Raw genomic sequence first — 288,358 nt, 5'->3', positions numbered from 1 at the left:
AGCTATATTTAGAGCAATGGGCCAGTAACTGGAAGGTTGCTGGATCGAATCCCCGAGCTGACAAGGTGAAAACCTATAGTTTTGCCCCCGAGCAAGGCAGTTAACCCACTGTTAACCGGGCGCCAAAGACGTGGATGTTGATTAAGGCAGCCCCCCACACCTCTCTGATTCAGAGGGTTGGGTTAAATGTAGAAGACTCCTTTCAGTTGAATACATTCAGTTGGACAACTGACTCGGTATCCCCTCCTTTCCCGTTCCCTATTTCTATGCGCATCGAGGTGTGCATTCTCCTATTACGCACAACCAGAATGACAGAGACATAGGACACAGACACACAGAACTCCGACATAACCCGAAACCATACACTGAATTAAATGAACAGAACTTCTACCTCATGAGTCTTGTGAACGTTCATGTGCACAATAAACACAGCGCCCAGGCTAAATGAAAATGTAGTATATGGAACATGAAATAGAAATGTTTATGTGTTGCAATAAATGGTATGGTGATGGAATGAAGAAACGCTAGTAATTATTGGAGGATTAGATGGAAAATAGACTTACCACATATGCATTTAAATGTGTGAAAACAACAGCAGATATTTAAAGAATTGAACAAAGCGCTCTCCACTGGAAGTAGTTTGGAGAGCCCCTGTGGTGCATCATCGCCACAGTAATAATTCATTTTAACAACAAATTCCAAATGCAAGCATAAGTAAATTATAATTTTTAAAATACCAAAAGACCAGTAAGCCTATGCTAGTAGGCCTAATTGTTGCTTGATGCCCCATTGCTGCTGCGCTTGCAAAGTGAACAGTTAATGTTCTTGATTACCAAACTATTTTTGGAGCTGCATGTTTATTTATTATGGCTGTCCTCTCTCCCTACAATTTGACGTTTGCGCTGCACCCGATCCTATAGATGTACAGTAAATCAGCAATCTGTTGGCTAGCTCACCCGACCGGTGTTGATTGACAGTTTTCTGGTCCAATCAGAGGGCCAAGTGTGCGTTTCACTAGCCAATCTGTTGCACGTTTTTTGTTGTTGCAAGGGCGATGCTGCGGCTACTGTCTATGGCATCTCTGTGCCACAAAATGAGTGACAAAACATGACAAAACCTAGCCAGATCATTTCAAGTCATCAGTCTCAAGTAAGAGGGCAGTCCCGAGTCATGAGGCTCCAAGTCCAAGTCAAGTCTCAAGTTATTTTCTTTTCTATCAAGTCGAGTCTCAAGTCATCAAATGTGTGACTGAAGTCAGACTTGACTCCAAGTCATGTGACTGGAGTGAACAACTCTACTGTTCTTGTCTCTTTTACTGTTACTCTTATCAATAACTGCTATACATCTCTGATGTCTGGCTAACAGTTTGTATTGTCTGTCTCTTTAGGACATGTTGCTGAAGCGTGCAGCGGACATTGCTGAGGCCCTGTACAGTGTTCCCCGTCCCCACAGCCAGCTGCAGGCCCTGCCTAGTTCCCCAGCCCATGGCAGCGTCATGGGCCTAGGCTCATACCCCTCCCAGCTGGGGGTCGGCATCGGAGAGCCAGGACAAACCAGCCAGGGTGAGCAGCACTAGACTTACTATGTGATTTATAGTGATATTCATAAGAGTCTGTCCCTTTGCGATTTTCTTCTAGGTGGTGCTATGATATCTCCAGTGGGAAAATCACTTGTCGTTCTGTGTTTTCCTTACCTCTGTCCTTTTTTGTTCTAACACTCTATCGGTCTCTCTCTTTGTTTCTCTCTCTCACTCTCCAGGTTATATTCGTAACTCCAGCAGTTTGTCTCCACGGGGATACCCCTCTGCCTCCACCCCTCAGCAGTCGGGCTATGGGGGAGGTGGAGGTATGAGTGGCGGGTATGGGGCAGTGCCCATGACTAGTCTTGGGGTGCCAGGATCCCCTGGTTTTAGCAGTGCCTCCCCCACTGGTTCTCCCTATGGCAGTGAGTGTGTCTCCTCTTACTCAATCACTCTGTCCTGTGTTTCCTTCCTGTCCCTGCTACAATAAAACATCATTGCCCACCATTGACAAAGGTTGACCGGTGCATAGAATCCTTCTGTTATAAAGTAACAACAACTATTCTCTCTCTCTCTCTCTCTCTCTCTCTCTCTCTCTCTCTCTCTCTCTCTCTCTCTCCCACAGTAATGCCATCTAGTCCCACCATCCCGGGTTCCAGCTCCTCCTCCTCCCTCCTGCCATTCTCCTCCTTCCCGTCCTCAGCCAAACAGAAGAGTGCCTTTGCTCCCGTCCTCCGGCCCCAGGGATCCTCCTCTCCTGCCTGCCCAGCCTCAGGAGGCAACAGCTTCAGAGGTAGAACCAAACTACAATCTTAGAAACACCCCTTTCTGTGTAAAAAAAACCCCCAACATTTTTCTGTATAAAAGCAAATCCATACCCACATACACATAGGCTAGGCATGCATGACAATACAATATGTCTGGCTGTTATTTGGGTTATGATTATGATTGCCATTTTCAAAAATAAGATTGTATCTAAAACATATTAGATTATTACTATTCTCTTTCTCTATAGCGATGACCGGCCTGGTAGTTCCCCCGATGTAGCAGCACTCCACCACCTCCCATCCACCATCTACAAACCAGACGAGACCAGACCACTGCTCCAACACTGCCACCCCCTGCAGGCACTGACAGGGCAGGGATGCTGATGGAACACACACTCAACCACCCACAACTATCCTCACTGATGCCCTGCCACTAGTTCAGCCCATGTATCATTCATCTGGATGAAAGGGATGGGATAGAAAGAGTCCAAAGACCAGCCAGTCACTCCAGATGCAGACAGAAGACCTCTTCGTCTGTAGTAGCTGCAAAGACATGAGACTTTCTTGGGCCACACCACGACACAGTGGAGCCCTATGGGGTGTACTATGGGTGTCTCTGTATTTTCAAAGGAAAGCAGAAGTCAGCGTCAAGATGCCTTCACGAGCTTCAAAAGCACTCATACCACCCAACGCTACAGCCTTATGCAGCATTTGGTTCTTCCAACAACACCTACCCCAAACTGATCAACCTCTTGGCTAGTGGAGGTGTGCTAGAAGAATATGTCTGTTGATGATTTGTTGTTAGAGCACTGAACTGAATGGACAAAGGACAACTCTGATACTCTGTGCCGAAACTCAATGAACCAGGGTGATATTTGTCTCTAAGGACACTGTCACAGGCATGTGAAGACTCCAAGGTTTTTGTAGTAGACTTTTTGAAGGTGATTTACATTCCAGAATGATAGACCATTTTTGTTCTCATCTCCACGATTTTACAAGGGCAAATTCTTTGTCCTCCAGTGTTGGTAATAAAAAGTAAAAAAGTAATTCATATATTGATTTATTTAAGAAGAAAAAAACAAGCAATTTAACTTATTATTACATTTAGTTTAGGGAATAATATAAACGTGTTTTAATTCCTTTTTTGCAATTGTTATAAATATGATTATCTCTATCTTGTCATTATACTTGTTTTTATTGAAATCTTTGAGGGTTTTATTAGACATGACTGTTGGTTCATAAGTAAGAGAGAAGGAAGTAGTACTCCAATGTTTATTTGAAATAAAGTCCTTGGGCAATACTCTTTTCCTGGTTTGTCACATAACAAAATGGAACCGTTATGTCCAATGTCAAAGAAAGCAAATTACCTTGCTGTTCTCTATAAAGGAAAACTAGTTAGCATATATTATTATTAATTTCATTTTTATGCATGTTATTTCAACACTGATTCCCTTGTATTATTTCATTCATGTGGCCAATTTGAAATTGTATATCGAACATTATAATTTTCATTGTTGATTCATTTGATGTGTTTCATCCCACAGTCTCTGGTCACTATGCAGTAAAGTAGCAAGCACAAACTGAAATCAAAGGGATATATTGGGGATTTGTCATAAACCCATGCAACAGTGTTCTTACTCACTGTTGCAGCACAATACAAACATCATGCTCAGGATTAGAGAACACAGAATAAAAAAAAAGATTTAGCTGACATCTATTCAAAGTTGTTTCCAGTGTTTGACTGGTTTTATTTATTTGATAGCAGTTAGTAAAATGTAAGGTCACATTTTTTTTCTTCAAAAGCCATCTTTCTTTTTTAATGGTACAGGATAACATGATTGTCTGAAATTGTGATTTGTATATCATAAGGTGTAATTATATTTTGTCCTCCCAAATAAAACAAAAATCACAGTAAGAGCTCACTGTTGGTATTCATAACTGAAACATGAGGAAAGTTGAAAAACAAGGTCCATTTTTGTGTGTGTGCACCTGACTTTGTGTTTGCATCTATGCCAATTAGACATCAATAAAAATGTACAGATATCCATAATATGACCAATACAAAACTCTTTAGGTTAGTGAGGTTTTGATACATACAGCGTTATGGGACTATAATTCAGGAATACACCAGGACAATTTTTTGACTCACCTGTATGCTTGTGTATTTTGACATTGCTTTGTATACATAGCTGATGAGGCGCAGCATCTTAATTGTGGAGTGTGCGTTGCAGACTGTGTAGCTACTGCCTCTAAAGATAAACAACATCCCCCCATCACTCTCCTCTCCAGCGGCAACCTTGCTTATTCCTCTGAGGACCAGGCCTCTGGGGGCCCCACTGAGAACCACATGAGCCTTTCCTCCTCCTCTCTCTCTGGCGTGTGCCCTCTTTCTCTCCCATCTCCCCCTCTCTCTCTCGCTACCCTGCCATTCTTTCTTTCAGTCTTTGTTTCAAGCCACTTTCATCCCTTCATTCTTTCTCTCCTGCTCCCTCTCTCTCTCTGTAATGGCTTCTCTCTGTTAATGTAATTAGCACTGGTAAAGGAGGGCAGTTAATTACCAGCTCTTTTTTTGATGGGGTAATTAATGTTATGCCAGGAAACAGCAACTGTTTCATTAACACAACGCTCAAAGCAGTGAAGGGGTGGTTGCAGCGCTGAGTGTATTCATATCCATGTGTGTGTCAATGTGTGTGGTTGTGTTCTACAGTCTGAGTGTACACTACAGTAGGGTATTTAGATAGATATGCTCAAGGATGGAGTAATAGCGGTTTTGAACACAAAAGGCAGAGCTGCTCTGTGAGAGGACCCTCTGGCCCCCTTATAGTCTTTGCTTTTGTTTGATTTCTTTGTCACCATCAAGTGGCACTTGTCAAAGAAGTCAAAGCTGCTACCCGTCTCTCACTCTCTGCCCCTATTTCTCTCTCTCTCCATCTCTCTCTCTCTCTCTCTCTCTCACTGTAAACATGCTGCTAATTTGACAAGTTTAAGTCAGCTTTGTTGTCAGAACCTCAGCATTCATCCCAATGAGTGCTCCTTCTGCCCAGTGGTGCAGGAGCCATATGCTCGTCTTCTTCAGGACTGTTTAGTTGTTATTGTTTTGGCTGCTGCATCACAGGTGCCATTTCACTGTCTTCTGATCACACATTCAATTAAGGAAGGATGTAACACCACCTGCCATCAAGCACTTCTCACACATTTACACAATCTCTTATTATAAGGAGCGTCACCATTTTCATGTCAAAAGCCTTACATGTAAAAGTAAATGTAAGTAAATGGATGATATTTTAATATGAATTTGCTCTTCATGTAGCAAGGTAGAATAGAAAAAATATGAGACAAAGAAAAGTAGGGAGTATAAGACAAAAGTCCATCCATCCCCCCTTTCAAGGGATGTGTTCGTGTTTATATACCCAATTAGCCCTTGGGCCACAGCATGGCCCGGCATTAAGCTGACATTATCCCAGAGTGTGTGCAGTTTGTGCAGTGTGTGTGTGTGTGTGTGTGTGTGTGTGTGTGTGTGTGTGTGTGTGTGTGTGTGTGTGTTCATCCCCTTCTCATTTGAATCTTAGATGATGACCAGCTAAAGGCAGTCTATAATGGGACTTGAGAGGGGGATTGTTTGGTCAAATAGATGTGTAGATTGGCTCGACCCCACCCCACCCCACCCATTCACTCTCTGCAGCCTTTGGCCAATCAATCACCAAATCCTATATTGTTGTCCATTAGACAAGGGTTTCCCAAACCCAGTCCTGGGGCCCCCCCTCGGTGCATGTATCATTTTTTTGCCCTAGCACTACACAGCTGATTGAAATAACCAACTCAACATCAAGCTTTGATTATTTGAATCAGCTGTGTAGTGCTAGGGCAAAAAACTGAAACATGCACCGAGGGGGTGGGGGGACAGGACCGAGTTTGGGAAACCCTGCATTAGACTACTGAAACCCCTTTCCTTTTTCCAAAATGATCCCCCCCACCCCCCATCCCCATTCCCTTGGGTGTCAGTAGAGTGGGGTGACAGATGGGATAGACAGATAGCTGGCCCATAAGACAACCCCCCAAACAACCCTCCTCCACAGACACAGACCTCATCTGTCTGTCCTATGCTTTTGTTCACTTTGGAAAAGTGCGCTCTGTGAACACAGAGGGACGACTCTGCCCCTCTGTCTCAATCTGTGTGTATGTGCGTGTGTTTGTGTTGAATGACACTTGCAGAGTATTAGTGTGGGATGAACGATGCTCGGATGAAGCCAGATGTACTCAATCATTATATTCAGAACTGCATGTTCTTAATTCATGTACACACGGTGCCATATGGTACCTCATTCTGATGTTCATGATGTGTGGCTACTGTGTGGAGGACCCAGATGTGCAGGTTCTATGTCGGGTCACCTCAGAAATGATGTCTGACCTAAAAACACATGGGAATATACAATTATAGGTGGCCACAGTTGGTTTAAAGTGTGGACACTAAATGTTATTTTTAGGGCAAACATTCAAACATGTAATTGCTGCCTGAGTAGAAAACGACAGTTGTGAATACTGGCAACAAATACAAATATACACTCTTAGAAAAAAGGGTTCCGAAAGGGTTCTTCAGCTGTCCCCATAGGAGAACCCTTTGAAGAACCCCTTTTAGCTCCAGGTAGAACCCTTTTTGGTTCTAGGTAGAACTCTCCCAAAAGGGTTCTACTTGGAACCAAAAAGGTTCTACCTGGAACTTAAAAGGGCTCTTCAAAGGGTTCTCCTATGGCGACAGCCGAAGAACCCTTTCGGTTCTAGATAGCACCTTTTTTTCTAAGAGTGGCGCAGAGGTCTAAGGCACTGCATCTCAGTGCAAGAGGCATCACTACAGTCCCTGGTTCGAAACCAGGCTGTATCACATTGGGTCGTGATTGGGAATCCCATAGGGTGGCGCACAATTGGCCCAGCATCGTCCGGGTTTCGCCGGGGTAGGCCGTCATTGTAAATAAGAATTTGTTCTTAACTGACGTGCCTACTTAAATAAAGGTTAAATAAAAATAAATAAATACAAATTATAGTGTTGAGGATTTTATGAAATTTTGAGCCACATCAGGTGGTGCCTCAAGGTGGTCTAGCCTACAGGACAAACTTTGCATTTATGAAAAATATAATATTTTAACTCTATCTAATTCTAATATTGGCAAAAGCGGAGTAGAATCAGTGAGGATCTAATCTGGCCTAACTGCGCATATTGGCTGTTTTTGCAGAGCCGAGGTTTGAGGAGGTGAGAAGGCCCTGTACCGGTGATTAATTACGCCCACGTCAGGTGACAGTGGTGGGATCTCTCAACGTGGTGCCTGCAACCGACACGGAGGGAATCCCACCCTGGCTAATTGACCCGGCTTCTGTTAGGCCATCCATCACCCGTGGCCCAAGTGCCCCCGTAAGAAACACATTATTCAGGGATAAGTTAGTTAACCAACTATCGCTCCACCTTTCATTAATGGTATTAGCTTTTCTCGTGTGCGTGCTTTTCCTCTATGCACGTGGCTAGTTAGACAAAATTGTGTTGGGTTGTTTGCCTAAAGAAATGTTGTGTACCGGTAAGTGCCAAAATGCGAATGCACTGATATTCTAAGTAGGCTAATAGACATAACCCCATGCCATTGAGGACTTTCACCATTTTGAAGTAGTCAACTGGGTGGGACTTCCTATGGGTTAAGGAAGGATCACATAATTTCATCCTGGTCATCGGGAGGGATCAGCTAATGAATTATGCTCATGAGCAAACATTCCATACATACAGGTGGCAGTTGGCTTTATACCTGTTCAAACAACACACTCCAGGTGGCAGTATGCACCCTTTCAGTTTGCTTACCAACTCATAGGAGTAGTAGAAGAAGAAAATGTACTACTTAAAAATGGAAATGGCATCAATGGCACTGCCCGTGCGCTCAAAAATGCCATAATGGACAGATACAGTCCTCTATCATTCTCTATGGTCCAGTAACAGTGTGTTTGGATCCACATGAGTTTCTAGGTCGAAAACATCTTCAATTTATGTGAGTTTACGGAAGTTTTTCCTGGCTCAATTGTTAGTCCCGTTACACACCTTCAATATCTACCTATCACTGTTCATCAGCCAAGCATTAACTAATGAGATGATTCATAGTCAATAATTTAAAAATACTTCTTTCTGCCTATCAAGCTGTTTGCTGTTTTTACCTCTGTTCTCTGTAAAAATGGGATAAAACCTTTCAAATAATTACATTTACATTTACATTTAAGTCATTTAGCAGACGCTCTTATCCAGAGCGACTTACAAAATGGTGCATTCACCTTATGATATCCAGTGGAACAACCACTTTACAATAGTGCATCTAAATATTTTAAGGGGGGGGTTAGAAAGATTACTTTATCCTATCCTAGGTATTCCTTAAAGAGGTGGGGTTTCAGGTGTCTCCGGAAGGTGGTGATTGACTCCGCTGTCCTGGCGTCGTGAGGGAGCTTGTTCCACCATTGGGGTGCCAGAGCAGCGAACAGTTTTGACTGGGCTGAGCGGGAACTGTGCTTCCTCAGAGGTAGGGGGGCCAGCAGGCCAGTGGTGGATGAACGCAGTGCCCTTGTTTGGGTGTAGGGCCTGATCAGAGCCTGAAGGTATGGAGGTGCCGTTCCCTTCACAGCTCCGTAGGCAATCACCATGGTCTTGTAGCGGATGCGAGCTTCAACTGGAAGCCAGTGGAGAGAGCGGAGGAGCGGGGTGACGTGAGAGAACTTGGGAAGGTTGAACACCAGACGGGCTGCGGCGTTCTGGATGAGTTGTAGGGGTTTAATGGCACAGGCAGGGAGCCCAGCCAACAGCGAGTTGCAGTAATCCAGACGGGAGATGACAAGTGCCTGGATTAGGACCTGCGCCGCTTCCTGTGTGAGGCAGGGTCGTACTCTACGAATGTTGTAGAGCATGAACCTACAAGATCGGGTCACCGCCTTGATGTTAGTGGAGAACGACAGGGTGTTGTCCAGGATCACGCCAAGGTTCTTAGCACTCTGGGAGGAGGACACAAGGGAGTTGTCAACCGTGATGGCGAGATCATGGAACGGGCAGTCCTTCCCCGGGAGGAAGAGCAGCTCCGTCTTGCCGAGGTTCAGCTTGAGCTGGTGATCCGTCATCCACACTGATATGTCTGACAGACATGCAGAGATGCGATTCGCCGCCTGGTTATCAGAAGGGGGAAAGGAGAAGATTAATTGTGTGTCGTCTGCATAGCAATGATAGGAGAGACCATGTGATGATATGACAGAGCCAAGTGACTTGGTGTATAGCGAGAATAGGAGAGGGCCTAGAACAGAGCCCTGGGGGACACCAGTGGTGAGAGCGCATGGTGCGGAGACAGATTCTCGCCACGCCACCTGGTAGGAGCGACCTGTCAGGTAGGACGCAATCCAAGCGTGGGCCGCGCCGGAGATGCCCAACTCGGAGAGGGTGGAGAGGAGGATCTGATGGTTCACAGTATCAAAGGCAGCAGATAGGTCTAGAAGGATGAGAGCAGAGGAGAGAGAGTTAGCTTAAGCAGTGCGGAGAGCCTCCGTGACACAGAGAAGAGCAGTCTCAGTTGAATGCCCAGTCTTGAAACCTGACTGATTAGGATCAAGAAGGTCATTCTGAGAGAGATAGCAGGAGAGCTGGCCAAGGACGGCACGTTCAAGAGTTTTGGAGAGAAAAGAAAGAAGGGATACTGGTCTGTAGTTGTTGACATCGGAGGGATCGAGTGTAGGTTTTTTCAGAAGGGGTGCAACTCTCGCTCTCTTGAAGACGGAAGGGACGTAGCCAGCGGTCAAGGATGAGTTGATGAGCGAGGTGAGGAAGGGGAGAAGGTCTCCGGAAATGGTCTGGAGAAGAGAGGAGGGGATAGGGTCAAGTGGGCAGGTTGTTGGGCGGCCGGCCGTCACAAGACGCGAGATTTCATCTGGAGAGAGAGGGGAGAAAGAGGTCAAAGCACAGGGTAGGGCAGTGTGAGCAGGACCAGCGGTGTCGTTTGACTTAGCAAACGAGGATCGGATATCGTCAACCTTCTTTTCAAAATGGTTGACGAAGTCATCCGCAGAGAGGGAGGAGGGGGGGAGGGGGAGGAGGATTCAGGAGGGAGGAGAAGGTAGCAAAGAGCTTCCTAGGGTTAGAGGCAGATGCTTGGAATTTAGAGTGGTAGAAAGTGGCTTTAGCAGCAGAGACAGAAGAGGAGAATGTAGAGAGGAGTGAGTGAAAGGATGCCAGGTCCGCAGGGAGGCGAGTTTTCCTCCATTTCCACTCGGCTGCCCGGAGCCCTGTTCTGTGAGCTCGTAGTGAGTCGTCGAGCCACGGAGCAGGAGGGGAGGACCGAGCCGGCCTGGAGGATAGGGGACAGAGAAAATCAAAGGATGCAGAAAGGGAGGAGAGGAGGGTTGAGGAGGCAGAATCAGGAGATAGGTTGGAGAAGGTTTGAGCAGAGGGAAGAGATGATAGGATGGAAGAGGAGAGAGTAGCGGGAGAGAGAGAGCGAAGGTTGGGACGGCGCAATACCATCCGAGTAGGGGCAGAGTGAGAAGTGTTGGATGAGAGCAAGAGGGAAAAGGATACAAGGTAGTGGTCGGAGATTTGGAGGGGAGTTGCAATGAGATTAGTGGAAGAACAGCATCTAGTAAAGATGAGGTCAAGCGTATTGCCTGCCTTGTGAGTAGGGGGGGAAGGTGAGAGGGTGAGGTCAAAAGAGGAGAGGAGTGGAAAGAAGGAGGCAGAGAGGAATGAGTCAAAGGTAGACGTGGGGAGGTTAAAGTCACCCAGAACTGTGAGAGGTGAGCCATCCTCAGGAAAGGAACTTATCAAGGCGTCAAGCTCATTGATGAACTCTCCAAGGGAACCTGGAGGGCAATAAATGATAAGGATGTTAAGCTTGAAAGGGCTGGTAACTGTGACAGCATGGAATTCAAATGAGGAGATAGACAGATGGGTCAGGGGAGAAAGAGAGAATGTCCACTTGGGAGAGATGAGGATTCCAGTGCCACCACCCCGCTGGCTCGATGCTCTAGGGGTATGCGAGAACACGTGGGCAGACGAAGAGAGAGCAGTAGGAGTAGCAGTGTTATCTGTGGTAATCCATGTTTCCGTCAGCGCCAGGAAGTCTAGGGACTGGAGGGTAGCATAGACTGAGATGAACTCAGCCTTGTTGGCTGCAGACCGGCAGTTCCAGAGGCTGCCGGAGACCTGGAACTCCACGTGGGTCGTGCGCGCTGGGACCACCAGGTTGGAGTGGCAGCGGCCACGCGGTGTGAAGCGTTTGTATGGCCTGTGCAGAGAGGAGAGAACAGGGATAGACAGACACATAGTTGACAAGCTACAGAAGTGTTGTTTCTTGTATTATTGTCTCCTGTGTCTTTAGAGAACTGTTTCACTTTGATATCCTTTTTCTTCTGTCCTGATTTTCTCTTTCTTTTCTTCTGTTAACTAGATATTCTTTGTTGTTCTTCGTTAGCTAGCTAGCTTCTTCCAAAAGAGTCCCTAGCAACTGCTTAGCAACTGGTAAACAATTCAGCTAGCTAAGATAACTACAATTTTATGAAAAATAGTTATTTTTCAAAAGCCTATCTTCTTTGTTTGTTGCTTGTTTTTTCTCCTATTCAGTCTTGCAGTTTTCTTTTGCTTTTTTCCAATGTACTTCACTCTAAAAACAATGTAAATTTCAATATTTGTAGGAGCTCATTGTTCAGCTGCTGCTGCTCAAATTGGAGTTCCGGAACCAAATTGTATCGACTGTGAAGCCTTTGTCTGGCAGTACCTCCTGAGGAAACGACTGACGACATGTTAAGAAGGAGACCTCTCATCTGTATCCATGCTGTTGGTTTCTAAACATTTAATCCAGATAATCCAAATGATCTCGTGTTGTCTAAATCATGTTCCCCCATTCAATTTAGTTCCCCCTTCAGATAGTGAAAGACAACGTTTTGCCCCAAATCTTGAGATCATATAACATGTTGTTTTGTTATAGCATATGATGTGCCAGGTTCGGGATTTGGTTAAGTTTTCTCTTGAAATTGTGTCTGAAAACAAGGAGGGATCACATCTGAAGGGGGAGCAGAGTTGAACACGACACAGGATGATTTTGATCTGGAGTAAATGTTTTGTAAAACGGGCCCCTGGGTTAAATGTTTTGTAAAACGGGGCCCTGGGTTAAATGGAATGGTGGTTTATGTGAATCCCAGTGGTGCACACCTGTAACCCCAGTAGGTTACATGTATTTATAACCTTCCATTAGAAAGCCTCATAAAACGTTATTTATTTTCCAATCAACATAAAATACTAAAGAGGTTTTACTGTTTTTACAGTCAGTTGGGCTCCTTAGGTCATGTCATACTGTTGATGTGAATACAATGATACTGCAACAGGCGTTGGCTTTGTACTTTTCAGTCTTTTGTCGATTTGAGCCATTCCCTCCCTGTCCTTAATACACAGTAGGCAACAGTAGGGTCGGAGATCCCAGCAGTGCAGTGTGGTATGTGTCTGCCTGGGTGAGGAGAGCAGACAGACAGGGAGAGATGGAAGGGCCTGCGTCCTCTCTCCTTCACACCTGGTCTTGTCAGGACCCACATGTGGCTTCGCTTTGCTCCTCAGGAAACGGAGGGACAGTCAGTGAGAAGAAGGGAGAGGAGGGGAGAGATATATTGGAGATGGTGAGCCGTGGGTTGAGCAGGACAAGTTATTTCTCATCCCCGAAGGGTATGTCAGTCATACCAGAAACTCTCCAAAAATAACCACTTTCTCTCCCACCGAGAACGCTGGCTCAGTGTTTACAGAGGCACACAGCGAGAGCAGTTGGAGTAGATACAGATAGGTCTACTTGTTCAATTAGATTATATGTCTCGGTCTGTCTGTCTTTGAATATTCTATATGTTTAATTACTGTATGGAATCTGTGTTGTGGACATACAGCATATCTCTTCTGTAGCCATGTTTGGACAGCCAGCACTAGTGCGATGAGGGTTTAATGGGCCGGGGTAATAGATGATAAGTTTCTCGCAATCTACATTTGTTCTATGATATCTAGCAGGCAGTCTGAACTGTGGGAGCTGGGGTTATGCTGCTGTGCCGTTCAGAGCCTGTAGGAAGGGACTGCACTGCACAGTTTAAAATGTATACGCTGATGTAGTTTTGGACTGTTCAAAGAAGCTGTAGAGTGCCACCTTCTGGTAAAAGAAAACAATCTCGCTAAATGTTCAACGTTTTTCTTGTTCTCTCGTCAAAGATACTCTGAGTGTACAACATATTAGGAACACCTGCTCCTTCCAAGACATAGAGTGACCAGGTGAATCAAGGTGAAAGGTATGATCCCTTATTGATGTCACATCAGTGTAGATGAAGGGGAGGAGACAGGTTAAAGAAGGAATTTTAAGCCTTGAGATAATAGAGCCCCACAGCGGAGGTGTCATAATACCCATAAAACCTAGCAGTCAAACAGGGAAATGGTTCCAATCGTTTTTTCACCATTCATTTTCCCATAGTGAATTTTAGAAACTAAAATAAGGGCTATGTTTTGTGTAGGCTTGCCCTGGCGTGACATTTAGATAACCATGTAAATCTCAGACAAGGTGGCTTTTATCAATAAATTAGGCTCTATTTACTTTCAGATTTGAAAATGTTAATGAGCATCAAGGTAGACATCATGCAAGACTACAAATCCCTGCAAGCTCCTGCACGCCATCTCTATATGACGCCTTTGCTAACAGGTATTGTGTCAATTTAAAAGGCAGAAGACAGTTCACAGAATTGTTAATTTAAAGAAATGTAGCCAATATATTAATTACTAAATGTAGCTAACATTAGATAGTTAATCCAGAGATTTTTTTACCTTTGCCTCGATTTGGCAGTCTCATCCAGTTCATCATGGCATTTGTAGTTATTTGTGATAGGCACATTAGTAGCTAATTAGCATTTCATTGTTGTGGGGTAAATACAGGCGAATATATTGATAAAAGTCACCTTGTCCGATAGAGATTTACATAGTTATCGAAACGTCATGCCAGGGTAAACCTACACGAAACACAGCCCTTATTTTAAGTGTTTCTAAAATACTCTATGGGAAAAATGAAAAACGATTGGAAGCATTTCCTTGTTAGACTACTAGGTTTTATGGGTATTATGACTACAGTTTTTCTCAATTGCTAAAACACTAAAACCCATTGGCTGAACAAAGTTCTCAGTTGCCTGGACTCATTTAGCTAATTATGCAGTCTGTTATCAATACCTTAAACCATTTCACATGGTAAAACACCGTTTGCAGATCTCACTTAGACTTTTCAGCAAAACTCTAAACACATTCTCATAACACATTATGCACTCTAATGCACATGTCATCCATACTGGTAAACACAAGTGGCAGCAATCAAATACAAACAGAGAACACATGTCATTGGTTGAACACAACCACTCAAAATTGATTTAACCTGTTTCAAATGATGCGACACAACCAATATATAAGCCAGTTCAGAGAGCAAACAGGTTGTTGAAGGTGGGAAGGAGAAAGTCTGAGAATGGATAGAAGAAACAATGTGAGAGGATGAGGACGAGTGCGTATGCGAGGTGGGCGATGAAGAGGAGGAGGAGGGCAAGAAAGAGGAAGAGGAGGACGAAGAGGAAGAGGAAGACAAAGAGTGGAAATATCTGATGAAATTCGAGCAACAGTTATAGACCATGTTCTTGTCCATGGACTGACAATGAGGGAAGCAGGACTTAGAGTGCAACCCAATTTGAGCCGATTTTCTGTGTCCACCATAGTAAGGACATTCAGAGAAGAGAACAGGTACAGTATACTACTGTATTTTTGTAATTGCACATTTACTGTACTACACTATATGCAGCTGTTTCAATAGACATTTGTAAAGTTAATCACTGTATGTATTGTACTGCATGAATATGTTTTGTAACTACTTTTTGTAGAATTGCAAGGCTGCCACATGCAGGTGGAAGGACAGCTATATTCACTCGGGAGCAAGAGGCCGTTATAGTTGGCATGGTCCTTCAAGATAATGCAATACGACTCAGAGAAATCCAGGAACGAGTGATACAAGACAACACACACTTCCAGGGAATCGAGAGTGTGAGCATTTCCACAATTGACTGTGTCCTCCATCGTAACAGGATGCGAATGAAACAAGTCTACAGAGTACCTTTTGAGCGCAACTCACCAAGGGTGAAAGAACTGCAAGCTCAGTATGTGCAAGTAAGTGTACATTCAGAAACATTTACTGTAATCCAGATTGTCTACAGTACTAACACATACTATGTGAAGGACATTACTCTTCAGTACATAGAATGTACGTGAATCAGAAGTGCATACAGTAGGCCTAATTGTACTCTACAGTATAGCACTGTCTCTGTATGACTTACAAAATCCTACATACAGTATATTGTATTTTTACACAGACAATATTTGACTTGGAATCCTTGGACAGACCCCATGAGTTCATCTTTGTCGATGAAGCAGGCTTCAATCTAACAAAGAGGAGAAGGAGAGGCCGAAACATGATTGGACAGCGGGCCATTGTTGAAGTCCCTGGTCAACGAGGTGGCAATGTCACAATCTGTGCTGCTATCAGCAACCATGGTGTTCTACATCACCATGTTACACTCGGGCCATATAACACCCAGCACCTTCTAAGATTTATTGCCAATCTAAGAGATATTTTATTTGAGCAGCAGGTTCAAGAGCAGCAGGGTCAAGAGCTAAATGAGAATCCCATTCCCACCTATGTGATAGTGTGGGACAATGTCAGTTTCCACCGAGCTGCTCAGGTAAGGGAATGGTTTAACATCAATGGGCAGTTTATGAACTTGTACCTCCCTCCATACTCGCCTTTCCTGAATCCGATTGAGGAGTTTTTCTCCTCTTGGAGATGGAAAGTGTATAATAGACAACCCTACACCAGAGTAAATCTGCTGCAAGCCATGGATTTAGCCTGTGGTGATATAGGTGAGGAATCATGTCAGGGCTGGAGACTGCACACAAGAGGCTTCTTCCCCTGTTGCCTCAGGAGGGACAATATTGCTTGTGATGTCGACGAAGTGCTCTGGCCTGACCCAGCCCAAAGACAAGAAGAAGCACATTGATCACATGTATCATAAGGTGAATGCACCAATTTGTAAGTCGCTCTGGATAAGAGCGTCTGCTAAATGACTTAAATGTAATGTAAATGTAATGTTTACTCCTTTGATTTTTGTCCCTTTTAGTATTGTATACTGTAGTACAGTGCATTGTAGGCTGTATACTGTACAATGGACAAATTGTATGGCCCTGAACATTGTGCTTTCCATTTATTAACAGTACTGACTGCTCAATAGATTTTGACTGGTTGCAGGTTCATATCAACAAAGAACAAGAATTACAGTATCACAGAGACAAAGGACAAGTTTGTGAGATGCAGGGTACAGTACTGTAACAATAGGGGTACAAGGAGGAGGAAGAACAAAAAACAAAATTGCAAAGAGCAAAGCAGAGTAGTAATTTCTGATCAATTTTGATAGAACATGTTTTTGTTCATCAAAAGACAATGACGGAAAAATATGAATATTTGTTTAGATTAAAAATGTACTTCTCCCTGAGAATTGTATGTTTTGAACAATGTGTTTTCTATTTTTCGGTGTATTGTTTACTGACTGCTTGAGAGTGTATATCATTTTGATCACTTTGTTTATGATTTGAGAGCAGTGTTTGATTTTGAACACGGGTAAAACTGTTTTGAGGTGAATGTTTCATTTTGCGAGAGGAGTCAGAGGTTATGTAAATAGTGCTTGAAGATGAGGTTTTGTGTTTAATGTTTTCAGGAAATGGAGCAAGGTTTCAGAAATTGTGTTTTAGCAATTGAGAAAAACTGTAATACTGTGGTAGTCTATTGAGAAAAAGGATTGTGTATGTGTGCCATTCGAAGGTGAATGGGCAAAACAAAAGATTTAAGTGATTTTGAACAGGGTATGGTATTTGGTGCCAGGCACACCGGTTTGACTGTGTCAAGAACTGCAACGCTTCTGGGTTTTTCACACTCAACAGTTTCCTGTGTGTATCAAGAATGGTCTACCAGTCCATGCCCCGATGAATTGAGGCTGTTCTGAGGCCAAAAGGTGTTCCTAATGTTTGGTACATTAATGATTTGGTCCGTCCATCTGTGTGTGGCACAAACAACAAGTGCATCTCCGCTCCACCCACTGAATACCAACACGTATAAATATGCAGCAGGATATCTAATCAAATAAATCCATTCATTAACAGAGCTGCTGGTATTTCTTCTTTTGCATTAATTACATAGTCATTACCATATCAATTAGAGAAATCAGAGATCATGTAATTAAGGTTTAACCAGGAGCACCTGCTACCTCAATGTTGTTTGTGTGTGTGTGTGTGTGTGTGTGTGTGTGTGTGTGTGTGTGTGTGTGTGTGTGTGTGTGTGTGTGTGTGTGTGTGTGTGTGTGTGTGTGTGTGTGTGTGTGTGTGTGTGTGTGTGTTCCAGTCCTAATCTCATTTTAGGTCTTTGACAGGACTCTACCTCATCAATCTGAGCTGTCAGAATGACATCATTTTATTTGTGCTGTTGTTTTTCAGTGGATGGGGGTGGAGCAGGAGATGTTGTTACAGCGATTCCATTGATTGGCAGTGACGCCTGATTAGAAAAGAAGAAAAAGGGACAGGTGAGGAGAGGAGGGCTGGCAAATGTTAAGGAAAAGATTGGGATAGAGTGAGAACACGAGGCATCAGGTGGTATTGTGTGTGTTGTTGCCGGTGTTATAATGGCTTGGATCACACAATGCAACTAAATAAATCCTCTCTCTCACTGGTCACAGAAAATGTCCTGTTGAGGGCTTTCCTGAAGCTTTACTGAATGTTATTATGTTAGCTGTCAATTGAAATGACAGTTCTCATTACATATTCCCAATGTATTCCACATGTATCATGAAGTAAACTTTATATCCGCTGACTTTTTTTTACCACACTGCAGAGTTTTGTACTCACCAGAGGCAGTGGTTGTCATTTCCATGTATCCAAATATCTGATCTATGAAAAAGTGAATTGACCAAAGACGTCAGTTTGGGCAGTGGAGCATGGTAGTTCTGACCAGGTTGTAGAGAGGAAGGTGTTAGGGGTTAGAGGGTAGGGATGGCCACCTGGAGGAAAAGAATAGAGGGGGTGGGTACAGGAGAAGGATGGAATATTTTTTGATGGGGGAAGAAGGAAGCTCAGAAAGAAAAACACCCAGAGGAAAAGAGGCAGTGGAGGAGAGGAGGTGAGGAAAGGGAGCGGGGCAAGGGGGAAGGAGGGAGGGCATTTTGGAAATGGGGCTCTGGGGGACATGTCTCAGCTGCACGGGGCCTCAGAGTGGCACCTACCTCCGGCCTCTTCCCCTGTTCTTTCCTGTTACACTTCCTCTGTTTTCACTCCTTTGCTACCCCTTTTCTCCCACTTCATCGTTCTCATTCTCTGGACACTAACCATATCCCTCTGTTTTGTCCTCAACATACACTCCTACTAATTTAAACGCATTCCCTGACTTATACAACAATATAGAAACATAAACACCCTCACATATACACACCTGTAGCAGTAGTAGGAGTTCTGATCCCTTGCCCTGACCGGACAACCTCCTGGGGCTTTGGCATCCTCTGGCCTTCTCCCTGTGCGCCTAACTGTGCTTTTTAGGTTGTAAATCCATCTCTTCCTCCTCACCCAGCCCCCCCCTTCGGTCCGTAAATCACCCTCACACCCTCTGCTTTGGTCTGCAGCCAAGGAGCTACAGTTGGACCTCAGAGTGAACCACAGCAGCACTAACAGGGCGATTCCAGCATTATGGACATTACATTTGCATGCAAAATCACAACTTTAATGTCTCACAGAATGGACAAACAAAATATAAATGAAAATGTAAATGTGTGTGTCTTGGGGGAGTGTATATCCAAGAAAGCAGACTTTTAAATATTGTCATGTTGCAGAAATAAAGCAAATAAGAAGCGTTATGGATGTTACATGAAATGGACAAGATTTTTGGGGACACGTTGTCACAATGGGTGGCTTGTGGATTCCCGAAGAGTCAGGCGCAGGAGACAGAAAAATTCCGTTAATGAATTTAATAAAAATATCCACACGGAAAATATGCAAGGTATGGAATGCAAGGTGTGCAAAAGTAACGCACCACCCTTAAAAGAACGTAACCAGGGACGCAGCCCAAAAGGAATAGCGTAACTCCACAATATACAGAACCACATGAAACACACCCTGACAAACGAACAATCCCGCACAAACAACAAACCTAACTAACTAGACTAAATACCCCTTCCCACTAACAACTAACACAAAACAGGTGCGCAACTAACCTAGGCCTAACTAACAGAACGTGAAACATAAATCGATGGCAGCTAGTAGGCCGGCGACGACGACCGCCGAGCACCGCCCGGGCGAGGAGGGGCGCCACCTTCCGTAGGTGTCGTGACACACGTAACATAATAGCAAAAGGTCTGTGAGTTTGTAAATATTAGGTCAAAATATGAACAGCCATTTTGTTTGTCATTTCAATTATTACTTTAGAGAGGAAAAAAAACACCCGTTATGGATGTTAGGATTGCATAATTACAGGCCAGTCACCATACCCTAACATTACATTTTTTTCTTTATTTATGTAAAAATGTACCTTTACCAGGGGAACGCAGACACAAATATAATATTTTGTTGTGTTACAACTTTTCTGAAATATTGTAACAAAATAGATGGTAATTTTACATGAAGTAAAATTGTGGGATTTTACCTGTTTTAAAGTATTTTGTGGTAGTTGAGGAGTTTGAAAAGTTAAACAAAGCACTTAAATATAGTCTAAGTTAAATGTAGTAAAATAATTGGTCTGATTACTTTGATATACTACTATATCAACCTTACTACTTTGGATTGTGGGGCAGTCAGATCACACATTTCATCAGAAATAACTATACTCGGACTACTACACTTCTAAAAACTCTCCTACTCGAATACTGTAGTATATGCAAATGAATAATAAGACACAGGAGACAATGAGGCATTGTTGGAATTTTAAATAAATAAAAAACTATATTTATTCCAAAACATATTTGGATGACAGCGGGATGTTCATGAAGTCCTCTCTGAGCTGGAGGGGGATCAGTGGGAAGAGGAACACGGGAAAGTGGGAACCCCTTCAGTCGGCGCACCTCTGCCCCCAGGGGGACACATAAGTTAACTGAGTATAGCATACATCTGAGATTCATTATTTGAAATGCAATTATTTTTTATTTTTTTTACCTGAGCATGTTAAACATTTATTCTTCTCTCTTGACGTATTTGCACTTCTGTTTTTTTTTACACTAACATGAAGACAGAACTAATGCAAGCAGTGAAATGTGATACCAACGTTTTGGTCAAGATTCATACCTGAGAGATGTCTGAAGTAAAAATGTTCAGTACACTGGGTTGTGATTGCTGTAGTACGTCTGTAGCGCACCTGAATGGAGGCAACTTTGTGGTTGAGAAATGAACACGGGATCCAGCAGTGTATTATTTTCTGTGGTAGCAGCTTGTATCAACTGCATGTACCCTCTCTCGTGAACAACAACAAGATGGGCTTGTCAACAGCAGATCCTCGTTGATGTAGCCACAGACGATGAGCGGTTCAGTGCCTTTAAACTATGACAATGGAAGAAGTGTATGTGTGTGTACTGGTTTCAATGTGTTTGTGACTTCTTACCTGTAGAAAATGATAATTGTGGCACTTCAAAACATATTGAGATAGAGGGCTATTAATACACAGTGAGACCAAATGTTTCTTTTGGAATCAGGGAAGTGTCACCAACGAAATGACATGACGGTGGGAAGTTACTTTAATGAAAGCAGTTGATGCTGTTACTAAAACAGCTCTACCTCTTGATTGGCAGAATTTGTTCTTGTTCAGATTTTTTGTTTAAAAGATATACATTTTACCAAAAAGTTGTATAATAGCACACTTTCCCAGACAAGGTCTGCACGTTTTAAACATTGAATGCCGTTTCTAGCTTAAACAATGTAAGAGGAATAGCGTTCTAAATAATAATAACTAGAAGTTAGAAATCCTTCTTATAAGAATTAAAGTTCGCTGTCACAAGTTCCATTTAAGATGCAAATGAGACAATATACATGTGCCTATACTGCCAATCCACTTTTCTGGACACTGGATGAAGTCACTATATTTCGGGGGGCTTTCATTTGAAAAAGACACCCCAGGACTATTCAAAGATTGTTTATTAACACTCTTCTCATATTTCTACCTATCTAAAAGTAGAAATATGAGAAATGCATTTCAGCATATATTTCCTAAGATAATCTTAGCATATCATTTTCAAGATAACAACAATTGCTTCAGTAAAAGTCTGAGAAATAGATATCAGAACAAGCACACAACATGTTGCGAATGCACAAGCTTCTGAAGCTAAAATATGATACATAAATATCGATCACACATTATGGATGTTACGGGTATCATATCCTAGACTATATGAAACCTTGATGAAAGAAAGCTATACAGAGAAAGTTTCAAGATGATCCAATATAAGGTGCATGTTTAAAACAAACCCGTTATGGATGTTACATCGCCTGTCCCAGTCACCCTTCTATCTTTACAAACTATAGAACATGCAAACAAAACTCAAGACACTTCAATTTGGTCTGTATTGCTTCATTAATATCTCATCTTCAAAACTGACACTGGGGGACAGCTGAGTGGAGAAACAAGCTATGTGAGCTCTTTCACAAAGCCATGAAATATAATTGACAGAAAAAGTTTTTTTTGAGACTTGGCCTCCTACTCCGAAATTGCCAAAATGCATGCAATTGTAACGCCCTGGCCATAGAGAGGGTTTTTGTTCTTTATTTTGGTTAGGCCAGGGTGTTACATTGGGTGGGCGTTCTATGTTCATTTTTCTATGTTTTTGTATTTCTTTGTTTTGGGCCGTGTGTGGCTCCCAATCAGGCACAGCTGTAGTTCGTTGTTGCTGATTGGGTGTCACACATAAGTAGCCTGGTTTTCCTTTGGGTTTTTGTGGGTGATTGTTTTCTGTTGTGTTCATTTGGGACCAGACAGGACTGTTTGCTGTCGTTTCTTTTTGTGTTTTGTAAAGTGTTTATGTTCATTAAAATCTTTAATAATGAATACACATCCTCTGCTGCACCTTGGTCTAATTCTAACGACAGGCATTACAGCAATTTTCTACTTAAACTTTTCAAATAAAGCCTGAACTCCAACATATTGACCTTAAGGATCATTATGAACGTAGTTTCATTTGGAAATTACTAACTTTATTTGGGCATGCTCAGGTTGACTTTTCCTTTGGAATCGTCCAACACGGTCTCTTCAACACTGCCAAGACAGCCATGCCCTCTACAAAAGGAAATTACTATGTAAAAACCACTAATTATATTTTCCACTGTAAGGCCCTCCTGTGTGAATATAGAGGTTAGGTTCCTGTGTGTGATGCAGTTGATCCTGCGTGAAGCCTCTGCTAGATGAAGGGACTACATAGTCTTAGTAAGTCTCTGAGACAAGCAGCACCACTCTGCTACCCCCTATGACATCTCACAGTACATTATTTAAACCCATGCAACGCAATACCACTAGGTGGCAGGAGCAAGCTGATGTATCTTTATCCATACCAGCTCAGCTCTGCATTTTCCCCTGCTGTCACGCTCCTTTACCACTTCTAGAATCAGAGCTCAAATCTACCACTAGATCTTCCTCTCATCCAATCAACCTGATTCTCCTTTTCCCTGGTCGTTTATAATTGGTCAGCTGGTAAGGGAGTGTATTCTGATGGTGGAACAAACAGAGGCCGAAATGTGGAGCAAACGTCTAGTAGACAGGGCTTTTGCATAGCAACGTTTGTCCCTTAGTGTCAATAGCTGGCACTCCGGAGAGTCTCAGATCACTTTGTAACTTTGTCTGTTTTTGAGTGATGAGAGAAACAGCATCTCCCCAGAGATATGTATTACACTGAAGCTTCTTGATTAGAGAATGTTTAGACAAACTGCTTCAGCTCTCCAATTAGAGCTCTTCCCTAAAGCCACGCTGGGTCTTTTCTATTCATTACCAATCATTGAGCATTTCTGTTTAATTGAACATTTCTCAACTTGTTTGTACTCATTCCCAAAGCTTAAAACAAAAAATATATTTTAGTAAAAGTCTAAATTTACAAAGTCTAACCATGTTATAAAGCTGTTGTTTTGACCAGAAAATGGACATGCGTTTATAGTGAGATAAGGCATTTTTCTCTGGCATTGTGAGTTAAGCAGCACTTACTGCGTCTCAAGGGCAGAGCAGTTGAATAGCCCTGGCCGTAACAACCCAAGCCTGTAGAGCCCCACCCTCTATTGATATACATTTCTCTCCACCACTTAGCAGCACCACATACTGTACTGGTACTCAGGCCACAGTCATAAGAGGCATGAAACAGAACAGTGGTTGTTGCCAAGCTGCCCCAGGCTGTTGTCATTCCCAGCTGGTGTGACGCGACGATGCCCACCACTGACCCTGTGGTTATCATAACACCCCTAAGCCTGCCCACGCTGGCCACTGGTCAGCATACTCGTACACTCACACACACACACACTGTAGTGTTAGTGACTGATCAGCCTTTTAGATTACATGGCAGAGTGCCTGGGCCATGTGAGAGCATGGATGCGAAGCCTGCCCTTGGTTTGTTATCCACCATATGGCATTCCCAATCAGTCCCCTCTATTGATGCTATGCCAGGCCCAGGCTGCCCAGCACTGCCAGCCTCACCAGAGGAGACACTCCAAGGTTCTGAGGCTATGAGCTCCAGGACTTTATGCGCCATCATGAAACAGACAAATGTCAGAGATGCTTTTAAAAAAGGAAATACATGTCAGAGGGGCTGTATGGGTATTAAATGGTCTAGTTTTCCAATATGAAAGATATGGCGCAAATTAATAAAAATAAGTAGCTGACTGTTGTCATATTTTGATATGTAAATATATGACACAGGTTTCTCGTTGCTGACGTAAACGGAGGGGTGCCAGTCTCAGACACTGCTGCAAATAACATTAGTCAGGACACCAGCTCGGCACTGGATTGGAATATGAGCAAACAAGTTATTGCAATGAAGAATAGAAAGCCATGAAAGGGTTTTCATTAAGCCCAAAAGTGTACACTTTTTGCCATATGAAAACAGCCACACACAATACAATACAAACACTTTAGGTCAGTGGTCACCAACCGGTTTGCAATCGGAAGTAGGGGTGCTAAGGGTAATGCAGCACCCTCTGAAAATGTTGAATAAAAAAAAAATATATATTTAGAAAATATACATTTTTTTTCAAATATATTTTTTCACAAAAGTAGTGCACTGGGCCTTTACTCGTATTAGCGGACAGATATAGACCTCTGTAGCGTGGGCAAAAACATTTGTTCAGCATTTCTGCTTTGGCCAAAAATGTGGTGGTATAATTAAGAGCAGTATCTTGCAGTATTCAATACTTCAAATTGTAAGAGTTGTTGTCCTTCCCCTTGCTCTGCAATTGTCCTTTAATGGATTCCATTACAGTATGAACATAACCCTGTCCTTAAACATTTACATTAAAAGATGAAAACTTATGGGCAAAGACACAAAACATCCACATCAAAATAAATATTTAATGTAAATTACTGGTCATCTAGGTTTGTACCTGTAGACTTTCCTTCCTCATGAACAAAAACAATACACAATAGGGTAATTGAGTACATTGAGACATCAAGTGGTTTGTGATGATGTGATGATGTGGCTCAGTTGGTAGAGCATGGCACTTGCAATACTAGAGTTGTGGTTTTGATTCCCAATGGGTAACAGTATGAACATGTATGCTACTGTAAGTTGCTCTGGATAAGAGCATCTATGGAAAAAGAATGAATAGACTATTTCAGTTTTCACAGAAAGAAGTTGGATTTGCAAATGATTTAAAGAAACTGGAAAACAAAGTATTTTTATATTTATATTTTTATAAGTATTATCAGATTAACTGTTTTGTACAGATAATGATCCGACTAGAGTTACAAATGCTGGTAAACACTCAAATGCATTTAGTTACATTTTTGTTCACAAAAGTAGCGCACTGGGCTTTTACTAGTCCTGTATTAGCGGACTGATATAGAAGTCTTCAGCGCCCCCAAACTATGTCTACAAGGCATTCCTAGTCGATCACCAAACATTTCGGTAAAAAACAATAAAGCCTTGCGTTCCTATGTTTTAGTTTTTTCCGTTTTGCGCTGTTGAATGTAGGTGCACTTGATTCAGCAGATCTGGCGCCGGAAAGGCAAGTGTTCCCATATTGAACAATTGAATGTGTCTGAAGGTAGAACTCCGCCTACCCGTCAGGTTTAGGGTGCAAATCAAGTGCATCTATTGGCCTACCGCTAGCCAATCCGGTAGCTCAGAACACCCGCGTCTGTAGTTTCCGAGCCATAGACTGTAAAAAAGAAACCTTGAAAGCAAAGCAAATGGTAAGATTTCAAACCATGACTAGAGAGAGACTCAACGAATAGAGCAAAGAGATGCTATTTTCATGAGTAAGTTCATGTTTAAGTTGTTATTCAGCACTGTCAACACTTTGTTAAACACTTTTATAAGCCATACAATGGCGTTCTCTTCTACGCACTCAACAACCAGCTACAATGAATGAGTATAGCAAAGTGTTCCGATAAGCTTACGTTATTATTATCGGGTTGTGTAATTTTTAATGTCGATGAATATTTCCCCTTCTCTGTTCATGCAAGGCATAAATAATGCAGTGCTACTTGAGTTGCGCCATCAGCTGGAAGACTGCGTTACCTTTTCTCAGCAGAATGATGGTGAGAGGCAGCCTAACCGCTGCTATCCATCATCCCTTCAGACTGACCATTAGATGCAGGCCATCAGTCCAGTAAAAAAGCGAATTGTTATGCCCACTTAGCTGTGCCTTACAAGTAATACAACAAATGATCTATTACCAGTGTGATCATATTTTTTGTATTTTTATTTAACCTTTATTTAACTAGGCAAGTCAGTTAAGAACAAATTATTATTTACATTGAAGGCCTACCAGAAGGCAAAAGGCCTCCAGCAGGGACGGGGGCTGGGATAAAACAATTAAATAAAAATAGACACCATAACACTACATAAAGAGAGACCTAAGACAACAACATAGCATGGCGGCAACACACGAAAACACAGCATGGTAGGAACACATGGCAGCAGCACAAATCATGGTACAAACATTATTGGGCACAGACAACAGCACAAAAGGCAAGAAGGTAGAGACAACAATACATCACCTGAAGCAGCCACAACTGTCAGTAAGAGTGTCCATGATTGAGTCTTTGAATGAAGAGATGGATAAAACGGTCCAGTTTGAGTGTTTTTTTTGCAGGTAGTTCCAGTCGTAAGCTGTATACCTACATGTTTAAAATTTTTTTTTAATGGTCTGAGAAGAACAACATTGACAGCACAATTCAAGCATAGCCAATATGCAGTGATATAATAATGTATTGAGCCTATAGCCTACTGCACAAACCTCATTGCTACAAAATTGTTTTTAATTGGTTAATGTTGTATTGGCTTACGCTTTGTAAGTCATGTTTAAAAAAATCTGAGCAGTAGATCTCGGCATACATTTTGACTCAAAGTGATCTTGAAATCCAATCTAATTTTATTGTTCACGTACACAGCAGATGTTATTTTGGGTGTAGCAACATGTTTGTGTTCCTAGCTCCAACAGTGCAGTAGTATCTAACAATTCACAACAATACACACAATTCTAAAAGTAAAATAATGCAATTAAGAAACATATAAATATTAGGATGAGCAACGTCGGAGTGGCATTGACTAAATTACAGTAGAGTACATTATCTACATATGTAATGAGTAAAACAGTATGTAAACATTATTAAAGTGACCAGTGATTCCATGTCTATGTACATATGGCAGCAGCCTCTAAGGTGCAGGGTTGAGTAACCGGGTGGTAGCCGGCTAGTGATGGCTATTTAACAGTCTGATGGCCTTGAGATAGAAGCTGTCTTTCAGTCTCTCCATCCCAGCTTTGATGCACCTGTACTGACCTCGCCTTCTGGATAATAGCGGGGTGAACAGGCAGTGGCTCAGGTGGTAGATGTCCTTGATGATCTTTTTGACCTTCCTGTGACATCGCCGATGCTGTAGGTGTCCTGAAGGGCAGGCAGTGTGCCTCTGGTTGGTTTGTGACCACTGCTTTAGGCCTATATCTTGAACTGTACGGCGGGTAGGAAATGAATAGCTCACTTTGAATAAGCAAACACTACTGTATAGGCATTCAGGAATAACAACATGAAATCATTATACATCATACCACGGCGTGTAGCTGACTTAGAATCAAACACATATAGGCCTGGCCTACCAAGACAGGCATGAAAACATTAGGCTAAATCATAAATAAAATGTATTCAGGCTTATCTTTCTTGTGTGTTTCACGTTTTACAATACAAGCTGTAGACGCACTCCTAGGCTTGGTGATGAAGATGTAGATTATTTCATCATAGTCAAAAGAGCCACTGAGTTTGCTTTCAAAGGACAACAGGTTAGATTGTTGAGACGTGCAGTCAGCATTAAAGGTCTGGATGATATGATATGGACTGTAGTGGAGAAGTGTCTGTCAACACTACATGAAGTCATAGGAAGGGTGATGGCCCTTAGTAGTCTATTGATGTTAGGGAAAGTGTCGGGGCTGCAGTTGTCCAACATTTCAATAAGGGATGGGAATTCCTGACCTCCCACCATTTTCCAACGCACGGTTAATTCAGCATCCTCAACAGAGATATCCCACTGGGCACACATTGGTTGAATCAACGTTGTTACAACATAATTTCAACCAAATTATGTTAAACCAATGTCGAATAGACGTTGAATTGACATCTGTGCCCAAAGGGATAATATTGATTGCATGGGTCCAGCAGTGATTATTTCAGTTCAAAAGTCCTAGACCCTGGAAGACGGGCTGCTGCTGGTCTCGTTATTCCATATTAACCCTCCTGGAACCAGGTGTGCAGCTCAGTCAGGATATGATATTTGGATACGAATGAAAAAAAATCCTAAAAGTTGCACTTATTAAGGGCCTCTTCACTATCCCTGTGTCCACATAGTGTTATGTCCTGTTCAGCGCATAGCATAACAATGTCCAGAACCACTTTGACGATTCCTCTCTACAAATGAATATTCCATGGCCTCGCGGTTAAGTTCATTTAAAATATTACCCCTGGCTTTGATTACGGTGGCTTGCACTGTATCCTTCAAATGTACAGTATCCAGTGAAAAATAGTGGGGTTTGCTATCCTGGTGTTTGAAGCGTGCCTCGTGAATGTGCTTCCAATCCTTATATCTGTCTCTAACAAATGAACATTCCATAGTGGCCTTGGGGAAATGTCTACACATTTTTACAGAAAACAGCATCCCTTGTCGAACTGTATTCCAGCCAATAAAACCACTTCCATTGATCACTGTAGTGGGGAACATTCACATTTTTGGTTGTGTGGGTGGTTTGTCAACTGCAGTCAAATCCACAGGTGGACTCGTGATGGCATGCTCACTGTGACGATCTGGGCTGTGGAAGTCGAAGCAGTAGCCATGCTAATCTCCTATGGGCTTCCGTTGACATGCTAGCCACCTCATGGGCTGATGACGACTCTGGTGGCTTGAGCTCGGCCGACAGAGGAAGTGGAGCAGGTGCTGTGTCTTCATCCATCCGTGGCTTTGTGAAAAGTGAAATTCGTTTTTTAATAACTTGTGACTTGCTAGCTAGTGCTAGTTTGCATTAGCAAAGAGTTGCAGAGGGTCAAAACAATTTGTGTGTGTGTGTGTGTGGGGGGGGGGGATTAGTGGTACCATATGATTATGATTACGGTATGACCAATTAGATCCCAGAAACCTATGGCATTTCAATCTTTCTGATTTAGTCAAGAGACAATATAAACAACAAATCAAATTATTATTATTTTTTTAAATTATTAAAAAATATATATATTTTAAGCCAGCCTGGTTTGGTGGGCCAGTGTTCAGTCTGGCAGGGCCTCTGCCCAGTCTAGCCCTGCCGTGGCCTCACCTCTGTTTTAATAATGTCATAATATTGTACTGTCTTTATAGTGTTAGATTAGTAGAACTTTGTGTGTTTGTTTTTATGAAGGACACGGTGTGTATGTATTTTTCTGGCTGGGTTAAGCGGTGCTCTTTATTGAAACTGTGCTCTGGGTTTTGCTGTGTGGTGCAGTGCAGTGCTGAGCCTCCTGCTGTATAAAATACACAATGGATAACGCTTCCTGTATTGTCCACAGGGGGCGGAAGGGTTAGGGAGTAGTAGCCATACAGCAGGTTAAAACACTCCTGCCACTGCAACACACATTCTCTCTGCTCTTTCAATTACGTTTTCAGTCAAAGTCAGATTGAGATCACAGATTCATTGAAAAGTCATATTTGCTTGTTCAGAATTAGGCCTACAGGTTTTCTGTGAAAACACAAATGGACATAAATGCATCATTAAACAGTCTGTCTTTTATTCTGTTGGGGCTGGTCAGCTGGTGTACTGTGTACTCTGTCAGTACTGACTCCTCTCTGTCCTGTACCCCCTGTCTCATGAATGCTTACACTCACCACTAGATGGGCCAGTTACTCTACACAACTCACGCTGTTAGTCCCTGAGTGTAATATAATGGGAGAGAGGGGAAATGCAGTGAACAACTATATCTATCTTATTCTAAGGAATGGCAGGATTATGATCATTTGATTCACTGGACATAACCGAAATCATTTGATGAAAGGCTGTTTTCACTGCAATTCATAACCGATTCAGACAGTCAGTATTTGTGAAATACACGAGGGCTATTGTATGCCACGTTATGGTTGCCTAATGGTGACTAATACTACCTAAAAATAACTGTGGTATCCAGCAGTGCTGCAGTTGAACGTGCAGAGAGAGGATGACATGCACCATGTACTGTAGGCTGATGGACCTCTGCCAGAACAACCACTACACTCTAGAGACACTGTATAGAAATGTGAGGCGGAACTCTACATGAGCAGCATGAAAAAAACCACATCACACCGATCTGTCTGTGTACAGTGTGTGTAGGAGGTCAAAGACTGTTACATGTATGAAGCTACTGATAGGAAGAGGTGTTATTGTTTCGTCTGTTATCGGGCTGGTTCATTCTGACCTTAACAAAGTGTCTATTCCAAAAATACTCTACAGACCCCTATGGCCATGTGATCATCTTTGATGAAGAACATGATTAAATTAGATCGGTTAATGAGATATTCCCCCAAGTCCCATTCTCTCTCTGTCTCTTTCTCTTTTCACCTGTGGAGTGAATATGAATTAGTGTAAAAATGGCACGAAGTTTCTATCCCCATCAATAAAGTGTGGACTCACAGGTCCTCTCTATCCAAGCCAACTCTCTGTCATTCTCATAGCTGGAAAGGCACGAAGGTCATTGTGAGGTAGGCTGTCGCGGTGAATGTTGCAGTGATGAGGCAGATAAGAACGGTACATTTTCCTACCAAATGTGAGGGCTTTTATTTGCAAACGTGGAGAGTAAAACATACGCTGCTAAAGTACTTACAATATTTTCAAAATAATAAATAGGACGAGGAGCAACAAACTGGACTGAGATCAAATTCACAGCACTGACCTAACCCAGGCATCAATAACACCCTTGTAATTAAAATAAGTAGCACAAGTATAGACCAACATTCCCATGTCTGGCCACAACAAGAAATTATGCATTTTACCATGGAACATTCCGTTATATAGAGTACATTTCAATGTTCACCACTTATCCCGTCTCCCCCCAACAGGTTGTGTAAAACCACAGTTTACCTTGTGCTAACACACTACCGTTGGCCTGTCAAACTCTGATCATGATAAACCACTCCACAATTAACAGGTAAGCAATTGATCTACATTTCACTTAACCATACAGATTCAATTCTTAAATATGATCACTTCGTAGTTGTAACTTCTAATTAACCAATGCACATAGTTGCATGAATGTAAAGAGTAACTATCTACTAGTGGAGTCGCAAAGAAAATGGTTGGCACCAAATCGACTTGCACAACCACAAACTCCCATTGGCCCACATTTGTTTTTCCTTGCTAATGTGATCAACAATGAAAATAGCGCAGGACACTGCTGCAATTGCAAAACGTCTCTTCAATAAAAATTATGAATCTACACCTCCTGCAGTCGAATGACCAAAGTGGCCTCATGGGTGGAATGTTATTAATATTTTTCATTTCATATATATTTATTTTTTTGAAGGGGGGGGGGTAGATCAGCTTTAATATTGAAGATAGATTGTGGCTTCCATCAATCTAATTGTCTGTAGCATTTCCAATCCCCCACATATACACTACCATTCAAAAGTTGGGGTCACTTAGAAATGTCCTTGTTTGTAAAAGAAAAGCTAATTGTTTTGAATGTTAAAATAACATCAAATTGATCAGAAATACAGTGTAGACATTGTTAATGTCGTAAATGACTATTGTAGCTGGAAACGGCTGATTTTTATCTACATATGCGTACAGAGGCCCATTATCAGCAACCATCACTCCTGTGTTCAAATGGCACGTTGTGTTAGCTAATCCAAGTTTATAATTTTAAAAGGCTAATTGATCATTAGAAAACCCTTTTGCAATTATGTTAGCACAGCTGAAAATTGTTGTGCTGATTTAAAGAAGCAATAAAGACTAGTTGAGTATCTGGGGCATCAGCGTTTGTGGGTTCGATTACAGGCGCAAGCTGGCCAGAAACAAAGAACTTTCTTCTGAAACTCGTCAGTCTATTCTTGTTCTGAGAAATGAAGGCTATTCCATGCGAGAAATTGCCAAGAAACTGAAGATCTTGTAAAACGCTGTGTACTACTCCCTTCACAGAACAGTGCAAACTGGCTCTAACTGAGAATAGAAATAGGAATGGGAGGCCCCGGTGCACAACTGAGCAAGAGAACAAGTACATTAGAGTGTCTAGTTTGAGAAACAGACACCTCACAAGTCCTCAACTGGCAACTTCATTAAATAGTACCCGCAAAACACCAGTCTCAACGTTAACAATGAAGAGGTGACTTCGGGATGCTGGCCCTCTGGACAGAGGAACTCTGCCTAGTGTCTGTGTTCTTTTTCCCAACTTAATCTTTTCTTTTTATTGGCCAATCTGAGATATGTTTTTTTCTTTGCAACTCTGCCTAGAAGGCCAGCATCCCGGAGTCGCCTCTTCACTGTTGACGTTGATATATTTTTCAACTGCTGTGCTGTGATGTTTCACAAAACTTTCATCGTTTCTACAGATTTCAAATTTAAGTTAAACATTTTTGCTAAGAGTATTATTCATTTACTATTATTTAAAAAATCACCCAGTAGTGCTATTTGCGGAGTTAGCTTGAGGTAAATGTTGCAATTCTTCAGCCATTCCTGAACCTGCGACCAAAAACAAGCTACATATTGACAGTACCAAAACAAATGATCTAATGATTCTTGCAGTGAAATCTGCGGAGCTGGTAGGGTCGTATCCCCAATATATAATATTCTATTGGTTGCAATCATTTTTTGGGAATGTTTTGAATGCAGCGTTGTTTTGTGTATCAGTTCATTGTGTACCAGTTCATGAAATATTTGTTCTGTCTTTTCTGGTGGAACCAACTTTCTATGGCTTGTTTTTAAAATAGCAATATTTTGAAGATGATTTCATTTTCAAATAACCGAAGGTGAGAGGTTGTAATCTGAATATTGGGAAAAAGGCCATTCTTGAATTTGGGGTGAGAGATTTTTACTAATCTGCTGGAGAACCAGTTCAGATTTGAGTATAACTTTTGTGTGACTGAAGCCTTTAGTGAGAGGTCTAATGCTTTAATATTTAATAATTTCTGCCCTCTAATTCATATTCATTATATAAATAGGCCCGTTTACATTTCTCTGGCTTGCCATTCCAAATAAAATGTAATATCTTTTGCTCATGTAATTTAAAAAACAGGTCACTAGGTGTAGGAAAGGCCATAAGCAAATATGTAAACTGGGATATGACTAAAGAATTAATCAGGGTGATTTTTTCCCACAAATAGACAGGTGTTTTCCTTTCACTGGTAGCATGTATGTCCACTTCACCGTCCGACCATTTTATTGGTAAACTACACGGATATTGTAAAAGTTGTATTTTTTTGTGATCTAATACGTAATATAGTACACTTATCATAATTTGGTTGTAATCCAGAGAGGTTAGAAACATTATCTAGATCCTCTATGAGGCTATGGAGGGATCCAAATTGTGGTTTTAAAAGAACACATGAATGACACCTTTGTTTTTAAGCCATGGATTTCTAGCCCCTTGATATTATTGTTGGATCTGATTTTAATAGCTAACATATTCAATGTGAATTCTGGGGGAAAGTCAACGATGTCATCTCTGTACTTATAGATAAAATAATGCCATTAGATCCAATAGTGATGTTGCTCTGTGATGACTCTGATTTGCACTTGTCAAAACGCCAACAGAGAGTGTGGTTGGCAGGAACCACAGCTGCTAAGAAGATTATTGTACAAAGGTGGATTCCACCTTATCAGTTACCATTGCAACAATGGCTGCTCACATTGAAGGAAATTGTACTTATGAAGCTCTCCACGGCCAGGGCCACAGGGCCAAGGTGTCCATTCTGGACACATGGAAAAAAGCAGCGGTGGACATTTCTGAACTCTTAACCAATGGGCCTTTACACCCATTAATGTGTATCAATAATTTGTCACTATTTCTGAGGCTAATTTATTTCTCATTTATTGTTTTACATTATTATTAGTTCAATTCATACAATACATTTATAGATATTTTTTAATCCCCCCCACCGGTAATCTGATACCATGTAAAATAAATCATAAAATTGATTTCACTTTGATGGCCATAATAAATAGATATGCCGATAGTGGACAACCTTGTTTTACTCCTCTTGACAGTAATACTTTCTGAGCTGTACCCATTATTTACTATTTTACACCTAGCGTTACTGTACATAACTTTAACTGATTGTAAAAGAGATTCTCCAAAATATTCCAGGCATTTACAGTGCCTTGCGAAAGTATTCGGCCCCCTTGAACTTTCCGACCTTTTGCCACATTTCAGGCTTCAAACATAAAGATATAAAACTGTAATATTTTGTGAAGAATCAACAACAAGTGGGACACAATTATGAAGTGGAACGAAATTTATTGGATATTTCAAACTTTTTTAACAAATAAAAAACTGAAAATTGGGCGTGCAAAATTATTCAGCCCCCTTAAGTTAATACTTTGTAGCGCCACCTTTTGCTGCGATTACAGCTGTAAGTCGCTTGGGGTATGTCTCTATCAGTTTTGCACATCGAGAGACTGAAATTTTTGCCCATTCTTCCTTGCAAAACAGCTCGAGCTCAGTGAGGTTGGATGGAGAGCGTTTGTGAACAGCAGTTTTCAGTTCTTTCCACAGATTCTCGATTGGATTCAGGTCTGGACTTTGACTTGGCCATTCTAACACCTGGATATGTTTATTTGTGAACCATTCCATTGTAGATTTTGCTTTATGTTTTGGATCTTTTGCAGACTCCATCAGGTTTTCTTCCAGAATGGTCCTGTATTTGGCTCCATCCATCTTCCCATCAATTTTAACCATCTTCCCTGCCCCTGCTGAAGAAAAGCAGGCCCAAACCATGATGCTGCCACCACCATGTTTGACAGTGGGGATGGTGTGTTCAGGGTGATGAGCTGTGTTGCTTTTACGCCAAACATAATGTTTTGCATTGTTGCCAAAAAGTTCGATTTTGGTTTCATCTGACCAGAGCACCTTCTTTCACATGTTTGGTGTGTCTCCCAGGTGGCTAGTGGCAAACTTTAAATGACACTTTTTATGGATATCTTTAAGAAATGGCTTTCTTCTTGCCACTCTTCCATAAAGGCTAGAATTGTGCAGTATACGACTGATTGTTGTCCTATGGACAGAGTCTCCCACCTCAGCTGTAGATCTCTGCAGTTCATCCAGAGTGATCATGGACCTCTTGGCTGCATCTCTGATCAGTCTTCTCCTTGTATGAGCTGAAAGTTTAGAGGGACGGCTGGGTCTTCGTAGATTTGCAGTGGTCTGATACTCCTTCCATTTCAATATTATCGCTTGCACAGTGCTCCTTGGGCTGTTTAAAGTTTGGGAAATCTTTTTGTATCCAAATCCGGCTTTAAACTTCTCCACAACAGTATCTCGGACCTGCCTGGTGTGTTCCTTGTTCTTCATGATGCTCTCTGCGCTTTAAACGGACCTCTGAGACTATCACAGAGCAGGTGCATTTATACGGAGACTTGATTACACACAGGTGGATTCTATTTATCATCATTAGTCATTTAGGTCAACATTGGATCATTCAGAGATCCTCACTGAACTTCTGGAGAGAGTTTGCTGCACTGAAAGTAAAGGGGCTGAATAATTTTGCACGGCCAATTTTTCATTTTTTTATTTGTTAAAAAAGTTTGAAATATCCAATAAATTTCGTTCCACTTCATAATTGTGTCCCACTTGTTGATTCTTCACAAAAAATTACAGTTTTATACCTTTATGTTTGAAGCCTGAAATGTGGCAAAAAGTTCAAGGTGGCCGAATACTTTCGCAAGGCACTGTATATATAAACTCCAGTCGTACTGTATCAAAAGCCTTTTCAAAATCAGAAATGAATACCAGGCCTGGTTTTCCTGATTTTCTTCATAGTGTTCTATTCTCTCCCATGTATTGTCCATGTAAAAATATCTGTCTGATTAGGATGAATAATATCTGCATTTTTGCATCACAACACTGAAGTTCAGGGGCCTCCAATTTTTTAAATGGACTGGATCTTTATATTTATCACTTGGGTTGTCAAGTGTCAGTGTGCAGCGGTTAGGACGGAGTCAGGCGCAGGACACAGAACTGAGTAAAAGACGTACTTTACTCGAAAAGAAACAACAATTTCCACGTAGGGAAAAACACACCAGCTCACAGAAGTCTTGAACACTAAACAAAGAACAAACACACACAAAACCATGTGGGAACCAGAGGGTTAAATAGGGAATAAATTATAACTTAATGGGAACCAGGTGTGTACAATCAAGACAAAACAAATGGAAAAAAGAAACGTAGATCGGTGGCAGCTAGAAAGCCGATGATGTCGACCACCGAACGCCCGAACAAGGAGAGGCACCAACTTCGGCGGAAGTCGTGACATGGTCCTGTTTCAGTAATAATGAAATCAGACCTTCTTGTTGAGTATCTGATAATCTACCGTTTTTATAGTAGTGGCTAAAACACGCAAATAACAGTCCTCTGAGTACATCAAAAAAGGTTTGGTATACCGCAACAACATTTCATAATTAATAAAACAAAACAAAAACATTTCTGTGTTTCTATGTCAAACGGTTTTGTTATATTTCAGTTTTCTGTGATGTTTTTAAAGTGTAATATTGGGATGCAAAATGTAATACATTTCAACTCCTATATCTGACATGGTACATAGGTGTCTTCTTTTTTTAAGCTCATAACCATGTGTGTGAGGTGTATACTTTTGTTTCAAAGTAGATTTGTTTACGACTAGCAAGAAATACTCTGTGTGACACTGATTTTATTTATTATTTTGTAATTTTTTATTTAACCTTTATTTAACTAGGCAAGTCAGTTAAGAACAAATTCTTATTTACAATGACGGCCTACCCCGGCGACGCTGGACCAATTGTGAGCTGCCCTATGGGACTCCCAATCACGGCCGGATGTGATACAGCTTGGATTCAAACCAGGGACCGTAGTGACGCTTCTTGCACTGAGATGCAGTGCCTTAGACCGCTGTGCCACTCGGGAGCCACTGCAGTAAAAGGTTAATAAATGACAGTATATGTTTACAGGTCAGTTTTTCTAACCACTATCCCCATTCTCTCTGGATAATTTTTTTAAATGTTGTACTTTGTCATTTAGCAGACACTTAACACGAGCGTTCATTCATCTTAAGATAGCTAAATGAGACAACATATCACAATCGTAGCAAGTACATTTTCCCTCAACATAGTAGTTATCAGAAAAGTCAGTGCCAGTAAGAGAGGGGATTGGTTCTCTATGGCTGCACCAACGCTGTATTATTTCAGTCTTGTTAACTTGTGACTGATTGACAGTATCCTATGCGTCATGCTAAACTATGGACCATCACCCTGCTGGGCTTGACTGGGTGTGATATTGATGTTGTGTTCTTTCTTTCTCTCTGTGGTGCAGGACTGGTTGTGCATGTGTGAGCGCCTGTCACGTTGTGGCCTGTGTTTTAACAGGGCCAGTGGAGCGGTTAATGTGCTGGCGGTGCTAGCCATCACGTTGAAGGAGGGCAACAGCGTGCTTCTCTCTCCCAACAGGGCAACACAACCTGTCCCTCTCTGGCCTAGCCCAAGCCTCAGTTATGTCCCCCTCAGCCACAGCCTCAGTCCTTTTCCTCTCAGCCACAGCCTCAGTCCTGCTCCCCTCAGCCACAGCCTCAGTCCTGCTCCCCTCAGCCACAGCCTCAGTCCTGTCCCCCTCAGCCACAGCCTCAGTCCTTTTCCCCTCAGCCACAGCCTCAGTCCTGTCCCCCTCAGCCCCAGCCTCAGTCCTGTCCCCCTCTGCCCTAGACTCAGTTCTGTCTTCCTCTGCCCCATACTCAGTTCTGTCCTCCTCTGCCCCATACTCAGTCCTGTCCCCCTCTGCCCCATACTCAGTCCTGTCCCCCTCTGCCCTAGACTCAGTTCTGTCTTCCTCTGCCCCAGACTCAGTTCTGACCTCCTCTGCCCCAGACTCAGTGCTGTCCTCCTCTGCCCCAGACTCAGTTCTGTCCTCCTCAGCCCCAGACTCAGTTCTGTCTTCCTCTGCCCTAGACTCAGTTCTGTCTTCCTCTGCCCCAGACTCAGTTCTGTCCTCCTCTGCCCCATACTCAGTCCTGTCCCCCTCTGCCCTAGACTCAGTTCTGTCTTCCTCTGCCCCAGACTCAGTTCTGTCCTCCTCTGCCCCAGACTCAGTTCTGTCCTCCTCAGCCCCAGACTCAGTTCTGTCCTCCTCTGCCCCAGACTCAGTTCTGTCCTCCTCTGCCCCAGACTCAGTTCTGTCTTCCTCTGCCCCAGACTCAGTTCTGTCCTCCTCTGCCCCAGACTCAGTTCTGACCTCCTCTGCCCCAGACTCAGTTCTGTCCTCCTCTGCCCCAGACTCAGTTCTGTCTTCCTCTGCCCCAGACTCAGTTCTGTCTTCCTCTGCCCCAGACTCAGTTCTGTCCTCCTCTGCCCCAGACTCAGTTCTGTCCTCCTCTGCCCCAGACTCAGTTCTGTCCTCCTCTGCCCCAGACTCAGTTCTGTCCTCCTCTGCCCCAGACTCAGTTCTGACCTCCTCTGCCCCAGACTCAGTTCTGTCTTCCTCTGCCCCAGACTCAGTTCTGTCCTCCTCTGCCCCAGACTCAGTTCTGTCCTCCTCTGCCCCAGACTCAGTTCTGACCTCCTCTGCCCCAGACTCAGTTCTGTCTTCCTCTGCCCCAGACTCAGTTCTGTCCTCCTCTGCCCCAGACTCAGTTCTGTCCTCCTCAGCCCCAGACTCAGTTCTGTCCTCCTCTGCCCCAGACTCAGTTCTGTCCTCCTCTGCCCCAGACTCAGTTCTGTCCTCCTCTGCCCCAGACTCAGTTCTGTCTTCCTCTGCCCCAGACTCAGTTCTGTCTTCCTCTGCCCCAGACTCAGTTCTGTCTTCCTCTGCCCCAGACTCAGTTCTGTCCTCCTCTGCCCCAGACTCAGTTCTGTCTTCCTCTGCCCCAGACTCAGTTCTGTCTTCCTCTGCCCCAGACTCAGTTCTGTCCTCCTCTGCCCCAGACTCAGTTCTGTCCTCCTCTGCCCCAGACTCAGTTCTGTCCTCCTCTGCCCCAGACTCAGTTCTGTCCTCCTCTGCCCCAGACTCAGTTCTGACCTCCTCTGCCCCAGACTCAGTTCTGTCTTCCTCTGCCCCAGACTCAGTTCTGTCCTCCTCTGCCCCAGACTCAGTTCTGTCCTCCTCTGCCCCAGACTCAGTTCTGACCTCCTCTGCCCCAGACTCAGTTCTGTCTTCCTCTGCCCCAGACTCAGTTCTGTCTTCCTCTGCCCCAGACTCAGTTCTGACCTCCTCTGCCCCAGACTCAGTTCTGTCCTCCTCTGCCCCAGACTCAGTTCTGACCTCCTCTGCCCCAGACTCAGTTCTGTCCTCCTCTGCCCCAGACTCAGTTCTGACCTCCTCTGCCCCAGACTCAGTGCTGTCCCCCTCTGCCCCAGACTCAGTGCTGTCCCCCTCTGCCCCAGACTCAGTGCTGTCCCGCTCAGTCCCAGACTCATTCCTAGGTAGGACCATCTTACTGCAGGTACAAACCACAGAGACGATGCTCGGTGTAATCGTAGCTTCTCAACTTAGTTATACTGAATGATAGTATGATATATTGTGAGTCAGGATGTAATGTGTTGGTGTGGCTTCTCCTCCTCAGGGTCAGGGTAGTGGTTCAGTCTGAGATGGTCAGGGTACATTAAGTGGTTACTCTATAAACATGAAGAGCTATTAGCTCAGAGAAAACACAGCACACAACATACCTGCTCCGGCCTGCTCTGCTGGGCCTAGGAAAATACCTCTTGTCAGAGTAATATAACACTATGTTTGGGGCTGTAGTAATTTGCCTTCATGTTTTCCATACCTGTAATCTATTGTGTGACTGCCTGGTGCTGTGTGAATGAAAGTGATGTGAACAGTAGCACTGCAGACAGAAGACAGTAACACCAGTCTTGTTCATTTGTATGCTGCTGCAGAATAGTGAGCTGCTATCAGATGAGGGGATGCCTTTGCAGGAGAAAGGGAGGTAGAGAGAGAGAGAGAGAGCGAGAGAGATACTGGTATGAATTGAGGAGGGATGTAGTAGCACAATGCGAGGGTTCAACGTTTGAAAGATCTTAAAGCATATCCTTGACACTACATAAAAATGTAATTCACATGTGAGGAACTTCATTTTCCTTCTCTCTAAGGAATAACTGCACATTTGGTACAGCTTCGTTTATCATTCTGCAGTAATGGAAAGAAATGTTGGTAGATGGTAAGAAATTCAGAGAACAAGAGAGGAATGGGTAAAGAGAGGGAGAGAGCGAGGGAGCGAGGGAGCAAGAGAGAGAATGTCAATGATGCTGGTGAGATGGCATCCTGTGTTTGTGCCAATGATGTCGCACAACCCTCCAGAGGTCCGTACAACAGGACAGTCTGAGAGAATGATTAAGGGAACCAAAAAACTCTTCTAATGAATTGAATTCCTACATTCCCTTTCTCCCCCTTCTGCTCTCTCCTCTCTATTCCCTGCGGTAATAGTTAATTTGCTCTGAAAATACAGAAAGACCATAGTTCTCTCCATCTCTGTGTCCATGCATGTGTGTTGTTTACGTATGTGTGTACTGTATTTGTGTGCTGCATGTGATGAAGTGAGCCAGGGAGGGAGAGATGTTAAAGGATCTTTTTTTGCCTGCATCAGCAGCATTGCAGGGAGAGGAAAGAGGGAGGAAAGGGAGGGGTGGTGGGTAAAGTGAGAGCAGAGGGAGCGCTAGAGAAATGACCGTAGCAATACCAGTGAACAGGTGCAGCCTTCGTCAGTCCCGCTCTCTGTGTGCTAAACACACACAATCACATGAGTACCACAGGAGATTGGTGGCACCATAATTGGGGAGGACAGGCTCGTGGTAATGGCTGGAGCGGGATGGTATCAATTAAATCAACCACATGGTTTGATGCCATTCCATTCGCTCCGTTCTAGCCATTATTATGAGCCGTCCTCCCCTCAGCAGCCTCCACTGTGCACGTTTAGACATACACACACTTTGACCATGATACAGAAAACAATAGGAGGAGCTTCTCACTCTGCTGTCCTTACAGTACCCTTCTAGTGTACGAGAGAGAGAGATGGAGAGAGTGACCAAGGGAATGAGAGAGGGAGAGAAGTCTAAGCTGGTAGCAGGCATGCTGGTGTTATTACTGCAGCTCAGAGTGTGATATAGAATGGTCTGGTATTGCTCACATAAGCACACACACACACACTGCACCAGCAAGCCTGCATGGGTACCAATCCTGTTCGCCGCAGCGCCCAAAGAGCAGGGAGAGAGGGAGGGGGGAGCAGCGAGAGAGAGAGAGAGTAAGGGGGGAGCAGTGAGAGAGAGAGAGAGAGAGAGAGAGAGAGAGAGAGAGAGAGAGGGAGGGAGTAGTACAGTGAGCGAGTAAGAGAGAGAGGCAGTTGTTTTATGTTTTGGATGGGTTTTTGTCTTCCCTGGTCTCTTGGTGAGTGAGTGTGATGAAACTCAGAATGCTTGTGATGCTCAGTGATTGTCTGTAGCTCCCACAGCCCTGTCCACCGCTCTGTCAGAAACCTCCCTCCACAGACGGACAAGCAGCAGGACTATTAGAGAGGAGAGAAAAAAACTACCTGCAACAAGAAACCAAATCAATGCAGCAAGAGGGAGATTTGACTTTCACTTAAAGCGTCTATCTTCTCTTAATCTTTTCATTTTGTTTGAGGGGGTCGCAGTAGTTTCACAGGACTGCAGAACAGCAGGGGAGGAGGAGAGACTTAGAGCCTCGAGAGAGGGAGAGGAAGAGGGAGAGAAAAGTGCAGCATCACCCGAATTCCCCCTGTTCTGTTCCCTTGAGGCAGAGTGTGAGCACGCTCTCTCAGACACAGCAGGGCCATACAAGGGAACACACAACGGCACCATCAGCGTCAGTGTCCGCCCACGGCAGGCAGGACCTCCAGCGCTGCAACCCCCAAGCTCTCAGCCCCAACCCCAGGACCTCGCCAGGCCACATCCACCTTCACCTGCACCAGACAGTCGGCTCAACCAGGCTGAACCATGGCACAAGCTGCCAAACATCTCGTGAAGAACAAGGAATTAAAAATCCAGCTTGAGGCGGAGCGCCTGCTGAAGGAGGAGGAGAAGGCCAAGAAGAGGAACCGCTCGCGGGATAAAAAGCGCAAGGTAAAGGGTCCGATCACAGGGGGTCGACACAGCTGCACTGAACAGCACAACTTTTCTCTCCAAACAGTGCAGAGGTGGAAGATGGGTGTAGTAGATGGCTTATGGTGAGGTAACTGCTGTTTGACTTGGCATGAAACTAAACTAGAGTTTCTATTTTTTTTTATCCCGGTGCTGAGCTAGTGCCTAGCAGCTAATTGCTGTATGACATGTGTTTGTCCTAGAATGTTATGTCCCCTATCAACTGAGGTGACTGAAGCTACAGCAGCCAAGGTGATAATGGCTGGAGTCAATTTTGCTTCTTTTAGCAATTCTCCAAATTGCATTTTTGAGTTTTTAAATTGTGTAGAAATCACATTGTGGTGTATTGTGTCAATGAGCAACATTTCACTTCCACTCTGCTCAGTGATAACTTAAAGAGGACAGGACGGAGAGAGGACATGTTTTTGTGCCCCTCTCTCTCCTCATCCTCTTCCTTCTACCTCTCGTTTAAGAACAATGACTGCTGACTAAGCAGTAATAATTACCTGCAGGCTTTTCTCATACTGGGACCTGTGCACTGCACTGGTGGCTGTTGTCGTACCAGTGGTACTTGCTGCAAACACAATCTCTGCTTCGTCAATCACTGGCTGTTGTGGGTTACAGATGGACCTGTATCAGCGCAATCTGTGATTATTACTGGGATAGCTGGGAAATCCCGACTTGGCTCTTTTCACATTTCATTTAGTGTCATGAATTAAAATTAGCACTTGTCAAAGCCATCGATGAGCATTGTTTATCATATGATAAGACATTCCTCTGTGTCCTGTCTGTCTGTCTGTCTGTCTGTCTGTCTGTCTGTCTGTCTGTCTGTCTGTCTGTAGGACTATTCTGCTGTAAACTAATCTGCTGATGCAGTAGAGACAGAGATATTGACAGACAGACAGACAGACAGACAGACAGACAGACAGACAGACAGACAGACAGACAGACAGGCAGTCGGCTACTAGTGTTCCTCACCCCACAGGGTGCACCCAGAGGGGGAGACGGACATAGAGGGGACAGGGGGAAGAACGGGTGTTGGGGTAGGGGTGGGTTTGTCATGCGTAGTTTGCGTATAGCTGCAGATGTATTGGGGGTGGAAAGAAAGGGTAGAAAGAAAGGTTGGTATGGATTGATGGAGTCTGAGAGGAAGAGATAATGGGGAGTGGGAGGGGGGCATGAAGGAGGGGGGTGCATGAGAGGGGCAGAGAGGATATGACTCAGACCTACCTGAGGCAGGTGTCACAGTGGAGGCTGAAAGTGACTCATGGACCTGAGAACCAATGGGCTCAATATTTGTTTTTTGTTGTCCTCTAAAAGTAGCCGGTGGAAATGCTATTTGAATTATATTGGTATTGGTACATGTTACAAATCATTAGGTTGTAATAGACGTATGTTGCATTAAACAATTCAAACATTCACGGTTAATCAGAACTAAGTCCATGTGCCCAATATTTCACTGTCTTTATGATTTGTTTATGTGTGCGTGTGTGCGTGTGTGAGTGTGTGTGTGTGTGTGTGTGTGTGTGTGTGTGTGTGTGTGTGTGTGTGTGTGTGTGTGTGTGTGTGTGTGTGTGTGTGTGTGTGTGTGTGTGTGTGTGTGTGTGTGTGGCGCGGGCAGTGGGAGAGTGAGAAAAGGAGGGCCATGTAGTGGAGAGTGAGAGAGACCAGAGAAGGGGGAGAGACAGACATCCTGGCCATGCAGCCCAACTTTGATTGAAAGTGTATTGTTACAGAGTATCCCATGTCACTTATATAAACAGCAGCCACCCAGCTTAATAAAGTCTGTTAAATAAGTGTTGTGACTACCCCAGCCTTCCCCTCCCTAACCTCCTTTTTTAACACCAGCTTAGAGGCTATCTTGGTTCCTGGAGCAGATGTTATCACAGGGGGAACTTTCTCTCTCTCTTCCTGCATTTTCCATTTTTTTTCTAGATATCCCAGTGAAGTACAGTCATAATGTTATGTCTGGGGTGTCCCGTTGCTGTAGCAGTGGGCCTGAGGTTCTGAGGTTGTGTTTGTGGTGCAGACTGATTTTTTCGGGGAACATTTAAACGTGATGAAAAACCCACACCCAGGAAACACTAGTCTCAGAGCAGGGTGACACACAGGCCAGTGCTGGGTTATACAGAGGCTATGGTTGAATTGTCTTCCCCATTTATGCTTCTTTTCACTGAATATTTTCCCTGAAGGCGTCATATCTCAGGCACGATGGCTCGCTCACTGATAGTTATTTATCTCACCAATGCTTCCGTGGAGATATAATGATATTCACTATTTGACTTGGCTTTTTCCTCATTTTTGCCACTTGACACCTGTTTTTATGCGGCTGTTTCATCAGCTGTCTGTGGTATCTATCTGCTATCTGGAGTGTCCCTATTCCCTATCCTCACAGTGTCACAGTACTGTAGCAAGGTCATCCCTTCCTGGTGACAGACACTTCTCTCACTTTACTGATGCACATGCACAGACAAATGCAGACACACCTACACACACACACACGCAGAAGCAAAAACACACACATGCGCAGAAACGCACGCACACACACACACACATGCACAGACCCATGCAGAAACACACACATAGAGTATGTGTAGAATGCATGCAACCAAGGTAGCTCTTGAGAACCGAAGGGGGCTTACAGCTTCCCCCTTTTGGGTTCTCCGCTGAATGTACTACAATCCTGACACTCTATTTTAATGTTTAGAAACATTAATCTGCACTTGCGATATAGTTTTGGAAACATAAAGCCCTCTTTCCTATCACATGAAAATGATTTCACATATGCAAAATATACACTACTGTATATGGGTTTAACACAATCGCAGCCGACAGTATTTTTTTAGTTACAACACTATTCTGACGTCCTTCTTCCGTTATACACAGGTGGTCACATCTGTCTTCCATTAGCAAGCGCTGTAACATGGAGATATGGCCGTGTGGGAACCGTACCCCTATAAAGGTGTGTAGTTATTTAACCATTTTTCTTCATGATTTTTTTAGTCGATATGAAAGTTACATTCCAAAGGCTTCCAAAACCGTATTTCAAGCGAGGCATATCGACGTTTAGACAGAGCATTTGCGAAGCGTCGGTCCGTCGGGGCATTGCCCTCAGGCGGTAGGCAGCTTCGTGAATAGATGGTATACTGTAAGTTTAACATTACGTCTATTGAATGGGCTAGATAGTGGGTAGTGGTTCATTTTCAGATGGTCAGGGTACATTAAGTGGTCCCTCTGGCATGGTTAACATCCAGGGCACTGTTCCTGTTGCCTGGAAGACTGCCAATGTGTGTCCCATGCCTATAGTGTAAAACCCATGTACTACGAGTGACTGGAGGCCGATCTCTCTAACTTCATGTCTTGGACAAAAACTGGTTAGTTTCATCATGACAAAATTCATGCCAACAGTTCTCTCTAAGTGCACAGACCAGTATGCCTACCTTCCAAAGTCTTGTGAAAGCCACACACTCCTGGCTGACAGCTCCAGACTCCAGAAAAACAACAATGGTAAGGGTGTTACTTGCTGACATGTCAAAAGCCTTTGTGATCGAGTAGATCACTCAGAGCTCCGGCAATTCCTCTCTGACACTGATCTGTGTCCAAGGTCATTAGCCTGGCTTCACAGCTACACCACAGGGAGAAGGCAGAGGTTATGGAACAGAGCAGTATTCACTGTAGTGCTTTTGGGGACTTTACTCCGCAAAACACTACAATGAATACTACAGTATTTATGCCATAGTATACTTAAGCTATAAGGTACGAGGAGGTGTGGTATATGGCCAATATACCACGGCTAAAGGCTGTTCTTATGCATGATGCAACACGGAGTGCTTGGATACAGCCCTTAGCCGTGGTATATTGGCCGTATACCACAAACCCCTGAGGTGCCTTATTGCTATTATAAACTGGTTACCGTAATTAGAGCAGTAAAAATACATATTTTGTCATACCCGTGGTATACCACGGCTGTCAGCCAATCAGCATTCAGGGTTCGAACCACCCAGTTTATAATATATGATTTGTTTCATGTGGGTGGTGACACACGTGGAGCAATCAGTGAGGTAGGCCTCAAAAAGCCTGTTTTTACCAGAAACGGCCTACCCACTGAAGATCTGGTCACAGATGGCCACTATGGGTCTCTTCACAGCACCCAAACCAAAAACTGATTTTAAAGAGTCACTCAGTTATGTATAGAGCCATGTCATTGTGTAATTCTCTTCCAACAGAGGTTACTCAGGCAAATAGCAAGTTTAGCTTAAAAAAACAGATAAACACCTTGTATCACAGCGCCTCTCCTCTTTCTATAAATATCTTGCATCACAGCGCCTTTCCTCTTTCTATAAACATCTTGTATCACAGCGCCTCTCCTCTTTCTATAAACATCTTGCATCACAGCACCTTTCCTCTTTCTATAAACATCTTGTATCACAGCGCCTTTCCTCTTTCTATAAACATCTTGCATCACAGCGTCTTTCCTCTTTCTATAAACATCTTGCATCACAGCGCCTTTCCTCTTTCTATAAACATCTTGTATCACAGCACCTCTCCTCTTTCTATAAACATCTTGCATCACAGCACCTTTCCTCTTTCTATAAACATCTTGCATCACAGCGCCTCTCCTCTTTCTATAAACATCTTGCATCACAGCGTCTTTCCTCTTTCTATAAACATCTTGCATCACAGCGCCTTTCCTCTTTCTATAAACATCTTGTATCACAGCACCTCTCCTCTTTCTATAAACATCTTGCATCACAGCACCTTTCCTCTTTCTATAAACATCTTGCATCACAGCACCTTTCCTCTTTCTATAAACATCTTGCATCACAGCACCTTTCCTCTTTCTATAAACATATTGCATCACAGCGCCTTTCCTCTTAATATAGATCTAATTGAACTGTACTGTATATAAAAATATCAATATGTATATGAAGTGTGTAAATAATATTTTTTGTTATTTCTTGGTGTCTTTCCTATATATGATTTTTTATTTAAAGCAATATCTTATGTTGTTCTCTTTTACTGTCCTCTTTTACTGTCCTCTTTTACTGTCCTGTGCATTTGTACATTTTATGTGGACCCCAGGATGAGTAGCTACTGCTAGTGCAGTAGCTAATGGGGATCCTATTAAACTAAACTAAACAGTTGTCGTGTCTTTGGCTATGCCGGATTAAGTGATATGACATGCTATTCTATAAAATCCTTTCTCTGTAATTAATATTACCTGATTGAGCTAATCATGTAAATGTAATTAACTACAAAGTTGGGACACCACGAAAGAGTGTTAATAGAGCTGTTATCTTCCGAATAAACTCTGAAAGACCTAGTAATATTTTACATCAATAGCAGTCAATATTAATCATCACCTTATTTCAGTCTCATCTGAAAGTTGTAAATTCTTGGTTATCTTCACGAACCCTGGCTAACAAGTTGAATCAGCAATACAAAATTGGGTTTAATTATTTATTTACTAAATACCTAACTAATCACACAGAATTACATATACACAGAATGCAAATTATGTCATACAGAAAACGTCCCTGGGGGACAGAACCTGTATGACGGCTGGTTACACAAAGAGAGGGGGTTGGGCTTGAATGAAAGAGCGGGAAGACTGAGGAACAAAGGGAGAAGCTAAGCTTTCGTAAATACATTATCTTATGCATTCTAAATTACCGCCCATTTGGAAAAGGAAAATGCAATAAATATTTACTCTGAGCTGCGCTTCAGTAGGTTGGTCGTAGATGCTGGCCGTGTTGGCCAACAGAGATCTTCCTGTCCTCGGAAGAATGTCTCTGGTGGTAAATTAGATACGTTGTAGTATCTTCGTTGTGTGTTAGACTGGATGCGTCGTCCGTCCTTTCCTAGCCCATGTTTACAGCTGCTGTTGCTAACTCAACGGTTAGGAGGTCTCACTTCTTTAGTTAATAAGAGTTCAAAGTTCATACCATTCACAACCAAAGCTCACGCTGAGGTTGGCTTAGTTCTGTAGTTGACATGATAGTCCTTTTTAACGTATGGACCGTCGTCCTATCGTCCTCAGAACCGGAGGTTACATTTTCATCAAGGGCTTATATAGTGGAGGGAGAGAAGGGTGTGTTTCATAGTTTATAACCCATGTCTCTTCACAGGGGCGGGCCACTGATTGAGCAGGGCTCTAACCTTATGAAAATCCAATTCTCTCATTTGGAAGCTAAAATTACATTTCATCTTTTCACAAATAGTTTCATTTAAATTGCATTTAAATTGAACAACAATTCCATGTGAATCTGATAACTATAATGTGTAGACTTTCCCAGATACAGTTTATGTCGTCCTATCATCAGTCATAATGTCTCAGATGACAACCGAACAGACATCATATTCATTAAGTACCAACGCATATTTTCAACTGGTTCTATTACCGAAATATGGTTCCTTGTTTGATGTTCCCAGACTCTCTATGTTTAACAAAGGCAATTCAAGAGTTCTTCAGTAGAGTCAGAGAGAGAGGGAAGGGAGAAAGGTATTTATGGGGGGTCATAAACCTTACCCACAGGCCAACTTCATGACACAGTATACACTACACTGGTCAGGCCTTGTCTGGAATATGGTGGAGTGCTGTTAGTTGGATGCACTGCAGCGCAGGTGAGAGCAGGCTGCAGTGCACCTGGTGAAGGACATGCACACTATTGAACAGTGTTGGGGAAGCTACTCTGAAAATATAGTTTACCAAGCTACCAATTACTTCACGGCGGAAAGAAATTAACCTACACTACAGCTACCCCTACCAAAAATATAGTATTTTTTTAACTAAAGTTACTTTGAAAAAGTAGTTCACTACATCTAAACTACTTTGTGAAAAAAATATTATATGTAAATCTGAAAATGTCAGATGATAAATTGCAAGAACAGATCACTTTGGGGTCATATGTTAAACAGAATGTGTAATTTAGCCTATTAAACACAAAAACGTTTCAAGTATGATTTAGGCAGGTCTGATAATGAAAAAGAAAGGATATTATTGCCTACTTCACCCATATTTTATTTTTGCAAAACAGTAGTGTGTACACGGCAAAAAAGTAATTAACTACTGAAAACACTACCTAGATTTGAATTTACACTGAACAAATATATAAACGCAATATGGAACAATTTCAATGATTTTACTGTTACAGTTCATATAAGGAATCAAGTCAATTGAAATAAATTAATTAGACCCTAATCTATGGATTTCACATGACTGGGAATACAGATATGTATCTGTTGGTCACAGATACCTTTTTAAAAAATGGTAGTGGCGTGGATCAGAAAACCAATCAGTATCTGGTGTGACCACCATTTGCCTCATAGAGGCAACTCTATGTGACCACCATATAGTTGATCAGGCTGTTGATTGTGGCCTGTGGAATGTTGTCCCACTCCTTTTCAATGGCTGTGTGAAGTTGCTGAATATTGGTGGGAACTGGAACACGCTGTCGAACACGTTGATCCAGATCATCCCAAACATGCTCAATGAGTAACATGTCTGGTGAGTATACAGGCCATGGAAGAACTGGGACATGTTCAGCTTCCAGGAATTTTGTACAGATCCTAGTGAAATGGGGCCATGCATTATCTTGCAGAAACATGAGGTGACAGGGATCTCATCACGGAATCCCTGTGCATTCAAATTGCCATCGATAAAATGCAATTGTGTTCGTTGTCCATAGCTTATGCCTTCCCATTCCATAACCCCAAAGCCACCATGGGACACTCTGTTCCCAACATTGACATCAGCAAACTGGTCGCCCACATGACGCCATACACGCTGTCTGCCGTCTGCCCGGTACAGTTGAAACTGGGATTCATCTGTGAAGAGCACACTTCTCCAGCGTGCTAGTGACCATCAAAGGTCAGCATTTTCCCACTGAAGTCGGTTACGACGCCGAACTGCAGTCAGATCACGTCCAGACCCGGGTGACGAACACGCAGATGAGCTTTCCTTAGTCGGTTTCTGACAGTTTGTGCAGAAATTCTTTGGTTGTGCAAACCCACAGTTTCATAAGCTGTCCGGGTAGCTGGTATCAGACAATCCTGCAGGGGAAGAAGTCGGATGTGGAGGTCCTGGGCTGGCGTGGTTACATGTGGTCTGCGGTTGTGAGGCCGGTTGGACGTACTGCCAAATTCTCTAATACGACGTTAGAGGCAGCTTATGGTAGAGAAAATAACATTTAATTCTCTGGCAAAATTCCTGCAGCATTCGGCAACATTCCTAATTCTCTGGTGGACATTCCTGCAGTCAGCATGCCAGTTGCACGCTCTCACAAAACTTGAGACATTTGTCGCATTGTGTTGTGTGACAACACTGCACATTTTAGAGTGGCCTTTTATTGTCCCCAGCACAAGGTGCACCTGTGTAATTGTCATGCTGTTTAATCAGATTCTTGATATGCCACACCTGTCAGGTGGGTGGATGATCTTGGCAAAGGAGGAATACTCACTAACAGGGATTTAAACAAATTTGTGTAGAGAAATAAGCTTTTTGTGCATATGGAACATTTCTGAGATCTTTTATTTCAGCTCATGAAACATGGGACCAACACTGTTGCATTTATATTTTTGTTCAGTGTCGTTCAACTACCACCAAGCTAATTCAAAATGTTGTTAAATTATTACATGTAGTTCACTACTCCCCAACACTGCTCTTGACCACCCATTGGATGACCTGCTCCATCCAAAGAGAGGTAACTGCACCACCAAGCTCCTGAGAAACAGCCACAAACTACCCTGTATCACTGCCCATATGAACCGCTTGAGAACCCACATGAAAAAATCCTATAGTGTACCATGGTGAAATCCCTGAGTGTTCCTCTCCGGCAACTGAGTTAGGAAGGACGCCTGTATCTTCGTAGTGACTGGGTGTATTGATACACCATCCAAAGTCTAATTAATAACTTCACCATGCTCAAAGGGATATTCAATGTCTGCTTTTTTAGATATTTACCCATCTACCAATAGGTGCCCGTCTTTGTGAGGCACTGGAAAACCTCCCTGGTCTTTGTGGTTGAATCTGTGTTTGAAGTTCACTGCTCGATTGAGGGAACTTACAGATAATTGTATGTGTGGGGTACAGAGAAAATCATGTTAAAATCTATTATTACTACTGAACTTATTTAGGCATGCCAAAACAAAGTGGTTGAATACTTATTGACATTTCAGCTTTTCATTTTTCATTAATTTGTAAAAATTTGGAAAAACATAATTCCACTTTGACATTATGCTGTATTGTTGTTTGTCACTGGCCAACATATCTCACTTTAATCAATTTTAAATTCAGGCTAAAACAACAAAATGTGTAAAAAGTCAAGGGGTGTGAATACTTTTTGAAGGCACTGTAAATTGTAACGCTCTTGAGACGACAGATGCTGGGAGACGGGAAGCAAGTACAGGGTGAGGATTTAATAATAAATAGACATGAAACAAAGCAAAAACAGCATCTGGACAAGAGAAACAACAACACCAATGCAGACACGGGAATGAAACTGAGGAAGTGACAGATATAGGGGAGGCAATCAATGATGTGATTGAGTCCAGGTGAGTCCGATGAAGCGCTGGTAACGATGGTGACAGGTGTGCGTAATGATGAGCAGCCTGGCGACCTCGAGCGCCAGAGAGGGGGAGCGGGAGCAGACGTGACAGTAAATACTGTAGTAGTTAAAAAACTGCAATGTTTTTGCGGATTGCAGTGTTTTTGTCATTACTGCAGTATATACTAGAGTTTTTTTGTGGATAATACTGTAGTATTTACTACAATATTCTTCAGTAGACTACACATTTCTACAGTAAGTACTACACATGATCGAGGGATACTACCGTGTGTAGTATAGTATTCTACAGTTTACTACTGTAGTATTTTTTCATGTGAGTAAGGAGGAATGTAGTAAGTACAGTGGGGGAAAAAAGTATTTGATCCCCTGCTGATTTTGTACGTTTGCCCACTGATAAAGAAAGGATCAGTCTATAATTTTAATGGTAGGTTTATTTGAACAGTGAGAGACAGAATAACAACAAAAATATCCAGAAAAACGTATGTCAAAAATGTTATAAATTCATTTGCATTTTAATGAGGGAAATAAGTATTTGACCCCCTCTCAATCAGAAAGATTTCTGGCTCCCAGGTGTCTTTTATACAGGTAACGAGCTGAGATTAGATTAGGAGCACACTCTTAAAGGGAGTGCTCCTAACCGCAGCTTGTTACCTGTAAAAAAGACACCTGTCCACAGAAGCAATCAATCAATCAGATTCCAAACTCTCCACCATGGCCAAGAGCAAAGAGCTCTCCAAGGATGTCAGGGACAAAATTGTAGACCTACACAAGGCTGGAATGGGCTACAAGACCATCGCCAAGCAGCTTGGTGTGAAGGTGGCAACATTTGGTGCGATTATTCGCAAATGGAAGAAACACAAAAGAACTGTCAATATCCCTCGGCCTGTGGCTCCATGCAAGATCTCACCTTGTGGGGTTGCAATGATCATGAGAACGGTGAGGAGTCAGCCCAGAACTACACGGGAGGATCTTGTCAATGATCTCAAGGCAGCTGGGACCATAGTCACCAAGAAAACAATTGGTAACACACAACGCCGTGAAGGACTAAAATCCTGCAGCGCCTGCAAGGTCCACCTGCTCAAGAATACATATACATGCCCGTCTGTAGTTTGCCAATGAACATCTGAATGACTCAGAGGACAACTGGTGAAAGTGTTGTGGTCAGATGAGACCAAAATGGAGCTCTTTGGCCTCAACTCGCCGTGTTTGGAGGAGGAGGAATGCTGCCTATGACCCCAAGAACACCATCTCCACCGTCAAACATGGAGGTGGAAACATTATGCTTTGGGGGTGTTTTTCTGCTAAGGGGACAGGACAATTTCACCGCATGAAAGGGACGATGGACGGGGCCATGTACCGTCATATCTTGGGTGAGAACATCCTTCCCTCAGCCAGGGCATTGAAAATGGGTCGTGGATGGGTATTCCAGCATGACAATGGCCCAAAACACACGGCCAAGGCAACAAAGGAGTGGCTCAAGAAGAAGCACATTTAAGGTCCTGGAGTGGCCTAGCCAGTCTCCAGACCTTAATCCCGTAGAAAATCTGTGGAGGGAGCTGAAGGTTCGAGTTGCCAAACGTCAGCCTCGAAACCTTAATGACTTGGAGAAGATCTGCAAAGAGGAGTGGGACAAAGTCCATCCTGAGATTTGTGCAAACCTGATGGCCAACTACAAGAAACGTCTGACCTCTGTGATTGCCAACAAGAGTTTTGCCACCAAGTACTAAGTCATGTTTTGCAGAGGGGTTAAATACTTATTTCCCTCATTAAAATACAAATCATTTTATAACATTTTTGACATGTGTTTTTCTGGATATTTTTGTTGTTTTTCTGTCTCTCACTGTTCAAATAAACCTACCATTAAAATTATAGACTGATCATTTCTTTGTAAGTGGGCAAATGTACAAAATCAGCAGGGGATCAAATGCTTTTTCCCCACACTGTAGAACAATGAGAGGCGTCAGTGTCTTAAGACATTTGAAGTATAAAAAAATATATAAACTAATTATTTGATTTAAAAAAATGTTGGGGCCTTACTGCTATTAGCCCATACAAATGCATTGAATAACAGATAGTCCCCCCAAAATATCAAAAAGGGAGTTTGTTCTGAACTGTCTCTCCTATATCTGAGTGATATAAGAAAGATCAGGAAATTATATATATTATATATATATATATATATATCTTTTTTTTTACATGTATTTAACCCCATATTTCTGGCATTAAACAGCCTCCATATATACAGTACCAGTCAAAGTTTGGACACACCTACTCATTCAAGGGTGTTTCTTTATTTTTACTATTTTATACATTGTAGAATAATAGTGAAGACATCAAAACAATGAAATAACACATGGAATCATGTAGTAACCAAAAAAGTATTTAACAAATATATTTTATATTTGAAATTCTTCAATGTAATCACTGTTTGCCTTGATGACGGCTTTGCACACTCTTGACATACCGACTTCAGACAAATCTCCTGACACTTGTGGAGGTCGTAGAGTGTTCTAAGGATGTTATTTAAATAACATATGCCTTCCGTTCTCTATCTTGTTAAATGTGTCCAGGTGTGTTGGGTGCGCCAACTAATTGGCCACACCTGATCTTAATGAGTGTTTGTTTCCTTTTGAAATGGGGTCTGTTTGAAGACTAAAATGAGCAGCTTTGCATGAGTTTGCAAAAAAGATGGCTTTCTATCTCTATCCTGGTGGCACAGTGGACTAATTCCATGGATAGAGAACAGAAGAGCATACTGTAGGTTTGAATCTCACTGATGCCCCAAAAAATACAACACATTTTTGTATGAGTAAATAAATTTCCATGTGTCCTATCTGTGCTTGGAGTTCAAAACAGTTAACCTAAGCTAGCAGTATTATTAAAAGTCTTATTGAAACATGTTGTCGTGTCTTTGGGGCACCATTAAACTGAAGACATGTTTATCAAATAACTCCCTGTAATTATTATTACGCGATTAAACTGATTAATCGTTTAACTGTAATTATCTAGGAGATCGGGGCATCAAGGAAAATATTCAGATTACAAAGTTATAATTTTCCTAATATAACTTTCCTATATTATAACATTATATATTATATTATAGTATCTGACCGATTATCTTCTGGTTTAAATGGTGTATTCTTTATCTCTTCCAGTCTCATTCCAAATGTCGTAAATTGTTGTTATCTGCACGAACCCAGTCTTCACTAAGTCATCCATACATCAATTGTCTTAAAATCATTTATTTACTAAACTAAGTAATTCACAGAAAGCATACAAAACAGTTGGTATCGTTACAAAGAAATGGTGGAGGAATGTGCCCTAGTGGGCTAAACCGGCATGGCGGCTTGTTAAACAAAAGAGTAGTGGGGGGTCAGCGGAGAAGGCACAACAGAGATGATAAATATTAACAATTGATATGCTAATCCTTTGCACATGAACACTCACTCATTCGGGAACAATTGCAATCAATATATATTTACGCTCAGTGTGTCGTCGGGATCCTTGTTGGAGAGGTTGTTCTGTTGGAGAGTTCCTCTCTCTCTCTCTCTCTCTCTCTCTCTCTCTCTCTCTTTCTTTCTCTCCGTCTCTCTCTCTCTTGGTTAGATGGATCTTTCAAAGCGACATTCATTAATGTCGTTATAGAATGGATGTTTCGTCAGTCTTCTCGTTCAATGATACCGAATTTCTAGCTGCAGACTAGCAATTAATATCAAAGACTTGTTATTATTCTGTCGGTATCGATAGTCTAAAAGTTTAACCACGTGGTATGGTTAAACTTCAGTAGAGGGATGCATGGTCAAACCTTGGCTCTCTCTTCTGAGGTAAGCTGGTCTAAAGAAAGTAATTCTGGGTGGGGGTTTTATACTGAACATAGAAAAGCTGTCACATGACGCCTTGTCCTGTCTGTGTCCCTGGGGGCGTGCCGAGGACTGAGTTAAACTTTGTACAGAAATACAATTCTCTCCCATTAACATCAGTACATAGCATCTCAACATATTCCAAATAGCTTTAATCTTATTAAATAATTTTATACAACCATTAGATTTAAGTCTCATTGCTGAGGCTAGTATATAAACCTTAGTATGGCAATATGGAAATACTGTCTCTATGAGTTTCATAAAATTGTACCAAGCGGACCAGTTCGTAGCTGGATTCTTCACCGATCTTTTATACCTTCTCCAGAACATAAATGTTGTTCGGTTCTCCAATTCTGTGAGGTGGAAGAATCCTTTGTTCTCTCCATGAAAACACTCTGTCTCAAAACTGTGGCCTGTTAGGCAGGACATTCCCTTTGGAATTTACGACCGCCTTCACACAGCCTTGTGTCAGAAGTATAGAGGTCGGGGGATGGTGCATAGAAAACCCAGAGGGCAACGTCATGACAATGTTCTCAGAATGTTATTTAATTACCTTTCAAATAACCTATAATTTCCGTTCTCAGAACGTTAATAGAACCTTCAAGAAAATATTCAGGGTAAAAAATTCACGTTCAAAGGAACAGGTCGAAATTTTCACTTCTGTTTTCAGAACATTTACAAAACATTCAGTTTTACGGGTCAGGAAACTTATGGCTTTGTTCCCAGAACCAATGGGAAACCAAAAACGTATGTTCCCACAACTTCCATGGAACCATATGTGCTAACTGGGTGAAGAGCAGGGAGAGAGGGAGGTGGGAGCAGCGAGAGAGGGGAAGAGAGCAAGGGAAGGGGAGCAGCGATAGGGGGAGAGGGAGGGAGCAACACGGTGAGTGAGTAAGAGAGGCAGTTTATTTTTTTATGTGCATGTTTTGGATGGGTTTTTGTCTTCCCTGGTCTCTTGGTGAGTGAGTGTGATGATACTCAGGATGCCTGTGATGCTTAGTGATTCTCTGTAGCAGAGCCATGGCGAGTAGCGCCCACAGCTCTGTCCACCACACTGTCTGCACTTCCTTCCACAGACGAACAAGCAGCAGGACTATTAGTGAGGAGAAAAAAAAACTGCAACAAGAAACCAAATCAATGCAAGAGGAGGGAGATTTGACTTTCACTTAAAGCTGTTCTGGCTGTTCTATTCCTCCGTCCATCCCTCTCTTCTTAATCTTTTCATTTCCGTAGAGGGGGGTCGGAGTAGTTTCACAGAACTGCGGAACAGCAGGGGAGGAAGAGAGACTTAGAGCCTCGAGAGAGAGGGAGAGGAAGAGAGACAGACAGCTTCACCTGAATTTCCCCCTGTTCTGCTCCCTTGTTGTGGTTCAGAGATAGGAAGAATGGAGGATCCGAGAGCGAGGGAGTGGCAGCTACAATAATTACACAGGGAAAGTGTATGTGAGTGAGAGAAAGAGGCAGAGGAAGAGAGAAGGAGAGCGGGAGCAGAGCTGCAGTAGCATCCTACAGCAGACGGCTGAGGACTGCCTCCCTGTGTGTGTGTGTGTGTGTGTGTGTGTGTGTGTGTGTGTGTGTGTGTGTGTGTGTGTGTGTGTGTGTGTGTGCGGCATGTCTGTGTGACTGCACTGCACTGCACTGCTGAAGAAGAGGAGGAGGAGGCAGTGTGAGCATGCTCTCTCAGACACAGCAGGGCCATACAAGGGAACACACACCGGCACCATCAGCATCAGTGTCTGTTCGTGGCAGGCAGGACCTCCAGTGCTGCATCCACCCAGCATCTCAGCCCCAACCCCAGGACCTCGCAAGGCCTCTACCACCTTCATCTCCACAATACAGTTGGCTCAACCAGGCTGAAACATGGCACAAGCTGCCAAACATCTCCGCAAGAACAAGGATTTAGAAGCCCATCTTGAGGCAGAGCGCAAGGAGAAGGAGGAGGAAAAGGCCAAGAAGAGGAACCGCTCGCGAGATAAAAAGCGCAAGGTAAAGGGTCTGCTTACAGGGGTTCGTAGGGGGTGGGGAGAGGGAGCAGTGGAGATGGGGGCAGGAGGGAGAAAAACGCCCCCCCCCCTTCTTTCTCTGTAATGCTAAGCTCTGGTTAGTGGTGCTGGGGCACACACACTGATGCGTGTTTCTACAGTGTGTGCAAAGTGGCACTGACACACATGTACTGTGCATACAGAAATGGGGAAACTGTAAGCACACTGCACACTCTCTTTCTCCTCTTCCTGATTTACTGACTCCTCTGGCAGAGCTGTCCTATGGGTCTGTGTGGTACTCTACCTCTTTCTCTCTCCCTTTATCTTCCTGTCTCTTTCTCTCCCTGTCTCTCCTCTCTTTGTCTTCACACTGCGGCGTATTGTGTCAATGAGCAACATTTCCCTGAGAGAGGACATGTTTTTGTGCCACTCTCTCTCATCATCCTCTTTCTTCTACCTCTCATTTAAGAACTATTGTAATGACTGCTGACTTAGGAGTAATAATTACCTGCAGGCTTTTCTCATACTGGGACCTGTGCACTGCACTGCCAGCGCTGGTGGCTGTTGTCACACTAGTTGCACTTGCCACAAACATTACATGCTGCTTCATCAATCACTGGCTGTTGTGTTGTGGGTTACAGATGGACCTGTATCAGTGCAATCTGTGATTATGACCGGGATAGCTGGGAAATCCCTACTTGGCTCTTTTACTTCACATTTCACTTAGTTTCATGAATTAAAATGCTTATCAAAGCCATCGATGAGCATTGTTTAGCATATGATAAGACATTCCTTTGTGTCTGTCTGTCTGTATACCGCTGGGCTGGTGTCCAGCTGCATGTATCTGCCTGTAGGACTGTTCGGCTGTAAACTGATCTGATGCCGGTGCAGTAGAGACAGAGTTATGGACAGACAGACTGACTGTCGGCTACTAGTGATCCTCACCCTTACAGGATGCACCCACAGAGGGATATGGACGGAGGGGGGAGAACGGATGCTGGGGTAGGGGTGGGGTTGTCTTGCATAGTTTGTGTATGGCTGCAGATGTATTGGAGGTAGAAAAACAGTTGGGTAGAAACGAAAGTCACGAGAGCTGTTTCACTGCTACAAACAGAGAGTTTCTAGCCACCCAGCTAGCACTTAACGTTCTGAGAACCATATATTTCTTAGAGATTGGTGAGAGCGTAGTTGTCCTATGGTTATTTTGTATACAACCTTTCCACAACTTTCTGGGAATTGTGCAGGAGAGTTGCTTGGTTTTGGAACATTCCCAGCACATTTTAAGGAACATGCCAAAAAACTGCATGGTTCCTAAAAGTTCAATCATGACTACATTTAATTTCAATTTTGGTAATGTTCTAGGAACGTTCTCCAACTGGTTTGACATTGCGAATGTCCTCAAACAATACAGAGAACGTTAAGAAACAATTTTCTTCTGTGGGAATGTTATTTAAAAACACATACATTCAGATCTCAGCATCAACAAAACTCCCTCTATCCTCTATCTTGCTAAGTGTGTTGGCTGTGTCCACTAATTGGCCAACCTGATCTTAATGCTTGTTTCCTTTGAAATGGGGTCTGTTTGAATAGACTGCAAAGTTAACAGCTTTGTATGAGTAAAAAAACCTGGCATGCTAGCTCCATCCTGGTGACACAGTGGATTAATTCTGTGGATAGAGAAGAAGATTATAGGTTTGAATCTCACTGATGCCGTGTCACAATAAAAAATACATGTCTTTGCATTTTTAATGCCCAAGGAAATGAATTTCCATGTGTCCTACATGTGCTTGCAGTTCAAAAAAGTTAATCCAAAACAAGCTAGCACTGTTATTAAAAGTCTTATTGAAACGTTCTGTGAAAGTTTTAAGGAAGTTATTCAAAAACCTCCAAATAATCTCTGATTTCCGTTCTCAAAGCTTTAATTAATGCCTCCCAGGAAAACTTTCAAGGAACCAGAGTAAAACATTCTCAGAACCTCCCTGCAACCCCCAATAAAACATTTTGCACAATAGAGGGGTTGTAGTTGATGTACGACGACGCCTGGCGGCCATGTTGGAAGACCACTGCATTCATTCTTCTGACAACAACAGCCGAGCGGCTACCCAAAACTGCATGACAGTGCCTAACTACAGTAGTTGATTCATCACCACGTCATTTTCTGTAGAGTATTTGGCTGCTCTATTAAGGCAGGAAAGACAACGGTAAAAAAATATGTTTACAGATTCCCCAAAATCATGAAACTCCATTGGTGACGCCAAGGTAAAACTCAAGAACAGTCAGAAAAGCAAAGAAACCTTTTTGCCCATCAAGCTGTCAGTATATTTTTTTATGAACCTTTTATTCAACTAGGTTAAGAACAAATTCTTATTTACTATGACAGCATACCCTGGCAGATGCTGGGCCAATTGTGCACCACCCTATGGGACTCCCAATCACAGCCAGATGTGATAGAGCCTGGATTTGAACCAGGGACTGTAGTAAGGCCTCTTGCACTGAGATGCAGTGCCTTAGACCGCTCCGCCACTTGGGTGCCCCTTTGCACAGGAAAAATGTGGCCTTTGATAAACATTTCATGCAATTATACTGCACTTTATGTGACTGGAGAAATTAGCAGAATCTTTTTTAATATGATGGTACCCTAGGCCTACTCTACTCTACTGACACTGACAACATATCAATAAAAACCACCTTGTCTTGAATGAAACCATGTAATCTAGGGCTATGAAAAAGGGGTCCTGGCTAAAAGAGATCCAGCCTTTAGTCAAATTGTCAAAAGTAATTTTTGTGCAATTTAGCTAACCCTAACCCTTTTCCTAACTTTAACCTAATTATCCTAACCTGCTACCTAAATTCTCCTAATCTGCTACGAAATGTCAAATCTGACGTCAATTTGACAAAAGCCGGATCCCTTCTAGCCATGACCATGAAAAGGGGAGAGGACAATATGACGTCCATATAGCCTGGAGGACATTATTGTCCAAAAAAACTCCAGTGGTTATCATATATACATATGATATATTCATATGATAACCCAATGACAATTTGTTGAGAACTTTATTAATAGGAGGAGGAAAAATGTATGGACATTACAAAATAGGACAAAGGCCTCAGTGGGCTATAGGACAACCTGCTGTGTTGATTATTGGTTGTTCAAGACCAACAATAGATTGAATCTTTATATGACACTAAAACCACCTGAATGAATTAAACACAACCAAACAATTAAGAGCCCTGATGGTATAGGTGACCTGAAGAAGGGATACTCTAGCATCAGGTGTACTACTGTAGGTTCAACCAGCTGACCTCTATCTAGACATCCATGTTGACTGGATTCCCACTGTGAAGATGAGCAATGCTGCAGCAGCATCAGTTTCTAATTCTACAATTTCTTTCCTTTTCCAGATATGAAAGGAGACATCTCTCAATTATACGAGATGTTTTATGCTGTGCTTTGGGCTATCTGAACGATTCTGTTGTGCCATTTGAGTAAAGCACCTTCACCTTGTCGTCATAACAAAAGTGCCCCCTTAAACTGTATGAATATATAAAATGTAATTTGGAATGTGTAAAAGACTATTGTTTATAATATTGTCAACATATTGTACTTTAATAGTAGGCTATATTGTTGTATGGGGGAAATGAAAAGTATTGTGTCATCTTTGCTTTGCCTAGCCCCATTTGAATAAAAAGTATTTCTTATCGCCAAACTAGTTTATTTCTTTACAATTTAAACACATTTAGCATAGACAATGCAATTGTTGTGGTAGTCTAAGGCAAACCATCTTCAGTATCACAGTGGCACCTCCAAGTGCCACTCAGACCGTCTGGGAGAAAAGTATCTGTCATTTAACTTGGTAGAAGTAGTTGCGTATGTTTTTAGACAAGGATCCCATCTCCTGGTTCATACATTTCCCCACCTCAAATCAAATCACATTTTATTGGTCACATACACATGGTTAGCAGATGTTAATGCGAGTGTAGCGAAATGCTTGTGCTTCTAGTTCCGACCGTGCAGTTATATCTAACAAGTAATCTAACAATTTCACAACAGCTACCTTATATACACAAGTGTAAAGGAATGAATAAGAATATGTACATATAAATATATGAATGAGCGATGGCCGTGCGGCATAGGCAAGATGCAGTAGATGGTATAGAGTACAGTATATACATATGAGATGAGTAATGTAGGGTATGTAAACATTAAAGTGACTAGTGATACATTTATTACATCCAATTTTTCAGCTGTTCCTAGGCTGTCATTGAAAATGAAAATTTGTTCTCAACTGACTTGCCTAGTTAAATAAAGATTAAAAAAAATTGTTAGTGATGGCTGTTTAACAGTCTGATGGCCTTGAGATAGAAGCTGTTTTTAAGTCTCTCGTTCCCAGCTTTGATGCACTTGTATTGACCTCGCCTTCTGGATGATAGTGGGGTGAACAGGCAGTGGCTCGGGTGGTTGTTGTCCTTGATGATCTTTTTGGCCTTCCTGTGACATCGGGTGGTGTAGGTGTCCTGGAGGGCAGGTAGTTTGCCCCCGGTGATGCGTTGTGCAGACCTCACTACCCCCTGGAGAGCCTTACGGTTATGGGCGGAGCAGCTGCCGTACCAGACGGTGATACAACATGACAGGATGCTCTCGATTGTGCATCTGTAAAAGTTTGTGAGTGTTTTAGGTGACAAGCCAAATTTCTTCAGCCTCCTGAGGTTGAAGAGGTGCTGTTGAACCTTCTTCACCACGTTGTCTGTGTGGGTGGACCATTTCAGTTTGTCCGTGATGTGTACGCCGAGGAACTTAAACTTTCCACCTTCTCCACTACTATCCTGTCGATGTGGATTGGGGGTTGCTCCCTCTGCTGTTTCCTGAAGTCCACGATCATCTTTTTTGTTTTGTTGACATTGAGTGTGAGGTTATTTTCCTGAAACCACACTCCGAGGGCCCTCACCTCCTCCCTGTAGGCCGTCTCATCGTTGTTGGTAATCAAGCCTACCACTGTAGGTCGTCTGCAAACTTGATGATTGAGTTGGAGGCGTGCATGGCCACGCAGTCATGGGTGAACAGGGAGTACAGGAGAGAGCTGAGAACGCACCCTTGTGGGGCCCCAGAGTTGAGGATCAGCGGCGTGGAGACATTGTTTCCTACCTTCACCACCTGGGGGTGGCCCGTCAGAAAGTCCAGGATCCAGTTGCACAGGGCAGGGTCTCGAGCTTAATGACGAGTTTGGAGGGTTTTATGGTGTTAAATGCTAAGCTGTAATCGATGGACAGCATTCTTACATCGGTATGGTACCTAAATTGCCATGTCAGCACAAGGCATGTACAAAATCTAGTTTAATGATTAGCCTCATATATATTGTCTACTGGTATAATTTTTAAATTGAGAACACATAGCTGAAGAATATGTAAACAGTGTGAGTTAAGCTATTCTCTGCTTCAGATATACAATATCAAGGGGTGCATTGCAAATGCCCATAAGGCTACTGCCATCATACTGTAGGCCAATGGTTCCCAACTCCGATCCTCGAGTGCCCCAACGGTACAGTTTTATTGTAGCCGCGGACAAACACACCTGATTCAACTTGTCAACTAATCATCAGGCCCTCAATGAGTTTAATCAAGTATGTTTGTCTGGGGCTACAACAAAAGTATGCTGTTGGGGGTACATTTACATTTTAGTCATTTAGCAGACGCTCTTATCCAGAGCGACTTACAGTAGTGAATGCATACATTTCATACATTTTTTTATAAAAATAAAAAAAATTGTACTGGCCCCCCGTGGGAATCGAACCGCCAACCCTGGCGTTGCACACACCATGCTGGCGCTGCAAACACCATGCTCTATCAACTGAGCCACAGGGAACACAGAGTACTGAAGGACTGGAGTTGGGAACCACTGCTGTAGGCCTATGGCTGCATTGGTGTTGCATGCTATTATCAGATGCAAAATGGGTTCACATGGCTGAAATCCTGAAAAATATAGTGGCAATCAAATAAAACTAATTGGAGAGCTTATGACTGAACAATAAGGTACTTTTCATTTTATAATACAACACAGAAACACAGACAAATTAGACAGATTCCCTTTCCCTCTTTATTGCAGGATTGTGATATGTGATTCATCAACATCAACACTAGTAAATCTTGAATAATAGTTAAGTTAACAAAACAGGTTAAAACACAACTTCAAAGAATCAACACTTTCATATTATTTCAAAGTGTCCAACCTCAGCAGAGGTGTCCAACCTCACTCCACTGATCTACTGGGGGAGCAGACTTCTGTTCCAGACCAGCAATGGCACACTTGATTATTAACTAATTAGGTTTGATACATTGAATCAGGTTTAGACATTGTGTGACTTTTAAACTGTATTTTTGTTCACAGAATTTGCTAACATATACTGTGATCCATGGTATACAAGGATGTACCTTTATTCTCTTGGGACATTCATTGGGAACTCTTCATCTGCAGACAGGGTTTGACGGCTCTCTATCTGAGGACAGAAAACATCACAAAGAAACAGGCTGCATTATACTCAAGTTAGATAGCCCTGAATATTATGCTGCTATATCGCTCTGTCCTCAGTTTTTCTCACTAGGGACTGGAATTTGAGAATAGTTTCATAATGTCCTCCCACAAAGTTACCTGCCCTATCAAGAGTAACCTACTCTCCCTTCTCTGACAGCTGGAAGTGCTAGCTAATCCTTTCACCCTCTTCCATGGCTGTTAGCTAGCTAACTTACCCTACTTTACCTAGCTATAAATGTATTTGGAGTTACAACGATAAATACATCAAGCTAACTAACTAGCTAATTTGAAGTTAGCGAGCGGGGGATTTTTGATTTACGTAGATAGCTAGCTATACAGTATGTAAAGTTAGCTAACTAGCGAACATTACAGTGCTTCGGAAAGTATTCAGACCCTTTCACTTTCCCCACATTTTGCAACATTATAGCCTTATTCTAAAATGGATTACATTTTTTATCTTGTCAATCTACACAAAATACCCCTTAATGACAAAGCAAAACAGGTTTTTAGTCATTTTTGCAAATTTAAATATCACATTTACATAAGTATTCAGACCCTTTACTCAGTACTTTGTTGAAGCAACTTTGGCAGCGATTACAGTCTTGAGTCTGCTTGGGTATGAAGTCTCGAGACTGTACACACCCGCTACACCCGCCATAACATCTGCTAAATATGTGTCTGTGACCAATAACATTTGATTTGATGACGCTACAAGCTTGGCATACCTGTACTTGGGGAGTTTCTCCCATTCTTCTCTGCAGATGCTCTTAAGCTCTGTCAGGTTGGATAGGGAGTGTGTCACGCCTGCTCCCGCTCTTCCTCCCTCTGGCGCTCGAGGGCGCCAGACTCCCCAACTTTACGCACTCAAGCCACCTTCAGTACGCACACCTGCCTTTTCCCGTCACGCGCATCAGCGCTCATTGGGCTCACGTGGATTCAATTACTTCTGTAATTTCCTTCTCTATGTCTGTTTCCTAGCTCTGTTCCCTGCTTCAGGATTGTTTGTCATATGTCCTTGTTTTACCCTTGTGCTGACACTGTTCTTGTCGTGTTCCATGTCCGTTCCGGAATAAATGTTTGACTTCCCGTACCTGCTTCTCCTGTCCGGCGTCAGTCCTTACAGAGCGTTGCTGCACAGCTATTTTCAGGTCTCTCGAGGACATTCAGAGACTTGTCCCAAAGCCACTCCTGTGTTGTCTTGGCTGTGTGCTTAGGGTCGTTGTCCTGTTGGAAGGTGAACCTTCGCCCTAGTCTGAGGTCCTGAGCGCTCTGGAGCAGGTTTTTTATCAAGGATCTCTCTGTACTTTGCTCCGTTCATCTTTCCCTCGATCCTGACTAGTCTCCCAGTCCCTGCCACAGAAAAACACCCTCACATCATCATACGGTCACCACCATGCTTCACTGTAGAGATGGTATTGGCCAGATGATGAGCATTGCCAGATTTCCTCCAGACGTGACGCTTGACATTCAGGCCAAAGCCTTCAATCTTGGTTTCGTCAGACCAGAGAATCTTGTTTCTAATGGTCTGAGAGTCCTTTAGGTGCCTTTAGGCAAATTCCAAGTGGGCTGTCATGTGCCTTGTACTGAGGAGTGCCTTCCGTCTGGCCACTCTACCATAAAGGCCTGATTGGTGGAGTGATGCAGAGATGGTTGTCCTTCCGGAAGGTTCTCCCATCTCCACAGAGGAACTCTGGAGCTCTGTCAGAGTGACCATCGGGTTCTTGGTCACCTCCCTGACCAAGGCCCTTCTCCCCCGATTGCTCAGTTTTTCGGCCAGCACTAGGAAGGTTCTTGGTTGTTCCAAACTTCTTCCATTTAGAATGATGGAGGCCACTGCGTTCTTGGGGACCTTCAATGCTGCAGAAATGTTTTGGTACCCTTCCCCAGATCTGTGCCTCGACACAATTCTGTCTCAAAGCTCTACGGACAATTGCTTCAACCACATGGCTTGGTTTTTGCTCTGACATGCACTGTCAGCTGTGGGACCTTGTATTTACAGGTGTGTCCCTTTCCAAATCATGTCCAATCAATTGAATTTACCACAGGTGGACTCCAATGAAGTTGTAGAAACATCTCAAGGATGTTCAATGGAAACAGGATGTACCTGAGCTGAATTTCGAGTCTCCTAGCGAATGGTCTGAATACTTATGTAAAGTTTTTATTTTAATACATTTGCAAACATTTCTAAAAACCTGTTTTTGCTTTGTCATTATTGGGTATTGTGTGTACATTGTAGATTGATAAGGAAAACAATGAATTTAATTCATTTTAGAATAACGTGAGTTAGCCTGCACACCAAGTTTGCGGAGCAAGCTAGCATCGTTTTTGGTCACTTCCAACATACTGTATATTTTCTTACTTTAACAGGTTCTTCCACTGCCTCTGTTTTCTGGGTCCTTAGAAAAACTAAATAATGGGCAATTTTCCCGAAGTTTCCGGTGGTAGCAAAATGCAGCCAGCCATGTGGATGGTTGGAGGACTTTCAACAGACTGAGTTTGGTCTTCCAACATGGACCTTGGTGTGGTTGCGAGGTGATTTGTGACGCAACTGCAAGCACGCTATATGCAAACATTTTCACTTCTGTTCTCAGAAACCCGGTATGGCTTCATTCCCACAAAAAATGTGAAACCAAAAACCTACATTCCCACAACTTTCAATGGACCAAATGTGCTAGCTGGGAAACCTATTTGGTAGATACAGTATGTACAGTATGTGCTATGGGTGTATTAGTTGTTTAGATATGGACAAGTGACTCATGGACCTGAGAACCAATGGGCCCTCAAGGGCCCCCACCACTCAATTCAGCATTTAATCTTTGTTTTTTGTTGTCTTCTGAAAATAGCAGGTGGAAATGCCCCATCTTTTATCACGTTTATCTTTTATTAGGCTGTTATTACTGATTTCGTCCCACATGGCTGTTGAGCCCACATTACATTTTTTTGTTGTTGTGTGTGTGTGTGTGTGTGTGTGTGTGTGTGTGTGTGTGTGTGTGTGTGTGTGTGTGTGTGTGTGTGTGTGTGTGTGTGTGTGTGTGTGTGTGGTGGGCAGTATGGGAGTCCATGGAGTGGAGGGAGAGACCAGCGAAGGGGGGAGAGACAGTCATTCTGGCCATGCAGCCCAACTTTGATTGAAAGTGTATTGTTACAGAGTATCCCATGTCAGTTATGTAAACAGCAGCCACCCAGCCTACTAAAGTCTGTTAAATAAGTGTTGTGACTACCCCAGCCTTTCCCTCCCCTCCCTAACCTCCTCTCTCCAGCTTAGAGGCTATCTTGGTTCCTGGAGCAGATGTTATCACAGGGGGAACTTTCTCTCTCTCTTCCTGCATTTTCAATTTTTTTCTAGATATCCCAGTGAAGTACAGTCATAATGTTATGTCTGGGGTGTCCCGTTGCTGTAGCAGTGGGCCTGAGGTTCTGAGGTTGTGTTTGTGGTGCAGACTGATTTTTTCGGGGAACATTTAAACGTGATGAAAAACCCACACCCAGGAAACACTAGTCTCAGTTCAGGGTGACACACAGGCCAGTGCTGGGTTATACAGAGGCTATGGTTGAATTGTCTTCCCCATTTATGCTTTTTTTCACTGAATATTTTCCCTGAAGGCTTCTTATCTCAGGCACTATGGCTCGCTCACTGATAGATTTATTTATCTCTGTTCTCACCAATGCTTCCGTGGAGATATAATGGTATTCACTATTTGACTTGGTTTTTTCCTCATGTTTGCCACTTGACACCTGTTTTAATGCAGCTGTTTCATCAGCTGTCTGTGGTATCTATCTGCTATCTGGAGTGTCCCTATTCCCTATCCTCACAGTGTCACAGTACTGTAGCAAGGTCATCCCTTCCTGGTAACAGACACACTTCTCTCACTTTACTGATAGAGCTGCACCGGACACATGCACACAGACACACACTCAAACACACACATAAACACCCGTGTGCAATATCCCTTCTTTTTTATATTTTTTTACAGTAAAAGGTTGCTTATTTGTAAGCCGTCATTGTAAATAAGAATTTGTTCTTAACTGACTTGCCTAGTTAAATAAAGGTAAAAAATAAAATGGTGTAAATCTGAGGTCAATACTTTACCTTGCTCAGATTTCAGGGATAGTTAAACAAAATTACATATTGGTTTCCTTACCCTGTAAGCAGTCTATGGACAAGGTATGACAGTAATCTATGCTTTGACATAGTTCCCCCGTCACTGTTTCCAAATGCTAATGTTTTAGAATTTGAGGCACAAATCCCATTCAAGTCATGGTACTGATCTAAGTGACTTTGTTGAGCTTCATTATCAATTTTAGATACTTTCAGATGATTTGGACACGATGCACAAAAAATGCTAATATTGGTACCGTGACTTGAATGGGATTTGTGCCACAAATGATCAAATGTTTCCATTTGGAAACACTGCCAGGGAAATAAGAAAAAAGCTTGGATGGATGTCATGTTTTAGCCATAGAATGCTTACAGGGTAAGGAAATCAATGTGTCATTTAGTAATTTTTGTGAACTATCCCTTGTTAAGGCCTACTGTCCTCAGAACAGTAACAACATATGACACAGAACCTTGGATACTTCCTCATGTCTCTTACTCATTATTTTATATTTTATCCTGTGATATGAATATTAAGATGGCAGAGCACATTTGTGAGAATAAGTAAAACTGGTATTTAAGATATTTCAAATGTCTAGTTCTCCTCTGGTAATACAGTAAAATATTTCAGTTTGACAGTTTCCCTTAACGGCCATTCAGGGATTGATTTGCACCAAATGCCAATTCTTAGTACAATCAGGATTATTTAATATCCCCCAGGGTATTCTAAAATAGGTCTACACATGGTTGTCAATATCGGGTGTATGAGAGGCAAAGTCAGGTGCAGGAAAGAAGCGAAATGTAACCAAGCGCACTTTATTATAGTTCCACAATACGAGAGCACTACATAAAAGAAAATGCGCTCAAAACCACGAAACATAACCAAAGTAAAGCGCGTAAATCAAACACCACGAAAAACGTGAAACAGTTACACACAAAACATGATGGGAAACAGAGGGTTAAATACAAGTAGATTGATTGGGGAAATGATAACCAGGTGTGTATGGAAACAAGACGAGACAAATGGATAATAGAAAAATGGAGCGGCGATGGCTAGGAAGCCGGTGACGTCGATTGCCGAACGCCACCCGAACAAGGAGAGGAGCCGACTTTGGCAGAAGTCGTGACAGTACACCCCCCTTGACGCGCGGCTCCAGCGGCGACACCGGCCTCGAGGACGACCCGGAGGACGAGGCGCAGGGCGATCCGGCCTACGACAGTGAAACTCCCGCAGCAGTGCAGGATCCAAAACATCTGCAACCGGTACCCAGCACCTCTCCTCCGGCCAGTACCCCTCCCACTCTACGAGGTACTGAAGGCCCCCCACCTGACGCCTCGAATCCAGGATGGAACGAACGATATACGCCGGGGCCCCCTCGATGTCCAAAGGGGGCGGAGGGACCTCCCGCACCTCAGATTCCTGGAGCAGACCAGCCACCACCGGCCTGAGGAGAGACACATGGAACGAGGGGTTAATACGATAATCAGAGGGAAGCTGTAATCTATAACATACCTCGTTCACCCTCCTCAGGACTTTAAATGGCCCCACAAACCGCGGACCCAGCTTCCGGCAAGGCAGGCGGAGGGGCAGGTTATGGGTCGAGAGCCAGACCCGGTCCCCCGGTGCGAACACCAGGGTCTCACTGCGGTGACGGTCCGCGCTGGCTTTCTGGCGACGCGTGGCTCGCTGCAGATGGACATGGACAGCCTCCCATGTCTCCTCCACGCGCCTAAATCAGTCGTCCACCGCAGGAGTCTTGGTCTGACCCTGATGCCACGGTGCCAGAACCGGCTGGTACCCCAATACGCACTGAAAGGGGAGAGGTTAGTGGAGGAGTGACAAAGCGAGTTCTGTGCCATCTCGGCCCAGGGCACAAACACTGCCCACTCCCCCGGCCGGTCCTGGCAATATGACCGCAGAAACCTGCCCACATCCTGGTTAACTCTCTCTACCTGCCCGTTACTCTCAGGGTGAAAACCTGAGGTAAGGCTAATCGAGACCCCTAGATGTTCCATAAACGCCTTCCAAACTCTCGACGTGAACTGGGGACCCCGATCCGGCACTATATCCTCAGGCACCCCGTAGTGCCGGAAGACGTGTGTAAACAGGGCCTCCGCAGTCTGTAGGGCCGTGGGGAGACCAGGCAGAGGGAGGAGACGACAGGACTTAGAAAAACGATCCACAACAACCAGGATCGTGGTATTCCCTGTGAGGGAGGAAGATCTGTTAGGAAATCCACGGACAGATGTGACCAAGGTCGTTGTGGAATGGTAAGGAATGTAGCTTACCTCTGGGCAGGTGTCTCGGAGCCTTACACTGGGTACACACCGAGCAGGAGGAGACATAAACCCTCACGTTATAAGCCAAAGTGGGCCACCAGTACTTCCCAGTCAGACAGCGCACCGTCCGACCATTCCCCGGATGACCAGAGGAGGAAGATGTGTGGGCCCAAGAGATCAACTGGTCACGGACAGCAGACGGTACATACTTACGCCCAACGGGACACTGGAGGGGAGCGGGCTCTGTACGCAACGCCTGCTCAATGTCCGCATCCAGATCCCACACGACCGGCGCTACCAGGCAGGAAGCCGGGAGTATGGGTGTCTGATCCATGGGTCGCTCCTCTGTGTCATACAGCCGGGACAGTGCGTCTGCCTTCTTATTCTGGGAACCTGGTCTGTAGGATAGTGTAAACACAAACTGGGTAAAGAACATGGCCCACCTTGCCTGACGAGGATTCAGTCTCCTCGCTGCCCGGATGTACTCCAGGTTGCGGTGGTAAGTCCAGATGAGAAAAGGGTGTTTAGCCCCCTCAAGCCAATGCCTCCACACTTTCAACGCTTTAACCACAGCCAACAACTCCCGGTCCCCCACATCATAGTTACGCTACGCTGGGCTGAGCTTCTTTGAGAAGAAAGCACAGGGGTGGAGTTTCGGTGGCGTGCCCAAGCGCTGTGAGAGCACGGCTCCTATCCCAGCCTCGGACGCGTCCACCTCCACTATGAATGCCAAAGAGGGATCCGGATGGGCCAGCACTGGAGCCGAAGTAAACAGAGTTCTTAGTTGCCCAAAAGCCCTGTCCGCCTCAGCCGTCCACCGCAACCTTACAGGACCCCCCTTCAGCAGTGAGGTAATGGGCGCAGCAACCTGACCAAAACCCCGGATAAATCTCCGGTAGTAATTGGCAAACCCTAAAAATCGCTGCACCTCCTTTACCGTGGTGGGAGTTGGCCAATTACGCATGGCTGCAATGCGGTCCCTCTCCATCTCCACACCTGATGTGGAAATGTGATACCCTAGGAAGGAGACGGCCTGCTGAAAGAACAGGCACTTCTCAGCCTTGACGTACAGGTCATGCTTCAACAGTCGTCCAAGTACCTCGCGCACCAAAGACACATGCTCGGCGCGTGTAGCGGAGTAAATCAGAATGTCATCGATATACACCACTACACCCTGCCCGTGCAGGTCCCTAAAAATCTTGTCTACAAAGGATTGGAAAACTGATGGAGCATTCATCAACCCGTACGGCATGACGAGGTACTCATAATGCCCTGTGGTGGTACTGAACGCTGTCTTCCACTCGTCTCCCTCCCGGATACGCACCAGGTTATACGTACTCGTGAGATCCAGTTTTGTAAAGAAGCGCGCCCCATGCATTGACTCAATCGCCGTAGCGATAAGAGGTAGCGGGTAACTGTACCTCTCCGTAATTTGATTGAGACCTCTATAGTTAATGCATGGGCGTAAACCTCCATCCTTCTTCTTCACGAAAAATAAACTTGAGGAGGCGGGTGAAGTAGAGGGCCGACGCAGGGATTCAGAGACATATGTATCCATAGCCACCGTCTCCGCTTGCGACAGGGGATACACGTGACTCCTGGGAAGCACAGTGTCTGCCAGGAGATTTATCGCACAATCCCCCCCGTCGATGAGGTGGTAATTGAGTCGCCTTCTTTTTACAGAAGGTGAGAGCCAAATTGGCATATTCTGGGGGGATGTACACGGTGGAGACCTGGTCTGGACTTTCCACCGTGGTAGCACCAACAGAAACCCCTATACACCTCCCTGAGCACTCTCACGACCACCCCGTGAGAGCCCTCTGTTGCCAGGAAATAGTGGGGTTATGCAGAGCCAACCAAGGAAGGCCTAGTACCACAGGAAATGCAGGAGTCAATGAGAAAGAGACTGATTCTCTCCTCATGACTCCCCTGCATAATCATAGCCAAGGAGATGGTGGCCTCCTTGATTAGCCCGGACCCTAATGGTTGACTATCTAGAGCATGTACCGGGAAGGGTCTGACTATAGGAAAAATGGGGATCCCTAACCGAATGGCTAATGCTCTGTCTATAAAATTCCCAGCTGCGCCTGAATCGACGAGCGCCTTATGCGGGAATGTGGGGAAAACTCACGGAAACCAACAGGCACAAACAGTTGATCAACAGAGGACTCTGAATGAGTGTGGTGCAAACTCACCTGGGGTGACGCCAGAGTGCCCTGCCTGTTGCCTCGACTCCCAGAGGAACCAACATGGCACTGACCGGCAGTGTGTTCTCTGAGGCCACAGATGGCGCACGTGATGGATCCTCCTCCAGTCTCCCTATGCGCAGCCCCTCCAAGCTCCATGGGCACTGGAGCGGGGGTGCTGGATGATGAAACCGACAGAGCCCCCTCTGGACGTCTGCGGGTGACCAGCAGGTTATCCAACCGGATGGACAAATCCACCAGTTGGCCAAAGGAAATGGTGGCATCCCTGCAGGCCAGCTCACATCGGCTGCATCGATAGTGGTTGATGAGGGCCCTGTCGTTCCAGCCTGCTCCGGCTGCCAAGGTTCGGAATTCCAGAGCGAAGTCCTGGGCGCTCCTCGTCCCCTGTCTCAAATGGAAGAGCCTCTCCCCCGCCGATCTGCCCTCAGGTGGATGGTCGAAGACGGCCCTGAAGCGACGGGTGAACTCCTCAAAGTGGTCTGGCGCCGTGTCTCCTTCTCTCCACACGCCGTTTTCCCACTCCAGCGCTCTTCCTGTGAGACAGGAGACGAGGGCGGCCACTCTCTCCCCTCCTGAGGGAGCTGGGTGCACAGTGGCCAGGTAGAGATCCAGTTGTAACAGAAAACCCTGGCACTGTGCTGCCGTTCCATCATACTCCCTGGGAAGGGAGAGACGCATCCCACTGGAATTCATTCCGGATGGAACGGGTGGTGACAACCCCGGTTGTGCTGGTCGAGGCACTGGAGAGACTTCCTGTCTCTTCCAGCGGTCCATGGTCTGGATAATGCAATCCACCAAGATGATGTGACATGGCCGAATGTTCCTGGACGCGCTCCTCGACTCCTCTAACCGGGGTACCTGCTCCTGCTGACTCCATGGTAGGTGTGTAATTCTGTCAATATCGGGTGTATGAGAGGCAAAGTCAGGTGCAGGAGAGAAGCGAAATGTAACCAAGCGCACTTTATTATAGTTCCAAAATACGAGAGCACTACATAAATAAAAATGCGCTCAAAACCACAGAACATAACCAAAGTAAAGCGCGTAAATCAAACACCACAAAAAATGTGAAACAGTTACACACAAAACATGATGGGAAACAGAGGGTTAAATACAAGTAGATTGATTGGGGAAATGATAACCAGGTGTGTATGGAAACAAGACGAGACAAATGGATAATAGAAAAATGGAGCGTCGATGGCTAGGAAGCCGGTGACGTCGATCGCCGAACGCCGCCCGAACAAGGAGAGGAGCCGACTTCGGCGGAAGTTGTGACAATGGTATTAAAATGTGTCTCGTATCTGTCCACTGTGTCTGCATTGTGACCAGGTTTCCTGGTCCCTCCCTGTATTCAAATTATATGATATATATTATTTCAATTTTTGTATATGTAGTTATTTATTTTAAGACACATATTGATGCCATAATTCAATGGTGCCACTTGTCAATGAGTTTAGAAGATGGGATAATTGTGCCACGATATTGTGCCAGCCCTAATTTGCAATGCACATACAACTCCAAATACGAGGATGATATGTAAGGGTTCGTATTATCTTTGACATGGCTACCCTGTCTCCTAGCCTGTAGTGTATGTTTGCAGCCTGTAGACTGATAGTGGGCCAGGCAGGCCAGTAGTAGAGAAAGGCTGAGAGTGGAGACTGTGTTGGTGGTGATGACTGTGGCACTAGTAGTAGTATCTCAATGTATCAGCAGCCCAGCACTGCCTACTGCAAGTGTTAATGTGTCTCTGCCCCCCTCTCTTTCTTTCTTTCTCTCTCCACCTCCCCCCTCTCTTTCTTTCTCTCTCTCTACCCCCTCTCCCTCTCCCCCCTCTCTCTCCCCCCTCTCTCTCCCCCTGAAAGAGAGAAAGTGTCCAGTGCGTGTAACACAGTCTCTTCTCAAAGCATTATTGTGTCTCTCTTCCTCCCTCCTCGTTTGTGTGTGTGTGTGTGTGTGTGTGTGTGTGTGTGAGAGAGAGATCATTATGGTGATGGGAGAGACAGATAGGCTGGTGGTCCTGCTGTGCTATGCTGTATGTGCAGGTTTGGTGCAGTGGATTAGAGGTGCTACAATGAGCTTGAGTGACTAGGCTTCCTAATAAAATACCTGAGCACCTGCCTGTCTACAGCCTCCTGCCAGCCATTTGCTGCTGAGGCGGAAGTGATCCATTTGGCATTTTATGATTGAAGCTTATTGGCTGCCCAAAATAGTGGTGATCAGTTTGGAGTTGAATGCATTTGACTCTTGTGCCTAGAATTATTATTTGTCTGCTGCACACCTATTGTAGCAGTATGGGCGAGCTGTGTGTGTTTGTGAGTGAGTTGCTGCAGTGGGCTGTTTGTCCCACTGGTGTGGATGGGAAGTCTCAGTAGGACCATAAGGCCCAGGCCAGGTCCTCTCCTCTGTCCCACAGTGGGTCCTCTGCAGCTGGACTCAGCAGCTGCTATACACCTTCACCCTCTGTGCTCCAGGGTGGCTGCTGGTGTGGACCAGTGGAGTTTTTTTGGGTGAGTGTGTACAAGTCTACCCATATGTAGTGAGGAAGCTGCTTACTGCAGCACACCTCCAACCAGGCCAGTAAAACCGACTGCATTCGGCCCATCTTTCTTCGGTTAGCCCAGTCTCAGACCCTATCTCTGTGTTCATTAATCTCTCCCAATAACAATGAGTGTGCACAATTCCATGTGGCTGTCAGTTCGGCCCCTGTGGCCCTGTGGGACCCCACAGACAGCTGAGTCAGCAGGCCTGGCCCTGCTCTCAGTCATATTTATGGAGACAACCCATCACCAGCTCTGACCTGCTGTGGGGATGTGGAACTGCAGTAGCTGGGTAGCTGGTTGGCTGTGGGGATGTGTGGCTGGGTATCTGGGTGGCTGTGAGGCTGGGTGGCTGTGGGGCTGAGTGGCTGTGGGGCTGAGTGGCTGTGGGGCTGGGTGGCTGTGGGGCTGGGTATCTGGGTGGCTGTGGGGCTGAGTGGCTGTGGGGCTGGGTGGCTGTGGGGCTGGGTGGCTGTGGGGCTGGGTGGCTCTGGGGCCGGGTGGCTGGGTGGCTCTGGGGCTGGGTGGCTAGGTGGCTGTGGGGCTCTGGGGCTGGGTGGCTGTGGGGCTGGGTGGCTGTGGGGCCGAGTGGCTGAGTGGCTGGGGCCTGGGTGGCTGTGGGGCTGGGTATCTGGGTGGCTGTGAGGCTGGGTGGCTGGGTGGCTGTGGGGCTCTGGGCCTGGGTGGCTGTGGGGCTCTGGGCCTGGGTGGCTGTGGGGCTGAGTGGCTGTGGGGCTGGGTGGCTGTGGGGCTGGGTGGCTGTGGGGCTGGGTGGCTCTGGGGCCGGGTGGCTGGGTGGCTCTGGGGCTGGGTGGCTAGGTGGCGGGGTGGCTGGGTGGCTGTGGGGCTCTGGGGCTGGGTATCTGGGTGGCTGTGAGGCTGGGTGGCTGTGGGGCTGAGTGGCTGTGGGGCTGAGTGGCTGTGGGGCTGGGTGGCTGTGGGGCTGGGTGGCTGTGGGGCTGGGTGGCTCTGGGGCCGGGTGGCTGGGTGGCTCTGGGGCTGGGTGGCTAGGTGGCGGGGTGGCTGGGTGGCTGTGGGGCTGGGTGGCTGTGGGGCCGGGTGGCTCTGGGGCTGGGTGGCTGGATGGCTGTGGGGCTGGGTGGCTGGGTGGCTGTGGGGCTCTGGGCCTGGGTGGCTGTGGGGCTCTGGGCCTGGGTGGCTGTGGGGCTGTGGGGCTGTGGGGCTGGGTGGCTGGGATGTATACCGCTGTGCAACGAGCAGCAGCTCTTTAATTAAAGCTGTAATGGAGGGGGTCATGTGATGCTGGAGCCTAGGGTAGCCCTTATGGTATTGGAAATCGTACCATCAGTATTTCTAAATACCCAGGTATACGGTATATATGGTACACCACCCAAACCTACATGAACCTCCCTCACCACCCCCTCAGCTCATTTGATTAAGGAGAATGACTCCCTCTCTGAAAACTACTCGCCATCATTTCTTCGAATAAAAAGCTGCACAATGGTGTTATTACTGTATCTATTATATGTTCACATATGTAGTGATGTGAGGTGTAGTGTATGTTAGTCTGTAGTGTTGTGAGGTGTAGTGTGTGAGAGACTGTAGTAATGTGAGGTGTAGTGTGTGAGAGACTGTAGTAATGTGAGGTGTAGTGTGTGAGAGACTGTAGTAATGTGAGGTGTAGTGTGTGAGAGACTGTAGTAATGTGAGGTGTAGTGTGTGTTAGACTGTAGTGTTGTGAGGTGTAGTGTGTGTTAGGCTGTAGTAATGTGAGGTGTAGTGTGTGTTAGACTGTAGTGTTGTGAGGTGTAGTGTGTGTTAGACTGTAGTGTTGTGAGGTGTAGTGTGTGTTAGACTGTAGTGTTGTGAGGTGTAGTGTGTGTTAGACTGTAGTGTTGTGAGGTGTAGTGTGTGTTAGACTGTAGTGTTGTGAGGTGTAGTGTGTGAGAGACTGTAGTGTTGTGAGGTGTAGTGTGTGTTAGACTGTAGTAATGTGAGGTGTAGTGTGTGAGAGACTGTAGTAATGTGAGGTGTAGTGTGTGAGAGACTGTAGTAATGTGAGGTGTAGTGTGTGTTAGACTGTAGTGTTGTGAGGTGTAGTGTGTGTTAGGCTGTAGTAATGTGAGGTGTAGTGTGTGTTAGACTGTAGTGTTGTGAGGTGTAGTGTGTGTTAGACTGTAGTGTTGTGAGCTGTAGTGTGTGTTAGACTGTAGTAATGTGAGGTGGAGTGTGTGTTAGACTGTAGTAATGTGAGGTGGAGTGTGTGTTAGACTGTAGTAATGTGAGGTGTAGTGTGTGTTGGACTGTAGTGTTGTGAGGTGTAGTGTTTGTTAGTCTGTAGTGTTGTGAGGTGTAGTGTGTGTTGGACTGTGGTGTTGTGAGATGTAGTGTGTGTTAGACAGTAGTGTTGTGAGGTGTAATGTGCTTTAGACTGTAGTGTTGTGAGGTGTAGTGTGTGTTAGACTGTAGTGTTGTGAGGTGTAGTGTGTGTTAGTCTGTAGTGTTGTGAGGTGTAGTGTGTGTTAGACTGTAGTGTTGTGAGGTGTAGTGTGTGTTAGACTGTAGTAATGTGAGGTGTAGTGTATGTTAGTCTGTAGTGTTGTGAGGTGTAGTGTGTGAGAGACTGTAGTGTTGTGAGGTGTAGTGTGTGAGAGTCTGTAGTGTTGTGAGGTGTAGTGTGTGAGAGACTGTAGTGTTGTGAGGTGTAGTGTGTGTTAGACTGTAGTAATGTGAGGTGTAGTGTGTGTTAGACTGTAGTGTTGTGAGGTGTAGTGTGTGTTAGACTGTAGTGTTGTGAGGTGTAGTGTGTGAGAGACTGTAGTGTTGTGAGGTGTAGTGTGTTTTAGACTGTAGTGTTGTGAGGTGTAGTGTGTGTTAGACTGTAGTAATGTGAGGTGTAGTGTGTGTTAGACTGTAGTGTTGTGAGGTGTAGTGTGTGTTAGGCTGCAGTAATGTGAGGTGTAGTGTGTGTTAGACTGTAGTAATGTGAGGTGTAGTGTGTGTTAGACTGTAGTGTTGTGAGGTGTAGTGTGTGTTAGACTGTAGTGTTGTGAGGTTTGGTGTGTGAGAGACTGTAGTGTTGTGAGGTGTTGTGTGTGAGAGACTGTAGTGTTGTGAGGTGTAGTGTGTGAGAGACTGTATTGTTGTGAGGTGTAGTGTGTGTTATACTGTAGTGTTGTGAGGTGTAGTGTGTGTTAGACTGTAGTGTTGTGAGGTGTAGTGTGTGAGAGACTGTAGTGTTGTGAGGTGTAGTGTGTGTTAGACTGTAGTGTTGTGAGGTGCAGTGTGTGTTAGTCTGTAGTGTTGTGAGGTGTAGTGTGTGAGAGTCTGTAGTGTTGTGAGGTGCAGTGTGTGAGAGACTGTAGTGTTGTGAGGTGTAGTGTGTGTTATACTGTAGTGTTGTGAGGTGTAGTGTGTGAGAGACTGTGGTGTTGTGAGGTGTAGTGTGTGAGAGACTGTAGTGTTGTGAGGTGTAGTGTGTGTTAGACTGTAGTGTTGTGAGGTGTAGTGTGTGAGAGACTGTAGTGTTGTGAGGTGTAGTGTGTGTTAGACTGTAGTGTTGTGAGGTGTAGTGTGTGTTAGACTGTAGTGTTGTGAGGTGTAGTGTGTGTTAGACTGTAGTGTTGTGAGGTGTAGTGTGTGAGAGGCTGTAGTGTTGTGAGGTGTAGTGTGTGTTAGACTGTAGTAATGTGAGGTGTAGTGTGTGTTAGACTGTAGTGTTGTGAGGTGTAGTGTGTGTTAGACTGTAGTGTTGTGAGGTGTGGTGTGTGAGAGACTGTAGTGTTGTGAGGTGTAGTGTGTGAGAGACTGTAGTGTTGTGAGGTGTAGTGTGTGTTAGTCTGTAGTGTTGTGAGGTGTAGTGTGTGAGAGACTGTAGTGTTGTGAGGTGTAGTGTGTGAGAGACTGTAGTGTTGTGAGGTGTAGTGTGTGATAGACTGTAGTGTTGTGAGGTGTAGTGTGTGAGAGACTGTAGTGTTGTGAGGTGTAGTGTGTGAGAGACTGTAGTGTTGTGAGGTGTAGTGTGTGAGAGACTGTAGTGTTGTGAGGTGTAGTGTGTGTTAGTCTGTAGTGTTGTGAGGTGTAGTGTGTGAGAGACTGTAGTGTTGTGAGGTGTAGTGTGTGAGAGACTGTAGTGTTGTGAGGTGTAGTGTGTGAGAGACTGTAGTGTTGTGAGGTGTAGTGTGTGTTAGTCTGTAGTGTTGTGAGGTGTAGTGTGTGAGAGACTGTAGTGTTGTGAGGTGTAGTGTGTGTTAGTCTGTAGTGTTGTGAGGTGTAGTGTGTGAGAGACTGTAGTGTTGTGAGGTGTAGTGTGTGATAGTCTGTAGTGTTGTGAGGTGTAGTGTGTGAGAGACTGTAGTGTTGTGAGGTGTAGTGTGGTGAGAGATTGTAGTGTTGTGAGGTGTAGTGTGTGAGAGACTGTAGTGTTGTGAGGTGTAGTGTGTGTTAGTCTGTAGTGTTGTGAGGTGTAGTGTGTGAGAGACTGTAGTGTTGTGAGGTGTAGTGTGTGAGAGACTGTAGTGTTGTGAGGTGTAGTGTGTGAGAGACTGTAGTGTTGTGAGGTGTAGTGTGTGAGAGACTGTAGTGTTGTGAGGTGTAGTGTGTGAGAGACTGTAGTGTTGTGAGGTGTAGTGTGTGTTAGTCTGTAGTGTTGTGAGGTGTAGTGTGTGTTAGACTGTAGTGTTGTGAGGTGTAGTGTGTGAGAGACTGTAGTGTTGTGAGGTGTAGTGTGTGAGAGACTGTAGTGTTGTGAGGTGTAGTGTGTGAGAGACTGTAGTGTTGTGAGGTGTAGTGTGTGAGAGACTGTAGTGTTGGCAGCAGAGCTGTGCTGTAGCCTCCCTACCAGGTCTGGATTAGGCTCTTTATCAGTCTCTTAGCAAAACACCTTCATCCATGAACACTTTAACACTGCCACCCTGTCAGAGATGCTATCAGAGTTTAGCTCCCATCCCGTCCCCACCTCACTGTTATATCCTGTTACATCGCCTCATTTACTGGCATTATTTAGCAGTTTGCAGTCTATTCAGATGCCACGGGAAATGATGTCATATTTAGAGGGTCTTAGTATTTCCCTCTATTCCTCCCTCTATTTCTCTCTCTCTCTCTCTCTCTCTCTCTCTCTCTCTCTCTCTCTCTCTCTTTCCTCGGCCCAGTGCGCTAATCTCCTCCCAATTGTTATTCTGACAGTACAGCTCTTACGTAACTCCCTGAAACAAGAATTGAGAGTTCAGGCTGATTGAAACGGATTCTCATCATGATCGATAGAAAATAGAAGAGAAGAGAAGAGAGAGAAACAACTCCCCAGATGAATGTGATATTATGGTGCAGGACAGCAGCACATTTTTAAAAGGGAAACATTTTGGTGTCTGTGCTACGCCCCCCCGCTCCCCTCGTCCTCCCCACCCTAAGCTCCTAATGCCTGGAAGGAGGGGACGGGAGTCAGGATGACAGGAGGTGGTAGCTACGGAGATGGGACAGGGGCTTACAGGGTCTTGATCTCAGCAAAGTCTCTTAGCAAAGTCCTGTCACCCTCGGCTCAGAATGTAACACGATGTATCTACTGTATCTGCGGTAGTTAATGCATCTGTATGCAGGAAGCACCTATCTCTGCAGAGAGCAGCCAGCCTCTGCTGCACTCAGTCTCTGCTCTGCTCGACACAACAGGGGAGGGGAGGAGTGTTACTGTACTGTACCATTACCTCACACTGAAGATGTTCCTTAGATTTGGTCCATGTTGTTGAATGGTTGTTTCATGTTCTAATCATCTTATTCTCTGTGCAAACATTCATGTTATGTCAGACAAATGAATGAGTGAGAGTAAGTGTAATGATGGTTGTGTAGTCAGTGTGTGTGTTCCTGTTGTAGATGTGTGGTACAGTCAGGAAGGGAGCCTTGTGTCCTGTGTTTACCCCTAACTACAGTGGAGTGTGGACATTCCACTTGAGTGCATCTTAGAAACCTCAGTGAAGTGCAGTGGAGCCTGTCCCTGTACCCATAATAAAATATCCTGTGTGTGTGTGTGTGTGTGTGTGTGTGTGTGTGTGTGTGTGTGTGTGTGTGTGTGTGTGTGTGTGTGTGTGTGTGTGTGTGTGTGTGTGTGTGTGTGTGTGTGTGTGTACATGCATGTATTTGTGCATGTGCGCTCACTGACTGTGTGTAGGATTGAAGCCTCAAGGCAGAACTCAAGGCTTATGGGAAGTAAAGATAAAGATAGCAAGAGACAAGGAGAGATAAATCTAGAGAGAAGTAGGAGAGAGATCTAGAGAGAAGGAGGAGAGAGATCTAGAGAGAAGGAGGAGAGAGATCTAGAGAGAAGGAGGAGAGAGATCTAGAGAGAAGTAGGAGAGAGATCTAGACAGAAGGAGGAGAGAGATCTAGAGAGAAGGAGGAGAGAGATCTAGAGAGAAGTAGGAGAGAGATCTAGACAGAAGGAGGAGAGAGATCTAGAGAGAAGGAGGAGAGAGATCTAGAGTGAAGTAGGAGAGAGATCTAGAGAGAAGGAGGAGAGAGATCTAGAGAAAGGAGGAGAGAGATCTAGAGAGAAGGGGGAGAGAGATCTAGAGAGAAGTAGGAGAGAGATCTAGAGAGAAGGAGGAGAGGGAGATTGAGAGAGGAGGAGTGTGTGTGAACCCAGTGTGAATCTGAGTGAGAGAGAGAGATCTGCTGTCCCATTCTCCTGATTTATCACTGACACCTGCTCTTTGCTGCACGTGAAGGGAAAACCACATAACTTCAGCCTTCCTATTGAAACATTCCAGCACTGCACCAGGCCGTCTTTAATTGTGAGCTTCCCTTTCCAGTGACTGACGACAATTCAGAACAAACAAGGTTTAAGAGAGTTATTCCAGTTGATGACATGGGGTTTATTTGCAGTTGGAGGAGACTGAGTTCCTGATTAGAGTCTGACTTGACACGCTGAATTAAACTTGTTTGGTCCCAAGCAGGGTATTGAAATCTGTACATTAGAATAGCTTAGTGTGGCAATCCTTTAATTTAAGGCAAACATATTAAGGAGGGGATTAAGTGCAGTCATCATGGTTACAGCGGTTCAAATCAATCAAATTTTATTGGTCACATACACATGTTTAGCAGATGTTATTGTGGGTGTAGCAAAATGCTTGTGTTTCTAGCTCCGACAGTGAAGTAATATCTAACAATTAATATATAACAATTTCACAACATATACCCAATAAACACAAATCTAAGTAAAGGAATGGAATTAAGAATATCTAAATATATGGATGAGCAATGTCAGAGTGGCATAGACGAAGATACAGTAGAATAGTATAGAATAGAATACAGTATATACATATGAGATGAGTAATGCAAGATAATGTACACAGTTTTATGTACCTGGTCATGCAGGCAGCCCTTGTTAGGGTCTTGGATTATATTTAGACCCCCTCATCTGAACTCCTATAGGAAGCATTAAGTTGCAGTGTCTCTGACTGTTTGATCCCCTCTACATGTTGAGGCCATGACACCATCCTCCCTCCCAGATCAGGGACATGGATCAGGGATCGGGGGCGAGGATAAGGCATGAGGGATGATGTTGGGGTCTTTGACTGGTCCGTCACCGCGACAGTATACATCCTCTTGTTAGACAGTGTAGAGGACAGTCACACACAGTGCCACAGTGCAGGAGGAGTAGTGATCCACACCCATGTTTGGGCTGATTAGAGCAGACTATTTGGTGAAAGGTCAGATGCCACTGGAGACCTGAGATAAGAGGTTCTGGTGAGACATAATACGTGTTACTTTTCAGTGATTGTTCCATTACAGTTACACCCTCCCTGTGTCTGTCTGACTGTCAGCTCACTGGCTAAACCCACCCACCACACTCAATACACTCATTTCATTTCTGGGCTATGAACTCTATGCAATTACACAGAAATCCAGCTAAATGTAGAGGATCTATTGAAATAGATATTAGGGGTAATTGCTGGTGCAAACTGCCTAAAGAGACAGCAAGCCAGAGATTTGTTATAAACCTTTTTATTCTGCCAGTAATTCCACTCATGGTCACGAGATCAACTGAACACTCAGCAATTGGTACTTGGTAGTGTATGACACTGCTACTGTTACTCAACATCATTCAGTCGCGCCAGATCTCAACTCCTTCCAGTCTGTGTGTGTGACTGTGTGTGCTTCTCATAATCACGAACCTCAGTGAAGTGCAGTGGAGCCTGTCCCTGTACCCATAATAAAAGGTCCCGTGTGTGTGTGTGTGTGTGTGTGTGTGTGTGTGTGTGTGTGTGTGTGTGTGTGTGTGTGTGTGTGTGTGTGTGTGTGTGTGTGTGTGTGTGTGTGTGTGTGTGTGTGTGTGTGTGTGTGTGCGCGTGTGTCAGGCACGTGTGCTGTCTTGGGCAGGGATTTACAGGAGGGCTGGGAGAATAGTGGTGTCATCCTCTTACTAATTGGCTGACCTCAGAGATTTTTCATGTGCAGATGCAGAGATGAGTGCCCACCCCTCCTTTTCTTTCCGTCTCTCCGTCTCTCCCTCCATTCCTCCCTTCATCAATCCTCCTCTGCTCGGGCACTGGCTACATCTCCCTCACACTCTTTCTCCATGCTCTCCCTCTCCCTCTTTCCCTCCCTCTCCCTCTCCCTTTCCTTCTCCCCCTCCCCCTCCCTTTCTGTCTGACTGCACCAAACTATAGATTCACATTTAGAGAGAGAGAGAGTGCAAGAAATGAAGTGAGCAGAAGAGAGAGGCAGAGAGAGGGAGACGGGGTATGGACCATCATTGTCCCCAACGATGAAATCGGGCAGGTGATTGTGGATCTGTCTCCGTACGTTCATTCGTACGTTAGTTACACGCAATGTCTCAGACAGCACTAGGCCAATTTTGGCAAACCTTGAGTGAATGATGCGTCTTGCCGTAGAGATCCGGCATTTACAAAATGACACTGATTGGCTCAAGGCGGGAGATATAGTCATTAACTGAAATGTGTTAGTAACACGCAATATCTCAATTGGCCCAAGGGGGGGGACAGGGACGACGACATGTTTACTGTTGCCTTGTTAATTTGTACTGTCACAGTAGCCTAATGTTCTTGAACCACATTAAGGGAGAAGGAGAGAGGGAGATAAGCAGGTGCTGTGTACTGAACAATGAAGATAAAATCATTTGTTTACCAACCTTTATATAAGCTTTGATGTGGTAAACAGTGATGCAGAGCAGATAATGCTCCTCCTAGCTGCGATTTACACTGGGCTGAAGTGAATCAATGTTGATAGCCAATGTTGTAAAGGCAGAGAGGAGAGAGACATTGTTTGTGCAAACTGTAGCTGTATCGGTTAAGGAAAGAAGAGAGTCGTCCTGCATGCGTCAACTTTACAAGGTTAACCACATCTCACACATGCTCACATGTAAGCTCACATGTACAGTAGCCGAGCGCACACTATCAGGCAGCCCTTACTCAGCACTACATTGGATCTGGAAGAGACTAATGTCTCCCTCTAGTGTTGAAACAGCAGACCACATCATCACAGTTCTGTCTTATGGTAAACTCAACGGAGCTTCATGGAGCTCCACCCTGTAGGGAGGAAATCTTCCCCAACTTTCTTTCTGTCTAAAACGGTGTGTGTGCGTGTGTGTGTGTGTATGTGTGGACCTGCCCCTCCCGAGAGCCAACAGCTGGCCCAGTGACGGCCCTAATTACCTGCTGTCAGAGACACAGCAAGACCACCCATTACATCCAGCTAACACACATCTCTCTCTCTCTCTCTCTCTCTCTTCCTGCATGAACATAGTACAGTCAATCCGACCCTACACACACAAAGTGTGCGTCATGTTTGAGTTTGTTTATTAGGTTTCTATCAGTGTGTGGTCTATGGTGATGGGGTGTGGGGTGTGGTCCATCCTGCTGTGGGTGACATACTGCGTGCAGCTCTGCGGTGGAAAGGTTGTCACTGAGGACATATCGCTGTGGCACAGGAGTGGGGAGTGTGTCTGAGAGAAAAAAGAAGATCAGAATGAATTACCAAAGTTATTTCGTTTTCTGTTTGCGGGGAGCGGTGAGAGAGGGAGAGGGAGACATCGTCTGGCCCATGTGTAATTTGCCTTTGGATGCCTGTGACTAGAGAGCTGTAGCCGATTTTAAGGAGCCTTTTGGTCCTAGACTTGGCACTCCGGTACTGCTTGCCGTGCGGTAGCAGAGAGAACAGTCTATGACTTGGGCGACTGGAGTCTTTGACCATTTTTCGTCTGACACCGCCTAGTATATACAGTTGAAGTCAGAAGTTTACATACACCTTAGCCAACTACATTTAAACTCAGTTTTTCACAATTCCTGACATTTAATCCTAGTAAAAATTCCCTATTTTAGGTCAGTTAGGATCACCACTTTATTTTAATAATGTAAAATGTCAGAATAATAGTAGAGAGAATGATTTATTTCAGCTATTATTTATTTCATCACATTCCCTGTGGGTCAGAAGTTTACATACACTCAATTAGCATTTGGTAGCATTGCCTTTAAATTGTTTAAGTTGGGTCAATCATTTCGGGTAGCCTTGCACAAGCTTCCCACAATAAGTTGGGTGAATTTTGGCCCATTCCTCCTGACAGAGCTGGTGTAACTGAGTCAGGTTTGTAGGCCTCCTTGCTCGCACACACTTTTTCACTTCTGCCCACACATTTTCTATAGGATTGAGGTCAGGGCTTTGTGATGGCCACTCCAATACCTTGACTTTGTTGTCCTTAAGCCATTTTGACAGAACTTTGGACGTATGCTTGGGGTCATTGTCCATTTGGAAGACTCATGTGCGACCAAGCTTTAACTTCCTGACTGATGTCTTGAGATGTTGCTTCAATATATCCACATAATTGTCTTCCTTATGATGCCATCAGTTTTGTGAAGTGGACCAGTCCCTCCTGCAGCAAAGTACCCCCACAACATGATGCTGCCACCCCCGTGTTTCACGGTTGGGATGATGTTCTTCAGCTTGCAAGCATCCCCTTTTTCCTCCAAACATAACGATGGTCATTATGGCCAAACAGTTCTATTTTTGTTTCATCAGACCAGAGGACATTTCTCCAAAAAGTACGATCTTTGTCCCCATGTGCAGTTGCAAACCATAGTCTGGCACTTTTATTGCGGTTTTGGAGCAGTGGCTTCTTCCTTGCTGAGCGGCCTTTCAGGTTATGTCGATATAAGACTCGTTTTACTGTGGATATAGACACTTTTGTACCTGTTTCCTCCAGCATCTTCACAAGGTCCTTTGCTGTTGTTTTGGGATTGATTTGCACTTTTCGCACCAAAGTACATTCCTCTCTAGGAGACAGAATGCGTCTCCTTCCTGAGTGGTATGACGGCTGCGTGGTCCCATGGTGTTTATACTTGCGTACTATTGTTTGTACAGATGAACGTGGTACCTTCAGGCGTTTGGAAATTGCTCCCAAGGATGAACCAGACTTGTGAGGTCTTGGCTGATTTCTTTTGATTTTCCAATGATGTCAAGCAAAGAGGCACTGAGTTTCAAGGTAGGCCTTGAAATACATCCACAGGTACACCTCCAATTGACTCAAATGATGTCAATTAGCCTATCAGAAGCTTCTAAAGCCATGAAATAATTTTCTGGAATTTTCCAAGCTGTTTAAAGGCACAGTCAACTTAGTGTATGTAAACTTCTGACCCACTGGAATTGTGATACAGGGAATTATAAGTGAAATAATCTGTCTGTAAACAATTGTTGGGAAAATTACTTGTGTCATACACAAAGTAGATGTCCTGACCGACTTGCCTAAACTATAGTTTGTTATCAAGAAATTTGTGGAGTGGTTGAAAAATGAGTTTTAATGACTCCAACCTAAGTGTATGTAAACTTCCAACTTCAACTGTAGGTCCAGGATTGCTGGAAGCTTGGCCCCAGTGATGTACTGGGCCGTACGCACTACCCACTGTAGCACCTTACAGTCAGATTGGTGTGTTTGGACCACGATACTTTGTTGGTGATGTGGACACCAAGGAACTTGAAACTCTTGACCCATCGATGCTAATGGGGGCCTGTTCCCATACTCTATGCATACTTTTTCTCTACCCCATTTTCTCTCTCTCTCTCTCTCTCTCTCTCTCTCTCTCTCTTCTTGGATAGAGTAAGTGAAGAGGAATCGATAGGAGAGCTAGAGGCAGTGGGAGGCAGGGCAAGTAGTCTCTCTTATGGTAATGGAGAAAGTGTTTGTCAGAGCACTGTGACTTTGACAACTACACCCCTACAGCCTCAGGCCCTGACCTTTAATGGCCTGCACACTCAAATGCCACAGCACTGTGTGTGTGTGTGTATGTTTTTGGGTTTACTATCCTTGTGGTGACCAGAAGCCCTCACAAGGATAGTAAAACAAGGAAAAAGTCCGATAAGTGGGGACATTTCGCCGGTCCCCACAGGGAAAAAGGTTATTTTAGATCTTAGGGGTTAGGTTAAGAATTACAATTAGGGGTTGGGTTACAATTATGGTTAAGGGTTAGGTTTAGGGTTAGGAGTTAGGGTTAGGTTTAGGGTTAGGGTTAGGAGTTAGGGTTAGGTCCCCACAAGGATAGTAAAACAAACATTGTGTTTGTGTGTGTCATGCTCTTAATCAATAGGATCAATATCCTATATCCTTCTTCCCTTAAATATAAAATAAGAATATATTGAACAGCAACAAATCCATCGGTTCTTTCTTTCTACTGATCAAGGGGGCTACAAAATCCATATGTAGATGTTTCACCATTTACTCTGTGTGTGGAAATGAGGAGATAAGTCACCAATGCACAAATACTAAACTCTTTCCTTTCTATCTCGCTTTCACACATACAGACCTACAGTACATGCAGTCTGTCTGTCTTTCTCACACATACAGACCTACATGCAGTCCGTCTCTCTTTCTCACACATACAGACCTACATGCAGTCCGTCTCTCTTTCTCACACATACAGACCTACATGCAGTCGGTCTCTCTTTATTCCTTTCTCACTGACTCTCTGGGCCTATATCGCTTTCCCAGAAAACGCTCATTGACCCCATCATTTAATTTCTCCATGATTAAATAAATCCTTGATGAAAATGTCTTGATCTCAGACATGTTTCTCTTGCAAAATTCTGCTAACTGCCCCAAAATTCCCAGGTTTTTCAAGAATCCTAATTAGAGGATTGCAGGATTCAGATATTTCCTTATTATCCCCACCTGATTCCAAGAATCTTCCAACTGGGATTTCTCAAAAACCAGTAAGTTTGGGAAAATGTACTTGAATTTTGCAACCCTAATCTTGACACTACTCTTTATCCGCCTGCCTTTCTGTCTCTCTTTCCTCCTCTTACCCTTGGTCTGAATGAGGTGGAGGTCAATACAGTATCTGTATTTTCTATTCTTTTTTTTCTTCCTCCCCACATCCCCTGCTCTTACAGTACCTCCTCATTCAAGGGGTTTCAGCACTGCTTCCTGCTGACTCAATGAAACTGGATCCATTTTATGGGCTCAGACAAGCCAATATCGTTTGCTGCCCGAAAGTACTAAGCACCACTGAACAGAGTGCCGGACGTAATTTGCGAACCGAGTGCACACCGATTTTACATTTAGAATTGCTTGAAAATCGGGACCACCCGCTATATACGTCAGTCCTGAAACACAACGCGCTGAATGATCGGCAGACAAATGCTAGATCCACATTCGGTGCGATGTGTGCGAGCCTTATCACTCACTCTCTTTGTTGTTTCTCTCTCTCTCTCTCTCTCTCTCTCTCTCTCTTTCTCTATTTTGCTGATAATTCATGATTATTCTCTCTCCTACAGTATACCCTCTTAAGGATCGGACCCATTTTTTCAATTTTCGCCTAAAATGATATACCCAAATCTAACTGCCTGTAGCTCAGGATCTGAAGCAAGGATATGCATATTCTTGATACCATTTGAAAGGAAACAGTAGGAGGTTTGTGGAAATGTGAAATTAATGTTGGAGAATATAACACACATTAGATTTGGTAAAAGATAATAGAAACCAAAAAACATGCATTTAAAAAAAAAGAAATTCATAATTTTTGAAACGCAAGAGAAAGACCATAATATAATATTGCAGTTTAGGCGCCATTTAGATTTGGCCCCTAGATGGCAGCAGTGTATGTGAAAAGTTTCAGACTGATCCAGTGAAGCATTTCAATACATCAGCAAATGTTGTATCAAATCTGCACAAATGTGCCGAATTGGTCAATTGATACAATTTCAAGTACATAACTATAGACAACATACAAAAATGATATGGTAATAAAACATTTAAGTTTACACACTCCCAGGAAGGTCATACATGATGGAAAATGAGCTTCCCTACAGAAAAGAGACTAACCTTCACACATCTATATGGCCAGGCGGGATGGATGTGAGGCCAGAAACAGCAGAACCCAGTTCCTACATTTGAATATAAAAATAGATTTTATCAAACAAAACTATGCTAGATTCTATCTCTGGGACCCGCAGGATGATAAATCAGAGCAAGATTACTGAATGTAAGTACATTATTTACCTTTAGAGGTGAATGTATCAAACCAATTGCCGTGATAAAAGTTTTTTGTTGTTGTGCACTCTCCTCAAACAATAGCATGGTATTTTTTCACTGTAATAGCTACTGTAAATTGGACAGTGCAGTTAGATTAACAATTATTTAAGCTTTCTGCCCATATAAGACATGTCTATGTCCTGGGAAATGTTTTTGTTACTTACAACGTATCACTAATCACATTAGTGCACGTTAGCTCAACTGTCCCAGTGGAGAGACACGGATCCCGTAGAGGATATTCTAAATGACCCATCTGATTGTATGTTGTTAATCAGCTCTGACTCATTGTAATGCAGACTGAGGTCTCTGTGGAAAACAATGACTTCCTGTTCCAGTGAAGCATATGGTACACAGAGAGTACAGTGCAGTACATGTGGTCCAGGTGAAGCCAGCTGTAGAAGATGTGGTGCCATGTGTCAGCTGGAGGGAGGGAGGGAGAGAGAGGGAGTACTCCAGCTTCCTCTCCTCTGTGTATCCTCCCTCTCTCCTAGGAGCAGATGTTTGGGGAGCTGTTTTCTCTGAGGACCCTCTCTCCTCTCCTTAGGGTAAGGTAGAACCCCTCCGTCACTCCCCTGTCACTCCTCCACCCCCCTTTGTGCACAGTCATTCCAGAATCTGTTCCCGTCAACAGCAAGATTAATGAGGAGGAAAATATATAGCTGCATAGACGGAGAACAGAACGGTCAAGAGGGGAGAGGGAGGAACAGAGAGCAAAGAGATTTAGATGGATGGAGGTTCAGCTAGGGGCTGTTGCGGTGAACGTATTACCGCCAGACCGGCAGTCATGAGTTATGACCGCAGTCAAATTCCAAGTGACCGTTGAGCCACGGTAATCTCCTCTTCTGTACTCTTGACATGCGTTGGTAGTACCCAAATCGCTAACGACCATTAGGTCGCAAATGGCCTGGGACTCAGTGCTCTATTGTCCAGCTAACCACTCTGACATGACTGCAAATGCAGTCAAAAATCACATTAATCACTTATCATCAAAACAATATCATGCTTTTAAAACTTACTGTTGGGCTACATTCTTTTACCTCACTGGGATGATCAATTTGAAGAGTGAAGTTCAACAACAGGTTGAAACTGAGTGGGAAACGTTGTTTCAAAGCCAAACACAACCAAATGGACAGCACTTTCTAAGGTGATGATTAATTCAAAGCATTTAAGAGGTTGCATGTAGAACATCTATATGCATATAAAAGCTTATATATGCCTATATATGAGCCCAAGCACCCCCCCCCAAAAAAAAAAAGTATGTTGCCATTATACAATACACAGCCTATTAGCCTACAGCATATTACACACAGCAGAAAAACATTTTGGTCAAGCCTACACTGCAAAATTAAACAAATTCTAGTAATCAGCTTTTAGTATGGACTGTATTACTATGCATACCCGATGGACCGGTTACCTTATGCTAAGCTTTCTATCCATGAGTCTGGGAGAGAACCTATAGGCCTAAGCCATGCTTTTGATTCATTGATTGTGCAGGGCATCTTACAGAGTTAACCTACAATTATAGTGAATTTGTATTTGATGTTGAATGTAGGGCATCTTACAGAGTTAACCTACAATTATAGTGAATTTGTATTTGATGTTGAATGTTTCGTTGTGAAAACATGTTACTATCGATGTTCCCAAGCAGATTTCACTTGGTTTCCTAAATTAAGCACTGGGTAGCTGCAGGAACATGGTTGGAAAGCCCATGGCATACAGAGTTTGGGCGGAATATCATCTGTCGACTCAGCGAGAGCATGCTCCTCAAACAGTGGTTGATGTGTGAAGTGAAATAAGTATATTTAAAGCCCAAACATTTTGATATGCAATCCTGTGTGAAAGCAGAGTTTTGATGGTTGCCACTGAAAAGACAATAACACGACAATAACTGTCTGACAACATTTAATGAGTGCCACAGCCCTAGGTGCAGCAGGAATAGCCTGTGACAGATAGGTAAACAGCCCTAGGTGCAGCAGGAATAGCCTGTGACAGATAGGTAAACAGCCCTAGGTGCAGCAGGAATAGCCTGTGACAGATAGGTAAACAGACAGATAGGTAAACAGCCCTAGGTGCAGCAGGAACAGCCTGTGACAGATAGGTAAACAGACAGATAGGTAAACAGACCTAGGTGCAGCAGGAATAGCCTGTGACAGATAGGTAAACAGACAGATAGGTAAACAGCCCTAGGTGCAGCAGGAATAGCCTGTGACAGATAGGTAAACAGACAGATAGGTAAACAGCCCTAGGTGCAGCAGGAATAGCCTGTGACAGATAGGTAAACAGACAGATAGGTAAACAGCCCTAGGTGCAGCAGGAATAGCCTGTGACAGATAGGTAAACAGTGTCGTGTCTTTGGCTATGCCGGATTAAGTGATATGACATGCTAACCTATAAAATCCTTTCTCTGTAATTAATATTACCTGATTAAGCTAATCATGTAAATGTAATTAACTAGAAAGTCGGGGCACCACGGAAGAACGTTTATAGAGCCGTTATCTTCCGAATAAACTCTTAAAATACTTAGTAATATTTTACATCGGTAGCAGTCAATATTAACCCTTATCTTATTTTCAGTCTCATAATGAAAGTTGTAAATTCTTGGCTATCTTCATGAACCCTGGCTAACAAGTTGAATCAGTAATACCAAATTGGGTTTAATTATTTATTTACTAAATACCTAAACTAATCACACAGAATTACAAATACACCGAATACAAATGATGTCATACATGATGGCTGGTTACACAAAGGAAAGGGGGTTGGGCTTGAATGAAAGAGCGGGAAGACTTAGGAACGAAGAAACAGCAGCTATGCTATCGTAAATACATTATCTTATGCATTCTAAATTACCGCCCATTTGGAAAAGGAAAATGCAATAAATATTTACTCTGAGCTGCGCTTCGGTAGATTGGTCGTAGATGCTGGCCGGGTCGGCCAACAGATCTTCCTGTCCTCGGAAGAATGTCTCTGGTGGTACATTAGATACGTGGTGGTATCTTCGTCTGTTTGTTAGACTGGATCCGTCGTCCGTCCTTTCCTAGCCCACGTCTACAGCGGCCGCTGCTAACTCAACGGCTAGGAAGTATCACTTCTGTAGTGAATAAGCTCAAAGTTCATACCATTCGCCACCAAAGCTCATGCCGAGGTTGGCTTAGTTCTGTACTTGACATGTGTGTCCTTCTAAAGTAGAGGCTGCAGACCTCACGTACTGGAACAACGGTTATCTTTTCGTCAAAGGCTTATATAGTGGAGAGGGGGAAGGATGTGTTTCATTGTTTATAACCCCTGTCTCTTCACAGGGGTGGGCCACTGATCAAGCAGGGCACTTTCCTTATGAAAACCCAATTCTCTCATTTGGAAGCTAAAATTACATTTAATCTCCTAACAAACAATTTCAATATCAAACATTTCAATTGCATAACAATTCCATGTGACTCTGATAACTAGAGGGTGTATACTTTCCCAGGTACAGTTTATGTCGTCCTGTCATCAGTCATAATGTCTCAGATGACAACCGAACTGACATCCATACTCATTACGTTCCAAAGCATATTTCCAACTGGTTTTATTACCAAAATATGGTTCCTTTCCCCATTTGTTTGATGTTCCCAGACTCTCTATATTTAACAGGACAGCAGTCCTTCAGGACAGCAGTCCTTCAGTAGGGTCAGAAAGAGAGGGGAAGGGAGAAAGGTATTTATGGGGGGGGTCATAAACCTTACCCACAGGCCAACGTCATGACAACAGACAGATAGGTAAACAGCCCTAGGTGCAGCAGGAATAGCCTGTGACAGATAGGTAAACAGACAGATAGGTAAACAGCCCTAGGTGCAGCAGGAATAGCCTGTGACAGATAGGTAAACAGACAGATAGGTAAACAGCCCTAGGTGCAGCAGGAACAGCCTGTGACAGATAGGTAAACAGACAGATAGGTAAACAGACCTAGGTGCAGCAGGAATAGCCTGTGACAGATAGGTAAACAGACAGATAGGTAAACAGCCCTAGGTGCAGCAGGAATAGCCTGTGACAGATAGGTAAACAGACAGATAGGTAAACAGCCCTAGGTGCAGCAGGAATAGCCTGTGACAGATAGGTAAACAGACAGATAGGTAAACAGCCCTAGGTGCAGCAGGAATAGCCTGTGACAGATAGGTAAACAGACAGATAGGTAAACAGCCCTAGGTGCAGCAGGAATAGCCTGTGACAGATAGGTAAACAGACAGATAGGTAAACAGCCCTAGGTGCAGCAGGAACAGCCTGTGACAGATAGGTAAACAGACGTTTACTCTTGATTGGTTTCCAAATGACTTCTGTATGAATGACTAAGTGATGTGTTACAGCAGGTATTATTTCCTGTGTCTCCATTCATAAGGCAGATTGATGCTGAGAGAGACAGACAGATAGGTGAACGCCTGGATGGGCTCCTCCTGATGGATGGGGAATGAGACTGTACTGGACTGACTGTGGTTTTTCCCAAATGGCACCCTCTTCCCTATTTAGCACACTAGGGCTCTGGTCATAAGTAGTGCACTATACAGGGAATAGTGTGCCATTTGGGATGCATCCCTGGACTGAATGTTAGCGCCCGGGGGTTTTCACACATCAGACCAGTGTGTCTGCATCATTTGGAGGGGCTCACATTTGTGTAGCTTGACCATCATGGTGTGGTTAGAGTCAGGTCAGCACACAAGTCAACCCCCAGTGACCCTGTCTGTAGATTAGACTGAGACGAGAGATAACCACAGTTTAGAAATGGCCAATGTGCTCTGTGCACACTTGACAGACATATGCATGCATGTGAACACAAACACACACAGTACACACACACACACACACACAGTCAGAGTAACCACCACCTCTTCAATACAGTTCAGTGATTTAATGCTGGCCTGCAATATTGTTATGCAGAGTCATCAATTATTATTTAAGTTATGGATTTCTGCACTCATTCAGACAGAGGTGAGATATGGAATACAAGGGGGATGAGGTGGAAATAACAAGTATTCTTTCTAAATATTTTATTCTGCACCCTCATTAAATAAAGAAATTAATCTTTGTTTTGTTTTTAGATTGGATCAAGTATTCTACTGCAGGCCCATAAACCTCTCTGCAGTGAGAAAAATAATTGACCTATATCATATGTGAACTCTAAAGACCAACTACAATGTATGTACAGGGTTGGAGAGTAATGGATTACATGTAATCTGTTACATGTAAGGGATTACATTAAAAAAATATATATAATCTGTTATGTTACCAGCAAAAAATGTTAATCAGATTACAGATACTTATGAAAAACTAACGTTAGATGATTAGGTCAAGGATGATCCAATTTGAGTAAACGCTTGGAGGTAAGGATGACAGTAGTGGTGTAGTCTACGGCGATACGGATATCACTTATGATCGATATCTACATAGCGCATTGATGTGAATCACACCGCTGCTCTCTCATTTAGCTATTTGCGCCTTATGGATTGTGGTTGTTGTGGATGGCTGTTCACAAATCTAAATGTGTATTTGAACCCAATAATGGTTGAATTCAAGAAGTTAAAGCTGCCTATCAGTCATTGTTTTTGAAACCAGTGGACAGCCAGTGAAAAATGCGCTCTTGCAACAGCTGCATAGTGCAAATCCCAGCCTATGGAAAAAAAGTGGGGCTTTTATTGCTCAGTCTAATTCATGCTGATAAAACAAATAAATCCATAGGCCTAATGGACACATGCTCAAACCCGTATACTTTTGATAGACTTAAAAGGGCAATCTGTAGTTGCTACATTCATTTTTGGACATACACTACCGTTCAAAAGTTTGGGGTCACTTAGAAATGTCCTTGTTTTTGAAAGAAAAGCAATTTTTTTGTCCATTAAAATAACATCAAATTGATCAGAAATACAGATACAGCTACAGCTTCATTAAATAGTACCCGCAAAACACCAGTCTCAATGCCAACAGTGAAGAGGCGACTCCGGGATGCTGGCCTTCTAGGCAGAGTTGCAAAGAAAAAGCCATATCTCAGACTGGCCAATAAAAAGAAAAGATTAAGATGGGCAAAAGAACACAGACACTGGACAGAGGAACTCTGCCTAGAAGGCCAGCATCCCGGAGTCACCTCTTCACTGTTGACGTTGAGACTGGTGTTTGCGGGTACTATTTAATGAAGCTGCCAGTTGAGGATATTTCCAAGTCCTATTCTTGAAGATCAAGGGGTATAACATTTATTGGAATGACTGAAATTCTGATAGACTTTGGTTTTTAATGTAAAGATATAATGGAATCGTATTATTATATGTTGTAGAAAGCGATGGGTTAGAAGAAACCTACATAACCAAACAATGCCTCTTAAGGGGAAAGTAAGCTAAAAGTAACAGAATGTAATCAGATTACATTACTGAGTTTGGGAAATCCAAAAGTTACGTTACTGATTTTAATTTTGGACAGGTAACTAGTAACTGTAACGGATTACATTTAGAAAGTAACCTACCCAACCCTGCTTATGTATTAATCATAACATCCAGCATTGCCTGCCTCTCCAGAGCACAAACTCATTAACCAATCATGTTGTCCATCCTGCTCCATATTTGCTATAAATAGTCATCCCACACACAACATGTATTACGTATTAGCTTGGTGATGAGCGGTTTTGTTAGTGATATTTAGTGAAAGTTTTATAAAACTCCCCTGGTTTCTCAGCAGCTGCTCCAGTGACAATCAGAGCAGGAATAGATGCCGTCTGTGTGTGAGTGATTTGGTAGGTCCATTTGTCATTAATGATCGCGGAGACATTTCATCAGCATCTGTCAGGAAGGACAGGTTAAAGCAGTTATACAGCACTCCGGTCTGGTCTCCAGACCGCATGTTGAGTTTCTCGGTCTTGTCTTGGTGTCAGATACATTTTTACTCAGTCTTGCCTCGGTCTCAGACAATGAGGACTTGTAATTTCTTCCGAAGATCAGTGGAGTAAAAAAAAATAAACTCCCATTCAGTCAGCTCGTAAAACTGCTTCGCCCGGCCAAATATTATCACTCCTTCCATGAAACATTAATATCTTATCACCGATTGAAAGCTGGGCTTCCTACCCTACTCGTAACATTACTGTCCTTTACTTTCGTTGATAAATATCCTCAACTGTTGCGCTTTTCAGAATTTCCTTTATTCGCTGGTAGGGAAGCGTGGGGGAAATTGTTGAGGTTGCACTCACTCTTAGTAAGGGGAGACTGGGAGAAGTTGTTGAAATGTTATCTATCATTGACCTGTTTGGTTTAGTGATAGTTTGTAGAGTGGCTCTATTTTCCCTCAACATGTATTTTTTCACTATTCTGAATGTCTAAAGAATCCATATGTTGTTCTGAAATATGAACACAGAAATACTGGACATTTTCAACTCTTATGGTGGTGATTTGACATAATTACAATCATGGACTTAAATTGGACTGACATTTTTCATGGTCTCGATCTCGACTCGGTCTCGGACCCCTTGCCCCGCCTCCGGTCTTGGTCTTGACTCGGACTGGCTTTAGGAGGTCTCGAAGACAACACCAAGTTAAAATGACATGCTAGTGGTCAGAGAGGGAGAGTGTTGTCATGTGGAACCCCCCAGGGAGGGCATGTAGCCAGCAGCAGCAGGCCCTGTGAGGCAGAGGCCTTCTGTCTTTCTGCAGCGCAGCATCATGAATATGGAGAGGAGGAGCTGATCGATGGTGCAGAGATGGCCACGGAGCGAGAGGGAAGAGGAGGAGAGAGAGGCGCAGAGAGAAAGTCAGAGTTAGACTCAGGGCATAATAAAGAGACACTCAGAGACAGAAAGACACTCAGAGAACAGGTATATTTTTTGAGAGTGAAAGGTGTACAGAGGGAGAAGTGGGAGACAAAATGGACATTACACACACACTGAACACTTTGTGTGTTTTAGAGGGATACCAGAGTGGTAGAGGTTGGGTCTTGATAGATAGAGAGTGTGTGTGTTGAGGGAGAGAGGTAGAGGCAGGCCGGTGACTGTGTAAGGCAGACTACTGCAGCCTTATGAATGATTTAACAGAGGGAGAGGTGAGCTCCTCTCTCTGACTGTCTCTCTGCCTCATACACATTTTTTGATATTCAAACGTAGTGTTTCATTATCATGAATTTAATCTTTTGTTATATTGATCTATTGGCCGATAGCGTGATAATGTAGGTCTATTACTGGTAGAGTAGCTTGGTTCTGCGGCCTCGACAGAGGGGAATGCAGCCAACATACAACTCAGCCTACTGCAGCTTCCAGTCCCATTCTCACACAGGAGAGGGCAAACATGCGTGTAAGTGTGAAATAGGCCTAGGGAGGGGAACACACAGCTACCAATGGACATGCATAGTGTATGCAAACTGTCATGCATACAAATACTCAGTTACACATTAGGTCACGTTAGCAGATGTATAGAAGTCTCATGTTTCACTGGGGATGACATACAGTATGCTGTTATGCTGCCCGGTCATACATCATTAGCTGTTCTCTCTCTAACATACTGTACTGTGTGGCTGGCTGGCTGGTCCATGTCAGGGTTGGACTGCAGCTGTGTTGCTGCCTGTGCAGGGTCAGATGTCACACTAGATGTTTCTGATTACTCTAGCAAATATATACATCTCTGGAGGATGAATAGATGGTAAACTCTTCATAGGTCTAGAGACGCAATGGACCTTTAAAAACATTAGGTCTTCTATTTCCTCTTCAATCATCCTTTTTTATCCCTTTTTTATCTCATTCGTCTTCCTCCAGTGACAGATTTTAGAGGTCACGACAGTGTGTTTACCTCCACACTTTACGTTGGATATTACTTCAACTGAAATACGACATTTATATATGCTGCGATATCACTCTGGTACCATGTGTTAATGTTCCCCAGAGAATGATCGTATTTCTTGTAATTGTCATACTTCATGTGTTAATGTTCCCCAGAGAATGATCGTATTTCTTGTAATTGTCATACTTCCTGCATCTCTCCTCTTAGCATATCCCAGTTGTTTAGCAGCAGTGAACAGTCATTTAACCCAGGAAACATTCTCTAAATCTCTGGTAAGCCTGATTGTTGAAGTTGAACTGTTAGATTCTGACCTAATGAATAATGATATTAGTTTGTATCTTGACAGTGTGCTGTTACATTACATTTTAACTCTGATGTTTCTGCTCTGCAAAGCTGTTTTTGCTATGTTGTACATCTTTCATGGTTGGATGAAATTATTCAGCCCAAATACATAATTTGGTGTCTGCAGAGTCTCCGAGATGCACCGCAGTATGCTGCCACTTAGCTCTGTCCTATCTACCATCAGACGGCTGTGGCATTACTGCATTACTGTACCCCACCAGTGTCCCATATCACTGTGAGAAGGATACGCATGTGTCAGAGATTGATGGGATAGAGCACCGTGGAGCCTACCTCATAGCTGCCACTGATGGAGAGAAGAAAGAGATGGATAAAGAGATACAGAGGGGAGAGGTGAGGGAGGGGGGTGAGATGAAGGCCTATATATACAGTGAGGGAAAAAAGTATTTGATCCCCTGCTGATTTTGTACGTTTGCCCACTGACAAAGAAATGATCAGTCTATAATTTTAATGGTAGGTTTATTTGAACAGTGAGAAACAGAATAACAACAAAAAAAATCCAGAAAAACGCATGGCAAAAATGTTATAAAATAATTTGCATTTTAATGAGGGAAATAAGTATTTGACCCCTCTGCAAAACATGACTTAGTACTTGGTGGCAATACCCTTGTTGGAAATCACAGAGGTCAGACGTTTCTTGTAGTTGGCCACCAGGTTTGCATACATCTCAGGAGGGATTTTGTCCCACTCCTCTTTGCAGATCTTCTCCAAGTCATTAAGGTTTCGAGGCTGACGTTTGGCAACTCGACCCTTCAGCTCCCTCCACAGATTTTCTATGGGGTTAAGGTCTGGAGACTGGCAAGGCCACTCCAGGACCTTAATGTGCTTCTTCTTGAGCCACTCCTTTGTTGCCTTGGCCGTGTGTTTTGGGTCATTGTCATGCTGGAATACCCATCCACGACCTATTTTCAATGCCCTGGCTGAGGGTAGGAGGTTCTCACCCAAGATTTGACGGCATATGGCCTCGTCCATTGTCCCTTTGATGCGGTGAAGTTGTCCTGTCCCCTTAGCAGAAAAACACCCCCAAAGCATAATGTTTCCACCTCCATGTTTGACGGTGGGGATGGTGTTCTTGGGGTCATAGGCAGCATTCCTCCTCCTCCAAACACGGCGAGTTGAGTTGACGCCAAAGAGCTCCATTTTGGTCTCATCTGACCACAACACTTTCACCCAGTTGTCCTCTGAATCATTCAGATGTTCACTGGCAAACTTCAGACGGGCATGTATATGTGCTTTCTTGAGCAGGGGGACCTTGCAGGCGCTGCAGGATTTCAGTCCTTCGCGGCGTAGTGTGTTACCAATTGTTTTCTTGGTGACTATGGTCCCAGCTGCCTTGAGATCATTGACAAGATCCTCCTGTGTAGTTCTGGGCTGATTCCTCACCGTTCTCATGATCATTTCAACTCCACGAGGTGAGATTTTGCATGGAGCCCCAGGCCGAGGGTGATTGACAGTTATTTTGTGTTTCTTCCATTTGCGAATAATCGCACCAACTGTTGTCACCTTCTCACCAAGCTGCTTGGCGATGGTCTTGTAGCCCATTCCAGCCTTGTGTAGGTCTACAATCTTGTCCCTGACATCCTTGGAGAGCTCTTTGGTCTTGGCCATGGTGAAGAGTTTGGAATCTGATTGATTGATTGCTTCTGTGGACAGGTGTCTTTTCAACAGGTAACAAGCTGAGATTAGGAGCACTCCATTTAAGAGTGTGCTCCTAATCTCAGCTCGTTACCTGTATAAAAGACACCTGGGAGCCAGAAATCTTTCTGATTGAGAGGGGGTCAAATACTGATTTCCCTCATTAAAATGCAAATTAATTTATAACATTTTTGACATGCGTTTTTCTGGATATTTTTGTTGTTATTCTGTCTCTCACTGTTCAAATAAACCTACCATTAAAATTATAGACTGATCATTTCTTTGTCAGTGGGCAAACGTACAAAATCAGCAGGGGATCAAATACTTTTTTCCCTCACTGTATATATATATATATATATATATATATATATATATATATATATATAGAGAGAGAGAGAGAGATCTGTGTCCACAGCAGACTGAAGAAAAGGAGGTGGAGGCAACTATATACAGTAGCATGAAGCTTCCTTGACGGTTCATTCCTTTTTCAGGCTCCATTTTGTCAAAATGGTAGCGAGTCTGTTGTCTCAGGTTGGAGCTATTTTGAGGGATCTTTTCTGTTTTTAGATGTTGTTTTTCCATGTCAGGAAGGCAGTTTGTTGAGTCTGTAATCTACATTCAGCACATTTCACAGTATGTGTCCTCGCATCCTTCCTGTATAGCACAGTTTACCTTGGAATTCAACCTGGTCTCAGTGCATTTCATATTATTCTGTATGTGAATCCGAGACACTCCCTTTAGTATGTATGATATGTTACGTTTCGTATGGTATGTATTCATTTGTGGATGTTCATCATCCATTTCGTATATATGTTACAAATTGCAATTCATATGATATGTTATAAATTGCAATTTGTACAATATATTACGAATTTGCCATACGTATGATATGTTATGAATTCCAATTTGTTGTGGCTAGATGGTTACCGAGACTAAGGGGGTTAAGGTTAGGAGTTAGGATAAAGGATTAAGGTTAGTGTTAAGGTTAGGAGTTAGGTTAAAGGATTAAGGTTAGTGTTATGGTTAGGAGTTAGGTTAAAGGATTAAGGGTTAAGGTTAGGGTTAGGAGTTAGATTAAAGGGTTAAGGTAAGGGTTAGGGGAAGGGTTAGCTAACATGCTAAGTAGTTGCACAGTAGCTAAAAAGTAGTAAGTAGTTGCAAAGTTGCTAAAATGCTAAAGTTGTCCATGATAAGATTCGAACATGCAAACTTTGGGTAGCTAGACGTGCGTGTTGTCTTATATAACCATACCAAACGTAACATATATTCCTAATTTGAGTCTCCCGGATTTACGTTTACTATGTTACACCTAGTCTCTGAGACCAGGCTGTGGAACCATAGTGGGCTTTCACACCAGTAAATTACAATGACATTGTGTAAAACTCCAAGTCTCTCTTTCTGTCCGGGCTTCTGTCCTTCTGAGCTTTGTCGGTTGGTGAGTTTCTATCTCTAAGACCTCTAAGGTCAAACTGAAACAGGTTGTTCAGAAATGATATGCAGGTGTGTACAATATGTTTGTACAGGTGGTAGTTTTCCATGTAGAGTTGTTGTTTTCTTATTTGTCAGGGTTTATCTGATGATGGACAACACTTTTGCTGGTGTTGTTTCTTTGAAGGTATTTGTTGAGTGTGATCGATTATAGATAAAGGATCCATGTTTGTGTTTGGAGTTATTTTTCGAGGTTGTTGTGTCCTCTCTCACACATTGAATTATTTGGTGACTTTGGCAGTCTCCCTAACATCCATTTCTAACATATCAACTCTCATTGCCAATCTGACTACAGAGCATTCTCACTAGGTTTCTGTATTACTCATACAGAAAATAGAGCTGTATCCTCTCCAATGGAGGCTCCTCAGAGGAGGAAGGGGAGGATGAATTTCATAAAAATAAAATTGATAACATTGAAAAAGTTATTATTTTTAGATAAAACTCTACTAAATATATTCCCATGTCACCAAATAATTGATTCAAACACACTCTGTATGGTAGCACCATGGTGTAGCCAGAGGACAGCTAGCCTCCGTCCTCCTCTTGATAGACTTACACAGTAATTATGACAACTTCCGGAGGATTTCCTCCATCCTATCAGAGCTCTTGCAGCATGAACTGACATGTTGTCCATCCAATCAAAGGATCAGAGAATTAATCTAGTACTGAAAGCATAAGCTACAGCTATCTAGCAATGCAGTGTATAACATGTGGTGAGTAGTTGACTCAAAGAGAGAGAATGACAATAGTTGAATAGTTTTCACCACTTAGTTTCTTCAAAAATGAAGGAGAAGCAAGAGAGAGCGAGAGAGAGATTTACTCATTTTTTTTCAGTTTCACTTTCTTAGCTAGCAAATGCAGCTGGCTAGTTTAGTTACACAAACACCCGGCTCCAACAGAGGGATGCTATGTTAGCTAGCTGGCTATGACTATCCAACACAACACTGGAACTCTTCCAAGTCAAGGTAAGCTTTAGGTTTAATAAATGTATTGCCCCCGGAGACCGTCGATGTAACTGCTTACTGACTATACACTGTAACGTTACAGCATGATTGTAGCGGGTTTACTAACGCATTAGTTCTATTAGCTATGTTGACTAGGACGTTACTTTCGCTAATAAGGGGACAACGATGTAGGCTGTGTGTAGCGGTTATGACATGGTTTGGCTTGAAATGTTTTAGTTTTTTTGCCCGGTCACATAGCGTGGATGTGTTGTTCATTGAAGTCCACAAACGAATGGAAAAGGTGAGAGGGAATATAACGTGGCTGCTATGAAAGTGAACTGTGTTTATTCGTGATCAGGGGTAAATTCATTCCGCCAATTATGTTGAAAAACATTTCTTAAATAGAAACAAATGAAACGTGGATAAAAAATACCTGAATTTGTCCAATAGAAACTCTTGTTTGCAACTGTTAGACTAATGATTACACCCTAGATAAGCTAGATGCAGGCAAGCGTGTGCAAGGCGGTATGGAATGTGTCACTGTCCATGTGTCACTGTCTGTCATCTCAACCTGTGTGCACCTACGTTGTAAACTTTCATTCATAGGCTAGGTTGTAGCAACCTCATGATGGGTATAGGGAAAGATTTGAGTATCATGTAGTAGCCTAAACCTATCAATGTTACATTGAACTGGGTGAATGGAATATGAATGACAGTCATCCAACAAGCTGTAATAGAAATAAGGTCATGCTTCTGAAAGAAAAAAATGTCCTCCCTCATCATAAGCGGGACTGACCGCCACGGATCCTCTCATTCTTAATTTCATCCTCTTAACCGGTTTCATAATTTTTCCATTTTCAAATCCACAAGTCTAAACTTTTCACTCGACTCTCTCCTCCTTTCTTTTGTGCTTATTTCCTCCCTTTCCCTCTGGGCCTCCATATTACAAGTTTTTCCTCCTCTTCACCTCCCCTCTCTCCACCCCCTGAACTGACCTCTCAACCTTTCTCCCTCTCTTTCCTCTCATCTTTCCATTCATCTCCCTCTTCCACCCATCCCAGTCCATTTCAAGTGCATTCATCCTGCCTAATAGTGCTCCAGTCCTGCTATAAGAGGAAGGTGAGAAGGGTTTGTAGAGGGCACTATGAAGTTCCATTGTGTTGTGTTTGGAAGAGGCACAAGCGATGAGTGGGAGAGTACTGTAGTGTATTTTCTCATGCACCGACAGATGTTGTGGGGTGTTTGTGAATTGTTTCAGTGTGTTCTCTCAGTTCAACAGGGGAAGAGGGAAGGTGGTATTGATGGGATTGTTGGGTGACATTAGGGTGTGTTGGTGTTCTGGTGTCTGTACACCCATCCACACATCTTTGTCTATAGATAGCTGGCTGCATACTGTAGGCTGTGGTCTGACTCGGCAGCATCAATATTGCAGACTTTCTGTTTTAGCACAGAGGATAAAACAGTCCCCTCTAATATTTGATGTGCTTATTTATTACTTATTTAGAGGCTCACTTGAACTTTGGTGCTGTGTGTGTGAGTGGTGGCTGTGCTCCGTGTCAGCTATTCTACCTACCTGGCTCCTTTTACAGGTACAGTACGCTATAGCATTGGTTCTTAACTGGTTTTGGCTTGGGACCCAAATTGAACCAGGTTGTTGCAGTTGCGACCCAATATATATATTTTATGCTATATTGATAGTAAATGTAGCAACGATATGACAAGGGAACAACATTGCCACCGCTTTCAGTGTCAGCAATAACATTTTTGCCCTTTACTCTTTACTACTTTTTACTACTTTTTATAAACTCACTGGTTTGAGACCATTTAAGTTCAGACTGGAGTATCTTTTCATTGTGAAAAAAAGACTGGAGGGTGACAGACTGGAAAAGCAGACTGGAGGGTGACAGAGATGGTTATCGGGGAAGACAGAGTCATAGAGACAAAGAGAAGAAAGGAAGGAGAGAGCTTGAGAGGGATGGAGAGAATGGAGACATGGTTCGATGATGCCTGTACGTATACTGCAGTGAACCAGGGTAGGACACAATTACTGCACTGTAGGTACTTTACTGCACTGTAGGTACTTTACTGCAGTGTAGGTACTTTACTGCAGTGTAGGTACTTTACTGCACTGTCGGTACTTTACTGCACTGGGTCTGTGCTCTATTTGTCCTATACACCAGATTCTTAGTCTTTGTGTGCTGGATATGTGCTGACTGCATCCTCTCCCTTTCTGTCCTGCTGTGACTCTGTGCCCAGTCACACAGAAGAGCTAACTTTACCCAGCTCTTCTCGCTTCCTGCCCGCCCATCCTGCCACTTACTACGCCGACAGTCTTAAAACATCACTTCAGATGTTCAGGGCTGTGCAGTATACAATATGAGCTGCTTTAAAAAAATCTTAAACCCTCAAATCAATAGAGAACTTCTTAGTGGGGGGAAGGATGAAAATGTATTTATCAATCTGTGGTATTGCTTACTACGTGGATTAACATAACCTATTCTCCGGCAGTGTAGGGATGTACACAGCTGTACAGTATGGTACGTGGACTCTACCCTTAAGGTTCACAGCATTCGACATAATATTATAGACATATGCTAGAAAGGTTTTAGAAAGTAATGTACAGTTGAAGTCGGAAGTTTACATACACTTAGGTTGGAGTCATTAAAACTCGTTTTCAACCACTCCACAAATTTCTTGTTAACAAACTACAGTTTTGGAAAGTCGGTTAGGACATCTACTTTGTGCATGACACAAGTAATTTTTCCAACAATTGTTTACAATTCCAGTCGGTCAGAAGTTTACATACACTAAGTTGACTGTACCTTTAAACAGCTTGGAAAATTCCAGAAAATTATGTCATGGCTTTAGAAGCTTCTGATAGGCTAATTGACATAATTTGAGTCAATCGGAGGTGTACCTGTGGATGTATTTCAAGGCCTACCTTGAAACTCAGTGCCTCTTTGCTTGATATCATGGGAAAATCAAAAGAAATCAGCCAAGACCTCAGAAAGAAAATTGTAGACCTCCACAAGTCTGGTTCATCCTTGGGAGCAATTTCCAAACGCCTGAAGGTACCACGTTCATCTGTACAAACAATAGTACGCAAGTATAAACACCATGGGACCCCGCAGCCGTCATACCGTTCAGGAAGGTCTCCTAGAGAGGAATGTACTTTGGTGCGAAAAGTGCAAATCAATCCCAGAACAACAGCAAAGGACCATGTGAAGATGCTGGAGGAAACAGGTACAAAAGTATCTATATCCACAGTAAAACGAGTCCTATATCGACATAACCTGAAAGGCCGCTCAGCAAGCAAGAAGGCACTGCTCCAAAACCGCCATAAAAAAGCCAGACTATGGTTTGCAACTGCACATGGGAAAAAGGTAGTACTTTTTGGAGAAATGTCCTCTGGTCTGATGAAACAAAAATAGAACTGTTTGGCCATAATGACCATCATTATATTTGGAGGAAAAAGGGGGATGCTTGCAAGCCGAGGGAACACCATCCCAACCATGAAGCACGGGGGTGGCAGGATCATACTCTGCTGCAGGAAGGCCTGGTGCACTTCACAAAATAGATGGCATCATGAGGCAGGAAAATTATGTGGATACATTGAAGCAACATCTCAAGACATCAGTAAGGAAGTTAAAGCTTGGTTGCAAATGGGTCTTCCAAATGGACAATGACCGCAAGCATACTTACAAAGTTGTGGCAAAATGGCTTAAGGACAACAAAGTCAAGGTATTGGAGTGGCCATCACAAAGCCCTGACCTCAATCCTATAGAAAATTGGTGGGCAGATGTGAGCAAGGAGGCCTACAAACCTGACTCAGTTACACCAGCTCTGTCAGGAGGAATGGGCCAAAATTCACCCAACTTATTGTGGGAAGCTTGTGGAAGGCTACCCGAAAAGGTTGGCACAAGTTAAACTATTTAAAGGCAATGCTACCAAATACTAATTGAGTGTATGTACATTTCTGACCCACTGGGAATGTAATGAAAGAAATAAAAGCCGACGTTTCACATTCTTAAAATAAAGTGGTGATCCTAACTGACCTAAAACAGGGAATTTTTACTAGGATTAAATGTCAGGCATTGTGAAAAACTGAGTTTAAATGTATTTGGCTAAGGTGTATGTAAACTTCCGCCTTCAACTGTATGTATAGTATATTGTGTACCGTGGCACAAAGATTTGTTCACCAAAAATCCTACAATATCATCTCAAAGCGTTACATCTTACAGCAACATCATCTTCCATCCCCTTTCCTGACAGAATAAGATGAATGCACTTCATTTCAGTGGAACTAAACTAGTGAAAATGAGGGCTTTCACCCTATTAGGTTTTTGTCACATCATTTTTCAGCATTACATTCATTAGTCTATCGATTAATCGATTCACATTCTGCAGAAGACTGGAAGCATCATAGTGTTTCTGAGCTACTTGATAACACTTCAGACCTCTGGCATTGATACTCTGGGTTAACACTTTGAATGATGTGGTATCCAACACCAACGTCTGTAGTCTTAGAGTGTTCCTTTGGAGGAGCCTCCATCTATTATGTCCAGCCCGTGGTGTATATGACTTAAGTATCTGTATCTTGGGTATCTGTACTTCACTATTTATATTTTAGACAACTTTTACTTCAGTACATTCTTCGAGAAAAGAAACTTTTTACTCCATACATTTTCCCTGACACCCAAAAGTGCTTACATTACATTATGAATGCTTAGCAGGATAGGAAGATGGTCCAATTCACGCACTTACAGTGCATTCGGAAAGTATTCAGACCCTTTGACTTTTTCCACATTTTGTTACAATACAACCTTATTCTAAAATGTTTTAAATAGTTTTTCCCCTAATCAATCTACACACAATACCCCATAATGAAAAAGTAAAAACATAAAATAAATAATACAAAAATGGAAATGTAACATTTACATAAGTATTCAGACCCTTTATTCAGTGCTTTGTTGAAGCACCTTTGGCAGCGATTACAGCCTCGAGCCTTCTTGGGCATGACACTACAAGCTTGGCACACCTGTATTTGGGGACTTTCTCCCATTCTTCTCTGGAGATCCTCTCAAGCTCTGTCAGGTTGGAAGTGAAGCGTCACTGCACAGCTATTTTCGGGTCTCTCCAGAGTTGTTAGATCGGGTTCAAGTCCAGGCTCTGGTTGGGCCACTCATGGACATTGAGACTTGTTGTCTTGGCTGTGTGCTTAGGGTTGTTGTCCTGTTGGAAGGTGAACCTTCATCCCAGTCTGAGGTCCTGAGCACTCTGGAGCAGGTTTTCATCAAGGATCTCTCTGTACTTTGCTCAGTTCATATTTCCCTTGATCCTGACTAGTCTCCCAGTCCCTGCCGCTGAAAAAGATCCCCACAGGATGATGCGGCCAACACCATGCTTCACTGTAGGGATGGTGCCAGGTTTCCTCCAGACATGACGCATGGCAATAGTTCAATCTTGGTTTCATTAGACCAAAGAATCTTGTTTCTCATGGTCTGAGAATCCTTTAGGTGCCTTTTGGCAAACTCCTAGCATGTTGTCATGTGCCTTTTACTGAGGAGTGGCTTCAGTCTGGCCACTCTACCATAAAGGCCTGATTGGTGGAGTGCTGCAGAGATGGTTGTCCTTCTGGAAGGTTCTCCCATCTCCACAGAGGAACTCTGGAGATCTATCAGAGTGACCATCTGGTTCTTGGTCACCTCCCTTCCAAGACCTTTCTTCCCCGATTGCTCAGTTTGGCCTGGCGGCCAGCTCTAGGAAGAGTATTGGTGGTTCCAAACTTCTTCCATTTAAGAATGGTGGAGGCCACTGTGATCTTGGAGATCTTCAATGCTGCAGAAATGTTTTTGTATCGTTCCCCAGATCTGTGCCTCGCCACAAACCTGTCTCGGAGCTCTACGGACAATGGCTTGGTTTTTGCTCTGACATGCACTGTCAATTGTAGGACCTTATATAGACAGGTGTGTGCCTTTCCAAATCATGTCCAATCAATTGAATTTACCACAGGTGGACTCCAATCAAGTTGTAGAAACATCTCAGGGATGATCAATTGAAACAGGATGCACCTGAGCTCAATTTCAAGTCTCATAGCAAAGGGTCTGAAAATGTAAATAAGGTATTTCTGTTTTTTATTTTTAATACATTTGCACACACACAAAAAAACTGTTTTAGCTTTGTCATTATGGGGTATTGTGTGTAAATTGATGAGGAAAAACATTTATTCAATACATTTTAGAATAAGACTATAATGTAACAAAATGTGGAAGAAGGGAAGGGGTCTGAATACCTTCCAAATGCACTGCATCAAAAGAACATCCCTGTTCATCCCTACCACCGCTGATCTGGCGAACTCACTAAACATAAATGCTTCATTGTAAATTACAGTATGTCTGAGTGTTGGAGTGTGCCCCTGGCTATCCGTAAATAAATAAAAAACATTTGAAATGAATTATAGTTTTACTTTTACTTTTGAAACGTAAGTATATTTTTGCAATTACATTTACTTTTGATACTTAAGTACATTTAAAGCCAAATACTTTTAGACTTTAACTCAAGTAGTATTTTACTGTGTGACTTTCACTTTTACTTGAGTAATTTTCTAATAAGGTATCTTTACTTTTACTCAAGTATGACAATTGAGTAATTTTTCCACCGCTGTGTCCAGCACACAGCCAACCCATATTTCCATGATTATTTTAGATGAGATACTGCATACTAATTGAATGTTTATCCATAGCAATTAAGACCTCAGTGAGCTACTTTAGTTGTGAGCATTAAGATGTAAAGACGGGGTGGAGGAGATGCGAAGGCAGGGTTTGGGACAGAGGAGCATTTCAGGGGCAGAACAGAGAGGCAGACATCCCCTATTTAGGTTGTTTTTCCTAGAAGCCTCCACAGATAACACACTGCTACAATGAGTACCAACAGTCTCTGATTCTGTTACCACATTCGGTCTTGTTTTCAAGGAAAGGCGATAATTGGTGGGCCGAAGCCTAAAAACGTGAAGTTGATCAATCCTCGTTGAGGGATGAGCTGATTTTTTTTGTATATGATGGTAAAACATTCCTATGAGGACTATAAAATGAGTTGGCACCTTCAAGTCTCGCAGATTTTCTCATGTAAATTATATTTCAACACTGCCTGCTCAGGCAAATTTGCCCAACTGGTAAACTTGGAACCAATTTGAACTCCCTTACATACAGTTGAAGGTGGAAGTTTACATACACCTTAGCCAAATACATTTAAATTCAGTTTTTCACAATTCCTGACATTTAATCCTAGTAAAAATTCCCTGTCTTCGGTCAGTTAGGATCACCACTTTTATTTTAAGAACATGAAATGTCAGAATAATAGTAGAGAGAACGATTTATTTCAGCTTTTATTTATTTCATCACATTCCCAGTGGGTCAGAGTTTACATACACTCAATTTGTATTTGGTAGCATTGCCTTTAAAATTGTTTAACTTGGGTCAAATGTTTTGGGTAGCCTTCCACAAGCTTCCCACAATAAGTTGGGTGAATTTTGGCCCATTCCTCCTGACAGAGCTGGTGTAACTGAGTCAAGTTTGTAGGCCTCCTTGCTCGCACACACTTTTTCACTTCTGCCCACAAATTTTCTATAGGATTAAGGTCAGGGCTTTGTGATGGCCACTCCAATACCTTGACTTTGTTGTCCTTAAGCCATTTTGCCACAACTTTGTAAGAATGCTTGGGGTCATTGTCCATTTGGAAGACCCATTTGCGACCAAGCTTTAACTTCCTGACTGATGTGTTGAGATGTTTCTTCAATATATAAACATAATTTTCCTGCCTCATGATGCCATCTATTTTGTGAAGTGCACCAGTCCCTCCTGCAGCAAAGCACCCCCACACCATGATGCTGCCACCCCCGTGCTTCATGGTTGGGATTGTGTTCTTCGGCTTGCAAGCATCCCCCTTTTTCCTACAAACATAACGATGGTCAATATGGCCAAACAGTTTTATTTTTGTTTCATCAGACCAAAGGACATTTCTCCAAAAAGTACGATCTTTGTCCCCATGTGCAGTTGCAAACCGTAGTCTGGCTTTTTTATGGCGGTTTTGGAGCAGTGGCTTCTTCTTTACTGAGCGGCCTTTCAGGTTATGTCGATATAGGACTCGTTTTACTGTGGATATAGATACTTTTGTACCTGTTTCCTCCAGCATCTTCACAAGGTCCTTTGCTGTTGTTCTGGGATTGATTTGCACTTTTCGCACCAAAGTACATTCATTTCTAGGAGACTGAACACGTCTCCTTCCTGAGCGATATGACGGCTGTGTGGTCCCATGGTGTTTATACTTGCGTACTATTGTTTGTACAGATAAACGTGGTACCTTCAGGTGTTTGGAAATGGCTCCCAAGGATGAACCAGACTTGTGGAGGTCTACAATTTTCTTTCTGGGGTCTTGGCTGATTTCTTTAGATTTTCCCATGATGTCAAGCAAAGAGGCACTGAGTTTGAAGGTAGGCCTTGAAATACATCCACAGGAACACCTCCAATTGACTCAAATTATGTCAATTAGCCTATCAGAAGCTTCGAAAGCCATGACATCATTTTCTGGAATTTTCCAAGCTGTTTAAAGGCACAATCAACTTTGTGTATGTAAACTTCTGACCCACTGGAATTGTGATACAGTGAATTATAAATCTGTCTGTAAACAATTGTTGGAAAAATTACTTGCGTCATGCACAAGGTAGATGTCCTAACCGACTTGCCAAAACAATAGTTTGTTAACAAGAAATTTGTGGAGTGGTTGAAAAACGAGTTTTAATGACTCTAACCTAAGTTTATTTAAACTACCGACTTGAACTGTACCCCTTGTGATGATGGCAGCCAATGGCCTGCTTCTATTTAAGATGTAAACACAGCCTCACATGAAAACTTGAGCTGATGTCTGTATGCAATCAAGACTGAAGTAAGATAAATATCTGTTTTCGAGTGCAGAAGATATAAGCAGCATGCAATGTGAATTGTATTTATTGTATGAAGAGGTAACTCCGTTAACCACTTACCCAATTGATTGAAAGCTAGCCAATGCTACAGTTTGACTAGCCTAGCCAGCTACTGTAAATGTCCTTATGCCTGCTCAAGAAGCTAGTGTTTCATTAGCTATCTCTGTCGGTTTATTCAATTTTTGAATCATGTTTTGGCATGCTTATCTGTCTCATTTCAAATAACTAGCTGCAGGCTTAAAAAAACATTCAATCATATGATTAGAATATAAACCCAAATAAAAGCATGTAGATAAAACGATTTGTGACGTTTATGGTAGAATTGAGCTTTAAAAAATACAACTGAACATGCATAAAGGCCAACTGGGCATTTCCTACACATATAGCATACCTTGCAATTCAATCTTCTCTAACACATCTGGGCAAAATATATACAATTTGCTCTGCAATAAGATGACCACAGTTTGATATCTAAACCAGATGAGTTCCCAAATGTCAGCATCTGTCCAATACCATGGTGGACATGCATGATGTTGTATGCATTGGAATATAAGGTATGGAGAATGATAAAGACTCTGCAGGATTATTTAAAAAAATTGCTGTTGGGAAATTAATGTTTGAGTTTCAAATACTAAATGTTCAGTGAATGTGAATATCTTTTGGTGGTTTAAATAAGTAGGCTCACTTTCCTACTAACCTTCTAAAAGTTGACGGTGCCAAGTTTTTGCCAATCCATTATTCTACTACTTACTATGACTGAGTGTGTGACATGTTTTCCATAATGTACGTTTCATGCATATACATTCAAACTAGAAACAACAGCACATTTAGTCATTTACAATTTATTGAGTACAGAGACAAATAGCAAAGGTGTCTCAGTTTGTAGTGTAGCCTACAGTACCAATCAATGTATATATAGAGAGAAGTGCCATGGGGGCACAATCTTACAATGTTGCAGTCAAGAAATGAGAGCTTTACCATATATGGCAAAAGCCTGGGCTGCTGACGGGGCCAAAATAATTCTCATCAGTGCATGTTACAGTAGTAAAACATAATCTATTTTTCACCTCGTTAGACTGATTCTATATTGAATTCAGCCTTTGGGATGCTCTAACAAGCATGTGTATCTGTAGTTGGTGCTTTTCAACTCTATAATGTCTGTGTAAGACAAAACCCACAAAGAAAAAACAACAGGCATGCATATGGGGTCTCAATGTCTAGTAGTGATGGAAGGGTAGTTCAACTGCAGTAGGATGGTTCTCGTCACAGGTGAGTGATCAGCTGAGCCCATGCTTGGTGAATGACACTTGGTTGATCTCTGGGAGCAGGACATAGCAGAGGAAAGGTGAATAGATCATGGGAGACAAAAGTTAAAGACACCATTTTTTTATTATTACTTGGAATAATGATAGCTAAAGCTCCCGGTCCTGTAATTACATGCTAGTAGTGATAAAGCTATCTGCTTCTGCTAGCTAGCAGGTCGAATTGTTGTAGCTAGCTAGCTACATTGCTAATCTAAGAAAATGTAAGAGTTATTTTACAGTTTGCATTGATGGTATCACGTTTCTATAACTAAATAGATTACAAAAATAAAAAAGACGTTTCGTACGGAAATCTCTCTAGAGCTGTTACCAATTGTGTTTATGTACCTTAGGTACGAAGAATGTGATTTGCAGAAGTGATCAGCAGAGATATAATCTCAATTACCCAGAAGTAAAAAATTCTGGCAAAAGTTTGACATTTCTTGTTTTACTTCTGGGGGGAAAAGATTTTGCATGGGCCCTCAGATCCTCAAAAAGTTCTTCAACTGCAACATGGAGAGCATCTTGACTGGCTGCATCACCGATTGGTATGGAAAATGCACCGCCCTTGACCGCAAAGTGCTACAGAGGGTGGAGCGGACAACCCAGTACATCACTGGGGCGGAGCTCCCTGCTATCCAGGACCTCTATGTCAGGTGGTGTCAGAGGAAGGCCCGAAAAATTGACAAAGACTCCAGCTACCCAAGCCATAGACTGTTCACTCTGCTACTGTCTGGAAAACAGTGCTGGAGCATCAGCTCTCGGACCAACAGGTTCTGAGACAGCTTCTATAATGACTGACTATAATGAATGGTACATGGTACCCAAACTATCTGCACTGACTCTGTCTTGCACCGACCCTACGCACACTCACTAGACTATATATACAAACCATAAACACACTCACTCACACACAGTACATTGACACTCCCATACAAAACCCACACACATTCACATGCACTACAAGATACGCCCACACACACATAACACACACACGCAGACCGACACCACACAAACACACATACATACACATTAAACACACTTTTACACTCATCATTTGCTGCTGCTATGTTCTTTATTTTACTCTTATTATTGTCTATCCTGATGCCTAGTCACTTTACCCTGCCTTCATGTACATACAGTTGAAGTCAGAAGTTATCATACACTTAGGTTGGAGTCATTAAAACTGGTTTTTCAACCACTCCACAAATTTCTTGTTAACAAACTATAGTTTTGGCAAGTCGGTTAGGACATCTACTTTGTGCATGACACAAGTAATTTTTCCAACAATTGTTTACAGACAGATTTATAATTCACTGTATCACAATTCCAGTGGATCAGAAGTTTACATACACAAAGTTGACTGTGCCTTTAAACAGCTTGGAAAATTCCAGAAAATGATGTCATGGCTTTAGAAGCTTCTGATATTCTAATTGACATAATTTGAGTCAATTGGAGGTGTACCTGTGGATGTACTTCAAGGCCTACCTTCAAACTCAGTGCCTCTTTGCTTGACATCATGGGAAAATCAAAAGAAATCAGCCAAGACCTCAGAAAAAAATTTGTAGACCTCCACAAGTCTGGTTCATCCTTGGGAGAAATTTCCAAATGCCTGAAGGTACCACGTTCAACTGAACAAACAATAGTACGCAAGTATAAACACCATGGGACCACGCAGCCGTCATACTGCTCAGGAAGGAGACGCATTCTGTCTCCTAGAGATGAACGTACTTTGGTGCGAAAAGTGCAAATCAATCCCAGAACAACAGCAAAGGACCTTGTGAAGATGCTGGAGGAAACAGGTACAAAAGTGTCTATATCCACAGTAAAATGAGTCCTATATCGACATAACCTGAAAGGCCACTCAGCAAGGAAGAAGCCACTGCTCCAAACCGCCATAAAAAAAAGCCAGACTACGGTTTGCAACTGCACATGGAGACAAAGATCGTACTTTTTGGAGAAATGTCCTCTGGTCTGATGAAACAAAAATAGAACTGTTTGGCCATAATGACCATCGTTATGTTTGGAGGAAAAAGGGGGAGGCTTGCAAACCGAAGAACACCATCCCAACCGTGAAGCACAGGGGTGGCAGCATCATGTTGTGGGGTTGCTTTGCTGCAGGAGGGACTGGTGCACTTCACAAAATAGATGGCTGCATGAGGTAGGAAAATGATGTGGATATATTGAAGTAACATCTCAAGACATCAGTCAGGAAGTTAAAGCTTGGTCGCAAATGGGTCTTCCAAATGGACAATGACCCTAAGCATAGTTACAAAGTTGTGGCAAAATAGCTTAAGGACAATAAAGTCAAGGTATTGGAATGGCCATCATAAATCCCTGACCTCAATCCTATAGAAAATGTATGGGCAGAACTGAAAAGGTGTGTGCGAGCAAGGAGCCCTACAAACCTGACTCAGTTACACCAGCTCTGTCAGGAGGAATGGGCCAAAATTCACCCAACTTATTGTGGGAAGCTTGTGGAAGGCTACCCGAAATGTTTGACCCAACTTAAACAATTTAAAGGCAATGCTACCAAATACTAATTGAGTGTATGTAAACTTCTGACCCACTGGGAATGTGATGAAAGAAATAAAAGCTGAAATAAATCATTCTCTCTACTATTATTCTGACATTTCACATTGTTCAAATAAATTGGTGATCCTAACTGACCTAAGACAGGGAATTTTTACTAGGATTAAATGTCAGGAATTGTGAAAAACTGAGTTTAAATGTATTTGGCTAAGGTGTATGTAAACTTCTGACATCAACTGTATCTACCTCAAATACCTGGTACCTCTGCTCATTGATTTGGTACTGGTCCTCCCTGTATAGAGCTCCATTCTTATGTATTTTAAAAAATCCTTGAGTTACTATTTAATTTTTATTCTCTGTATTGTTGGGAAGTGCTCGAATGTAAGCTTAAGTCTACACCAGTTGTATTCGGCGCATTTGATTTGAATGCCGTTAACAATTGTGATTACATTTGTGCAAAGGAAGCGAAGTCTCCTCCCTCGCAAGCGGAAACTTTTGACCAAACCTGTCCCTTACGCTAATTTCACCTGTGTTTATCATGGCTAAAAAGGAAATTGTTGTTTCATGAATTTTTAAGATTTTTACTTTGTGGCTATGGAATCTATTGGAAACCGTTTATCATCCACACACAGACTTAAAAATCACTGTACCAGTTTAATTACCGCCTTCGCCCAATCCTGATTCGTCCAAATAAACAATGACGAAAACTCCAAACGAGGAATTACTGCTGCTCATAATCATATTATTCTACGTGAGCCTTGAAAGATTCTCACCATTTCATCTGTCCACAAGAATCTTTTCATAAGAGATTAGCAGAGATGGTACCTGTATAGTACACAAGTTTTGATTGGTTTAATGCTTAGTACTTGGCAGCGTTTGCCTGTCCAGCTAACAAACATTAAATTATTTTTCAAGAATTGACATTGCCAACAAACATAAATGTGTTCAGAAGAAATGAAGATTCACAATATGTCAAATCCAACTCCTCTCTCGCCAGAGACCGTTCATCTCGAAAACTAAAGCAGATGCGATGCTTTGGCCCACCGACTAAGAGGGGCAAATAAAGAAGACAGATGAAAATAATTGGGGAACTACTCGTTTAAACGCTCCTTCATTCTCCTCCTTCTCTTGTACTATTCATTGCATTCATTCTCTTTTCTCTGCTCCACAGGCATTTCCACTCTCTCTCATTTTCTTTCCCTTTGCGTTTTTGCCCTTTCTGAACTCTTCTAAGTCTTTGTTGATGTCATTACATATATCAGAGAGAGGCTGTTTTCCTCTGTGAAGTGGTTTTTAGTCTTCCTTTATCTCTCTCTCTCTGCTACTAAGTGTCAACTACCACCACTCCCTGCTGAGCCTGCATTTGGCCCCAGCTCATTTAAACACAGAATAGAGAGAGAAAGGGGGAGAGAGAGGGAGAGGGGGAGAAAGAATCAATGAGAGCATCAACGTGAGAGAGAGAGCGCCATAAAAGCAACTTGTCTTGACTGTCCACCAAGTGAATGAAGCACACAGTGCTGATAAGGTGGATGAAAGGAATAATGATGACTATGATCTCTATTTATAGATACATTGACCTCAATTGTCTCCAGTTTTACTGTGCATGTGAGCGTTTGTGTGTGTGTGTGTATGAGGATGCATGTGTGTGTGAGCATGCGTGTGTGTGTAGTCCCCTGTCCCAGTGTGCACATGGGTGTATGACACATCCACGTGCTATTAGTGCTGACTCTATTGCACAGGAAGAGCTGCAGTGAGGAGCTCAACGTGCCCTCAGCATGAACACACAAAAATGGGCTTTTCAGCAACTACGCCTGCTGGAGTGTGTGTGCCTTAGGCGGTTGTGTGTCGATACTGCGGATCAGCAGATTGACATGTATTCATGTCTGCAGGACAGCCAATGGGGGTTGGGGGAGTGGCTGGGGGATTAGAGGAACTGAAGGTACAGTAATGTTCTATAGGCTGGCTGCCTGGTGCAGGAGGAACCTGTAAGTACTGTACTGTAGCCTGGCTGCCTGGTACAGAGAGGAGAGGAACCTGTAAGTACTGAGAGATAGAGAGAGTCCTCTTATTTAGTACTGAAATCAGTCATTGTGCTTTCAGCTGCTTTCAGTCTCTGTGGTCCAACTGTTACAGTCCAGTGTCCAGTGTATAAGAGTCCAGTGTATAATGGCTCACTGGGCAGCTGAGTAATGAACTGCTATTACCAAACAGTTCCACTCAAGCCAAAAGAGGCAGGATGCCTTGTGTCCACAATCTCCACATCACCCCGTCTCTCCTTTCTCCACTCTCCTCTATCTCCTCTCTCTCTTATCCTCACCTCTCTCATTTCTCTCCTCTCTTTTCTCCTGTCCCCTCTCCTCTCCCTCTTCTCTCTCCACTGCCCTCTCTCTTCTCATCTCTCCACTTCTTTCTTTCTCCTATACTTTCTCCTCTCTTCTCTCCTTTCCTCCCTCCCTCCTCTCTCACCCCTCCAGGCAGGTCTCTCAGGCACTTCAGGCTAGTCTAACATACTTAGTGAGAGCTTCAACATTGTGTGAACACGTCCAGGACACCTGCCACACACACACACACACGCGCCTTGCAAAAGTATTCATCCCCCTTGGCGTTTTTCCTATTTTGTTGTATTACAACCTGTAATTTAAATGGATTTCGATTTGGATTTCATGTAATGGACATACACAAAATAGTCCAAATTGGTGAAGTGAAATGGAAAAAATAACTTATTTAAAAAAATTCTGAAAAATTAAAAACTGAAAAGTGGTGCGGGCATATGTATTCACCCACTTTGCTATGAATCCCCTAAATTAGATCTGGTGCAACCAATTACTGTCAGAAGTCCCATAATTAGTTCAATAAAGTCCACCTGTGTGCAATCTAAGTGTCACATGATCTCAGTAAATATACACCTGTTCTGAAAGGCCCCAGAGTCTGCAACATCACTAAGCAAGGGGCACCACCAAGCAAGCGGCACTATGAAGACCAAGGAGCTCTCCAAACAGGTCAGGGACAAAGTTGTGGAGAAGTACAGATCAGGGTTGGGTTATAAAAAAATATCTGAAACTTTGAACATCCCACGGAACACCATTAAATCCATTATTTTAAAAAATGGAAAGAATATGGCACCACAACAAACCTGCCAAGAGAGGGCCACCCACCAAAACTCAAAGACCAGGCAAGGAGGGCATTAATCAGAGAGGCAACAAAGAGAGCAAAGATAACCCTGAATGAGCTTCAAAGCTCCACAGCGGAGATTGGAGTATCTGTGTATAGGACCACTTCAAGCCGTACACTCCACAGAGCTGGGTTTTATGGAAGAGTGGCCAGAAAAAAAATGCTTAGAGAAAAAAGTATGCAAACACTTTTGGCATGTGGGAGACTCCCCAAACATACGGAAGAAGGTACTCTGGTCAGATGAGACTAAAATTGAGCTTTTTGGCCATCAAGGAAAATGCTATGTCTGGCGCATACCCAACACCTCTCATCACCCCGAGAACACCTTCCCCACAGTGAAGCATGGTGGTGGTAGCATCATGCTGTGGGGATGTTTTTCATCGGCAGGGACTGGGAAACTGGTCAGAATTTAAGGAATGATGGATGGCTCTAAATACAGGGAAATCCTTGAGGGAAACCTGTTTCAGTCTTCCATAAATGTGAGACTGGGACGGAGGTTCTCCTTCCAGCAGGACAATGACCCTAAGTGTACAGCTAAAGCAACACTCAAGTGGTTTAAGGGGAAACATTTCAGTGTCTTGGAATGGCCTAGTCAAAGCCCAGACCTCAATCTAATTGAGAATCTGTGGTATGACTTAAAGTTTGCTGTACACCAGCGGAACCCATCCAACTTGAAGGAGCTGGAGCAGTTTTGCCTTGAAGAATGGGCAAAAATCCCAATGGCTAGATGTGCCAAGCTTATAGAGACATGCCCCAAGAGACTTGCAGCTGTCATTGCTGCAAAAGGTGGCTCTACAAAGTATTGACTTTGGGGGGTTGAATAGTTATGCACGCTCAAGTTCTGTTTTTTTTGGCTTATTTCTTGTTTGTTTCACAATAAAAAAATATTTTGCATCTTCAAAGAGTATGTTGTGTAAATCAAATGATACAAACCCCCCAAAAATCTATTTTAATTCAGGGGTGTAAGGCAACAAAATAGGAAAAATGCCTAGGGGATTAATACTTTCGCAAGCCACTGTATGTCTTTCACTGAGGTGCACAGCAGCTACAGTACTTTACTGATATAATATATGTAAATAGAATATTGATATTACATAGAGAGATTGCAGTGTGCCCTCTAAATAGAAACGTCAGCATGATCAGAGGAGTTGTTGATCTGAGAAGGGAACATGGTGGTGAGAGCATTATATATAGGATGTGAGGCCTGGGGCTTTAGAGACCCAAATCAGTAAAAGTTATGCAAATACCACTGAAATGTAATAATCTTAAGATAATAAACTTAAGAATGTGTGAACAGGAACATTGCGAACTGGCCCCACACCAAGGTTAGAGATGGTTAACGTTGTATCAGTATTCTTTTCCAAATTAAATTTCCTCCCCCATCACAGTCGCTTAATAAGATGTCCCGCTTTGCCGACTTGAGGCTTTTGAAGTTTAGAAAGAGAACTCTACTTTCAAATCAAATAAAATTGTATTTGTCACATGCGACGAATACAACATTACAGCGAAATGCTAACTTACAAGCCCTTAACCAACAATGCAGTTTTAAGGAAAAAATGTGTAGTAAAAAATAGATAATTAACTCTGTACCGGGGGTACCGGTACAGAGTTAATGTAGCCATTTAATTAGCTGTTCAGGAATCTTATGGCTTGGGGGTACAAGCTCTTGAGAAGCCTTTTGGACCTAGACTTGGCGCTCCGGTACTGCTTGCCGTGCGGTAGCACAGAGAACAGTCTATGACTAGGGTGGCTGGAGTCTTTGAACATTTTTAGGGCCTTCCTCTGACACCGCCTGGTATAGAGGTCCTGGATGGCAGGAAGCTTGGCAGTGCCTTGCGGTTGGAGGCCGAGCAGTTGCCATACAGGCAGTGATGAAACCAGTCAGGATGCTCTCAATGGTGCAGCTGTAGAATGTTTGAGGATCTGAAGACCCATGCCAAATCTTTTCAGGCTCCTGAGGGGGAATAGGCATTGTCGTGCCCTCTTCACGACTGTCTTGGTGTGCTTGGACCATGATAGTTGGTGATGTGGACACCAAGGAACTTGAAGCTCTCAACCAGCTCCACTGCAGCCCCATCGATAAGAATGGGGGCGTGATTGGTCCTCCTTTTCCTGTAGTCCAGGATTATCTCCTTTGTCTTAATCACATTGAGGGAGAGGTTGTTGTCCTGGCACCACATGGCCAGGTCTCTGACCTCCTCCCAATAGAATGTCTCATCGTTGTCGGTAATCAGCAAAATTAAGCAAAATGAATGATGGTTTTGGAGTCGTGCCTGGCAATGCAGTCATGAGTGAACAGGGAGTACATGAGGGGACTGAGCACGCACCCCTGAGGGGCCCTCATGCTGAGGATCAGAGTGGCGGATGTGTTGTTTGCTAGCCTTACCACCTGTGAGGGTTGTCTGGCTTAATGTATTGTCGCTTGCTCTCCCTGCTATCTCACTGCTGTTTTCATACCTTCTCCTCTTGAGAATATTGCCCTTCAGATTCAATTTCTCCACTGCAAATCTAATCAGAGCTGCTTCCATTAAAGTTGTTCCATAAGAGCCACGCGGCAGTGATCCATGTGCTTCATTACCCATTCACAGTATGGCTGCATAAATACTGCAGATATTTTCATGTCTGCATAAATGTACGTGTGTGACTATGTTCTCTCTCTGTGTGTGTGTGTGTGTGTGTGTGTGTGTGTGTGTGGAGAGAGAGAGAGAGAGAGAGAGAGAGAGAGAGAAAGAGAGACCTGGGCCCTGACACTAAATCTCAGTAAGACTAAAATAATGGTGTTCCAAAAAAGGTCCAGTTGCCAGGACCACAAATACAAATTCCATCTAGACACAGTTGCAATACATACCTCAGCTTAAACATCAGCACCACAGGTAACTTCCACAAAGCTGTGAACGATCTGAGAGACAAAATACTTGAATCAGTTATAGAACCCATTGCCCTTTTTGGTTGTGAGGTCTGGGGTCCGCTCACCAACCATAAATTCACAAAACTCCAAATTGAGACTCTGCATGCAGAATTCTGCAAAAATATCCTCTGTGTACAACGTAAAACGCCAAATAATGCATGCAGAGCAGAATTAGTCCAATAACCACTAATTATCAAACACAAACAGACTCCACAGAGCCCCAGGACAGCAACATAATTACACCCAACCAAATCATGAGAGAACGAAAAGATGCAGTAATTACCTGACATATTGGAAAGAATTAACAAAAAAAACCTAGAATGCTATTTGGCCCTAAACAGAGAGTACACAGTGGCAGAATACCTGACCACTGAGACTGACCCAAAATTAAGGAAAGTTTTTACCATGTACAGACTTTGTGAGCATAGCCTTGCTATTGAGAGAGGCTGCCGTAGGCAGACCTGGCTCTCAAGAGAAGACAGGCTATGTGCACACTGCCCACAAAATGAGGTGAAAACTGAGCTGCACTTCCTAACCTCCTACCAAATGTATGTGCACACTGCCCACAAAATGAGGTGAAAACTGAGCTGCACTTCCTAACCTCCTACCAAATGTATGACCATATTAGAGACACATATTTCCCTCAGATTACACAGACCCACAAAGAATTCGAAAACAAATCCAATTTTGATCAACGCCCCTATCTATTGGGTGAAATACCACAGTGTGCCATCACAGCAGCAAGATTTGTGACCTATTGCCACAAGGAAAGGGCAACCAGTGAAGAACAAACACCATTGTAAATACAACTCATATTTATGTTTATTTATTTTCCCTTTTGTACTTTAACTATTTGCACATCGTTACAACACTGTATATAGACATAATATGACATTTGTGATGTCTCTATTATTTTGGAATTTGTGTCAGTGTAATATTTACTGTTCACGTTTTATTGTTTATTTCACTTTTGTTTATCCATTTCACTTGCCTTGGCAATGTAAACATGTTTCCAATGCCAATGAATTGAAAGAGAGCTAATAAGCGGGTGAATAGATAGGGGGCTATTGTGTGTGTTTGTGTGTGTGAGGGGGAGTAGGGGGCACAGCTCTGATAAATGACCACTAGGCCCTGTCAGCATGGTGAGCACAGGGCAACACACACATCATACACACACCTGTCTGAAGGGCAACCTCATCGCCCTTCTCTCTCTGTTGTGTGTGTGTGTGTGTGTGTTCTGCCTTTGCCGTTTTGTCTTGATATACAGCATGTGTATCAGTTGTGTTTCTCTCAGATAGAGACTTTGGACTTTATTTTTTAGTTTTGGCTTAGTTCTTTAGCTATCTTCACTTTATAATATAGCATGTAACATCCATGCAACAATTGGCAGTGTTCACAGATTGGAGATGTTTTGAGTAGTCAGTAGCTGTAAGTGATGTTGAAGTGTTATTGTGTGGAGGGAGTAAGGCCCAGTGTGACTGCTGGTTGGCCCAGTATGGGCTAGCTCCGCTTATTCAGACAAAAGAGAAGGGATGAAAAGCGCCATAATGATGCCCAGAGAGAAAGAAAAGGCATGCCTATTTCCATTTCTCTGAGCGAGAAGAATGGAGCAACAGAAAAGAGAGAGAGAAAAAAATAAGCCTCTCCAATCCAGGTTTTTGGCGAGGCTGTCTCTTAGGGTTTTTTTTTTCACACATGTTTTATTATGCTAATGAAATGGCAGATAAAAATAGTCTGGAATGGAAGAGTTCCCCCCTTCAATGGAGGGGGTGCCTCTAAATGTCATTGATAAAACATAAACAGATTAGAGAGCTTACTCTCTTACATACCCTCCATCTTTGTTGTCCTCCTCCTCCCCTCCCTCTCTTCTCTCATCTCCCAGTCAGACCACTTCTTTACAGGTCCCATGGGATTACAAGAGAAAACATGCTAATATTTCTACTCAGCACAATAATACAGCTGCAGTATACAGACATGGGTTCAAATACTATTTAGGGCATTTCAATTACATTTAGAAGTAAGTATGTTTTATTTGAAAAGAAAAAGGGAACACTTGAATGAATTTTGAAATACACTTGGAAAGTATTTAAATGACTGAAATACACTGATTCAAGTACACTCCCATGCAATTAAACCAGATATTTGAAATAAGTATTTGAAAGTGCTTTCAAATAGTAGGCTATTTATAGGAAATTATTAAAAAATGCCTTCAAATACTTCCAAATAGGAGATTCGGGCTACATTATTTGAAACTACTCAAATACACAGAAAATAAGTGGAACAAATATAATATATCCACTTGGGCCATTTGCGAGCTGTTTTTTTTCTTCGTATATATGACCATTTCACAAGGATCATTAGGCTAAGCACTCAAGGCAGTCACAACAGAATCACTACAGAAAATGGAAAAAAGGAAACAAACCAAGAAGTATGAAACATGCCAGTAACTAATTCAGTCATATAACCCACTCAGCACACACTGGTTGAATCAACGTTGTTTCCACATCATTTCGACAAAATTACTTTGAACCAACGTGGAATTGACATCTGTGCCAAGTGAGAAACCTCAATCTAAGCTGCCCTCTCTTCTGTCTCTCATTGACTCAAAGTTTAAAACCAGTTAGATGTGAATGTTACCAACCAGAGGGCAACAGGAGAGGATCCATGTTGTAGTGTGTACAAAGCAGGGAAAATGGGATTTGATGTAGCTCTTTTGAGTGTTTGCAGTATAGTAATGTCATAACATCACCCAATGCTTATTCATACCCCCGGCTTTTAAAGATCCTTTGATAAAACAGACTTCCTTTACCCACCACTCCCCGTCTGTCTCCCTGGAGCCGAATTGTCTAAGAGAGAAGGAACAGAAAGAAAGAAACAAAACAACCAACAAAAACAGGATACAACTGCAGCTCTCTGGAACCCTTTTTTTAAGTGTACTTTATCACTGTCCTCATCCCAGAGTTTCTCAGAGCGTTGACACTCAGCCCATTGACACCCCTATCAGATCACAGCAAAAGCACAGCCTACTTTATTAGAGCAATACTCAATCATGAGGCATCAAAGCCGAACAAACTGCATACTACACTGAACAAAAATATAAATGGAACAACTTCAAAGATTTTACTGTTACAGTTAATATAATAAAATCAGTCAGGTGAAATATATTCATTAGGCCCTAATCTATGGATTTCTATGGATGACTGTCGGTTACAGATATCTTTAAAAAAGGTAGGGGCATGGATCAGAAAACCAGTAGGTATCTGGTGTGTCCACCATTTGCTTCATGCAGCGCGACACATGTTCTTGATCAGGCTGTTGATTGTGGCCTGTGGAATGTTGTCCCACTCCTATTCAATGGCTGTTGCAAAGTTTCTGGATATTGGCAGGAACTGGAACACGCTGTTGTACACCTCGATCCAGAGCATCCCAAACATGCTCAATGGTTGACATGTCTGGTGAGTATGCAGGCCGTGGAAGAACTGGGACATTTTCAGCTTCCAGGAATTGTGTACAGGTCCTTGCGACATGGGGCTGTGCATTACTATGCTGAAACATGAGGTGATGGCGGCGGATGAATGGCACGACAATGGGCCTCAGGATCTCTTCACTGTATCTCATCACTGTGCATTCAAATTGCTATCGATAAAATACAATTGTGTTCATTGATCATACCTTATGCCTGTCCATACCATAACCCCACCGCCACCATAGGCATCACTGCCAAAGTCTGACTCCTGCCAGAAGCTCCTTTTCCTGAAAACAAACCCCTGCCACATGTGGTGTCGACAAAGCACTGCCAAGAAGAAAGTTAAACAACCTACATCTCTGCTCTGTAATCCCACTCTCTTACTCCGTCTCCCCTCTCTTTCGCTCACACACTCTCCCTCTCTCGCTTTCTCTGCCGCTCTCACTCTTTCACGCGCTTTTCCATCATGAGATTCACAGTTGATGGTGGAGCCACTTGGTTGGTCGGCTCCAATGAATAAGCAATTTACATTCCCTGAGCATGATCATGGCTGGCCTGTCTCTAGATTCCAGACATTTTGGAAGAAGGGTGAGGGCAGGCATGTAAATAGCAGTCTTATGGGTGGCTAAGAGGGGCCTCCAGTTCCAGGCCACGTGGGTCTCCCTCCAATGCTCCACTCCACCAATCTGACCTACATTGTCTGTACTACAGTACCTCTGGAACTGGATTAATCTGTGAAGAGCACAGTTCTCCAGTGTGCCAGTGGCCATCGAAGGTGAGCATTTGCCCACTGCAGTCAGGTCTAGACCCTGGTGAGGACGAAGAGCACAGAGATGAGCTCCCTGAGACGGTTTCTGACAGTTTGTACAGAAATTATTTGGTTGTGCAAACCCACAGTTTCATCGACTGTCCGGGTGGCTGATCTCAGACCGCAGATGAAGAAGCCAGATGTGGAGGTCCTGGGCTGGCGTGGTGGAGATCCTGGGCTGGCGTGGTTACATGTGGTCTGCGGTTGTGAGGCCTGTTCGACGTACTGACAAATTCTCTAAAACTACGTTGGAGGTGGCTTATGGTAGAGAAATTAACATTAAATTCTCTGGCAACAGCTTTGGTGGACATTCCTGCAGTTAGCATGCCAACTGCACGCTCCCTCAAAACTTGAGACATCTGTGGTTTTGTGTTGTGGGACAAAACTGCACATTTTAGAGTGGCCTTTTATTGTCTCCACTACAAGGTGCACCTGTGTAATGATCATGCTTTTTAATCAGCTTCTTAATATGACACACCTGTCAGGTGGATGGATTATCTCGGCAAAGGAGAAACACTAACTAACAGGGATGTAAACAAATGTATGCACAACATTTTAGAGAAATAAGCATTTTGTGCATATAGAACATTTCTGGGATCTTTTATTTCAGCTCATGAAACATGGGACCAACACTTTACATGTTGCGTTCATATTTTTGTTCAGTATATTAAGAACCATTATAGATGAAAGGAAAGTAGTGTAGAAACCTACCAAAAAACAATTGGCCAACAACAAATTAAATACCTTTTAGACTACTTCCTGGACAAAACATTTCACTGCAATCGTGATTCGAACTCTCAGCTTCCCTATCAAAAATGACACATGGTTTGATGAAGAATGCAAAAAAACCTAAGAAAGAAATTGAGGAACCTATCCAACCAAAAACACGGTGATCCAGAAAATCTGTCTATGCCTTCACTATGGTGAAACACTAAAACAGTACAGCAATACAATAAGGAAAAATAAAGTACAGTGCGTCGGAAATATATAGAATCTAACCATTTCTGAGAAAATTGTAAAACACTAAACAAACAACATGAAGAGCTACCCAAAATGGAGATGTCTGGATAAACCACTTCTCCATTTTCTTTGGCCCTATAACAGAAAATAAACAGCAAAAACATATACATTATCAATTACAACTTTGAGTCAGCTATTCACGGCCTAAAATGAACACCCGCCACCCACCAAATGTGGCTAGATTTTGGCATTGGCGGGTAAGATGTCTATTTCACCAGCTACAAATAAAAAGTATGATCACATTTATAGCTAAATAAATGCAGCAGTAGCTGTTTAAGGTATTTTTGCCATTTGATTTCATAGCTGGTAAATTAATTGCACAAAGTCAAATAACTATGAATCCTACTATAGCCTATCCCACCTTGCGCTGAAACACTGCCTGGCGTGGGTCTGTGAGCATGTTGCACCTGAGAGAGAGCTCAGTAAAAGATTCATTTTTAGAAGCACTGGCACAAGTTTAAAAAGTTTGTCTAATTTACTTAAAACAAAATCCTACTGAAGTGAGACTTTGTCCTTGTGTTTCTTGTTACCAATAGCTGGATAGCTAGTTTTATAGTTTGGTCATTTATTCCAATACATTAATGAAGATAGCTCAATTTTATAGGTTAAAGCTAAAGTCAATGTCATCTATATATATTTTTTTGCAAGCTAGCTAGCTTCATCATTTTGTCTGACATGCCAAAAATGCAGCTGTGTTGATTGAATTTGACACGTAAGTATATCACGTGACTACAGTTTGCATTGAATTGTGGGTCATATAAACCCCACAAGTGGTCAAAGTCCTTCACTCGCTCCCTCAAGCTAAATCGAAGGTCGAGGGGGCAACGCTATTGAATTGGACCTCCACTTAAGAAGGCAATAAAACTGCATCGGGTTTCGACGGGGATTCCCCCAAGGGAAAGTGGCTAGCATGAGGGCTGAGGCGGTAAAAATATTGTTTTTAGAAAAATTACAAAGCATTCATACATTTTTTTTTGTTTTGTTTGTGTAATTTTAGGGGGAAAATATATTTTTTTTTAAATCAACCTGCCAGTGGCTAGTGGACCAAAAATAAAATGTTATGCCCTACAGCTATTAAAGACTACAATTACACACTGGATTCTCAAATTACATTGAATGAACTATAGGACAAAATACAAACCGTTCAACCCAAAAAGACCTGTGGTGTTGATGGTATCCTAAATTAACTAATAAAATATACAGACCACAAATTACAATTGGCTATACTTAAACTCGTTAACATCATCCTCAGCTCTGGCAATCTTCCCCAGTACTTGGGACCACAAAAGTGGAGACAAATTTGACCCCAATAACCACTGTGGGATATGCGTCAACAGCAACCTTGGGAATATCCTCTGCATTATCATTAACAGCAGACTCCTACATTTGCTCAGTTAAAACAATGTCCTGAGCAAATGTCAAATTGGCTTTTTACCAAATTACCATACGATAGATCAGGTGTTCACCCTGCACACCCTTACTGACAAAAAAACTAAACAAAGCAAAAGCACAATGCTTTGTTGATTTCAAAAATATTTTGACTCAATTTGACATGAGGGTCTTCTATACAAATTGATAGAAAGCGGTGTTGGGGAAACAAACTAATTATAAAGTCCATGTATACAAACAACAAGTGTGCAGTTTAAATTGACCAAAAAACTGCCTTCTTTCCTCAGGGTTGGGGGGTGAGACGGGGATGCAGCTTGAGCCTCACCCTCTTCAACATTTACGTCAACGAATTAGCGAGGGCACTAGAACAGTCTGAAGCACCCTGGCCTCACCCTACTAGACTCTGAAGTCAAATGTTTACTGTTTGCAGATGATCTGGTGCTTCTGTCCCCAACCAAGGAGGGCCTACAGCAGCACCTAGATCTTCTGCACATATTCTGTCGGACTTGTCAGACCAGCAAAGTATACTAATAATAGACCCTTACTAAACTATTCACATCTTGCTAAAAACGAGGAACTCTGATCTAAGGGCAGTGTCTGAATGAATGTGAAAATAAAATCACATAATACTGTAGGTACACAGTGGACCAATCAAGTAGAGCTTATAGTCACACACATAGCTCAAGTCTACTTCTGTCTCAGTCACGCACATAGCTAAAGTCTCCATCTGTCTCAGTCACGCACATAGCTAAAGTCTCCATCTGTCTCAGGCACACACATAGCTACGGTCTCCATCTGTCTCAGTCACACACATAGCTAAAGTCTCTATCTGTCTCAGTCACACACATAGCTACGGTCTCTATCTGTCTCGGTCACACACATAGCTAAGGTCTCTATCTGTCTCAGTCACGCACATAGCTAAAGTCTCCATCTGTCTCAGTCACACACATAGCTACGGTCTCTATCTGTCTCAGTCACACACATAGCTAAGGTCTCTATCTGTCTCAGTCACACACATATAGCTAAAGTCTCCATCTGTCTCAGTCACACACATAGCTAAAGTCTCTATCTGTCTCAGTCACACACATAGCTAAAGTCTCCATCTGTCTCAGTCACACACATAGCTAAAGTCTCCATCTGTCTCAGTCACACACATAGCTAAGGTCTCTATCTGTCTCAGTCACACACATAGCTAAAGTCTCTATCTGTCTCAGTCACACACATAGCTAAAGTCTCTATCTGTCTCAGTCATGCATATAGCTAAAGTCTCCATCTGTCTCAGTCACACACATAGCTAAGGTCTCCATCTGTCTCAGTCACGCACATAGCTACGGTCTCCATCTGTCTCAGTCACACACATAGCTAAAGTCTCTATCTGTCTCAGTCATGCATATAGCTAAAAAGTCTCCATCTGTCTCAGTCACACACATAGCTAAAGTCTCTATCTGTCTCAGTCACACACATAGCTACGGTCTCTATCTGTCTCAGTCACACACATAGCTAAGGTCTCTATCTGTCTCAGTCACGCATATAGCTAAAGTCTCCATCTGTCTCAGTCACACACATAGCTAAAGTCTCTATCTGTCTCAGTCACACACATAGCTAAAGTCTCCATCTGTCTCAGTCACACACATAGCTACGGTCTCCATCTGTCTCAGTCACACACATAGCTAAAGTCTCTATCTGTCTCAGTCATGCATATAGCTAAAAAGTCTCCATCTGTCTCAGTCACACACATAGCTAAAGTCTCTATCTGTATCAGTCACACACATAGCTAAGGTCTCCATCTGTCTCAGTCACACACATAGCTAAGGTCTCTATCTGTCTCAGTCACACACATAGCTAAGGTCTCTATCTGTCTCAGTCATGCATATAGCTAAAGTCTCTGTCTCAGTCACACACATAGCTAAGGTCTCCATCTGTCTCAGTCACACACATAGCTAAAGTCTCCATCTGTCTCAGTCACACACATAGCTACGGTCTCCATCTGTCTCAGTCACACACATAGCTACGGTCTCTATCTGTCTCAGTCACACACATAGCTAAAGTCTCCATCTGTCTCAGTCACACACATAGCTAAAGTCTCTATCTGTCTCAGTCACACACCTAGCTAAGGTCTCCATCTGTCACGCACATAGACATCCATAGTTCAGAATATGCCCTAGCTAGGCTATTACGTAACATGATTAGGAATAATAGGACATTGATTGGTGGACATCAAGAGAATAGTCCTGAATCCATCCTGTCAGTTTAATCTGTAAATGTTTCCACTTGTCCTCTACCTTAACCTGGGGCCTGGAAAACACATTACAGATCAATGGAGAGTTTCAGCTCCAGGGGAGCAAATTGACAGGTGGGGAAACTGGATCCAACCACATAACACTGGATGAAAACACTCAAAGAGCCATACTTACTAAGCATTTACATCTGTACAAAGTTTGCACCTGTAGTAGGGCATTACAATTGAAACTCTAAGTAAATATGACCAGTGGCAATTTTAGCATGTCAATCTTTGTGGGGCAACAACAACAAGAAATTAGGGGAATGCATGCCAGCAAAGCCACAACACAACACTAAACAATACATTAATTGCGCTTTAACGGTGACAAACGGTGCCCACAAACTGTTAGGGCTTACATAAAGCTATACCAACAGGAGAGTCCCAACAGCAGTCCCAACAGTTTACCACTGTTACACCTGGCTATCAGCGGAGCCTTGTCTGCCAGCGAAATAGTTCATTCAGCCTCATTTACATAGCTGATATGGCTGACTTGCTTAAACAAATTGGGTTTCTACTGACAATTGAGATGTACAAACTATGGCATAAGGGGACGACAAGCGGATAAGAGGCAATCCGTAATTCGCTTAGTGCATTAATTAGCGAGCTAGGACGGACCTCGTCAATATAACTAGTTGTTCAGCACTTTTGAAACTTACAGCGACAGAATTCAGAACATGGGCTGTTCTCACAGTGTTCTCCATGTACACCAAGTCAGGACTGTAGGATAAATTAAAGTGGGATATAAGCAGACAATGAAAGCTCTTCCAATTTTTAATGATTACATTTCTCTAAAACAGGTTATAGGCTACATGTGCACCACCAAGTCAGAACAGTAGGCGAAATTAAGAGGGGAAAATAGGGTGAGGCACATGGGCAACTAACAGCTTACTACGTAACACAAGTATTACATTCTTAGCTACAGTATACATATCTCCCTGGCATATTACATAATTTATGCAGCAGCATACAAGACATTTTTGGACTCACCTTGTTGTGCTGTGCTCACTTGAACAGGAAGGTGGCGCAGCGGTCCTTCGTGGGCAAATTTTGTCATCAAACTTTGTCATCAAAGTCTGGCATTCTCTGTGCTTTCAAGACAACTGGGAACTCTGGAGAAAAAAAAAACAAGTCTGAATCATGATAACGTCTGTAATCTTCAAGTTGTAGCTCTATAAAGAGGCCTGAGTTCCTGATTTACAACTTACAGTTGGATGACCGTTCAAAACTTATTTTCTCAATCGGAGCTCGTTTTTCCCGAGTTCCCAGTTGTCTTAAACTCACTGAAGTCAGATTTCCCAGTTCTAAGTTAACAGTTGTTTTGAGTGCGGCAGAAATCATGCTGGATTGACAGCATGGCCAATGTTGAATGTTTATAATTTTAAGCTTGGAAAAGAGACCCATAAACCTAGACTTTGGACCACATAGCCACTCCACTGAATAGCAGGCTAGTGATTGCTTTGCAATGCTTGCAGTGATCCACTGATTCCTTCCAAACCACTCATTATTGAATTTGCAATCTCCAACTTGTTGTGTAATGTTTATGTCCAATGAATGATGAACACCAATATGTTTTATTTATAATTCATAGGATTAAAAAGGATTTGCCAGTAGATTGTCAACTTGATTCATGATGATGACTGCTAGCTAAGATTTTGAAAGTATGATGTTGACATGATCAGTCCAATCAAAGTTACTGCAGATATATCGTGATTTGACAATTGTATCTGTGGCCTATGACCTTGAGCCTTCTTGGATGGGCACTTCTAATGTAACTCTATGGCAGCATCCAAGGGGCTTGAATTTTCAAGCTCTACTCTTAGATTTGGCGGTGACGTAGTGTCCCCATAAGTGACAGAACACTGAGCCAATCACAGCGCAACTAGATAACATTACCAACCCCTATGCTGCGTATTTTCCGCTGGCTGCCACCTCAGGAAGCACAGAGCTAGGCTGAAACACCTGCATTTTGGAGCTGCCTTACTCAAGAAAGCAATAAAGAGATGTTTGTATGCAGCTTTATTAACTCAAAGATTTTTAATATTTTTTTGTACATTGTTTGCAAACTGACATGTGACACGTAATAATGCCAAAATGACACACAAAACAGGCAGCCTCTTTTAAAAAATTTTTTTATGTGGGGCTCAAAACAGGGGGGGCTCTGCCCCACCTGCCCTGAACGACGGTTCGCCACTGAAGACTTCCACTGTATGGGTGCATTAAATCCAGACGTGATCCTGATATTGATTTCCTACATGGCGAGCCCACAGTCTCTGAGTGCATATACAGTAGCTCACCGATGATTTGTCGGCTCTCAGCACTATTAGTGCATTAAGTGTCACACCACGATAAGTTCCATCTCTTGTCCTACAGTACCTAGAAACACAAGCACTTGACTGTTGCATCTTTTACCAATCGGAGTAACAGCCAACGACACTTCTGGGTCTGAGGACTACAATATTTATTACATTCCCTATGCTGGGTCTGAGGACTACAATATTTATTACATTCCCTATGCTGGGTCTGAGGACTACAATATTTATTACATTCCCTATGCTGGGTCTGAGGACTACAATATTTATTTAATTCCCTGTCCTGGGTCTGAGGACTACACTATTTATTACATTCCCTATGCTGGGTCTGAGGACTACAATATTTATTATATTCCCTATGCTGGGTCTGAGGACTACAATATTTATTACATTCCCTATGCTGGGTCTGAGGACTACAATATTTATTACATTCCCTATAGTGTGTCTGAGGACTACAATATTTATTACATTCCCTATGCTGGGTCTGAGGACTACAATATTTATTACATTCCCAATGCTGGGTTTGAGGACTACAATATTTATTACATTCCCTATAGTGTGTCTGAGGACTACAATATTTATTACATTCCCTATCCTGGGTCTGAGGACTACAATATTTATTATATTCCCTATGCTGGGTATGAGGACTACAATACTTATTACATTCCCTATGCTGGGTTTGAGGACTACAATACTTATTACATTCCCTATGCTGGGTCTGAGGACTACAATATTTATTACAGTATAATATTACACGTATTTACTATACAATACTTCTATTAGTGTTGAACTACTTTATTGAGCTGAATTGTCATCTCAGTGGTTTTCAGGCTCTGGACCAGTATACCTCACAGGACTGTACCAGTGTGCACCACTAGAATGATGTTACATAAGAAATAAGCAGGAGTGATGAAAGTACAGGAGAGGGGAGGAGAGCAGAGAAGGGAGAAAAAAGAGACGAGTACAAATCAGTACTGACGGAAAGAAGTGGAGAGGGGTGAAGGAGTTTAGATAAAGACAGAGAGCTTGACAGACAGAGAGGAAGAGACGGGGTGTGTGTGTGTGTTTGAAGGAGAGAGGGCGATAGAGAGGGTGGAGAGGGAGGGGAAAGAGGGGGAGGGGGGGCGTGTGAGAGAGAAATTACTCTGCAGATCCCAGGCTGATAAATAATGAATGCGGAGGGAGAACTGCCAGCTCAATGGGGCAGAGTAGAGCGAGAGAGAGCAGAGCAGAGCAGCAGAGTCCTTCATCAGCATAGAGCTGAGACGCCTTCTGGAGAGGAGCCAGGTGAGAGAGGAGAGGGACTGCAGTCACCTCCACCTTTACTATCTTTCTTTTGCTCTCTCTCTCTCTCTGAAGGACACACATATGCACATGCACTTGCACAGTCACATCCACCTTTCCATTGTCTTTCTGTATTGTTATACCCGATCCCAGACAGAAGTAGTATTTGGTCCTGGGGGGCATATAACCCTGGGGAGTTGTGTGTGTGTGTGTGTGTGTGTGTGTGTGTGTGTGTGTGTGTGTGTGTGTGGAGGTCCCAGCCTGGAAGGGAAGACAGTGGCCCTCTGTCCATTGTATTAGGTTGCCCCTGGAGTCCCTCTGGCCCTTCTATTAGAAGCCTGTGGATCTCTCTCTTTAAACCAGGCTGATTCACATTACAGAACAGCTCTTTGATCTTCTCTGTGGTTAAGAGGAAGCATCGCCTCTGCTAAACTTTGACTCTCTCTCTCTCTCAACAGAGAATACACAGTTGCAGAATGCCTGACCAATGTGACTGACCCAAAATTAAGACTATGTAGACTCAGTGAGCATGGCCTTGCTATCGAGAGAGGCCACTGTAGGCAGACCTGGCTCTCAAGAGAAGAGAGGCTATGTGCCCACTGCCCACAAAATGAGGTGGAAACCAAGTTGCACTTCCTAACCTCCTGCCAAATGTATGACCATATTGGAGACATGTTTCCCTCAGATTACATAGACCCACAAAGAATTTGAAAACAAATCCAAACTCCCATATCTATTACGTGAAATGCCTGAGTGTGCCACCACAGCAGCAAGATTTTGTGACCTGTTGCCACAAGGAAAGGGCAAACAGTGGAGCACAAACACCACCGTAAATACAGACTTAGACTGTTAAGTGCCAAAATACATGTAAAAAAACAACAACTAATCTTTCCTGATTTTTCTTATATCTCTCAAATAGACACTTCAGAACAAACTTCCTTTAGATTTTGTTGGGGACTATCTGTTGTTCCATGTAGTGAATATATTTTTCAATGCATTTGTATGGGCTAATAGCAGTGGCCAAAAATAAATGTTCATCAATTCATTTTATTTATTTTTTTTACTTCAATGAATCTTAAAATTCTAAATCAAATAGCTAAATGATCCTTGGTATGACCTTCTTAAAACAATTACAAATACTGTAGCTTAGTAGAACCCTCAGGCTTAGACAGGGCTTAGACTCTTATGGGTTAAGGCAGCCACCCCGTACCTCTCTGATTCAGAGGGGTTGGGTTAAATGCGGAAGACACATTTCGGTTGAATTATTGTTGTTCAACTGGCTAGGTTTTTCTTCTCTCTATCTCTCTCTCCCCATGGAATGCTTATTGTAATGAGGGCTTCATGCACTGTGTATCTCAGCCTAGTGAAACCAAACCTCACAGCTCAACTGGATACATTCAGAATTATGCTAATAATGTCAACTCCACTGCAATTGTTTATCTCTTTTGAATGGGCTGATTTCTGATTGGAACCATGGTTTAGTGTGAGATGTGGCCCTTGGGCTCCCGAGTGGGGCAGCGATCTAAGGCACTGCATCTTAGTGCAAGAAGTGTCACTGCAGTCCCTGGTTCAAATCCAGGTTGTATCACATCTGGCTGTGATTGGGAGTCCCATAAGGCGGCGCACAATTGGCCCGGGTTTGGCCGGGGTAGGCCTTCATTGTAAATAAGAATTTGTTCTTAACGCTGATGACATGGCCTTCTAGCTCACGGATTGGGTCTCTTGGTGACAACAGATGTCCAGGCTATCGATTAGTACAGTGTCAGGAGTTCACTCTCTGGCAATGAGTCAGCCTACCTCCTGGTTCTGTCTGCCTCGTTCTGTTTCCTCTGTCTTTGCTCATCCTGTCATTGCGCTACCATTCACTTTCTGTTTACCTTGGATCCCATCACACACACACACAACTTCCCATGCCTTGATCCTCTGTGCTGCTGCATTAATTGACAGTGGGAAGGATGAGCTGCAAATGAATGTGGAGAGATGACAGAGTTCTAACTGACCCTGCTCCAACAGTCAGCAGAGTTGCATTGTGATTAAAACCACATTCAACCCCACTGCCAAGAGGAAGAGAGAGAGGGAGATGTGGGGGAAGGAGGGGGGACGGTGAGAGGGAGAGATGGGAGAGATGAGGGAGAGGGAGAGATGGAGGAGGGATGGAGGGAAAGAGGGAAGGAGATAGTTGAGATGGGGAGAGGGAGAGATGGGAGAGAGAGATGGAGGAGGGATGGAGGGAAAGAGGGAAGGAGATAGTTGAGATGGGGAGAGGGAGAGATGGAGGAGGGATGGAGGGAAAGAGGGAAGGAGATAGTTGAGATGGGGAGAGATGGAGGAGGGATGGAGGGAAAGAGGGAAGGAGATAGTTGAGATGGGGAGAGGGAGAGATGGAGGAGGGATGGAGGGAAAGAGGGAAGGAGATAGTTGAGATGGGGAGAGGGAGAGATGGAGGAGGGATGGAGGGAAAGAGGGAAGGAGATAGTTGAGATGGGGAGAGGGAGAGATGGAGGAGGGATGGAGGGAAAGAGGGAAGGAGATAGTTGAGATGGGGAGAGGGAGAGATGGAGGAGGGATGGAGGGAAAGAGGGAAGGAGATAGTTGAGATGGGGAGAGGGAGAGATGGAGGAGGGATGGAGGGAAAGAGGGAAGGAGATAGTTGAGATGGGGAGAGGGAGAGATGGAGGAGGGATGGAGGGAAGGAGATAGTTGAGATGGGGAGAGATGGAGGAGGGATGGAGGGAAAGAGGGAAGGAGATAGTTGAGATGGGGAGAGGGAGAGATGGAGGAGGGATGGAGGGAAAGAGTGAAGGAGATAGTTGAGATGGGGAGAGGGAGAGATGGAGGAGGGATGGAGGGAAAGAGGGAAGGAGATAGTTGAGATGGGGAGAGGGAGAGATGGAGGAGGGATGGAGGGAAAGAGGGAAGGAGATAGTTGAGATGGGGAGAGGGAGAGATGGAGGAGGGATGGAGGGAAAGAGGGAAGGAGATAGTTGAGATGGGGAGAGGGAGAGATGGAGGAGGGATGGAGGGAAAGAGGGAAGGAGATAGTTGAGATGGGGAGAGGGAGAGATGGAGGAGGGATGGAGGGAAAGACGGAAGGAGATAGTTGAGATGGGGAGAGGGAGAGATGGAGGAGGGATGGAGGGAAAGAGGGAAGGAGATAGTTGAGATGGGGAGAGGGAGAGATGGAGGAGGGATGGAGGGAAAGAGGGAAGGAGATAGTTGAGATGGGGAGAGGGAGAGATGGAGGAGGGATGGAGGGAAAGAGGGAAGGAGATAGTTGAGATGGGGAGAGGGAGAGATGGAGGAGGGATGGAGGGAAAGAGGGAAGGAGATAGTTGAGATGGGGAGAGGGAGAGATGGAGGAGGGATGGAGGGAAAGAGGGAAGGAGATAGTTGAGATGGGGAGAGGGAGAGATGGAGGAGGGATGGAGGGAAAGAGGGAAGGAGATAGTTGAGATGGGGAGAGGGAGAGATGGAGGAGGGATGGAGGGAAAAAGGGGAGGAGATAGTTGAGATGGGGAGAGGGAGAGATGGAGGAGGGATGGAGGGAAAGAGGGAAGGAGATAGTTGAGATGGGGAGAGGGAGAGATGGAGGAGGGATGGAGGGAAAGAGGGAAGGAGATAGTTGAGATGGGGAGAGGGAGAGATGGAGGAGGGATGGAGGGAAAGAGGGAAGGAGATAGTTGAGATGGGGAGAGGGAGAGATGGAGGAGGGATGGAAAAGAGAGAAGGGAGCTCCTGATCACTTCTGTAGGTCCTTATTTGTACAGTATCATTACTAGGCCTATTGCTTATAAACCGTGTTTGGTAGAAGCCTAACAATCATACTTGTAGATGATCTATTTGCACTAGATTTTCCAGTAGTTAATTTAATTTCCCAATTGCATAGTGAAACTCATTATTTAATTGAGTTAGTAGCATACGTGCCAAACTAACCTGAGGACTACTGAGGGACTGTGAGAGTCCCTGCTCTAAATGTTATACTTTTAGCTCCTAATCTGAAGTGTAACCATTCCAGTGTGAAGTGTTCCCTCTGTATCTCTCCTCATGCCTCTGGCTTTCCCAAAGGATTTAGAGTCAATGTTACTCTTATCAGCACCTCTTCCCCCTCCTTCCCTCTCCCTCCTTCCCTCCCTATTTCCCTCTCTATCACACTCCTTCCTTCCTTCCTTCCTTCCTTCCTTCCTTCCTTCCTTCCTTCCTTCCTTCCTTCCTTCCTTCCTTCCTTCCTTCCTTCCTTCCTTCCTTCCTTCCTTCCTTCCTTCCTTCCTTCCTTCCTTCCTTCCTTCCTTCCTTCCTTCCTTTCCTTCCTTCCTTCCTTCCTTCCTTCCCTCCCTCCCTATTTCCATCACCCTCCTTCCCTGCCACCTTCCCTCTTTCTCTCTCCCTCTCTTTCTTCTCTATCCCTCCTTCCCGCTCTCTCCTTCTTTCCTCTCTCTCTGTCATTACTGCCCGTCACCTATATTTATCCAATTCCTCCATTAACTAACTGACACACTGTGACGCAACTCAAACACTGTAGCAGGACAAGCCTGCATCTCACTCACACACATACACATTCATTTTGGGATGATGTAATCTTAGCCCTCTGCAGAAGGATTGCAGACCTCCTTGTCAGGTATTTGTGCTCTGAGGTCCTCAGAGTGTCGCCAAGAAGCTGTGTTATTGTGTTATTTTTCGTGCTGACACTACAAGAGCTCAGAGTAACGGATTGGGTGGGTGAGAGTTGTATGTTGTGAAACAGAGAGGAGGGCTAGCACCAGGGCTGATGACAGCAGAGGGAGGGAGTCTGAACAGGGCTGTTACTCACTACTTTACTCCGATCACAGCAGAGGGAGGGAGTCTAAACAGGGCTGTTACTCGCTTCTTTACTCTGATCACAGCAGAGGGAGGGAGTCTGAACAGGGCTGTTACTCACTACTTTACTCTGATCACAGCAGAGGGAGGGAGTCTGAACAGGGCTGTTACTCACTACTTTACTCTGATCACAGCAGAGGGAGGGAGTCTGAACAGGGCTGTTACTCACTACTTTACTCCGATCACAGCAGAGGGAGGGAGTCTAAACAGGGCTGTTACTCGCTTCTTTACTCTGATCACAGCAGAGGGAGGGAGTCTGAACAGGGCTGTTACTCACTACTTTACTCTGATCACAGCAGAGGGAGGGAGTCTGAACAGGGCTGTTACTCACTACTTTACTCTGATCACAGCAGAGGGAGGGAGTCTGAACAGGGCTGTTACTCACTACTTTACTCTGATCACAGCAGAGGGAGGGAGTCTAAACAGGGCTGTTACTCGCTTCTTTACTCTGATCACAGCAGAGGGAGGGAGTCTGAACAGGGCTGTTACTCACTACTTTACTCCGATCACAGCAGAGGGAGGGAGTCTAAACAGGGTCTCTCTTCACCTGCATGTTGATCTCTCTTTGCAGTCGTTATCTGTGTTTCCTCCTCCCTGTGAAAGCAGGCTAGTGTGGTAGTGTCTGTCTCTGAGAAGAGAGGACTGTACCCTCTGCATCCTCTGCAGAGTCATTCAGGCCCTGCTTGCAGAAAACAGAGTGCTGTCTATTAGGGCTGGTGGTTAAAGTCGTCCCCTGTCCCCTAGTCTCATCATCTTTGTCTCTTTCTGGGACCCCCCCCCCCCCCACCCACCCACTCATCTCATATAATGTACTCAAGCTGCTGAAAGTATAGTAAATGAGACATTAAAAAAATGCAATGACATTTTCAAGTTGATGTGTTCGGGCACTCTCCACCTTCACCTCCACCCATGCCTATTTGCTGAAAACTGATCTTCTGCCTCTGCTTGCTTCAACCTAACCTGCACTGCTCTGTCCTTTCTCACACATGCCACACTGTTCCCAATATATGTGTGATAGACAAGCAAAATAACAATATTCTCTGCTTCACTTCCACAACACTACGTACTATGCAAAGTACATTGTAATGAATTGTGCACCCTGTATTTTACAACATAAATGTGTCTCAATGCTGTAATTGTATCACAATACAACGTAACATAGTTGTGTAAAAATGATGAGAGGTTACTGTACATTAACTGTTTTAGTGTTACAATATTTATATTACTTTGTATTCAGTGTAATAATGCAGTTGGATTTGGTTTCTGTGTATTTACATGTACTTTACGTGTTTGTTCAAGGTACTGTAACTACAGTGTACTGTCAATACCATGTTTTTGTGTAATTTCCATGTATTCACCCTGATTACAGTATAAAATTTAACTGTACCTTTTCCTATGTGAAGCCATGGTAAGTACACCACATCTCCATCAAGAAAATGATTGGCATGCACCTGTAGTTAACTGTAATTACCCAGAAACAGCATCTGTTATTCTTTATAAGTTAGATCACATAGGGAGAGCCTCTAATGCTAAATACTCACTGGAATAGTATTATGACCCATCACTATAGAAGATACAGGATCAGCATAGGCGAGTAGCACTCCTTCACAAGCACATCTCTATCTCTAGCACCCATTCCTGACCCCCCATGCCGAGCACTCCCATAGTTCTGTCATGATCCTACCCCATGGTCCTGCCATATGTGTACAGCCATGGGTCTGGGATGGAGTGGGATGCTTCCTCTCCTGCCTTTGTCTCCCTCCTCTTCCTTTCCTATGTCTGAATATGATGCTCTTCCTTTCTATTCCACCTCTCTCATTACCCTGCCCATTATTCTGTCCATTCTCTCCCCTGTCCTTACTCTCGTCTTCTCTCTCTCTCTCTATCTCTCTGTGACTGTTGAGATTAACTTGACTCTATCTTTACTGTATGTCGTGTGTCTTTTTAGGCCCATGCGGTGCATCGCTGGCTAATCGATCAGGACGATAGTTTGAGCTCTGAGCTGCCGGATGGCCAAGGAGTATGGCACTTTGATGAAGCAGTAAATATCCGCCACACGTATATCTGGCTTTTTTACTACTTATATATCTATAAATGACCATCTTGTATCTGTCTTTTTAAAAGTGTGTGTCACTGTTGTTGCTCTTGCTGCTGCAGTTGTTGTTGTTTATCTTACTCTCTATCTTCTTTCTTGTCTGTTGCTTGTAGTAACTGTAGCTCTATCTGGTTGTGTTGAGAGTCCAGTGTTGCTGTTGTGGTGTGAGCTGGTTTAGTCAGGGTTCGAAAGTCAGCCTGGAGCTGTTTCTTTCTTCCTGTTGTCGTTGCTTGACGTATTTAACTTCTGTCTTTGGTTTTCATTTGCATTTAAGCATACTCATCTAACATGAGTGTGTTTATCTATATCCTTGTGTGTGGTTTTATCAAAAAATGTTTTCTCATGCAGCATATTACATGCCAAGAGTCCACGGGCAAAATATACTATGATGATAGTTCCCACAAAATAGTCCTCATACACGTTCCTGTACCTATACAGATATTACGTGTAGAAGGAAATTAAAAAGGCTTCAATTGAAAGCGCACAACAAAGATACTGTGTAATTAACTATTTTTCCTGTGGGTTCTTCTGATTTAGAAAATATGCTTCTGTTTATTTGTATTTGTGTGTATTCACAAGTGTGTGTGTGTGTGTGTGTGTGTGTGTGTGTGTGTGTGTGTGTGTGTGTGTGTGTGTGTGTGTGTGTGTGTGTGTGTGTGTGAGAGAGAGCAAAAATGAATACATGTACAGTACCAGTCAAAAGTTTGGAGGTGTGTTGGGTCATTGTCCTGTTGAAAAACAAATAATAGTCACACTAAGCCCAAACCAGATAGGATGGTGTATCGCTGCAGAATTCTGTAGTAGCCATGCTGGTTAAGTGTGCCTTGAATTCTAAATAAATCACCCACAGTGTCACCAGCAAAGCACCCCCACACCATCACACCTCCTCCTCCTCCATGCTTCACGGTGGGAACCACACAAGCTGAGGTCATCCGTTCACCTACTCTGCGTCTAACAAAGACACGGCGGTTGGAACCAAAAAGCTCACATTTGGACTCATCAGACCAAAGGACAGATTGCCAATGGCCTAATGTCCATTGCTCATGTTTCTTGGCCCAAGCAAGTCTCTTCTTCTTATTGGTGTCCTTTAGTAGTGATTTCTTTGCAGCAATCCGACCATGAAGGCCTGAAATGCATTCCAGGTGACTACCTCATGAAGCTGTTTGAGAGAATGCTAAGAGTGTGCAAAGCTGTCATCAAGGCAAAGGCTGGCTACTTTGAAGAATCTGAAATATAAAATACATTTTTTGGTTACTACATGATTCCATATGTGTGATTTCATAGTTTAATATCTTCACTATTATTTTACAATGTAGAAAATAGTGGCCCAATCAAGTCTCTTCTTATTATTGGTGTCCTTTAGTAGTGGTTTCTTTGCAGCAATTTGACTTTGAAGGCCTGATTCACACAGTCTCCTCTGAACAGTTGATGTTGAGATGTCTGTCACTTGAACTCTGTGAAGAATTTATTTGGGCTGCAATTTCTGAGGCTGGTAACTCTAATTAAGTTATCCTCTGCAGCAGATGTAACTCTGGTTCTTCCTTTCCTGAGGCGGTCCTCATGAGAGCCAGTTTCATCATAGCGCTTGATGGTTTTTGCTGCACTCAAAGAAACTTTCAAAGTTCTTGAAATGTTTTGTATTGACTGACCTTCATGTCTTAAAGTAATGATGGGCTGTCATTTCTCTTTGTTTGTTTGAGCTGTTCTTGCCATAATATGGACTTAGTCTTTTATCAAATAGGGCTATCTTCTGTATACCACCCCTACCTTGTCACAACACAACTGATTGGCTCAAACGCATTCATCAGGAAAGAAATTCCACAAATTAACTTCAACAAAGCATACCTGTTAATTGAAATGCATTCCAGGTGACTCCCTCATGGAGCTGGTTGAGAGAATGCCAAGAGTGGGCAAAGCTGTCATCAAGGCAAAGGGTGGCTGCTATGAAGAATCTCAAATATAAAATATATTTTGATTTGTTTAACACTTTTTTGGTTACTACATGATTCCATGTGTGTTATTTCATAGTTTTGATGTTTTCACTATTATTCTATAATGTAGAAAATAGTACAAATAAAGTAAAACCCTTGAATGAGTAGGTGTGTCCAAACTTTTCACTGGTACTGTATGTGGTTGTGTCTTCACCTTCTGATTGTCTGTATGTCTGGTGCTGTACTTAGTTTAGGTGTTTGTGTACTTGCACAGTTCCAAGCTGTGTATTGGTATCATCTGAGTGTGTTGCGTCCTTGTTTTTTCTGGTGTGTTTTGGTGTTTTGTCTGTGCTGAAGCTGTTGTGAGTTGTTTCAATGTGATGTCTGTCTTGTGTCACTGTTGTGTTTTTTTCTGTGTTTCTGTGCTGTGTTGTGGTGTGTATGTTGTGTTGTCTTGTGTCTGTGTTGTGTAAGTATGTTATATTGTGTCTGTTGTGTTGTGTCTGTTGTTTTGTGTCTATGTTGTGTTGTGTCTACGTTGTTTTGTGTCTATGTTGTGGTGTTGCATGTTGTGTCGTGTCTACATTGTGTTGTGTCTATGGTGTGTTGTGTCTATGTTGTGTTGTGTCTATGTTGTGTCTACGTTGTGTTGTGTCTATGTTGTGTTGTGTCTATGTTGTGTTGTGTCTATGTTGTGTCTACGTTGTGTTGTGTCTATGTTGTGTCTATGTTGTGTTGTGTCCATGTTCTGTCTATGGTGTGTTGTGTCTATGTTGTGTTGTGTCTATGTTGTGTTGTGTCTGTTGTGTTGTGTCTATGTTGTGTTGTGTCTATGTTGTGTTGTGTCTATGTTGTGTTGTGTCTATGTTGTGTTGTGTCTGTTGTGTCTACGTTGTGTTGTGTCTGTTGTGTTGTGTCTATGTTGTGTTGTGTCTACGTTGTGTTGTGTCTGTTCTGTTGTGTCTATGTTGTGTTGTGTCGATGTTGTGTCTATGTTGTGTCTATGTTGTGTTGTGTCTATGTTGTGTTGTGTCCATGTTGTGTCTACGTTGTGTTGTGTCTATGTTGTGTTGTGTCTATGTTGTGTCTATGTTGTGTTGTGTCTATGTTGTGTTGTGTCTATGTTGTGTCTATGTTGTGTCTACATTGTGTTGTGTCTATGTGTTGTGTATGTTGTGTCTATGTTGTGTCTATGTTGTGTTGTGTCTATGTTGTGTTGTGTCTGTTGTGTCTACGTTGTGTCTATGTTGTGTTGTGTCTATGTTGTGTTGTGTCTATGTTGTGTTGTGTCTACGTTGTGATGTGTCTATGTTGTGTTGTGTCTATGTTGTGTCTACGTTGTGTTGTGTCTGTTGTGTTGTGTCTATGTTGTGTCTATGTTGTGTTGGGTCTGTTGTGTTGTGTCTGTTGTGTTGTGTTGTGTCTATGTTGTGTTGTGTCTATGTTGTGTCTATGTGATGTCTGTTTTATTCGTTTAAACAACCTGATGTTTTGTCTTCTTCAACACCTTATAACCCCAATTACACAATGATCCCACCTTCACCTTCAGTCTCTATACTCTACAGTACTACAGGTCCATATGGCTTTCACAGTACTTTTTCCACACAGCACCTGCACTTCCAGGTGATACTGTAAACACTGTATACTCTATTCACAACTAGCTATTATATTGTACTATATCTGCATCACAGAAAATAGTCACAGTTAAGACATCCCGACAGTTCATATATGCCCTAATATCAACCACAAATACAGGCTTTACATACTTATTTTTCCTTTTGTGGTGCGTGTGTGGAGGAATCATGAATCGTTTTTAATTTGTCTTTTTGTTTGTCTATATGTTGTTGTTATCTTCTGTGTACATCCTCAGAGAGCAAGAGAGTGTATGTGTTTGTGTCTCATTCTCTTCTTGTTTGTCTGCCACCTAGGGCGGCAGGTAGCCTAGTGGTTAGAGTGTTGGGCCAGTAACCGGAGGTTAATAGATCGAATCCCCGAGCTGACAAGGTAACAATCTGTCATTCTGCCCCTGAACAAGGCAGTTAACCCACTGTTCCTAGGCTGTCATTGTAAATAAGAATTTGTTCTTAACTGACTTGCCTAGTTAAATAAAAAAAATCTATAAAAAGTATCCATTTGTTTGATTACAAGCCAAACCCCTACCCTTATCCACGAGCAGGACATATAGTTTCCTTCAAGTACCCAGATAGACAAGGAAAGCTCCCAATGTAAATAAAATGTACTAATCTTATACATTCAATTGACTTAGAAATGGAGATGGTAAGGAGATATCATTGGGGGTACTATCCCCAATCCCCATGTGACAAAAAATAACAGAACAGTCACAAAATAGAATGCCCGTTTTGTTCCTGTCCTGGGCTAAGATAGGGTGCAGAGAGGCTGTTTGTGTTCAGACTTCTGCAGTGATGGATCATCCTATTCAATCCCCCTGCCTGGCCCATGGCCAAGGCAGCAGAGCAGTGGAAAACCACAGCAGCACAAACCCCTGCAATGACATCCCAGCGTCTAGATCCAAGCATTCTAGAACACTTTCTCTCTTCTCAAGCTCCCCTTCACTCTTCCCTACACCCATCATTTATTGTTATGACCCTCAGAAAGGTTCTCCTTTCCCTTCATTTTCAAAATAGGACGAGCCAGTGTATTGAGAAATGTGCAGACAGTTTAACAGAAACGATTCATGATTTACAGAGGACAGTCACTTCCTAAACCCTGCTCTACTCTCCATGAAACATCACTTGAGGCCCGATTTTAATTTACACCAAACGAAACGCTCCCTCTCCCTCCCCTCTCCCTCCCTGTAAGTTAGAAATGTCAGTAGTTTATGTAAAGCACCGGTGCTTAAATATGTGCTGTAGTACCGTGTCCCTTATCTTCCCACTCCCCTCATCCCCCCTCATTGAGCCCTCAGCAGCAGATGCTCAGGAACACCAAAGCCCCATCTGTCACAGTTCGACTGCGCCACAGTCACAATAAGAAAAGTAACTATCACTCCCCAGCACTGTCAAGTGGATTCTCCTTTCTCAGTCACAGCTGCTCTCCCAGCCTACTGTAGCAACAGACTACATTATGAAGCCCATTGATGTCCAGTCACCAGCAGTCCACTCTAATTTGTTTCGGGTAGGGGGTTAGATTTTAATTTGCATGTGAAAAACTCTGGCTAGCATTTAGAGGAGCGCCTTTAAACTCCAATTTTATTCATAGTGATATCGATGCTGGCAGTACAGAATTCAAATGAAGGTAATGTGAGATTTTATTACAATATGCAAAACTACAAAAAATTTGTTGTAATATATTTGGCCACCTACCAAATGTTTGAAAGAAGAAATTAGAACAGAATTATTTCCATTAGTACTCTGGCTGATCCACTAGGAAATCGTAATATTTGGGATTTCAGCAGAAGTGAAATGTCTCTTTGGAGAAATCTGGCCTACTAAGAATAGACGAACCCCACCCAAGCAAGGATGGCCACTAAAGTCTTAATTAAAAACATATAGACCATGAACTATGAGCTCAACCAGTTTAGGCTACACATACAGTATTTTACCTCTATTTCTATAAGAGTTAAATGGGAAGTGTTTGGAAAATCCAAAAAGAAAGAAAATCTATACACCAGTGCAGGATCCCCAGTGCTCAATACTACTTGATGATGTCAGCCTTTTGCTATCTTCAGTTTGGAAGTACAGTGTTTCCATCTCAACCTTCAATGACCTTGAGATTACACCCTTATGAAAACGAAATGTCATGAAGAATTTGGAAGATCTTGGTCTGTTGAGCCATCTATAGGCCTACACACGGAGACAGGACCTGGAACCAAAAAGATGAGAAGGAGACATGAGGACAGCTTCTTCTACAGATCTTAATTTAAGACCGTTTGCTACAGAAGGAAAATAATCCTTCAGCAACAGGAAATGTGAATTATTATGTGGATTATAATTAATGGACATTTTTGTGGAGGCTGATACATTTTTCGATAGGGCAAATCATGTCTGAAATTTCAAAGTGGAAAGCCTTTTAAAAACTCAAATACACTACAAGTTTGCATTTCCTGCTGTGCAGGGAAATTCTCAACAACGAAGAGTGATCAAATTAGGATGCTACATCTGTATTTCCTCTATCAACAGCCATGTACGCTTTTAACATTTTCTGGACTTGAAGGCACTAAGAAAATGACTAAGAATACTTTTCCCTGTTGGTCTCAGGAACCCTTCTCCATTTATGTAATCACATTGATTTCTGCATTGTTTGGTTTTCATCTGATTTATAAAGCTTTCTTCTGTGGTATCTATCATGTTATGTGTGTGTGAGTGTGTGAGACTGTGTGTGTGAGACTGTGAGCGTGTGTGTGCATGTGTGTGTTGAGGAAGACCGAGAGGTGAGAAGGAGGTGGTGGAGCAGGTGATAGAGTGATTGGCGTCTGATATACAGCCTATCTGAAGGCTGCCCTTCTGTTGATTGATGAGAGCAACTCTCTTAATCACATAGATCTCATATTCATTAACATTATACCCTCTGATAGGCCAGACAGCAGCTTTACAACTACCCCCACAGAGAATGGAGGGATAAGGAGAGATGGGCAGAGAGGAAATATTGACTGCCCAAATTGATGGGAAGCGGATAGTTATTTATTAGATAGCTTAGTATGGTAATTAATATGTCTGCGTGGGCCTGTGTTTACAGAACAGTTTGTTTGCCCTGTTGTATACTGTTGTCCCTCTCTGCTGCAGCAGCCTCCCCTGTCTGCACTGTCAATGAGATTCTTGAACACACACACACACACACACACACACACACACACACACACACACACACACACACACACACACACACACACACACACACACACACACACACACACACATGCAAACTCTCTCTTTACTTCCCCAGGAGGCGTTTATTTATTATCTCTGTTGCCACAGTCTTGCCCAAGACATCTTCTCTCTTTTCCACTAAGCCATGTACCATTGGCTCTCTTCATCTGTATCTCTTGTCATCACCTCCATTCTTTAGCTCGTTCCCTCTCTCATCTCCTCTCTCTGACTAGAGGTGAGAGATGAGGCTGGTGATATATAGAGGCAGTTAGCAGCAAATGTCAAATGGTCAATTGAGGCCTGTACCTCTGTCATGGCCTATCCATCTGGACATGCCAGGAACCCAACACACACACACACACACACGAGAGAGTCAGGGACAAACAGGATACCGTTCTGTAGATGATGGATAGCAGTACACTATGTCCTGTCTAGTGGGAGGTAGACCTCTGGTATTGAATGTATAATGTTACTCCAGTGCTACTACTACCACCACTATATGATACAGTACACCTACTCATACTACTCCACGGAGACACTACTGTCCTGCAGTTTTTATACTGATCACATCACAATGTAAACATTATTTCGTTTTCTACAGACTGATGAATGATATCCAGTAGTGGCTACTATCCTGAAGTCCCAGAATGGTGGAGCCTGTTTCTGACAGTGTCAGAGGAGTGCATTAGGTTTGAATGGAGTCTGTGGAGTCTGGGGCCACTCTGGGCTCTGCACTTATTAAATAGGCTGAGTGAATTATGGCCTGGCTGGCTGCTTAGACTGGACTCTCCCCTGCATACATCCCCATGTCTCTCAGACTCACTTATTCTGCAGAATGGCTCCTCCAGGCAGCTCGGTGCAGGTTGGCATTTATTGAGATGGCTCATGCTCATGTACTGGAAGCAACTCTGCAGAATGGTCACTAGCTGGCACAGCCACAAAGTCCTGAAATCAGATTTTAAACCTAACCCCATCCTTAACCCTAACTACACTGCTAACCCTAATACCTAACCCTAACCTCAAATGAAGACCATAGAGCACATTTTTGTTTTCATAGATTTTTACAATCTAGACTATTTTGACTTTGCAGCTGGCCCATCTAGCGGAAACCACTCAGAAACCACTCTGCCTCCAGGCCAAGACTCATGACAAATAAGCGTCAACCTTCTAGCTCTGCATCTCATCTCCCTGCAGAAGAGACACAAGGAGTCACTAACGACACAGGGAGTGACTAACCACTCCACAGCCAAGACCCAGCCCAGGACATTGTAGTGTAGTGTAGCATGTTAGGGCTGTGCGTTGGCTGGGGTCCACTTGGTGCAGTGCGAGTTTGCCTGCCTGCCTGCGCCTGCCTGCCTGCCTGCCTGCCTGCCTGCCTGCCTGCCTGCCTGCCTGCCTGCCTGCCTGCCTGCCTGCCTGCATTATTACTAGACTGGAGAAGAGTGAAGGGACATAACCAGTGTTGGGGAGTAGCGAACTACATGTAATTCAACTAATAATTTAAAGACATGCTCCGGCACTTTGGCAACTAAGACAGTATTTGTTAAACCTCCTGCTTTGGGCTGGATGTGTTAATGTATAGTTCATACATGCATAATCTATGAGCAGAATTACTGTCTTCCCCCAATTAGCCACGAAATCCCTAGTTTGAAAGTGACTGTTTTCTTGAAGCTGTGCCATGCCATTTTCCCTACATTACCCCCACGTGGGCCTGCACCCTAGCAATTTGAGTTCTAGTCAATGAGCTTCAGCCCCTCACATTTGAGGGACAACTAGCAAGAGGCCTGCCCAGCATTATCCAATGAGGTTGCAGAGTGGGCCCAACGGCTCAGTGGACACAGCAGAGAGAGAGAGCAATGACTTGGTGCACATAACTGCACATATGTGACCGACCGCCTTGATTCGGTCTTATGCAGCAAAATTTGAAATTGTGTTTTTTACATTGGATAAAAGCACAGAGTTACAAAATGGCACATCATACACTGCATTTGAGGAACAATGGGAAAGTAATTCTGCTTTGAAAGTTGTAACCCCACTTAGGAGAAAATGGCCCTTGAATGTTTTTGGCACACCTACTGGAGAGCTCTTCTTTGTCTACACCCATTCAGCATTGTTCACACCCTCTTAAGTCAGCCCCACCCATCTCTTTAAGGATTGTTATGTGAGGTCATGTAATAAACAATAAGTAGTGTATCAAAGATTTCAAGACTAAAAGTGGTAGAAGTAGTAGCCTACAATAAGGAAAAATTCCAGGTAAACAGAAAGTGTCCAGATAAAAATATTTTCTGAATATTAGATGACGCTTACCCCGACACACTTGTCTAAATTGATGTGTCATGTGAAATAAATGCTATAACCCCCAGCCACATCTTGCTAAATGGATGGGTCTCTACAGAAGGTGTAATGGTACAGCGAAATGGTTACTTGCATAGTAGTGTCATGACGTTGCCCTGTTGGGTGAGATTTATGACCCCCCATAAATACCTTTCCCCCTTTTCTCTCCACTCTACAAAATTGACTCTTGGAAAGCCCTGTGTTACCACATAGTGTCACGCCCTGACCATAGAGAGCCCTCGGGGCGTGACTAGGGGGATTTCTAGTTAGTTTATTTCTATGTTGGTGTATGTGTATGGTTCCCAATTAGAGGCAGCTGATAATCGTTACCTCTAATTGGGGATCATACTTAGTGTATTCTATTTCCCACCTGCGATGTGGGATATTGTTTTGTGTGAGTGCCTTTGTGCGCTACGTTTTGCATGATCGTTATATCTTTGTTTTTTTTTAAAGTTTCACGAGAAATAAAATGTGGAACGCTGCTCCTTGGTCCAGTTATTTAAACGACGGTTGTGACACATAGAAAGTATGGTAACATCAAAAGGTTGGGGAATGGAACAATATTTCCCTTTCTCAACCAGTTGAAAGTGTCCGTTGGTACTTGAAGAATGTAATGTCAGATCAGTTGTTGTCTGGGACATTATATCTGATGATAGGACGACATAAATTGTATCTTGGAAAGTCTACATATTCTAGTTATCAGATTCACATGGAGTTGTTGTGCAATTTAAATGTTTAAATATGAAACTATTTGTGAGAAGATGAAATGTGATTTTAGCTTCTAAATAAGAGACTTGTTTTCATAAGTGAACTTATGCTCACTCACTGGCCTCGCCCAAGTGAACAGACATTGGTTGGAGAGGATGAAACACGCCCTTCTCTTCCCCAGTACAAAAGCCCCCGTGACCTAATTCACATTAGACTAAGCAAACTACGGTGTGAGCTGTGGTTGCGAATGGTTGAATGACTACTCTATCTAACGAAATTTACGAGACCAGATCACGTGGAGATGACGATCACCACGCTGGAATAATGAATTTCGACTAGACCAGCCAGAATACAGCACGAGCTGATTATGGCAACTTGGTATGAACTTTGAACTATTATTCACTAAAGAAGAAGTGATACATCCTAGACGTCGAGTTATCAGCTGCAGCTGTAAACGTACGTGGCCTAGCAAAGGAAGAACAACAGGGTATTTCAGCGTATCCGCTCTACAACACCACAACCAGAACAATTCTTCAAAGGACAATGGCGATCTCTGCTGGGCAAACCAGTCTTCCATTTTCGACCCATCTATCGAAGCGCAGCTCAGAGTAAATATTTATCTTGCATTTTCCTTTTCCGAATGGGTGGTTATTAGAATGAATAAGATTCTGTATTTACGGTAGCAAAGCTTCTCAAGGTCCGATAGAGACCCAATCCCTTTGTCCGTCTGTCTTCCCGCTCTTTCATTCAAACCCAACCCCCTTCCTTTGTGTAACCAGCCATCATATCGGGTTAGCCCGCTAGGGGCTATTCATGACATGATTAGTAATGGATGTATGATCTAGCCTGTGTATATATATATGTAATTCTGTGTGATTATGTAGGTGTTTTTAGTAAATAAATAATTAAGCCAATTTGTGTATTGCTGATTCAACTTGTTAGCCAGGATTAGTGCAGATAACCAAGTACTTTACGACAATCAGAATGAGACTGATCGAGGTGACGATTAATGATTGACTGCTATTGATATAAAGGATCTTCAGATCTTTAAGAGTGGATTCGGGAGATTGACGCTCTATATAAACTCTTCCGTGGTGCCCCAGGTTATTAATGGTTTAAATGTTGCATGGTTTAATTCAATCACGTAATCAATTAAATGTAATGTAATCGATTTGATAAAATAGCATGTCATATAATTTATTCATAGTCAGAGACACAACATATTTCACGTGCAAGGAATCTAAAATAGAATGAGGCTTTTATTTTGATTCAGCCTATATAAAATTGAAAGCAGATTACATAATACACCCAGTTTATTATATACATTATTGGAGTGGAAGACAGGAATTGGTGAGCCGTGTGTGTGTTCTGGAGGCTGACTCCATGTTGTTCTCTGACGTAGCCAGTGGGTAGCATTAGTGATTACATTTCTAAGTGCTAGGACACAATCCAGCTACTTATAGAAATTTGAGAAATAGAGTGTTTGGCCAAACATAGTGCTATTTCTGCCTCCTGCATTTCAGAAGCGGGTAGGCTCGGTCATTATTAATTTCTCGAGTGAGGACACAGGGCCAGCCGATTGAAATTGAGTAGATATTAGCTTGACTAGCGATAATTATCTCTCTGTCTCTCGTGTTTCCACGCAAGTAGACAAATGGTGTATTTCTTTGTTTACCGCGCGTTCCGGTAAAACATTGCGAAAATAACGCAGAGAATGGTTTGAACGTAATACGTTAAAAGTAAAACCGTTCCATTGCTGAAGGGGATCCTATGTTATGCTTGAAAGTGTACAAAGTAGGATTAGCTTGCACGAGATGCTAAGCTAACAAAGGGAAAGCAGCCATTTTGTTTTCCTGTTTCACTTTGAAATTCCTCCGCCTTGCGTGACGGAAGTCCCACCCTTTGTACTTCCGTTTGATTTCAGCTCTCTGCAATCAGTGACTCCCTGAAAAAAGTATTATTTAGGTGAAACCCAAACGTGGATCATGTTTAACAAGTGGTTACTTATGATATCCAGCCAGTCTCAACTGATTGGATATCGATGTCTCATTCAATTTAACTAAGAGGTAAAATTGCCAGATTTACCTTTTTCCAATCGACATTTTAAATAATATCCAAATGGATGGGTTTCAACAAATGAGACAATTTAAACTTTTCCACATTAACCTTGACGCTCTCAGGTTAATTAAAGTTTAATTCCCAAATAGCCTATACAGGTTTGATTTATCATTAACATTGATTAAATCAGTAAAATTTGCTTTTACAAAGCTCATTCAGGACTACCCAGTATTGAATGAAGTCCCACCTCCAGCGGAATCCCATGTGGCTTTGGCCTTAGGGACATGTGAACCTGGCGATGAATGTAACCTAACATTTAACTACTGTTCACAACTTATGATCATCCAGACAATGTCAATTGATTGGATATCATCGTCTGATTCAATTTAATAAGTTAAATTGTCTAACATACCTTTTTAGGTCCTTCCAATTAAATTAGATATTTTGAACTTTTCCATATCAACCCAGATGAACCAAACCTCTCAGGTTAATTAAAGTTTAATTCCCAGATAGCCTATCCAGGTATGATTAATCATTATCATTCATTAATCAATTTGCTTTTGCAAAGTTCATTCATGTCCAACTCCCACATTACTGATACAGTACTGATGGTTCATTAACGTCTAGAAATAGATTAAAATCGTCTTTGCAGCTTCCAACGAATTCCAAACCCAAACTTTGAAAAAAAATAGTAACTTTTTTAAAATAATGTGCAAGCTATCAGAGGAGGTGGTCACCACTCCTCCGCTAATTAGTGAACCTCCACCAATAAAAGGATTGATCTCTGACCTCAGCAGCAAAACCAACCCTAACTATGCCATTAGCGGAAAAATAGTAGAAATTGCGACAAACTCTCTCCAAAATCAACCATCAAACGCAGGCTTTGTAACGGTTCTCTCCACTTTAGCCCTTATGTATCGCCATCAAATTTTGGCATCGGTCCAATACCGCAGTGCACAGCTGAAGCACGTGCAAGACATGACTGACATGAAGGGACAGGTGAAGAGAACCGAGCAACTATTGACAAAAGCAGGAAATTAAAACATTCTGCTAGCCAAGGAACTGCGTTTGAAATCTGAACAATTAAAAGTAATGGCAAATACTTATGACAATGAACGAGCACAAACTCTTCAACAAAATTGTTGTCTCCAGGAACAACTCGATTCAGCCAAAACTAAATACGATGCAGTCCACTCCAAACTAGATAAATCTGTCGAGTTATCTACAAACAGGAGCACGCAATTTGATAACATGCAGGCAGTTTTGTTGAACGTTACTCAAAGTAACAATGTTCTACTCCAAATGCTGCAGACCAAAGACAATCAGTTAATGAACACAGTGACTAAGTTGGATGACAAATCAGCAGAACTCATTGAAGTCGCTGATCAAATTATTGATGAGAACTCAAGTGATGAAGATATTAGAAATATTGATTTCTATGCAAGCGGAGGAAATCTCATCACTGAATCTCTCACTCCGTACTCAAGACCTCTATCTGCAAACAATGACAGATATGTTTGAGACCAAAAGGAGCAAGTGCGACACTCACGTGGCCAAAATCAGTACTCTAAGCGCTCAAGTAGACTCTGCAATGCAGCAGAATATCACCCTTAGGTACAATCTGGTGGAATTCCAGAACAGTCACGCGCTACAGCGTGATTACCCCACCAAGCAACCGGAGTCTGGTACTCAAAGGAATGAAGACGATAGAAGGTTTCAGACTTTGCCTCCCCCATGTGTCCCTCTTCCCTCCCTCTTCGCCAACAAAGCTTGGCTTCTTTTCTTGGCCTTTTGGCTCCAATTTCCCCACAGGATGAAGCCAACCCTCTCCACCCGCTTGGCGCAGAACGCCTTGACAAACTCATTAAGAATTTCCCCACCTTTCACCCCGTTCCAGGTCAGCCAAACGATACTGAGACGTTCCTAGCTGACATAGAGGACGCATTGGATGGCTACCCAAACGCTACGGGTTCTGATAGGGTATACCTGTTGAAGCGAACATCAAATAGACACGTGACGAGGTTCATTCGTCTACAACAGCAACAAGTGCTAAACGACTACGCTAAACTTCCCACAACTTTGAAATTAGAATTCAGTGGTTCTGCGACTCGCAAACACGATAGCTCACTGGCTAACACGGTCAAACAAGCTTGGAATGAACACACACAAGCTTACTATCATAGGTTTCGTTCAACTTACTTTGGCCTACTCACTGAAACAGGAATGGAAGAGATGTTACCATTCAAACAAATGTTTCTGTCGAACATGTATCCCACCTTCATTACCTATTTGGGCCCTACAGCCCACGTTGGCTTGCCTATCTTACAACTCAGAGAGCTTGCAAGCACAGATTTTGAGGAATCAAAAGCTCACAACGCTAAGAGCCTTGACCACTCGGTTTTGAAGTTTGACCAGGTGCACTCACTCTAGTTAGAGGGTGCATTATCAGATATTGGAGCATTGAGAGATGATGCAGAACAACGGTTTCTACCATGAAACCATAAATCCAATAACCTCCACGATCGAAATAACTGTAAAGTACATCGCCATCGAAACGACTACCGCTACAATTGACCTGTTCGCTACGTTCCTGTGCCCAACTCACAAAAATAGTTCAAGGGTAACAAAGGGTTAAAAGACGATCAAAACGTAGACCAATGTTCTCTAGAAGTTCCACTTTGTAAAGCACTAAAGCCAGAAAATTTTGAGAAAAGGGTAAAGATAACTCACAAGGACTAAACGGGGAATTGCCGGACACCAGGTCCGCAGGAATTAACACTCTTAGCAAACAAGTAAAAAATCTAATTTCTCCTGCTCTCACTCAAGACCCTATCCAGGGCCTGCTTGATCAAGAAACAAGCCCACAGGCTTTGTCTGTAGACTCTGGTACAAAAGTTGCGAAGAAAAAGGTCAAAAGATTAGTTAAAGCCAACCCCACTCAAAATCCAAAAAGTCGATCTGCTTTCACCTTGAACAGAAATGGCACATCACTTCGTTGTGAACGACCACTCCACTTTGTCGAGAATGTGTCCACTAAACTCGAATCTAAATGGCCATACCTGGAAACAGTCCTGGAGCACTGCTTAACTTGTCATGCACTAATTGATTTGGGCCCGACAATATCGCTCATCTCTCAAACATTGGTCGATGACCTCAAAAGCGCTTTGAAGCCAACTAAACGTTGGTTAAAAGTGGAACTATGCGACCCTACACTTCGAGGTTTCACTCAGACTACCTCGCCTCTCACATTGAGAGTCATGCTGAAACTACACTTCCAGGACGTATCGCTCGTTCACCCTGTGTATGTTACCAGCCCCAAATTTGAACCCGTGCTACTCGGAGCAGACTTGATAGATTGGTTACTCCCACTGATGGATTGGAAAACCAACCATGTATGGTCCACAGGTCACAGTGCCTTCTCCACTGACCAGACTGTCTTACCCTAATGCTAGCTGCAACGCAGTCATCCATGAGGGGTATCTGTCGAAAGTACCCCTTGGGAAAAAGACGTTTCAAAACCTCTTGGTGCAGAATCAGATCCAAGGAGATATTACAATATTTTGACACATTCTATCAGCAAACTTGATTGACCATTATTTTCATGATTTCAAGCCAGCAGACTCTGTGAATGAACAACTTCCCTCCTCCTTGAAGTCGTGCAATACTGTAGTTGAGATGAATTTCTCTTGCCCTTCGCACCGTCTTAGCAAGAAAAACATTGATGCGCAGAGTGTACTCTGCTTCTGATGATACATCTTCTGCTTTGCGGGGGACTGTCACCCCTTACAATGCCACTAATGGCGTCAGTCCAGCAACTGACCCAATGACTCCCACTGGTGAAATACTTTGCGATATAACAGACAGATATCCTTGTCTCAAGTTTGCAGGTACTGAAGAGGTTGCCACACGCGGACGCTGTGGTGACTGACAGGCCTCGACAGCCACTGAGCGTTTTGAAGCACAAACACCAGGAGATTTGGTTGAAAGATTACAGCTATTCTCATAACAAGGCGGCCGCTGACAACTCGTACATAGGGTCCGACCTGTTAGTTTGTGCCTCGGATACCAACACCAACCGCTGGTGGAGGAGTCCCAAACCACAAAGGGGGGGAATAGTAGCCCAGACAAAGTTAGTAGTCACTCAGATTGCAACACATGTAAAGGAATCTCCAGAACACTCTTCTAATGGTCAACACACATGCCACTAATAAATAGAATCCTCCATTCAGGAGGAAAGTTATTAGAAGTCATGAACCATGATCACACCGCATACAACTGGTTCAGTGCTTAGAGAGTACTTCCGTCGTGAGGTTAGCTCCTCCATGGATAACATGGCTATGAAATAGACTTTATTTTTTTATTTCACCTTTATTTAACCAGGTAAGCTAGTTGAGAACAAGTTCACATTTACAACTGCGACCTGGCCAAGATAAAGCAAAGCAGTGTGACACAAACAACAACACAGAGTTACACATGGAATAAACAAGTGTACAGTCAATAACACAATAGAAAAAAAAGAAAGTCTATATACAGTGTGTGCGTGTGGCGTGAGGAGATAAGGCAATAAATAGGCCATAGTAGCGAAGTAATTACAATTTAGCAAATGAACACTGAAGTGATAGATGTGCAGATGATGATGTGCAAGTAGAAATTCTGGTGTGCAAAAGAGCAGAAAAGTAAATAAAAACAATATGGGGATGAGGTAGGTAGGTTGGATGGGTTATTTACAGATGGACTATGTACAGCTGCAGCGATCGGTTAGCTGCTCAGATAGCTGATGTTTAAAGTTAGTGAGAGAAATATAACTCTCCAGCTTCAGCGATTTTTGCAATTCGTTCCAGTCATTGGCAGCAGAGAACTGGAAAGAAAGGCGGCCAAAGTAGGTGTTGGCTTTGGGGGTGACCAGTGAGATGTACCTGCTGGAGTGTGTGCTATGGGTGGGTGTTGTTATTGTGACCAGTGAGCTGAGATAAGGCAGAGCTTTACCTAGCAAAGACTTATAGACGACCTGGAGCCAGTGGGCCTGGCGATGAATATGTAGCAAGGGCCAGCCAACGAGAGCATACAGGTCACAGTGGTGGGTGGTATATGGGGCTTTGGTGACAAAACGGATGGCACTGTGATAGACTGCATCCAGTTTGCTGAGTAGAGTATTGGAGGCTATTTTGTAAATGACATCGCCGAAGTCGAGGATCGGTAGCATAGTCAGTTTTATGAGGGTATGTTTGGCGGCGTGAGTGAATGAGGCTTTGTTGCGAAATAGGAAGCCGATTCTAGATTTAATTTTGGATTGGAGATGTTTAATATGAGTCTGGACACCTAGATATTTGTGGTTGTCCACATATTCTAAGTCAGAACCGTCCAGAGTAGTGATGCTAGTCAGGTGTCCGGGTGCCATCAGCGAAAGGTTTTACTAGCATTTAAGAGCAGTTGGAGGCCACGGAAGGAGTGTTGTATGGCATTGGAGCTCGTTTGGAGGTTTGTTAACACTGTGTCCAAAGAAGGGCCAGATGTATACAGAATGGTGTCATCTGCGTAGAGATGGATCAGGGAATCACCCGCAGCAAGAGCGACATCGTTGATATATACAGAGAAAAAAGTCGGCCCGAGAATTGAACCCTGTGGTACCCCCATAGAGACTGCCAGAGGTCCGGACAACAGGCCCTCCGATTTGACACACTGAATTCTGTCTGATGGTCCCGTGTGGCTCAGTTGGTAGAGCATGGTGTTTGCAATGCCAGGGTTGTGGGTTCGATTCCCACGGGGGACCAGTACAGAGAAAAAAATGTATGAAATGTATGCACTCACTACTGTAAGTTGCTCTGGATAAGAGCGTCTGCTAAATGACGTAAATGTAAAATGTAAGTAGTTGGTGAACCAGACGAGGCAGTCATTTGAGAATCCGAGGCTGTTGAGTCTGCCGATAAGAATACTGTGTTTGACAGAGTTGAAAGCCATGACCAGGTCGATGAAGACGGCTGTATAGTACTGTCTTTTATCGATGGCGGTTATGATATCGTTTAGTACCTTGAGAATGGCTGAGGTGCACCCGTGACCAGCTCTTAAACCAGATTGAACAGCGGTGTGGGATACGGTGGGATTCTAAATGGTCAGTGATCTGTTAATTAACTTGGCTTTTGAAGACTTTTGAAAGGCAGGGCAGGATGGATATAGGTCTATAACAGTTTGGGTCTAGAGTGTCATCCCCTTTGAAGAGGGGGATGACCGTGGCAGTTTTCCAATCTTTAGGGTTCTCGGACGATACGAAAGAGAGGTTGAACAGCGTGGTAATAGGGGATGCAACAATGGCGGCAGATCGTTTTAGAAATAGAGGATCCAGATTGTCTAGCCCAGCTGATTTGTACAGGTCCAGATTTTGCAGCTCTTTCAGAACATCTGCTATCTGGATTTGGGTGAAGGAGATGGGGAGGCTTGGGCAAGTAGCTGCGGGGGGTGCGGAGCTGTTGGCCGGGGTTTGTGTAGCCAGGAGGAAAGCATGGCCAGCCGTAGAGAAATGCTTATTGAAATTCTCGATTATCGGGGATTTATCGGTGGTGACAGCGTTACCTAGCCTCAGTTCAGTGGGCAGCTGGGAGGAGGTGCTCTTATTCTCCATGGACTTTACAGTGTCCCAAAATGTTTTGGAGTTAGAGCTACATGATTTCTGTTTGAAAAAGCTAGCCTTTGCTTTCCTGACTGACTGCATGTATTGGTTCCTGACTTCCCTGAAAAGTTGCATATCGCGGGGACTATTCGATGCTAGTGCCACAGGAACCAATACCACAGGATGTTTTTGTGCTGGTTGAGGGCAGTCAGGTCTGGAGTGAACCAAGGGCTATATCTGTTCTTAGTTCTACATTTTTTGAAAGGGGCATGCTTATTTAAGATGGTGAGGAAATTACTTTTAAAGAATAACCAGGCATTCTCGACTGACGGGATGAGGTCAATATCCTTCCAGGATATCCGGGCCAGGTCGAGTAGAAAGGCCTGCTCGCAGAAGTGTTTTAGGGAGCGTTTAACAGGGACCGGGGACCCATAGCAGATGCAGGCAATGTTATGGTAGGGTGCGGTGGAGGTAAACCCAGGTACTGAGTGACAATAAGAGAGGTTGCATCTCTGGACGCACTAGTTATGCTGGTTGAGGTCACCCCATGTGTGGGAGGTGAGATAAAGGAGGTATCTGAGGCATGTTGAGTGGGACTAGGGGCTCCGCAGTAAACTAAAACAATGATAACTATCCTTAACAACAGTATACAAGGCATATTGACATTTGAGAGAGACATAAAGCGAGGCATAAAGCAATCACAGGTGTTGATTGGGAGAGCTAGTTAAGACAACAACGGGTAAGACAACAACAGCTAATCAGCTAAGATAACAACAACAGGTAATCAGCTAAGACAACAACAGGTAAAATGGTGATGAATGGGCAGAGAGGGTCAGTTAACTACTCACAGGGCCTGAGTTTGAAGCTGGGGCCGACAGATAAACAAAAAAAAATACAAAATGGAGTATGTTTAATGAACAGTCCAGCAGGCATCAGCTATGTGGCCAAGTGATCATAGGGTCCAGTGAACAGCAATAGATGAAACAGGGAAGCCACTGTTTAGTCGTTACTACATTAGCAAGCGGGAGACACAGCGTTCAAAGTTAGCAGGCCGGGGCTAGTAGAAGCATCTGCTCCAACGTCCAGCAAAGGCCGGTTGAGGGCACAACGGATGGAGTTACGTCGGCAGACCAGTCGTGGTGGATCAGCTGGGCTCCGTGTCGACAAAGGGTCCAGGCCAGGTGGCGAAAGAGGTATTGTAGCTGTAGTAATTGCGTTTGCTAGCTGGGAGATGCGCCTGGCTCGCGGCTAACTGGTGCTAACTCCGGGACAGGGGCGTTAGCCACTATAGCCACTCGGTAGCAGCTAGCTAGCAGCAATGATCCGATGCAAAGGTTCAGAGCTTACAGCAAGAATCCGGTGGAGTAGTGGATTCTAGTCGTGTTGGGGTAGAGTCCGGGAGGCAAAAGCTGTGTAGCTGAGTGATCACTGAGCAGGCCGGGAGGTGGGCCTGGCTCAGAGCTAGCTTTGGGGCTGGGCCACTCGATGGAAGCTAGCTAGCTGTGAGGATCAGGAGTAATGGTCCAGGGCTTACGGCAGGAATCCGGCATTGTAGTGGAGAAAACAGTCCGATACTGGGAGGCTGGCAAGTATTATCCAGGCTGGTGTCTGTGCAGAAGGTAAAGGCCGCTAGCAGTCGCTGACAATGACTAAATAGCTAGTAGCTAATTAGCTGGTTAGCTTCCGATGACTAGCTTCTGATGGAGGTTCTAAAAATAGCGGATCTGTATCACAATTGGGTGAGGCGGGTTACCGGAAGGTATATTTAATTTAAAAATGGAAAAGAGTGAAAATAAATTGAAATATCTACAAAAAAGAAGAAAAATACAAAATGTACACAGGAGAAACAACAAACCACGTCTGCACTGCTACACCATCTGGTTTCTGTGGTTTCTTCTTCGTACCTATCGCCCCTACAGTTGTGGAAGACACAGTGACTTGTAGTAAAACCACTACAGACTCCCTCAACACCAATTCTGACTGACCTCCAGGCATTGACCTGAAAATGACTAATTCTGAACAAGTTGTAGTCTACCAGGATACTTGGTTTTCTACCCTTGACATGCACGCTTGTGTAAGCATAAACGCACATGTACAATGGAACATCCAATTAGGATTTATGCTAGGATCACTTAAGGGTCCGAGCAAAGTGCTAGCCTGTGTAAATTGCTACCGTACTCACCAGTTTATCCTCAGAAGTCCATAGGTTATTCCCTGCGTTATCCAATTAGATGATTAAGAGGTGATAACTATATTTTGTATGTATCTTTTCTTTAGGCGTTTTATTCATTTTCTTTCATTTTCTTTGACACTTAGGAAGTGATCGAGCCATAAACAACTTCCCCAGACAACCATCAGTTAGTGCCACAACACCGCTCGTTTGAGAGGAAATGTAATGATATATTTCATGATGTGTGTGCGTTGTTAACAGCTGCCTAAGTTACTGCCCAGATCTTCCAGTATGGATGACCAGATGACAGGTCCGGAACGTCAATCCCCAACCCGGACATCCCCTGGCCATTCCTGTGGTGCTTTGCAGCTTCCAGAAAACCTACCAAGGTAGACCACCAGAGGGTAACCGCAACAGCGATCACCAACTGGACATCTGCTGTCCAGCCTTGGAGTGGCCTGCTTCATTCGCAGAAACCCTACCCGGGTCAACCACCAGAGGGGGACCACAATGATGGTCCACAACCAGGACAATCCACGGTCATTTTTATGTTGGTTTGCAACTTGCAGGATAATCGAAAAGGGGGACTGTCATGACATTGCCCTGTTGGGTGAGGTTTATGACCCCCCATAAATACCTTTCCCCCTTTTCTCTCCACTCTACAGAATGGACTCTTGGAAAGCCCTGTGTTACCACAGAGAAAGTATGGTAACATCAAAAGGTTGGGGAATGGAACAATATTTCCCTTTCTCAACCAGTTGAAAGTGTCCGTTGGTACTTGAAGTATATGATGTCAGATCAGTTGTTGTCTGGGACATTATATCTGATGATAGGACGACATAAATTGTATCTTGGAAAGTCTACACATTCTAGTTATCCGATTCACATGGAATTGTTGTGCAATTTAAATGTTTAAATATGAAACTATTTGTTAGAAGATGAAATGTGATTTTAGCTTCTAAATGAGAGAATTGTTTTCATAAGCAAACTTATGCTCACTCAGTGGCCATGCCCAAGTGAACAGACATTGGTTCGGCTAGACCAGCCAGAATGCAAATGAATTTCGGAGATAATATTACTACACAGATCATACACGTAATGCTAGCTAGCGAGCCAGCCACCTAATGTCAGCTAGCGTAGCACCCCGTATTATCGGCATATTCAACAGCGTTTATAAATATATTACCTTCAACAGTGTTATCTTGTGATCAAGCCATCAATGTTTTGTGATTATTGGTGTCGTAAAAATGTTAGCTAAAGGGTTAGCAATTAGCATGTTCGACATTTCAGTGGAAATACTACTACTATCAGCTTTTTGATACGCGGTTTAGCAAAAAAATTACGTCCTCTATTATCAGCATATGGTCCCCAGTTATTGGCAACCTTAATATTTTGTTCAATAACAAGATATATCCATTATATTTTGTTCAAAAAAGAGACACCAACATCGCATCTGAAGTGTTTACTAAATAGTTGACAAGTTGGTTAGTCTTCTGGTTAAAAAAATACTTGCCTGAAATCAGTTAGCTATATTTCAGAGGTAAAAAGTTAGATATTAAATCATGTGTGGTTTGTCATTATTTTCCAGTCCATTCAAATGTTGAGCTCAAGGTGATTTAATCCTCTGACCGCTAGGAGGTATCTGATGTTTAGGGAAAATTAGCTAGCTAGCTAACAGTAAGCTTTAACTTGAAATGAAAACAACTTTATTACAAAATTAGAAACGTATAACATCTGAAACTGTATCTAGACTCTTACCCGTATACATGGATGAATGCTTCTCAGCAGACTGCAACCCCTTATATGTCTTGTGTCATTTCCGTTTTGTTTGTACAGCTTGCTTGACCCATTGTGTCAAGTCACTCTGGTTCAAACTGACCCTGTGCAATGCCATAAGAATCATCAGATATTTCTCCCTCTCTGTCACGGGTGCCATGGTTGCCCTTAGTTTTAAGATGTAATCCTAAAACAGGTGTTTTACTCAACAGTGTTCTGTGTTCTCTTTTCGACTCCCTCTACATTTGCAATCAAACGCCAGAATTGAATTAATCTCCTTATCATACTCTGCTTTTACCAGACATTCCACTGATTTCAAAACTCAGTCAACTTTTTCCGTGACAACACCGTTACACGGCAGACCAATCCGAAACTCATCTCAAGGCATGTCCAGCCCATTCATTATCTCAGCCAGTCATGACTAGCAGGAAGGTTCCTAACTTTTTCTGTGGCTAAACCAACTAGGCTTGTAAATTAACAACCGTATTCATATATACAGATGGCATACAAGTTTGTTATTAAGGCACATTAAAGTTCAAATGTTTAAGATGGCATTTCTGCCAAAAAATGCATTTTGATAAAAGATGTAAATAAACATTCAAATGCCTCTCCTGTGAAGTTGTGACTTGCGACATACGCTTAGTTTCCTGAAACGAGTCACATATGTGACGTAGTACGCAATTTTCAGGGACAACTTTTGGCCCATGAGAGCTACTTTCAGAACTACTGGCTAAAAAGTATACAAAAGTACTGGAGAATCTCTTTAACTACATTTTGCTGTAGCTTGGTGGTAATTAAACTAAATTCAAATCTTGGTAGTGTTTCCAGTAGTTAATTACTTATTTGCCATGTAGAGGTGTAGTTAACTACTGGAACTATACACTACTTTTTTGGCTAAATTAAAATATGGATGAAGTAGGCTATAATTTCCTTTCTTTTTCAGTATAAGACCTGCCTAATTTTCACTTGAAACATACAACTTTTTAAAAGTAATTTTAGTTAACCTCTTAAGGTTCCATACAGATCGGTGTTTCACCCTCGGGACGGTTGAGTTAACATACGCTAATGTGATTAACATGACGTTGTAAGTAACAAGAACATTTCCCAGGACAAAGACATATCTTATATGGGCAGAAAGCTTAAATTCTTGTTAATCTAACTGCACTGTCCAATTTATAGTAGCTAGTACAGTGGAAACATGCCATGCTATTATTTGAGGAGAGTGCACAGTTATGTACTTGAAAATGTATATATTGACCAATTAGGCACATTTGGGCAGACTCGATACAACATTTTGAACAGAAATGCAATGGTTCCTTGGATCAGTCTAAAACTTTGCACATACACTGCTGCAATCTAGTGGCCAAAATCTAAATTGCGCCTAGAGTCCAAAGTCAAATAATGGCCTTTCTCTTGCATTTCAAAGATGATGGAACAAAAAATACAAAAAAAATCATGTTTTTTCTTTTGTATTATATTTTACCAGATCTAATGTGTTATATTCTCCTACATTAATTTCACATTTCCACAAACTTCAAAGTGTTTCCTTTCAAATGGTATCAAGCATATGTATATCCTTGCTTCAAGTCCTGAGCTACAGGCAGTTAGATTTAGGTATGTCATTTTAAGCGAAAATTTAAAAAAGGGTCCGATCCTTAAGAGGTTTAAGTAAACTACATGTTTCATAGGGGTAGCATAATTTCTTCCAGTGTGAAATAATTGGTAGCTTGGTAAACTATATTTTCAGAGTTTTTTCCCCAACACTGGACATAACTTTATTATTACAGCACAGAACAGGGCCAGCATAGACTGTACTGCACTGCAATGATGTATGCCAATCTCCCTCCTTCCAACATCATCTAATTTCCCCCTCTTTCTCTCACACATATAAATTATATACACGCACACACACATACAGTATTTTGACACACACTGACACACACAAGCTCCTCATTTTCGTTTTCCATCAGTTTCTTTCCCCCTCTCTTCTCCCTGATATGCCCCCCTCCCTTCTCCACAGCACAGCCAGTCAGAAGACGAAAGACAGAGAGGGAAGGAGAGGAGAGATCGATGACCAGGGAGACCATGTTCTGTGCTTTTGTAGCTACAATGAGCTACAAAAGTATTGGGACAGTGACACATTGTTGTTTTGGTTCTGTACTCCAGCACTTTGGATTTGACATGATACAATGACTCTGAGGTTAAAGGCTCTGTACTCCAAAAGTTCAGATTTTAAATCATATATTTGAGGGTATTCTCATCTATATCGGGTGAACCGTTTAGAAATTACAGCACTTTTTGAACATAGTCCAAAAAGGGGGCCGAAAATATTGGGACAAATTCACTTAAAAGTGTATATAAGTCAAAAGATTAGTATTTGGTATCATATTCCTAGCACACAATGATTACATTGCATCCTAGGAATGTCATACCTCCCATCCATGTCTTAAGGCTTAAAAATCCTTCTTTAACCTGTCTCTCCCCTTCATCTACACTGATTTGAAGTGGATTTAACAAGTGACATCAATAAGGGATCATAGCTTTTACCTGGATTCAGCTGGTCAGTCTATGCCATGAAAAGAGCAGGTGTTCATAATGTTTTGTACACTCAGTGTATAAGTAATTTGTCCCAATACTTATGCTTCCCTAAAACGGGGGACTATGTACAGAAAGTACTGTGATTTCTAAACAGTTCACTCGATATGGATGAAAATACCCTCAAATATTTGATTTAAAATCTGAACTTTTGGAGTATAGAGCCAAAATAAGAAAAAATGCTTCACTGTCCCAATAATTACGGAGGACACCAGATTTCTGTCTGATGCCCCTCTCACGTAGCAGACGAAGGAAGAAAAAATTATTTTTAAAAAGGACACACACTGGGTACACACCAGTTGAATCAACATTGTTTCCATGTCATTTCAATGAAATTAGTCATTTCAAATTACATTGAACCAACGTGGAATAGACGTATAGATGTTGAATTGACATCTGTGCCCATTGGGTAGGGAGATGTTGCTCTGTTCCCCCCTTCTCCCCTCTCTCTTTCAAAAGCACACTCTCTCCCTCTACAGTATCTCTCCCTTTCGTCCTCTCTTGCTCTACCTCTCCACTCAAAAAGACTGATGGGTCACTGGTCCTGCCCAAAAACAATTGCTGCCTGTGGCTATACATTCTCCGTTAGTCTCGTCTTTCTCCTATTTTCTATGTCCTCCTTGTGTTAAACAGGTCCATTATGTTGTTGTCTTTACATGTCTATAGGCAAGTCTCTCACCCTGCGGGTGTGATTGGGGCACAGTAGCTTAGTATAGGCCAAAATGTATATTCTTTGTTCAATGTGTGCGAGTTAGGTTGTGTTTGCACAGACAGCCCAATTCTGATATTCTTTTCATTAATTGGTCTTTCGACCAATCAGATCGGCTCTGATGTGAAAAGATATGATGTGATTGGTCAAAAGACCAATTAGTGGAAAAAATATCAGAATTGGGCTGCCTATGTAGACGCAGCCATAGGTCTGTGTTAGCACAGTGTTAGTCTAGTGTTAGACATGGAATGGTCTGTTAGCCCGCTTTAAGGCCTGTAGCTTCTTATGAACAGTTAGCTAACAGTCCTGTGTTATCCCAGTGTTAGTCCTGTGTGTGAGGAGCTGAGGCCCAGGCTAAGGAGTTGGCCCCATGCTGGTGTGTGTGTGTGTGTGTGCGTGTGTGCGTGCAGGGATTTTTCTGCAGTGTAAAAGAATAATAAATACTTTCAGTGTGAACTTAAACAACTGAAACCAGAATATAAAGTATGTAGAAAAGATAATGGACCTATATATGTTTTATAATATAATCTTTGAGAACTAACAATCACCAAAATAAAAGCTAGACAGTCAGGGAAAATGTTTAATTACAAAAACAATGACATTGGCAGTATAGATTTTATTATGTTTGAGCAAAAAAAAAACAGCATTAGCAATGGCAAAATGAGTAGAATTTCAGGAAATTTGCTTTAAATCGGAATAAAAGTATCTCAGCTCCATGGCAGAATATGTAGAATCACAGGAAATTAGCTTTAAAACTGCAAACAATTATCTCAGCTCCATGGAGAAATTTGTAGAATTGCATGAAACTGCTGTAAAAATACAAACATTTCTCCGAAAATGTGTCTAAAATTCAGCCACGCAGAAGGCCCGACTTAAGCTCTCTTCCACACCACCTGCCACACCCACCACATAAGCCTTTTTGATCCAGAAAAAAACCTGTGTGTGTGTGTGTGTGTGTGTGTGTGTGTGTGTGTGTGTGTGTGTGTGTGTGTGTGTGTGTGTGTGTGTGTGTGTGTGTGTGTGTGTGTGTCTGTGTGTGTGTGTGCTTGTCAGAGTTTGCCTGCATTCGTGTGTTCATGCGACTGTGTGTATGACAAAGTATGAGTGTGTGTGACAGAATGACAGTTTGTCCATGTTGATGTTGATTCCTCCACCACCTTTTGAAGTCTCCCCAGTATTTCAGGAAGCAACAGGAAATAGGCAATAAAACCCCACAAGCGCCTTCCACACGCTGATGGCAGTGGCCCTAAAGAGCACTGACAGAGGGGCTTTGTCCTGCCAACGAGGGGGGCAGGATGGGAGGTCTAGAGGGCACGTCTGCCCCTAACCTAAATCAGCCACATCACAATACAGGAGAGCACAGTATATCACAGCATATAACCCTGGTCCTGACCCATACACATTCAGAGAGTCATGGCTCGTGGCTCGTTCCTCTGTGTCTCTCTTTGCCCCAGTCTAGGCCTAGTCTTTGGTTAAAGTTTGGCAATGGGTGATGGCTATGGGTGGGCCAGGCAGACTGGTGCTGTTTTAGAATTCTCCGTAATAGAGAACGTCATTGGCTCTTGACAGATACCAGCCTGGTTCCATCATTCCCACGTCTGGACTCTGATCTGAAGAGCTGTTGTCAGTCTGTTATTCCTGCTATGTTATCACTCATCTTTAGCTTCCCCCTACATACTGGACTCAGAGCCAGGGGATATTAGATGTGGCAGAGTTTTGTTAGATAATACTAAGATCATGAAAGGAGCTTATTTGTCTTCTATAGCTGAGGACCACAGGGTAATTTGTCATCTCTTCACAGACATTAGTATCTCCAGCCCCCTGCCCTGTAGTGGTTGGCACTGGAAACTCTCACCCACATAACACACCAGGACCCAGTCACGTGATGTTTTTACCCAGGTCACGGTCCAGTGACACTGAGTGGTGTGTAACCCCCCATCAGGAGGAACAACCGCTCCCCTACTACCCCCCTCATCCCCCCTCATCCCCTGCTCCTACAAGCATTTATCTCTCTGCATGGTTTTGGCAGCAATATGCTTTTCCCAGCGTTTAGCTAGGAGAGATAGAAAGGAGGTGAGAGGGGGAGAAAAGGAGGCCTTTTCAGGCAGGGAATGACAGACGCTTTATTAAAAGAGGCAGGGCCCTTTGAGAGACTCGCCCCCTGGTCCCTCCCCCCGCCCCGTGCGTCTGGCCCATTGTCACAGGGCAATGGCAGCGTAAATGCCCCCCCACCCGCTGGGCGCTAAGTCACTCTACAGACTGGAACAGACCTGCTCACACAGCACAGGCTTTCTCCACCCGAAACACCACGCCTTTTGGGAAATGCCTGGCCCGAGAATTGTTTTTATTGTCTGGCTGTCACAAAAAATACAGGAGGGACAGAGAGATGTGGGGAGACATGTATGGAAGGGGGGACAGCAGAAAAGAAGGGATCAACCTGGGGATGAAAGAGAGAGAATGAAGGGGGAGCTGGTGGAGAGTAGAGGGAGACAGTAAAGGGAAAGTGGCATGAAGAAAGAGAGACAGGGAGAGGTAGTGGGAGAGGCGACACAGTGTGAGACTGAGGGGAACATATTTGTTGATGAGTGTGTGTGTGTGTGTGTCTTTAGATACAGGCAGCATTCCTCCAGAGATAAACCCCCTGGCCCCCCTCACCCCCAGCCTCCCCTCCTGTCCCCTCCCCCTGGACGGGCCCTGTGCACTCAAGTGTGTGTGTCACACTCTCTGGGGGCAAGGGAACGATAGTAGAGTGTGTGAGTGTGTGTGTAAGAGAGACAGAGAGAAAGAGAGAAAAGCGGAGAGGGACTGGAGGGCCAACAGGCATGCCGGCCAAGATCATCACCTGTGGAGTGAGTAGAAACTGGATTGTGTTCCAATATCTGTCCCCTTCTTTCTTTCAGCACTCTAATCTCTTCACTCTCTCTTTCACTCTATCCTCTCTCTGTCATGCTACTGACTCTCTGCCAGTCTGTCTGTGGGTTTATCTGTCTGCTCTGTTTTTTTTTTTACTACAGTTTAACCATGTTGTGATCCCTAACTAACCTAAATGCTCCCCATCTGTCCATCTGTATCATCTTACTGCAAACTTTGATTAGACTATCCTTCTATTTTAATCCATTTACTTTCCTAGGTCATCATTCAGATTAGATTCACAGCTTGTTCAGTGCCATTCACCACGCTGCTCTCTGTTTCTCTCTCTCCACATGAACTATTTGGAGGCCTATCCCTCGCTTCCCTCTCTCTATTTGGTCTTCCCTTCGCTAATGAATCTGTCCATGTCTCTGTCTGTCACACAGAGAAAGGGAGTGAGAAAAGGAGTGAAGGATAGAGGAAATGGAGATGATGAGTAAAGAGAGGGTTGTTTGAGAGACACCGTGAAAACACACTTCTCTGTTCCATATTGAAGTCTCCTGATGACGTCTGTCTCATATTAAACAGATTCATCTTTCAGTTCAGTTTTCAATCGAATAGAATAGAACAACAGTGGCAGAACGTTGAGTGAATTATTTAACTTTAACTCTCTCAAAACAGAACTTCTGTCTGTTCATGTTCTGTCCATAACATTCATAGTATTTGGTGTCCCATAGCAACTACAGATCTCTGCAGGAAAGAGAGTCTATCTGGTTGTTTGGGAGTATATTAGGGAGTAACGGTGCATGTGTGTCTGCGATTAGGAGTGTGTGCATGAGAAGTGTGTGTGAGGGGTGTGTGTGTGTGTGTGTGAGGGGTGCGTGTCCTGTTCTGTAACACTCCTTGTGTTGTGACTTCTTTTAGTCTATCTGTAATGTGATGTCCTGTTGTGGGCTGTCTGTTGTGTGGGGGTGGTAAGTACATTGATGATCAGTACACTGATCTCATTAGCTACATTATTTGACCTTGGCTTCAGTGAAGCTCCTACATAATGCTAATTTAGGGAGCATGTAGATTCAAAGACACACAACAGAGAGCTAAGGTGTTCTGTCTGTATACTGTATAGCCAGTGAGATTGCTGTGTAGAAAGAGATTTCAGCTACAGCGATTATCATCTGGTTAAGGATGCTGTGAAGTGCCAGATGATGCGACCTTAAGAAATTTGAACGCTCCAAAGTATGTGCATTGTTGATAGTTGTGAGAGTGGGCTAAACATGTTGTACTGTTACTGTATCTGATCAAGTAGCCCTTCTCACTCACTCTGGTCCTCTGTCTGTCTCTCTTTTTCACGCGCGCAGCGCTCGCACGCACACACACACACACACACACACACACACACACACACACACACACACACACACACACACACACACACACATCGTTCAAAAGAGCTCAATGCTGCAGCCGTATTGAAACGTCAGTATAGAGATGCATTCAGCGATAGTCGGATCAAAGCTGTAGATCCACTGACTGTGCTTCTGTTTGATTTCACAGATGACAGCTCAGACTCCCACTGAATTCTCTACACACCTCACTCACTAACTCTCTTGGTTCTGATCTCACTCTATAGTGTAACCCCACAGTGACTACATTGCTAGCTGTTAACCCAATTACAGAACAAGTCTATTGCAACCATGGGACTTATTAGCGCTCTCTAGTTGATGCCATATAATTGCATCCTTGTTACCAATAGTAATGATAGTGTAACTACACAGTAGTACACATGAGGAATGCTTATTGTCTCTCTTCCTTCCAGTCTCTCTCACTCTGTATACAATCCCCTCTCTATTTCTATGGTTCCCCCAGAAAGATATAGGAAGTGTGAGAATGTAAACCGTTATTATCCGCATTTGATCAGAGGGTATAGCTGGAAGCAGACGGACAGACATATAGACTGTGTTGAGTGAGCGGTTGTAATTGCTCGGCCAGGTTGGTTCCTGTGTGTCCAGAGCATAGAGTCCCTGGGGGTCTCTGTCTGACTGGCTCCTCACCACAACACCACCACCCTGACCGGAAACAGCACGTTCACTCTGCAGCTAGCTCAAATAGGCAGAAATGGAGGGAGGGAGGGAGGGAGGCAGGGAAAGAAAATCAATATCCAGAACAAATACAAGTCAGCAAAAGAGGGAAATGGAATCGCTGTTTAAGATGTCTCTGCAGGAATATCCAGCGCATGTATGTTGTGGCCCTAGATAGGATGCTATAGCTGTACTACAACAGTTATTATTATGTGCTGGATTTGAGCTTGTCATATACGACATGTAAAACCCCTTATTGGCACCTTTCTGCTGGTGCACAAATAGCTGGGGTGGCATCTCAGATATGTATGATCTGCATCTGGTGTTGTGCCGGCAAATTTGTGATGTGCCGTGTGTGTGGGTGTGTGTGTGTTCTACACACGCTTCCTCGCGTTAATTCCCTGACGGGGGAGCTGTGTAGTTCAGGCTATCCGTAGTGCAGACTCATAGCTGGTTTCTTCATTAGTTAGTGGTTAGATGCCCGTATCAGCCTCACACACAGATCCATGAAACCATAGGAGAGGGAGTGGGCTTCCTCGAGATCAATGGCCGAGCCCCAGTCACTATCCCTGGCGGAACAATAGCCTGAGACCAGGCAGCTCTATACTGCCTCCGTGCACTGCTCCTCCTTCCTATCCTAACTGCAGCCTCACACTGTCCTGTCATCCAGGGCTTCAAGTAGAACCGTCACTTTTATAGCATGTCATCAAACACACACAGAGTGACGTTTGTGCCGTGGTTTCACACCTACTACTAGATACTGAGCGACAGTAATCCCTTACTGTTGAGACTACGCCTGGGACTCATAATGCACATGCACGCACGCACACACACACACACACACACACACACACACACACACACACACACACACACACACACACACACACACACACACTGCAGTACACCAGCTCGGCGGTGATGTCATACTGTCTGCCGCAGCACCAGAACACTGAGCGAGAGAGTCAGGGAGGGAGAGAAGGAGAGAAAGCAATGACAAGAGGGGGAAAATATAGGGGGAATGGAGGACAGGATTGTATGAGACGGGGCAAACAAAGGAAGAGGAAGGAAAGCTGGGTAGAATTAGTGAAGAATGTGAGGATTAGAGAGAGAGACAAGAGGTACAGTGTTTGCGTCAGTGTACAGAGCCTAAGGACAATGGGATACCCATAGCATTACAGTGTACTGTGATGCTAATGATGACATGCTGCAGGTTATTGTCTCTCCTTCCATACAGTAAAATTTCAGTAATAGAACAGTAGAGGGTGATTGATGATGTAGCTCCACTAACCCCAGCCAGTCCCACATCACTGTCCTCTCTAGGGCTTATAGGAGCTAGGCCAATGATGTAAACAAACCCTGGATTGCTGATACTATGTATTGGCGATTGAGAGGATTTCAAATCAAATCTAATTGTTTTTGTCACATGCGCCGAATACAACAGGTGTAGACCTTACAGTGACATGCTTACTTACAAGCCCTTAACCAACAATGCAGTTTTAAGAAAAATAAGTGTTAGGAAAGTATTTACTAAAATAAGCTGAAGTAAAAAAAAATACAAAAAAGCAACAATAAAATAACAGTAGTGAGGCTATATACAGGGGGTACCGGTACAGAGTCAATGTGTGGGGGCACCGGTTAGTCGAGGTAATTGAGGTAATATGTACATTTAGGTAGAGGTAAAGTGACAATACATAGATAATAAACAGAGAGTAGCAGTAGCGTTAAGAAGCCTTTTGGACCTAGACTTGGCGCTCCGGTACTGCTTGCCATGCGGTAGCAGAGAGAACAGTCTATGACTTGGGTGGCTGGAGCCTTTGGCAATTTTTAGGGCCTTCCTCTGACACCGCCTGGTATAGAGGTCCTGGATGGCAGGAAGCTTGGCCCCAGTGATGTACTGGGCCGTCCACACTACCCTCAGTATTGCCAAGCAGTTGCCATACAAGGTGGTGATGCAACCAGTCAGGATGCTCTCGATGGTGCAGCTGTAGAATCTTTTGAGGATCTGAAGACCCATGCCAAATCTTTTCAGTCTCCTGAGGGGGAATAGGCATTGTCGTGCTCTCTGTCTCACGACTGTCTTGGTGTGCTTGGACCATGATAGTTGGTGATGTGGACACCAAGGAACTTGAAACTCTCAACCTGCTCCACTACAGCCCCGTCGTTGAGAATGGGGGGGTGCTCGGTCCTCCTTTTCCTGTAGTCCACAATCATCTTCTTTGTCTTGATCACGTTGAGGGAGAGGTTGTTGTCCTGGCACCACACTGCCAGGTCTCTGACCTCCTCCCTATAGGCTGTCTCATCATTGTTGGTGATCAGGCCTACCACTGTTGTGTCGTCGGAAAACTTAATGAGGGTGTTGGAGTCGTCGGCCATGCACCCCTGAGGGGCACCCGTGTTGAGGATCAGCGTGGCAGATGTGTTGTTACCTACCCTTACCACCTGGGGACGGCCCGTCAGGAAGTCCAGGATCCAGTTGCAGAGGGAGGTTTTTAGTCCCAGGCTACTTAGCTTATTGATGAGCTTTGAGGGCACTATGGTGTTTTGAAGCCACCGATCAGCCATATTGACACTTCCCAGTAGGAGCAATCCTCTATGGGAATGAATGGAATTTTACAGTATTTCAAATAAATGTATTTTCTTGGTGTAGTGGGGATAGTAACATTAGTAATCTCGCAAAATGATACTTTAAGGAAAATGCTTCTTTTTTTTTTATGGTCTATTTTTTGGTTTAGTTCACATAGTATAATCTTTAAGTATGCATTAAGGTGTTTGTAATAAAATGAATGTAGCTTCCAAACACAGGATGTTGGACAGGCTTGTGCTAATGGCTGGAGTGGAATAGGTGGAGATGGAGGAGCGGCGGCTTTAACCCCAATGCGCTATCAGTCATCTAGTGTATATATAAATCATTGAGCTAGACCCACCTCCATCTCCATCAGAATGGGTTAGTTAAGATAAGCATGAGGATTTACAAGACAATAGAGGATTGTGTGCGTGTGCGTTTGTTCATTCGTGTCTGTGTGTGTGGATTTGTGTCAGACAGGATAATGAGCGAGTAAAGTTTGTTTACACTGAGAGTGGTGTTACTCTGTGGAAGTCTGGCAGGCAGGGTTTGGGTGTGGCCTACAGAGTGCCCCTTCCACTCTTATCTGACTGCACCAGACATGTACCTCTCCCTAACACCCACCACTACAGTCCATACTATCTTACTCATGTACAGTAGAGAGGCCAGATACACAGCAACATAAACACACTGTAGTGAACAGTAAAAATGTGAACAACTTGTGTAATTGACATTCAACCAAGTTATTGACCTTGACATGGAGGGCTACTGTTAGTGTAGGGATAGATCATGTCAGACTTCTGTACTTTCCCTGTGCTGAAATCACCCTCTGACATCTGAACTTTGCCTGACCTGGGCCAAGTTGGCCGATGTCCACCTTGTAGGAGTGCATTCCAGAAGGTCAAGTTTGTGTGTGTGTGTGTGTGTGTGTGTGTGTGTGTGTGTGTGTGTGTGTGTGTGTGTGTGTGTGTGTGTGTGTGTGTGTGTGTGTGTGTGTGTGTGTGTGTGTGTGTGTGTGTGTGTGTGTGTGTGTGTTGTGTCTTCAGCTATTTTTGCTCAGTGGTGAAAAGATGTTCTCTGAGTCACCATGGCAGTGAACACACAAACACTCACCATCAAACAAATTACTCTCTGACCAGCTATATGTATGTGGACAGCATATATTTGAGGCTAAGTAGGTTTCTACACGTCTGTGCACATGCACGCACGCACACACTCACAAACACACACACATATGAGTATCTATTTCTGGGAGGAGGGTACCCCGCTACGGTAATCTTAACCCTGGTAACAGGTGGGTTTGTGGGTTTGTGGGTACGACAGGGAGAGTGATTGGGTTGTATTAGGGGGGTCAGTTTGTTGTACTGAAGAAGGCTGGAGGGAGGGGATTTGGGGGCTATCGCCTTTCTCACAGTGGGAGAGACAGAGTAGGCCATTAGAGGAAAGGCCAGAGAGGAAAGAGGCCATGGCTGACCAGGACAACTCTGTCACTGTGAGTAACTGACTGGGGAACTGAAAGAGAGGCACACAACACTGGCTGCTTATACAATCATATAGCCTTGCTGTTTATCTTCCATAGATAACTAGCTTGCTAAAAGACAGTCCGGAGGCTCCATACAGAGGGTGTGACGCAATTGCGGAGCCTCCGGAGGCTTGCTGATGCCAAATCAACCTCCGTACCACATCTTCCTTTGACAAATTCCTTCACAATAGCTCTGTTCTGTTCTGCGAAGCGCAAGAAGTAGGAATGCACTGACTGCTGCAGAGGCCCGCATCGCAGAAAAATGCTGTGTGGCCAATACAGACTGGATTGACCATAAATCAGCTTTAAGTGCTAACAAGTGCTAAGTGCCGTTTGGTGTTCACTCCAAGATGACTGTCTCAGCCTCAACTTTCCACATGGGACAGCAGTTGATCAAAACTGTCTTTAGTGTGGTTATAAAAGGACAGTGCATGCGTAAGTCTTTATACGTTTTGAATATGTATATGTGCATGTCTGTGTGAGTGTGCATTGTTCAAGGTCTTGTACATGAGAAAGTAAAGGTCTCGCATAGAGTTTCCAGAGTCACAGTGTGAGGGTGTTGACAGACAGATGGAGATGGTTAAGGAATGAGGAGAAAAGTGATGGAACGCAAGGATGATCAAGTGGAGGGAATACTTTTAGGAACAGGTAGGTCACTTAGTTCTCTTAGACTAACTACATTTCCCAGAAAGCACTGTGGATTTTACTTTAACTGGGAAGGAGCGGTGTTAAACAAGATTACATGAACTCTTAAGTAGAAAGTTGGAAACATTGTGACTTTTTCCTTGACGAATCTCTAATCTAGTGGCTGAGAGAGAAGTGGTTGTCTGTGCTCAGGCTGTGGAGTTAGCTACCACACTCAAAGGCCTACCGGTCTGTCGCAGGGAAATGCTCTGAAAGATTCGCTGCTGAATATAGCTCTCTCACTTTCTCAGTGATCCCCTCTCTTTCCCTCCCTCTCTTTTTTAGGCAGTCTTTTCTTTGCACAGAGCTGCACCACTTGCACTAGTGCTCCGTTGAGGGGTGAGGGTTTGCATCATTAGTTGCCATGCCCACGGCTTGGGCATGTGGGTCCTCATTCTCTCTGTTACCACTGTCTCAAAGGAGGGTCAGTTCCAGTCACTACTGAATGGGGGCCAATGTCACTGTGGCAGTGTGTGTTGTGTAACTTGTGTTGAACACATTTTTGAGTCACTGTGTGTGGTCGCACTTGCTTGGGTGGGTATGTATTTTCATTTCTAAGCCTAACCAATATGTGCAGTGTGTATGTTTTTGTGTGTGTTTGTAATTCTGTAGGTGGCTGGGACTTCGGATCACAAAAAGTGGTATGACGGTTGCTCACGATCTTATTCACGTTGATTAATCCCTGGCCATGCTTTGGTCAGAAACCAGAGAGAAAAATAGGGATGAGCGAAGGAGAATGAGAGCTGGACAGACGGAGTGATACCACATGTAACGACCTAGACATTGAGCAAATGAGGCCTGAGGAGTGTGGGAATAATTGATAGCGATATATACTGTAGATAGACTAATGGTGGGGGAAGGAGGGTTTGCCGCAGTAGACCCTCTCTCCCTCATCCAACTCTTCCCCCCCTTCTCTCTCCCCATCTCCCACTCTCCCTCTCTCTCTCCCCATCTCCCTCTCTCGTTCTCTCTCCTCGTCTCCCTCGCTCGTTCTCTCTCCTCATCTCCCTCGCTCGTTCTCTCTCATCATCTCCATCTCTATCTCTCTTCCCCTCTCCCCATGTCCCTCTCCTCATGTCCCTCTCTCTATCTCTACCCCCTTTTCTCTTATCTCTCTCTCCATCTCTCTCCCTCTCCCTCTCTCCCTCTCTCTCTACCGCTCTCTCTCTACCGCTCCCTCTCTCTCTCTTCCCCTTTCCCCATGTCTCTCTCTCTCTCCCCATGTCCCTCTCTCTGTCTCTCCCTCTCTCTCATGCCGCATGAGTGATCCTGTTTCAGCACCCCTGTCTGAGAGAGGCATGAAGCCCCCAGACACAAACAAAACAGAGACTTAACAGGACCACGGCATGTGCTAGACCTTGAGCAAGAGCATTCACTAAACACACACCCTACTACCCCAGAACACCAGCCAGACTGCCAGCCAGAGCACTGGGCAGAGCAGACACACACCAGAACACCAGCCAGACTGCCAGCCAGAGCACTGGGCAGAGCAGACACACACCAGAACACCAGCCAGACTGCCAGCCAGAGCACTGGGCAGAGCAGACACACACCAGAACACCAGCCAGACTGCCAGCCAGAGCACTGGGCAGAGCAGACACACACCAGAACACCAGCCAGACTGCCAGCCAGAGCACTGGGCAGAGCAGACACACACCAGAACACCAGCCAGACTGCCAGCCAGAGCACTGGGCAGAGCAGACACACACCAGAACACAAGCCAGACTGCCAGCCAGAGCACTGGGCAGAGCAGACACACACCAGAACACCAGCCAGACTGCCAGCCAGAGCACTGGGCAGAGCAGACACACACCAGAACACCAGCCAGACTGCCAGCCAGAGCACTGGGCAGAGCAGACACACACCAGAACACCAGCCAGACTGCCAGCCAGAGCACTGGGCAGAGCAGACACACACCAGAACACCAGCGTGTCCCCCGGTCTTATCACCTACTGTATGTGCAGAGGTAAAGCAAGTCTCAGATGTGAGAGGCTCAGAATGAGGCTACGGTTTGCATCCTAAATGGCACCCCATTCCCTACTTTTGACCAGAAACCTATGTAGGGAATACTGTAGGGTGCCATTTGGGACACAGCTAGTTCAGGGGGACGGGGATGGAGCCTGGGACAGAGGCTCTGTCTGTCTTTATGTGGATGCAAATCACCTGCACCCCCTCCTTTAGGGTCCCCAGCCTGCCAGGCCTGCTTCTGATTGGCCAATGGGAGGGGGCTGGCCCAACTGTCCTATCTTGTTCAATAACAGCGTGGAGGGAGATGAAGGAAACACCAATGGAAAGCATTTATAGTCTTGTACTGTCTGTGTGTCTTTTGACTTTGTGTGGTTTTGATTTGAAGGAAGGTTTCTGACAATAATATACATATCTCTCCATCTCCCTCTGTCTTCCCTTACACCTACCTCTCCTTCTCCAAACTCTCTGTGCCTCTCTTCACCCCCCTCTATATCTCCCCTTTCTCTCCCTCAGGCTGATGCTGTCACTAGTTTTCTGCGGGCGGCTCGTTCTGGTAACATGGACAAGGCCATCGACCATATAAAGAACGGCATAGACATCAACACAGCCAATCAGGTGAGAGAGCTGCAAGGCCCGGTAGCCAATCAAAATGCTTGTGGAGAGTACATTAATACATGTCTCCAAACTCTGAGATTCATTTTGGATTCACCAGGATCAATCAAAGCCTTCCTGTTTGTAAAAGTCTCAATCAGCTAATGGAACTGATTTATTACACTCTTTCATTTCATTTGTTCATTTACGTTGGCTGTGGAACTAGTATTTCACAATGTTGCGTCATCATACTGCAGCGCTAGGATAATGCATGAATAAAAGTATGAAAACAAGTTAGCTACTGTATAGGCACGTTAGGTCAAATAAAGATGAGTCATCTTTCAGACCATGTCAAAACAACAGCGCGAGCACACACACACACACACACACATACACAGGAAGAGTCTTATCAGCAAAGTTCAGATGCAGTGTTATGAAGGGAGAGCAGGAATGGATAGAGGGAAAGATAAAACATGGAAGAGCAGGAAATGGCAAGAGAGAGGGGGAAGAATATTTTAGAGTCACTGGCTAACATTCATGTTTTTTTATCTTCCAATGCAGTGCAACTCTAAATCTAGTCAGTCTACTGTATCTTAGTCTATGCCGCTCTGACATTGCTCGTCCATATATTAAGATATTCTTAATTTCATTCCTTTACTTAGATTTGTGTTTATTGGGTATATGATGTGGAATTAAATATTACTTGTTGGATATTACTGCACTGTCGGAGCTAGAAACACAAGCATTTTGCTACACCCACAATAACATCTGCTAAACATGTGTATGTGACCAATAAAATTTGATTTGATTTTTGATTTGACTTGTAGGTTATGCCACAAACACATGTTACAGAAGCAATCTAAGAAACTCTTATGTTGATAAAATGCTGAGTGTTACTGTGAGATGGATGTAATGCACTGGTGTACTGCACGCCACCAGTTTGAAGCTAAGACATTGACAACAAATATGGACATTGTAAAATAAATAAAAGCGTGTAAAAAAAAAAAATAGAAAGGATATTTCATGCTGAAACCCTGATATTAAACACCATTCAGTAAGTTGATGGTTTATATTTACTGTAGGACAATGCTTTGTCATTCCATTTTCTGTTTTAAAAGAATCTTATGTAATTATTTCATATATTTTAGATGTGATAAGGCCAGAGAGAGGGCCAGAGATAATTACAGATCCCTCTGATAATCTGAAGTAAACCCAAAAGGGCCCCTAAATGTCTTGTGATAGATTACAGAAAATCCTTGAAAGATACCAAAATTCTGATAGTTTACTGGTACATTTTGAAAGTTTACAGTAATTTACCCTCCCTTTGCAACCCTAGACATGAACCTTCTTATGATGGGATAAAGGTCCGCCATTTTGGTCAACCATGGTTTGCCAGTGCTGTGATTGGATGTTGTGTAAAATAATACATTTTAAGAATTTATCTGCAATGTATGTTTGTTAGCTAGCTAGCCAGTCAGTTTTAGAGAAACTATACCATAGATGTTTCAAATGAAAAGCGGTACACCACTGATGTAATGATCCTCTCTGTTGGACTGAGGTGATTGACTGCATCCTGAATGGCACCGTATGAAGCAGCAGGTAGCCTAGTGGTTAAGAGCATTGGGCCAGTAAGCGAAAGGTTTGAGTCCCTGAGCCAACTAGGTGAAAAATCTAACGATGTGCCCTTGAGCAAGGCGCTTAACTCCAATTGTTCCTGTAAGTCACTCTGGATAAGAGTGTCAGGTAAATGTAATAATTCCCTTCAAAATGCACTACTTTTGACCAGGGCCAATAGCACTACATAGAGAATAGGGTTCCATTTTGGACTCATCCATCGTCTCTCTCTTGGCTTGGAATGTGTTTGATGTGATATCAGCCAGCAGAATATCTGTCTTGGCTCTGGGTCCAACTCAGTGTACAGTGTGTTCTGTTCTGCTCTGCTCCAATACCTGCTGTGTGGATTGTCCCTGACTGTATGTACTGTATATCATTGTTTGTCTTGAATGTGAATTACTGTGTAAGATTTAAGTGTGCAATATGTGTGTGTGTTTGTATGATATGTCTGGACTGCGTGTGTGTGTGTGTGTGTGTGTGTGTGTGTGTGTGTGTGTGTGTGTGTGTGTGTGTGTGTGTGTGTGTGTGTGTGTGTGTGTTTTGAGGCCCAGGTAGCCAGTCTCTCTGTAGTAGGTGACAGGTACGGAATAGGGGGATTCGGGGGAAGGTGTTAAATAGGGTAGGGGTTACTCCTCAGGCCCATCTCCTCCATCCTGCCTGCTTTACCCTGATGGCTGCTCCCATGGTGGCCAGAGACAACTACGCCGTGAGGGGGATGAGGTTGCCTATAGGCCATACAAACAGGGCAGCAGTGTGTGTGTGTGTGTGTGTGTGTGTGTGTGTGTGTGTGTGTGTGTGTGTGTGTGTGTGTGTGTGTGTGATTCTCCAGCTCATTAGGCCAGCTTAGCCATGGTTTGCTAAACACTCTACCTCTGTTCTATAATGCTGCCAGCGCTAATGCTACAATCAAGATTAGCATCAAACACATTCCCAGGTTAAACGCTCATAACGAACATAGGATTCAATACATGCATACAAGTAGGTGTAACGAGACCTCAGGCTGCTGAAGAGAGACACCCTGTGGACAAACAGGAACCCTACAGCCATAACCAGTACATTTTATCTGCAGTCTCAGGTTACCATTGACAGCCATTCTCCTTCAAATCATGTATAATGCAATGTGTGTCATTTCAAACCAAGTCTGTATTAGTGTTTTGGAATTGTCTCAAGTGTTTTGAGTGTGGTTGTGAAATTGGATGTGATATTGGTAATGTGTTGTGTGTGTGTGTCTCCCAGTGTGTTGTTGTTGTGCAGAGTGAGGGGTCAGCCTGATGGAGGTTCGGTGGAGGCTTGGCTGTGGCAGTCGTGTCTCTTGTACCCAGTCTGAGTAGATACATCTGCCATGGGCTAGCTCACCGACCACCCAGCTGCACTGCCTCTCTCCCTCCCCTCCCTCCCTACCGACCTCCCTCCCCCTTCCTCCTCAACCCTCCTCTCCTCACACCCTCATAACCCCTCAAGTTATTTCTCTCTTAAGCCCTCTACTTATTTCCCCCCCTCCTTTGTCATTCTCTTTATCCCTCATGCTCCATTTCCCATCTCTGCTCCCCCCGCCCCACCCCCCCGCCCCTCCAGTCTGCAGTAGAGTGATGGTGTGCTGTGGTCTCTCCACTCAGAGGAATAATATCAGTGGTGTGGGAAAGGTCCAACCTCACATGTCCTGTGTCACTGAAGGAAGGCTGTGTGAGGTCAGACCTATCTCACACAGCTCGTATTCTTCCCAGCCCCGAGACCACCGGCCTGCCATCCCCCTCCCATCCTCTTCCTCCTCCTCACCATCATCATCATCATAATTCCAGCCACTGTTATTGCTAACTGAGCACTGTTAATCTCTAGTAGATGCTGTATGTGTAGAGGCTGTTTGTCTTGACCATACGGTACAGTTGGACTCAGTTACATACTTTAGCATTTTATACATCTAGGAAGAGCTGTATAATAAGCAGAGCAGTTCTTGTCTGGGGATCTGATCTTTTGGTGTGTCTCAGGGTGCTGTGTGAGATTGCGTTCAGTGTCTGGGTTCTGACTTGTTGGTGTGATTATGGTGTGTGAGAGCGGAGTGTGTGATGGAGGCCCAAAGGTCTGTGTTTTTTAGTTCTGTGTGTGCAGTGTGTGTTAGGGACCCTACAGTGTGAGGTCTCCTCTTCTCTCTCTCCTCCCTCAGAATGGGCTCAACGGGTTGCATCTGGCCTCTAAAGAAGGCCACGTTAAAATGGTGCTGGAGCTGCTACATGGAGGCATCGATGTGGAAACCCAGACTAAGGTACTCCCACAACCTCCTGCACTATACCACATTACCACTCATGTACTCCACAAAGCCTATGCCACCACCAAAGTACAATATACTGCATACTCAAATGATTCTACTTACCGTAAAACTTCAGTTAAACGCTGAGTCTCAAATAGCCGGGCAACAGCATACAGGTCAGCAGATCAACGGCTGTTTCAAATAAATGCTGGGTCTAAATTAATTGCTAACGAGGTTACCATGAATTACCATGAATTGTTTAGAAGATTTAATGTTTGATTTGTTACAATTCAGTAAAAAAATTATGGCAATCATCCGTTTTTATCGCCAGTAAGAAACTGCTAACCAGTGACTGCTAACAGCTGAGAACTGCTAGCTAACTGATAGGCACAAAAAAAAGTCAACGACTTCGGGAGTACAGACCCCCAGAAATCTGCCAATCGACCTCTGGTGAAAGTAAGAACTGGTGAAAATGCACAATTAAAGAGGAGAATAATTATTATGTCAAATAAGTAATTTTTTCCTAAATAAAGGCAAAATAAGACAAAAGAAATGTGACACAGTGTGTAAATGATAACACATTACCGCAGGAAATTAAGAAATTGATTAGATTTCTAGAATTAAAACAATTAACTTCGCAAATGAGCAAAAGCTGTGTGCATTAAGGAAATAGACACCTAGCCTGTTGTGTTCAGTGATTTAAGCAAATAAACGCATGGGCTATGAATTGAAGTTTTACGGTATTAAAGCGTACTACTACTTACAAGTACCACACTACTTTAGATGCTTTCATACAAACACTATGTCTCATGTCTTCTCTTGTCCTGTGCCTCCACAGAAAGGCAACACAGCTCTGCACATTGCTGCCCTGGCTGGGCAGGAGCAAGTGGTGGCAGAGCTGGTAAATTACGGGGCCAACATCAATGCCCAGTCCCAGGTGAGACCCCCACCAGTGTCAGAGGAGACCCCGACCCCACTGGCAGAACCTCCTGCAGAAGAGCCACCAGCCACAACGGATACACATACAGTTAGATACAGTTATAATACAGTTATGCTGCATTATACTGCATGGAACTCAGGGTTTGGGGTCTGAATTTCGGAATGTATTTCGATTCAACCCACGAATTGAAATTTGAATTTGAATTAAAGGAAGTATAATTTAATTCAAAGAAATTCAACTGAGACATGAAACATGAAAGTCTCATTCCTTTGCCACATCTGCCAGTTATTACTAAAAATAATTAAGATACCATTTCAACATAAGCTTGATTATAACTGACATTTTTCATCAGCATTTTGATTTGTATTTTTGTCATGAAATGTTAGGTAGTTCCCTTCCATTCTGGAGTGTTTGAACTAATGGGACATTTATTTTTCCCCCCAGATATTTAATAACATGTAAGTAAATTATGAATTATTACAGACAACCTACAAAATGATCTTAGAATATTTCCATACCACTGTAATTATTTAAAACTTAAACTTAAAAATGTATTTTTTCATTATGTTATACATAGTATAGCACTGTACCATACATGATGTCAAAATAAATATTTGTATAGTGAATTGTAGCTATTTGAATTTCATTGAATTTCCTTTAATTGTACTTAATTGATTTCAAATTCAATGCAATTTTTGCTTCCTGTGGGATGTGCCCAATTCAAATTCAAGTATTGCTGTGAGCAGCATTGAGAGCAGCATTAACAGGGTCCGAGTAATAGAAATAGCAGCTCTTGGTCACTCGTCGGGCACTCTGGCAATGAAATGGGCAAAGGCCATACCTTTAAGCATGTTTACCAATTGCACGTTTTCCAAATTGCACGATTCTACCTCTAATACGTGATGAGGTATGTCTAATACATGCTACTATGTTACTGCCATAGACTACTGTCCCTTCCAACTTCATGTTTACCAAATTCCATTCCCTTAAGTCCTACGGTTCAATAGTTATAGCCTTCAGTGCACAGTAGTGCCTCAGTAAAGGCCATCTTTATCCACAACACATTTTCCTTAGCAATTTAGCTAGGGACTAGTTTGGAGATTCTACATATCAAATATTCAGTGAATCTGAGTTGTGGTTCATGTGAAGAAGAAATGTTAAATCATTTTAGCATTAGCATTACATTAGCACTTTTTGGTCAAAGTTAAATGACCTGTGTTTTCCATGTTATTTTAAGATATCAACACTAAACTACGTACATATCTTCAGGGACATGTTGTCAATCACCTGTACGAGTTGGATTTGATAGTTTGGGCAAATGTTTTGAATGTGTTTTGGATGTGTGCATGGTTTTTAATTAACTGTAGTGCTACATTACCTAGGGGCCAATGAGTGCATCATAGGTACGCATGATGGGTTCTACCATCCTGCCAAATTCTACAGCGTTTTACCCATGTGTTGTTGAGATATTGACCAAAAGGAAAAATGCACAAAGAAGAACACTAACAAAAGCAATAGGGTTCCTGCACCTTCGGCGCTAGGATCCCTAATTAAAGAGAGCTATTTTCAATAAAATTCAGAATTGACCCCAACCCTGATTGAGTAAAAATAAAGAAAGAAAGTCGCACAGTCTACTGTATATATGCTCATGAATTTGTTGGGAGCATTTATAGTGCATAACTTTCTTTATTTTTACACAGTTTCAGTTTACTATTCCGTTAGTCAGCACCTCTACTAACATTTTTGGGTGTGCATAAACTCCTGCATTTGGCCCAACTCCCGATTGAAACATGATGTCAGGCCATCGTACACTCTTAGAAAAAAGGTGCTTTCTCTAACCTAAAAGGGTTCCCCATAGGAAAACCCTTTGCAGAACCCTTTTTGGTTCCACGTAGAACCCTTTTGGTTCCAGGTAGAACCCAAAAGATTTCTACCTGGAACCAAAAAGGGTTCTCCTATGGAGACAGCCGAAGAACCCTTTTGGAACCCTCTTTTCTAAGAGTGTATTAGCTAAATGCAACTCTGTTAATATCTGTCTGCCTTCTTGTCTTTCTGTGTGCTTGTGCTTCCTCTGTGTGTGTGTGTGTGTGTGTGTGTGTGTGTGTGTGTGTGTGTGTGTGTGTGTGTGTGTGTGTGTTGCTGTTGCGTTGTGCTCCTCCCTGTGTGTATGTGTCCATGTGTGTGTCTGTCTGTAACAGAAGGGCTTCACTCCGCTCTACATGGCCGCACAAGAGAATCATCTAGAAGTTGTGAAGTTCCTTTTGGAGAACGGGGCCAATCAAAGCATTCCTACTGAGGTAACAGCCAATCAGCAGATTCAGGGTTGCACAATGCAGGGCCTCCCGAGTGGCGCAGGGGTCTAAGGTACTACATCACAGTGCTTGAGGCGTCACTACAGCCCCAGGTTAGATCCCAGGCTGTGTCACAGCTGGCCGTGACCGGGAGACCCATGAGGCGTTGCACAAATGGCTCAAGGTTAGGGGAGGGTTTGGCCGGCCAGGATTTCCTTGTTCCATCGTTTTCTAGTGACTCCTTGTGGCGGGCCGGGCGCCTGCAAGCTGAAGTGTACTGTGTTTTGGAGGACGAATGGCTCTCGACCTTCGCCTCGCCTCGGTAGGGGAGTTGCAGCGATGGGACAAGACTGTAACTACCAATTGGGGAGAAAAAGGGGTAAAAGTTTATTTTTAAAAAAGTTGCAAAAAAAAATAAAAACACTCACCAAATTCCCAGGTTTTTCAGGAATCCAAGTTGGAACATTCCCAGAATCAGGAAGGTATAAGCAGGAAATTATTCATTTTCAAACTTTACAACACACCTCCTGTACTATTCCCTCTATCGCATATCAATCCTTTTGACTCTCACTGTCCTTCCCTTTCCCGTCTCTCTGGGTCACTAAACCTTTCTTCGCCTCTGTCTCCGCTCCTCTCTCCTCTGTCAGGATGGCTTTACCCCTCTCGCCGTGGCTCTTCAGCAGGGACATGAGAACGTTGTGGCCCTGCTCATCAATTACGGCACCAAGGGCAAAGTTCGCCTCCCCGCGCTGCACATAGCAGCACGGAACGACGACACGCGCACAGCTGCTGTGCTTCTACAGAACGACCCCAACGCAGACGTCCTGAGCAAGGTAGGTACTCACCGTGTGTTTGTCTTCAAATAGTTTACTGTGTCCCAGAGCGAGTGGAGGAGACGATACTTGTCAAATTAGAACACATCAAGGCCTTTAGTATAAGAGCTCTGGTCTCCTGTGTCCCTACAGACAGGCTTCACACCACTTCATATCGCTGCACACTACGAGAACCTGAGCGTCGCACAACTGTTGCTCAACAGAGGAGCCAATGTCAACTTCACCCCTAAGGTATGTCTGTTCCCCTCTGCCCTAGCATCACTGACACATAGTATTGTTACCAGTCCCTCAACGGGTCTCTTTCTTGTCTTACTGCTTTTCTCCTCTGTAATTCTCTCTAGAATGGCATCACACCTTTGCACATCGCATCCAGGAGGGGGAATGTGATCATGGTACGACTCCTGCTGGACCGAGGGGCACAGATTGATGCCAAGACCAAGGTACTGTACTGTATCCACTATGTCTCTCTCTAGTCTCTAGTGTCAAGCCCTGTCCTGTTACACAAATGATACTATATCGCCCTAGACCAGTGGTTAACTGTCCTCTCTCGCTCTCTCGCTCCAGGATGAGTTGACTCCACTGCACTGTGCAGCCAGGAATGGACACGTGAGGATCATTGAGATCCTGTTAGACCAAGGGGCTCCCATCCAGGCCAAGACCAAGGTACACCTAACGCTAACCCACCAAGTCCTGATCCCTGGACAGTTGTGCTCAAATGCTGCATGCACACAACACAATAAGTAATGGATTGCATCATCCCTCTCTCCTTCTCTCTCTCCCCCCCACTCTCCTACAGAACGGCCTTTCTCCCATCCACATGTCAGCACAGGGGGACCACATGGACTGTGTGAGGCAACTAATGCAGTACAATGCTGCAATTGATGACATCACACTGGACCACCTGACCCCCCTGCATGTTGCGGCCCACTGTGGGCACCACCGCATGGCCAAAGTGCTGCTGGACAAGGGAGCCAAACCCAACTCTCGTGCACTGGTCAGTACTACAATCATACATACAGTTGAAGTCAGAAGTTTACATACACTTAGGCTGGAATTTTCCAAGCTGTTTAAAGCCACAGTCAACTTAGTGAATGTAAACTTCTGACCCACTGGAATTGTGATACAGTGAATTATAAGTGAAATAATTTGTCTGTAAACAATTGTTGGAAAAATGACTTGTGTCATGCACAAAGTGTCCTAACCAACTTGCCAAAACTATATTTTGTTAACAAGAAATTTGTGGAGTGGTTAAAAAATGAGTTTTAATGACTCCAACCTAAGTGTAAGTAAACTTCCGACTTCAACTGTATATACAGTACTATGTATTCATTACACACACACACATACATACACACACACACACACACACACCTTCAGTGTGCAGCTGTGTTGAGGTGGTGTGCCTTAGTGACGCAGCTGTTGTGTCCTCAGAATGGTTTCACTCCGCTTCACATCGCCTGTAAGAAGAACCACATGCGTGTGATGGACCTCTTGCTGAAACACTCTGCTTCCCTAGAGGCTGTGACGGAGGTGAGAGAGATTGGGGCGAGAGAAAGAGATGGAATGTATGCTAGGGAAAGATAAGATTCTGCCAAGGAGAGAGGGATGATTGTTTTATTGTCTGTTTTTTATCTCCCCAGTCTGGCCTGACCCCTTTACATGTGGCCTCGTTCATGGGCCACCGCAAAATCGTCACCATCCTGGTACAGAAGGGAGCTTCTCCCAGTGCTTCCAATGTGGTGAGTCCCCTCCCCATCCATCCACCTCATCACTGACTGAACTGGCTCCTCTGGCCCCTTTTCACAATGCTTTTGTGTTATGGACTTACACTATTCACATTTGTGTTTGTCTGATTGTGTGTGAGCAGAAAGTGGAGACTCCTCTCCACATGGCATGTAGAGCAGGACACTATGAGGTGGCAGAGTTCTTACTGACCAATGCAGCGCCAGTAGACGCCAAGGCCAAGGTAATGACTACACACACACACACACACACACACACACACACACACACACACACACACACACACACACACACACACACACACACACACACACACACACACACACACACACACACACACACACACACACACACAATCAGAACAACATTCAGTGCGCTTGCTCGTTCCCCACATGACTCCCAACACCATATGTCTGTACCTCTCCTCCCTCTCTCCTGTCCTCCACCCCACCCTGTCCAGGATGACCAGACACCACTCCACTGTGCGTGTCGGATGGGCCACAAGGAGCTGGTTAAGCTGCTGCTGGAGCACAAGGCCAACCCCAACTCCACCACCACGTCCGGACACACACCCCTCCACATCGCTGCCCGCGAGGGACACGCTCAGACCACACGCATCTTACTGGACATGGAGGCCCAGCAGACCAAGATGACCAAGGTACAGTCTGTTGTCCGATGCCCACACACTCTAATCTCTCTGGGTGTTTCTCAATGTGGGCCTGTGTGCTCTCCCCGATGTCTCTATATCTCTATCTGGGATGTCTCTGCAGAAAGGCTTCACTCCTCTCCATGTGGCTTCGAAATATGGCAAAGTGGACGTGGCAGAGCTGCTGCTGGAGAGAGGGGGCAACCCTAACGCTGCTGGCAAGGTAAGGGTTGTAGAACACAGGGAGGAGGGAAGAACAGGGGTGTGTGGAGGGAATGGCCAAAAGGTATTTTGAGATTGAAGGATGCTTGAATAAAATTATGGTGGATTATATGTGTGTGTCTCCTTTACCTTCAGAATGGTCTGACTTCTCTCCATGTGGCTGTCCATCATGACAACTTGGACGTGGTTAACCTGCTGGTCAGCAAGGGAGGCTCCCCACACAGTGCAGCTCGGGTGAGAGACCAGACAAACACACACACACTCACACAAATATAATTGTACTATACACTAATATCCCTTTGGTTCTCTGTTTTAGAATGGCTACACCCCTCTCCACATAGCATCGAAGCAGAACCAGGTGGAGGTTGCTAGCAGCCTGCTGCAGTACGGTGCCTCGGCCAATGCCGAGTCCCTCCAGGGGGTCACGCCCCTCCACCTGGCCGCTCAGGAGGGCCGGCCTGACATGGTCGCCCTGCTCATCTCCAAACAGGCCAACGTCAACCTGGGGAACAAGGTGAGGCCTCAGGGACTGATACATGGAAGGAGTTAGGATGATTTGGGTGAGCGCTGTTCGTTCTGCTATAACAAGATGGCTTATCTTTGCCCCTGGCTCCTCTCCCCTCAGAGTGGACTGACTCCTCTCCACCTGGTGGCACAGGAAGGCCACGTGGGCATCGCTGATATCCTGGCGAAGCAGGGGGCGTCAGTGTATGCTGCCACACGGGTAAGACCACACTCCTGTTGACCTCTGGGACAAGGCGAGGGATACAACAGTATCGTTGATCAATAGCTCCCAGCGACATATACTGTACATCAGGACTCTGTAAACACTTTTCATTGTTAAAGCATCTCAGTAGATGATAGGATATTGCAGTAGATAATTGCATTCCATCACACATGAAAACTCCTCCTTTGTGCCAGGTTGTAGAGAGTTGGTATGAAGTACACACCCCGACCTCATCATGACTTACACACTGTTACAGTTTGTTATCGGAAGCTAATCTTAAATTCAGGGAATGTTAATGCAAGGTCAGTATGGTACCAGTAACAGAGCTACATGATGAACGATGGGGGCTCCATGGCAGATAGAGTGTCTGAGACGTGACCTTTCCTCTCCTTGGTATAAATAGCCACTGACTGCTTCTCCTGGCTCAGGGTTACGATACCAACATCAATAATAATAATAATAATAATAATAATAATAAACATCACCTAACTACCCTCAGGGCAGGGGCGTCCGTGGTTCACTAGACAACATTACCCGAAGACTCAGTGTATCAAACGCAGAGCTTGTAGGGTAAAGGGGACACACACTATAGATATTGTGTAGTGTGTATGTGTTGAATTTGTAATCATGTGACCTCGTGTTTAGTTAGCTATCCAGTTGTTAGTGTGTGCTGGTTGTATTTGATACTGATGGGGTCCTACTCTGTGTTTCTGTCCCACATCATGTCTCCGTTTCAGATGGGATACACCCCTCTCCATGTTGCCTGTCACTATGGCAATGTAAAGATGGTGAAGTTCCTCCTGCAGCAGCAGGCCAATGTCAACAGCAAGACTAAGGTGAGCACCTCCCTCTGGACGCCAATGGAACTACACTTACCCCAAATGCATTGTTAACCGTAAAGCACAGTAATATGAACTGGCTATGTGATGTGATTATTTTCATTGTGTCTGGTCAGTATGTTAATGATTGTGTCTCTGTCCCTCAGGTTGGTTACACTGCCCTGCACCAGGCAGCCCAACAGGGCCACACAGACATCGTCACCTTACTGCTCAAACATGGAGCCCAGCCGAACGAGGTCGCTACTGTACGCACCACTGCCTTTCACTCCCTTTCAGTCCTCCACCTCATCCATCATCCTCCTCCAACACTCCATCATCTGTTCAACGACTCTCTCTCAGTCTATCTCCTCTCTCTCTCTCTCTGTTAGAACGGTACGTCGGCCCTGTCCATCGCCAAGCGGTTGGGGTACATCTCTGTAATCGACGTTCTCAAACTGGTTACCGAGGAGACGGTTTCCATGGTGAGAAGTAAATAAGTACTACTGTTGATCATCTGAGTCTGTGTAGAAGTACTTTTTGGTGTTGTCAAATATCTTCCACTAATGCTTTTTATATCCCTCCCGATGCAGACATTATATACATTTTTGAGTAGTTTGTAATCCTTCTATGCTGCTCTTTATTCAGTTTTTAACCCGTCTCTCTTCTCTCTCTTCTCCCATTCTCTCCCTCAGACCACCACAGAGAAACATCGTATGAGTTTCCCAGAAACAGTGGATGAGATATTGGACGTATCAGAGGATGAAGGTACACAAAACTTAACAATACATTACAGACAGAACACAAGAAAACAGATTCAGTCCTGAACACACTTTCTCCTCCTTTTGGCCAGATAGAAGATGTATTGAACTTTCATTTCTTATTAATAGTGAGATTATAGCTATACAAATACCTCGTTATATTTTATGACACAATTAGTTGCCAGTCCATTCTATAAAAAGAAAATCTGAACACTTTGAATAGACTTATTATAAATGATTTGTAACTGTGCACAGCCTCCTAAAATATGCCTCTTTTGATTGTTTTTTAGGAATTGCACAGCTAACTATAGGTATGACTGTCTCCTTCTCTCTTCTCTGTGCGGTGCTCATAGGTCATCTTAGAGTGTGGCTCCATTTCAAGCTTGTGACGTCTCTCTCTGCCTCTCTTTCTCTCCACCTCTTTTCCGCCTGGTCCTTTTGCGACTTTCTCTCTCTCCTGATGCCCACTGTGGTGCATCCATTTCATGGCTCCATGTCTATAACCTTTCTTTATCCCTCCAATAACATAGACCTGACTATCAGTCACTAACACCCAAGATCAGATGTATTCTATCTCTCTCCATGTCACTGCGGCTGGGGGCTGGGGGCTGGGGGTGGCTGTCCTCACCAGCCTACTGGGTGAAACAGCACAGCCTACTGTACTGTACGAGAAAAGCCCTGTAGTGGAGGTTGTACACTAACCCATTAAGTGTATCAAACCATTCACTACGATTTTTTAATCTAGGTGAACATTTAATTATCTGGTTAAAAAATGTGCGAAAGCTACTGTACTGTATCAACATCCAAGATGTTACTGTACTGTATCAACATTAATATGTTACTGTACTGTATCAACATTAATATGTTACTGTACTGTATCAACATCCAAGATGTTACTGTACTCTATCAACATTAAGATGTTACTGTACTTTATCAACATCCAAGGTGTTACTGTACTGAATCAACATTAATATGTTACTGTACTGTATCAACATTAAGATGATACTGTACTGAATCAACATTAATATGTTACTGTACTGTATCAACATTAAGATGTTACTGTACTGTATCAACATTAATATGTTACTGTACTGTATCAACATCCAAGATGTTACTGTACTGAATCAACATTAATATGTTACTGTACTGTATCAACATTAAGATGTTACTGTACTGAATCAACATTAATATGTTACTGTACTGTATCAACATTAAGATGTTACTGTACTGTATCAACATCCAAGATGTTACTGTACTGTATCAACATTAAGATGTTACTGTACTGTATCAACATTAATATGTTACTGTACTGAATCAACATTAAGATGTTACTGTACTGTATCAACATTAAGATGTTACTGTACTGAATCAACATTAAGATGTTACTGTACTGTATCAACATTAAGATGTTACTGTACTGTATCAACATCCAAGATGTTACTGTACTGTATCAACATTAATATGTTACTGTACTGTATCAACATTAAGATGTTACTGTACTGTATCAACATTAAGATGTTACTGTACTGTATCAACATTCCACGGTGTTGATGGTGTTATCTGGCTGTTGCTGTCTTGTTGTTGTGATGTGTTTATCAATGTTCCTCCATTGTGATCCACTACATCCGCTGTCATTTGTATAGTCTGTTTCTGTAGTGTTTAAAGACGTGTGTGTGTGTGTGCTGTGTGTGTTTGCGGTAGTGTCTATATACTGTGAGGCAATGAGAACAAAGTAATGGTGCGACAAAAACAGTCCTACGGGTGTCTTATCAACCAGTAAAGGTCAAAATGTAAATGTTACAACACCTTGACTATGATGTCAGAGGAAGTCACACCCTTATATTTTTAGCTCCCTGATAATTTAACTGACAGATTGTCACCATTGGTCTAAAATTAGAAAGTAGCTTATTTGCTGTCTTAAAGACACAGATCACTTACTCAAATTATGGAACATAAAGGCATATTCCTCTCACATACACATACTTTACACTTCTGATTTTTACAACATCTGACACATACCCACTCATTAAAGGTGTGGCAACACAGAAGAGGAGGTGAGTTGACTCATTTTAAACCTGTGGAAACATACAGACTCACTGGTTAATACGCCCTCACCATTGATTTGGCTCCGGACCACATCCAGGCACCCACTCAAACACTCACTGAAAACAACCCTAACACCTCCCGTGCTGATACAGACACAAGCACATGCATTAACGGAACAATTGTTTTTGGCGCTGGTGACTTCTCTCCAGTTAGCTCAGGATTTGAGGGGGTAAGTAACTATAACCTGCCAATTCCTGGAAGAAACTTAAATGGGTAGAGGAACACAGATAAGAGAACATAATAAAGTGAAAATAGATGGTTTTGAGTCATGAGTGCTTTTGTGTATCCGCCATGCCAATCTATTGTGTGTTGTGAAGTACATACTGTATGTATTTTTATGTACTCTGTGTTTTTTTTTTTATACAAGAATGTCCCTCAGCCGGGACTCCCAGAGGGAGAGAAAAAAAACTCAACCTTTAAATCCAGCCAGTTTGGGTCCATGTTGATGTGGACATGACTGTCCCAATGGACATGGACATGGCTGTTGTGACATTGTCCTGTTTTAGACTCAGTTCGTGTTGGGCCATTGGAACAGTCCAGATGTTAGGAAAGTCTGGGATATTTTACTGTAAATACCCAATACTGTATGCTGTGCTCCAAATATTCAACTACTGGAAATAGTTTATGGATGAAAAGTATTTCAACAGATCACATTTTACATGAATATTGAACATAGTGCAAGAACCCCCATCTGTTTTCTATCTTTCTCCGTGTCCTTTCGCTCCATCTGCCTTTGAGTCTCTGTGATCGTGGCTTCACTAAATCTCTTCCCATTGACAAGCATTAACACGTGCACAGTGTGTGGAGTGTTGTCACGGTCGTCGTAAGAGCTGGACCAAGGCGCAGCGTACGTAGCGTTCCACATCTTTATTATAAAGTGAAACTTCAGCACAAACAAAACAATAAAGAACAAACGAAACGTGACGTTCAGGAGTGCTCACAGGCAACTACACAAAAACAAAACAAGATCCCACAAAACACAGTGGGGAAATGGCTACCTAAATATGATCCCCAATCAGAGACAACGATAAACAGCTGCCTCTCATTGGGAACCATACCAGGCCAACATAGAAATAGAACAACCTAGATTACCCACCCTAGTCACACCCCGACATAACCAACATAGAGAATAAAAGGCTCTCTATGGTCAGGGCGTGACAAGTGTAGTCATTAACCCTTCAACTCACCATCCTAACTACTATATAAACCAGGGATGGGCAACTTTGATGAGGTGGGGGCCACAAAACATCATGAGGGGCAGTCAGAGCCTTTTGTTGTAGTTTTAAAGCAAGTTTGCTGCAATTTTACACATTTTGCCATGGGGCGGAGAGAATATTTAGCAATTTTATTACAAATTTCATGCAATTCTACTAATTTTCTATAGGGTGGAGAGAAATGTTTGCAGTTTTTAATATGATTTGAGTGAGAGTGACTAACAAAATCAATGGGGTCCCCCCCCGGTTGGTAATTCGACCATGATTACTACAAGTTTAGATTGCTGGCTATACTCATATACGAATCTAAAAGAAAAATGCTGACACGGACTGATTGAGTGACTGTCAGTGACTGCTGATGCACAACCACATTTCAAAACTGCACCTTGTGTATTCCACTATCCTATCTCTCAATTGTAAGTTTTTATTTCTTTTCGTTTTTGGAAATTGATCTACAGGCCTACAAAAAGGGGGGGGCGTGGGACACCAGTTGCCCATCCCTGATATAAATCCTAGGTTATACTTACTATACTCATTCATTCTATGTTTTCTGACCCTGACTCACATGCTGCAGATTTCTTTTTGATCTCTCTCACTCTGTCACTCCTCTGACCACTGTTCTCTCTCTCACTCTGTCACTCCTCTGACCACTGTTCTCTCTCTCACTCTGTCACTCCTCTGACCACTGTTCTCTCTTTCTGTCACTCCTCTGACCACTGCTCTCTCTCTCGCTCTGTCACTCCTCTGACCACTGTCTGTTCTCTCTCTCTCTCTCTGGCCCTGCTGTTGTTGTCTGAAGGGGAGGAGCTTTTGGGGACGGAAGGAGCCAGGTACATGAAGATGGATGACTTGAAGGACCATGATGACGATTTCCTGTCACCCAAGAAATCTATGGAGTACGAGAGAGGGCTGGGCACTGTGTAGGGTTGGCTGGGGTAGGGGATGGGGTAGATGGAGGGGGTTAGAGGGGGCTGATGGGGGGTACGCAATGGTAAAGAACAGGGAATGGTTTGATTAGAGCAGTATTGGGATGTGTGGAGTGGAATAAGAATATTCCCTTTATTCACTGTGTTCTGCTCTTCTCTCCAATAGTAACTACTCGCCTGCCATTCCCAGGATCCCTTGTGTATCCCCAGAGACGGTCATCCTGAAGGAGCATGACATGGAGCAGGTACACAACAGACGGTTTATGTTCTGTCCTAACAAGGGAGTGTCATTATAGTTGCTATATCATTACTGAACATGTGTGTATCTAAACCTGTGGAGAGTGAGTAGAAAAGTAAACATGCAAAATGCTACAATGAGCCATTCTCCTGTCTGTCTTTTAGGTACACACTCCAATGCCATTACAAAAAGATTATGATGACGACTCCCTGATCCCCAGCAGTCCAGCTACAGAGACCTCTGACAACGTCAGTCCTGTGGCCAGCCCCATACACACAGGGTCAGTACACACAGCAATGTGTGTGTCCGTCCTCCCCTGCCTGTAGCCCTACACTGACAAATGCCTTATGTTGTCCATAAACAATATCCAAGAGTAGGGTTGAAAAGCTATGAGTAATTTACTAAAGTTATCGGAATCTTCAGTCATTTTGGTAATTAACAGAAAATCTATGGCAAACTATCGTAACTTTAGGAATTTATACACTACATGACCAAAAGTATGTGGACACCTACTCGTCGAACATCTCATTCCAAAATATTGGGCATTAATATGGAGTTGGTCCCTCTTTTGCTGCTATAACAGCCTCCACTCTTCTGGGAAGGCTTTCCACTAGATGTTGGAACATTGCTGCGGGAAGTGATGTTGGGTGATTAGGCCTGGCTCGCAGTCGGCATTCCAATTCATTCCAAAGATGTTCAATGGGGTTGAGGTCAGGGCTCTGTGCAGGCCAACCAAGTTCTACCACACCGATCTCGACAAATCATTTCTGTATGGACCTCACTTTAGGCACAGGGGCATTGTCATGCTGAAACAGGAAAGGACCTTCCCCAAACTGTTGCCACAAAGTTGAAAGCACAGAATCATCTAGAATGTCATTGTATGCTATAGCATTAAGATTTCCCTTCACTGGAACTAAGGAGCATAGCCTGAACCATGAAAAACAGCCCCAGACCATCATTCCTCCTCCACAAAACTTTACAGTGATCACTATGCATTCAGGCAGGTAGTGTTCTCCTGGTATCTGCCAAACCCAGATTTATCCGTCGGACGGCCAGATGGTGAAGCGTGATTCATCGTTCCAGAGAATGCGTTTCCACTGCTCCAGAGTCCAATGATCTTAGGCTTGAAACCCATTTCATGAAGCTCCCGTCGAACAGTTATTGTGATGGCGTTACTTCTAGAGGCAATTTGGAACTTGGTAGTGAGTGTTGCAACCGAGGACAGACCATTTTTACATGCAATTTTTACAGCAGTTCTGTGAGCTTGTGTGGCCTACCGCTTTGCGGCTGAGCCGTTGTTGCTCCTAGACGTTTCCACTTCGCAACAACAGCACTTACAGTTGACCGGGGCAGTTTTAGCAGGGCATACATTTGAAGAACTGACTTGTTGGAAAGGTGGCATTCTATGACAGTGCCACGTTGAAAGTCACTGAGCTCTTCAGTAAGGCCATATTACTGCCAATGTTTGTCTATGTAGATTGCATGACTGTGTGCTCGATTTTATACACCTGTCAGGAACTCGTGTGGCTTAAATAGCCAAATCTACTACTTTGAATGGGTGTCCACATACTTTTGTGTACTTGAATAACGTAAAACAATGTATTCATATGGTATACCTTTGGTAACACTTTATTTGGATAGTCCATCAGTAGATGCTCTACAGACTATTAGTAATTTCAACTCACCCTATCCCAAACCTTATCCTAACCCTAAACTTAACCCTTACCCTACCCTGACCTTTGCTCTTACCCTGACCCTTATTCTAAACCTATCCCTAACCATAACCGTAGCAAGCAATTGCTTAAGAACAGATAGCGTGTTGCTAGTATGAACATCTATAGAGCATAGTTTGACCTTCATTTTTTATATCGGTGTCCATATTGTCCATGATTTTCTAGTAGATAGACCAAATGGTTCAAGAGGAAATAGCCTATTTAATGATAAAAGTATCTAATCAGGCCTCCCGAGTGCATCACAGTGATTGAGGCGTCACTACACACCCGGATTCGATCCCAGGCTGTCACAACCCGCCGTGACTGGGAGTCCCATAGGGCGACGCACAATTGGCCCAGCGTCGTCGGGGTTAGGGGAGGGTTTGGCCGGTGGGGCTTTACTTGTCTCATTGTGGTCTAGACTTCGGTCGTCAGTTGAATGGTGTTTGCTCCAGCACAATGGTGCAGCTGGGTTCCAGGTTAAGCGGGCGGGTGTTAAGAAGTGCGGTTTGGCGAGTCATGTTTCGGAGGACGCATGACTCGACCTTCCCCTCTCCCGAGCCCATTTGGACAAGATCGCAATTGGATATCACGAATTTGGGGAGAAAAAGGACTCGTTCAACTATTGACTTTTTTCACAACTGCCACCAGTTTGACGCCAAAACATTGCAAAAAAATACATATTGACAAAGTAAAATAAATAAAAGTGTAAAAAAATATATAGAAATCAATATTTCATACTAACCCCCATATTAAACAATGGTATTCACTAAGTTGATGGTATATATTTAGGATAATGTTTTACAGGTTTGTCATTGTATAAACAGTATATACATTACAAGTCAAAAGTTTGGACACACCTACTCATTCAAGTGTTGTTCTTTATTTTGACTATTTTCTACATTTTAGAATAATAATGAAGACATCAAAACTATGAAATCACACATATGGAATCATGAAATAACCCCAAAAAATGTTAAACAAATCAAAATATATTTTATATTTGAGATTCTTCAAAGTAGCCACCCTTTGCCTTGATGACAGTTTTGCACATGCTTGGCATTCTCTCAACCAGCTTCATGAGGTAGTCACCTGGAATGCATTTAAATTAACAGGTGTGCCTTGTTAAAAGTTAATTTGTGGAATTTCTTACCATCTTAATGCGTTTGAACCAATCAGTCGTGTTGTGACAAGGTAGGGGTGGTATACAGAAGATAGCCCTATTTGGTAAAATACCAAGTCCATATCATGGCAAGAACAGCTCAAATAAGTAAAGAGAAATGACAATCCATCATTACTTTAAGTCATGAAGGTCAATCAATCCTGAAAATGTCAAGAACTTTGAAAGTTTCTTCAAGTGCAGTTGCAAAAACCATCAAGCGCTATGATGAAACTGGCTCTCATGAGGACCGCCACAGGAAGGAAGACCCAGAGTTACCTCTGCTGCAGAGGATAAGTTCATTACAGTTACCAACCACAGAAATTGCAGCCCAAATAAATGCTTCACAGAGTTCAAGTAACAGACACATCTCAACATCAACTGTTCAGAGGAGACTGCATGAATCAGGCCTTCCTGGTCGAATTGCTGCAAAGAAACCACTACGAAAGGACACCAATAAGAAGAAGAGACTTGCTTGGGCCAAGAAACACGAGCAATGGACATTAGACCGGTGGAAATCTGTCCTTTGGTCTGATGAGTCCAAATGTTTTATTTTTGGTTCCAACAAAACCATTTGTTTTTCAACAGGATAATGATCCAACACACCTCCAGGCTGTGTAAGGGCTACTTGACCAAGAAGGAGAGTAATAGAGTGCTGCATCAGATGGCCTGGCCTCCACAATCACCTGACCTCAACCCAATTGAGATGGTTTGGGATGAGTCGGACCGTAGAGTGAAGGAAAAGCAGCCCACAAGTGCTCAGCATATGTGGGAACTCCTTCAAGACTGTTGGAAAAGCATTGAAGCTGGTTGAGAGAATGCCAAGAGTATGCAAAGGTGTCATCAAGGCAAAGGGTGGCTACTTTGAAGAATCTAAAATCTAAACTATATTTTGATTTGTTTAACCCTTTTTTGGTTACTACATGATTCCATATGTGTTATTTCATAGTTTTGATGTCTTCACTATTATTTTACAATGTAGAACAAAGTAAAAATAAAGAACAACCCTTGAATGAGTAGGTGTGTCCAAACTTTTGACTGGTACTGTGTATTTTTTATCATCTTGTTTAATTATTTAATATATTTTACATGTGATAAGGCCACACAGAGGACCTGAGATAATTACAGACACCTACGATAATATGAAGTACCCAAAAGGGCCACTAGATGTCTTATGATAGATTACATAAAATCCTTGAAATCTACCAAAATTCTGGTAATTTACTGGTAAATGTAGAAAGTTTCCAGTAATACACCCTCCCTTTGCAACCCTATCCAAGAGCGGAAATAGAAACATTGGTAGGCTGTCTAATGATGTGGGGACGCTTGTCTTTTGTCAGGTTCCTGGTGAGTTTCATGGTGGATGCTCGGGGCGGCTCGATGCGAGGCAGCAGACATAACGGCCTGCGTGTCATCATCCCTCCACGGACCTGTGCCGCCCCCACACGGATCACCTGTCGTCTGGTCAAGCCCCAGAAACTCACCACTCCTCCCCCCCTGGTGGAGGGAGAGGGCCTGGCCAGCCGTATCATATCACTGGGCCCAGCCAGCATGCAGTTCTTAGGGTGAGGACTAAACCTACACTGTAGAGTATTGAAGGGAGGACATTTTGAGATCAGGAAAAAAAATCTAATTCTAAAATTGTGTTCACCATTCGGTGAGGGTATCCACTAATTACATTATGAGCTTATTGTCTCTGTGACTTTCTGTGTCTTTCAGGCCTGTGATCGTGGAGATCCCTCACTTTGCTGCTCTGGGTCGAGGGGACCGGGAGCTGGTGGTGCTGAGGAGTGAGAACGGCTCTGTCTGGAAGGAACACCGCAATCGTTATGGAGACGATGTGCTGGAGACCATCCTCAATGGGATGGATGAAGGTAGTAAAATGAGAAGTTCTACTAACTCAGTCAGACCTGATTACAGTCACTGATAATAGGCTGTTTGGTGTTCACCATTGCTTTCTTATCAGTACTGTAAGAGTACTACCCACTCTCATTGACCGCTATGGTCTGCCTGTTTATTCCTTTAGAGCTGGAGAGCCAGGAGGAGCTTGGGAAGAAGCGTATCCGACGAATCATCTCCACTGACTTCCCCCTCTACTTTGCTGTGGTGTCACGTGTCCAGCAGGAGAGCGATCTGATTGGCCCAGAGGGGGGTCAGCTGACCAGTAAACTGGTACCTTTGGTCCAGGCTTCGTTCCCTGAGACAGCGGTCACCAAGCGAGTCCGTTTAGGCCTGCAGGTGAGGTGGGAGGATGAGGAGGAAGAAGGAGGAGGAAGACAGTATCGTTAGTGCCTGCCTGTATCACCAAGAATGCTATATGCATGCTATGTGGATTTGGTTTGAATTTGATCAGCACCTTTAAAATAATTTTTGCCTTGCCAAGAGGTTGAACATTTGCATATTTGTGTTTTTTTCCTGTGTACTAAACACAAACACTGAGATTTACTATGTACATACACATAGTACAGTCACTTGACTATGGACATTTTAACCTTCAAACTTTATGAGGCTGTTTTCAAAGTGCATCTTCGAGTCACCAATGTTTGCAAATGAGCATGCCAGTGTCCTAAACCTTAATGCATCATTCACTACTGTGGTTACATTCTATAACTACAGTCATGGTTAGACAATGCAGAGTGACGTTGTTGAAAGTGAGCGTTCTTTAGCAGCATGCCTGCTATGATCAGAGTGGAGAGTGGTTTGAATTTGGTTTCATACCTGTGTGTTGAGGGGTTTTAGCCCTTGCCATGGATAAACCTCCATATTGGCCTACATAGTAGCCTCATTTTTAGAGAGAAATATGTTACAGTGAACATGGCACAGGATGCATTTCACGGTAAGGTCTACACTTGTTGTATTCGGCGCATGTCCACCATCCATGGACCTTCCATCTCCCCTGCAGCTTTGGTGCATCCGCTGTGTTACCTGCAGCCTGTAGAGCTGTGAATGTAGAACCTTATAGCCTCATAACCCGGTGATGCTTTTACTCTAGCAGATACACTAACCTTCTCAAAGGCTGTACAAAGTGGGACAGTTAACTTGAATGTGTAGCGAGGGAGACCATTTATTTTATTTCATATATCATTTAATATTCATCAAGTGAAGCAAGTGAACGAGGGAATCTGTGCATGAATACTGGAATTGTGAGATGTATTCTATACTCTGACTGGGTTAAACAACGTCTTTTACTTTCAAATCTGTTTGCATTCATGTCTAAAGGTTTTTGTGAATATAGATTTATAAATGTTAATATTTGTTTCACATTTTTACAATAAACACTGACAACAAAAAAGAAACGCAATGTGTCTTTTCAAATTGTTTGTATGTTTTGGTGTAGATTCAAATAGCATTTTGTTGACCATAGACTTCTCTCTCTTTCTCTTCATCCTTCATTTCTCCCATTTTCTTTATTTACCTGTACATTGTCATCTGTTACATCATCACATACATCCTATTATCTCTAACTGTCTTCTTTTCTCGTACTCTTTCGCTCTACATTGCTATCTGTCTGTCTACCTTTGTGTCAATTTCTTTCCCTCTTTCTCTCTGTGCCTTCCTCTCTTTCTTCTCCACACTCTTCCACCACATCGTTGTCTCTCCCTCCACACGTCCTCTCCCCTCCAACCTCAGGCCCAACCAGTCCCAGACGAGCTGGTTGCCAAGCTGCTGGGTAACCAGGCAACCTTCAGCCCTGTGGTGACTGTGGAGCCACGGCGACGCAAGTTCCACCGGCCCATCGGCCTGTGCATCCCCCTGCCCCCCTCCTGGAGAGAGAGCCCCCGGGACTCTGGAGAGGGGGACACCACCAGCCTGCGCCTTCTCTGCAGTGTCATCGGTACGCCAACACTTTCACACGCAAACCTGACTGAGGCCTTACAGTGGACTAATGGCACAGTGGAATAGTTTAATAGTTTCCCTCTACTTAGAGTAAACTATGAGTTGGACCGCATGATCACCTCATAGACTGAAGGAAATTCATTGAACATAGTGATTCAAAGTCTCTCAGCTGTGAGATGGGAAAATCCAGATTTATGTAGGTCTGCAAGCCAGAGAATATGCAATGTCATTGCTACATACAGTAACTGTTGATTCTCTGCACCATAACAATGGGTGTCAGAGTGATATGGTGAAGTAAAATCTCCTTGCATGTTTAATATACCTTTTTCTCCTCATCCTTATATCTTGGTGTAACTGATGTCTCTTCCTTCTCCCCAGGTGGCACAGCCCCAGCCCAGTGGGAGGACATCACAGGCACCACCAAGCTCATATATAGCAAAGACTGTGCCAACTTCACAACCAATGTGTCAGCACGGTAAGTATACAGCAGCAACTCACTCATTAGCATTCATGTTCATTCGACATTCAAGTTCACATCCTAAACCTCACAATCTAAATCTCACAATCCAGCTCTTTCTGTCACTGGAGAGCAGTCAAATGCAGCCGTTTGTTCTCGGTAACAATGAAGCACCTTATTGTGCTTGTTTTCAATTAAAATGGTCAAAAAGACACAAAGATAGCTTCTTAGCAAATAGCAATTTCTCAAGACAGAATTTAGCTAGGACTGTCTGGGAGTGGTCTGAGTGGGTAGGGGAAAACTGAAAACTAGCTGTTATTGGCAGAGAGGTTTGGAACTCTCTTTCTAATTGGTCTATTAACTAATGTATCACCTGGTGATGTCACCAAGTAGCCCAAAACTCCATCCCACCAAAACAGGCAGAATTTAAAAAAAAAATTCTAACAGCTCTTACACTAAAAGGGCATTATCATCATTTTCACAATTTCACAGTATTATTCCAACCTCATAGTGTGGAAACATACACTCACATGCCAGTTTATTAGCTACATCCATCTAGTACCGGGTCAGACTCCCCTTTGCCACCAGAACAGCCTGAATTCATTGGGGCATTCCACAAGGTGTCTGAAACGTTCTACAGGGTTGTTGGACCATGCTGAGGCGATGGCATCAGGCAGTTGCATCAGATTGGACAGCGGTACATTCATGTAGCGAACAGGCCGTTCCATCTCATCCCAAAGATGTTCTATTAGGTTGATTTCTGGGGACTGACCAGGCCACTCAAGTAAACTGAACTCGCTGTCATGTTCCAGGCGATGTTCTTCTATTCCTCAGTTGTCCAGTGCCCACGAGCTGCTTCTTCTTGTTTTTAGCTGATAGGAGTGGAACCTGGTGTGGTCGTCTGCTGCAATAGCCCATCCGTGATAAGGATCGACGAGTTGTGAGTTCCGAGATGCCGTTCTGCACTGTTGTACTGCGCCGTTATTTCTCTGTTTGTGGCTCGCCTGTTAGCTTCCATGATTCTTGCCATTCTCCTTCAACCTCTCACCAACAAGCTGGTTTCACCCACAGGACTGCCGCTATCTGGATGTTATTTTTGTTTGTCGCACCATTCTCAGTAAACACTAGACACTGTCGAGCGTGAAAACACCAGGAGGGCAGTCATTTCTGAGATACTGGATCTGGTGTGCCTGGCATCGACGATCATACCATGCTCAAAATCACTTAGGTCACATGTTTCGCCCATTCTAACGTTCAATCGAACAGTAACTGAATGCCTCAATGCCAGTCTGCCAGCTTTATATAGCAAGCCATGGCCACGTGATTCACTGTCTGTAGGAGCGACCCATCTTCGTGAACAGGGTGCTGTACCTAATAAACTGGCCGATGAGTGTATATAAAACTGCAAAATCATGTTTTTGACTGCATTGGGCGTTTTAGGTATGCTAATCACCTGCATATCTCAAAGGATCTAGTCATGAGTAACTTAAGGGTTGCCATATATCTTACACACTGGTGTCTCTTCGCAGGTTCTGGCTGGCTGACTGTCCCCGGACAGCCGAGGCCATGTCTTTTGCCAACCTCCTGTACCGGGAGCTCTCAGCCGTGCCCTACATGGCCAAGTTTGTGGTGTTTGCCAAGATGAACGAGGTCCGTGAGGGCCGCCTGCGCTGCTACTGCATGACTGATGACAAGATGGACAAAACCCTGGAGCAACACGAGAACTTCAGCGAGGTGGCCCGCAGTCGCGATATCGAGGTCAGTGTAGGGGGTTATATCAATGGTTATCATGATGATGTCATTGCTTAGAAGCTGCATCTGAAGAGGCACTGTGAAGTGAGTGGAGGGAACCATTGGCTGTGTCCGAATACCCATACTTGCGTCCTAAATAGTAGGCTGTTTGAGTATGCAAATAATAATGCTTAATAGTATGCAACATTTCAAAAATACAGTATAGTTTAAGTGCCAGGATGTTATACTCATTTCGCCTCTTCATCGAGTAGAATCTGATGCACACTTTTCCACAATGCATTGGAAGAGGTGGGCTTCAAGTTATAGGCCCTAGTTCTCTTCAAGTAGTCAAACAATAAAACTAGGCTACTTAATTGGGAAGATGCCAAATACCAAAGCTTCTACAGTGGTGTTCAAATGTAGGATAAGTCGTTTTTGTTCTCCTTTTAATGATAACGAATATTGCATCATTGGCTAAATCTTTGAAAACAGAATCATAATTTTAAAAAATATAAATATATCGCTTTTACTGCTGTTTGAAATTGGTAGACCAAAACCAAAAGTAAAAGGCTCAAGTGCGAGTCTCCACCATTTTACGGGGAAATGGGATCAAATCAAATCAAATGGTATTTGTCACATGCGCCGAATACAACAGGTGTAGACCTTACAGTGAAACGCTTACTTACAAGCCCTTAACCAACAATGCCGTTTTAAGAAAATACCTAAAAAAAGTCATAGATAAAAGTAACAAATAATTAAAGAGCAGCAGTAAAATAACAATAGCGAGGCTATATACAGGGTGTACCGGTACAGTCAATGTGCGGGGGCACCGGTCTCGAGGTAGTATGTAGGTAGAGTTATTAAAGTGACTATGCATAGATAATAACAGAAAGTAACAGTAGTGTAGAAGGGTGGAGGGGGGGTGCAATGCAAATAGTCTGAGTAGCCATTTGATTAGATGTTCAGGAGTCTTATGTCTTGGAGGTAGAAGCTGTTTAGAAGCCTCTTGGATCCAGACTTGGCGTTCCAGAAGGTGGCTGGAGTCTTTGACAATTTTTAGGGCCTTCCTCTGACACCACCTGGTATAGAGGTCCTGGATGGTAGGAAGCTTGGCCCCAGTGACGTACGTGCTGGGCAGTACGCACTACCCTCTTTAGGGGGAGAGGGATAATTGCGGGGAGAGGGATATTTGTTGCAGCCTAGCGCTCTTGCAATTCACCTAGCTTCCACATAGGGGAGAAATTCTGAGAAATTCTAGGTGTAGCACCTTTAAACTACAGTAAATACTAAACCATCTTTTGATTTCTGAATGTGTCCGCACCATGGACTTGAGATGTGGTATCGTTATTGATGTCATGTTAATCAGGCCTTTTGATTTGAACATGTGGAGTGTTTTAGTTTTGTAGGCTAGGCTAATCATATAATTATTTAACTTAGGGATCAAGATTTAGCAGTCATTCTGATCTCGTTTAGTACATTACGTTGATGTCCAGCGGTTCTGAATTTGCGATGCACCCGACTGTCCACGTTTTAGTGTGCAATAGCCTTTTGATTTGAATGTTTGAAACGTTTTCATGTGTGTACTAGGCTATTTGATTGAATTTGTAAATGTTACAGCACTTTGGTTTCACTAATAATAAATATGTTGAAATGGAACCAAATTATCTGTTTCTGTCTTCAGTACTTTTTAAATAGGATATATGGGCTATATGGTCTACTACGGTATAGGTTGAATGTGATAGGCTGCCTCTAACCAGCCTGAGTAGGCCTATAACTCCAATCCTATTCTATTCAGAGTTTAAAGAAGTTATTTGAATTGGAAATGAGTTATTATCAGGCTGGTTAATGCGATGCATGTCTATTGAATTTGGAAAAATCTACCCGCACTCGGCCCCACCCCACCTACTCAGCCAGTTAGGAGCCGCTACTGCGTTGAGGCCATGGCATACTGCATACTTTTTATTAAACGGTACGTGCAAAATAGTATGTGACAATGAGTGCATAGTATACAGTTCAAGTATGTAGTACACTAGTATGGGTATTCGGACATGGCCACTGTGTCTAAAGTTAGTGTCCTCCCCCTCAGGTGATGGAGGGTATGCCGCTGCACCTGGAGTGTTCTGGGAACCTGGTCCCAGTGAGGAAGGCTACCCAGCAGCCTCGCTGTTTCAGCTTCCAGGCCTTCAGAGACAATAGACTCCCCGTCTCTGTCAAGGTGTTTAACTCTCCCTCTCTGTGTCTTCCTTCCTCTCTCCATTACTCCCTCCCTCTCTGGGTCTCCCTCTCACACTGAAAATATCTCTTGTCTGTTTCGCTCGGTTCTCTCCTCCAAGGTGAGAGATAGTAGCAAAGATCACTCCGGATTCCTGTCGTTCCTGCGGAAGTCTACCAAGTATGAAGACAGCCAACATGTGCTGTGCAACCTCAATATTACCATGCCTCTGTGTATCAAGGTAGGCCTAAATTTTTTTTTGGGGTGCTTTGAAAAGCACTGCACTTTCATTTTATAATACACACATGCATATTTAATTTTGGGAACTTGTGAGATCTGAGGGAAGTTATATATTCCAGAGGCTTTTGCTTATGTTTGATTGACAGGCTGCTGGGAGTGAAGACCGGAGGCGAACTCTGACCCCATTAGTCCTGCGAGAGAGATACAGCACCCTGAATGAGCCTGCCATGGGTAAAAGTGCCTGCCATCCCATCCCTATGATACCCCATACAGACCACCATTGTCTTCCGACAGGTGGCGTCATTCCTACACGACGCTCGTCCCTCAATCAGTGCAGATGAGTTAGTCAAGCTACCTGACATAAGACAATGACATACCCCACACCAACACGTTCACATTCCATGTGCCCCTTCATGCAGTAATAATCACAACTGTACATTAACTTCTCATGTTAAAGTATCAGTTGTGGTCTGGTTTCTGCAGCATCAATGAGTGCCATGGAAAAGACAGAGCTGAAGATGGCTTTGATAGCTGAACAGTTGGGACTGAGCTGGGCTGGTGAGTGAGTGGAATGAGTGTCTGTGTCTCGTGCCTGTGTTTGGTGCTTGTGTCGGCGTCTGAGTCTGTGTATCAGTTTTAATGGCTTGCGGCTGCTTTTTCTTTCCTCCCTGCCTCTGTCTCTCCACCTTTGTCTCTCCAGAGCTGGCGAGGGAGCTACAGTTCAGTGTAGATGACATTAATAAGATCCGTGTGGAGAATCCTAACTCCCTATTGGAGCAGAGTTCTACCCTGCTCAGCCTATGGGCCACCTGCGAGGGCAAGAGAGCCAATAGTAAGTACCTGAGATCCCATATAGGTCAGTGGATCCTTCCTGTGCATCTTCTTATCCTATATTCATCATCTCCACTCACCCACCGTACAGTCTTGCACTGGCTCTTGGATTTGCATGTGGGACTTGTCCACCCTATATAGTACCTTGTATTAACATTGTGTTAACTGTCGTTTTCTGGGTCAAACCTGGGTCTGTCAGGGTACTGGTAAACAATGTCCTTGTTCTCCTCATAATCTCTTCCACTTCCTTGTCTGTTATTCAACGGTCCATTTCCCATTTTCCTGCCTCTCGTCTCTGTCTTCTCTCTCTCTATTCTTTTCTCCTCCCCCTTTCTCTGTCTCTCTTTCTCTCTTGTGGCTCCTATGTACAGTGGAGAGTTTGTACACAGCTTTGAAGAGCATTGACCGGATGGACATAGTAAACATGTTGGAGGGCCAGGGGCCACAGCCTGCAGGGAGGCAGGCCCGGGAGCCAAGCAGACGCAGACACAACGAGAGCGACCACATCTCCCCCAGCCTGACCAATGGTAAGGCTTCTCCCCATCCCCACGCAGCCCTCTCCCACCCCCAACCACCATACCCTACAAGTTCTTCTCTCTCTCCTCCTCCTCCTCCTCTGCTGCCCCCATCACCCTCTTGCCCCAATCCTCAGTCAAAGGCTGTCCTATATGCTACTGCCATAAACTTGAGATTTCGACAGATGTGAAACGCAGCAACCTGGACCAGGGCTCAAGACACTCAGACAACTGCCTCTGTGGTGCCACTCTAAAGCCTGACTCAGATCATTCTCTTGTTTGTGGTTGAGTACTATGTATCAATGACCTGTCGTGCCTTCCATCAGCATCACAACCTTGTCTAATAGTGCCAGCTGCATTTTAGGATTCTCTCTCCACTGAAATGGCCGATGCAACTGGTATATGGATTTAAGCAAAATGAACGGAGCCTGCCAAAAAGAGTATAGATCAAAATAGAGATAATTCTTTGACATACACAAAAGTATGTGGACACCTACTCGTCGAACATCTCATTCCAAAATCATGGGCATAATATGGAGTTGTATCCCCCTTTGGTGCTATAATAGCCTCCACTCTTCTGGGAAGGCTTTTCAGTAGATGTTGGAACATTACGGCGGAAACTTGCTTCCATTCAGCCACAAGAGCATTAGTGAGGTCGGGCACTGATGTTGGGTGATTAGGCCTGGCTCGTAGTCGTCGTTCTAATTTATCCCAAAGGTGTTCAGGCAAGTTCTTCCACACCGATCTCGACAAACCATTTTAGTATGTCATGCTGAAACAGGAAAGGGCCTTTCCCAAACTGTTGCCACAAAGTTGGAAGCACAGAACTGTCTAGAATGTTATTGAATGCTGTAATATTAAAATTTCCCTTCACTGGAACTAAGGGGCATACCTCGAAACATGAAAACAGCCATTATTCCTCTTCCACCAAACTTTACAGTTGACACTATGCATTCGGGCAGGTGGCGTTCTCCTGGTATCCGCCAAACCCAGATTCGTCTGTTGGACTGCCAGATGGTGAAGCGTGATTCATCACTGCAGAGAACGCATTTTCACTGCTCCAGAGTACAATGGCGGTGAGCTTTACATTACTCCACCCAACGCTTGACATTGCGCATGGTGATCTTAGGCTTGTGTGCGGCTGCTCGGCCATGGAAACCCATTTCATGAAGCTCTCGATGAACAGTTCTTGTGCTGACGTTGTTTCCACAGGCAGTTTGGAACTCGATAGTGAGTGTTGCAACCGAGGACAGATGATTTTTACGTGCTACGCACTTCAGCACTCACCGGTCCCGTTCTGTGAGCTTGTGTGGCCTATCACTTCGCAGCTGAGCCGTTGTTGCTCCTAGATGTTTCCACTTCACAATAACAGCACTTATAGTTGACCGGGGTAGCTCTAGCAGGGCACAAATTTGACAAACTGACTTGTTGGAAAGGTGGCATCCTATAACAGTGCCACGTTGAAAGTCACTGAGCTCTTCAGTAAGGCCATTCTACTGCCAATGTTTGTCTATGGAGATTGCAGGGCTGTGTGCTCGATTTTATACACCTGTCAGCAACTGGTGTACCTGAAATAGTCAAATCCACTAATTTGAAAGGGTGTCCACATACTTTTATATATATAGTGTATTTAAAGATCAATTGGAACCTCAAGAAACATCTGTTTTCATGTGTGTTTGATGAAGTTGTTAGCAATAGGAAAGTTGATGATTTAAAAAGAAATAGATAAAATTACTGAAATGCTGTGTTAGTCAGCTGTGTATGGTGTGTTGCGTGAGATTCTGTTCATGCGTGCCAAATGTATATTTTGTTCGATCTGTATTCAGTGCGTAAGTTACTACTGTGTCGTATCTGTGTATTTGACAGGTTTATGTTATTACATCCTATAAAGTACGATTCTGGTTATGAGTTCATGATGTTCATCTTTATCCAACATGATTTAAACCACAATCTGCCTACGAAGGCCATGTGAGATATCGCGCAGGATATTATGTGTCTGTAAAAAAACAATCATTTCCATACATGAATTCAGTCTGTAGTCTTTCCTTCAAGCATACTGCTGTTGGCTTTGCTTCCAGTGGTAATTTCTCAAACTTTGACTACTTTTACTCATGGTTTACTATTTTACACATGCATGATATTCATCAGATTGACTCCAGTTTCACCACTGGACTGGTGTAAAAAAAAAAATGCACTGGACTGACCATCACTGGAGTGCTGTGGCCTCTCTTCTGGCTCTGCTCTGTGCCCCACTATCTCATGTGCCATCACAGCAGGTACCAGGTCCCCTCAGTGCAAACTGGAGCAATAACAGGTGATGTAACTCATGCATAGATATGACCATGAGGGACAAAGGGACAAACGGGAGATGCTCAGTCAGATCACAGCTGCAGTGACTCTGATATCTAACACCTGTCCAGTCTGCCTCCCAAAGCTCTTTCTTCTGACACTGTCTGTGTAACAAGGTGGTCACACTCTCACGGGACAATACCAACCTCTAGACATGGTATTTTTTACGTTTATTACAACAAGGATTTTCAAGAGATCTATGATTTATCTTTTGGAGTTATGAATGATAGTACGGCTGATAAGTTTGTTACGGATTTTTCAGAGGATGTAGAATGTAGGTAGGGAAGTATTTCACATCAGGGGACGGTACAGAATGAGGATTCACTCTCTGACTGAATGTCAGTCTGGAAGATGCTTACTCCCTTGGTGATAACTCCCTTGGTCCCCTAATTAACCTTCACAATCAAATGAATTGAAATTACAATAGATTCTGAAGTGGGAATCCAAGCCTGGAGACCGCAATTAGATTCCACATTCTATTTTTAACCCAGGTAGGATGCATGCAGCTCTGTCAGGCAGAGTATCTATAGGAAACAAATGTTTTTTTATTCTACCATTTAGAGTAGAAATTATGGAGAACTACATTCTTCTTACTGTACCTTTCAGTCGACCTGTTCTTGTCTTTTCCTTATTTTCATCACATTTGGCTCTTAGTGATTTTGACATTCAATTCCCTTTCTTAAGTCTAGTGGTTTGAGTCTAAGACGCATGATTTGCAACTCCGTAAAAGCAATGAGTTCCGTTTAGTCATACCAGCGAGGCTCAGGAGGCCTGAACTGAATCCAGCTAGGCTTCTCGAAGGGTAACGTTACGCTCTCTGCATGTGTGTGCATGGGGCTGTATCAGTCTCTTCAGACCGGGGGTCGTTCCATTCGGTGCACTGTGTGTCCCTCTGGGATCCCCGTACTTGTTCCTTTTGACTATCTGTCCCCTCTCTCTTTGTGTTTCTCTGGACATGTCATCTGCAGCCTGGTCGCCCTACTCTTCCTCCTTCTCACTCCTCCTCTCCGACCTCTGAACTCATGCCCTCCGACCTCATGTTGACCTCTGGCCCTCATCTTTATTTTGATGACCAGTTTTTTTATAACTCTTTATTTTTGTGCTCTTGAAAATTCCACCTTTTTAACCGTCTGCTCTGTGACCAATCCTCCTCACACACTGTGTGCTCAGCACCCCCGGGAGGGGGAGGTGTCCCTTGTTCCATCACTCTCTCTGTCCATCTCTCTCTCTCTTTTCCTCCTCTCCCCATCTCTGTCTATCTCTCTTTTGCTCTGTGCATGTCTTTCTTTCTTCCTCTTTCTCTTTCTGCCCTCTTCCCTCCTATCTTCCCTCTCTGTGTTTCCCTCCCTGCCCTCCTGCCTGTCTGCATGTGCATGAGGCCCACTCTTGTCGTTCACCTCCTATATGCTTGCATGGATGTGTCAGAAGCAGTGGCCTGTGGGAGATGTAGTCTGGGATCTGTTTATGCCTCTGCAACTTGTAGCTGCTTTACTATCAGACTGATATTGCATGGCATGTATGCTGGGGAATGACCCGACTGTTTAGTCTGCCTGTTTACATCCTCTACTGTATATTATTCTCTGTGGAGATAAAAAGGTCCTGAACCCTTTTTAACCGTGTGTTTTGACTGCTCTGTTCATGTATGAATGTTGTGACATGTTGTTGATCAGTTGTTTGTGTGTATATGTGTGTTTGTCCTGTGTCTTTGAGTCTCTCCAGAATTAGAGGATGTTGTATCTATGCCCTTTCTCTGTCACACACCTCATATTTGCAGGGAGTGTGTTCATGTGACCCTTCCATTCAGTCTCTCTGTTCCATGTGTGTTGGTGTGTGAGTGTGTCTGTGTGTGAGTGTATTTGTGTGTATACATGTCTGTGTTTTAAATTGTTGTCTTTAATGAGTGTCTTCAGTGTCTTCGTGTGAGTATTTCAGTGTGTCCATTCTTCCAGTCGGTGTGTGATTGTGACTCTCTTTCTGTCTATGTGAGCTTCAGCCAGTTTGTTAATATTTACAGTGTTTGTTTTTTTTTACCAGGAGGGCCAGGCCACCACGTTAATTCCCCACGAACACCCTCCCTCATGCCCTCCTCTCTCTCTCTCTCTCTCTGTCACCGCCCCACCTCACCGTCCAACTGACCATGGGAGTGACACCACCCACAGACACACACGCATAGAGAGAGAGAAGGACTGGCAACAAGACTGGATGGCAGAATGTTAGATGGTCACACAGATGTTAGATGGTCTTTTAGATTGTCAGAGACACAAACAGACAATCTAAAGCCATGTTCAGTAGAACCATATTGATCACCAGGAGACACTATTGTCAGCTACCATAAGTGTTCAGATCATTCATACACAACCTTAAAATGTGGTATTCCCAACAAATACCATGATATTTATGTGACATGAATCATCCTCACCCTACTGGCTAAAGAGTAATGTATACACATTTAAAGAAAGCTCATCAGCTGGAAGTCTTAAACCTTATGGAACTGTTAAGAGGTTTTTATCTACCGGGGTTATGCATATTGAAGGATACTTGTTAAGTGAAGGATAAATATTGAAGGATACTTGTTAAGTGAAGGATGCATATTTAAGGATACTTGTTATGAAGGATGCATATTGAAAGATACTTGTTATGAAGGATGCATATTGAAGGATACTTGTTATGAAGGATGCATATTGAAAGATACTTGTTATGAAGGATGCATATTGAAGGATAGTTGTTTATGAAGGATGCATATAGAAGGATACTTGTTATGAAGGATGCATATTGAAGGATACTTGTTATGTGAACGATGCCTATTGAAGGATACTTGTTATGAAGGATGGGTATTGAAGGATACTTGTTTTGTGAAGGATGCCTATTGAAGGATACTTGTTATGTGAAGGATGCATATTGAAGGATACTTGTTATGTGGAGGATGCATATTGAAGGATTCTTGTTATGAAGGATGCATATTGAAGGATACTTGTTTTGTGAAGGATGCCTATTGATGGATACTTGTTATGTGAAGGATGCCTATTGATGGATACTTGTTATGAAGGATGCATATTGAAGGATACTTGTTAAGTGAAGGATGCATATTGAAGGATACTTGTTTTGTGAAGGATGCATATTGAAGGATACTTGTTATGAAGGATGCATATTGAAGGATACTTGTTATGAAGGATGCATATTGAAGAATATTTGTTATGAAGGATGCATATTGAAAGATACTTGTTATGAAGGATGCATATTGAAAGATACTTGTTATGAAGGATGCATATTGAAGTATACTTGTTTTGTGAAGGATGCCTATTGAAGGATACTTGTTATGTGAAGGATGCATATTGAAGGATACTTGTTATGTGGAGGATGCATATTGAAGGATTCTTGTTATGAAGGATGCATATTGAAGGATACTTGTTTTGTGAAGGATGCCTATTGATGGATACCTGTTATGTGAAGGATACAAATTGATGATACTTGTTATATGAAGGATGTAAATTGAAAGATACTTGTTATGAAGGATGCATATTGAAGGATACATATTGAAGGATAATTGTTATGAATGATGCATATTGAAGGATACTTGTTATGAATGATGCATATTGAAAGATACTTGTTATGAAGGATACTTGTTATGAAGGATGCATATTGAAGGATACTTGTTATGAAGGATGCATATCGAAGGATGCTTGTAATGAAGGATTGTTTTTATGAAGGATGCATATTGAAAGATACTTGTTATGTGCCCCACTAATATTTTAGTCATTTAGCAGACACTCTTATCCAGAGCATCTAGGGTTAAGTGCCTTGCTAAAGGGCCCATCAACAGACATTTCACCTAGTCAGCTTGAGGATTTGAACCAGCAACCTTTCGGTTACTGGCCCAAAGCTCTTAACTGCTAGGCTACCTGCCACCCTAACGTAAATGTGTTTAACGTCTTATGGATCAAATCCTGTTAGCGGGATCAATTTGACAACATCCGGTGAAATTGCAGAGCGCGAAATAAAAAAATATATATTTTAAATATTTAACTATCATACATTCACAAGTGCAATACACCAAATAAAAGCTTAACTTCTTGTTAATCTAGCCACCATGTCAGATTTTAAAAAGGCTTTACGGCTAAAGCAAACCATGTGATTATCTGAGGACAGCACCCCATCAAACAAACACATGACAATCATATTTCAACCCGCCAGGCACGACACAAAACTCTGAAATAACGATACAATTCATGCCTTACCTTTGAAGAGCTTCTGCTGTTGGCACTCCAATATGTACCATAAACATCACACATGGTCCTATTGTTCGATTAATTCCGTCGTTATATCTCCAAAATGTCAATTTATTTGGAGCGTTTGATTCAGAAAAACACCGGTTCCAACTCGCCCAGCATGACTACAGAATATATAATAAGTTACCTGTAAACTTTGTCCAAACATTTCAAACAACTTTCCTAATCCAACTTCAGGTATTTTAAAATGTAAATAATCTATCAAATTTAAGACGGGATAAACTGCGTTCAATAGCGGATAAAATGAAAGTGGAGCGAGCTTCAGGTTACGCGCCCCAACCAAAACAGTTCACTTCGCTATCCACCCAGAAAGGGAATGGCTACTTCTTCATTTCTCAAAAGAAAAACATCAACCAATTTCTAAAGACTGTTGACATCTAGTGGAAGCTATAGGAACTGCAAGCATATTTCTATTAAAACGGGCTTGCCATAGAAAACCAATGGAAAACAGATTGACCTCAACAACAAAAAAATCCCTGAATGGATTGTGCTCGGGGTTTTGCCTGCCAAATCAGTTCTGTTATACTCACAGACATTATGCAAACAGTTTTAGTAACTACAGAGTGTTTTCTATCCAAATCTACTAATAATATGCATATCCTAGCTTCTGGGCCTGAGTAGCAGGCAGTTTACTTTGGGCACGCTTTTCATCTAGACGTGAAAATACCGCCCCCTATCCCAGAGACTTATGACCCACGTACACACAGTCCTCTGACCTTTTGAGTGAGATGTCAGAGAGGTTATGCTGTCATTTAAGGCTGAGAGATGAGAGGTCCAGGAGGCCAGCTGGTGTCACTAATACCCACTGCACATTCAGCATAACTTAGTGCCAACAATGACTCATGTTGCACCTCTCTCTCTCATGTATACACACACATAGTGTTCTTTCACCCGCTAGCTCGCTTGCACACACACGCATACGCAGTCACACACACACACACACACACACACACACACACACACACACACACACACACACACACACACACACACAAATATACACTTCACCCCTCCCTCCACATCTCTCCTGTCTTTTCTATCTCTTGCTAAATCTATACTCTTCTCTCGGTTCATGCCAGTATGTAATCAATTCATTTCTACCACTTTATAGACTATATGTCCATTCTTTACTGGGTTTATTTGTCTGATTCAAAATACTGTATCTTTATGTTACTCATGGTCATATATATTCATTAGTATACATTATTGGTAATGTATTAGCAGAGAAGTACAGTAGCTACTGTTGCACAATAGTTTTTAAAGTTTTTTTATTTGTGGTATCTATAGCCATCTTGACCTTGAATTCTACATTTTATTTACTTGGCTATCTCTCAGGTAATTTCTCATACAGTAGCTATTAAGTACACTATACTGAAATGTGAGTTAGTGTGGAAGGGAGCAGACTCAGAAAGCAGCTTTGGCACCGTCCACTTGTTCAGATGCTGTCTGTTGTGCTGGCTGTATCTGGGTCTGTTCCATACTCCAGTCAACATGATGGTTGCATGCCAGCATGCCAGTACCTGCAGACAGTTTCCTAGTGGATAGTTTTTCTAGCATCTAAAGAGAACCTACCATGCTAACTGTACCACATCACTGCATGTTTAAAAGTCAAAGCTCTTCATGCTACCAGGCAAGAAATGTATTTTTTCCAAATAGAGGTGTTGTTGGAGTGACTTGAGTCAAAGGTTCATGGGTCATACGTAGCAAATTCTCAAAGTTAGATTCCCTGTTGATTTAAAAAATAGGTTTGGGGCAGCTATGCTTGCAGTGAGCTATAAGAAATGAAACTGTATATCACCATGTATGTGTGGTGTGAGTGTGTCTTGGTGTGTATTTCTGTGTATTGTGTATGTGGTTGTGTTATTTGTTTTCTAAGGTTTGTAATGTAATGTCTGTGGTGGTGGGTGGGTGAAAGTGTGTGTGAGTGTGTTGAATAACGAGATTGCCTGCATGCATGCTGTTCAGCCTGACTAGAATATTTAACTTGCCTGGTTTTGTGTGTGTGTGTATGGGAGAGGTTGTGTGTGGGTGTGGGTAAGTCTGTGTGTGTATCGACATGTGTATGGCATGTGTATGTGTGTATAAGTGTGTGTCCCAGGCGGGCAGGTGTGTGTCCCAGCCCCAGGTTGGTTCGGGGCAGAGGCAGTAACTCCTGTCCCTCTACCTGTAGGTGGCAGACAGCGGAGCAGCACCAGCCACCAGCAGACCTCTCTCTCTCTGTCTGGCTCTCTGTCTGGCTCTCTGTCTGGCTCTGGCTGTGTGTCTGCTGCTGCCTCCGCTGCTGCTCTCACTGTCAGTGCTGGCTGATCTGGCTTGATCTGGTTTGTCCCTCTCCCGAAGCCCCCTTGCTCCCTCGCCCTTAGCTCCTTGCACCTCCTCTTCAGCTCCCACTGTCTGGCCCCTTCCTCTCCCCCTCTCCCCCCTTACCCCCTGGGCTCCCCCTCTGTCATCTCCCCATGGCTGCCCTGCTCCTGGGCAGGGGCACATCCCCCCTGGGGTCCCTCCCGGGGCTGGTGGGCAAGGTGGGGGGTGAGGCGTGGCGAAGCAAGGTGGGGGGCCCGTGTCAGTGTGCCTCTCTGTGTGTCGCTCCAGGTTACGGGGTATTGCAGGAGGAGCTGCTCTCCCCTCCTTCCATGCAGTACAGCCTGCCCTCCCCGCTCGGCAACGAGCCCTACTGGCAGGAAGTCTCCAGTCTGGAGTGTGCTCCCATGGCCATCACAGAGGAGGACACACTCATGGAGATGTCCGATGTGCAGGTGTGGCCCTCGGGCAACATCCCCTCCCTAGTGGCCGTGGAGGACTCCTCACTGGAGTGCAGCAATGCTGACGACTCGGAGGGGCTGCTGGGGCTGCCATACGGGAGCCTGGGCCGGCTGGGCAGTAGGGTTGGCGGAGAGGGAGGGGGGCTGAGTGGCTCCATGGAGCTGGTGGAAGACAACTCAGAGATGGGGGCTGTTGACTCGTTCAGCACCGCCACCCCTGCCACCCCTGCTTCGTTCAGCACAGCCACCCCTGCCACCCCTTCTTCGTTCGGAGGCACCATCGCCGCCATGTTATACAACGTTAATGGTCTGGAGAAGGGTCAAGGGTCAAAAGTTGTGAAGTCAGAGGCAGCAGCGGTCAGAGGCAACTTGGCAGGTGGAGATGGAGCTGGAGTTGAAGGAGGAAGAGGAGGAGGGACAGGCTCAGAGGAAGGGCTTTCTCTTGTTGCAGGACAACAGCAGCGAGTGTACACCCGGCTGAGCAAGTCGCCCGGTCTGAGCCGCGTGGCTGACCGTAATGGAGACAGGTGAGTGTGTCCTCAGACCTAAGTCAGTCTGCAGCTCAGCTGGACACAGCACTGGCCAGACAGGGGGTAGTCCAGACACTCACCTCTGAGACAACTGAGACTTAGGACACGTCAATATTGCCATGTTTCCTAACCTAATAATACAATATTTAGTTTTAGTAACAGAGTGTCTATGAAGGACTATTAGTCAGCTTTTGTTTGACACACACATTTGACACACATTGGCCTCTGTCTGCTCCTTTCACTCCTTTGTCTCTTCTCCTCTCACTTGTCCTCTCTCTCCACCTCTCTTCATCTCTCTCCTCCTTTCTTCTATTCTCACTCATCCTCTGCCTCCTTAGGTCCAGTGGTGGCAGCAGTGGTAGTAGAGGCAGTGGCGGAGGTGGTGGCTCTTTACTGTCCTATCTGCAGGAGCAGTCGGGTCCAGGTTGGCAACCTGTCACTGACCACACTCAGGCCTGGTTGGGTTCACAGACAACAAAACCCAGGCAGGCCATGGACTCAATGATGTCATCAGTGCGCGCTGCCATGGATGTGGACCCCAGCCAGTCCCGCGTGTCCCAGGAGGCCTTGCTTCAGCCGGTGCGGGACATGGGGCACTCTGAGCTGCTGCGTGGGCACTTCAGGGGCACCCAGCCATTTGAGAAGGGCCTGGGGTTCCCTCACAGGGTGCCAGAGCTGCAGACCTGGGATGACGTACGCCTGAGGCAGCAGGTGAGTGGGAAACCCATCTTATTATTGGGGTAGCAGGTAGCCCAGGTAGATGTGCCCTTCCTAAGATGGCGCCAAAGAACATGGCTGATGTTTTACATTCTCCCAACCAATTGTGCAATTTAGTTATTTTTTTGGGTGGTTTGTGTAACTTATTTTTTTACTTATTTTGTACATAATGTTGCTGCTACCGTCTCTTATGACCGAAAATAACTTCTGGTCATCAGAAAAGCGATTACTCACCTCGGACTGGAAGAAACTTTTTCCTTTAACGAGCCCGACGAGAAGGATATCCTGCTTTCACTGGAACAGGCCCAGATCCATGCCTTTTACGTGAAGAAAAGATCCCGGAAAAGGGGACGCAGATCGGGAATCCATCTGAGAAGCCGGAGGCGAGCGAGTAAACTCCCAATGCCCTCCATTCTCCTTGCTAACGTGCAATCATTAGAAAATAAAATTGATGACCTACTATTAAGATTATCCTACCAATGGGACATTAAAAACTGTAACATCTTATGTTTTACCGAGACATGGCTGAACGAAGAAACAGACAATATAGAGCTGGCGAGATTTTCCATGCACCGGCAGAACAGACACGCTACCTCTGGTAAGACGAGGGGTGCGTGTGTGTGTCTTTTTGCCAGTAACAGCTGGTGCGTGATGTCTAATATTAAAGAAGTCTCAAGGTATTGCTCGCCTGAGGTAGAGTACCTTATGATAAGCTGTCGACCACACTATCTACCAAGATACAGTTCTCATCTGTATTATTCGTAGCCGTCTATTTACCACCACAAAGTGAAGCTGGCACTAAGACCGCTCTCAACCAACTCTATAAGGCCATAAGAAAATAAGAAAATGCTCACCCAGAAGCGGTGCTCCTAGTGGCCGGGGACTTTAATGCAGGCAAACTTAAATCAGTTTTACCACATTTTTACCAGCATGTCACATGCGAGGAAAAAAATCCAAGACCACCTTTACTCCACACACAGAGATGCATACAAAGCTCTCACCCGCCCTCCATTTGCCAAATCTGACCACAATTCTATCCTCCTGATTCCTGCTTACAAGAAAAAACTAAAGCAGGAAGTAGCAGTGACTCCCTCAATATGGAAGTGGTCAGATGATGCGGTTGCTACACTACAGGACTGTTTTGCTAGCACAGACTGGAATATGTTCCGGGATTCATCCAATGGCATTGAGGAATACAACACCTCAGTCAGTCATCGGCTTCATCAATAAGTGCATTAATGATGTCGTCCCCACAGTGACTGTACGTACATATCCCAACCAGAAGCCATGGATTACAGGCAACATCCACATCGAGCTAAAAGCTAGAGCTGCCTCTTTCAAGGAGCGGGAGACTAATCCGGACACTTCTAAGAAATCCCGCTATGCCCTCAGATGAACCATCAAACAAGCAAAGCATCAATACAGGATTAAGATTGAATCCTACTACACCGGCTCTGACGCTCGTCAGATGTGGCAGGGCTTGAAAACTATTACGGACTACAAAGGGAAACCTCAGACACAAGCTGCCCAGTGACGCAAGCTTACCAGATGAGCTAAATGCCTTTTATGCTCGCTTCGAGGCAAGCAACACTGAAGCATGCATGGGAGCACCAGCTGTTCTGAATGACTGTGTGATAACTCTCTCGGTAGCCGATGTGAACAAAACAGGTCAACATTCACAAAGCCACTGGGCCAGACAGATTACCAGGACGTGTACTCAAAGCATGCGCTGACCAACTGTCAAGTGTCTTCACTGACATTTTCAACCTCTCCCTGACCGAGTCTGGAATACCTACATGTTTCAAGCAGACCACCATAGTCCCTGTGCCCAAGGAAGCAAAGGTAACCTGCCTAAATGATTACCACTCCGTGGCACTCACGTCGGTAGCCATGAAGTGCTTTGAAAGGCTGGTCATAGCTCACATCAACAGCATCCTCACGGACACCCTAGACCCACTCCAATTTGCATACCGCCCCAACAGATCCACAGATGACGTAATCTCAATCGCACTCCACACCGCCCTTTCTCACCTGGACAAAAGGAACACCTACTGTATGTGAGAATGCTGTTCATAGACTACAGCTCAGCGTTCAACACCATAGTGCCCACGAAACACCTCCCTCTGCAACTGGATCCTAGACTTCCTGATGGGCCACCCCCAGGTCGTAAGAGTAGGCAACATCACGTCTGCCACGCTGATCCTTAACAATGAGGCCCTTCAGGGGTGTGTACTTAGTCCCCTCCTGTATTCCCTGTTCACCCATGGCCAAACACTGCATGGCCAAACACGACTCCAACACCATCATTAAGTTTGCTGACGACACAACAGTGGTAGGCCTAATCACCGACAACGATGAAATTGCCTATAGAGAGGAGGTCAGAGAACTGGCAGTGTGGTGCCAGGACAACCACTTGCTCAATGTGAGCAAGACAAAGGAGCTGATCATGGACTACAGAAAAAGGCGGGCCGAACAGGCCCCCATTAACATCGACGGGGCTGTAGTGAAGCGGGTCGAGAGTTTCAAGTTCCTTGGTGTCCACATCACCAACGAACTATCATGGTCCAAACATACCAAGACAGTTGTGAAGAGGGCACGACAAAACCTTTTCCCCCTCAGGAGACTGAAAAGATTTTGCATGGGCCCCCAGATCCTCAAAAGGTTCTACAACTGCACCATCGAGAGCATCCTGACCGGTTGCATCACAGCCTGGCTCCTCAACAGCTTCTACCCCCGAGCAATTAGACTGCTGAACACTTCATAAAAATTGCCACCGGACAATTCCCCCCCCCCGTACCCCTGCACACTGACTCGGTACCGGTGCCCCCTGTTTATAGCCTCGTTATTGTTATTCTTATTGTGTTACTTTTTATTATTACTTTTTATTTTAGCCTACTTGGTAAGATATTTTCTTCTTCTTGAGCTGCGCTGTTGGTTAAGGGCTTGTAAGTAAGCATTTCACAGTAAAGTCTACACTTGTTGTAATCGGCACATCTGGCAAATAAAGTTTGATTTGATTTGAGTAAGGCACTTAACACTAATTGCTTTTGTAAGTCGCTTTGGATTAGAGTGTCTCCTAAATGACTAAAATGTAAATGCTGTACAGTAGGACTTGTATGACTACAGTCCAAACCCAGTGACAGAAGGCTATAACTGAATTAGATTATATGTATCATAATCCCACTATCCTCTCCTCTCACACACATGCACATACAAACAGAAGGCCCAAGAAGGGCACAAACAGCCTGTCAAGCCAAATATAGCAGCCCCTGTCACCAGATCCCCAATCCCAGCCCATCACACGTGGCATCTAGCATTCTGGCACTGCACCAGACCACCCTAAAGGACAGCTCAACTTTGCGACGCAGTGAGAGGGCAAAAGGGGCTGTTTCAGTCTCTGTGGGCTATCCCTGGTAGGAAGTTATATTGGGACTGCCAGGTTATATTGGGACTGCCAGTGTGTTGGAACAGTAAGAACAAACTACAATGTTGCCCATAGAGAATAAGTGGCAGGAAATGGTCTTGCTGCAGACTATCTGCATCTTACTGTATTGTTCAAGTAAAATAGATCCCAAACCATTACAGAATAATGATGTGTGGTGGTGGAACATATACCTACATGCCATTGGAATAATAATATAAGTGTGGAAGTATAATGTATGGTTGTGTGTACCAGAGTATAGTGTGATTACCTGAGGGAAGCCTGTTGGTCAGGGTGCAAGTCTGTTATTCTCACTCTCAGCCTCTCAGCCTGACAGAGCAGAGCTCCTCTCTGGAGCAGCCAGAAGTATTTAAAGACTACAGATCACATGGCTGGGAGATAGAGAGGGAGCGAGGGGTGAAGGGTGAGAGGGTTGTTTTTGGAAGCACGGAGGGGAGAGAGAGAGAGCGAAGGAACGAAAGAGAGAGAGGGAGAGGAAATAGAAGCCTCCCAAGGTTGCAGCCGCCTAGATTTGATGGCATGGGTCAGCCATTCCTACTGACCAACTGACAGACGGAGAGAGAGAGGGAGAGGGAGACGGAGAGAGAGAGGGAGAGGGAGACGGAGCCAGAGAAAGAAGGAACAGGGTCGAGTGGAGTAGAGCTTGCTGAAGAAGGGACACAAACGGAGGGAGAGAAAGAAGGACAAGACGCCAGCCCTGTTGAGAGGAGAGAAGGCCTGAGGGTGCAGCTGTTGCCCCAGAAAAACGGAGAGAAGTGTCGTGTATAGTCGGCGAGAGCCTGCACAGACGTGTGTGTGTGTTAGTGTCTGTGTTAGTGTGTGTGGGTGGGCGTGTAGTTGGGTGTGTGAGAGTGGGTGTGTCGTGCGCTCCACTGGGTTGCTGGGTTGCTTTGAGAGTTTGCAGAGGTAGAAGCTTGGAGGGGCTGTGAGTGATGTGGGCCCTGGTGACCGAGCTGCTCTTCAGCTTTGTGCTGCTGGCCTTCCTGGTGATCAGCGGTCAGAATGTGATGCATATAGCCAGCGGCTCCCTGCGCTCTGTGCTCACCTATGTGCATGCTGCGCTGGACCGTGAGCTGGGCGAGGCCGAGGGCATGGCCGACGAAGAGGAGAACGTCACCACCCGCGTGGTCCGCCGCAGGGTCATTCTCAAGGTACCCAACAGAGAGGGGAGGGGGGAGAGGATGAGAGAGAGAATTGACTGGCAATGGAACAAAATAATGAAGGAGAGTGTAACAAACAGTGTGGTGGAAAGCAGATGGTTGCAGTGTGCTTGTGCGTAACTGTTATGGGAATTTTGAATCCAAATGATAATTCAATAAGCTTTGACTAATCCCCAAGGTTTGTAAGACGCTGGGTTAAGAATAATTAGGCAAGGACTCAGCTTTCTGCAAAAGGTCTGTACAGTTTATTCAGAGAACATTCTAAAGTCAAAAATTAGGACTCAGTCCTTTTATAATACACACATACATTCCTATCTTTAGACCACTCACTTCTCAAACAACCAGTACTTTTCCACTAACCACAAAGAACCATAAAATGTGTCACATTCTTTAAGGCTTTCACCTCCCCTCCCCCTTTGGGACCCTCTTGGTTTGAAACCCTTCAATGATTTTCTCTTACCTACTCTACAACTTCACTCTGTTTACATCCCTACTAAAGGATATAACCTCAAAGTTTTACAATCCTAACCGATCTCCCCATATCCTGGTTTTATCTTCCCATGATTCTCAAACATATCACCCTATCCTATAATTTCAGAGTGGAACAGTTAAGTCATTATCCTAACACATACAAATGATTCTAACAGTAACTCACACATACAGTATGCTGACTTGTGCATAGATGATGAATATACAGGATGCATGATAGAACTACCTTGCAACAACAACATTAGTTTTAAAGTATTTTCAAGCAACTTTCTGGATCATATTGTTCATACCGTATTCCGCCAGGTGAGATAGAATTGTAACAGAGGGAGGTAAGGACATAACTAAGAATGGTCAAACCATAGACCTACAGTTGAGACCCATTTAGACTGTAGATATATATACTGTACAGGCCTTATACGTGCTGTGACCATAGACCTACAGTTGAGACCCATTTAGACTGTACAGACCTTGTACGTGCTGTTGAGCTGTGAATGGCTCAACCTGTATGGTGTTTAAACCTATGAACTCAGTCTCTAATCTCTCTACCATCCCATGGTCCTATTCTCCCCCCTCCCTCCAGCCCTCTCCTGGTCTCAACAACTTTAATAACTCTAAAAACTCCTTCCTCTATGGATTGTGTGGGATAGGGCAGGCTTTTCCTACAGCCATGGCGCTGTGTTCAATAGTTTCAACTGCGGGACCTTTAGATCTTATAAATAGCTGTACTGGCGCCTCCAATGTTATTATGAGTAATAGTTGTATTATCATGAACCTCATCAACTCTAATTGTATTAGTGCTAACACCACAGCAGTCCCATTAGTGATCCCCTGACCAGTTACTATTCTCTCTCTCTCTCTCTCTCTCTCTCTCTCTCTCTCTCTCTCTCTCTCTCTCTCTGGTTTGGGGTTGGTGACAGTGGCTAAATGATGAGACTCACTCTGGGGGGCTATTTTAAAGTGCTCTAGATTCCAGCACCCTTTTCGTTCTGTATGCTGACTCCTGGTTTTCCCCCGGAGTCGTTCCCCAATTCATACTTACAAACTCATAGGTGTGACATTAATGTCTGTGGAAAAGTTGTTGGCCAATCAAGTATTTGGATCCAATCTTTCTGGTAGTATTGACTGGTCCCTTTTGTAATGTTAATGTAGAGTATGTGGGTTTGGACTCCTTACTGTATAAGTGTGTGCTGTTGATGCATCTACCATCAATCTATGAGCAGATGTGTGTGGCGGTACAGTATACCATGTGTATTTCAGTATGACAGTATTGTTTAGTGATGTTCAGTACATGTTGTCTGTCCCGTAGGGTGATGAGGCCAAGGATCTCCCAGGGGAACAAGTGAGCGAGGAGCAGTTCACAGACGAGCACGGAAACATCGTCACCAAGAAGGTCAGATATCTATCCCAGCATGCCTCTCTCTACTCTATAGCCCTGCACTGTGGCCTATCTACCAGTTCTCCCCTGTTAATATTCATGTTCAACTCACTACACTCATCCTCATAGAAATGATTATTAAATTGATAATCAAGAACCATCACATTCATCATCATGCCTTGATTTATTCCAATGTCATGACTGTAATCACGACATGGGAAAATGATCCCTGTCTTGCTCTCACAGGTGTCACAGTCATGTTTAGTTGCTGTATGAAAGGTTGTGGGTGGTAGATTTAGTAAGGATGGGGTTGATAAGGATACATACAACCAGGACAGTTTTATAATGAACATTAAGTTCCTTAATGGTACACAGGGAGGTACACAGAGAACCCAATATAGTACCAATCTCTCCTTCTTAAGCTCTCTTTCCCACCAGCTTCTCTCATCCTCTCATCCTCCTCTCCCTCCCTCCCCTGGGTGTGTGTGTGTGTGTGTGTGTGTGTGTGTGTGTGTGTGTGTGTGTGCGTGCGTGCGTGCGTGCGTGCGTGTGCGCGGTGCAGATTGTACGGAAGGTGGTGCGCAGGGGGAAGGGCTCAGGTGACGAGGGGGGTCAGGAGCGGTCAGTGAGCGTGGATGGCTCTCTGCAGGATGAGCTGGAGGCTGAGGCGGAGCAGTTCATAAACTACGCCGTCCTGAGCAGCAAGGTGGGCCACTGACCTGCATCAGCCAGGCCACACTCACCCTGGCTACTGTACAAGATGCTGAGACTCTAAACAAACTCATTCATCTGTCATAAACAGAGCATTGATTCACAGTTAAAGTGGACTGAGACTAACTGGACCATACAGGGCCCATCAGGGTCAATCTGTAAACTTCCCTGAATTTATATAGGGACTCAATGTAGCAATCAACCACTAGAGAAGATGACAAGGGTGTAGCTGGGAACTACGAACTCTTTACTGTGCTGGGATAAGCAGTATAGAGTCCTCTGTTAGTCCAAAGTAGACCACAGTGGGCTAAACCTGCATGGACTGTGGTGTGTGAATGGGATGTGTGTCTGTTCGTAATTTAGATCAACCTGTGCTGTCATTCCCCAACCTCCTAGCTACAAAGAAACTGAAAAAAAGATTGATTGTGTGAGTGTCCTCATGCTGTACTTTGTATCCAACTTGCAAGCCTTACTCATCTGTGCTTCATTTCCCCCATCATGTCCACCCTCTCCATCCTGACCTGCATGTAGGACCATCCAAAAAGTCCACAACTGCATCCTGCTCTGATAGCTTGCACTGTCTCTCTGCGTTGGCTGAAACAACAAACTAATGCTTCCAGGTTTCCTAACAGCAGTCAGTTCTGATATCTGCTCTGTCTCCAGTCAGTACATAGATGGATGGCTCTTTCTCTCCAGTTGATATGAATGTCTGGGTGTTGGTTGGTTGCTTTTGATGTGCTAATGTAATGAGGTCCACTCTCTCCCCTTCAGTAACCCACGTTGACTGACTGTCTATCTGTCTTCTCTGCCCACCTCCATTCAAAGTCTCTATAGTCCATATACTGTGACTGTGTGCTCCCTCCAACCTGCAGTACTCTATTCCATGTCAATGTTTCTGATGCTTCTCTCTTTTCTATTTTCCTGTCTGTTTTTCCAACCCCCACCACATCTCTCTTGGCTTGGCTGTCTTTCCATTATCTCTCCTCTCTTGAATTGTCTCCTTTCCTCTCCTTTTCTTGTCTTCCCGTCAACTCTCTCGCTTCGCTCATTACCTCAATTGTCACTTTTAACCTCTTCTCCTCTCCACCCTTGTCTCTTCGTACACCTCTTCACCTCGTTCGTATCTTTCACCTCACACACTGTGCCACTGCTCCCTCTCCCTCCTCCATCTCTCCCTCTATCCTGATCCCCTCTCCCTACTCTCTCCCTCTCTCCTGATTTCCTCTCCCTCTATCCTGATCCCCTCTCCATACTCTCTCCCTCTATCCTGATCCCCTCTCCCTACTCTCTCCCTCTCTCCTGATTTCCTCTCCCTCTCTCCTAATTTCCTCTCCCTCTCTCCTGATCCCCTCTCCCTACTCTCTCCCTCTCTCCTGATTTCCTCTCCCTCTCTCCTGATTTCCTCTCCCTCTCTCCTGATTTCCTCTCCCTCTCTCCTGATCCCCTCTCCCTACTCTCTCCCTCTCTCCTGATTTCCTCTCCCTCTCTCCTGATTTCCTCTCCCTACTCTCTCCCTCTCTCCTGATTTCCTCTCCCTCTCTCCTGATTTCCTCTCCCTCTCTCCTGATTTCCTCTCCCTACTCTCTCCCTCTCTCCTGATTTCCTCTCCCTCTCTCCTGATTTCCTCTCCCTCTCTCCTGATTCCCTCTCCCTACTCTCTCCCTCTCTCCTGATTTCCTCTCCCTCTCTCCTGATTCCCTCTCCCTACTCTCTCCCTCTCTCCTGATTTCCTCTCCCTCTCTCCTGATTTCCTCTCCCTCTCTCCTGATTTCCTCTCCCTCTCTCCTGATTTCCTCTCCCTCTCTCCTAATTTCCTCTCCCTCTCTCCTGATCCCCTCTCCCTACTCTCTCCCTCTCTCCTGATTTCCTCTCCCTCTCTCCTGATTTCCTCTCCCTCTCTCCTGATCCCCTCTCCCTACTCTCTCCCTCTCTCCTGATTTCCTCTCCCTCTCTCCTGATTTCCTCTCCCTACTCTCTCCCTCTCTCCTGATTTCCTCTCCCTCTCTCCTGATTTCCTCTCCCTCTCTCCTGATTTCCTCTCCCTCTCTCCTGATTTCCTCTCCCTACTCTCTCCCTCTCTCCTGATTTCCTCTCCCTCTCTCCTGATTTCCTCTCCTTCTCTCCTGATTTCCTCTCCCTACTCTCTCCCTCTCTCCTGATTTCCTCTCCCTCTCCTGATTTCCTCTCCTTCTCTCCTTGATTCCCTCTCCCTCTCTCCTGATTCCCTCTCTGTCCTCCACATCTTTTTGTTCTCCTACTAATTCTCCCTCACTTCTACTTCCACCTCTCCCTCTTACTCTCATCCTCTCCTCCACCTGTCTCTGTCCCTCCTCTCCCTCTTACTCTCTCTCTGTCCCTCCTCTCCCTCCTACTCTCATCCTCTCCTCCACCTGTCTCTGTCCCTCCTCTCCCTCCTACTCTCATCCTCTCCTCCACCTGTCTCTGTCCCTCCTCTCCCTCCTACTCTCATCCTCTCCTCCACCTGTCTCTGTCCCTCCTCTCCCTCTTACTCTCATCCTCTTTTCTACCTGTCTCTGTCCCTCCTCTCCCTCCTACTCTCATCCTCTCCTCCACCTGTCTCTCCTCTCCCTCCTACTCTCATCCTCTCCTTCACCTGTCTCTGTACCTCCTCTCCTTTACCTCCGCCCCTGGCTCTCCCCTTGCACCCCCCCCCCCCCCCCTCCCTGATGTAGCCTGATATTGTGGATGTGAAGAAGGGTGCTCAGATAGTGAAATGTGCCAGTCTGCGGAGAGTAAAGCAGTGAGGGAAGCATGCAGACAGAGTGGCAGAGCGACATGTCCCTGCAGGTACGGGACTGACTGACCCACTGAGACCTCTCAACTGGGTTAGGGCTCCTCCATTTAATCCTGCCCCTCTGTCTGGATTAAATAGGCCTGATGTTGTTACAGTAATTCAGTACTAATGACATTTAGCTAATTGTAGCACTGCAGTGCAGAGTGACATTTGATGTGGCTTGAACTATATCATTGGCATTTGATGCAACTACTGTGCATTAATATGTTACAGTATGACTGTGGGGTGGCATTGATTTAGTAGATTCACGTTTAATATTAAAACTAAGTCTAGTTAAGCGGTAACACTCTCAACTCTGTACTACACATATCCCCCGGCAACAGAGGTATGAGTCGCAACTCGAACATTCCTGTCTATTACCTTAAATATTCCTCTCTTTGTCCTCTTCATCGCCTATCTCCCCCTATCTACTTCTAGATGTTCTATCAGAAAATAATGAAATAGGAAAGGTTGACCGGACCTCCCGATCTTCTTACCCAGATGCCTCTTTACATATGGCTTTATAAGATAGTATATTAGTGTGTAGTGTTTTGCTGTAGATGAGTATCAGTGTGTCAAATACAGTTGGATGTATAACACAACTGTTGTCATACTGTCTTAGGAGAGTGTAAACTACAGCAGATTCTGTGGTCAGTGTGTATAGATTGTGTTACAGTGATTGTGTTACAGTGGGTATTCAGCAGGGTGTGAAGGGGCGGTTCAATGGCTGTCCTTATGTGGTGGCGTAGTACTAATGCTGTACATGTCTGACTGGGTTTACAGGAGGTCTAGCTACATGCAGTATCTTTATGTTAGTGCTGACTGTTGTACCTATTACAGATGGCATTGCATGTGGCTCTACACTATCAAAGGGTGCTGGGGATCCAGCATGTTTTCATAGGTCAAAGTTGACAGGCCAGTTGTTCTTTCAAGTTAAAACTATCTGGAGCAGCTGTGTGTGCGTGTGCGTGTGCGTGTGTGTGTGTGTGTGCGTGTGCGTGTGCGTGTGTGTGTGTGTGCGCTCGTGCGTGCGTGCATGTCCCTTACTCTGACGTATAAGACACACCCAGACGAGAAACAGGTCCCATGCATTTGCACTCTGAGGAATGCAGTAGCCTTAAATTCAGATTGCTGACATTTCAGACCAGAGACGGCACCAACTACTACACTCAGGTTCACTTTGATTAGTAAGACAGATCTTGACTAAACATTTACATTATAAACAGACCAATGACTTGTTAAAATAACATACTTGACTGACAATGCACAGCACTTTCTTAAAGTAGGAGAAATAGAGCGCCCCAGAGCAGTAGATACTGTATACTCTGAGTATACGAAACATTAAGGACACCCGCTCTTTCCATGGCATAGACTGACCAGGTGAAAGGTATGATCTCTTATTGATGTTACTTGTTAAATCCACTTCAATCCGTGTAGATGAAAGGGAGGAGACAGGTTATCCCTTTCCTGCAGTCATAGGACCTAGTGGTCTCATGGGGAGAATGTTATTCATATTCTTTATCATTAATAGATATTTTTTTAAATGTACACAGCAAAACCTGTTTCTACAGTTTTGTTATGTGATGTATATAAAGTGTAATAGCGGGATGCAAACTTATAATTGAATACATTTAAACTCTATAACTGACATGGTAGATGTCTTCTTTTTTTCAAGACCATACATATGTGTGTGAGGTGTATACTTTTGTTTCACACTCTGTGTGACCCTGATTTAGCCCACTGCAGTAAAAGGTTAAAGAGGGGTTTTTAAGCCTTGAGACGATTGAGACAGGGATTGTGTATGTGTGCCATTCAGAGGGTGAATGGGCAAGACAAAATATTGAAGTGCCTTTGAACTGAGTATGTTAGTAGGTGCCAGGCGCACCGGTTTGTGTCAAGAACTGCAACGCTGCTGGGTTTTTCACGCTCAACAGGTGTCCCTAATGTTTGGTATACTCAGTGTATAAGACTCTGGTATCTAGAGTCCCCTATTTCCATGCTTGAAAGGAAGGTTGCGGTAAATTGTCTCTTTATCCAAGGACAGTTGTAAGACAAGCTCTGACCGTGCCTACTCACATTTACTGATTTGTCTCTGGGTTCTTGATTTCTGCACCCTGCATGCCGATCCAACAGAACTGTTTGGTCTGATTCTCTACACACTGATGGGAACCTTGTCCTTGCTCCATATAAACTCTGTTCTCTTTCCCTCCAGGATTTGAGCCCTACACCAAAACGATCCTACTTAGACACATGACCGGCAGCAGGTGGCAGGAGGAATGAAGAGGAGGAGAATAATGGAGAGAAAAGAAGAGAGATTGGAACGAAGAAAACACTAACTTCATAATAACAACAACCACCACGGCAAAGCCGATGATCACGAGAACGAAGTGGATTTACTCGTAGTTTTCTTACCTTTTTAAAAAAAAGAAACAATCCAAAAACGTCAACTACTAGGCTAGGAGCATGATTTCATATAAAACAAAAACCAAACACAGACAACAAAAAAATAGCAACCAAAACGTGCTTCCTGTTATATGTATCAGCATGAATGACTGCTGGCGCATGGCCTGTCTTTAACTACAGTACTGGGGGGGAGGGGGGAGGGGGGGAGATCACCCCTGTATGGGATAAGAGCCCATGATGGGGTGTAGGGCAAGACGAATATGTCATACGTCCCTTTTCTAAAGAAACAGGGCAGTGTTTGTTTGTGAAACCTCTGAAAAGGGAGACTGTCAAACTACTCCGAATTATCTCTAGGCAACAGGTCACTCTCCCTCCCTGTCACACTGAACAGACTCTTCCAGCAAAAAATATATTAAATACATCACAGGCTGGTTTCAGCCCTTCACTGTCCCACTCCAGTAGCCTACACTTAGGATATTGGTGTTGTACATTCTTTCTGCACTGAAATGCTACGTGACTGAGTGTTACCTGTGTTTCATGTCACCATAACCCTATGTGATGCTAATGAGGCTGCTGTTTCAGACACCTAAACTATTCTTCTGCCCTGGTGTTCTTGTTTTGTTAACTCTATGCGTATATGTTCTATATATCTTGAGATCTGGTGGGTATGAGAACAAACAAAACAAACCTTTGTGTCGTTCTGCCTGTTTTATCTGTCCATTTTTGTGTGTCGGGTTATTTGTTATTTTGTGATTTTCATGTGCTGCCTCCCTTTGCTGTCGTCATCTCACCTAGAGGGCATGATTGGCTTCAGAGACGTTTCACGGTTCTTTGTGTTTTAGAAAGAGGAGGTTCTGTGTTGACTTTCCTCCCCAACCCCACAACCAACCTCCCTGGAGTGGTTTGTGTGTTTCCAGGGTGAATGTAATTGGAGTAAAGGCTGGGGCAATCATGAGAACGTTGGATAGACCTTTCGCCTACCCTGCTATATGTGTGCAGCTATAGTCCAGTTTGTCTGGCGGGTCCTGTCACCACCATCTGTTGTATGTATGCAGCCCACCCACCTCATTCATCTGTACACCCCATCCTCACACCCCATCCATCCTCCCTGCACTGCACACCCCGCCCTGCCTCCCTCCACCCCCAGCCTTTCAGTGTAGATGCAGCACTCCTGTTCAGTCCCTCTCAATGTGGATATTATGTAGCAGTTCTGTTCTTTACCAGCAGGGGTCAGAGTCCCCCTAGTTAACGTAGCATCTCCCCTCTGATGTGTCTGTCACACAGCAACAGATTGTCAGTCTGATATCACAGGATATATCCAAGAGGGTTTACAGATCATCTCAGCATCTACCCATCATTCGATAAGGGTAAAGAAGTAACTTCAACACTACAGGTAGTAATGTAGCACTGGTTAAGCTGGTTACATGTGACAGTCAGTCAGAGAGAGGTAGGTATCTACAGAGATTTGAAAGTGTTGGGATTGTAAGTGTTGCTTGTTTTGTTGGCAAAGACAACCAGCCACCAATCACTGTGATAAGAAACTGTAATACTGACCCACAACTGTGAGCCCACACAACCCCACCACAAACCTGTCTCCTTTCCTCTCGCCCCTCTCCTGATGTCTGTACACCCCTACCCCTTTTCCCATCAGAAATGTATTGTCTGGTGTTTGTTTAAAGGAAAGCAATAACATTGGTCGAAAGAGTAGGTCTTAATGTGTGTGTGTGGGGGGGGGAGAATAGGCGTTCTTACTACTTTTACCTTAGATGTACTGTCTGATTAGGAGAGATGCCAGAGCCCTAATAAGACTCCTGCTATCCCCTTGACCTGCATGGAACATAAATCAATTCCATTTTGGTTGCACAAAGTAGACAAAGGAGACAAGTTAGTGGACTGAGTTACTGGTTTGCATTATTGGAGAGTTGTTTTCTTCAAATGTTTTTCTCCCAGTCCCAACAGTGTTTGGTTTTTGATTGTGTGTGTTTGAAGGTTGGTTGGTAAGGAATAGCCATTCCCTGAGGTTTATGCAAGCCATCCAAAAATGTCCACTCATTGTTCTTTTAAGCCTTAATGGCATTAATATTTAATTTTAAGGAGAAATTCTAATAGTGTGTGTGCGTGTGTATGCGAGCGGGTGTGTGTGTGTAATGAGTCCACTGATTGTAAGTACAATTGAGACTGACACCGTACAACGTTATTTAGTGTTGACAGATGACAGTGCAGGGTTGAGGGCGGTGAAGGTGATATGAGGGGTGTGAAGGTGATATGACTCTATTGGTGGCCATTAAACCGAGGCTCTCCGGTCCCTAACCTGATTTAAACATGGTTTACAGTAGTGTTACCTCAGTACAGTATACCATCCCACATCATGTAGATTAGTTGTAATGCTGTACATCCTCTTGGCATTGTATCGTAACGGATCTTGATACATTACATTGCTCATATCGAAGGAAAACTTGTGTCCCAAACACTCCAGAGAGTATATGAACAAACACTCTGCAATAATAATACCCAGACATTGAAATGAGTCTCCAGTCCAGACCCATGGTTTATCAGCCTCTGTAGCCACAGGTAATGAATGTAAGGTCTTGCTCTGTACATATTAGTTAACTAGGTAGGCTAGACGCCCGACTGTTGAGTCTATCTATTGAACTCAGGATCTGTTGTTGTTTAAGAAACTGTATAACACTGAACACATATGAATAGATATGTCGTCCATATAACCCATCCATGCATAATCACAACGAGGGAACGAGCAAGAGAAAGAGAGCACATATAAAACTCAAGTTTTTGTTTTGAGACATTTGATCATCTATCCCTCCCTCTGCACCATGAAAACATATCATGTTTATGACCGCACCCTGACTGGGTCAAAGCTACGGGGGCAACAGAGAGAGGAATGGGGAAGCACCTCCATGTGACTGCTTAAGGTTGGCTCAGTAAGAGCTTAAGGAAAACCAGACATACATACATTATGCATTCATTATGCTTCTTAGTTTGGTTTCTGTATCTGGTCATTTGTGTGTACACAGCGTAGGCCTCCAGTCTTTAAGTCTGGATGTAATGGGGTTGGGGCTGGAGACTTGTGGAGGTGGTAGACAGGGAAAGCAGACTGGGCGTTAGTTAGACAACTCTCTGAGACAGCATAGTGGCTTCACTGGCTAGGCTTTGACAAGTATTTTTCCTCAACACCGCCCACCCCCATTCCATCCCCGCTCCCTAAAACCAAAAAGAGATTGAGCCAGTTCTAAGGCTTCCTTCTACACAGTGACAGGCTGAGTGGAAGAGTCAAGGAGAGGGAGGACTCGATAAAACTTTAGACCATGGAGGTGACGACATAAACCAAGTTCATGCAAAAATATTAACTGTTGCAAAAACTAGAGAACACGTATACTCGTTTAGAATGGATTGAAGACATTATTCATGCAATAGCATATTACTCAATACTAAGGAATGCACCTGCACACATGCACAGAAAAGGTTTTTAATATAAATGAATATATATAAAATATACGAAAATATATATTTACTTAGAATGCTATGCACCCTTACTTGTCAGCGGGATTATAGTTATTTTATGGATGTACTTTTAGCCTCATAGCTACCAAGAGACTGTTGAGTTATGGGTAATGCCTGCAACCTGGGAAAAATAGGGGCCTTGTGCGTATTTGAACTTGTTTTGTTTGCTTTTATATTGTTATTGAGAGGTCAAATATGACGAATATATACATGTACAAGCCTTTTAATCAAATGAAATCCGAAGACATCTATAGATAATTTACCCTGTACACCAGCTCAAATCATTTATGTAATAATAAAGAAATAAAATGTCCTTGTGTTTTTATGTGTATGAGTTTGTATGAGACGAGTCCATCCATGTATTATTTTACACTGTTAATTGTACATGAAGAATATCAATACATTTCACCAGATGGCAGTATAAGCTTGTTTTTTTCAATGACTCTGACGTTTTCACAGCGGGGGTATTCTTTCATAGCAGGAAACGTACTGTCTCTGGCGTTGAGAAATGAGTTGTATTATCATGAAAGTCCTGCAGCATTATGTCCGTAATAGCTCGGAATAATGAATAGGTCCATTTTCCCAAGCATTGCATTCATCATCGTATAGCTATAATATTTCTAGCATTTTCAAGAACACATACATTCAAAGACAAGGAGGGAACGAGCAAGAGAAAGAGAGCACATATAAAACTCAAGTTGATGTTTTGAGACATTTGATCATCTATCCCTCCCTCTGCACCATTAAAACCTATCATGTTTATGACCACACAGACCAGACATACGTACATTATACATTCATTATGCTCCTTAATTGATTGATACCACCTAAATCAGTTTGGCTCATGTTGATGATCAATTACTTGAGAAGGAGACCAAGTCAAGACGCTGTACCAGGTGGATTCAGTTTATAGTAAGGCAGTTTATTATGAGACAAAGATATTTGGCTGAGCGTGCACGGACTCCTTCGTTTAGCGCATAGGGAACTAGCAGAAGAGAGCCCCGAAACATAGTATACATCCAATTTATACAATGAAATAACAGTGTGTTGACGTTGAGTCTAGTAGGTCCGCTCTCCTGACTGGTCGATGAGTGGAGGGACGGTCCACTCTCCAGGTGGTGTCCACTTCCCATTGGCCCTTGGCAGTGTCCTTTGTCCTCGGAGTCCAACACACCTAAGTGTGTGTGTGTGTGTATTTCTGGTAATTCGTGTCTGGGTGCTTTCGATATTCATGGAATGTTGTTCTTTACACCAGTGGTCAGTTCGTGTGGCTAGGGCTTAAGTCAGCCATCTGTCTCTAGGTGTGGTCGTGATTGGTATCAGTTGGTTGCTCAATATGTCTCTGGAATTTTGTTGTGTGCTGTTGTGAAACATGTTGTGCAAATGCCCTCCTTATATATCATTAGGTAAAACGTTAGATTATCTTTATTACACTCAAGCTCGCATAGGCTGCGTTTAGACAGGAAGCCCAATTCTGATCCTTTTTTCACTAATTGGTCCTTGACCAATCAGATCAGCTCTGAAAAAGATCTGTCGAAAAGATGTGATGTGATTGGTCAAAAGACCAATTAGTGAAAAAGGGATCCGAATTGGGCTGCCTGTCTAAACACAGGCTAACCATACTATTTTCCAATTTGGACATTTTACATCCAAGTAACATGGGAGAGGGAGTTGAGCAGGAATATGTAGTGGTAGATGTGTGGTTGGGAGGGGGGATCTGGTAACAGTGGACTTTTACAACCTGTGTAAGAGACTAGAGTCAATGGCTCTTGGGAGTGTAGAAGGTCAAGATAGGAGACGGGTGATGTGGTGTGGGGATTATAATGCCCACAGTACACTCTGGGGAGGGGCACGGACTGATATAAATGGTGTTGGAGAAAGGGCTTGTGTGCCTTAATGATGTCCGGGGAACCAGGATTGACCCAGTAATTGGAACTCAATCTGCTCTGGATCTTACTCGAGATGTAGTTGGAAGGCAGATGTACAGTGCCTTCGGAAAGTATTCAGACCCCTTGACTTTTTCCACATTTTGTTACGTTGCTGCCTTATTCTAAAATTGATTAAATAAAACTTTTTCCTCAGCAATCTACACACAATACCCCATAATGACATTGCAAAAACAGGTTTTAAGACATTTTTGCACATTTATTAAAAATAAAAAACAGAAATAACTTATTTACATAAGTATTCAGACCGTTTGCTATGAGACTCGAAATTGATCTCAGGTGCATCCTGTTTCCATTGATCATACTTGAGATGTTGTTACAACTTGATTGGAGTCCACCTGTGGTAAATTCAATTGATTTGACATGATTTGGAAAGGCACACACCTGTCTATATAAGGTCCCACAGTTGACAGTGCATGTCAGAGCAAAAACCAAGCCATGAGGTCGAAGGAATTGTCTGTAGAGCTCCGAGATAGGATTGTGTCGAGGTGACCAAGAACCCGATGGTCACTCTGACAGAGCTCTAGACTTCCTCTGTGGAGATGGAAGAACCTTCCAGTAGGACAACCATCTCAGCCACCAATCAGGCCTTTATGGTAGAGTGGCCAGATGGAAGCCACTCCTCAGTAAAAGGCACATGACAGCCCGCTTGGAGTTTGCCAAAAGGCACCTAAAGACTCTCTTCTCTGATGAAACCAAGATTCAAGTCTTTGGCCTGAATGGCAAGCGTCACATCTGGAGGAAACCTGGCACCATCCCTACAGTGAAGCATGGTGGTGGCAGTATCATGCTGTGGTGATGTTTTTCAGCGGCAGGGACTGGGAGACTAGTCAGGATCGAGGCAAAGATGAACGGAGCAAAGTAATGGGAGTTCCTTGATGAGGACCTCATACCGGGGTGAAGGTTCACCTTCCAATAGGACAACAACCCTACGCACACAGCCAAGACAATGCAGGAGTGGCTTTGGGACAAGTCTCTGAATGCCCTTGAGTGGCCCAGCTAGAGCCCGGACTTGAACCCAATCAAACATCTCTGGAGACTTGAAAATAGCTGTGCAGTCACGCTCCCCATCCAACCTGACAGAGCTTGAGAGGATCTGCATAGAAGAATGGGAGAAACTCCCAAAATACAGGTGTGCCAAGCTTGTAGCGTCATACCCCAAAAAACCTGATGCTGTAATCGCTGCCAAAGGTGCTTCAACAAAGTACTGAGTAAAGGGTCTGAATGTAACTGTGGTATTTCAGTTTTTTATATATACACTGCTCAAAAAAATAAAGGGAACACTTAAACAATACATTGTAACTCCAAGTCAATCACACTTCTGTGAAATCAAACTGTCCACTTAGGAAGCAACACTGATTGACAATAAATTTCACATGCTGTTGTGCAAATGGAATAGACAACAGGTGGAAATTATAGGCAATTAGCAAGACACCCCCAATAAAGGAGTGGTTCTGCAGGTGGGGACCACAGACCACTTCTCAGTTCCTATGCTTCCTGGCTGATGTTCTGGTCACTTTTGAATGCTGGCGGCGCTTTCGGAGTCTACAACCCACACAAGTGGCTCAGGTAGTGCAGCTCATCCAGGATGGCACATCAATGCGAGCTGTGGCAAGAAGGTTTGCTGTGTCTGTCAGCGTAGTGTCCAGAGCATGGAGGCGCTACCAGGAGACAGGCCAGTACATCAGGAGACGTGGAGGAGGCCGTAGGAGGGCAACAACCCAGCAGCAGGACCGCTACCTCCGCCTTTGTGCAAGGAGGAGCAGGAGAAGCACTGCCAGAGCCCTGCAAAATGACCTCCAGCAGGCCACAAATGTGCATGTGTCTGCTGAAACGGTCAGAAACAGACTCCATGAGGGTGGTATGAGGGCCCGATGTCCACAGGTGGGGGCTGTGCTTACAGCCCATCACCGTGCAGGACGTTTGGCATTTGCCAGAGAACACCAAGATTGGCAAATTCGCCACTGGCGCCCTGTGCTCTTCACAGATGAAAGCAGGTTCACACTGAGCACGTGACAGACGTGACAGAGTCTGGAGACACCGTGGAGAACGTTCTGCTGCCTGCAACATCTTCCAGCATGACCGGTTTGGCGGTGGGTCAGTCATGGTGTGGGGTGGCATTTCTTTGGGGGGCCGCACAGCCTTCCATGTGCTTGCCAGAGGTAGCCTGACTGCCATTAGGTACCGAGATGAGATCCTCAGACCCCTTGTGAGACCATATGCTGGTGCGGTTGGCCCTGGGTTCCTCCTAATGCAAGACAATGCTAGACCTCATGTGGCTGGAGTGTGTCAGCAGTTCCTGCAAGAGGAAGGCATTGATGCTATGGACTGGCCCGCCCGTTCCCCAGACCTGAATCCAATTGAGCACATCTGGGACATCATGTCTCGCTCCATCCACCAACGCCACGTTGCACCACAGACTGTCCAGGAGTTGGCGGATGCTTTAGTCCAGGTCTGAGAGGAGATCCCTCAGGAGACCATCCACCACCTCATCAGGAGCATGCCCAGGCGTTGTAGGGAGGTCATACAGGCACGTGGAGGCCACACACACTACTGAGCCTCATTTTGACTTGTTTTAAGGACATTACATCAAAGTTGGATCAGCCTGTAGTGTGGTTTTCCACTTTAATTTTGAGTGTGACTCCAAATCCAGACCTCCATGGGTTGATAAATTGGATTTCCATTGATTATTTATGTGTGATTTTGTTGTCAGCACATTCAGCTATGTAAAGAAAAAAGTATTTAATAAGATTATTTCTTTCATTCAGATCTAGGATGTGTTGTTTAAGTGTTCCCTTTATTTTTTTGAGCAGTATATATATTTATATTAGCAAAAAAAACAAAAACGTTTTTGCTTTGTACTGTTTGTAGATTAATGAGGGGGAACAAAAATTAATCCATTTTAGAATAAGACTGTAATGTAACAAAATGTGAAAAAAGTCAAGGGGTCTGAATACTTTCCGAAGGCACTGCAGTTGGAAGGTATGGGAGGATTCTACAGGGAGTAGTCATCACTAACCAATCATGTGTACTATAGGAATGAGGGTGAAATATACTGCAGGAAATTCGATAAGGAGAGGGATATTTAGGAAAGTGGAATGGGGTCAGTTTCAGGAGTTGAGTGAACAGGGGCTGTTGCAGGTGGATCTCTTCAGACATAACCTTTAACTAGGCAAGTCAGTTACAGTTTTTCTCAATTGTTTACACACAAATACTGGTACTTGAGACACAATGACCACAACATGTAACTCATGCACCAACCCCCTGAACCAATTCTGCTAAACTACAAGCACAATTCCTGCTTTACACTCAAATTGCAGTTCTAAAACAAACTTTTTTCAAAACACTACACACAATTCTTTGCATTTGGCACAATTTTCATGCAGAAAATCTCTTGTTTTCACAATGAACACACTGCCATTCAAATATGCGCACTGACTCATCACATGGGCAAACACCCGTCACACAGTTTTACAATTAGCAATCAGAGCTTTAGCATAAAAGGGCAACAGGTGAGCTCTTCTGTTTTGGAGCAATGGATGCCAACATTGGAAACAGAGGCAGAGCCAAAGGAGTGAGAGTAAGAGGAGGAGGACGGGGAGGACAAGGACGAGGAAGGCCAAGGACCGTAATCTCTAATGAGATCCGAGCCACTTTGGTTGGTCATGTGGTCAACCATGGTCTAACAATGAAGGAGGCTGGGCAAAGAGTACAGCCACATTTGAGCAGGTACACTGTAGCATCCATCATCCGGACATTCCGAAATGAGAATAGGTAAGAAAACTACTCTCACTAGAAAATTGCAGTACTGCATATCAATACAGTTCTTAATGAGTACAGTAGTACAGTATTGCCTGTGGACTGTTCTGTAGGACTGTAAAAAATAAAGTATGTTTCAAGTATTTGGGAAATGTATTCCTAATTTGTATTTACAGTATTTGACTATTTGTTTGGCAGAACTGAAAGATTACCAACACAAGGTGGTCGGGAACGTGTTCTGTCTCCTGAACAGGAAACTGAAATCATGAACATGGTCCTAGAAAATAACGCCATAACATTACGGCAAATACAAAAAAAAATAATAGAAAACAATGAGATATTTCAAAATATTGATAGGGTAAGCTTATCAACACTGGACCGTGTCTTGCGCAGAAATAATCTCAGGATGAAGCAGGTCTACAGGGTGCCATTTGAATGCAATTCAGAAAGAGTCAAAGAATTGCAATATAACTATGTGCAAGTGAGTCCTATACAATCCCACAATTGATGCATACTCTCAACACTGTATAAATTATACATATTTCAGTATTGTAATCATAATTATTGTGCTTCACAATAGTGACCACTCCATGTTTATTTCTGATATTGTCATGTGTGTTTCAGAGAGTCCTTGAGCTAGAGGTGGCTGCAGTGGAGCACCAGTTCATCTTCATTGATGAGGTTGGATTCAAACTCACAAAAAGACGAAAGAGGGGAAGGAATATCATCGGCCAGCGTGCCATTGTTCAAGTCCCTGGCCAGCGCGGGGGGAACATCACAATGTGTGCAGCGATTCCCCACCACGGCGTCATCCATCACCATGCTACCCTTGGCCCCTACAATACCGCCCACCGCCCAACACCAGCCACGCGTTTTAGTTGTTTATCTCCCTCCATATTCTCCAGTCCTCAATCCTATTGAGGAATTGTTTTCTGCCTGGAGATGGAAAGTGTATGACCGAAATCCACAAACGCGTATACCTCTTCTCCAAGCTATGGAAGACGCACGTGGAGATATAGCAGCTGATGCTTTTCATGGCTGGAATCGCCATGCTAGGCGATATTTCCCCTGCTGCTTGGCCAGGGAAAACATTGCTTGTGATGTGGATGAGGTGCTGTGGCCAGACCGCAACAGAAAAGAGGATGCAGAATAGTTTTTTATTATTATTATTTTTACTGTAACTGTATACATTAAATTCTTCTGTTTTGTATGTAGACCACTGTATGTGCAACTTTGTGTTGGTTGGGAATGGGATGTACACTGTGTACATTGTTTTTGTGGGAAAAATAAAATCTATTTGTTACTGTGTATTTGTGTGTTCTGAGTATAAAAACAATATTCTCAAATATTTTACAACACACTTATGTATGTACTGTCTGTAGTGATGGCAACACTGAACCAAAAAAAGGCCTAAGTCATTATGATGAATGGAGAAGAAGTGTTTTCCATTCATCACAGTGTTTTACATTGAGCACATCAGTGTTCAACTGGTTCTTATAAATGTCTATTCATATGATGGTTTGTGTGTCATTTGAAAACAAAATACCATTTTGATAAGAAATAACATTGTTTTGAATGTAAAGTTTCATTTTGCTGGAGAATTGAGGGGTTTTGCCCATTGTGTGTGTGTTTTTTGATTTGTGTGTAGAGTTCTGAGAATATGAGGCATGCTTTCAGAAAATGTGTGTAAACAATCGAGAAACTGTAAGAACAAATTGTTATTTACAATGACGGCCTAGAAACAGTGGGTTAACTGCCTTGTTCAGGGGCAAAACGGACGATTTTTACCTTGTCAGCTCGGGGATTCCATCTAGCAACATTTCAGTTACTGGCCCAATGCTCTAACCACTCAGCTATCTACCGCTCCAGAAATAGTGAGTGATGGAGTAAGAGGAGCAATAGTAGGGGCCGCAAGGCAGGTGATTCCTATGGGTAGAGGGAGGAGAAGGGGGAAGGCAGGGGATTCCTATGGGTAGAGGGGGGAGAAGGGTGAAGGCAGGTGATTCCAATGGGTACAGGGGGGAGAGGGGGGAAGGCAGGGGATTCCTATGGGTACAGAGGGGAGAAAGAGTAACGCAGTTCCCTGGTGGACTGAAGAGTGCAGAAAAGCTGTGAAAATTAGGAACAGGGCTTTCAGGACGTTGAAAAGGTACCATACCTATCAGCACATGATTCAGTATTAACAAGCATAAGCAGTAGTAAGGAGGACCATTAGGACAGCTAAGAGGACAGCTAAGAGGACTACTCCAGTGGAAGAGGTATGGTTGATGATTAAGAGGATGAGTGAGGTCAGAGTAGATTGGGATCTCCCTGTGCTGAAAAGTTGGGAGACTGTTGCAGTGAGAGACATGGAGAAGGCAGAGATGTTAGCCCAGGCATTTGTGAAATAATTTAAAGGACGAGGGACAGCGTGGAAAAGAGAGGGTCAGAGGAGAGCATCCAGGGATCCTGGATCAGAGAGAGGTGGTGGAGGATGCATTGAATGTTCCTTTTACATTGGATGAGATTAAGAGAGCAATAGCTAAAGCTGGGGTAACATCTCCTGGGGAGGATGAGATGTGTTACATCATGATGGCTCGTCTCAGTGACACCGCAATGGGAAAAGTATTGGGCCTTTACAATAAGGTGTGGCAGGAAGGAAAGCTGCCTGACAGTTGGAAGCAGGCAGTAGTGGTGCTGATACGGAAATCAGGGAAAGGCCCTACTAATCCATCAAGTTATAGGCCGATAGCTTTGACATCTCATGTCTGTAAACGTATGGAAAGGACGATAACAGAAAGGCTGACGTACTTCCTGGAGAGCAGAGGCCTAATGTCATCAGATCAAGGTGGGTTCAGGAAAGGCAGGGGAACGATGGATCATGTTCTGTGTCTACAGTCAGTCATACGGAAGGCACATGCAAATAAGGAGGTGTTTTCTTTGATGTAGAGAAGGCCTATGATATGATTTGGAAGGAGGGCCTGCTCATCGAATTGGATAGCATGGGGGTTGGAGGATTTTATTTTTGGACAATCAATTCAATTGAAGGTGGGGAGCTCTAGGTCAGAAAGTTATGAGGTAGATAATGGTACCCTCCAGGGAAGTGCGATTAGTACTTTGTTGTTCTCCATTATGATTGATTATATATTCTCTCAGGTGAGACCAGATACTGGGAGGTCATTGTTTGCGGATGACGGGGTGTTGTGGAAGACAGGGAGCAATATTCCCCATAGTCTTACAGCCGGAAGCGATCAGAGAAGTTGAACAGTGGTCCCTCAAGTGGGCTTCAAGTTCTCAGTTGAGAAAACACAGACTGTTTTTTACTAGAAGGAAGGTTGGGGAGGAAATATGCCTAAAGCTGTATGGGAGGAATCTAAAGAGGGTGGGTGTCACGACTTCCGTCGAAGTCGGTCCCTCTCCTTGTTCGGGCGGTGTTCGCCGGTCGACGTCACCGACCTTCTAGCCCTCGCTGATCCATTTTTCATTTTCCATTGGTTTTGTCTTGTCTTCCTTCACACCTGGTTCCAATCCCATCAATTACATGTTGTGTATTTAACCCTCTGTTTCCCCTCATGTCCTTGTCGTGATTGTTTGATTGTACGTTATGTGCAAGTTATGTTCTGGTGTGCGACGGGTTTTGTACCCACTTTTATTATTTTGTATATTTTGGTTTTCGGAGTTTTGTGAGCCCTTATTAAACCACTCCGTTTATACCAAGTTCGTTCTCCTGCGCCTGACTTCCCTGCCACCAGCACGCACCCATTACAGTGGGAGTGTTTAGGTTTCTGGGGGTCAGGTTTGACACTCAAATTACATGGGCAGAACACATTAACAGAGTAGTAATTAAAGGAAATAAAATATTGAATGTGATGCGTTGCCTGTCAGGAATGGTGTGGGGGGCGGATAGAATGGTGTTGAATATTTTATTTATAGCGCTATTAAGGTCATCACTGGACTATAGCAGTGTAGCATATGGATCAGCAGCTCGCTCCTACATCTTTTTAAAAAAGCTAGCTGTAATCCAGGCTCAAGCTCTAAGAATATGTTGTGGAGCAGTCAGGACCTCCCTGTTGGCAGCGCTGGAGGTAGAGTTGGGGGAGATGGCGTTTAAAGTTGAAAACAACAACTAACCATGACATATTGGGTAAATCTTCAAGGACATAAGGTTACACATCCTGCAACAACAAAAAAGTGCTCCTAGAGTGCTGGGAACATGAACGAGATCTGAATACAAATGTTTGGTGGATAGGTAATGTCATGGCGAGAGATAGGACTGTTTGGATAGGAGTTCAGCCCTTCTTCTTGCTATCCCACCTTGGTTGCTCCCTCAGCCAATGATAGACCTAGGGTTGCTTGACAGGGTAAGAGCTGGTGAGGAAAGAGTAGATCCAGTAAATATTTTAAGTGAACATTTAAGAACTCAGTACTATGCTGTCTTGAATATATTCACTAATGGATCTAAGGACCATAAAACAGGGAGGACAGGTGCAGCTTTTAGAATTCCTGAATGTAAGGTGGCAGTGACAAAAAGAGCAACGGATTGTTTATCCGTATACGCAATGGAGTTGCTGGCCGTACTCTTGGCTGAAGAGTGGGTGGAGGCCAGACAGGGTAATCATCTGCTCTGACTCATGTGCAGTACTGATGAGCTTAAATTAATTTGTGTCACGGAGAAGTCTGTATTCCCAGTGTAACAGTGTAGGTTCCGTCCCTCTCTTCACCCCAACCCGGGCTCGAACCAGGGACCCTTGCTCACATCAACAACTGACACCCCACCCCACCCATCGCGCCACAAAAGCCGCGGCCCTTGCAACGCAAGGGGAAACCCTACTTCAAGTCTCAGAGCGAGTGACGTCACTGATTGAAACGCTTTTAGCGCGCACCACCGCTAACTAACTAGCCATTTCACATCGGTTACACCAGTCATGTGAAATCCATTGATTAGGGCATATCTGTATTCCCAGTCATGTGAAATCCATAGATTAGAGCATATCTGTATTCCCAGTCATGTGAAATCCATAGATTAGGGCCTAAATGTATTTAAATTGACTGATTTCCTTATATGAACTGTAACTCAGTAAAATCTTTTAAATTGTTGCGTTTATATTTTTGTTATGTGTATTCCGAGTAGGATAGCAACCTACACAAGAAATAACTAATATTGGTAGCCATCTAGACGTCACTGTGATACAGTCTACTCGGTATCAGTATCATCCTTAGCTTCTGGTCCCGTGTGGCTCAGTTGGTAGAGCATGGTGTTTGCAACGCCAGGGTTGTGGGTTCGATTCCCACGGGGGACCAGTATGGGGAGAAGAAAAGAAAAAAAATGTATGAAATGTATGCATTCACTACTGTAAGTCGCTCTGGATAAGAGCGTCTGCTAAATGACTAAAATGTAAAAAAAATGTAAGACAAGATTGAGATTTTGCAGGGCCTGTTTAGGGTGAGACAGATGAGGATATTTGTGATGTTCCTCTGGGTACCAGCTCATGTCGGGGGAGTAGAGGGGAATGAGGTGGTGGATCTTCTCGCCAAGCAGACTCTCAAACATCCTAATGTTGATATTGAAATATCAATTAGTAAAGTTGAATCCAAGGGGTTAAAAAGAACCAAAAAAATAATAATTAAAAAATGTGCCCTGGCCGAGTCTCTACACATCTTGTTCCATCCTTCTCTCCTGTATGTGCGGTCAAGAGCCGCTCACATTTTCAGCGGTGTAGGGAACAGAGGTAAGAACCTTGAATCAGTGGCTAAAAACAAATGGCAAGAGTTGTGGAACAGAGAGGGAAAGGGAAGACACCTGTATACGATACAGGAAAAGGTGAAGGCAGGGAGGTCCTCAGGTCGAGAGAGAAGGGAGGAAAGTGTAACACCCAAGGCTCAGTACATTGAAATTGGTGGGGAAACATCTGACTGGGAGGTGTGATCACTGTCAGGAGCAGATGGAGACAGTGGAAAACGTGCTATTTCAGTGCCAGCAATACGGGAGGGAAGAGAGAGATAGTTGTTAGATTTAATAATTAATGGTGTTGAAGAGCCGAGCTTAAGTGAACTGCTGGGAAAATCTTCAGGGGTTGTAGTATTTAATTGTGTATTTTGAGAATAATGGGTAGGAGCTTAGCACTGTTGAGTGCTACATCCCAAGGGGCTCGTGCTGATTGTACGGAGATTGTGACAGACGGTTAAATGGCGTCCCTTGAGAAGACAAGAACAAGATGTACGTCAGGAGAAGTGCAGTATTATCATAAGGAGACGTATACTTGGAATATGGAGGAGGAATAGAGGGAAAAAGAGAGGCAGAGGAGGACTAAGAGAGAGAGGGTGGAAGAGTGTGAGCTTGAGTCAGTTATGAATGGCGGGAAAAAGGGAGATTGTTTGTTGAAGAATGGTAGAAAGTGTAAGCAGAGTTAGCTGAAGACAGGAGGAGAAATTGAAGTGCATGAGGGCAGTAGGTGTAGTGAAGTTCTCGGAGCCCGAGGCTTGCACCGAGGATCAGGATAAAGATGAGTCTGACAGTAGGAGGGAAGTTTTTGGAAAAAGTGGACCCTTGCCTTTTGGCTCATCCATTTGTGGTTTCAGGGTGGGTGAAAACAGAGTTGGGTGATGTGGAATCGCTGAGGGTAACCAGAAGGGGTCTTGTGATAATTGTTTGTGTTTCTGCTGATCAGAGGGAGAAGGTGCTCCGTGTTAAACGAATGGGGGGCAAGAAATGTGAATTGTTTTTCTCTCAAGAAAAGGGCGCCATTGAAAGGAGTGATTACTGGGGTAGCGATAAATGTAAAAGTTGATCAACTGAAGGGGAAGATTCCAGGTGTTTGTGATGCTCGTCGTTTGGTGTGACGCAGACAGGGTGACGAGAGTGGTGAAACAGAAGAGTCATTGTCTGTTCTTTTGAGTTTTGATGTTGATTTCTTGCCCGACAAAGTGATATTAGGATATATAAGTTATCCTGAGCTGTATGTACGAGCTTTTGTGCCGAATACATTACGATGTTACAGGTGACAAGCTTATGGGCATGTGTTAGCAGGCATGTGTAGCATTGGGGAAAGTAGTGGTATGTGTTAATTGTAGGGGTGCCCATGGGGCTGGGGATCAGAAATGTCCCATGCGAGAGAGGCAGGTTGAGGTTTCCAGGGTTAGAGTAGTGCAGAAGTTGTCATATGCTGAGGCAGTGAAGAAAGTCGAGGAAGATGGGTCAAGGGGGAGGGATCCTGAGAGGAGTGGTGTGAGTAGTAGATCTGTACCAGTACAGAGGAATAGGCCAACAAGTGATATATGTTTCCGTAAGATTGGATTTTTAGCATTTGTAGCAATGGTTATCAGCTGTTCTGCAGGGATGGAACATAAGTCGCAGACAATTGAGGTTGTGGTGGCAGCTGCAGAGAGGTATTTGGGTGTGTGAGACTTGACATCAGAACAGTTACAGGGTGTGTTAAGTGGTGGTGTCCCATCCTTTCAGGTTGTTGACCTGAGGTAGGACTAAATAGATTTAAATAGTGGAGTAGGGTGGTGTTATTTTTTATTATTGTTATTTAATTTTTTGTGAGTGTAGGGTATTTGTTAAAAAAAAAAAAACATTTCGAGCAAAGCATAAGGGTGTTGTACTCTAGTCTAGTGGCGGTAATGCAACATTTATTGGATGCCAACCGTGGTTAAACCTCATCAAAGAAGGAGAAGATTTTACAAATAGCAACACGAGACGAAATACGGGAGGTGGCGAGCGTGATTGATGGCAGAGAGAGGAGCGTAATTGATGGCAGAGAGAGAAGCGTAATTGATGGCAGAGAGAGGAGCGTAATTGATGGCAGAGAGAGGAGCGTAATTGATGGCAGAGAGAGAAGCGTAATTGATGGCAGAGAGAGGAGCATAATTGATGGCAGAGAGAGAAGCGTAATTGATGGCAGAGAGAGGAGCGTAATTGATGGCAGAGAGAGAAGCGTAATTCATGGCAGAGAGAGAAGCGTAATTCATGGCAGAGAGAGGAGCGTAAAATCACAACGGGGCGTGAGAGTTTGTTTTCGTGGACCAGTGACCACTGTTTGGAAAGCTGTGGCTAGCGTTCAATCGTTGATAAACAAACAATCAAATTTTACTCGGTATGGCGGCGGTTCGGCACGGTTGTGCTGTGACTGGGTCAGAGATAGTAGGAGATAGTGATGGAGCAGAAAGTGAAGCAAGTATGGAGCATAGTGGTACAAATAAAGGAGGGAGTAAGAAAGCGGGAGAGAAAGGGAGTAGGGGTTTGGAGGGGAGTGAGAGGTCTATGGAGACAGAAAGGAGGAAGAAAGGGAAGTTTGAAGGGAGCAACAGCGGCAGCTCGGAGTTAGAAAGTGCCGAGGAAGGGCAATAAAAGACGTGAGGGGAGCATTAAGTTGAGGAGGAGCAACAGTGACTCAGAAGTTTAGGGAGGAAGGGGGAGTTGGGGCTATGAGTCCGATAAGGACTGCTGTGATAAGAGTTGATTGGGGAAGTTGTCAATGCTAAAGTGTTAAGAGATGGGAACTTGGTGTTCTGTAAGGAAATGGCGCAGAGGGGAAAAGCTCTGAGTGAATGGGTTTCCAAAAGCTCTGAGAGATGGTTAGGAGCATCTAGACCGGGGATTACGGGGCAGGTGGGCGGCGATATGGGGGGTGCCACCTTCATGAAGCAAAGACTTCCCTACAGGATGCTAAGCAGAGGTATTGAACAGGAATATGTGGAGGTATGGTTGAGAGGAGGGATGATAGTGGTAGTGAACTACTATAATACATGTCAGGTATTGAACAGGAATATGTGGAGGTATGGTTGAGAGGAGGGATGATAGTGGTAGTGAACTACTATAATACATGTCAGGTATTGGACCTAGGAGTGGGTGGAGGGCCAGGATAAAAGTAAGGTCATGTGTGGGGATTTGAATGCCCACAACATGCTCTGGGGGGGAAACGGGTGGATAGAAATGGTCAAGTGATGGAAAATCTGATAGAAGTTAAAGATCTGGTGTGCCTGAATGATGGCCGAGGGACCAGGATTGATGTAGCCACAGGGAAAGAGTCTGTCTTGGACCTCACTCTGGTATCTAGTGTGATGGCAGGAATCTGTGAGTGGGAGGTATGTGAGGAGTCGACAGTAGGGAGTGATCATTACCCCACCTGTGGGGGATGATTAAGAGGATGAGTGGGGTCAGAAGGGAGTGGAATTATCCAGTGTTGACGAGTGGGAAGGATGTGGCAGTAACAGATGAGAAGGCAGAGATGATGGCGAAAGCCTTTGTCGAAGTGCATAGCTCAGCAAATTTGTCAGAGGAGGGGCAGAGGGGGAAAGAGAGTATGAGAGAGGAGCATCTTGGAGTGCTGGATAGGAGGGAGGATGTAAATGATCCATTGAATGAACCATTTACCATGGCAGAAGTAAAAAGGGCAATAGATAGGCATTAGGCTGGGGTAACTTCACCTGGGAAAGATGAGGTGTGCTATGTTATGTTGGCCCATCTTAGTGATGAGGCCCTGGATAAGGTTTTGGTGTTGTACAACACAGTGAGGCAGTTGGAAGGAGGCAGTAGTGGTACCACTCGGTAAGCCAGGGAAGGACCCAACGAGGCCAACAAGCTATTGGCCAATAGCTTTAACACCTCATGTATGTAAGATAAGGGAACGTATGATTATGAAGAGGCTAACTTCCTGGAGCGCAGGGGGCTAGTATCACCACATCAGAGTGGGTTCAGGAGGGGAATAGAAACTATGGACCCAGTACTCTGCTTAGAAGCAAAGGTCAGGAGGGCTCAGGTGAACAAGGGGACTGTTGTAGCGGTCTTTTTTTATGTGGAGAAGGTGTAATATTTGGAAGGAGGGATTGTTAATCAAGCTTGACATTATGGGGGTAGGAGGAAGAACATACAACTGGATAAAGGATTTCCTGTTTGGAAGGTCTATCCAGGTGAGGGTGGGAAAGTCACGTTCAGGCAGCTACCTGGTGGATAACGGTGGGAGCGTGATTATTCCTCTGTTGTTCTCAATCATGATCAATGACGTTTACTCTCAGGTACAGCCGGATATTGGGAGGTCGTTATTTGCAGATGTTGGGGCCTTATGGAAGAGGGGAAGAAATGTGCCATACATGGTCAGGAAGGTACAGGAAGCAATTGATGAGGTGAAACGGTGGGCATTAATGTGGGGATTCAGGTTCTCTGTAAAGAAACTCAGACAGTGTTCTTTACCAGGAGGAAGGTGGTAGATGAGGTATGCTTGAGGTTATATGGGAGAAACTTGGAGAGGGTGGGGGCCTTCAGGTTCCGTGGGGTATACTTTGACACTGGGTGTTCCTCACTGAGGACCATGTATGTTGCATTGATCCGATCTGTAGTAGACTATGGAAGTATAGAGTATGGTTCGGCAGCCTGGACATCATTGGAAAGGCTAGATGTCATACAGGGGCAAGGACTCAGAATATGTAGTGGGGCGTTCGGACATCCCCAGTGGCTACCCTAAGGTGGAGTGGGGGATATGCCATTGCAGATTAGGAGACAGTAGCTGATAATGAATTATTGGGTCAACCTACAGAGACATGGCGTGTTTCATCCTGCAAAATGGATTTTCCAGGCATGCTGGGAACATGAGCGAAGACAGAACACAAGCTTTGGGTGGGTGGGTAATACCCAGGCGAAGGAGATGGGACTGTATGGAAGGGTGTTTAGTCCAACGGTAGCTATTCCTGTAAATCCATAGACAGTAGTTGATCTAGAAGTGTCAGAGAGACTTCAGAAAGACAGGGAGGGTGTTGATACATCTGATTTGTTTAAGAGAAGTCTTGATACTGTGTATCAGGATTTTGTGGCCATTTACACAGATGGTTCAAAAGATCCAAGGACAGGACCTACTGGGTCAGCATTTGTAGTGCAGGAATGTGGGGTGGAAGTCAGAAAACGTTTTACAGATCATCTGGCTGTATATACGGCGGAGCTGATGACTATACTGTTGGCTTTGCAGTGGGTGGAGAAAGTCAAGCCAGACCGAGTAGTTATTTGCTCTGATTCATGTGCAGTGTTAATGAGTCTGCAGTCCGTTAGGTCACGTAGCAGACAATACCTGCTTTATGAGGTGCTACAAACCCATGGCAGGATTAGATGGATGGATATACAGATAAGATTTACTTGGGTTCCAGCCCATGTGGGGGTGGAGGTGAATGAGGCAGTTGATGTACTGGCTAAACAAGCACTTAGAAGTGGGGATGTTGTAGTTTCAATGAGCAAGGCAGAGGCAAAAAGCCTGATATGGACAGTGATGGTGCAGAGATGGCAGGAGCAGTGGAATAGAGATACTAAGGGCAGGCATTTATTTCAAGTACAGAGGAAGGTTGGAGAGGGGAGGATGGCAGGAAGGGACAGAAGAAGAGGCTATTTTTAGAAGATTACGGGTGGGACACAGCCAGTTGAATAAGCACTTAAATGTGATTGGAAAGCATTCAACAGGAAAGTGTGATTATTGCCAGGAAACAGAGACCGTGGCGCATGTATTGCTACAGTGAGGGCAGTATCAGAGGGAAAGAGAGAGGCTGAGATCTAGTATGAGGGAGAAGGGGATACAGGAAATTAGTTTAAAGAGTATATTGAGTAGAACGTCATTAGATATAGTCTCAAATATTTTGGATTTAGTTTATCTTTGTCCCTGGCTCACACTCCAGTACAGTAGGTGGCGGTAATGCACCATAATGTTGGATGCCAACCGCCGATAAACCCCACCAACGAAGAAATAGCAACGCCATCCACCAGTGGGGGGAGACGTAATGTCAATTCTCTGCTTGGAGCAGCTCTTTCCTGTCTGTTTTTGTGTGCGTGTTGTGTGTGGAAGAACGTGTGCTGCGAAGGTCCTACAGAACCTGGTCTGTCGGTCTGCGTGTGGGAATGTGTGGTTAGTTTAGATATACAACAATATTTGCACTTATGACAAAATAAAGTATTTGTTTTTATTTAGGAATTAGCTTGCTAACGACCCAAAGCAAACAATTGAGGAAGCAGCAACAGGGCACGTTGTTTACTTTGTCGTTTTTCAAGTCCAAGATATTTAGCTAAGTTGTTCAATTTGTAGTTATTAGCAAACGCCCCTGTGTTTTGAAGATGTCTACGGGCTGTCAGAAGACCACTACTAGCAAGGCCATTCCGACCAGGCGGGTGACCATAAACGACGCCTCGCACATGCCCAACGACTACTCCACTACTCCCGGGGGAACTCTGTTCAGCACAACACCTGGAGGTAGCTAGCTATAGCTAGCCTTTATAGGACTAGTTATATGTCTGTGTTATAGCTATGTAATATGTAAAAGCATAACTGTTTATGACGTGGTTATAACTCAACGGGATATGATTCGATTGTTAGCCTGATTACCATGCGCTCGAGCTGTGCAGGTGCCCATAAGACAAATCTCGATAGGGTTATCAAACCTCTAGACAAAGGACACCTGTCTAGCAATCAAACAAATCTATTTAGCAAAAATGTTTGTGGTGCAATGTTGTAAACTGACAAAGGCTTTAGCCAGCGATATGCTCATACCTCATTGCATTGCATACAGTGGCTGTTGTTGTTTTTGTTTCAGCTGGTAAGTGCCATTATTTGCATCATCAGCTTGTTAGCTCGTTAGCTTAGCTTTTCGTGCACCACCACGGTCCACATACCTATGTTTCACTGTGGTTTCAGAGTCCAGCAATAAGACATAGCTAAGGCACTAATATTTGTGTGAACTCAACCTACTATGTGTATTGAACATTTATATTGCAGTGTACAGCCTTACCTATGCATTGTGGATCCGTGAACTGGGGTATCAGTCTACTCAGTGACACACACAGAACATAACTATGTAGAATGGTGAGTGAGCTAATGTGGCTCATTTCACAGTGGGATCAGAGTCCTGCAATAAGAACTAGCTAAGACGCTAATATTTGTGTTAACTACACAATTGTGTCACTGAGTAGGCTAATACCCCATTTCATGGATCCACAATCCATACATAAGGCTGTACAGTGCAATAGGCTGGATAGTGAGGTGATTCCTCACAGTTACAGTTCCACAATAAGAGTAATGACACTAATATTAGTGTAAACTCTTCACAATTGTATTCTATGGGTGTCACTGAGTAGACTGGTACCCCATTTCAGCCTTACAGCCTTACAATCCATATGTAAGGCTGTACATCTATAGGTAAAGCTTTGTAAATGCAGGTGTCTTGTGTTTTTTGACAGGCTTCTGTAACATTTCTTACATTCAACTTTTTCATGTTCTATTCATAGGAGGCACTTGGATCTATGCAACATTAGTCCTTTCAATATGGTGTGAAACAGCGTTGCAGTACATGAGTCCATGACTCGAGTTCCGATTTTAAAGACTTGTGACTCGACTTGGACTCGCCTTCCTATGACTTGTATTTGCACTTGGACTGGATAGGCTACTATGATAAGCAGAAAATTAGCAGCACTGGGTGCGCAGAGCAGCGATAGTTCTGTTCTCTAGCAGTAGGATGGACACAGCCTACATCACCTTGTGAGCAAGCGATGAGTGTGGGCAGGCTCTGCCTCCGATCATAGTCTACACATCCCGCAAGCGACTCACTTGCTTCCTCATAACCACCAGTCAGTCAACCTCTTACTATTTAGCTTTTCCTTGTTAAAAAAGGCAAACTGCTTTATGAAATTGAAAACACTAGTATTGAGTTTAAGAGTAAAACAGCAGTGTAGCTATGTGTCTCTCTCCCCTTTCCCCTCCCCTCTCCCCTTTCCCCTCCCCTCTCCCCTTTCCCCTCCCCTCTCGCCTTCCCCCCTGCATCCCATAGCCAGGTTCTGACAAGTCTCCCTTTACTTTTCACTGCAATAAATAACTACACAAATATCAGTCAGTGATTACAAAAGAGTAGCTGAGAGCCTGTTACAATTATTGCAAATAATAATCTGGTCAGGTGCAATAGCCAATTCATTCTAGCGACCATTCATCCCTTCAAAACATCATTACTGATTTGACATAACTATTGAACATTAAATTACCTGTGTGAGCCTGTGTATGAAGGACTTATTTGTTTTATAGGCTATTGCAGGCAATTATGACCATTTGGCAACAGGAGGAAAGTATTTGCGTTACTTCATTTCTCACATGAAAATCTTCCCTGCAGCCCCGCGCTTCTACTAAATCTGAGGCAAATCTATAGAGGCACAAATCTAGTAGCAACAGACGAGCACCAAGTCAGCGAGCCAGAAATACGAGAAAACAAAAAAACATCAGTAACCAAAATATCAAATATGTCTAATGAACCCACTAATCATCACTCAGACTTGAGCACTTGGACCAGGACTTGAGCACTGGGACTCGGACTTCAGCCATAGGGACTCGTGACTCGACTCGAGCAAAGGGGCCTTGGGACTCGTGCTTTAGTGATTCCACTACAACACTGCTAGACGCATTGCAAAGTAAAAGAACCTGACATTATCTGAAATGTTTAAGTATCTGACATTTTAAAAACATCTCCAGAAAACATACTTGTTTGCATCATGCATGGCATGCCCTTTTCAATGTAATTATAAGGACACTTTACTTTTATTTAACTAGGCAGGTCAGTTAAGAACAAATTCTTATTTACAATGATGGCCTATGGAACAGTGGGTTAACTGCCTTATTCAGGGGCAGAAGGACAGATTTTTATCTTGTCAGCTTAGGGATTCGATCTAGCAACCTTTCGGTTACTGGCCCAATGCTCTAACCACTAGGCTACCTGCCGCCCCGCTTGTTGCTTGTCTTGTCGTGATGTGTTTAAAGCATTTCCACACGAGGCCTTTCACTTCCTCCCTCTTCACATGGTCACAGCTAAGGTGTTGGTGGTGGCGTTCAACACTGATTCAGAGATGATTAACGCACTAGCAGAACTTGCCAGATCATGTTGCAGTTTCTTATCTTTCAGCAGCTGCCATTTTGAACCCTCTGTAACAAGAAACACCATTAACAAATGTGACATACAATTTGAAATGCATAATTTACGTTTATAATTTGAAATGCATTGAAAGTCATGTAAAATATGACATTAAAAGCAAGATATGATTGCTTTCCTACTCTGTCTAGGCTTAATTTCCTGAGTATATTTGTGTGTTGATATGGTGGTGAGCTGGTTAACCGCCAGGCTGTGTCCCAAATTGCACCCTATATAGTGCACTACTTTTGTAGAGGGCCTGTAGGTCAAAAGTAGTGCGCTATACAGAGAATAGGGTGCTATTTAGGATGCACGCGCCATCCAGTTTGCCTCTAATATCAATCCAATGTTAAGAGGGGTAATGCACTGAGGGATCCCACAGATGACTCCTCTGCCTTTTTGCTGAGCCTTTTCCTTTTGGGCAACTTATCATGTGGGAAATTCTGGCACAGAAAGCAGCTGGCCGATATAGCTTGCATTGAACCACTATTTTGTGAGCAGATATCAGTGACTTTACTCTGTGGGCAGATTGGCACAGAGGACAGTACAAACAGAACAGTTTTTGCACATATCTGTGTCAAGGATTCAATCAATCATGTTGATGCCATTAGTTTTATTTTGTGTTAATATAAAGGTTAATTTGTTGTAGGCTATCGGTTGAGTTTGTTGATGTAGATTATGGCTTTATCTGGGATATCTGGCATCGCTCTCGGTTTGATTAACCATCAGATTAAACTATACACATGCATAGCAAATAATTAGGGCGGTATGTTGATTTATGTACTTGGAGATTATGTTGTAAGGAAAATAACTTTACAAATGTAATTTAGTATTTACCCTGAACAAAAATATAAACGCAACATATAAAGTGTTGGTCTCATGTTCCATGAGCAGAAATAAAAAATCCCAGGAATGTTCGATATGCACAAAAAGCTTATTTCTCACAAATTTGGTGCACAAATATATTTAGAAACCTGTTGGAGAGCATTTCTCCTTTGCCATGATAATCCATCCACCTGACAGGTGTGGCATATCAAGGAGCTGATTAAACAGCATGATCATTACACAGGTGCACCTTGTGCTAGGTATAATAAAAGGCCACTCTACACGCCTGGCAGCCAACCCATGGCTGCACCCCTGCCCAGTCGTGTGAAATCCATAGATTAGGGCCTCATTCATTTATTTCAATTGACTGATTTCCTTATATGAACTGTAACTCAGTAAAATCTTAGACATTGATGCATGTTGTGTTTTATATTTTTGTTCAGTGTATGTATGTAGGGCTTTCACTTCACACAAACACCTCAGTGTTTCAGAACAACTGTTAGCTCACACGTCACAGTGAGAAAGAGGCACTGTACCTAATCTCTCATGGACAGACTACGTAAAACAAATAAGGCATCTGACCAAATTATGCAAAATTTCAGGTATGGGTTAACCAAGATTACACAACCTGCGGTGTATGTGGTTAGCTGCAGGCTTTGAACCAAATCTGACTGCAGAACAGGATGAGTACTAGTCCTATATGGTGGGATTGTGCGCCAATGTACGATCTGTTCGATCCATTAAATTTACATGAACATCTCATACCCTCCTCTCCCCTCAGGTACAAGAATCATCTACGACCGGAAGTTCCTGCTGGAGTGCCGCAGTTCCCCGCTGGCCAGGACTCCACCGTGCTCTCTCCCCAACATTCCAGGGGTCACCAGCCCACCCTCCAAACACATCAACAATGTAAAGGCCCATAACAGAGAGCCACTGAACAACAACATCACTGCACCTGCTGACAAAAGCACTGGTAAGAACATGATCCTGTCAGGCAGGCCAACTATTTACTCTTATCTCAGGCATTACAATGTGCCAAAAAAAACATCCCCGAAAACAGTCATACGAGATGTATTAGTTTTATGGAAAATATATAATGGTATTTAATAAGTGAAATAAGATCAAATGTTCAGATTTACTGGTACCTAATGGGGTTCAGGTCATTTTTAAGTTTCAATATTTACCCTTATGTTAGTATTGCCTGCCAGGCTACACATATTTAAGGTGAGTAGGAAATAAATAAATTAACACGTGTGTGTGTGTGTGTGTGTGTGTTTGTGAAGGGGACGATGCACAGTTTGAAATGGACATCTAACTGGTGGTGGAATGAGCATTCAAGAGGGATGTGAAACAACGTCACTTACTACCATGATGCTGAAGAAGAGGCCCAACCAATCCCCCACCCAGACTTGCTACAATTTTGTCACCTTCTGTGTTTACAGATGAGTCCATTAGTTGCGGTTTGTTAACTTTAAATATCAGTTGTATTGTTACTGTAAAATAACTCAAAGGTGGTTCAGGCGTGTGAATGAAGTGTTACCCTCTTGACTCACCTCTGGGGCCTTTCTCTTGTGGGGCCAGCAGCTACACTTAAAAAGACTGCTCCAGAGGAGTGGTGTGGAGGTAAAGATTCAATTTCTTTCATTCTTTAAAATTATTTTGTCACTCATATCAATCTTATCATGGGTTATCCACACTTCACTGCCTTCAAAATACTATTCATTTTTGCAGATAAAAAGATTGTCATACAAAGGAATGTAAAAACAAATATATAGAAATTTGAGACAAAAAGCAACATTTTCACATGGTTTGTAAGAAGAATCAATAAAGAAAATAAAACATATTTGGTAGTAGACTTGTTTCCTAAAAAGTAACCAGTGCACAAAGGGTGTTTGATAGAATGAGTAGGCTACGTGTATTCCAGAATCAAAGGATTGCTTCTGTCAAACCCTTGGGCACTTTTGGTTATCTGGCAAGTGTCATTAGTCTCGTGGTAAATGGGTTGACCGACTGCAATACATGTTCCTTTCGGGAAAAACACTTTGTATCTGACAGAAAACAAACTAATGACCCAAGAAATGGTTATTCCACCAGTAATATAGTAGTAATATAGCAGGGGCAGCAGGTAGCCTAGTGGTTAGAGCATTGGACTAGTAACTGAAAGGTTGCAAGATTGACTCCCCGAGCTGACAAGGTAAAAATCTGTCGTTCTGCCCCTGAACAAGCTGGTTAACCCACTGTTCCTAGGCCGTCATTGAAAATAAGAATTTGTTCTTAACTGACTTGCCTAGTTAAATAAAGGAAAAATACTAAAGAGAGAATAGTTTTTTTTTTATAACAGATAAGTAATCATAAAACACTTAGGCCTACTGTTCTTGAGTTCACATAGGCTTCATTTTTAACTCATAATAATGAAATGTCATCCTATCTGGTCCTGAAACGTTTCATTAGACATGTACATGAAGCCATCAGCCAATTATACCTAATTGATGTTACCTTTTTTTAAATTTTCGCTCGAAATCAAAACGCGCTGGTTGAACTTGCTGTTCACATCCATCAAAGGCTAACAGCGCCGCAGCTACAAATCCACTGGCACGCTCCCGTTCATCTGTGAAGGAAAGCTGTACATTTCCAGCATCTGTAGTGTGGCAGGACTGACGTAAGTGGAATTCTTCAGGAAGTTCCCTCCTGCAACTGATAACATTCCAGAACCAGCAGCCTGAAAAGCGGTAATCATTACACACCATGATGTCCTTCCTCTCATCAAAGAGCTACACTGTCTGTCTGTACTCTGCACATAAGCAGAGGCATATGATGCATATTGGCTCTAAATGAAATAACTTGAATTGTGATTATTAAAAAAAAAAATGGTTCCAGTCTTTTTTTAAACATACATGATATGCTTTAGATGCTTTTATTTATTATTTTTATTTTTTTAAAGTATTTTATTCCATTTATTCCATCCATTTCAACCAAATCCTGTACCTTAGAGAGTAACATACATAAGCGTACTGTGATATCACCTGGCTGTGAGTTGCTGTCCAACTAGTTATGTAGCATTAAAGCAGGTATCAGGTCCAGTCAGATCAGAGCAGAGCAGACATTGCCTAAATTGTCAAGTCTAGCACTTCATTCTTCCCATCCACTGTAGGGTTGACAGTTTCCCTACTTGCCAAGCAGGAACCAAGGTTTGTTCCTCCCTCAGAATTCAATAACACACAACATCATATGCACACTGTCACACTCAATCTTTTCTCTGTAAATCTGCACCAATAAAAATAAGGCTGCTATCCATCCGCCATTGTAAAACAACATTTAGGTTACATCAACGTCAATGTAATTAATGGACACAAATTGGCTCTAATCCCGATGTAGAATCAATATTAGCCCACCCATTAACCCACTCGAATCCAGGCTGCATCACATCCGGCTGTGATTGGGAGTCCCGTAGGGCGGCACACAATTGGCCCAGCGTCGTCTGGGTTTGGCCGGGGTAGGCCGTCATTTAAAATAAGAATTTGTTCTTAACTGACTTGCCTAGTTAAATAAAAATTAAATAAATAAATAAAACTAGACTGAACAATGAGCTGACCACCAGGATGCCGTGGGTGTGGTGGGCAACAGAAGAGGGTTATTCATGAGGGTTTTAGTCGGTGTGAGAATCTGTGACACCTGGCTCCTTGCCACTGTCATGAAGCTGCTTCACTAACGGGAAACCCACTGGGCCTTTTCCCCACTGGGCCCTAGTGTATGAACAAACACTGTCAAGGGTCCAACCCCAGGCCCTATAATGACTCCTGCCACAGTAGGACCCAATGAACAACATGACAGACTTCTGTACCCCAACAGATCAGCCGGTTTAAATGGCTATACTATTTGTCAGCATGGCTTGTCACAGAGGCAAGAGTGATTATTAATCTGTATTAGTTCATCTTTAGTTAATAAGGCATTGATGATAGCCTTGAATTCAGCTTTGACCTCTTGACTGTCTGTGATCACACTGCTTTTAGTTTAGGCTGTATTTGCTTATATAACATGAACAGCTTAGTTTTGTAATTCAACCTGCCTCTGAGTAGTTGGTACACAGGTTAAAATGGTGTGTGAGGGCAGTGTGTCATTCCTTTTGCTAAGAGAGAGACTAAGGATAGGTGTAATTTCAGGGCAGGGAAATGTGAAGGTGTTGATGGACCTTTTGCACTTTACCCCTCCTGCACACAGCTTCACTAACTCCTCTGCTCTTGTTAGGGGGTCTGTATGCCCCTGTTCCTGTCAGTCTTGATTACTGGCACCCCCCCCCCAAAAAAGCTTTTTTCTTTCATCCAATCACCACCCCTATCTTGACCCCTCCATTCCTACCTGTTGCTCTTTTCATTTTCTCCCTTTACCCGCTGCTTTGAACGCAAACAACTAGGAAGTTGCTCGCCTTGGCCTTTTTATGCTAGGGGCACTGACGACTTCCCATAATCTGAGCAGTAACACTATAAAATAGATGTGGATTTGAGGTGAGGGTGGTAAAGCTGTTCACAAGTGACTGGTTCGAAAAGCCATAAACACACTTGTTTTGTTCAGTTCGTCATGACTGCTTCAGAACAGATTAGGATTGATCAGGGCTGTGCTAGCCTCATGTAGACTATTGGTTTTGAGTCAATTACATCAAGAAGCCAGTCAAAAGTTCAGGCGAAGATGACGCTGTAATGTCCTAGAGTTCGCTCATTTATTTAGAGGATTAAATCAATAAATGTCACTTCGATGAACGGAATAAAATGCTTTAATATATTTTTTCATTGTATGTACAAAAATATATATTGTAATAAAGGATTAATAAATGAGTGAAAATACAAAATAATCATAACTTTTAAGGCACCATTTTGGCAGCATATTTCTTTCACTTCTTGAAAATTACAAAACACTGACAAACACAATATAAAACGTAACACACAAAACACACAAAATGGGTAGTCTTTCTTCTTGAAATATTCAAATAAATAACAGTACATCTTTATCATGCTGGTTCAAACCATGGACAAATCTTCTAATATGGAATGCTGTGGTTCCAGTTGAGATCATGACATAGGCCTAGATAGAATAAGGTATAGTAAGGACCATAGCAAATGAATTGATCTTCCTTGTGATAACGACCACAAACAACTTAAGGTAGATGGACACCAAACCTTCAAGAGTCATTCCATGGCGCACAATATATTCCAAGTGAAGCCTTTTAAATAAGTGTTTTCACAATAGTCTTTGTGGTTGCGGGCCCGATGTGGCTTGGGTATCAGTGACAGCCACACTCCTCCACGATCATGTCCTCGTGATGCCGCAACACCACGTCTTCGTCCCCGTAGTACAGCATGGACAGCGGGCTGAGGCGCGTGGGCACGCAGGACGGACAACCCACGCGATCCGGATGGTACAGTCTCAACAGGCTCTGAAAAACACAAAAAGAAAATAAGCTTTACGAAAAGCTGCACTGAACATAAATGCATATTAGGAACTTAAACCAAATATAAAAAGTGTTGTTTTATTTTTAGATCTTACTTGCATGTATGCGTGGTTGGTGGGACTGAAGGATTCATCCACCGGAGTTGGGCACTCGCCCTCGCAGCGGAAGGCGTTGTAGCGCTTTGGATACACAATCCACTCGTTCCAGCCGATCTGGTCGAAATCTACCCACATGTCAATCTTCCGACAGAGTGGGCGTTGGACGGCTTCAGCCGCTGACCCAGTAGCATTAGCTGCAATTCCGCCGGCCATCCGCACTCTCTCCATTCGGTTTCTCTTGTGGCGTCGCCCTTGAGCTTCACGGCTGACTTGGTCCAAAATTGCGTATTTGGAGTGCTCCACAGTACGGATGAGAGTGGGTGCGCTCTCGCCATCTCGGGGCAGGTTGTGCTTGGAGAAGACAACCATCATAACCCGTTCGTCTGTCGGATGGTGAACCTTCCTTTTCCTGTGCGTAAGATGCCCGATGTAGGCCATGTCAATTTCCTCTCCGTCGTCCGGTGCACCACTCTCGTGTTCTTTCTCTATCACAAGGACTCTTGCTTCTTGGCTTTGCGTCACTGTGTCTCCCTGGTGCAGCCAATATTTGAGCAGAGCTGTCACATTGAACACGTTCCATTGAGACCTGGTGTCACTGGGCGATGCGCCAAAGCTGCCCAAGAGAAGGCGCTCCTCGCTGCACAGTTCAGTGTCAGACTCGCAGTCCTGCTTTCGTGAGTGATAAATGTCCAATGTGACGTGCTTGGAGGCGGAGAACGCTGGTAGTCTGATCCGAAGCTCTGACAGCTGGACGTCGTCACTCGCAGAGATGGAGGACATGTCGAAAGTGATGGTCCATTTCTCACCCACTTGATGGCATCCTGGAAAAAACGAACAAAAGTCAGCAAACCAGTTGTATGCAGTCAGTGCGCAATCAACAAGACAAACTTTACGCAGACTTCACCATAAACTAGCCAAACTATTCAACAAAATGTCAAACCGCTGGAGGGAGAGGGAAGACAGGACAGAGGATGATGTGTATTCAACCGCCTTTGTACAGACGTCTGTAGGGCTAATACACACACCCGCTCACATAAAACAGAAAAACCCTTTAAAGCCGAATAAGCATTGTGACACTTCTGCGTTGTAAAGGAGGATCTGATAAACACAGATAAGACTGCCTGCAACTAAAGTGCCTGGCAGTGATGGAGAGGACAAGCCTGAAGAGATCTGTGGACTGGTTCGGACGCTTGCTTGAACTACAGGTCAAACTACATCATCATATAAGACTACAATACACGCGCCAGTCTATTGGTCCAAAAAGTAGCAAGTTAAAGACATAATAGGCACGGTAAATGCATAAAATAATGTTGGAAAGCCAATTGAAAATGGCAAATAAATTTAACAAAATAAGGATCCTCTGGGAATGTTCCCAATGGTGTTTAAGTTTTCATATGCCTAACACAATGAATTGAAATCAATACTTTACGTACCTTTTGCGATCAGACTGAGGACTGAATCAGAATCGTGTGAAGAGGGGCTGTTATCTGCTGCGGTCTTGATGGAGCGGTACAGCTGCATCATGTAGAGAGGGTACCTATGGGGATGGTACGAATTCAGATATCCTAAACTGGACTCGGGTGAGCTCTTGTAATGCCGGGAATGGTGCAACAGTTTCTCCGAACTGCCAAGCCTGAAAAAGCAGACGAGGAGCGCGCAAAATACGAGCCGTGCCAAGCCTACCATTTTGACTGAAGCGGTGTATCCACTATAGCGTTAAGTCACCTTGAAAGTAAAGACAGTAGGAAGATGGCAACAACTGGCCTCCTTCCTCTAGGTTCTCTTGGTTTGAAATGATGCCGTGAGCAGACAGAGATCCAGACAGGGAATTTATAGTGGACAGCTGCCCTTTGATGACACCAGCCATCACAAACATCTCAACAACCCTCTGATCCCCAGTACACATCGGAGGACAACAAGACAGCATTTAGCCAAGGTCATTGTCTTTCGAAACTGTGAAGACATTTACAGGTAGGACTATAATCCTTTTCTCATTTATTAAGATCCCAACTGTTAGAACCCCTTTATCAAACATTCAAAAACAGTGATATTACTTAAACATATATTTTTTAATAGGCCAGACAAGACAAGCACATTTTGAGATCAGATGAGGTTCTCTAATAGACAAACATATTTTTTGAATTAACCAATTAGGTATACCATTGCTTGTTTTAAATATTAATTACTATTTTTGTGAATACTTCACCAACGTTTCCTGCATCATCCTGGCCGCCTTTTTTTTAAATAAACAAAAATAAATAGAATAATGTCATCAACAACTCGCATGACCACATTTTCTTGACTATAGTAATAGTCATTTATTGTCGGGTTTCTACCTATCAATATGAAATCCAACCCATTGAAGTGCTTCAATTAGATAGTATACAAAAATACCAAAGCCCTTTTATTGGAGATACTTTCCAAAGAGTCCGATCCATTGATCGTGGGACCGATATCCACGTTTCAAAAGCAATATTTTGGATTTTGGTCGGCTGTGAAACTGAACCAATTTCAACTGCGTTAAATAAAAACAATGGTATATGAAGCTTACAAGTGAAATTAACCTCTTAAATGTAAAGTCCCCATATTTTGGTACCCTATTTGATTAAAAAAAATTCAATTCAGTCTATAGGCCATGTCATCCAACTTGACAGAGCTTGAGAGAATATGGTGACAAGCTTGTAGTGTCACACCCAAGAAGACTCAATACTTTAATCGTAACCTCATCAATCTACACACAATACCTCATAATGATAAAGCAAAACGTTTTTTTTAAATGTTTGCTAATTTATTACATAAAAAAATGGAAATATCACATTTACATAAGTATTCAGACCCTTTACGCAGTACTTTGTTGAAGCACCTTTGGCAGCGATTAAAGTATTGAGTCTTCTTGGGTGTGACACTACAAGCTTGTCACCTTTATTTGGGGAGTTTCTCCCATTCTTCTCTGCATATTCTCTCAAGCTCTGTCAGGTTGGATGGGGAGCGTTGCTGCTCAGCTATTTTCAGGTCTCTCCAGAGATGTTCAAGTCCAGGCTCTAGCTGAATCACTCAAGGACATTCAGAGACTTGTCCCGAAGCTACTCCTGCGCTGTCTTGGCTGTGTGCTTAGGGTCGTTGTCCTGTCGGAAGGTGAACCTTCGCCCCATTCTGAGGTCCTGAGCACTCTGGAGCAGGTTTTCATCACGGATCTCTCTGTACTTTGCTCTGTTCATATTTGCCACGATCCTGACTAGTCTCCCAGTCCCAGGGGCTGAAAAATATCCCCACAGTATGATGCTGCCACCACCATGCTTCACGGTAGAGATGGTGCCAGGTTTTAATCCAGATATGATGATTGGCATTCAGGCCAAAGAGTTCAATCTTGGTTTCATCAGACCAGAGAATCTTGTTTCCCATGGTCTCAGAGTCTTTAGGTGCCTTTTGGCAAACTCCAAGCGGGCTGTCATGTGCCTTTTACTTAGGAGTGGCTTCCGTCGGGCCACTCTACCATAAAGGCCTGATTGGTGGAGTGCTGCAGAGATGGTTGTCCTTCTGGAAGATTCTCCCATCTCCACAAAGGAACTCTAGAGCTCTGTCAGAGTGACCATTAGGTTCTTTGTCACCTCCCTCACCAAAGCCCCTCCCCGACTGCGCAGTTTGGCTGGGTGGCCAGCTCTAGGATGAGTCTTGGTGGTTCCAAACATCTTCCATTTAAGAATGATAGAGGCCACTATGTTCTTGGGGACATACAATGCTGCAGACATTTTTTGGTACCCTTCCCCAGATCTGTGCCTTGACACAGTCCTGTCTCGGAGGTCTATGGACTGTTCCTTTGACCACATGGCTTGGTTTTTGCTCTGACATGCACTGTCAACTGTGGAACCTTATATAGACAGGTGTGCCTTTCCAAATCATGGCCAATCAATTGAATTTGAAAACCAAAAACATGAATGGCTAGCATACGATCATAGATACAATTTGGCTACATAGGCCTACAAACATTTACAATAGCAAAAATCACAAGAATGGCTTCAGATCAAAGGCTGTCACTCGCTTACCTTGAAAAACAGTTTGCCCTACAGCCTTCTGTCGAATCAAAAGAACTTTCCAAAAATAAACCAGATTTCGAAAGAAATATGGCTGAGATGCAAAGAAAATTCAAGGAGAGGGGGTACAAAAATGGTTAGATTAATATTGCCATTGAGAAAATTCAAAACAAACCCCGAGACATGATATTTTTCAAGGACAGTCTCGCAAAAACAAGCATTTCTGCGTTATAACTACGCGCTATTCAAAGTGCTCTGAACAAATTAAGGGAATCGTTTAAACATTAGCATATTCTACAGTATCGGTAGTGTTTTCCGACCCTCCCTTGATCGTATTCTCGCGAGGCAGAAATCTCAGTTCAATTGGTAAACTCTGATTTACCACCCCAAGTACAATGTATATAATATGGAAAAGGTCAAGGGGTCGGGGTCCAAAGGCACTGTACATGGGGGGTATCAAAGTAATCCTTAGGTTGGTAGGAACACATCTAGCCTATTGCCAATGTTATCTGATGATGTATGTCTTAATGGCAACATCGAATGTCCCCGACACCACCACAATGTTTGAGAGAGGTTGACGTTGTATAAATTTAGTTTTTATACTGACCAATAACTTTTAGGCACATTCAGTGTGCAAAAACAGTGCTATTACCACATTAGGACACTTTGGAGAGGTTGAAAGGATACTTGAATATACTCTGGATACCCCATAACACCACCACAATGTTTGAGTGAGGTTGATATGGTAGAAATTGTTTTATACTGAACAAATAGCATTAGGGATTGCAAATATGTAATAGCACTGGAATTATCTAATTTACAGACATATGCCACTTTGGAGAGGTTTAGAGACGCTTGGAAACGCCCTGTGACCACACCTGACACGACTTACTAAAACATCTGCCCATTTCAAGTTGTTAGGTCTATCAATCCCATTTTTTCTGATATTGTTCACATGTTGTGGAAGCCATCTGACGTGTTTCCAGCTCTAGTTATCAATAATTCACTTATAGCCTGTCAATCATTCTTTTATTTTAAATGTTATTTTGTGTGTGCTTGAACTATGTAATTTATATCTATCTTCTGATCATTTCCTCATAATCTCCCAGATGTCGTCTTTCCATGTTTTTGCATGTCAGAATCATTGTAATTACACATGGATAGCAGTTACTTTAGGGTATGTATATTTAGGCGGAAATCTATATTTTTCCATTACATTTAAGACATCTAAGAAATATGTAAGCCTATGCGAAATAGACTAATCTAATGAAATAAACATTCACCACAACTTTCAAAATTAAATTTCTATTAAGTTGTCTTTTATTTTATTTATATCATATTTGGCTGCAAAAGAAAGGCAGCGCTGCTCTTGGGTCAGCTTTCTCCATTCAAATCTTACCTTAACATTAGAATTATCCCACAATACTGACGACAGATCAGCTCCTAGAGAGAGATTATACCCTATGGCTGCAAATACTGAGGCGTCTTATTTTAATGCTTACCCTATAATAAATGCACTAAATTAAGATTTGGCACATCCAGCACATGATCAAATCCAATTTCATTTGTCACATGCGCCAAATACGACAGGTGTAGACTTTACTGTGAAATGCTTACTTACAAGCCATTTCCCAACAATGCAGTTAAAAAGTACGGGGAACAAATAGGGAAAGAATGTGCTAAGAAATCCTTTACAAAAGGAATGCTAGGCTACCCATCATTAAATATATTGAGGCAAATATTAGACGGTATCCAAATAGCAAAATAAAACTAAATTGAATGAACATTAACTTTATTTCAATATCATTGAAATGTATAGGCCTATAACCTATGCAGTTGGTAGGCTATTTATCTTTTACTGGAGTGATCCCGGGCTAAATTTTCTTAAATCCTTTTTTTTAAATCCTTTGCAATTTTAACAATTGCAAAGACATTGGCAACCTTGTATTTGTACTCAACTTCGTTGTGAAGTTATCGGTGGTCATGGAGAAGCAGATAAACACTGTGATTCTATGTTTAGTGGAGATCTTCTGTGTATAAAGTGATGCGGGAGGGCAAAAAAGCATCTAATGACGCACTTAGCTGTTCTACAAGTTGTCTGAGGCAGGAAGATTATGAGCGTTTTCAAGCTCAACGTTAATAACATTTGGTTACGGATGTAACCTTGGTTCTCTGAGAAGAGTAACGGGAATTCCTTCCCGCGATGTGATTGAGATGCTTCATACCAAAGATGTTTACAGTCACGCCACACCCTTACTGTAACCATGTGACCTGTCACTATAAAAGGCAGTGTGGTGTGACATATTGTCTATTCACTTGAACCCCACGGAGGTGGAGGAATGACATGAAAGCTTGGCTACCCATTATTCTACTAAGAGAACCAAGGTTACATCCGTAACCCAATGTTCTCTTTTGTTTTCGTAATGGGTCGCCAAACAACATATTGGAGATGCTGTACCAAAGAGGTTGTGTGGACAACAGAGTGGGATAACTCACCATTTAACTTGGTCCAGATGAGTCCTTAGGACGCCCGTGTATCCACCACAGGATGCAACAGAATATAATTACCCAACAGGGTAACACAGAATTTCAACTGTGTTAAACATCGGTATACACAAGCAAGTTAAAAGCTAGAACTTACAAAATGAGGCTTCAATTGGGTGCAACAGCACCAAGAGTGGATGACCTCTGTATAGAACATCCATCTCACTGATAAGTAACTATGCACAAGGTTTACAGTACACTCACTTATCTGGGTTGAGAGAGCGTGCCTTGTCCAGAACCACAGGCCCCACTGATGGTGTGGACATAACATTGAGTCTGTAGTACCTCATGAAAGTCATGGGTGTTATCCAACTTGCAGAGTCCAGGGAAGCCCATGAAGTAGTCATACCTCTGGTGGAGTGTTCTACTACGCTATCTGGAGTTGGTCTACATGCTGCAGCATATGATTTTGACTCTGCATTGGTAATCCAATGTGCCGGTCTCTGCTTCGAGACAGCGCACCATTTGGTGTTCTCCCCATAACACACACAAAGCTGTTTTGTTTGATGAACAGTTGTTGTTGCAGCAAGATAGGCACTCAATGCCCTAACTGGGCAAAGTGTATGCAAGTCACAACTCTCCTGTGAGGAGTGGGGAAGAGGGTGAAATGCCGCTATGATTAAGGTCTGGTTAGCATGTTATAATGAAAGCACCTTAGGTAAGAATGCTGGATTTGTCCCGAAGCACTGCTTTAGATCCATCTTCTGCTGGTCAGGCATGAAGGATGGTTAGAAAGTTCATGTAATTCTCCAACAGGCTTTGCTGAAACAAAAGCCAATAAAAGGTAGTCTTGACTGTGAGATCACATAGCTCAAGTGAAGACAGGCTCAAATGGTGATCGTAGGACTACATATAACTCCCATGAGGGTACTGAAGGAACCTTGGGGGTCTGTAGCCTGCAGGCACCTTGCGTTCTTTGCTTGGGAGCTGAACATGTTCAAGCGGCTGCACAGGGTATCAGCTCTTAAACTCACTGTCAGAAATTCTAACCAAGAGCATTGAAATCTCCACTTGTGCTTTGGGGTGGAGCCTCAGGATTCTCATCAGATGAGTCTGCCACACAGCTCAATGATCATTCCAAACGCTCTACGTCTAATGACGGGTCTCCCTCCCCTCGTGATCCTCTGCCCAATAAACACCATCGCTCACCTATTGCCAATGGCGTCAACATCCAAGTTTGATTCATTCAGTTCTTCAAAGACCGATATCCATCCCATTTTTCAAAGACTTTGTGCATGAGCTCCAATGCACTTAGAGCACGCCAAATGACAGAACCCCTGCCATGCCAAGCATACGCACTCGCTTGGCTACTGTTCATGGTGCAGAGGAGGTTGGTTTTGTATGGACAAATCATTTGCTTCGCTTGTTTTGCCTGCGTCTCTCTGTCACAGTTCAGACCAAGAGCTGCCTAACAAACAATACAGGGCATCTGATTGCATCCTACACAGGACACAGGACAGCACTGCTTCAGCCGCTAGGGTTAGGAATTCAGCCATGATACTGGCCTTCTATCCGAAGGAACTGCAGGAACGCCTCTCCACAAACTATGATGCTAAGACCATGAAATAACTGTCTACAGTAACAGACCTGCTCATCCAATGCCTTCAGGGCAATGCTCAGATGGTTGGGAAATCTTTGGCAACACTGTGTGGTGCGCATGCCACCTATGGTTAGCGCAGTCCAAGCTCCCTGACAAAGAGAACGTTCCACTCCTAGGTGTACCCATATCACCTGGCCAGACATTTGGCCCAGCAGTGGCCCACCTCCTCCAATTGTCTAAGGAGGACAGAGAAGCACAGATGGAGCTTCAGCGCTTCATTCCAAGGCCTAGAATGCATCACCCAGCAAACCATTACTCCCATCCCAAGGCCCCAACTGGGATGTCAAGAAACAAGACTCCGACTATCGCTACACCTGCTCAGGAGTAGAGGAACAGACAATCTCAGCCCTACCGAAGAGGTGGAGCTGCAGCATCACCCTAGAGGTAGAGGTGCATCATAGGCATGCCACGTCCCCTCTGCACCACAGCATGCAGTCTCAGTCCTGATGGGACTGATTCTCTAGCGCAACACCATTTCCTTGAGCACCACCTTTCCAGCAGGAAAAGGTCAATGGCCAACAAATGGGTGTTTTGTCAACGACCCCACGCTTCAGGTGTGTCTTGAATACAACAGCTCGCAACCCTGCTAAAAAGCAAACTGTGGGTTCAATTTAATCTATTTTCTGTTGCCAAAAAAGTGCGGAGGCCTCCGTCCGATCCTGGACCTAAGATGCCTGAATTGTCATCTCCCTTCAAAATGCTGACATTCAAAACCATCATTCAGTCAGTACAAACAGGCAATTGGTTCACCACAGTGGACCTGAAAGATGCATACTTTCATATCTCCATTCTACCAGCACAGAAAATACCTGATATTCACCTTCAAAAAACATGTTTTTAAGTTTCAAGTGCATAAGCACAGCTAGCCCCCCTTCAGGCCAGGGTCCTGAACTACATAGACAATGTTCAGGGTCACAAAGCCAAGCTTTGGCACACACATCCATGGCGTCATTTGGGAGTTGGGACTAACGATGGACTTGGAAAAGAGTTCTCTGGTCCCCACTCAGTGTGTGCTCTTCCTGGGCTTGACACTGGACACTCAAATCATGTGAGTAACACTCTCCAGAAAGACTGCTATTTTTTACAAATTGTCTTTCAACATTCAAACTGAGAAAACAGGTGACATCGCAAGAGAGTCAGAGTCTCCTAGGCCTCCTAGCTGCTGCAGTCCATGTTGTACCGTTGGGCTTGCTCGACATGTGGTCAATACAGCGCTGGTACAACAGACACAATCTATGTCCCAGGAGGGACAAACACAAAAAGCAGACCATTTCAATGAGTTGCTGGAGAGCAATACAATGGTGGCGCCTAGCACTTCAAACTCCCAGTACAGTTCTCCTAGGCGCAGTTCACAACCTGGGTGACTTTGACCACAGACGCCTCCCTACAGAGATGGGGAGCAGTCTTGAACCACTAAGGGGTCCATGGTGTTTGATCAGCACCATGGACAACAGCTCACATCAACATAAAGGCAATTCACGTTGCACTCTGGCACTTCCCTCCCAGTACTGAGTGGACAACGTACTGATACGGACAAACACAACCGTGGTTGCACACATCAACCACCAGGGTGGAGTGAGGTTAATGGCACTGCACCAGGTAGCAAGGGAGCTACTACTTTCAACAAACAGACATCCCTCAGAGCAATAAACCAGCCGGGGGTGGAGAATCATGCAGCAGACCTCTCCAGAGGAGGCCCTTTTACTTCAGACTGGAGGATACATCAAATCAAATCAAATCAAATGTATTTATATAGCCCTTCGTACATCAGCTGATATCTCAAAGTGCTGTACAGAAACCCAGCCTAAAACCCCAAACAGCAAGCAATGCATGTGAAAGAAGCACGGTGGCTAGGAAAAACTCCCTAGGAAAAACTCCCTAGAAAGGCCAAAAACCTAGGAAGAAACCTAGAGAGGAACCAGGCTATGAGGGGTGGCCAGTCCTCTTCTGGCTGTGCCGGGTGGATATTATAACAGAACATGGTCAAGATGTTAAAATGTTCATAAATGACCAGCATGGTCAAATAATAATAATCATAGTAGTTGTCGAATGTGCATCAAGCACGTCCGGTGAACAGGTCAGGGTTCCATAGCAGAACAATTGAAACTGGAGCAGCAGCACGGCCAGGTGGACTGGGGACAGCAAGGAGTCATCATGCCAGGTAGTCCTGAGGCATGGTCCTAGGGCTCAGGTCCTCCGAGAGAAAGAAAGAAAGAGAGAAACAGGTCAGGGTTCCATAGCAGAACAATTGAAACTGGAGCAGCAGCACGGCCAGGTGGACTGGGGACAGCAAGGTGTCATCATGCCAGGTAGTCCTGAGGCATGGTCCTAGGGCTCAGGTCCTCCGAGAGAAAGAAAGAAAGAGAGAAACAGGTCAGGGTTCCATAGCAGAACAATTGAAACTGGAGCAGCAGCACGGCCAGGTGGACTGGGGACAGCAAGGAGTCATCATGCCAGGTAGTCCTGAGGCATGGTCCTAGGGCTCAGGTCCTCCGAGAGAAAGAAAGAAAGAGAGAATTAGAGAGAGCATATTTAAATTCACACAGGACACCGGATAAGACAAGAGAAATACTCCAGATGTAACAGACTGACCCTAGCCCCCCGACACATAAACTACTGCAGCATAAATACTGGAGGCTGAGACAGGAGGGATCAGGAGACACTGTGGCCCCATCCGATGAAACCCCCGGACAGGGCCAAACAGGCAGGATATAACCCCACCCACTTTGCCAAAGCACAGCCCCCACACCACTAGAGGGATGTCTCCAACCACCAACTTACCGTCCTAAGACAAGGCCGAGTATAGCCCACAAAGATCTCCGCCACGGCACAACCCAAGGGGGGGGCGCCAACCCAGACAGGAAGACCACGTCAGTGACTCAGCCCACTCAAGTGACGCACCCCTCCCATGGACGGCATGGAAGAACACCAGTACGCCAGTGACTCAGCCCCTGTAATAGGGTTAGAGGCAGAGAATCCCAGTGGAGAGAGGGGAACCGGCAAGGCAGAGACAGCAAGGGCGGTTCGTTGCTCCAGCCTTTCCGTTCACCTTCACACTCCCTATACTTAATCATAGGACCTACTGAAGAGATAAGTCTTCAGTAAAGACTTAAAGGTTGAGACTGAGTCTGCGTCTCTCACATGGGTAGGCAGACCATTCCATAAAAATGGAGCTCTATAGGAGAAAACCCTACCTCCAGCCGTTTGCTTAGAAATTCTAGGGACAATTAGGAGGCCTGCGTCTTGTGACCGTAGCGTACGTGTAGGTATGTACGGCAGGACCAAATCGGAAAGATAGGTAGGAGCAAGCCCATGTAATGCTTTGTTTGTTAGCAGTAAAACCTTGAAATCAGCCCTTGCCTTAACAGGAAGCCAGTGTAGGGAGGCTAGCACTGGAGCAATATGATCAAATTTTTGGGTTCTAGTCAGGATTCTAGCAGCCGTATTTAGCACTAACTGAAGTTTATTTAGTGCTTTATCCGGGTAGCCGGAAAGTAGAGCATTGCAGTAGTCCAGCCTAGAAGTAACAAAAGCATGGATTAATTTTTCTGCGTCATTTTTGGACAGAAAACATCCCATAGTAGTGGAGATGATCTGGGTGCAATTCAGAAGGGCCATCTCCAATCTGTTCCAATCTGTTCGCATTGCAAGACTCAACCCATTGTCCTATGTGGTTCTCCATAAATGTTCCAGCAGGCCCACTCAGGGTCGATGGCCTATCACACAGATGGCCAAGTAAGCTGCTGTATGCATTTCCACCAATTCCTTTGCTCCTTCAGGTCTTGAGGAAAATCAGTCTCGAGAGCACATCAGTTCTACTTGTTGCTCCATGTTGGCCACAGCATCACTGGTTTTCAGACCTTATAGAGCTGAATACCTTCCAACCATGGGGACTCCCTCTTCGAGTAGACCTCCTGTCACAAGTGAACGGCAAGCTTTAGCACGCCAAACCCAGCAAACTGACGTTGTTGGTGGGGCCCCTGAAAGTGACCACCTTGTAGCCGCGGGGCTACCCTCCTTGGTAATTGTTACAATTCTGATGAAGACAGCTTGTCTGTCACAACGTTGGTTATTAGGTTATTGCATCTGAGCTCCTAGAGTGTGTGGCTCTCCTTGAATTTTTCAAGTGTTCTACTCCGCTAGCCAGTAGGTGTGCGTTTCTTTCGCCTCTAGATTAATTGTTATAATTCAGGCAGCCATGGCATCCTCTATGTGTACCCTGTATTCCTACAAGTGGAATGTGTTCAGGAAGTGGTGTCGACCATCGCCATCTTCCTGCCCAATATCTGTCATTTTGACTTTCCTCCACAAGCTTATGGCTGCAGGGAAGTCCCCATCTACATGGAAAGTATATATGGCAGCTATCTCTGTGGATCATGATCACATTGCGGGTGCATCACCAGGGGCACACCCTCTATCGCAATTCATGAAAGGTGCCCAGAGGCTACAGCCCCCCCAAGGCCCCTTCAGTACCCTCATGTGAGTTAAATGTTGTCCTATGATCACTTATGAGTCCACCATTTGAGCCCGTCTTCACCTGAGCTATGTGAGCTCTCAGTCATGACTGCCTCCCATAGAGGCTATTGTTTCAGCCAAGTATTTTGGAGAATTACATGCACTTTCTACTCATCCTTCATGCCTCACTTTAGCAGAAGATGGATCTAAGGCAGTGCTTCGGCAAATTCCAGCATTCTTACCTAAGGTGCTTTCATTAGGCGAGCTATTCAAATTTTTGCAACCAGGAAATGGCAGAGCGATTTTTTGCATATTGCATCTTTAAGGTTAAGCATAGGGTTAGCAGTGTGGTTAAGGTTAGCGTTAAGGTTATTTTTTTCTCTTTTTTCACCTTTATTTAACCAGGTGGGCTAGTTGAGAACAAGTTCTCATTTGCAACTGCGACCTGGCCAAGATAAAGCATAGCAATTCGACAATACAACAACACAGAGTTACACATGGAATAAACAAAACATACAGTCAATAATACAGTAGAACAAAAGAAAACAAAAAATCTATATACAGTGAGTGCAAATGAGGTAAGTTAAGGCAATAAATAGGCCATGGTGGCGAAGTAATTACAATATAGCAATTAAACACTGGAATGGTAGATGTGCAGAAGATGAATGTGCAAGTAGAGATACTGGGGTGCAAAGGAGCAAGATAAATAAATAAATACAGTATGGGGATGAGGTAGGTAGATACAGTAGGTGGGCTGTTTACAGATGGGCTATGTACAGGTGCAGTGATCTGTGAGCTGCTCTGACAGCTGGTGCTTAAAGCTAGTGAGGGAGATATGAGTCTCCAGCTTCAGAGATTTTTGCAGTTCGTTCCAGTCATTGGCAGCAGAGAACTGGAAGGAAAGACGACCAAAGGAGGAATTGGCTTTGGTGGTGACCAGTGAGATATACCTTCTGGAGCGCGTGCTACGAGTGGGTGCTGCTATGGTGACCAGTGAGCTGAGATAAGGCGGGGCTTTACCTAGCAGAGACTTGTAGATAACCTGTAGCCAGTGGGTTTGGCGACGAGTATGAAGCGAGGGCCAACCAAGGAGAGCATACAGGTCGCAATGGTGGGTAGTGTATGGGGCTTTGGTGACAAAACAGATGGCACTGTGATAGACTGCATCCAGTTTGTTGAGTAGAGTGTTGGAGGCTATTTTATAGATGACATCACCAAAGTCGAGGATCAGTAGGATGGTCAGTTTTACGAGGGTATGTTTGGCAGCATGAGTGAAGGATGCTTTGTTGCGATATAGGAAGCCGATTCTAGATTTAATTTTGGATTGGAGATGCTTAATGTGAGTCTGGAAGGAGAGTTTACAGTCTAACCAGACACCCAGGTATTTGTAGTTTTTCACGTATTCTAAGTCAGAGCCGTCCAGAGTAGTGATGCTGGACGGGCGAGCAGGTGCGGGCAGTGATCGATTTGAGAAGATACATTGTAGAAATAGGCAGGGTTTACGTGGCTTTGGTGACGACCCTCATCTGACAATTGCTTGCCAACGGAGGATATTTTGGGTCGTCACTAGTTACCACAGCCACAAATACCTAAACCCTGCCTATTTCTACAATGTCAACATCATAATCATTTGTCACATGCTTTTTTTTTTTACATTTTAGTCATTTTAGCAGATGCTCTTATCCAGAGCGACTTACAGTAGTGAATGCATACATTTCATTTCATGCATTTAAAAAAAAAATATTTGTTATTTTTTGTACTGGCCCCCCGTGGGAATCGAACCCACACCATGCTGGCGTTGCAAACACCATGCTCTACCAACTGAGCCACAGGGAAGACCCCTTTGTAGACTAACACTGAAATGCTTACTTACTACGGGCCTTTCCCAACAATGCAGACATTTTTTTGTTGGAACAATAACATGAAGAATAAATACACAATGAGTAATGCTACCTTGGTTAACTTCTCTTTTTAAAATCTGATTTTAAACTTCATGCCTAACCTTAAAACCACATTTTTCTTTTGAGGAATCTTTACAATAAAGCCAATTTTTACTTTGTGTCTGCGGTAACTAGTGGTGTTTTGGACAGGCAGACCATTCTTATTATACCTCATTTAGGCAGACTGCATTTCCACTTGTCAAAAAGCTTGTACAGCTTGTACATAGCTTCTGCCACCTGCTGTTGACGCCTAATCCTGGATAAATAACAAGCTATGTGTGAAATTCAGGGGTGATGTGAGGTAATTTGACTTTAATTTCATTCTCACCTCCACTTTATCAGAATTATTTACTTATACAAATGACTGGAGAGTAGGCTTAGCCTATTTCTTTTTGGAAACAATGGCCACCCCAACCCTTAATACAATACTGCTCAAATGAAGAAATAAAGCAGACAAATATAGTCAAAGGTTTATCTTGTTTATTCAAATGCAAAACGTTTAAACCATACATTAAAACCAAAAAAAGATTATGAAATGTTAAGTATAAAAAGGCAATTATATTCTCTATAAATGTTAATTCACAATGTGTTTAATCCATAGAGATAAAAGTGAAGAAAGTCATGAGTCTCTGCTAAAATGAACTATTCATATTCACTGGGGAAATGAATCAAGTCCATAAAAGTTGTTGCAAACCTTTGAGAATCCTAAGATCTCTACAATTTTTTTACTCCAAAATATCCTAGTACATGACACTATAAATCACATTGTTGAGTTGGATTGCTTTCACATAAGATAACTTGACATGACACCTTTTCAATCACTGTGCTTCAAACATCTTGATTCTCAGTAGCTGGTGTTTTCGATGGTGATCTGTTGAGCCGTCTCAATCTTGAAGTCTTTGATACCTAATGAGAGAAACCAAATCATCGTTTGATCTTTAGTCACAGTAGGAAGGAAATCAATGTTTGGATAAAAGCAATTAAGACATTCATTGTATTGTTGAGCAATAACTAGTAACGACATAGGAAAGTTGTGTATTTTGCATGTGCATTTGTGTATGTGTTTCCTATGCGATATAACCCTCTGTTCTCACCCTGGCTGAGAGCGTTGCCGCCTGAGGAGAGGCGCCAGTATCTACGGTCGGTCTGTCGAGCCCGTTCCCCATTCACCATGCTCAGGAAGGGTCCCCACAGGCTGGTCTCCTTCTCAAACCTGCAGTGTAGGCAGAGGACAGAGCAAGGAGGAGAGTTCATCATGTTAAACTTGTGATATGACACTAAGCTATTCACCACCACACTGGGAAGTTCTACAACGTTTTCTGAGTTGTAAGCAATGTAAATAATACAAATTAGCTCTCCAAAAAGTATCAATTTGGAACTTGATTAACATATCAACCAAAATAACTATAAAAGCGCCCCATTAACTCACGTGAAGCCAATGTTCTTCTTTTGAAGGAGTTCAAGGGCATAAACCAATGAGGTGCCCGTTGGCACGTCAACAGAATAGACATCAGGAGCCCCATGTGATTTGACGACCTTCAACTTTAGGGCTACTTTGGTATTGCTCTGTAACACCATCACTGGCTGCCTGGCCTCCAGGACCAGGCTGTCTGTAGAGGAAAACGCAACAAAGCAGAGGCAGTAAGTAAGAGTGAGGAGGATCACACCTCAAAAACAGATTGACCACTGTTGGGTTTGATGATAACGCAGCACTTGCCATCCTCATTGCGGCACTGCTTGCCCTTGACTTGCAGATAGGTCTTTTGCTGGAGGGCAGGCAGAGTTTGGGACATGGCCATGGGGTTGAGATATGTTCCCTTCCTCACATCTGACCTCATGGCCTCCATTGAGGTAGAACACTCCTGCACCTGGCTGCCCATAGCCAGCAGGGCCTGGGACACAGGGACACAGGGACACACTATGTTATTCCCATGGGAAATGCTTATATTGCTCCAATCAGACATTTATGTAAATGCTGCACAGGTTGATATACAGAGCCTTAGAAAAGTATTCAGACCCCATGCCTTTTTCAAAATGTAGTTACGTTATTCTAAAATTGATTAAATAAACAATCCTCAGCAATCTACACACAATACCCCTTAATGACAAAGCAAAAAAACACGTTTAGAAATTTTAGCAAATTAATAAAAAAAAAAAAACAGGTACCTTATTTACATAAGTATTCAGACCCTTTGCGATGAGACTCGAAATTGAGCTCAGGTGCATCCTGTTTCCATTGATCATCCTTGAGATGTTTCCACAACTTCATTGGAGTCCACCTGTGACCACCAAGACTCTTCCTAGAGCTGGCCCCCCGACCAAATTAAGCAATTGGGGGAGAAGGGCCTTGGTCAGGGAGGTGACCAAGAACCCGATGGTCACTCTGACAGAGCTCTAGAGTTCCTCTGTGGAGATGGGAGAACCTTCCAGAAGGACAACCATATCTGCAGCACTCCACCAAGCAGGCCTTTATGGTAGACTGGCCAGGCGGAAGCCTCTCCTCAGTAAAAGGCAGGACAGCCCACTTGGAGTTTGCCAAAAGGCACCTAGAGACTCTCAGACCATGAGAAACAAGATTCTCTGTTCTGATGAAACCAAGATTGAACTCTTTGGCCTGAATGCCAAGCGTCACATCTGGAGGAAACCTGGCACCATCCCTACGGTGAAGCATGGTGGTTTGCGGCATCCTTCTGTGGGGACGTTTTTCAGTGGCAGGGACTGAGAAACTAGTCAGGATCAAGGCAAAGATGAACGGAGCAAAGTACAGAGAGATCCTTGATGAAAACCTGCTCCAGAGCGGTCAGGACCTCAAGACTGGGGCAAAGGTTCACCTTCCAACAGGACAACAACCCTAAGCCCACAGCAAAGACAACGCAGGAGTGTCTTCAGTGCAAGTCTCTGAATGTCCTTGAGTGACCTAGCCAGAGCCTGGACTTGAACCTGATCGAACATCTCTGGAGAGACCTGAAAATAGCTGTGCAGCAAGGCTCCCCATCCAACCTGACAGAGCTTGAGAGGATCTGCAGAGAAAAATGAGTGAAACTCCCCAAATACAGCTATGCCAAGCATGTAGCGTCATACCCTAGAAGACTCGAGGCTGTAGTCACTGCCAAAGGTGCTTCCCACAAGGTATTGAGTAAAGGGTCTGAATACTTACGTAAATGTGATCTTTTTTTTGTTATTAGAAATGAGCAAAAATGTCTTAACCTGGTTTTGCTTTGTCTTTATGGGGTATTGTGTGTAGATTCATGAGGGGGGAAAAAAAAACGATTTAATACATTTTAGAATAAGGCTGTAACGTAACAAAACGTGGAAAAACTCAAAGGGGTCTGAATACTTTCCAAAGGCACTGTAGGCCTAGAGGGGGGAAGTGACCCAGTCCTTACCTGCACTGCCAGGCCTGTGCTGAACTCATTGCCCATGTGACCATCAGCCCGCCGGGAGTCCAGTAGCTTCCGCTTGATGACGCCCAGGGCCTTGTCAAGAGCCGCATCCTGCACCTGAGTGTCAGACTCCTTCAGGCACTGTAGGGCCATTCCAGCCATGGCAAACGTGTCTAAAGAAAGAGAGGGGATAAAGCAAGGATTTAGCATCATCTCCATGAAATCACCTATAGAGAATCTGATTGGAGGGAGCCAGTGTGAGGAAATACATTTTAACTGTAGGAAAACAGAATCAGAGTTTGGAGATGCTCCTGGATTTCCTTGGTCACACTTAACCGATGCAGTCGGAGTCTCCATGTTTGATATGTCCATGGTCTACAGCCCCGATGAGTTTCTTGCTGACGTGAGAGTTGACTCTAACTTCACTCACACACAGTGCCAGCACGCCTAGAGAGTACTGGTAGTAATTTGTCAGCGGACGGTGACTGACTGCAGGAGAAAGATGGACACAAAAACATATCAGATAAAATACTTAAACAGTAACAGCGACTGAGAACAAATAAAGTATGATGGCAAATTTGATAGAGCATTAACAAAGATGGTAAGGGTCAGACGGAGGAATGAGGAGGCTTACAGGTGATGTGCTCTTTCTCCAGTGCCATCTGTCTCTTGAGATGAGTCAGCAGGGTCTCGCTCCTCTGGTTGACGGTGAAGGTCAGGGTGTTGAGATCATAGCAGGAGGCCTTCAGGGCCAGAGTGTAAAGGGCCAGGAGACCCACCACTGGCTGGCTATTAGCCAGAGAGCTGAGAGCAGAGGATATAGGGTAAGGGGGAGATACAGGAGAGTTGTGATGGGTAAAGATACTTCAATTTAATCTCAAACGTATCAATCGTAAATACAGAACCAGAAACTGGATACAAATGCACTGCAGGTAGTTTTGAAGCCATTGACTACATAAAAGGACGTTTGCACAACTAGGTCATTATCAAGAATGAAACACACAATGACATCTAGAAATGTGCAATAAAATGGCTTTATAAATATGACCTTTTACCTCTCAATGTCATTGTGTAAATATGTTTTGAGTGCATTCAGGTGATCACTCTCCTTGCCAAGGTTGTGGTGAGTGGACAGACGCAGGGACAGGTGCACACTCGGATTAGGGGCTGTTTCCTGGTCCTCCAGAGAACGCAGCAGCTTCTTATTGAGTGAGAGGAGCAGCTCACTATGTTCCGATCCTACAGGATCTGGACACATAATATGGGTTGAAGCAACAACAATAGTACATTATAGCAAAAGTACAAGATGAATAACTTGCGCAAGGATAACTTCCAATGTTACCAAAGATATGTTCTGTAAGAGATTGGACTAATAAACCTACAGTAAGATTACAAAAGACCAGCTGTGTGCTAACTGAGATGATATAAATATAGTATCCTCAGACTCTAATCTAGGTCAAAGCATTGCACAACCAGTGTTTCCTGTGCTGTATCAGCAATCATATGAAAAAGCAAAGACATCAGCAACTTAATAACCACATGAATTCCCACAAGGCAGCCAATGTGTCCTTAAGCATGACTTCTCCAATCAGTGTTTCCTGTGTTTCAGCAATCATACACAAAGAAAAGCAAAGACATCAGCAACTTAAAAACCAAATGAATTTTCACAAGGCAGCCAATTTGTGTCGTTAAGCATGACTTCTCCCAATGTCACCTTGATGTAACTGACTCATACTAGGACAAAGTACAGGCTCATAGTCAGTCTACCCTGGTCGCTGTGATCCCAGTCACCGTGGGGTTTCCCAGGAGCTAACAATAGTATGGTGGTAGACTGATGTACTGGTAAGAATGCCTTAGCAACATGAAATCAATTATGTGCATCAAATTACAGAACTTTAACAGATCAGAGGTGGCACGACAAGTGAGATTATTTTCATCACAGTAGATTTGTTCAACAAGAGGGGCTGTGCATTATCTATTCAGACACATCAAACAATTCATTGCAAAATCATTGAAAAGTCCTGCAGTGGATGAAGTGGATCAAAGTTTACCAACTCTTAGCCCCGACATTCCTATGCTGTCCCTTGGACAACAGTCAAGTACATTTACAGTCTGTCGCGACTGTTGAATGAAATTCCATTTGAATTTACTCTGCCGATTGTCCGTGGGGTTGCTTCTTATAATAGGACAAAAGGATATCCAAATAATATCAACAGGAACATATTAATAAACAGACTTTCCAAACATGGGTCTGCTGCAGGTGCCTGACATAATATAACTTCCACTCTGCTTCACATCATTGCTACATGTAAAAATGAATAGAATTTACTTTTTATTTTATAAAATGTTTAAAATGGCTAAATAATTTAACAGTATACCAGGAGTAATTGCTACTGTGATTCCTGAAATGCAGAGCCTGTTGGAATCTGAATTTGTACTTTTGTTATATTGTTTGCTAGTTCAGCTGGTTAGCTCAGTCTTATTTACCGCCAAATGTTGCTAACGCCAGCTAGCTAGCAAACCACTTTATATAACTTGTTTTCTCAATGTATGAATACTAGTTAAGTTAGAAATGTTATGAATACAACTCCCATCTGCTGTCAACATCAGGATATGATTTGAGAGCACTAGTTAGCTTGACTGCATGCTGACAGTGAATTCAGACCCATTCAGTGGCCAGCTACACTACTAACATAATTTTACCAGGTTACCGTGAAGCAATTGTAATGACAGTCTACCACAACATACCCAAGAGTTTCCTAATTAGCATGGGGTAGTCAGGGTGTCATTTCATTGTGTATTAGAAAGACAGTTTGAGATCATTGAGAGGGGATTTCGCCAGTGGTTGAATGCGGAATTGGGCTAGTCCGAGGTTGCAACAGTAACCAAGAAGGAGGCGGGGCTTAGCGAAGGGTCATATTTATTAAACATTGGTGACACAGAGGGAGTGACGTTAGCTATGGATTATTGTGCTGATGATGTCCAAGAGTATCGTTTAGCAAGATGGCGCCGACAGAGATGGTCGCCTCACGTCCTTAGGAAACTACGCAGTAATTTGTTTTTTTAATGTATTATTTCTTACATTAGCCCAGAAAATCTTAAGTGTTATTTCAAACACCTGGGAAGAACTATTGGATATAAGAGCGACGTCAACTTACCAACATTACGACCAGGAATACGACTTTCCAGAAACGGATCCTTTGTTTGGACCTCCACTCTGGACATGGGATCTAATCCCAGAGTCAAACCCAAAACAACTTTGTCGCTGCAGGAGAGGCAAACGGAGCGGCCTCCTGGTCAGACTTAGAAGGCGAGGACACCAACCACCACTTCCGAGCATGTTACTTGCCGATGTCCAGTCTCTAGATAACAAGGTGGACGAAATTAGGGCACGAGTTGCCTTACAGAAAGACATCAGAGATTGTAACATTCTCTGTTTCACGGAAACATGGCTCACTCAGGATATGTTGTCAGAGTCGGTACAGCCACCGGGTTTCTTCATGGGTCGTGTCGACAAAAACAAACATCTCTCTGCTAAGAAGGGCAGGTGTGTATGCCTCATGATTAACAACTCATGGTGTAATCATAACAACATACAGGAACTCAAGTCCTTTTGTTCACCTGACCTAGAATTCCTTACAATCAAATGCCGACCGCATTATCTCTCTTCGATTATAGTCACAACCGTGTATATCCCCCCCAAGCAGATACCTCGACGGCCCTGAAAGAACTTCACTGGACTCTATGTAAACTGGAAACCATATATCCTGAGGCTGCATTTATTGTAGCTGGGGATTTCAACAAAGCTAATTTGAGAACAAGGCTACCTAAATTCTACCAGCACATTGATTGTTGTACCCGCTCAAGCAAAACACTGGACCACTGCTACTCTAACTTCTGCGATGCATACAAGGCCCTCCCCCACCCTCCCTTGGGCAAATCTGACCATGACTCCATCTTTTTGCTCCCCTCCTATAGACAGAAACTAAAACAGGAAGCGCACGTGCTTAGGTCTATCCAACGCTGGTCTGACCAATTGGATTCCACGCTTCAAGATTGCTTCGATCACGTTAACTGGGATATGTTCCGGGTAGCCTCAGACAATAACATTCACAGGAACATCCACAGACGACACAATCACCATCACACTGCCCTATCCCATCTGGACATACCTATGTAAGAAGGCTGTTCATTGACTACAGCTCAGCATTCAACACCATAGCACCCTCCAAACTCATCAAGCTTGAGACCATGGGTCTCGACCCCACCCTGTGCAACTGGGTCCTGGACTTTGACTGGCCACCCCCAGGTGGTGAAGGTAGGAAACAACATCTCCACCCCGCTGATCCTCAATACTGGGGCCCCACAAGGTGTCTTCTCAGCCCTCTCCTGTATTCCCAGTTCACCCATGACTGCGTGGCCATGCACGCCTCCAACTCAATCATCAAGTTTTCAGACGACACTACAGTGGTAGGCTTGATTACCAACAACGACGAGACAGCCTACAGGGAGGAGGTGAGGGCCCTCGGAGTGTGGTGCCAGTAAAATAACCTCTCACTCAACGTCAATTAAACAAAGGAGATGATCGTGGACTTCAGGAAAAAGCAGAGGGAGCACCCCACTATCCACATCGACAAGACAGTAGTGGAGATGGTGGAAAGTTAAGTTCCTCGGCATACACATCACAGACAAACTGAAATGGTCCACCCACACAGACAGCATGGTTAAGAAGGTGCAACAGCGCCAATTTGGCTTGTCACCTAAAACCCTCAAACTTTTACAGATGCACAATCGAGAGCATCTTGTCGGGCTGTATCACTGCCTGGTAAGGGAACTGCACCGCCCTCAATCACAAGGCTCTCCAGAGGGTAGTGCGGTCTGCACAACACATCACCGGGGGCAAACTACCTGCCCTCCAGGACACCTACAGCACCCGATGTCACAGGAAGGCCAAAAATATAATCAAAGGACAACAACCACCCAAGCCACTGCCTGTTCACCCCGCTATCATCCAGAAGGCGAGGTCAGTACAGGTGCATCAAAGCTGGGCCCGAGAGACTGACAAACAGCTTCTATCTCAAGGCCATCAGACTGTTAAATAGCCATCACTAACATAGAGGCTGCTGCCAACAGACTCAAATCACTGGCCACTTTAATAAATTGATTTAATAAAAGATATGACTAGTCTCTTTAAATAATGCCACTTTAATAATGTTTACATATCCTACATTACTCATCTCATGTGTATATACTGTATTTTATACCATCTATCGCATCTTGCCTATGCCGCACGGCCATCGCGCGTCCATATTTATATGTACAGTTGAAGTCGGAAGTTTACATACACTTAGGTTGGGGTCACAAAAACTTGTTTTTCAACCACTCCACAAATTTCTTGTTAACTTCTTATGGGCAACATCCGGTGAAATTGCAGAGCGCGAAATTCAAACTACAGAATTATAAATATTTAACTTTCATAAAATCACAAGTGTAATACATCAAAACAAAGCTTAACTTCTTGTTAATCCAGCTGCGGTGTCAGATTTCAAAAGGGCTTTACGGCAAAAGCACACCATGCGATTATCCGAGGACAGCGCCCCGCATACAAAACCATGAAAAACCTGTTTCAACCAGGCAGGTGCAACACGAAAGTCAGAAATAGCGATATAATAAATGCCTTACCTTTGATGATCTTCTTCTGTTGGTACTCCAAAAGGTACCAATTACATCACAAATGGTCCTTTTGTTCGATAATGTCCTTCTTTATATCCATAAAAACTCAGTTTAGCTGGAGCGCTTCAGTCAATAATCCACCCAGTTTCCCTCCATCAAAATGCATGCAAAATGAATCCCAAACGTTACTAATAAACTTTTCCAAACAAGTCAAACAAAGTTTATAATCAAACCTTAGGTACCCTAATACGTAAATAAACAATAACATTTAAAGACAGAGAATCGTTGTCTTTACCGGAGGAAAATACCGAAGAAGGCGCTCTCATTCACGCACTTGGAAACACTACAGCCAAAATGGGAGCCACCTAGAAAAACTACAATTTCTGGCTCATTTTTCCAAAAACCAGCCTAAAACTTTCTAAAGACTTGACATCTAGTGGAAGCCCTAGGAACTGCAATCTGGGAGGACTTCACCTTATAATAAAAGTGACAGCCATTGAAAATAGTGGTAGGCTGAAATTATAATTTTGGGGGGATGGTTTGTCCTCTGGGTTTTCGCCTGCCATATCAGTTCTGTTATACTCACAGACATTATTTTAACAGTTTTAGAAAGTAGAGTGTTTTCTATCCAAATCAATTATATGCATATCTTAGCTTCTGGGCCTGAGTAACAGGCAGTTTACTTTGGACACGCTTTTCATCCGGACGTGAAAATACTGCCCCCTACCCAAGAAAGGTTAACAAAATATAGTTTTGGCAAGTCGGTTAGGACATCTACTTTGTCCATGACACAAGTAATTCTAACAACAATTGTTAACAGACAGATTATTTGACTGTATCACAATTCCAGTGGGTCAGAAGTTTACATATACTAAGTTGACTGTGCCTTTAAACAGCTTGGAAAATTCCAGAAAATGATGTCATGGCTTTAGAAGCTTCTGATAGGCTAATTGACATAATTTGAGTCAATTGGAGGTGTACCTGTGGATGTACTTCAAAGCCTACCTTCAAACTCAGTGCCTCTTTGCTTGACATCATGGGAAAATCTAAAGAAATCAGCCAAGATCTCAGACAAAAAAATTGTAGACCTCAACAAGTCTGGTTCATCCTTGGGAGCAATTTCCAAACGCCTGAAGGTACCACGTTCATCTGTACAAACAATAGTACGCAAGTATAAACACCACGGGACCACGCAGCCGTCATACCGCTCAGGAAAGAGACGTGTTCTGTCTCCTAGAGATTAACGTACTTTGGTGCGAAAAGTGAAAATCAATCCCAGAACAACAGCAAAGGACCTTGTGAAGATGCTGGAGGAAACAGGTACAAAAGTATCTATATCCACAGTAAAACGAGTCCTATATCGACATAACCTGAAAGGCCGCTCAGCAAGGTAGAAGCCACTGCTCCAAAACCGCCATAAAAAAGCCAGACTACGGTTTGCAACTGCACATGGGGACAAAGATAGTACTTTTTGGAGAAATGCCCTCTGGTCTGATGAAACTAAAATAGAACTGTTTGGCCATAATGACCATCGTTATGTTTGGAGGAAAAGGGGGGAGGCTTGCAAGCCGAAGAACACCATCCCAACCGTGAAGCATGGGGGTGCAGGCGGGACTGGTGCACTTCACAAAATAGATGGCATCATGAGGGAGGAAAATTATGTGGATATATTGAAGCAACATCTCAAGACATCAGTCAGGAAGTTAAAGCTTGGTCGCAAATGGGTCTTCCAAATGGACAATGACCCCAAGCATACTTCCAAA

General features: G+C 43.7%; 5 protein-coding genes across 26 annotated transcripts in view; 3 read left to right on the top strand and 2 right to left on the bottom strand.

Moving 5' to 3' along the window:
- The window catches only part of LOC106585261 (transcription factor COE2), a 36,967-nt gene extending 32,764 nt beyond the window's left edge, over positions 1-4,203 (top strand). For 2 of the 3 annotated variants that reach the window (XM_014171293.2, XM_014171291.2), the window contains exons 13-16: positions 1,388-1,562; positions 1,759-1,944; positions 2,145-2,312; positions 2,535-4,203. In XM_014171293.2, the coding sequence (XP_014026768.1) occupies positions 1,388-1,562; positions 1,759-1,944; positions 2,145-2,312; positions 2,535-2,566 (561 nt within the window). In that variant the 3' untranslated portion in view covers positions 2,567-4,203. Of the gene's footprint in view, positions 1-1,387; positions 1,563-1,758; positions 1,945-2,144; positions 2,313-2,508 lie in introns of all 3 variants that reach the window. The other variant, XM_014171292.2, reaches the window with a different exon arrangement.
- Positions 4,204-57,445: 53,242 nt separating this feature from the next.
- Positions 57,446-236,316, top strand: LOC106585259 (ankyrin-1). 19 transcript variants are annotated; one of them, XM_014171276.2, is made up of 44 exons: positions 57,446-57,758; positions 179,374-179,475; positions 183,227-183,325; positions 184,149-184,247; positions 186,452-186,547; positions 187,189-187,374; positions 187,507-187,605; positions 187,716-187,814; positions 187,939-188,037; positions 188,171-188,368; positions 188,806-188,904; positions 189,015-189,113; positions 189,242-189,340; positions 189,578-189,775; positions 189,888-189,986; positions 190,121-190,219; positions 190,302-190,499; positions 190,611-190,709; positions 191,450-191,548; positions 191,698-191,796; positions 191,920-192,012; positions 192,223-192,295; positions 192,579-192,599; positions 196,408-196,504; positions 196,701-196,779; positions 196,937-197,052; positions 200,984-201,208; positions 201,363-201,517; positions 201,670-201,881; positions 203,274-203,478; positions 203,859-203,955; positions 205,467-205,695; positions 207,755-207,883; positions 208,002-208,121; positions 208,267-208,351; positions 208,604-208,678; positions 208,821-208,952; positions 209,323-209,478; positions 218,694-219,390; positions 219,732-220,104; positions 226,508-226,591; positions 227,139-227,282; positions 229,981-230,095; positions 232,294-236,316. In XM_014171276.2, the coding sequence occupies exons 1-43, from the start codon at positions 57,633-57,635 to the stop codon at positions 230,050-230,052; spliced, it is 6,060 nt and encodes a 2,019-aa protein (XP_014026751.1). In that variant the 5' UTR covers positions 57,446-57,632; the 3' UTR covers positions 230,053-230,095; positions 232,294-236,316. The 19 variants fall into 19 exon arrangements, 18 of the variants coding, with proteins under 18 accessions (XP_014026751.1, XP_014026750.1, XP_014026747.1 ...); XM_014171275.2 differs by having other exon boundaries at positions 186,449-186,547; XM_014171271.2 differs by having other exon boundaries at positions 57,447-57,758; positions 184,149-184,337.
- A 17,075-nt stretch (positions 236,317-253,391) lies between these two features.
- eif4ebp1 (eukaryotic translation initiation factor 4E binding protein 1) lies at positions 253,392-259,271 on the top strand. Of its 2 annotated transcripts, XM_014171267.2 has the most exons (4): positions 253,392-253,569; positions 253,776-253,911; positions 258,210-258,401; positions 258,712-259,271. In XM_014171267.2, exons 2-4 carry the CDS (start codon positions 253,776-253,778, stop codon positions 258,741-258,743), a joined length of 360 nt encoding a protein of 119 aa, XP_014026742.1. In that variant the 5' UTR covers positions 253,392-253,569; the 3' UTR covers positions 258,744-259,271. The 2 variants fall into 2 exon arrangements, with proteins under 2 accessions (XP_014026742.1, XP_014026743.1); XM_014171268.2 differs by having other exon boundaries at positions 253,454-253,911.
- Positions 259,272-262,180: 2,909 nt separating this feature from the next.
- Positions 262,181-264,490, bottom strand: LOC106585251 (nodal homolog). Its single transcript, XM_045706616.1, has 3 exons — positions 264,403-264,490; positions 262,967-263,790; positions 262,181-262,856 (listed from the first exon to the last, which is right to left on the bottom strand). The coding sequence occupies exons 1-3, from the start codon at positions 264,488-264,490 to the stop codon at positions 262,704-262,706; spliced, it is 1,065 nt and encodes a 354-aa protein (XP_045562572.1). The 3' UTR covers positions 262,181-262,703.
- Positions 264,491-277,999: 13,509 nt separating this feature from the next.
- tcn2 (transcobalamin II) overlaps positions 278,000-288,358 on the bottom strand; it is a 15,658-nt gene continuing 5,299 nt past the window's right edge. Inside the window, exons 3-10 of the mRNA NM_001140261.1 lie at positions 281,978-282,170; positions 281,557-281,726; positions 281,259-281,411; positions 280,926-281,095; positions 279,257-279,431; positions 278,969-279,149; positions 278,634-278,752; positions 278,000-278,445 (exon numbers count right to left, since the gene is read on the bottom strand). Coding sequence (NP_001133733.1) covers positions 278,384-278,445; positions 278,634-278,752; positions 278,969-279,149; positions 279,257-279,431; positions 280,926-281,095; positions 281,259-281,411; positions 281,557-281,726; positions 281,978-282,170 — 1,223 coding nt within the window. The 3' untranslated portion in view covers positions 278,000-278,383. The remainder of the gene's footprint in view (positions 278,446-278,633; positions 278,753-278,968; positions 279,150-279,256; positions 279,432-280,925; positions 281,096-281,258; positions 281,412-281,556; positions 281,727-281,977; positions 282,171-288,358) is intronic.

Source organism: Salmo salar, chromosome ssa24, assembly GCF_905237065.1.
Source record: "Salmo salar chromosome ssa24, Ssal_v3.1, whole genome shotgun sequence".
NCBI lineage: Eukaryota > Metazoa > Chordata > Actinopteri > Salmoniformes > Salmonidae > Salmo > Salmo salar.
The sequence above is the reverse complement of the archived record's forward strand: the minus strand, read 5'-3'. Positions and strand labels throughout refer to the sequence as shown.

Bases quoted from the DNA above. Each gene is read 5' to 3' on its own strand.
- LOC106585251 (XM_045706616.1), bottom strand. From the start codon at position 264,490: ATGCAGCTGTACCGCTCCATCAAGACCGCAGCAGATAACAGCCCCTCT. The intron at 263,791-264,402 runs GTACGTAAAGTA...CGTTTTTTCCAG, and splicing joins CCTCAGTCTGATCGCAAAAG to GATGCCATCAAGTGGGTGAG. The intron at 262,857-262,966 runs GTAAGATCTAAA...TGTGTTTTTCAG, and splicing joins CCAACCACGCATACATGCAA to AGCCTGTTGAGACTGTACCA.
- eif4ebp1 (XM_014171267.2), top strand. From the start codon at position 253,776: ATGTCTACGGGCTGTCAGAAGACCACTACTAGCAAGGCCATTCCGACC. The intron at 253,912-258,209 runs GTAGCTAGCTAT...CTCTCCCCTCAG, and splicing joins GTTCAGCACAACACCTGGAG to GTACAAGAATCATCTACGAC. The intron at 258,402-258,711 runs GTAAGAACATGA...GTGTTTGTGAAG, and splicing joins ACCTGCTGACAAAAGCACTG to GGGACGATGCACAGTTTGAA.
- LOC106585259 (XM_014171269.2), top strand. From the start codon at position 57,633: ATGGCACAAGCTGCCAAACATCTCCGCAAGAACAAGGATTTAGAAGCC. The intron at 179,476-183,226 runs GTGAGAGAGCTG...CTCCTCCCTCAG, and splicing joins ACATCAACACAGCCAATCAG to AATGGGCTCAACGGGTTGCA. The intron at 188,369-188,805 runs GTCAGTACTACA...TTGTGTCCTCAG, and splicing joins AACCCAACTCTCGTGCACTG to AATGGTTTCACTCCGCTTCA.